Source organism: Schistocerca gregaria, chromosome 4, assembly GCF_023897955.1.
Source record: "Schistocerca gregaria isolate iqSchGreg1 chromosome 4, iqSchGreg1.2, whole genome shotgun sequence".
Classification (NCBI taxonomy): Eukaryota; Metazoa; Arthropoda; class Insecta; order Orthoptera; family Acrididae; genus Schistocerca; species Schistocerca gregaria.
The window spans coordinates 734652315-734940672 of NC_064923.1; the positions used below are offsets into that span (position 1 = coordinate 734652315).

General features: G+C 40.9%; 1 protein-coding gene and 1 non-coding gene across 33 annotated transcripts; one reads left to right on the forward strand and one right to left on the reverse strand.

Moving 5' to 3' along the window:
* Positions 1-38489: 38489 nt before the first annotated feature.
* On the forward strand, positions 38490-186281 carry LOC126266845 (transcriptional repressor CTCF). 32 transcript variants are annotated; one of them, XM_049971420.1, is made up of 17 exons: positions 38490-42454; positions 44812-44855; positions 60965-61111; positions 63450-63566; positions 63698-63795; positions 70769-70978; positions 71059-71171; positions 71263-71432; positions 77117-77253; positions 78381-78531; positions 96351-96505; positions 136833-136973; positions 138441-138692; positions 138855-138992; positions 155834-155972; positions 156072-156199; positions 184507-186281. In XM_049971420.1, exons 2-17 carry the CDS (start codon positions 44831-44833, stop codon positions 184582-184584), a joined length of 2199 nt encoding a protein of 732 aa, XP_049827377.1. In that variant the 5' UTR covers positions 38490-42454; positions 44812-44830; the 3' UTR covers positions 184585-186281. The 32 variants fall into 32 exon arrangements, with proteins under 32 accessions (XP_049827377.1, XP_049827372.1, XP_049827376.1 ...); XM_049971415.1 differs by having other exon boundaries at positions 38492-42454; positions 63686-63795; XM_049971419.1 differs by lacking the exon at positions 77117-77253 and adding an exon at positions 76948-77084 and having other exon boundaries at positions 38493-42454; positions 63695-63795.
* Positions 186282-191411: 5130 nt separating this feature from the next.
* Trnas-cga (transfer RNA serine (anticodon CGA)) lies at positions 191412-191486 on the reverse strand. Its single transcript has one exon. It is a non-coding gene; the product is annotated as a tRNA-Ser (tRNA).
* Between the last annotated feature and the right edge of the window lie 96872 nt (positions 191487-288358).

Consider the following 288358-nt stretch of genomic DNA (forward strand, 5'->3'; position numbering starts at 1 on the left):
TGATGCTTAAGATCTGTAACATGTGACTTCCAGTTCAGGTTCTTATCAACATGACAGTTTATAATAGGATGTTTTATTGATTTACTCTCGTAGATTATTTATAATAGTATGGTCTGCCCTTTGGCAGTACTGAATCGCATGTGTTGTTTTATCGAGTCAGAGACAGGCCATTTGTAGATAACTGGTTATTAGTTTTCAAAACAATATTACAGTTTTTTTTTTCCAGTGTTGAAGTTTGTCCATTAAGATTATCAGAAAACTGTTTCTCTGTCTGGGGCATATGATGTAAGATCATAATATAAAAGAACAAGATTGGACCTAATATTGATCACTGAAGAACTATTGTAGTGAATATTATCCATTCTGAAGATCATTTTTCATTGTGATGAGTCTGTGTGTGTCTAATTACATTAACTGCCATGCGGTCACAGCAGAACCACATGCTTGACAGTGGCCCTGGCCTGGTGGTGCTGCAGTCAATGTATTAATGCAACACTCTGCATCCCTTTAGATAAAAACATACTGTGAAGTACACAATTAAATGCTTCTAAAAGTCACAGAAAATAGTGCTATTTTGTCACTGCTTGAATACTGCTCAGCAGTGTGAGATCCGTACCAGATAGGGTTGATAGAAGAGATATAGAGAAGATCCAACGGAGAGCAGCGCGCTTCATTACAGGATCATTTAGTAATTGCGAAAGCGTTACGGAGATTATAAACAAACTCCAGTGGAAGACTCTGCAGGAGAGACGGTCAGTAGCTCGGTACGGGCTTTTGTTGAAGTTTCGAGAACATACCTTCACCGAAGAGTCGAGCAGTATATTGCTCCCTCCTACGTATATCTCGGGAAGAGACCATGAGGATAAAATCAGAGAGATTAGAGCCCACACAGAAGCATACCGACAATCCTTCTTTCCATGAACAGTAAGAGACTGGAATAGAAGGGAGAACCGATAGAGGTACTCAGGGTACCCTCCGTCACACACCGTCAGGTGGCTTGCGGAGTATGGATGTAGATCTAAATCTTCAGCCCAAAGAAAGAATCTGTAAAATATCTGCTTTGCTGGACAGTAAAGTACACTGTGAGATGTTCAAATCTCTAAATATGACAATATTTACATTCCTGCAACCTGACAACATACTCAAAGCTCTATGAAGCTATTCCAGAAAAGTATCAATTTCCAGAGTTTGATTTACAGGATGTTTGTTTTAACTTGGAACAACTAAATATCTCCCAAATTACTCACTACAAAAAACAAAAAAGATCCAGATGAAAATTTGCATAAGGCATGACAAACTTTTGGATATATGCTAGTTATTCTTTGTTTTTTCCGTTTCTGTTAATGTGCTGTAATCAACAAAGCTCAAATTTTTCTTGTTAAGTGATGCATGAAATTCTGAATTACAAATGTAAGCTTTTTAGCACTAGAGTTGATTTTTTAAAATTTTGTTGTACAATAAAAGTTTTACAATTGACTACTGTTAGCATGATCCAGGAATAACAAATGTGGATGCAGCAGTCTTGTTCTCATCTTGGTGAGCCCCCTTGCATCTCACCATTATTGTAACTCACAGCAAATGCTCAAACTGATCTTCCATTTCTATACATTCATTAATTTGTCCTTTGAATTCATGTACACATCTTAAGAGCATATGTAATTTTTGTCCAAGGATTTCTGATACATTGTGATACGTCTGATGATCATGTTGAAACTAGGGATGGGCTATGATCGCACTCGAGAAACGCGCGACGCAAAGACAATTTCTCGTGTACGCTCGAGAAATTGACAGTGCTGGGCTCTCTGAGAAATTGCGCAAACCTTCAGTACATGAAGCACTGAGCCGCAGCAGTCAGTCGTAATCGTCGTACGTACATGCTCGGAAAACTTTGAAATTCTGTGATTGATATCAACTGTACTATCGTTATTAATGTTTACTGAAGTATTAGTATATGTCTCATAAGACAAAAATCGTAGAATTGTTGTTTAAAACAAAGCACAGAACTCGCATAAAACTGAAGCTTTATTCTTACAAAATAAATTACCTTGTACATTCTGCATGTATGTATGTATGTATGTACGTATGCTTAAACGTAAAAGAGAGGTACTATAGCCTTTTATATACAGAAACTGCGTACATGAGTTTACTTACAGAAGAAACAAAGTAAACAAAAGTTGTTCAGCAGAAGGCATTTTTACATCGCATTGCAACACTGCCGTCGATTTTTGTTTAGAAATATGATTTTATTAAGCAATTGGCCTTTTAGTCTGCTTCTTTGTTTGTCTATAAGTAGTCCTGTTTTCGAAAATACTGGGAACAGAAGTTGCAGGTATTGCAAGTTTGTTTGTTTTTTTTTCTTCCCCCTTCTTCCACGACAGACCTGGGTAACTGTTTTCATTTTTTCTCAGTAGTGTAAAGGATTATCCGTGCGTTGTAGTACGGTTATTCCAAATATCATTGTACCTCCAGGTCTATGCTATCACAACCGCTTATCATTAGATTTTTATTGGAAACCTCTTCATCGAAAGAAGCCCATAAGGAACTACTGGCGTTTTGTACGACATGGTACTCGTGGCTAGTGTCGTTAGCAGTCGAATGAGTAGATCGTACGGTCTCTACCACGTTAGTGCACTCTGTAATTAGGCTTGCAACGGCATGTTTTGAATGAATGGGATTCGTAAATGGTAACGTTTTGAATCTTGGCTCAAGAACTGTGGCAATGGCATGTACTTTGTTTCTATTAAGCCTAGCCGGGCTATTAGTGAGTTTTGCAGACGTTGCTGTAGCTCTTGCGTTGTCGTGATAGCCCACTTCCCATTGCATACGGTTATCATTAGCTGTCTGATTATTGGAATAGCTTTCGAAAGAGAGGTGTAGTCTTCAGTTGAGATTTCACTTGTTACCACTTCAAATGGCTCTAGTACACACAAACATTCGCTTAAAATTCGCCACTCGTCAGCTGTGGCGTTCTCTATACCTGAATACAAAGTTGATAAACAGGCTGCAATGCATTCCTTTTGCTCCACTAGACGTAGCATATAAAACGTACTGTTTCATCGGGTTTCGGTTTCCTGGATCTCATGGAGTTTTCATTTGCATTGCAAAAATGGTTCAAATGGCTCTGAGCATTATGGGACTAGACATCTATGGTCATCAGTCCCCTAGAACTTAGAACTACTTAAACCTAACTAACCTAAGGACATCCATGCCTGAGGCAGGATTCGAACCTGCGACCGTAGCAGTCGCGCAGCTCCGGACTGAGCGCCTAGAATCGCTAGACCACTGTGGCCGGCTATTAGCATTGCAACTTGTTTTTAAAATAGCTAACAATTTTTCTGACCTTTTCCCGCATTATGCAGAGCTCAGTGTTGCTGTTCAAAGAACTTTTCACAACTAAATTGAGTGTGTGCTAAACAAGGCACATGTTGCATATCTGTTGCCTCTGTGAATAAGTTGTACGGCTGCCATCATGTTACTGGCATTGTCAGTTGTGGTGCTTACAACTTTGTTTTCAATGTTCCATTTTGAAATCATGTTATCCAACGCCTCACTAATATTTAGCGCTGTATGCTTTTCCGGGAATTGGAATGTCTCGAGAGCTAAAGCTTTCAGACTCCAATTAGTGTTAATGAAATGACCAGTTACAGCAATATATGCCTCACTATTGAGGTCCAAATATCGGTCGTTAAAGAAACACAAGTAGAGTCTTCCATGGCCAAGTTTACAGCCTCTTTCTGTTTATGGTAATCGTCCTCAATCATGAGGCGCAACTTTTTTCGATTTGGTATCGAGTATAGTGGGTCCAACAGTGAAACAAAACATCGAAAACATGTCCTCGACGATTGGAAGCGGTTAAAAATCGTCTTATCATGGCCACTAGTGCTTCATCTAGCTGTTGTTGTCATTTACTTCCCTCTATGAAGAGAAAAGTAAGATTTAGATTAGTGCCCTGCAAGGGGATACTTTATGCTCGACAACTAATCCAATAAAATTACATATCGTATTGTGCAAAAGCTAGGATAGTATAGGTTTGATTTTGGGGTATGTTGTAGATTATCATTTTATTTTTTTTATGCGTGGCGGACCACTTCTGACCTATCCGAACTTTTGCACGGAATTCATGTTTTGTACCACATGTACCTGGATATTTTGTCTGCCTCACACTATTAGAAGAATGAGCATCTGTATCCACGGACGTCGCTGTTTTATTGCTCGATAAATTGTGCAGTTTAAGATGTCTAATCATGCACATTGTATTTTTTGATAAGTTACGGAGGTTTTTACAACAAATGTTGCAAGTAACGTTATCTCCATCCTCCGTGAAGTATTTCCAGCACCATGATGTTCGTTTTCGAGTGTCCATATTGATTTGAATAATAACTTTAGTCGAATGAAACCTGAGACATACTAGTTACGAGAGCAGCGAGCGTATTTGTCTAGCGGCGGCATTCAATTCATAAAACAACAGCGGCGCGGCATATGTTGTTGCAGCCAACTGGCGCACAGCGGCACACGCCGCCGAGCCATTTCTCGTGAGCTTCTCGAGAAATTCTCTGTGCGCTCGAGTCGCCTCACCCTCCCATCACTGGTTGAAACCACGTATTCTCTCTCACTATGAGGGGTAAATCTTCGTGTGCCTTTCAAAAATAAGTGGTTGATTAATTTGTCACCTAAGATACTGCACCAAATGTTACAACTAACGACACTGATGATCAGCTTCACATATCCAGTGCAGGCTTTCCTCATTCTAGTAATGCACATTAATATGATTAACTGTGCCATGCTGACTCATCGGATGACACTACTCGATAAAAGAATTGTTCTCTCTTTATAATTTCATGGGTGCCTAATTGCAAAACCCCATTCAGCTCTGAAAATCATTCCCTTGAAGTTCTTGGTGCATGGAGATATGGTAACGTTATTTGTGATATTTTGGCGTAACCCAAACACTGTGAGCAGTTCCTGTGGTGAGATATTTATCATGTGCTGCATGTGAGTTAAGAACCACTGAAGCTATCTCGTATCCTCGACATAAGTTAAAATTATTTTGAATTATATCCATTACTTCAAATGTGTCAGAAACAGATCTGGAGAAGAGTTGTGCCGAATTGTTTGGTTTTAATGCCTATGGAGGCTGTAGCACTGCAGTGAGGCATTCTGTGATAGTTCACTCAGTATTTGCTCACCCATGGCAGGTGTGCTTCTCACTGTTTTCCTTAGAATGATTGTGGATTGTATTCTGCTGGTTGCTGCCACATAGTGACCAGTGAGTGTGTTACAGCAGTTGGATGGCAGAACGCACCAAAATCTGTAACCCCGGTGATGTGGGGGTTCCACTGAAATTGAACCTGAATGTAACAGTGGCTGCTGTTTAAATTATAACCTTACAGCACTACATGTGTGATTCTCAAAATATCAGATTTTGACAGGATAGCAAAAAAAAAAGTTTGCTGTACAATAAAATTTGTAAACATCTATCATTAAGAATGAGAAAATTAACATTTCCTTTGCAGATGTAATGTATCACTAAGCAAATTTTTTTTTTTTTTTTTTTTTTTTTCCTGGAATATTGAATACTGATGCCAGTGCCACCTACCATGAATGAAACACAATGTTTCGGGTAAGCCGTTGGTAGCTTTTGGTCTAAAATCCAAATCCAAATCCGCAATAAAAATGGGTGTTCTCATTATGATAAATGAACCCTCTAAGGGAAGGGTCCCCTTTGAAAATAAAAGGTGAGCTCAGTCTTGCCCTGATAACAATTTATTACAGAATGGCCATTTGACATAATTTACATTTGATGCTGTTACATAGGTCAGTGTTACTAGTTTTATTGAGGCCTTTTAAGTTAGTAAACCTCCCTTGGTAGCTCGGAGAATGTCGAGGCGGTATTCCGGTTCCCGCCAGGAGTTTGGTCACATGTGTTCTGTCATAGTACCCACAGCAGCTTGTATCCTAGCCTTCAGTTAGTAGTCAGCAACTGGTGTGACAAAGACTCTGTCCTTGATATAGCCCCAGAAGGAGAAAAAAAGGTCAGGGGGCGTAATGTCTGAAGAGTGGGGTGGCCAGTGTGTTGTACCGTTCCTTCTAATCCAGCGGTCCGGAAATGTCTTATTCAGGGATATCGCACACTATCAAAGCCCAGTGGAGGGGGGGGGGGGGGGGAGAGGGGATGGTAGATATTCTTCTAACTGTGGGGCTTTGATAGTGTGTGTTTTCCTGGATGAAACATTTCCGGATTGGTGGATTGGAAGGAACAGTCCAACAGCCCGGTCGCCCTGCTGTCCAGACATTGCGCCCCTTGACTTTTTTTTCTGGGGTTATATCAGGGACAGTGTTCATCATAGCAGTTGCTGGCTTCATCGAACTGAAGGCTAGGATACAAGCTGCTGTGGGTACTGTGACAGAACACGTTATGAAACACCTAGAGGGAACTAGAATACCGCTTTGACATTCTCCGAGCTACCGAGGGAGCACACGTTGAGGTTTACTAACATAAGTGGTCTTAAAAAAACCTAGCAACATTAACCTATGTAACGGCATCAAATGTAAATTATGTCAAACGGTTATTATCAGGGCAAGACTGTGCTCACCCTGTACAAACATTTTTAGCTGGAGCATTTTTTCATTTGATGTGTATTGTTCTGAGATACTTAGTTCTTCTAAGTTAAAACAAATACCCTGTACATATATAACAACAAAGAACAAAATACAAATTTATATGATACTTATTCACCCACAACAATTTTTTCCTTGGTGGTTGTAACCTTACAATGAAACAAGCTTTGGATCAAAACAAATACCAAAAGCAACAAGAAAAATGCTAAAACCACCACTTTTGTGTTGTGCAGTAAAATTTGTTATAGTCTCGGAATTTGGTCTCTGGTGTTCGGTAACAACTACTGAATGTGGAGCCAATCCTCTAATAAATGGTTCAAAAGTACTTTTCTGTTACCTAAGCTTTCTACATTATAATGCAAAAATTATGTGCCTCAGACATAATCCCTCACAATAATAATAATGATTTCATGAACTGGCATTGTCTTGTGTAAAACTGGTGCTGAGTTTTAATAGCATTTCATGATTAGTCCTGCCAAGAACTAGAAATTTGTCCTTGACAGTACTGACCGATGTTTATGTTACATACATTTCTTTGTGTACAATTTGCATCTCTTTATTCATGCTTCCCATTTTATTTACACATCACTATTCTCTTAAGTTACGAACACAATGACACTGGAGCTTCTTAGCTTGTGTAATCATGTTGGCATCTTTCATTTTCTCAGTGATATATCAAAAGAACCTCTTAATTGGTATAAATTCTTTGCATGCCATGTAGTTCTTTAGTGGTTACAGGAATGAGGGGCAGATGCTGTCCATGAACAGAGAAGTCAGATATTAACTTATTCTGTATCTAATACCAAAGAGTAAATGCAATACATAACTTTGTTGCTGTAGTGGCAGCATCAGAAGCTAACAGTAGATCTTGATGTAGAAATACATATATACTGATACAAAAGATTTCTGAATCTTCCACTCTTCAATACAATTTCTATTCTGATGATGTCGAGCTTTGGCCACTATGAAAATCTATCAATATTACTCACCTGGTAAACGCACATCAGGAATGCTCAAACTGAAGTACACCCACCAATGGAGCTCCAGAGAGGATGCTTGCACGTCTCTGGCAGCAGCATAATCATTCATCGCAGTGCCCTGGTGCCAACTTGGAGAAATGAGACAATGCACATATCAGACAATGTGGCCGACCAGATAGTGGCCATTACTGCATTAAGACCACTTTGTCAGTGACCAAACAAGCAATTACTTGTTTCCCTACGGTACTTTGTTTACACTATCTTTCTTCCCAAGTGATTCTAGGTTCCTCATGCCCTTCCACAGCCCAGACTGAAAGCACCCAAATGATTTTTTTTTTAACACAAAATTTGTTACTTTCGATTTTTACACTGTTAAGCACTTCCTGCATGTTATTTCTGGATGTAACGTATCAACTTCTCAGATCCAGACAAGCTGTTTTGGATCTTTTGGCACATTCAGCTTGTTATTTTCTGACCTGAAGTTTTGGGATACCCATTTTCAGTGCACTTTCTATGAACAGTAAACTCAGTACACATTCATCCAATTCTGCGATTTCAATCTGACAATCTGTGCTGAGAACTGATTATTCATGTAAATATCATTATCATTCCATTTTTATTTTATGACAATTACACTTTCTAATATGTGCATATGTGAAAGTGACTATTTTTTTCTCTAAATTTCCTGCATGATATTCTTTGGTCTACTCCATACATTAACCTATTTCTTCTTTTGCAGATTTTGGACTTATCTTGCAGTTTCCCCAACTAATTATCAGTCAAATAACAGATTTGATGCAGTTCTCTGTTAGTCTATCTCGTGCAAGTCTTTTCATATCAGCACATTGACTGCACTCTAAATCCGTTTAAACCTAATTAGTGTTACAGGTTTGGTCACCCTCTAGAATTTTATCCCTCCACAGCACACTCTTCCCTGCTTTAAACACATTAGCTATTACAACTACACTCTTTTCTCCTCTATCAATTCAATGCCTCTTCATTAACACCACTCTCTACTTTTGTAATCTTAAGTATTACTCTACAGTAACACATTCCAAAAGCTTCTCTTCTCATCTGTTACTTATTGTCCACAATTAACTTCTGTATATTTACATTGAGGAGGGATTTCCAACCTCTTACGGTCTTTTGAAGTGTTAACCTGTTTCTCTTTTCTCACTACTGAGGGTACCTATTTTATATACCCTTATTGCTGCTATAGTCAGTTACTATTCTTCCCAAACATGATTTCGTAAAGAATTTATAACACACGTCACAATTGAAATACACATATTCTGGTGATTAGTGTCAAACAGACTCTCATTCTCAAGCCTGACCTACCAAGGCTGCACTGACAAGTGCCTGATCTTAATGACAACCCTCTACAATTGGCAATAAATGCATCACATAGTGACAGTGGATAAATGTCAGAATACACATCTATCAGTTCATTCTGGCTTGTATAGTGAGCGTAAGTATACTGTGACATTTATGTACTGTCACTGTGTGATGAATGTATTGCCAATTTTGGGTGATTAAGATCAGACACTTTCAGTGCAGTGTGGTAGATCAGAATTGAGAATGAACTGGTTGGTTCAAAACTAGTCACCAAAATATATGTACTGCAACTGTAACAGATCTGTTATAAACTCTTCGTGAAATAAAAGGGTTGCTGATCCTATGTTGCAACTGCATAATTGTCTGTGTGTTCAACTAATCTTTCATGTTCTATGCAATATCTGACAATTACAGTATCATTGGCAGACCTTAGTTTTAATTTCTTTTCACAAAATACACTGTTGGACATTAAAACTGTAACACTAAGGAAGGACAGGAAATATTTTTTTCTTAATGTACATATATAGTATAGAATAATAATACATGATTGAATTTGTGGATAATTTGGAAGTATACAAGGTGTGGAATTTGGTACATGGATCTGCCACTTCTGACAGGAACAGCACCTCTAACTTGCACAGGCTTTTAGTTGAACTGAGTTTGGATGATGTAACAGTATGTCATTTCGTGCTATTTAGGCACTATGCTAGAGTTAAACATTTTTAATGACTGGCGATTAGTGGCAAGCAATCTCTTATCGCAAATGACCAGATGTTTTCAGTTGGTGAAAGCTGGAGACCATACTGTCCAGGACATTAGAAGAATGCCTCCTATGTCAAGGTAGGTCACGACAGCACAGGCAACGTGCACTCTCGCATTATCTTGTTGAAAGGTAACATCATAGAAACCTCATAAGTTAGGAAACAGCCTCTGGCCTTAACATATCAGAAAAATAGTGCCTCCTGTCCAAATGGCTGGCTCTGTGAACCAGAGGCAACAGTGTTGTATACCCAATGATACCACTTACCATCACAGCAGGTGCTCAATCCGTCTGACAGTTGCAAATGCAATATGACAGAATTTGTTCTTCTCGAGCCTCCACAGATGTATAAATCCACCTCGATGCTATAGTCTTCATGCTGGCAGTCCATTGTACTCCAGACATCATTACACAGTCCGTGCAGCCGTTTCCTGAATCTAGATACATAACTTCACTGTACGGTACCATATGGTTGATTGAATAGCCTATCCTCTCAGGTGCTAGTTGCATGAAGTCCATAAGATCCTTCTGGACACTGAATGTGGACACCATGAACCCATCAAATCCATATGTGCGTTGGGGGATCCTGATCAATGCAAGCAGCAATAGCACAGAACAGTAAAATGCAGGCTCGGGAGGCCTTGGGTCTGCCACTGTTGGTTACTGACAAGTGCTGGTAGATGTTTCTCCTTATTATGTGAGGCACACACGATCTTACAAAGAACTAACAATGAAATCCCATTTCTGGTGGAGAAAATCTGCACACAATTTTTCCTTATACGCCCTGAATATAGATGGTGTTACTCATAGTTTGTGTATTTGCTGTAAAATGCTTATAATTTGCAAATGCAAGAGTCTAGTAAAGCCAGTTTGAGGTCATTATGGTGATGCAATTCAAAGGCCAGAAGTGTGATACTCTTTAGTTCAATACCGAGAATATCTTAAAAAAATAATACTAAAAATACTATAAGAAATAAATCTCCTTAGTATTCTTATAACAAACGATTTATTGCTCAAATTTGTATGTCTATCCAAAGTCTTTTCACTTTTGTACCCAAATGCCTCAATTTTTAATTTTTCTAAGTATTGCTGATTATTCTTTTAGTGATTAGTCAGTCTGGTAAATGTGTGTGTTGCAATTGATATTTCTACTTAGTTTTATAAATAAGTTGGTTGTGCCAGAATTATTAGTACTGTCATTATGACAGTGTTATTTTCTTCAAACATTTCTTAAATATATCCTATAATTAATATGGCAGAGTCATATGCAAATTGCCTGTTACTGTTAGTTAAAAGACATTTATAGGCATCAAAACGAGGATTTGTCGAACCTGTGCTTGACTGCTAATAATCTCATTGAGAGGTCCCAGCTGTAACTTTTTCCAAGTATTATGATCCATTTTCTTTCTTGAAAGGAGGACTTATCCAGTTTTTCCTGCCCATGTAGTGGCTGAATTTTCTATCTTTCTGATTAAAGATTGTGTGACTAAACATACCAAATGCCTTTGATAAACCTAAGACCATGCTTTAAATAAATCCTGCATATCTAATACCTGTAGTGCTTCACGTAGAAAAGAAAATATTGTGGTTTCAGTTGGATGATTCCATACATGTAGATGTTATGTTAGTAAGTTGTATTTAAGAAATCAGTCTTTTATTCAGTTTTTTTTAAGTACTGTTGAGAAGAGAGTAGATAAATAGCTCTTCAGTTGGGCACCTGTTTATAGCTTCCTTTCTTTGCATTCTACTTTACCAATTTTAAGTTGTGTGGAAAGATGCCAGTTGAGGAGTATAAGTTTGACACAGAAATACATCTGCAACTGAGGAAAATATTGAGGGAATAAGAAAACCTGCTTCAGTTGCCAGTAATCTCTTATTTACTGCACTGGTTTCAAAGCCTAAACCCCTAAACCTTCATCTTCACGTGCCACTAAACAGTTATGGAATTATAATGTAATTGGATAGATAGGTCTACTCACCAAGCAGTGGCAGGCTCATATAGGTATTCAAATTTTCAAGCTTTTTGAGCACGGTGTTTGCTTTCAGGTGTTTCATGAAGATGGAGTACAAAATGTGCTTCATCTGAAGAGGCCACCTGTCGCCACTCAGTAGGTGTGGAGTTGCAGTAATGACATGCAAATTCCAGCCTTTTGTAAACATCTCCACAGCCATCATTCACCCCTGTCATCTGTGGCCCATTGTGCACCACAGTGGAAAATGAACAGTTTACAAACTCAGCCATTTCCGAAATGCTTCCACCCTTGGTCTGAAAGCCAATGATCACTCCCGTTTGGGCATCAGATAAATCACTCCTATTACAACAAAGACTGCACTCTTTTCCCTGTCCCCCAACATGCTCTATATACCCCTCCTCTGCTAGTGCTGCCAACTGTATTTATTGCATGTCGATATAGAGCATAAGCGATGATCACACTAATGTGACTGAACTGTGTAGAACTTTTTTTGTGTCTTTTCTCAACACACATTAACATAAACTGAAAATTTCATAGAGAAAAGCTCAAATCCAGACTCTGAGAATATTTAGTACCATTCACCAGCAGTAAATGATTAAGATTTCAGAGAGATGAGGAGAAACTTGTTTAGCACTACTGCAGTAATTGCATCTTGGTGGTCTATGCTGCTGAGCAGCACAGTGTATAAGAGCCAAGGATGGTAAATTAAAAAAAAAAAAAAAAATCCACACTTTCAGTCACGTCGGATCGTTAAAACACTCTGGACTTTCAGCTCAGTTCCACTCAGCCATTGTCAAATGATAATTGACTGCTGTATTTTTCGTCATCATCTTGGCTTCTGTATTCCTGTGAAGGTTTAGCTCTCTGGACTGCTGCTTCAACCGTTTACCATATTCCAGCAGCTTTCTTCTGATGGTCTTCTCTGTTGTTGATCTGAAACACATGGACTGGTGCATCCTTATATCGCCGTGGTGCTGGCTTTGAGCTCAGAATTGCTCAGTACATTGCTGAATATTGCATTGTGTTTGAAAGTGTGCTGAAAAGTAATGCCATCAATTTTTTTATGGGAAGCACAGCCTTCTCCGCTACACGAATGAATTGTAGTGTGTACCATGGCAGTGTCTAACACAACTGTCAGTGATGAGAAACAGTGTGTTGTAACCAAGTTTTGAATTCGAAAAGTTCATCCATGTATGTAGCACTGTTTCCTTAAGCATGACAATGTCACACCATGCACAAGCGTGGCATAAAGGTTGTGAAGGGGGAGGAAGAGAGGTGAAGAAATAGGACTGGTGAGATTTTGGACAAGTTGCTCAGAATCTCGGGTCAGGGGAGACTTACCGATGGAATGAGAAGAAAAGTGATTGTTGGTGATTGCACCAGAAAACATGAGTGCTTATAGGTGGGCAGCTGCTGCAGAAAATTACAAAACTGCACAAGCGTGATGGGGGAGGGGGGGGGGGGGGGTGAGTGTGTGGGCATGCACATTGTCCTAATTCTGCCACCTTTATCAGATAAAATGGTAGATAATAAGAACAGCAAAGTACCTAGCATACATCTGTGCCACATAATCTTTCTAAATAGGATGACTGCCACCTATAAAATTAACCCCTCCCCACTCTCTCACAAGTAGCATGTTATTCTTAACCTCATACAACTTACCTGAATATGAGTCAAACCACATGTGTGGTTCACAACCTGTCATGTCGTGGAAGCTGAAATAGATCAAAAATTTAAGCAGTTTTTATTAAAATAAATTTCTAATCAGACTGAATTTAACTTTCATAGCAAATTTGTCTCTTAAGAGTCACAAGGGGAATCTGCTTCAGTTTTCTGTCATAAAACTGCAATTTAATTATTGCACTGAGCAGATGGCATCTGCCCAAACAAAAACTGCTCACGAGTTTCACATGATGCCAAGTGTTAACAGAAAACACTGGTTTGTTTCATGTTACAAACCAAATGTTACTTAAAGTGGATTGTATGCACCTATTCGACAGAGTGGTGCCAGCCTTTACCAAGGCTGTCAGGAGTCTCTAAGAGTACTTTTTCAACTGTTCTCGTTTTAATTAACAATAGTCACTGACACAATAAGCACAGAGCAGCATGTAAACTCCATGGTTCTTCCTTACACACTCACTCACACATCTATGGATTGCCCAACAGGTACTTGTCGGTGCTGTTCAACTGCTGCATCTACTTTCTTCTCGTGACTGATTTTAAACCTGGGTGCATGCACGCACACACACGTGATGCGTAGTAGGTAGGATTTTACCTTCCCACACTCTTATCTAGAATATTGTGTGTTTGAGACAGTAGAAGGCTGAATGGTTCTATAATTTACACAGAAATTCTCGAATCACAACAGGCGATGAGCTGAACATTTATAAGTTTCTTATTTTATAATTTTTTTAATATACAGATGAGAATAATTTCTACCCAACACCTTTTACACATTACAATAATAGAAACTGTTCTATAGAATGGAAGGATTTGTCAAAGAGAAACTTTTCAGTTTGTTTTCAAATTTTACTTTGCTGTCCATCAGACTTTTTATACTGTTGGGTACGGGATCAAAAATTTTTGTTGTAGCATTGTGCATCCTTTTCGTACTAATAACAACTTTAATTTGGAGTAAAGAATGTTATTTTTTCTTCTGGTATTGTCATTATGATCATCATTGTCCCTTTTGAACTGTAGTGGATACTTACAACAAACTTCATGAGAGAATAAGTATGCTGTGAAGAAGTAGTCAGAAAGCTCAAATCCTTAAACACATGTCTACAAGATGATCATGGGTGAGCACCACATAATATTCTTGCAGCAAAGTTTTGAACAATGAAGACCTTCTTTCTTGAAGATAAGTTACACCAGAACATTTCATATTATTGAAAGAAATACGCAAATGTGCCAACTTACTGATTTGCCTCTCCCTAATATTTGCAATGATTCTAAGCGCAAATGGGGATGAACTAAGTTGTTTTAAGAGTTCCAAATAGTGATTTTTCCAATTTAGATGTTCATCAGTGTGTACACCAACAAATTTTGAAGTTTGCATCCTATTTATTATTTCCTCACCATGAGCTACACTTATCACTGATATAGTGCCCTTAGATGTGCAAACTGGATATGTTCTCTTTTTAAAATTGAGGTTGAAATCATTCACAGAAAAGCTGTTGATGACACTTTTAAGAATATTGTTTACCATTTCTTCAGTTTCTGTACTTGGACTGATTAAAATACTCCCGTCATCCGCAAAAGAACTTCTGCTGCTTGTTGTACATTAGATGGTAGCTCATTTACATATATGAGGTACAGACTGAGTCTTGGGGAACCCCATATGTCATTTCTCCCCAGTCAGAATTACATCCCCAGACTATATTCGTCGAATTACTAAGTACAGCTTTCTATTTTTTGGATAGATAAGACATCATCCCTTGGTTGACTCTGCCATCAGTCCCATTAAACTTAAATGTATCTAGGAGATTACTGGGATTTATACAGTCAAATGCATTAGGTATGTCACATACAATACCAACCAGTGCTATTTCATTATTTAATGCTTGTAAAATTTGGTGAATGAACATGTAAATGGCATTCTCAGTAGAGCAGTTCTGATACCCAAACTGCGTTGATATGCTGAGGATATTATTGTTGCTAAGGTCCGACACTTTTCTAGAATACATTACCTTGATTGATAAAGAGTCTACTAAAGGTGGGCGGATCCTGTCAGAGGGGTCAAACTGTAAAGCTAGGAAGCTAAAAACCCACCCAGTAGAAGGTAGAAATGGGTAGGCCAAGTCTAAAACACTGGAAGAAAGAGAGATAAGAGAGCAGTCTTTGCAAGGGGTGTGAGTGGTCATGAGTGCCAGACCCATAAAACAAGGAGAGACCCCAACTACACCCATCCTGCCCCTGCTTCTGCTCCAGGAGTAAAGCTAAACTTTATAACTGAAAATAAAAAGCACTTCCACTTACGAAACTGAGGACCATTTCAATCACCTGTGAATTCTCTGCTAATATTAAAGACAACGAGTCTGGAAGCCTATACTTAGTCTGAAGGACAAAAAGACGGGGACATTTCGCCAATATGTGAGATACTGTCAGTCTGCCTCCACAGCCACATTGTAGGGGTGACTCATTACACAAGAGAAAGCAATGGCTAAGCCTAGTATAACCAATGTGTAGATGGCATAAGACAGTGGACTCCTGAGAGATTTGCAAGGAAAAGTGCAAAACTGCAGCAGTTTATTTGATTGTGCATTGCTGAGACCACTAGCACACCAGATGTCATTCCACTTTTGGGCAAAGAAAGATCTGTTGTGTATCCACATTTGTGCTCTTGTAATCATGAAAGGGAATGGGGTAAGTATCTGCCCCTCTAGCCAAACGATTAGGCAGTTTATTCTGTGGGATGTCCACATGGCTTGGGACCCAAAGGAAGACAATGGAGAAGGGGGCATGGCCAAGGGCAGAGAGAAGATCTTTGATAGCAGAGACCAAAGGGTGACAAGAGTAGCATCAGTCTATAGCCTGCAAGCTGTTCATTGAGTTGCTACATATTAAAACACTAGTGAGAGAGGTCTGAGTAACAAAAGGGAGGGCCCTGTTAATGGCTAGCAGCTCTGTTGTCAACACAGTACATTATCCCAGCAGTAAATGATGTTCCATGCCAGTGGGAGATGTAAAAGCGATCCCGCCATATCTGTATTTTAGAACCATCAGCGTAGAAGATGGTAGCACCCTGGAACTCTTCCAGGATGGAATGTGCAAGACACCCGAATATCATAGTGGCAACAGAGACCTTATGACTCCGGAATAGGTTGGTCCTAATCTGTGGACAAGGCACCATCCGGAGGAGGAGGAGGAGGAGGAGGAGGAGGAGAAAGGAGTGGGGCACTTTCCAGTGAGTGGAGATGGAGATCCCAACAGAGGGAAGTGAGACACACTCCAGACAGCAATCCCACCTGACGGTGGGTATCAGGAGGGAGACATCCCTAGTTTGAAAAGAGCACGGGGCACATGGGACTGTCAAGGAATCATTGAATGGCAATTGCATAAGAAACCAAGAGTTGCCTCTGCTGTATCTATAGAGGGGGAATCCCCACTTTTAGCGAGGAGACTGTTGACCAGACTGGTACAAAAGGCACTGATAGCCAGACGCACCCGATAATGATGAATAGGTTTAAGTAGTTTCAGAGTGGAAGGACCCACTGAGCCATAACCACAGCATGGTAAAGATGGAGAAGAGTAGCATGGACTGCACTCCAAGATGTGTGGGCTACAAGGCAGAGAGCATTAAGACTCCACATGCATGCAGGTAGTCTTCAGGTGGCAAATATGGGGTAGCCATGTCAGTTTTTTTTATTTTTTATCAAAAATAAGACCCAAGAAACAGGTCCATGCTACAACGTATAAGTGCTGGTCATCCAAATAGAGTTCTGGATTGGAGTGTACTGTGCATTGACAGCAAGAATGCATAACCCACATTATGGAGTGAGAAAACTAGAAGCCCGGGGAGAGGGCCCACACAGAGGCCCATTGGATGGCACCTTGGAGGTGGTGTTCAGCAGATGCTACTGGGTGGCTACAGGGAACGACAGAGCCATTGGAAAGTGGACACTGTCACAAAGACCACTGATAGCAGGAAAGGTGTCACGAGCAACACAAAAGCAAGTAATTGAGGAGACACACATCAAAGTCTGTAATAAGTTGATCAATTAGAAGATCCCTACCCATTGAAGTGGCATTCACCTGCAGGGGGTGGTGTGCACTGAAGACCCTGAGGAGATGGTACGGTGGTCGGAGTTGCTGTATTAAGGTAGGTAGGCAGGTCACCATAAGGAAATGGCCTACCTGAAGGGAGGTAGACATTGCAATTGGTGATTGCTGGGGTCATTCGCACTCTTACCACGATTGCTTCCAGGTTGGTACAATGGAGGAACTAGTCACCGACACCATTGGTGTGAACCAAAGTGCAGACCACTCCAGAAGCTATACCGAGGCCAGCATGGTTCCCTCAGAACGCACCCGATAACTACAGAACATTAGAGAAAGGTCATCATGAAAGTGCGTCTCTTGAAGTGCAAGACAAAATGCAGAATAAGAGGAAACAAATTACTGTATATCTGGTAGGTAATATCCATTGCAATTCTACTGGGTTATCATGTGGCGAGAGTCCAGGTAAGACAAAGTAGCTGAGGGGGGGGGGGGGGGGGGGGTCATGTCAATGGTCAGTGGTTGTCACTGACGGGAATGGGGTGACATCCATAAAGAAGACGTCAGACTCAGGTTGCGAAGGGCTGGCACCTCCAGGGACAGCAGAAAGGGGTGGCTTGTCTTGGGACTTATATTTCTTCTTCTCCTTCTATTTCGCAGGTTGGGGAGGACAGGGCACAGAGGGAGAGCAGGCTTCCACAAGATATGAAACCAAAAGAGAGCAGACGATTTGGGACAATTCTTCGGCCAGGGAGGGGGCGGGGCAGTTGGAGGTGTGGGCATGAGAACTGCAGGGGAGGGAGAGATGAGAGGGGAGAGGGAAAGGATGTAACATAGGTGAAAGTAGAAGAAATTGACATTGGGTGGAGTCTGTCATATTTTTGGCACTCCTCAGCATAAGATAGATAGACCAAGGACTTGTACTTTTGGATATTCTTTTCTTTTTGTAAACTGGCAAGCATGGAAAGTGGCGGACACGAAAATTGACAAACAAACACACAGAGGGCAGAACACAGAGGCTCCCTCGTGGAGCGGGTGGCCACAGTCAGCACACATAGGATCAGCTGTACACTGGGAAGACATATGCCCAAAATGCAAGCACTGTAAGCACCTCATGTGTGGCAGGACATATGGCTTCACGTCACATTGGTAACACATGTCCTTGACCTTCTCTGGGAGGGTATCCTCCTCGAAAGCCAGAATAAAGGTGACAGTATCGGTGTGGTTGTCTTTATGACCTTTCTGCACACATTGAACAAAATGAGCTCTGAGTTGCTCCAGATTAGTCCAGAGTTCCTCATCAGTTTGTAGGATGAGGTCCCAAAGAAAAATCACTCCCTGGGCCATATTCAGAGACTGGTGAGGGGTATTAGACACTGGGACATCGATCACAAGCACAAAGGGCTGTAGACTGGGCATCAGAAAAAGCTTTGATCAACAGGGGCCCTGACTGCATCTTACTGAGAGACTCCACTTCGCCAAACTTGTCCTCGATATTCTCCACAAAAACAATGGCCCTGTGGGGGTCGATCCTAGTACAGACCAGGTTGCGGGAAGTGTTTCATTCAAAGTCGGTGAGCCTGGTCCTCCTCCCAGGGTGTAGCCAGGAAAGGGAAGACTGCTGGGTCATACAAAGCAGCAGTCAATGATCCACTACCTCAAAGAGACAGTCCTTTGAGAACGGCCAGATTTTTGCAGCTTGATACGTGTCATGAGCCAAGCATCTGCCCTGATACCACCCACTCCGATCAGTGGCTCTCCCCGTGGCATCTGTCATCAATAGTGTGATCCCAGTGTTGCCAGAGGGCTCAGCCATATGGGTACATAACAGGCCCGAATGGCTACAAGTGCTGGTGACCTAGCAGAGTGGAGGGGGGGCTATGATGGGGAAGGAAGGGGAGCAGAAGAATCCACATTATAGATGCTAGGGAAAGAGTTTTTCCCCAAATGGCTCACGCCAAAGACAGAAAATTTAGAAATGGATGTCAAACACCCGAGGGGGGGGGGGGGGGGGGGGAATGATGAAAGAACAGGCAAGAGGTACAAAATCACAAGGAATACAGGGAACCAGATGGATAGCAGGTCAACATAAATAAAAACACAGAGAGGGGAAGGAGGGGGCAGTGGGGAAGGAGACAGGACGGGGAGGGAGGGACACCACGTAGGAAATCCAGCCCGCAGGGGAAGAATGGGCTGCAAGAGCTTGCGGCCCCATATGTGCCATGCATGAACTCGTGAAAGAACCACAAGTCCCCTGGGGTAATTTCAAGAATTTTGAAAAATGATATCAGCAGTGAAACAGGTCAGTAATTACTGACGGTTTAACAATGGCATACTTCAGTTTCTGGAAAAATGCCTTAGTTAGTTATACATTACATATTTCAGATAAGACTGGGCTATTATATGGGAACAAATCTTAGTACTATATTGGAAACACCATAAAGCTTTTATTTCTGAAAGAAAGTATAACTTTCTTAATTTCAGAAGAAGAATTTTCTGACACATTCATGTGATTGAAATTTATGAGGGTTACTTTTTCCACATAGTACAGTGATTTTTCTGTTGAAGTTTGTCCATATGCATTCTACTGACTCCTCATTTATAGTCCTTCCATTCAGTTCCATAGTGATGTTATACTATTCTATGGCTGGTGTCGTCTCTCGTGTCACTACATTCCTTAGAGCCTGAAGTCTTTTTCAGGATTACTGACTTCTGATATTATGTGCATGTTCCATGCTCGTTAATAACCTTTCCCAGTAACTCTGAGTAGTTTTTGTACTGTGCAACTACTGCAGGATCTATACTTGTTCCTGGCAACATATACATTATTCTTTTTCTTTCACAAGATACTTTGATCCCTCTAGTGATCCATGGTTTTTTACATGGCTGTTTGATGTTTTTCTCTGATTAGATTATGCAGAGAGCTGTTTTCAAATTATGATGTGAATTTACACTCCTGGAAATTGAAATAAGAACACCGTGAATTCATTGTCCCAGGAAGGGGAAACTTTATTGACACATTCCTGGGGTCAGATACATCACATGATCACACTGACAGAACCACAGGCACATAGACACAGGCAACAGAGCATGCACAATGTCGGCACTAGTACAGTGTATATCCACCTTTCGCAGCAATGCAGGCTGCTATTCTCCCATGGAGATGATCGTAGAGATGCTGGATGTAGTCCTGTGGAACGGCTTGCCATGCCATTTCCACCTGGCGCCTCAGTTGGACCAACGTTCGTGCTGGACGTGCAGACCACGTGAGACGACACTTCATCCAGTCCCAAACATGCTCAATGGGGGACAGATCCGGAGATCTTGCTGGCCAGGGTAGTTGACTTACACCTTCTAGAGCACGTTGGGTGGCACGGGATACATGCGGACGTGCATTGTCCTGTTGGAACAGCAAGTTCCCTTGCCAGTCTAGGAATGGTAGAACGATGGGTTCGATGACGGGTTGGATGTACTGTGCACTATTCAGTGTCCCCTCGACGATCACCAGAGGTGTACGGCCAGTGTAGGAGATCGCTCCCCACACCATGATGCCGGGTGTTGGCCCTGTGTGCCTCGGTCGTATGCAGTCCTGATTGTGGCACTCACCTGCATGGCGCCAAACATGCATACAACCATCATTGGCACCAAGGCAGAAGCAACTCTCATCGCTGAAGACGACAAGTCTCCATTCGTCCCTCCATTCACACCTGTCGCGACACCAATGGTGGCGGGCTGCACGATGTTGGGGCGTGAGCGGAAGACGGCCTAACGGTGTGCGGGACCGTAGCCCAGCTTCATGGAGACGGTTGCGAATGGTCCTCGCCGATACCCCAGGAGCAACAGTGTCCCTAATTTGCTGGGAAGTGGTGGTGCGGTCCCCTACGGCACTGCGTAGGATCCTACGGTCTTGGCGTGCATCCGTGCGTTGCTGTGGTCCGGTCCCAGGTCGACAGGCACGTGCACCTTCCGCCGACCACTGGTGACAACATCGACGTACTGTGGAGACCTCACGCCCCACGTGTTGAGCAATTCGGCGGTACGTCCACCCGGCCTCCCGCATGCCCACTATACGCCCTCGCTCAAAGTCCGTCAACTGCACATACAGTTCACGTCCAGGCTGTCGCAGCATGCTACCAGTGTTAAAGACTGCGATGGAGCTCCGTATGCCACGGCAAACTGGCTGACACTGACGGCGGCGGTGCACAAATGCTGCGCAGCTAGCGCCATTCGACGGCCAACACCGCGGTTCCTGGTGTGTCCGCTGTGCCGTGCGTGTGATCATTGCTTGTACAGCCCTCTCGCAGTGTCCGGAGCAATTTTGGTGGGTCTGACACACCGGTGTCAATGTGCTCTTTTTTCCATTTCCAGGAGTGTATCATGAAAATATTAAAATTTATGTTGGTATATGGTTCATTATAAATTTCATTCCAGGTCATCTGTTGTCAGCTATTTTTAAAAACATTTATCATGGAGTTATTAATTATTCTGATTTCCACTGAGGAGTACCCACACTGTAAAGCACTATATTATTTATCCTTTCTAACTGTGCACCATGATCAGAGAGCATTTGCAACTGGGTAAACAGTTATTTTTGTGCTTTGATTTTCACCAGAGAAAACCTTATCAATTAGGATCCTTCTGTCTCTATCCACCCATTTTGGAAACTAACTTACTGACATCAAATTGTAGGATCCAGATAAGGTTTACAGACAATTTTTTCTATCCGAATCCAGTAGAAAACCTACACTGAAGTCACCAAAGACTATTAACTGCTTATTGCTGTCTGACAGATAGCATAATAATGAATCCAGCTTTGTTATGAGCAGTTAAAAATTTTCAAGTGGGGTATCTGTATACAGTTACAATTAAAAATGAACTATTTTTCAGTATTTATTCACAAGTACACACTTCTATGAACTGGTCACTACAAAATCTACTTTTGTCAATGTTTTTGATCTTACGTTCTGTCTTAACATGTGTAACGACTCCTCCGTTTTTCATATTAGTTCTGTGTGAGTAAGCAGCTAGAGTGTAATCTTTTATATATAACTTATCTAAACCTGTGGTTATGTGGTGTTCAGATAGGCACAGAATGTTTGTCTTTCCAGAGTTCTCTAAATTTTCCTAACAGACAAGAAACTCTTGTACCTTATTACTTTTCTAATATTTTGATGAAATAAGCTTATCTTACTTTTCTTTGCATTCTGTCAGGTTCTTCTGTTATTTTGACTTCTTATGAAACCAGGTGGCCGAATCCTCATTCTAACCTAAAAAGGTGCTCGGTGCTCCTCTGATACCAGTAACCATGGGGATCTAGCTTGTGTGATGATGGCTCTCCATATATTATCTGCAGTTAGCTCAGCTAACCTTTCTTTCCCTCTACAGTTCAAGTGTAGGCCATACCTGGTGTATCATCATCTCCCAACTGCAGCAATAGGCACAGCACTCATGGGATTTCATGTTGAGCAGCCTGCTCAACACAGTGTTAACCCTGGGCTGGTCAAAGCACTGCAGGACCTCCATGAAGTTCACATCTGTGCATGTAGTTGTTACTTCAATTTCACCCAGGTCAGCCCTAATGCTGTAATTCCCATCTTTTAGCCAGGCTGTTCCCTGCTCCACCTACTACACTATCCTGGTCCTCTTTGCCAAAACCTTTATACAAATTTCCCATGTGCTCTGTCACTCAACAAAGGCTAGCACTTGACTTCACAATACTTGTGACCTGGTACCCCGTTCCTAATTTGTGCTGTACCGTATGGCCTGCTACTCTCTAGCAACAAGACTCTTCCTTCCTAATCTTTTTTGTTTCTGACCTGCACTGAGTTTCTGTGCTAGAAATCTGCAGCTGAATGAGGCACTTGCTCTCCTATTCAAGGTAAGAAGTCAGACTTATTCGATACTGTAAGGTCAAATGTAAATGAAGCTGAAGAGTTGTTACCTTTTCACAGTTCCCATGGTCTTTTTCCCCATTCCACTTACCTAGCTCAAATTTCATGTGTTACAATTCAGCCTGAAGGGAACAAATCTTTGCCTCCTGCTTAGGGATTCTCTTGTCTTCAATGCAGAACATTATTGAGTTCCCCACCACAGTCATGCCAGTGAAATTCCAACCCACTGTGTAGACATCCCACTCCCTCTTTGACTATATTACAGCAATACCACACTTATTATGCATCACAACACAGATTAAATGCTAAAAATAGAATTAAATCACTTAAACTTTACACTACACGAATTTTCATTATTTACGAGTCGCAAAAATTAGGACTTAACTTTTACAAGTATATGATATAATGTAGAAAGTTAATTGTTTCCACTTACAACAAGAACTCCACACTCAGTCACTTACCTGCAGTATCTGTTAATTAACTTAATCACAATGGAATGTAATTTCTAGCGAACTTAAAACTATACAAACGGTATATGGACAAACTACTTGTGTGAAAGTTTCTAAACCCAAAGACAAAATTTACACTACTTTCCAAAATGGTTCAAATGGCCCTAAGCACTATGGAACTTAACATCTGAGGTCATCCGTCCCCTAGACTTAGAACTAACCAACCTAAGGACATCCACACATCCATGCCCGAGGAAGGATTCGAACCTGCAACTGTAGCAGCAGCGTGGTTCCAGACTGAAGCGCCTAGAACTGCTTGGCCACACCGGCCGGCGCTACTTTCCAGAAATATGAACTTAACAATTAATGGACACATCCTAATTACATTGTTGGAAAGAAAAACAGAACAATGAAATGGGATTCTCTAAGTTACCTGTACCAAATGCAAAACGAACTTACGATCTTTCCGCATTTTCTGGACTAATGCATAAAGACAAGTGATCAATTTAATTTTAAGCTTGAAAAAAAAAATCACAAATGCATGTATTTAATGAGTAATTTGTACTCAAACATTATTACTATCTAAATAACTTATCTTTACAAGGGCGCAAAAACATTGACATCTCGCCTGGTGCAGGGCTGCCAAATATTAATGTAGTCCAATGCAGTGGCACTTTCAATACATTGCCAAATAGCCAGGTGTTTCCACATGCACACATTTTATTCAGTGCCTTGCACGATGATCTGTGCAATAACACCTGTCTTGCATTTATATGCAGGTCATTTACTTTGTCTCTCTTCCCCCACCAATATGTTCTTTATGCTAAATATCATAATTATCGGGGGACTGCTCTACCTAAAGGGCACATAAAATTTCATTTTTAGGGAGGAATAATTAAGTCTACTATCTGGCTTACTGGTATGTTAACTAAATGATTGTTCATAGATTGGGTACGGATTAACGGACTAAACGGCGAGGTCATCAATCATTCGATCGAGAGGTAATTTGTCCAGAATTGATGATGTCTGAAGTAAGTATTCTGCTGATGAAAGTACATAGGAGTGAAAGTATGTAGGAGCACCAAGACCTAGTCATTGAAGGCAATACGGAAGCTAGAGCTGAGAAAGAAGTTACAGAGAAGAGCATGGTTGAGATTGGTATGTAAGTCAGAGCAAATGAGGGGTCCCACAGGGTTGATTCAATGGCAAGAAAAGCCCTACTCTGACTCCCATCAGTCCGTTGAAGGGCAGAGACACTACAGAGCAAAGAATGTTTTCAGGTTGGCAAATTCAGAATAATAAAATTGAGAATGCTAAAAATGCAATGGACGTCAACTGGATTGTCAATACTACAGACAACAGGAGACAAATACGTAAGGCTGCAGGTGGCTGTCCCCGGGGCTCTGCATGCAATGAGAATCAACCCACCCTCAGCCATTCCACCCCTGCTCCAGTGTAGTTGAGGCTTAATGAGCATCAGCTGTTCAACAGCCCTCTAAAATTGCAGCCGGCTGGCTAGCCAGATGACCCTGGACCCAGAGGAGAATAAGCGAGCAGTCAGTGTGATTGTGTGGAGACCAGACAGATGCAAGAGTAACATTGGTAAATGGCCTGAAGACTGCTCATTGAGCCACTACATATTAAAACACGGTCAGGGGAGGCCCATTTAATGAAGTGGAGGGTTTTGTTAATAGCTATCAATTCTGCTATAAAAACAATACATGTGCCCGGCAACAAATGGTGTTACTGACTAGCAGGGAATGTAAATGCATACCCAATCTTACCCAGGGTTTTACAGCCGTCAGTGTAAAAGATGGTAGGACCTTGAAACTCCTGAAGACCTGTATGTAATAGACACTGAAAGATCAAGAATGTGACAGACTTCAGGACCTTGAAATGGATCGGTTTTAATTCATGGCTCGGGTGCCAACAAATGGGAGGCAGGGTGGGGGATGCATGAGCAAACATGGGGAGCACATTCCAGGGAGGAGAGGTGCAGCTCCTAAAAGAGGACTGTGAGGTGCATTCCAACTAGTAATCCGACCTGATGCTAGATATTGGGAGGTTGATATCCCCCATATGCAGAAAGGATGGGACACATTGGATGATCAGGAAATTGTGAAATGGCAATTGCATGGGAGACCAAGAGTTTGTACAGCTGGAACTGAAGAGATAAGATCCCTATTTCAGAAGGGAGATTGTCTATGGGACTTGTCTGGAAGATGCCAGTGGCCAGATGAACTCTACAATGATGGATGGGGTCTAACAATTTCAAAGCTGAAGAAAGAATTGAGCCATAATCTGGCAACCATAGTCCTTGTCGGGATGAGACCAGAACCTCGTAAATACAGAGAAGATCTGCATTCCAAGATGTGTGGGAAAGGAAGCAAAGAACATTAATCTTCACAGTGTAACTAGTCTTTAGTTGACAGGGCAGTCAAATAGAGTTCTCAGTCAGGATGGATCATGGTATAACAGAAATGAATGACCCACATTTTTGCAGGAGAGAACTGGAAACCTTGGGAAAGGGCCCAAACAGGGGCCTGTCAGATGGTAACTTGGAGCAGGTTTTCAGCTGAGGCTACTGACTGAAAGCTGTACCAAATGCAAAAGATGTCAACATCCAGTGCGGGAGTGACCATGGATCTGACAGTTTGCCAGCCCATTGATGGTGATGAGAGGAGTGTGCCACTTAGGACACAGCCCTTTGGGATACTGTTATCCTGGATCCATTGAGAGCTCTGTGAAGCACCCAGAACAATTGATTGGATAAAAACTGATGAATAAAAATCAGTAGGTAGCCTCAAAAATCTCAGCCGTGGAGGACAACTAAAATGTGATGGCACCAAGTGGTGGTGTATGCCTTATGTAGGTCAAAAAAGACTGCAATGAGATGTTGGCATTTAGGAATAGCTTGCTTGGTTGCCGATTCCAACTAGACCAGTGGACAAAAGGCCCCAAGACTTGAGAAATCAGCATAATTTGTGGATAACCATCCTTTCAAGGACTATACAGAAGATGTTGAGATGTTGGTGAAGCTAATCAGCTGGTAGCTGTCGACAGGCATTAGGTTTTTGCCTGGCTTAAGGACTACAATGACAGTACTATCTTGCCATTGTGAAGGAGTGACAACTTTGAGCCAAATATGGTTGAAAACCTAATTCAAATTGTGCGTCTGTGGAATATCACCTCAGTTGTACAAATATAGTCATGATTATCTGTCACATCTGTAGGTAGGGGGGTGGGGGTGGAAGATGTCTTCAATTTGACGTTTCTGCAGTTCTACAGTAGAAAATAGCCAGATTAGAAAGAGGATGCCAATATTGTCACAAAGTGGGTTGCAAGGTATTCAGCAAGAACCAATGCATCATTAAAAGGACCATCTTGAAATACAAGATTGGAACAGCTGTTGACTGTTTGCAGCCCAAAAGACTACAGAGCTTGGCCCAACCCCGGGACGAACAGGCATACTTTCCCAGGGGGTGGTGCACACTGATATCACAAAGTAGGAGAAAAGGGGTGGGGAAAAGTTGTTGGATTAAGGTGGTCAACTCAAGGTTCCTGGTTGGTTGGTTTGTTTGTTTGTTTGTTTAAAAGAGGGGGGGAAGGGACGAAATTGCTACGTCATCGGTCCCTTGTTCTGAACAAAACGGCGCAATACAGCGAGAGACACGATCAAGTAATTTTACAGCATGACACCTCTCGACCGCAGGTTGCAAAAGAGGTCATAACTTACTTGAAATATTAAAATGGGAAGTCCTACCCCACCCACTGTATTCTCCAGACATTGCTCCCACTGACTATCACCTGTTTAGATCAATGGCGTATGGCCTGGCTGACCAACACTTCCGATCTCATGAAGAAGTCACAAATTGAATCGATTCTTGAATTGCTTCAAAAGGTTTGTACACTACCCGAAAGATTGGAGAAAGTAGTGTCCAGCGATGGAAAATACTTTGAATGATATACGTGTAAACCAATTCATTTCATTAAAGCCTCAAATGTTGGGGAAAAAATGTCGGAAACAAAGTTGTACACCTTTCACAGACGTGTAATTATTGCAACCAAATTCTGGTTACATGCACCTACACCTGGTAAATGATTACTCTATGGATATACTACAACCCCCTACATATCGCTCACGTAGAGACCATGAGGATAAGACTAGAATAATTACTGCATGCACAGAGGCATTCAAACATTAATTCTTCCTGCACTCCATATGTGAATGAAACAGGAAGAAACCCTAATAACTGGTACTATGGGACGTACCCTCTGCCATGCATCTCATGGTGGTTTGCAGAGAGTAGATGCAGATTTAACATAGCAATAGCAATGTATCGAATTTCATTTTCTACAGGCAACACCGTATAATGTGTTCTGGGGCCAAAGGTGCACCACCCTGCCCTAGAGATTTTTATATCCTTATAGGCTGTATTTGGACTCTTGCACCTTCACTGACAAACTAGACACAAAACCTACCAGTTCTAAAACAATTTTTTCACCCTTAAATAAGGGAAATGAATTTAAGGTTAGATTTAAAACTTATGTTGCCACATATCAGACATTTTATGTTAAAAATATTCATTGTTGCCTACTGAACTTCTTCCTGAGCCACTGACAACTTTAATAATCTATATTAATATCATAAATGCAAAAGTTCTTTTTTGCAAACAAGAGGATGTGGTGGTTACCCGCCATCAGTGGACAGTCATTTTTAATGCATTGGAATACCGGAATGAAATTAGAAGGCTGGAGGAGCTATTTTCTGGCCTGTGCTGGGGAGCTGAGAGCAGTTGTGTACTCAAGGAAGTTTCTGAGGAATGTGAGAAGTTGCATAAATCTTTCACAACTAAAGTGTTGGACAGATTTTTAAGAAATTTGGTATGGAGGTAGTTTGAATACTGAGGAAGAACATTCGCTACTTTAGAAGGTGTGTAGTATGAGGTGTTTATTGACTTTAATAATAGTACAGGAACATAGAATATCGAAGGTGTCTGACTCATGAAATGTATTCCCACATAGAGAAGATAACCGATACCATCCAGGAAAGAAGGATTATGTTTTATGGACATATGACCTGAATGACCCCTGGAAGACTTACCAACTATATGATCACCTACTTTTAGGAGAAGAAAACAAAATGGGCCTGGGTTCACAGAGGTGGGGATCACCCGTGATGACATCTTGGAGCATATCCCACTCAAGCAGAAACTTATGGCATGACAAATTTCCAAGAAAAGCCAAAACTAAAAACTGGAAAGGCTTGGACCCAGAAGAGAAAGGAACAACACCGAGAACGAATGCCGGAGCACTGGGCAAACATCAGAACAGTTGAAATAACGTGGTCCAAAGATGGTCTATACGAAATGAATGAATGAATTACAGATACATATTTACTATCAGGAAAAGCACTTTTTGATATTGGCTGACTAGCCTTTTCCCATGGCTTCGCCTGCATATGCATCTGACACACATGTAGAACACCCCTCCTTGCACCCTCCCCCCCTCTGAGTCCATTTCATTTCATCATGCCCCTCTACCTGTCAACCCCCCCCCTCCATCCCTCTCTCTGACCATATCCATCCTCCCCCTCCCTCTGACCATCTCCTCCTCCTCCTCATCTCTCTTTCCACCTCCAAATTTTCCTCTTTCTTTTCCACCTTCCACCTGTCTCACACATCTTCCCCTCCTCCTAACTCACTTTCCATTTTGTCCTCCCCTCTATCTGTCTCAACCTGTGCCCAGCTAGGCTCACTGTCACATGTACCCTCTGCAAGAAAATTCAATGAAGTAGGCTGATACCACTCCCACAACACCCCTATCATGCAGGGCAGGCTACAGATCAGGAGCTTGAAAATAATTTATTTGCTCATGCAATAATTTATTTGCTCATGCAAAGCAAGCTGATAATGCTAAAACACAATACATCTGTTATTCAAGGCAGTCTCTCTGCTCCTACTGGGGCTATGAAAGTGCTGTTACTGGTTAGGCCTGCTGTTTATGTGCCAAATTTGGCTGAAATTCATCCAGGGGTTTGGGAGAAAATTCTGACACACACACACTGCTTTACATATATTACATGTGACTCGGCGTAATTAATACAATGCTTGTATAATCCTCAACATGTTTAATCCTTACTAATGTTATTGAATAACAATGTAACACTGTGACATTTTCAACGTTGAACTGATTTCATTGAAATTTGGTATGAAAATATTGTGGATCCTGAGAAAGAACATATGGTGCTTTAGAGAGAGGAAAAAAAAAGAGGAATCAATCCTTAACATAGTGAAGCAGGGAATGAAACATTACGTCACTTAACATAGACTATGTTAAAATATTATTAAATCTGTTGCATAATTTACACATTCTATGATGTATAGCTTCTTTCAATAGCACAAAGCATAGGTGTGCACTCTTGCCCATGCCCCGTACATGTGTCACTTGGTAGTGACACTGCACAGACTGCCGCATTGTGCATTGGGCACTTCCAGAGGGGTGGGGGTTTGTATGTGACAAGCTTTCCTTACCCAAACAGGCAGCTAACATTATTCCATGTGCAACAGCTTACTTACTCGTCAGCACTTGTCTCAATGAAACTACTGATATGTAGATAACAGCTAGTGGGTATTAAATGTCTTCTTTTCTCTTGTGTTGTAGGTATGGACATCAGCATTTTCTCAAAACTGTGATGGACTATTTATGATGAATTTCATTAGATAATATATATATTGTGATGGTGCAGTTAACTCTTTAAAGGGTAGTTTTGGTAGAATATACATAATTTAAGACCACAGGAGACCAGTCACTGAAAAGCAGAAGCTTTATTACATTTCAGCTGGTGGACTGGGGTGTGGTTGTGTCAGACAGGGGGCAAAAACAAACCCAAAGTTAAGCACCATGGCACAACATGCAGCTGTGCACAACATGCTCATTTTCATAACCCGGGCCATATAGACCCTTCTCTCCACCACCAACTACTATGATCTCAGCAGACGGGACTTACCTTTGCAATACATCCTTCAATCACACAGCCCTCCTGGCCTTAATCTCCAGTAGCTCACAATTTCCACACTCTCTACCCAACTGTTTCCATTTCCTTTGTCCGTTATCACCCCATCCCAATCAACATCTCCATATCACCTTCACAGTGTGTCACAACCCACAGGCTACAGTCCGCCATCCCCGCTCCCCCCTCCCACAACATTCCTAGCCAGCTGTATCCCTCCAAGCTGCTAGCTACCAAACCCAAACCTCTCTTCCTGTCACCCCACCTGACATGTCACTCACCCATCCCAGTCCACCTGCTGAAATGCAATGCTGGCATTGTGTGTCCAGCCACCATAATGCAGGGGCACCCCTTCCCCCCAACACACTCTTGTGTGTCACTCTGTTGACGAATCAACATTTCTACTTTTCAGTGTGTGGTCTCCTTTACTCCTAAGTTATTTAACTCCTTGAACAGGTACCTACATGACAACTGTGGGCGAAACCACAAATTACTCTTGCTGCTTGCTTTTGTGTTATCAGTACTTTCTTTATAAGCAGTGAGCTATCTGAGAAAATTATTCCATAATGTACTATTGAATGGATATATCCTAAGTATGTCAGGAGATTGACTTGCTTGTTTCCAAGACTAGCAATTATACAAAGAGCAGAAAGAAGTACCTAAACTTAATAGTTTGTTCATCACAGTAATACATTTCTTCCACTGCAAGTTTTCATCAGTATGTACACCCAAAAATTTGGAGCATTCAACACTGATTACTGACTCCTGCTTGTGTACTACATTATTTGCTGGTAAGACTATTTGTTGCACAGAACTGAATACAGTGTATATTCTTAAAGTTTAAGGAGAGTCCATTTTTGGATAACCACTTAATAATCCTTTGAAAAACATCATTAACAATCTCATCTGCAGCTTTCTCTCTAATGAGATTTATTATAACACTAGTATTATCCACAAAAAGCATGAATTCCTGACTGATGAATGTTAAAGGGAAGGTCATTCACATGCATATACAAGTGGACCCAAAATTTAACACTGAGGGACACCATTCGTGATTTCTCCATAATTAAAATTCTCTCTCCTTGCAACATTATTTGAATTATTCAGCACAACTGTTTGTATTCTGTTAGCCCTCAATTCCATAAAAACTTGTTTTCCCAAGATAGTAACATGATTATGACATCAAATACCTTGAAAAGATCAAAGAAGACACTAACTGGTTTTATTTTATTATTTAAGCCTTGTAATACTTTGTGTGTGAATGTATAAATAGCATTCTTAGTCAAGCAACCCTGCTGGAACCCGTACTGTAATGTGCTAAGTAAATTGTTTTCTACTTAAATATAAGACCGCTCTTTAGAACTTTACTTTTTTCTGTGTTTTGGAAAATACATCAGTAATAAAATTGGATGACAATTATTTTAGCCTTTCTTGTCATCCTTCTTATTAAGATGAAATTCATTGCATATTTTAATCTGCCTGGAAAATTTTCATGTGCCAGTGTTGCATTGCATATATGACTAAGAACATTACTTATTAAGATACAAAAACTTTACAGAATTGCACTTGAAACTCCACCAATACCATATGACTGTGTTAGGTAACATTGATTCATATGTAAATCTTGCAGCAATTCAAAAGTGTAAAGACAATTGCATTATATTGCTCATCATTCCACCACAAACAAGCCATAAACTCCAGCCTCTAGATCATAATGTACTCAGCCTCTAGACATGTTTCTATGAAGCATGTGGCGAGTATGTGCTAAACAATCTGAGCCAACCTGCACATAAAAAAATGATGAAGGGTTTTGAAGATACTCCTTCATAAGTTTTCAGTATTTACTAATTCAGACTTTTTAAGAAGTTAGGTAAGAGGTAGTCTAGTTGCAGCAGAACCTTATGGCAAAGTAAGACCTGTAAACCTACTTCATCTGAACTGATATCCATGCTTTCTGGTGTATATGATCTGTAGCAGAATGTGATCTGCACAAACAGTAGACATGTCTATTTCCAAAAGAATTTCAGGTGTACTACCTCTAAAAACATTATTCTTAGAACTGGCCCATCTTCCTATACGCCTTCAGTCATTAATCCTGAAGTTACGTGATCTCCAAAAGCATAAACTACAAAAAAGTACAAGACGGCAGCAAAGGCTCTATACAGCCCAAATTTTGACAAGTATACTGGGGGGGGGAGATGCAAGCAATGTCAGAGCTATGAAAGATAATAATTATATTGCATTAGGAGGAGCAGTGCAGATGTTAGGACTGGAAATGAATATCGACAAAACAAAGCATATGATGATTGAAGATTGTAGGGGTAAAGAAGATACTCAAATAAAAATAAATGGGAAACAATATCAAAGAGTGAAAATGTTTAAATATGTAGGTTCATTTATAATAACAGAAAATAATATGATGGCATTAGAGATTGAAGAATGGATAGCAAGAGGAAACCGATGTTACTATTCCCTGCAAAATATATTCAAGTCTGGAAATGTTACCAGGAATATAAAAATCAAAATATATTTGACTATCTAAGAGCTAAAGTAATGTATGAATTGGAAGGCTGGGTGATGACTACAAATGAAGAAGTCTTATTATTCAGATAGGACAGAAATATTTTGAGAAAGAAGTTTGAGGAAATGAGAGAGGAAGAAAGCTGGGGATAAGGGCAAATGCAGAACTACACAGACTTATTTGGGCAGGTGAGTACTGTAAGGGTAAATCAAGCATGGGAGAATAAGATGGGCTGGTCATGAACACAGAATGCCAAAAATTCTGAGTTTTAAGAAAGTGGTTATAGGAAAACAATGTACAGGTGAACTGAGACAGGTGGCAAAGGAGGCCAACATTCTACGAGGACTGTAGCACTGACCAGTAAGTACAGTAAGTAATGCAAGAACACCACTTGCCTTGAAAAGTCAAAGAGGAAGAAAATGAACAAACTTTTATGAGAAAGATGAAAGCAGTATGTTACAACCCTGAAAATGAAGATAATATATTTGTCAAAATAGGATATTGTAATTAAAAATGCCCCAAAATCTAGCGGTAACATTAACCTCTATTTCTTGCAATTTGTACATGTCATTTAAAAGTAATAAGTAAATCAAGTTAATGACTTGCAGTAAATCTATGATACTTAAAATTCAGAAAGAAACCCAAAGACTAAAAATTTGGGCCTATATGTAAGTTGTTAATAAAAAATTAATGTTATTTAAATGGGTAGACTTCTATAAACCTTGCATAACAATCTAATAGCCAGCTTTACTGATCAAACCTGTGTCACTACTGTTCACAATTCCCTCTCAATGGGAGGTTACACAATATTTATAACATTTTTAAATTTTGCATTTGTTTTCTACTGCAGTTTTCATAACAAGCCTATTATAAAATCTAAGGAAATTCTAAACATTTTAGTGTACATCTATATATGTGTAAAATGAAACAGTGTACAATCAAAAATGTTGACATATGGTCAAGCATTTCATGTGTACCATTATTGGTCTTTTGTTCCATTTCCAAACAAGGCTCCAATTCACTTTTGTGAATTAAATCCATTCCCCATTCAAGGAGTATTTACAGTTGGTTTTTTGGTTTCAAAATTGAAGATTAAGAAACAATAGTGACATGGGTACTCAAAAACATTTTTAATTAAAAAGTAAAAATTGATATAAAAACAACTGTACATAGTGTAATTTCTAGAGGTTGTGTCTAACATTTATTGCATGACAGTATGTGATAGTCATCCTGATACTAAAATACAATAAGTCATACTGACACAAGAATTAGCTGACATAGTTTTAGTAATCTGTAGTCACTTTTACAACCATATTGGACATGTCTTGGCATTATAATTTAAGAACAACAAATTGACCACTGAGAATGTTATGGCAACTGAACAGTTCCTTGGAATCAGTCATTACATTACTGCTAATGGTAAAATTTTTGTATACAACTATTGTACTTTTGTCTCTGTAGTACAACAAAACATACCACAAATGTCTTGGAGAGACCTTTAATGCTTTTTTTCCCACCGAAACTGCATTTTTGGAACACACAAGTATAAATATAAAAAGGGGCTACTTAATTTGCTGCTGTCTGCCGACCACAGTGAGCACAGGACATGTGATCTATGCTATTCTGTCGAAAACTTAACACGAAATTTTAAACATTTTATTGGCTGTGATCCAACAACCATACGCTATTTAATTACAGAACGTACATACAGCCACTTCGGTTGCACAAAATTTTTGTCACTTGACCACAGTTTTGATTGCACTAGGGCAATTTTCATCATAATAAAAAGTTACATGGAATACATGTAATCACACCACGGTTTAAAATGTCTGAGCAAAAGTGCTCTCGTCAAACAAATGTGATAGGGATAAAAACTAAAATCTGAAAGTGTCAAATAATTGTCAACCAGATAAATTTCTCCATGGAATATTCCTGCTAGATGGCATGAATCTGATTTTGTGTCCACCTTGTGGCGGCCTCGACGAGTTAGCAGTTTAGTCCGACAGTAGTGGCTGTATTATGCTGCTCTTGGACCTAAGTGACCTTGCCATTGTCATTATATTCCACAGATAATTTTATCTGGTTGACAATGCTCTTCATAATGTTAAAACAGCCAATGTCTAAGCCACATAGGATGAGAAATACGGGGGTTTCAAGATGTAAGCCCCAAAGGATTTTATCAAGTTCCCAATCAGCACAAAAGGGCCAATCTTGACACTGGCACTCCCTCTTATTTTACATTTGTTGTAAGAAGGACACTAAGACAGTCTTGGTGGGCACAAACATTGTGTTTCACAGAGGCGATAAGGAAGAATTTGAGGAGCAAACTGCACCTGAAATATCACCACTGAAGTCGTCACTTTACCTTGAAGGTACGTTTACTAAAATTTATTGGTATATCAGGAGCATTTATCTCTAATTTTTCCAACACAAGACCATAAATTGACTGGTATCTCTACTTAATGCCAATCTAAAATATTATCAAGCACATATTAAATTTATTTCATTTTTATTTTCTTTAAGGTCATCTCAGTACCAGTACAGAAGGAAATGCATGTTCGTCATTATTGGCAGACATAATTTCAAGTTCTGCTGAAGATGTATTTGAAGAGTCTGATGAATATGTTCCAAGTGGTGGCGAAAGTAGTGATGAAAGCAGTGACAAGAGGGAGTATAGCTATACGAAAGACAATTAAAAAAAATCTTCAAGGATTGAAGAAATTTATCTAATTCGACTGCAGCCTGGCAATGAAACAATAAAGTTCAGTGGAAGGGAGAGGAAGAAATAAGATCCACAGGATTCATCCAGAAAAAGAATGCGAAATGAAAAACTATGGGAGAAAAATTGGAGAAAAGAATTGAAAACTGCAAAAAAAGTAATATGTGATGTAGAAAGGAAAATGTATACCTGCAAAAGTTCTGAAATTATTGTGCAAGTTTAGGAAAAACTTGTAAAGTAAATGACGGAGAGAGAGAGAGAGAGAGAGAGAGAGAGAGAGAGAGAGAGAGAGAGAGAGAGAGAGAGAGAGAGAGAGAGAGAGGGGGGGGGGGGGGGGGGAATGTTCACAGAATAACAGAATATTACAAATTGTCCCCAGAAGCTCAAAATCAGTTCATAGCTAATCATTTGTCTGAGGAAAAGAAACGTGGAGTGTTTAAGGAACAAACCTGAAAGAACTGCAAGCAGATGAAAATATTCCAGGAAGTACTTTCTTTACAGTCCTCTTTTGCAGACTGAGATAGAAGAATGTCAGAATATGTTCCTTAGTACATTTCCTTTAACACACAAGAAGGTAAGAATAATCATGGAGAAAATACAGGGCTCTGAAGGAGGAGTGTGTTTTGAAGATGGATGCGGTAAACATTCTAATCATCTGAAAGTTCTATCTGATGACATTGATATAATAAAGGAACACATTAACATGTTTCCTTCCTACGAAAGCCATTATTTTCGATCTCATTCTTCTAAAAAATATATATCTCCAGACTTGAGTATTTAAGCAATGTACCGGCTCTATCAAGAATTCTGCCAAACCAAAGGTATGAAGCTAAGAAGTGAAGCGTGTTGTCGAAATGTTTTTGTGACCTGTTTCAATCTTAGCTTCCTAAACCAAAGGCTACACTTGTGCAAAATGTGACACACGTCATGTTACTCAAGAATTGTACTGATGATGCTGAATGTTGCAAGGTGGAAGTGGAATGACAGTAAAATTTGGATTTAGCCCAGGTTGTTTACAATCAGAAAGACAGTGATAAAAAAGCTGAGCAGAATTCCATTGTAGTAACCCTGGCCTCTGATTTGCAGAAATGTCTAACCACTCCTTTTTTAGGCTGTGGTGTGGCATTTTATAAAAGACAACTTTGGACCTTCAACTTGACCATCTATGTAAAGATACAAAGAATATTCTCTAGTATGTTACATTTGGAATGAAACAGTGGCAAGAAGAAGTGGCCAAGAAATAGCTTCTTGTCTATATGATTATTTGATGAAACTGGCCAACAAAATTGTTGTGGTACACCTGTACAGCGATTTGTGTACCGGACAAAAGAGAAATATTTTTATTGCCATTATGTCTCTAAGAATGGTGGAAGAATTCATGATTCAGGGAAGACATTGGAAATCAACCACAAGTTTCTTGAAGTTGGACATACTCACTTGGAAGCTGACTCAGTTCATGCAGCCATTGAGAAGACAAACAAAACAGCAACTTTTGAAGTAGAACTGCCAAGAGACTGGGCCAAATCAATATGGATGGTTCCCCGAAAGCCACCCATAACTGCTATAGAGCTGGAACAAAATGCCAGGAATTCTCTCCTACAAACACAGATACTCCTCAGAAGAACCATTCAAAATGATAGATCTGAACAGACAGAAAACTCGACGCTTGTCTATGCCAAAACTTGAACCTATTTCTGATGCCATCATACCCATTTCAGAAAAGAAATTAAAGGACCTCCTTCCATACATCAGTGTAAACAGTCATCCATTATACATGCAGTTTGTCAATCACGTGAGAGCCAATACACAGTCCGATGAAAGAGAGAAACAGATATCTTATGATGGGGAGGGTGAGGATGGTGGTGGTGGTGGTGGTGGTGATGGAAACGAGTGATATATTTTTTCTCCCCCCTTCTACAGTATCAACCACTGTGTATGCAAATTATTTGTCCAATATTAAAAGTAAATAACGTTTCCCCCATGATTATGAGACCAAACAGTGTTTTCATGATCTATGGTGATAAAATGTGATTTCTGAAACATGTGGCAGTTGCTATCAGTTATTAAATTCTTGGAGAATGAATAAAGTGAGTTAATTAACGAGTACAAGGATATATTTATCTTAAAATTACCTGTTATTCAGTGTACGTGACTCTGATGTCCAAAGGGCCAATGTCAAATAATTTGAGTGAGTTCACAATTTTAAAAAGGGCCAATATCCTCTTAAGTCCTTTAATTTTGAAGTTGAAAATTCTAGATATTTATTATTTAAAAATAAGCTTTAGTTACGTTTATTTACTATAGTGATACTAAAAAACGGCACCAAATATGTTGTTAATAGTTGACAGAAAATATTCAGAAGCTTATAATTTAAAATCAAGATTTTTGACATTGGCCCTTTTAGAACCAAGCCACAGAATTGCTATACTTTTACATTTCTGTTTGATGAGAGCACTTTTGCTCAGACTTTTAAACCATGATGTGATTACATGTAACTTTTTATTTTGATGAAGATTGCCCTAGTGCAATCGAAACCGTGGTCAATTGATAAAATTTTGTGCAACCAAAGTAGCTATATATACATTCTGTAATTAGAAAACTAACATTTTGAGACTGGCTATGTACTATAGGAATGAGCTAAAGTTTTGCTTTGCTTTCGCTTGAAATTTTAGTCATCACGAATATGGCTGTTTATGCCCTCCCATCCTCAGGGATGTGGGTAGTCAGATGTAGGATCACAGTTTAAATTGCTGCGAATAAACATTGTCATTTATATTCTTTGCTGTCACAAATACTTGGCTGTTGTTCTCCCTGCCCTCCCCTCAAATACAGCATGACCTCCGAGGGTGCATTTAGGCGAGAACCTTGGGCACACCTTAAATTGGCGTGTGTGAAATGAGTAGCAAATGGTATTTGTTTTGTTGCTTGTCACAAACATTTAGTTCTTTTTAACCTCTGTTGTTCAGTTGTCCTCAGTTACATGTGATATCAAGTTGATAATTATTACTTTCAATCTATCTAATCACAACTGAATAAAACACTGTTTTGTGCCATATGTGTTATGCCTTAAAGGTGTCAGTCATGAATAATACCCCCTCCCAGTTGTGATTAAGCAGCTTGTTCAACATATATGTTGAAAACATATGCAGGTGATGCCAGGGGGAGGGGGAGGTTAGCAATCCAGTAAAAACCTTGTATTTCCAAATAAGTTACAACTGGCTGGCAAGATTGCAACATGCCCTGCCCTCTGATTGTTGACAGAGAGAAATCTAGCAGCTACATCTTCATTTCAATGCTTTTGAAGCTAACATGCTCTATTTCATGGAAACTTCCTGTAGAAAGTGACAGTTTGTAGTAGCTGACAGTATTTTGTTTGGCGGACAATCAACAAGTTCAGTTTTGTTCCTCCCCTGTTTTTGGCAATTAATAAAATATGAGAGCATGATGAAAGGTAATCATTTGAATTTTGTATGAGAAAACTCAAAGCTTTATAAATAAAACAAACTTTATTAACAGTCTACATTTTTATTCTTCATGTCTACATATTTATTTCTCAACATAATTAGGTGGTGACAGACTGGTTGACTGTTGGCGAAGCCAACCGATGTGTAACAATAAAAGGCTGTTTTCTTTAAATGCAGTTTGTGGTTACAGACTGAACTGTGTTGTAGCCTGAAGCATAAGTCAAGTTGGAGGGTGAGAGCCTAGTTGTGAGTTAGTGAGGCCAACAATGTGTCATAATCTATTCATATACACTGCAATTTCCTTGGTTATATTTGCGTCACTGATGGAAACCCCAATTTTCCCACTGATATTGCCTGTCAGTGTGGTACCACATTGTTAACTAATCCATCTAACTCTGCCATCCCTGTATACTCCCTCCAGGTGAACAAAATGGGTTACTGAAAAGTAACTAAGATTTCCATCCCTGTTCAACAGCAATAGGAATCTGCACACTGATACTTCCTTAATCACTGCACACAAAAGGTGGTCACATTGTTAAGATTTATACCTACAAAACCAATGAAGTGAGTGGCAGGGTGAGTTTCTTCCTATACCATATGCATACGGGACGTACAAAGAATGATTACTTAAATATGTCTGATCACACTGCAATTAGTTTAAACATGTTTTCATAGCTCCTGAGAGAGCAATATGTAGCAATTTGTAAGAACATCCTTCAATTAATACTGGTTCTTGAAAATTTGAAAGTGATCTTTCTCTGACCATTTGTGCTGTGCGTTCGGCTCTCTGGGTGGAGACAACTCGGATGGACATCATTATCAGGAGAAACAAAACTGTTCTACGGATCGGAGCATGGAATGTCAGATTGCTTAATCAGGTAGACAGGTTAGAAAATACAAAAGGGAAATAAATAAGTTAAAATTAGATATAGTGGGAAGTAGTGAAGTTGAGTGGCAGGAGTAACAAGACTTCTGGTCAGGTGAATACAAGGTTATAAATATAAAGTCAAGTAACAGTAATGCAAGAGAAGCTTTAATAATGAATAAAAAATAAGAACACGGATAAGCTACGGACAGCATAGTGAATGCATTATTGTAGCTAAGACAGACACAAAGGAGAGGGGAGGGTATTTGTCGAGTGAGACCAAGAGATGAATATGCTAAGCGGGATCAGAAGGATGTAGGTTGCAGTAGTTATTCAGAGATGATGAGACATGCACTGGGTATAGTATCAGGGAGAACCGCATCAAACCAGTCTGGACTAAAGATCACAACCCCCCCCCCCCTACACACACACACACACACACACACACACACACACACACACACACACACACACACACACACCCTATTAGTTCTATTTGGTATGGATCCTGCACATTTTGGCCATATTCTAGGATGGGTTAGAGCCAGGTTGTGTCTGCATTTCTCTATTCATCATCTGGGATAACATGCAGTGTTTTACCAATAGAGAAATCCCTAATCCAGTTACAAATTTTGTTTGATACCTCATATGATTTGAAATTGTGTCAATAAGCATTGATGAGGTAAGACAATGAGTCTTGGAAGTGAAGAAATGTTGCATCTATCTAACTGCCTCAATTTATGGGATTCAGGTTGTCACGTTAGAAATGTGCAAGCCGGGTCTCACATGACATATTTTGCGGAATGTGGAGGTCATTCTGTTCAAAGTATCTTAATGGATTTGAGCCCAGGGTCTATTCTATCACTCTGCAACCAATAATAGATATTTTTGCAGAGCACTTCTACCGTTCCTGTAGATGGGTGTGATCCAAGATTTCTTCCAAATGACGCAGTAGTTTGTTCAAGAAATCTATGGTATATTATAGTTAAAGGAAGATGCAATTAAACCAGCTTTTCCTACCTAGTATTCTGTGAGCCCCACTGTTTTATACAAGTGCTTCAAACTCTAGCACTTTGTTGTGAATGATTTGACAACTGATTACAGTAATTTAAAGTCTATTATGTGGGAGGGGAGGATGATTTCTTTCGATTCTTCAGTGTCTCTTACAGCTGCCAACTGTCTTGGGTTGAGTGCCACCAAACCTAAAAGCTTTCGTGCACACCACAAACTTAGGTAAGCAGCCTTTGTTGTGTAGTACACACCTGAGGCAATTAGGGGAACCCTACAGTTGTCAACACTCTGGGACGCGTCTATGTAAAGCTGCATACAACAGTCAAAAAACTTCAAAGTTCAGCCTAGACAATAGGGACAATCCCGGTTAGGAAACCCAAAACATAATCATTGCTGATATCACTTCGTAATTCTTGCTTACCCTATCAAAAAATTTCACAACAGTTCGCACTCTTAGTTTGACCGCTAGCATAAAATCCACTTCTACATTTTACCTCAGTTTCCCTCATTAGTTATAAGAGGGGTAGCTGCAGGTGCGAAAAATTCATATGCATCCTAAATTGAACAAATTACGTAGAAACACTGCCATTCAGGAGAATTATGAAGACGATTCCGTGATTTCTCGGAAGGGCATAGGACACACTAAATAATAATAATAAAAAAGATAAGTTATCATTATCACGCCAAGCTCCAATGCCAGAAACAACGTCTCAAAACATATTTCATTCGCCTGTTTGAGCACGCTATCACAATTCAAACTCGTTTCAGTGTGGATCAAAAGATTGCACTGTTTACTTCTAATGCCTTTCGCGTTACTTTATTTACACTTTCGTAATTGGCATCACTGTCTGCGTCTAAAAGCAAGTTGGTATCGTAGATTGTCAAATATGGCGCAGTATTTTCCACTACACATTTCGTTTGCCAATAATCACGTAGTCTGTCCGTCTACGAGGAAACTGTGGAACATAAGTGAACAAATGCGTGAACATAGTATATAACTTACATTACTACAGTTAATATTACGTCTTATCACTCCTGCTTATGACAAAGCTCCATTGCGCAGGCTTGACGTGAACTTCGATCGCCATCTTACAATTCTCGTCAACTACGCCCTCACACGTAAACTTTGGAGTTACAGGTATGTGTCATTAAAGAATATATACACAGTATTCAAATCATACGTCATGTTTGTAGTTTGCGGTAATTACGGGAGATCCGAAATTTTTTGAGAGAACGGCGCACGGTACGCAGATGAAGGTAAATCCACTGGAGAATGAACACGCAGGTATCTGTTGTGTCTCCATGTTGCAAGCAGCGCCAGCAGTGCCAATTTGGAGCAATTTTTGCTGTTAATGCCCCCTGTATCCCAAAATTGTAAGTAGCAAACAGTCTTAGAAATGTCCCGGTAGATTGCGTATAACTGTGTGACTTTGAGATGAAAAGGAGAGTCAGCAACAAACTGAAATTAGTGACCTTTGTGATTCATGTTCGATCCAAATCTTGCATATCAAGTTTATACTACTATTATGGCGATATGCTGTTGGAATAACTTGACATGAGTAGACGATAGATGCCTCTGTGTGTTGTGATTTGAACATGGCTCTGTGGCTCGTAGGCGTGTAAAATTAATGGAGTGAAAACTGTACAGAAATTCTTGGGAAAAGAGTCAAATGCCAATTATAGAACTGTACAAATGAATTTCAAAATGGCTGCCTGTTTATTCATGGTTTTAAGGCGCACCAAACATAAAATAATTGGGTTGATATTCAAAGTAAATCCGTTTGAAGCAACGTTTTGTAAGCAGGGACAGCCAAGAGGCTCCCGTTCGAAGCGGAATAGCCGTACGGAGTATTTTAGAATCACTGCACCAGCATTACTTACGCCAGACTCAGGATGGTGCTTAATCTGAAACTAAATTTGCAGCTTTGTCATGCCGTTTGCTGCCACAGCTGGCTGAATGAGCACTGCATGAAGCTCCTCCAGTTTACTCATTCGTGGTACGCAGACTTGTTTCTTCCTCTAATTTACTGTGAAATCGTGGTTTAAGTGTTCTCTCATCAGTCATGCACAATGAAGTTAATCGAAATTCCCCATGAGACCCCTCTATAAAATAAATAAAATTGACTAAGGAAGCAATATGAAACTGTGCCCACTACCTCAAATAGCAGGCGTCTTACAAACTAAGTGTATTAAGAGAAATGTATATGCAACACCACCTATTTCTCCTCCTTCTTCTCCTTGACACCCTTGCCTCTACCTTCTCTGTCAAAAGTTTGTTGGATAACCCCCCCCCCCCCCTCCCATGATGTATGGATGAAGTAGTGAACCTTCGCGGCGAATGAAGAAAAAAAAGGATGAAGGAACATTCTTTGGTTGCTTTGTTTAGTAACAGCATTAATAAGTATCCTCATTCATTTGAATTTGACTCATGGGCAACTAATTTGTGGAGATCATGCCATACAGCATAAAAAATGTTTAATGCTTTTAGCAAACCATTTTGGAAAAATACAGTTGTGTTGGTTTAAATGTCAAATTTTTAATTATTTAACAGGATGAAGAACTGAAGTATAAATACACTTTGCCATTGTTTAACTCAGGTGACCTTCAATGAAGAGTGCATACAGGGGTGTTTCAAATCAAATAAAAATTTATTTTCATGTGTTGCATAAAATATTAATGGAAAAAATACTATGGAGTTACATCTGATACAGATACATCTGTAACCATTATTGAAATCACTTGCAGAAATTGCATGTGTAACCTTCTGTGACCTATTGTCACTTGTTTTATACAAAACATATTACCCACATGCCACAAAAAATAGGTGATGTGCTAAGAGCACTTTGCAAACTGTACATCTAATTATAGTGATATTTTCTTGCTATACAGTTGAACAGTGCAACTAGGAATTTGTGCTGGTTAAGTAAGAAACACACTAATGAGATTACATGATTCTTCGTCATTGAGGATCTCTTATTTGTGAAGTGGGTTCTTCCGTGCATCATCAAATACATACCTGTAAAAATTTGTATCCCTTTATCAAATCATTTGCAATCTCCCTCTTGGCAAGTGATATATTTTATGAATGGGTTTTCGTCCTTTTTTTTTTTTTTTTTGGCCGTTCATTGATGGCTGTGTTATTACATGGTTACACACATTTAGATTCTGTCTCTCTTGAAGTCTTTTCGTTTTTCTTCTGTTTAAAGAACAAAATTGTGCATATTAACGTCCCGAAGCTTTTGAAACAATATTTCCAAGTAATGAACCCCCCCCCCCCCCCCTCTCTCTCTCTCTCTCTCTCTCTCTCTCTCTCTCTCTCTCTCTCTCTCTCTCTCTCACACACACACACACACACACACACACACACACACACATACACTACAAACATTTAGAACTTTGTTTCCACATTATAGTGTTTTGTTGGGATTAAATTTTAAGGCTTCATCTCAGTTATATTACTGCTTTTGATTCTAATATGTTTATGTTCATTTTCAGGCTAATTGGATGGTGAAACATGAGTGATAAGAGAAAAAAATATGGTAATTGCAATTTTTCGGTTACCTAAGTTACTTCTTGTTATAGTTTCTTCATTAAGTTTTTTTATTTTAGTTCCGTTCTTTACTATTTTTGCAGTCTTTTTTGTTTAAAACTGAGTCCTAATATGAGCTTGTAAAGTGTTAGTAGGTGTAATGTTTTTTTTTGAATTTTTCAAGCACTTATCACAGCTTTCAAACTTACTAACCAGCACTGCTGCAGCTTTGGTTAGCATTATACTTCAGTTTATGCCAACTGGTTATTGTGAGGTTCAGAATTCTGAATAACTTCTAACGGGCTCAGGTTTGGCTATCAAAACTCTGATAAATAGCCTAACCTACAAGATGAAGATTTATCTGGAAACAAAAGCAAATTTACAAGAGAATACAGTGTGCTGCGGTTGTTTACCCAGATTGTGTTATTGATTAATCCATTCAGCATTGTAGTAACTGTTTTTTGCAAAGTTGCTGAGGTGTCAGTAAGAACTGTTGACATGGGAATAGTTTTGCATAACCACCACATTAGGAAAATAATACTCACACCTAAAATATGTTTTAACTCTGTTTTGAAAGGGTATGTAATTTACTAAATGTGATTCACCTTTGACACAAGCTCATCTTCAAGCTTTTTAGCAGCGCATGGGAAAGATTATTATATAGGCAGTGGTATGTATATATATATAAATACCACCTGCAGTTACAAAATAACTGTACTTAAATCATGCATTGTGACACCTCAGAACCTGTGGCTCTGTCTTGAAATGTTTCCTTTCTTACAGTATTTGTCATTTTAAATAATTTCTTGAATCAGTGTGGCAGCATAGCCTAGCTTGAGAAATACAGAACATGGTATAATGTAACACGATATCATCACAGTACTGAACTTGTGAACGATACACAATACCATATATTGAAACTTCATTGATCTGTGGCAGAGGCATGAATCCTGTTTTATATTAATCTGCCAGCCATTTGCAGTACACATTGCCATTAACCTTTTACTTTTTATTTTATTCCAGTCTCTAATCAGAAGTATGGCTGCAATATCTGCTGTCAGTTTCACAAAATGGTATAATATATTCAGCCACTCTAACTTTTCACACAGAAATAGGCTGACCCAACAGTTGTCGCATAAATGTCCTGGTGTCCTAGAAAATAATTCGGGACAGTTGTCCCAGTTTTTAATCGAGAAACAAAATGTGCACTGGGATTTCCTATTTAATTAAGTATTTGTGAAAACAAGTTTCCTAGAAGTAGAATGTTAAAGAAATATATATTTTCACAATATATAGATGTACCACATTTGGTTTAACTACTCTCACACCTAAAGAAAGAGTAAGAGATATGTTGAAAAGAAAAGTAAGTATTAACTACCCCCATCTTTAACTTGCTCACCTTCCATTTTACGGCCTTCAAAGAAAGTAAAACAAAAAACAAATGAGGTTTAAAGAAGCATCACTTAAACCATTACTCCTAACATGACTGCAGCTTTTTGGAAATTGGTTTTGTGAAGAACGCGAGTGATGTGGCGTGTGATAGCATTGTGCATTGAATATTCTTTGGCATGTATGCACACTTGCCGTAACAGCCTGCTGTCAAAAGGAATCTTAAATTTTAATATGAAATGTATAATTTGTATCTGCTTCCTCATTGGTAATATTACATAGTTTTTGGATTAGGCCTAACAAATTGTGCATACATACCTAGTATGTGACTACACAATGCAGAAAATAATCCAAGCTCTTATAATAAAAAAGTGTATATCAGTCTTTTTTATTTCTGAAGAAAATAATTTTATTCATGTGTAATTTAGCTAGATTTTCCTTTCCAATTCACAAAATGAAGATATATTCTTGTTAAGGGTTTTTCTGCTACTGCATCATCCCCATAGGCCTATATCGATTTGGAAACATCATGATAATTCACAAGAAATGTAAGCGTGAGTGTAGTAATGAAGTTGGATATTAACACAAGTGTCCTGGTTTTTACTCGCTGAAATCTGATCAGCTTACAGAGAAACATTCTAATTAAAATTTGGTGATTAGTTAACAGTGCTATACCACATTGCAAGATCAATCACATAATTAACACAGTGAAGATGTGAGTTTTAAGGAATGACCAAAGGTTGACATCATCATCATTATTTAAGACTGATAGACTGATTATGCCTTTCAGCTTTCAGTCTGGAGCATAGCCCCCTTATAAAATTCCTCCATGCTCCCCTATTCAGTGCTAACATTGGTGCCTCTTCTGATGTTAAACTTATTACTTCAAAATCATTCTTAACCGAATCCAGGTACCTTCTCCTCGGTCTGCCCCGAATCCTCCTACCCTCTACTGCTGAACCCATGACATCATGAACATGAAAACATTTGCAGAATAAAATGTGACACACTGTCAGCACCTCTTGGGTAACTTAGGTATTGAGCTACAGATCAGTCTGGTATTGCAAGCTTCATTACTTTCTAACAAAAATAGTTTTTTTGTCATCACAGATTCATTGGCTTCACCAACTCGCAACCACCTTAGTCCTATATTAGTGCAGTCTATCACCACAACCTCTTAATCAAGCATACATAAGTCTAGTACACAACTAATTCAGACCAACATCTGTAACGCTGGCCTGCTGCAGAATTCTTGAACATATTCGAAAATTGACTATAATGAATTTCCATGAGAGAGAGAAGCTTGTGTCCAAAAATCAGTATCGATTTAGGAATCATCGCTTGTGCAAAAAACAGCTTGCCTTTCTTTCACCCATGATATCTGTGAACTGTGGATGGAGGGCAACAAAGATTGTTACCCTCAGTAGACTGCTATTTCCTCCATATCTATACAGATGTAGGAAACAACATGATCTAAGTCATCACATACAAGAAATAAACAACATATTGTAATCAAAACATATGACCAACAGTACAGTTGAAAAACACACTCTCTCTCTCTCTCTCTCTCTCTCTCTCTCTCTCTCTCTCTCTCCCTCTCCCTCTCCCTCTCCCTCTCCCTCTCCCTCCCTCCCTCCCTCCCGCCCCCCCAACTCCACCTCACCCCACCCCTCCTTCTGCGTAATATATATGACACAACACCCCAAAAAATTGTCTTAGCCATTTTAACCACTGTAGACTGTCAGTTTCGTTTATCTAATGGTATATGTGTCCACATTACATTACTTTCCAGTTTCAGCCTTTGGCCATTTTCAAATGTGTGATATTTGTGACATGTGTACGATACACCTGAAAATAAAGTAAGGCCGAAACTGTCCATAATACACTGAAGAGCCAAAGAAAGTGGCACGCCAGCCTAATATTATGTAGGACCCCGGCAAGCCCACAGAAGTACTGGCATGGACTCAACTAATATCTGGAGTAGTGCTGGAGGTAACTGACACCGTGAATCCTGGAGGGCTGGCCATAAATCCATAAGAATATAAGGGGTTGGAGATCTCTTCCCAACAGCATGTTGCAAAGCATCCCAAACATGCTCAATAATGTTTGTTGGGAGAGGTGGGTGGCCAGTGGAAGTTTTTTAACTCTGACGAGTGTTCCTGGAGCCACTCTGTAGCAATTCTGAGCGTGGGGGGTGTCGCATTTTCCTGTTGGAATTGCCCAAGTCCATTGGAAAGCACAATGGACATCAGTGGGTGCAGGTGATCAGGCAAGATGCTTACGTATGTGTCACCTGTGACAGTCATATCTAGAAGTATCTGGGATTCCATATCACTTCAACTACACATACTGACAGCATTACAGAGCCACCACCAGCTTGAACAGCCCCCTGCTGACATGCAGGGTCCCTGGATTCATGATGTTGTCTCCCTACCCTTACTCATCCATCCACTCAATACAATTTGAAATGACGCTAGTCCAACCAGGCAACATGTTTCCAGTCATCAACAATCCAATGTTGTCGTTGACCGGCCCAGGGGAGGCGTAAAGCTTTGTTTCGTGCAGTTATCAAGCGTACATATTGATGATGTTTCATTGAGTGGTTCACATACTGACACTTGTTGATGGCCCAGCATTGAAATCTGCAGCAATGCAGAAGGGTTGCTCTTCTATCACACTGAACGATTTTCTTCAATCTTCGTTGGTCCTATTCTTGTAAGATCTTTTTCCAGCTGCAGCGATGTTGGAGATTTGATGTTTTACCGGATTCCTGATATTCACAGTACACTCGTGAAATGGTCGTATTGGAAAATTCCCACTTCATCGCCACCTTGGGGATGCTGTGTCCCATCGCTCATGTGCTGACTGTAACACCACTTTCAAACTCACTTAAATCTCGATAGCCTGTCATTATAGCAGCAGTAACCGATCTAACTGTGCCAGCCACTTGATAGACATTGCTGACTTCATTGCTGTATTCTGCCTGTTTACATATCTCTGTATTTGAATAAGCATGTCTATACCAGTTTCTTTGGCATTTCATTGTATAATTTATGTGCATGGTGTATTAATGGATTGAAACGGAAAGCCTACAGTGATTAGAATGGTTATATCATTTGGATAGCGCACTGACACTGTGGACCCATATGTGAAGAAATTAACTTTAAAAAAAAATGCCAATGGCACACATTGTTTACAAGTCCAGAAAAGCCGCTTTCTGAGTAAATTTTTTCTTGATTTTTTTTTAAAATGTCTATGTCATCATCTTTAGTTTGACATTTAAGGTTTGTTCAGTTTGGCACATCAGAGTTTACTGTGGGTGGATAAATATGTTCCATGATACATGTAATGATAATTTTTTTCCAGACCTAAATGAAAGTTTTGATTACCAGAGTTCGTAGGCATAGTGTCAGTAGTGGTGCAGACTAAAATAGCATTGTAAAATTACTTGCAGTAATACTAAATGGCCATTAGCTGTTTGCTATATTTCTTCAAGTGATTTAATCTGTAACCATAAGATTCAAACACCATTAGCACGAATAAATTGATGTTAGCCTTGCAATAGTTTTCTTTCATTGTAGTGTTTACAAATGTAAATGTAGACTTTGCCGGCTTATACTTCTGAGAAATCTACTTGGACTTGAGTCTGAGTGGAAGCCCAAGAAGATTTCATCATTGTGGTGTATATATACAGCTCTTAGAACTGCCAAAATGTTGGTTACTTTCATGGATCATTTCCATTCCTGCTTGCCTTCATCACATAAGTTGAACCTGATGTGACTGCAAGGAATGTGACGAAGTTTGTCTAATTTCAGTATTCAGTGATTTCTATAAAATGCTTCAGACAAATGCTTCAGTAAGATCATCACTAATTCCGTCATTTGTCCTTGTCCACTTTTTTCCTTGAGTGCTTATAATGAAGGGTGGGGTTAGAAGGGGAGGGAGAAACCAGCTCTGCCCATAATAATTACAGACTGTCGCAGAGAGAGTTTTTGTGTGAAGAGAGCGGACCAAACTTCCCGTGTGTGCTGTAGTCTCTACACCCATGTTTAGTGCGTCATACTAAACATGTACCACCATTGTGGTAGCAAACTTCAATTCCCAAGGAAGACTTATGTGTAATTTCTATGACTGACCAGGAATTGCTTCTTTATTCATTTTAATCATAAACAACTAAACACAGCAGTATACAATGGATACAACAGTGCTGTTGCACACATTATTGTTTGGTAGTCATTGTTGATAATGACAGGGTATAAAACATTAACATTTGCAGATTTTGAGACTTCTACAATTCAGAGCTAAAGTGTGTGGACTGTCTTAAAGAAAAAGAGGTCAGTCTGTAATGCCTGCTGTTTCTAATCTATGGCCTTTTCAAATGGAGTACTACCCGCCTTCTCACTACATCTCAATGCAACCAGTATTTGTGTATGTAGATTGTCCATTGTTAGTTGAATCTGATCTTAACTTCTTTTAAACATTGTTCCAGAATGAGGTGTGTACGTGTTTTGTGAGACACACAGGTGTTTTGTAAGCAATCTTCTTTATAGACGACAGCATTTTCTCTGTGTTGTATTGATGAACAGAAGTCTGCCAGCTGATTTACCTGTGATTGAGTCTATGCAGGAATTCCATTTCATATTACTGTAATTGTGAGTCATTAATGTTATAGTCATAGGATACAATGTTTTGTGTTTGGTGAACACATTTTAAATTTCTTTACTTTTAGAGCAAGTTGTCAATCTTAGTGCCATTTTAATGTCTTTGCAAGATCTAACTGTATATGTTTGCACCTTTTTTTCAGGTGTAACCATTACATTATAGATAACTACATCAGCAACAAAAACTCATAGGTTACTGTTAATATTGTCCGTCAGATCATTAATTACAGCATGAACAGCAAGCGTGTCAGCACTCGTCTCTGGGGCACAGTTGAAGTACCAATGATTTTCCATCTAAGATAAAATTCCACAGTCTCCCTACTGAGGTATCCCCAACCTACTTTTATTTGATACCCCAATTATTGTACTTTTTTTAATAAGTGATGTTGTGGTGCTGCGTCAAATGCTTTTCAGAAGTCAGAAAATATTGCACCCACCAGATTGTTTTGATTATAGTGTTCAGGATGCCACATAAGGAGGTTCCATGAGGCCTATGTTGCCAGAATCCGTGCTGTTTCTTATTGACGTGATCATGTGGTTCATTATGTTAGGCAGCTGGCAAAGTCTCTTTTTAGTGTCTGCTGAATATCATTTACTGATTTCTTAATGTGTTTTTTGTGTTTATCTGCACTCAGACATTCCCTGTTGTCTTTCCTGGTCTATATTGGTTTTTAAAATACAGACTCATTTATTCATAATTTGTACTGAAAATACTGAAGGGCACTATCCAATATCTCATAAAACTGTGGAAAAGACAAAAATGTGTATAATTCAGCATGTCCATTTTTAAAGATTTTGAAGTTATCCAAGCATGATGGCATGCCATCTATTAAAATTATTGCAAAAAATTTGGGACAGTGTGGAATGGAAACTAGCATGAGAAGACTGTACTTTCAAAGGCAAGGAAATTGCAATTTTTACTTTTGCCGGTAATAATGCAAACATTTTAATGAAGACCTCAAAGTATAGACAAAACCACTTCATGTGTTCTGCAACTTAGTGAGGAGTTTTTGTAATTAACAAGTTTAATTCTGTGGACACAGGTAACATAGACTAGATGTTAATCATAAAAATATGAGCTAGATACTATATAAACTAGTACAGATGCATTAATTTTCTTATTTGCAAATTACATATATCTTTGGAAATTCTTTTTGACATTTTACAACAGATTAAGAATTTCGTGGAAAAGAAAATCTTAAAAAAAAAGAACAGGGGAAACTCAGTGCCTCATGACCAGGTGGTTGATGGGTGGCACATATACACATCAGATAACTCAGAATATTATACATTTGAGTCACTTATTTACTGTCATTAGTTTTATAAGATGATGCGGAAGGAGGAAGAGAAAGTTATATGGTCAACAGGTTGACAAGAAATGCTTCGTAGGAGTGTAAACTATTTGCGAAAAGGAAGCCCAGAATGTAAGAAGAAAATAATGAGAGTGTGGGTGAGGGAAGGTTTGCATGGAGAGAGAATGAGAAAGGTTTTAAATATGTAGTTATAATGTAAATAAATTTCATTCAATGAACACTGGTAGTATGTACAGCAGTAATAAAATGACTGATGTTTTGAATCGCTTCTGTAGTATAATACAGTGTCATAAACATTGATCTCTTTCTTATAAAAGCGGTGTTTTGTACACTTTTCATAAATAGTCTCAAATGTGTCTGCTGATCTGCTCATTGTTGCTAATTCATGTCTTATGTCAAAATCCATTCCTGGAACTCCGTATTTGACAGTCTCATGTGTGAGGACATTATCTTTCTGTACATGCCAGTTGCAGATACAGCTATGTTTATCTCATTTAACTCTGTTGACGAGTGTTGTGGAACAATGCGATTTTCTGGATTACTAACAAATTTCATTGTGGTTGCAGGATTATACAAGTCGGAAATTCTCAACTCAGAGAGCTAAAACCATCATGCTGGAAATAGCAAAACAGCTAATAGTATTGTAAATGCAGGTCACAGACTTATCTTCTTGACATAGACCATATTCTAAACATAATGCCCAAAGAAGTTCATTATTCAGGAAAAAGCAGCTTTAGGAAGAGAGCAAGAGAGTGTATAAGTTCGGTTTTGAACACAGATTCTCATCTTTTGTGGACATTGTATTACCAGTAATGTCATCCTGGCATACAAGAATGACTAAGTGAGAAAGTTATCATCAGAATAAGCAAAGAATACTACTCAAATGAAACATATGTGCAAAAATCATCCAGCCACTGAATGTTATCCTGTGGTTATAAAAGGCAGATGTTTTCATGAAAGCAAGATCTTTGCACGTAGGTCGCTACCATGCATCTTGTTAAACAACATAATGGCCGTGCTAAGATTTTCATGTCCTTGTGTGACAGAGGGGTTTGCATGTAACAAAGCAGGTACATGATACAGTTTGTGGAGAGAGAGAGAGAGAGAGAGAGAGAGAGAGAGAGAGAGAGAGAGAGAGAGGGGGGGGGATATTTTGCAGTAGGACCATTGTGGCAGTGTCTTTGTTTACACTGCACACTCCATCTGGCAACTGACAACTCTGAGGTATTGATGACGTAAAACACACTTGCAGTTGCCAGCACTTCTCTGTAAACACTATATATTGGGATCTCTTGTTTAACACAGTATAGGTTGTTTGCTTTGTACTGTCCATAATGAACATTGGAATTGCAAAATAGCTGATTAGCTGATACTATGTGTGCACTTAAGTGGACATCAATGTTAAATATTCGGTGTGTACCAGGAAGCACTTTTTACAGATAAATGCAGCATAATGATGCTGTTGGTAGGTGTATCCTGATACACTATCTCTTGCTACTGCTCTTTGTCCACAAATTTCCTTGTGATATACACACTACTCTATACCTGAATCGGAATTAAAAACTTACTGACAGCTAGTTGTTTACAGGCCAGTTACCACGGTAACACCCAATCATAGCACGAGTTTGGCCATACCATCCCAGTGCACAGTTGAGCGATCTAGGGAGAGAGGGTGCTGTGCCACAAAACTTTTTAAAAAAATTGAGTTTTTTCCATTTCTTGTATACTCCTGTCATCTATTGTCTGTCATATGAACTAGAATGATATGGCGTAGTTCCCACATTTTGTGCAATAGATATTCTAAGTTTGGGAGTATGTCCTCATCAGTATTGTGAATGAGAGGAGGTACCATCCTGCTTACTGATCTTGTCTGCTATGTCGGTGGCAGAGTCACCAACATAGGGATTTTAAAGATTGTTTCACAATTCTATCATACAAGAAGGCTAATTTGTTATTTAATTTTTGCTTTTACATCTCTCTTCTTTTATGTAAATTAAACCTAAATTGTTATTTTGCCACACTTTGTAATGTATGTGATATATCATTCTTTTGGTAATGGAAGTGATATTTCTGGTGTCCCTGATGTACCGTATTTCAAAGAAACATGGATGCTTGCTTATCATGGGACAGTGAAAGTGGTTGCAATAAACATATTCTTAACCCATATGAATGGAAGAGAGAAAATGTAAAGAAGAAAAATATTGGACATTAATACTTGAATTATAAAATCAGAAAAACAAGTACAGTGAAGCAATAAGGACCTGCATATGACTGCAAAAACAAATCTGACAGTTCTAAATTCAATTGGTGCCCCGCTGTTCGGTGTTAGATGAAGATTCTAAAAACATATTATTTTGTGAGTTTTACAAGCTATAAGAGGACAGCATTTGAAGTACATGCCTGAATGGTATTATTGAGTGTGAGGATTGTAGTCGAGGGTATGCTAAAAACTGTAAAGATGTAGGAGTGAGTAGAAGAAAAAACTCATAAGCTTATCATGTGATAATGGCTACTGGTACAAAGCTTAAAGTATGTTTAAAAGCTTTCTGTGACATATGCAGTTTCGTGGAAAAGAGTGTCAGCAGCTAAAGAGACAAAAAAATGTGTAATATTGGTGAAGATGTAGACATCTAGGCATGCCATATATGAATAGAAGGTAAAGCATGGCAGTGTTATGCATAAAATAAAAACTCGATAGTGTTAGAGATGACATTAAAAAGTTTCAGAAGCAGTGAAGTCGTCATTCACAGAATGAAGTTACAAATAAATTGTACATTATAAGTGTGAAAACTGTGGCTGAAATGCACCATCTGTATGAAAAAGAATGTCAAGATTTAGGAGTTTTCCCCACAAAATAAGAATGTATACTAAAGTTCTCAATGTGAATTTGATGTAAGTTTTAAGTTACCACATACAGACACTTGTAAAACTTGTGAAAAGTGTGCCGCTCTTAAGATGGATAATATTGCCTTGAATGTTAGGCTATACCAGCTGAAAGTTGAAAAAATGTACTTTTATTGAGGGAACATACAAAGGCTTATTCCAGTGATGATGCTGAATACTATATAATCACCTATGATTTACAACAGGCACCGCTAACACCAAAAATTCCAACAGAGACATTGTTCTACCTAAGACTGTTGTGAGTATCCTGCATTTCCCTTGCCCCAGGCTCTTTTACTTTACAAAAGAAAAACAACGCAATGATTAATGTGTTTGATTCTCTCATTGCTAAAGGACTCTGTGATTCCATTTAACATTATTTCCTTGTTTCTGAACATAGCTATTTACCCTGCAATTGAGATTTTGACACAATAGAAAAGATACTTTGAAAGCTAGATCATACTTGTACACCTGACCAGTGGTAGGCCTATAAAATTTTGTAAGATTTCAGAAATTTTCAGCAGTTAAACAATAAAATAGTAACTGTGCTACCTTTAATATTGGTAAAATAACTGTTCTGAAATTTTATAGACAGCCATGCATGCTGTTTTTCAAATAAACCTATTCTGAAATAGAACAGTGGAATGAATTGGAATGCTTCAAGAAGATGCCAGGTTGCCGCTCAAAAACCGGAAGAGAAAATCTGCTTGATGATCCGTATATAACAAAATTTCTTGAGAAATGCCATTATTCTATCCATTTAGATGGCCAATATCACCTGTGGAGTTAAAAGACCTCATGGCAATAGTGTATGATTACATTCCCCAGTTTTTCATGGTGTTTGCCAAAAAATAAAATTCTCAGAAACCTTGGACAGTGGAGATACACCAGAGGAGATATAAATTTGTTTTTTTTTTTTTTTTTTTTTTTTTTTTTTTTTTGTAGTTGATATGTAAGCCTCTTAATATGATTCACATTCAGAAAACAGTATTTAAGTGAGAATAAAACTCTGTGACACACCAGTATAAAACGTTTGGTTTTTGATACAAAAACTATACCATACATAAATATTCATAATGAATGCTTTTTTAAGTTGACATTTATATTTTTATGTATGCGGTGTGTGTTCTTTTGGACACGTTGGAAAGAACTGACATCATTGTGATCCTCCAGCCACTATGAAGAATCAGCATCAGAGGTGGGCATAAAATGGTAACTGGATCCTTCTGTCACCTACTGGACTGATATCCTGATGTAACTGAAAACTTCAGAGAGAACCTCAGTTCGCTTGTACAGAGTTCCTCAATTGTACTGTAATGATTGGTGGAGCTTTTAATCATCGAACTATCAATTGGGAAAATTAGTTTTGTTAGTAGAGGGCATGATAAGGCATCCTGTAAAAAGTATGAAATGCCTTCTATGAAAACTATGTAGAACAGATAGTTCAGAACCCCACTCATTATGGAAGTATATTGGATCGAATGGCTACAAATAGACCTGACCTCTTTGAGAATGTCCACATCGAAACTAGTCTCAGTGACCATGATGCTGTTGTGGCAGGCAATAATGATTAGAAAGTACAAAGGGCAACTAAAACAAGCAAAATGATTATATATATCATGTACCCAGTAGAACAGTTCATAATAGGAGGAATCTCCTTCATGGTAGAGTCACTGCAAAGAAACAGACTACTGCATAATAAGTGTAAAACGAAGCATAGGACTGTAGATAGAGAGATGCTGAATGACACATGTTTAGCTGTCAAGAGAACAATGCATGATCTTTCAGTGACTATCACAGCAGAATATTGTTAAATGATCTTTCACAAAACCAAAGAAACTCTGGTTGCATGTAAAGGCTGTTAGTGGCATCAAAGTTAGTGTCCAGACTCTAGTGAATGAGACACGAACTGAAATGCTTAACTCTTGTTTTCAAATGTTTCTTTACAGAGGAAAACCCGGAAGAATTGCTCCAAATTAGTCCTTGTACCACTGGAGAGATGAGTGAAATCAGTATTAGTGTCAGTGGTGTTGAGAAACAGCTAAAATCATTGAAATTGAACAAAGTTCCATGGCCTGATGGAACCTCTATCAGATTCTTTATTGAACTTGTAGCTGAGTTAGCCTCTCTTGCAACTGTAATCTGTCTTAGATCCCTCGAATAAAAGACCATGCCCAGTTGTTGGAACAAAGCACAGGAGACACCTGTCTACAAGAAGGGTAGTAGAAGTTATCCGCAAAACTACTGTCCAGTATCTTTGACTTGAATTTGTTGTAGAATATTGGAATGTTTTCTGGCCTCAAACATGAGGTATCTTGAACGGAATGATCTCCTTGCCAATCAACATTTATTATGAAAACATTGATCATGTGAAACCCAACTCACTTTTCTTACATGATGTACTGAAAACTTTGGATTGATGTAGTCAGATAGATGCAGTTTTTTTTACTTCTGAAGAGCATTTGAATCAGTATCACAACTATCCTTATTGTGAAAAGTTCGATGATATGGGGTATTAAGTGAAATTTGTGACTGGATTAACTCCATCCCTCAGTAGACACCCAAGTTATCATATCACTCTGCTGCTTCAGCCTCTATGTAGCAGTCAGCTGCGGAATGTAGCAATCAGCTGCAGATGACAGTTGCAGTCTACAGTATAATTATTATGATTTGTTCTTATAAGCTTTGTTTCTCAGTGGTGTATGTTTCTTATACAGAATGTGTGAAACGAATTATGAAATCACGTAGGAAAATTATAAGATTCAGCTGAATTCTATATGTTAAGGAGAATGTAAGAGTGTGGTCGATACAGAACTACACCAGACCCATATTGCACTTACATGTAACTGACAACATCCCTCCCTTTAAAGCTAAATTGACGACCACTTTGTTATTCTGATCCCAAAATAGTGTGTTGCACTTTGGTGAATGTTACATATTCGATCGTAAAATTAATTAGTCGTGACTTAATCTGGATGCATGACTGAAGACGATGTCACAAAAGTTTAGTTATGGATGAGGCAGTTGGCTGGTTGAGATTTTTTGTTTAAATTTTTTTATTTTTATTTTACCGGCGAAGGTAATCAACATGAGGTAAGTTATAATGCCTACAACTTCCGTGGCATTTAGTGAGCTCCACATTTCATCTGCAGTTAACACTAACGGGACCTGTGCTAGCAGTGTATGAATTAAATTGGGCAAACTTGTGGTTCGTATGTTGAGCAGTTATCAGGTGCATGTGCTATTTGCTGCAAGGAATAAATACCTCAACTTTGGCATCTGCACCATGAGGATGGTAGAAACTTTTACACCACCCTGGATATTTATACAATCAAAAGTTCCCTTAATAAGTAAGTCCACCTGGATTTGGTACCTTTACAATTGGAATGGCTGAGGAAACTAACCAACCTAAAGGCTGCTACAAGAAAGAGAACACATCCAATAAGCTCAAGTATTGTCGTAGATTACATAAAGAGAAGAGAGAACATTTTGGAAGATGTCGCTGGGATTATATGTCATTCTGAAAATGATGAATACATGGCTAGTCCCTGCTTACGGCAAAGGAAGAAAACAACAAATACATCATTGGGCTTGAGCTTTACAACACTCTTAACATTTGCACATATTGTTCTCATCTCTAAAGATCAATGAATGCTCAACATAACCAATTACTGGAAGAATGAGAAAAATGTAGGAGTGGCAGAAGTGTTGGATATTAGAAAACTGCTAGGAAAATGCTATCATTTTTACCCTCACTTTCAGTAGGTCAGCGCTTCATGAGTATATTAAAACATGATTAAACCACCTTAAGATTTGACTATGTTCATTCAGTCTTGAACACTGAATGCAGGTAGAACTATACCATCTGTCAACAAAGTTGCTCATGAACATGGAATAACACATTTCCTCCTCATGGGCAAATATAACAAGGAAAATAATCAATTGCTGATAATATAATGTAAATGGACAGATAAAAAATCTACTCACCTAGTGGTGGCAGGGGAACACACCCACAAAAGGGTTTAACATTTACAAGTTTTCAGAGCCATTGGGTCCTTATCCTGGCAGAAGTGTTGAAGTGGAAGGAGGAGGGTGAAGGAAAAGGTGTGTAGAGGTTTAGGGATGGGGGTACTGTTTAGGAAAGTCACCCAGAACCCCAGGTCAGGGGAGACTTACTACATGGGATGAGAAGGAAACACTGATTGATTGTTGGGGGCTGCCTTTTTTTGGTTTGGAGTAATAGAAATTGTGGGAGTGGCAAAAATGAGAGGCAGAGGGTGGAAAAAGATAGAAAAGCAGGGGGAAAATTTGGAAAAATCAGAAAAATTGGTTAACAAGAGGCAATGAGTGGGAGAGAACTTCTCGCCACAAGAGTGGTCTATATGATCCAAAAAAATGATTGGAAAAAAGCCCCCAACAATCAGTCTTTCCTTCTCATCCCATCTGGTAAGTCTCCCCTGACCGGGGGTTCTGGTTGATTTTCTGAACTGTACCCCTTTCCCTAAACATCCCCACTTTTTTCCCCTTCAACCCTTCTGACAGAAGAAGGAACCACTGGCTCTGAAAGCTCATAGAAATTAAATCCTTTTGAGTATGTCCCCCTGCCACTGCTTGGTGAATAGATTTTTTTGTCTGTCCATTTCTGCCTCATATTTATACAAATTACTGAGTGAGGTGTCAAGCTACAAGCAAGGTTGCCCTATGTTTAATAAGGGAGAGCTAACACAAGAATTAAGATTGCCCAAAAAGTGATTGTGTCATGAGATAAAGAAGGTGTACAAGGTACTAAAGCTTCCAGATTTAGTCATTTGAAAAATTTAAAGATGGAAGCTGGGAGAACAAATATTTAGGATAATAAGAGTCATCTTGGAACATGTTTATTATGGCGGAAGAGCTCCTGCAAACAACCTGATCTAGAATCTCTTGTGAGAATGAAGGAGTAACAAGGATCATTGCACCCTGATCTATATGTACATGACTACTCTGCAATTCACACTTAAATTCCTGTCAGATCATTCTCTGAACTACCTTCAGACTGTTTTGCTACTGGTTCCCACTCTTAACAGTGTGTAGGAAAAATGAATACTTAAATCTTTCTGTTTGAGTTCTGGTTTCTGTTATTTTATTATGATGATCATTTCTCCCTATGCACATTGGCGACAATAAAATATTTTCACATTTAAAGGAGGAAGTTGGTGACTGAAATTTCGTGAAAAGATGATGCCACAACAAAATGCTTTTGTTTAAGTGAGTTCCAGCCTAACTCGCTTATCATATCCATGACACTTTCTGTCCTATTTCCTGATGATTCAAAACCCATGCTTGTGAGGGAATGATTGTCTAGACTGCATTTGGGGAGTATCTGTTCAATAGGTGCACACACCCTTCAAAGAGTCTGTGATTTAGATAATTGTTTACTCATTTGTTTGTTGTGTGATAGTAGCTATTGCATATGTGCAGGTCATAATTATATCTTGCTTGTTGACAACTTGAACACTACATTTCCATTTTAACATATATTTGTTTTGTATTAACTGGAATGCTGTAAATTTGATTCCTTTTTTTTTGTTATCTTTTCATTGTAATCATTGAGCTCACCATCCACCCTAGATACTCTTGGGTGTATATTTTCCTACTTCATATTGTTAGGAACATTTGGATTAAAGTGTTTAATGATGAATTTACTGGTATTCAGCATTTTCTGTTTCTTCTTTCAGTTGCCTCAGTTTACCTGTTTGCATTGTGACAGATGACAAGTTCAAGTTGGTATTACTGTACAACTGAGAGAGAGAGAGAGAGAGAGAGAGAGAGAGAGAGAGAGAGAGAGAGAGAGAGAAATTTTTCTGTTTATTAAGATGTTGTGTGTTTTTAAGGACTTGCTTCGGCCTCTGCACTTACCGCTGTGCAGATCAAAATGGAAGGCCAAGAAAATCCTGAAACCATATCGGATATACAGAATTACCTGGAAACATTCAATAAAGAAATCCAAGGAGGAGAACAAACTGTTCAACATGTTACAGGTACCATAAACATAGTATTTTCAGTCTCTGTAGTCAAAAGTGTCCCTAAGGAAGCAGTAGAATTTAGCCGATGAGTTATGAATCGTAACCCCTTAATATTTTGATTTTTATACAAATTATATTCCAAAAAATAATATTTTTTATTAATGAAATATGTTCTGTAATGAATGACATTACATGTAGACCTGTAAAGATAGCTTTCAAAGCTCAAAATAATGAGTTACAAATTTTCAACACTCACCATTAATAGTATCTGGAGTATACTCGCGCACCGATCTATGACTAAAGTATCCTGAAACGTAGTCATTTTTTAGTTTCTGTGTGAAATTAAACCATATGTTCCACTATGGTTTTCTGTGAATTGAATTGAAATCTTGGGGAAGCTGTGTGGAATACAAGATTTCATTCTTTCCTTCCCATCCCATCCTGTAAGTCAAGCCTGACCCAGGGTTCTGGGTGACTTTTCCAAATCCCCCCCATTTCCTAAACTTTACCAGTCCTTTTTCCTTCTCCTGTCTTCTTTCCCCTTCAACCCTTCTGCTGGAAGAAGGAGCCATTGGCTCCGAAAGCTTGCAAATTTCTATACCTATATATGGCGTTCTCGTGCTGCTGCTTGGTGAAAGGATTTTGTATCTGTCACATTACAGAAACATTATTAAGTACTGCAAGCAGCATTTAATATAAAGTAGAGGATATGAACTGCTAGTCTGATGAGAGTGCGGACTTGAAAAATCTTGGATCTCAAAGTAATATATGAAATAAATTGTAGTGTCACCGCCAGACACCACTCTTGTTAGGTCGTAGCCTTTAAATCGGCCGCGGTCCGTTAATATACATCGGACCTGCGTGTCGCCACTATCAATGATTGCAGACCGATCGCCACCACACGGCAGTTCTAGTCTAGAGAGACTCCCTAGCACTCACCCCAGTTGTACAGCTGACTTTGCTAGCGATGGTTCACTGTCTACATACACTCTCATTTGCAGAGACAACAGTTTAGCATAGCCTTCAGCTACGTCATTTGCTATGACCTAGCAAGGCGCCATATTCAGTAATTAGAATGAATTCTGAACAGACAATATTGTGAATCATGTACCGTCAAGAGCGACATTCATCATTAATGGATTAAAGTTAAGTATCAAACTAATTACGCCCACTTCCTGAATTTTAATTCCTTGTCATGTTCCAGACCTCACGTCAGTATAGTTCTTCCCTCCTCACACCAGCCTGCGTGAGCTAAAACGCGTGCCTTTCGGCCTCCACTAGTGACACGGTGTTGGCTCTTCTGCCAACACAACATAATCATGTACAGTATGTTTCTCATTGCACTGCGACATTGCAGTTGTGGTTGCAGAAAGCTAGAAAATGTGAATGTTCTAATGAGTAATTTTAACAATTCTTCCAGTGTAACATGATGTCATGGGCAGACATTTTGCCAAGGTTGTTTTGACTACACTGCAAAAGTTTCACTGGGAAGTCCTTACACATTCTCCATGCAGTTCCTGCCTCTCCCCATGTGATTGCCATATTTTTGGGAGCCCCGAAGAATGACATTCATGGCCATTGGTTTGATTTCGATGAAGAGGTGCTCTCCTGGACACAGTCATGGTTCCATAGGCAACTGTAAACATTTTTCCGCAGTGGGATAAATGTATGAACAGTTATGATGATAGCTTTTGGAATAATAAACAGTCTACTTACTTTTTTCCATCTGTATGATTTTAATTTGACTGCCACTTATAGTTCTTTATTAACTTCTGTAAATTTCTTCAGGAGATATTCATAAGTGGACTGTGTTATATTCTTTTAATATGTTAAATTCCTTTTCCTTTTGTGTTAGAGAAACCTCCAGATTTACTACTGAACACTCAACAGATAATTTTTTCTATCGCTATTTTGTATTTCTTCAAGAACTTTAATTTTCAAGACATATATCTTCTCTTGTACATGAGTGAATCTTTTCAGTTGTTCTCTATTACATGCCGTACACATGTAGAGCATAACTACTAATTGTTATGTAATTAAGATTTATTTTCATTGTCAGATAACACTTGCATTCTGTGCATAAATACCCTCTTAATAATCTTTCTGGAGCACATATTAAGTATGGAGCGATAATATGATAATGACCTATACCACATCAATGTGTGGAGCACAGTCACATGTAACAGAAAACAGCATTCACAATCAAGATACATTCTTTTTCAGTAGCCTTACTCTGTACCCTCTTTCACTGTGATTACAGATTGCAAAAGCAGTATGAAGTCATTGTTGATGTTTGTTTTTTCCATCCTTTATGTTATATTTGGAATAATCTCACCTTATGAACTGTTTTCAGCTGAAGTGGTTACCACTGAAGAAAATCCAGAGGAGGGAACTTATTTTGTGGACCAGTCAGGTCATTACTATTATCAAGCAAATGGTGATCAGCAGCCAGTTATGACAGTTGTATCAGGTCAGCAAGTTCTCATTTTTCTTCTTTGTGTAATAATATTCTTATTTTGATTTGGTTTCACTCAAACATGTATGTAATACATTTATTGTGCCACACATACTGATACTCACTTATTGCAGAGACATCAGCAGAAGTAACAGATGGGGCTTCTGAAGCAACATATGTAACTATGCCTCAGGAGAGTACTCATGTTGAAGAAACCATTACAGGGTTGGACTCATCTCAGGAGGTACAGTTAAATTATACTACTTCTCAGCACTTTTCACCTCACAGAGTATTTCATCTTATTGATAGAGAAACTGTGGTAGATGGTGATGCTAAAGATATGTAAGTCCACACTTAACATGTGTGCAGTTGATGGTGATTGAAAACGGCAGCGAATTGACCTCCCAGTAGCTGCCGAGAGGTCTACATCTACATCTACATTTATACTCCGCAAGCTACCCAACGGTGTGTGGCAGAGGGCACTTTAAGTGCCACTGTCATTACCTCCCTTTCCTGTTGCAGTCGCGTATGGTTTGTGGGAAGAACGACTGCCAGAAAGCCTCCGTGCGCGCTCGAATCTCTCTAATTTTACATTTGTGATCTCCTCGGGAGATATAAGTAGGGGGAAGCAATATATTAGATATCTCATCCAGAAACGCACCTTCTCGAAACCTGGACAGCAAGCTACACCACAATGCAAAGCGCCTCTCTTGCAGAGTCTGCCACTTGAGTTTGCTAAACATCTCCGTAATGCTATCACGCTTACCAAATAACCCTGTGACGAAATGTGCCGCTCTTCTTTGGATCTTCTCTGTCTCCTCAGTCAACCCGACCTGCTACAGATCCCACACTGATGAGCAATACTCAAGTATAGGTCGATCGAGTGTTTTGTAAGCCACCTCCTTTGTTGATGGACTACATTTTCTAAGGACTCTCCCAATGAATATCAACCTGGCACGCGCCTTACCAACAATTAATTTTACATGATCATTCCACTTCAAATAGTTCCGTACGCATACTCCTAGATATTTTATGGAAGTAAATGCTACCAGTGTTTGTTCCACTATCATATAATCATACTTTGAAGGATCCTACTCCTTTCTATGTATTCGTAATACATTACATATGTCTATGTTAAGGGTCAGTTGCCACTCCCTGCTCCAAGTGCCTATCCGCTGCATATCTTCCTGCATTTCGCTGCAATTTTCTAATGCTGCAACTTCTCTGTATACTACAGCATCATCTGCGAAAAGCCGCATGGAACTTTCAACACTATTTACTAGGTATTTATATATATTGTTAAAAGCATCCCCTGTGGCATGCCAGAGGTTACTTTAACGTCTGTAGACGTTTCTCCATCGAGAACAACATGCTGCAACTCTTCAATCCAGCCACACAGCTGGTCTGATATTCTGTAGGTTCTTACTTTGTTTATCAGGTGTCAGTGCGGAACTGTATTGAACACCTTCCGGAAGTCAAGGAAAATGGCATCTACCTGGGAGCCTGTATCTACTATTTTCTGGGTCTCATGAACAAATAAAGCGAGTTGGGTCTCTCACGATTGCTGTTTCCAGAGTCCATGTTGATTCCTACAGAGTAGATTCTGAGTTTCCAGAAATGACGTGATACGTGAGCAAAAGACATGTTCTAAAATTCTACAACAGATCGATGTCAGGGATATAGGCCTATAGTTTTGCACATCTGCTCGACGACCCTTCTTGAAAACTGGAACTACCTGTGATCTTTTTCCAATCATTTGGAACCTTCCATTCCTCTAGAGGCTTGCGGTACACGGCTGTTAGAAGGGTCATTGTGCAAGCACCCATGTGGCGTTCTGTTTTGCAGGGAGAGTATTTTACAGCTTCTCTTCAGTTGTGCGCTGCATACTAAATAACAAAATTGCCATGTTTTCTGTTCTGAATAACAAGTTTTTGTTTTTGATGTTCTAACATCGGAAGCAAATTGTGAGTGTTAAATTAGCATGTAGCACGGGAAAGATCAACCACAATAAACAGAAGAAGATGACAGTATGGCCAGAAATGTCCACCAGCGAGAAATGGGGTGAGGCAGGGCCTCAGAGAAGACGATAACAAAATGAAGAAAGAGTTCCATATTGTGAAAGGCACTACTCGGAGCATATCTGAGGTTCATCCATTATGCTGGAAACATCTGGATAGAGATCTACAATGATTTGATTGGTGAACTTCAATACCAGCCCGAGATGACACCGATGGAGAATGACACCACACTTCGAATGACCAGGACAGTGTGAGAAAGAAGATTAAGGAGTACCCCATTGAAGAACCAATTAGAATAGTTCTTCAGAAGACAATGCCACGAGTTAAGGCCTTGCTATGTGGACTAAAATGGATATTGAATGTGAAAACAGTGCATCAAGCTCTGTTGAACTTCAGATTTAATGCCATGGCAAGACTTCACAGTCAAACAAATAAGGAGAAACCACCACTGCTTATTCTGGCTGTAGATCCATCAGAAGATGTGGCTAGTTTGAAGAAGGTAGAAGAAATCTTAGAGATCAAGTACCTCATGGCTCTTGATGTCAAGACTGAACCCCTCCCAGCAGGATTTGACATTAAACCATTGTGTTTTAAATGTGAAGACTAAGGACATAGTGAAATATTACACATGCTCCCCGGGTAATGCTAAATGAGCTGGAACGAATTAGCAGTCAGATCAGATATTGGATTTCCTGGCTACAAACATGCAGACAAATCAAAATCAAGTTATTGTATTTAGATAAAGATGGAAAAAGTTTTTCCTTCTGGGCATCAGAAAAATTTTGCACATAAACAAACTGTGAAAAAATAATGGTTTCCAGAACAAATGATTACTTCATTTAAGAGAAGGTTACAAAACTGAACACTTAATGGGTTGATGATGCCACCTTCAGACAGTGTAGGTACAACAGAACAGAATTAAAGGCAAATAACAGCCATTCCTTAAGTCGCTGAGGAGAGAGCTGTGACATTAGAAATAGGAAACAGCAGAGCAAATGAATGGTTACTCTGCACTTGATTGGGCCTGTTTGCATTACTGTTTTTGCTGTCTTTCTCACCTACATCATTGTGATCCTCCTCATGTTAGCACTCAGTTTATTCTTTTATAAAAGATACACATCCTGGCATCCAACATCCAATATCTTTAAAGGAAGTTAAATACTTTTAGCTAGCATTAATTTAGCTTCATCTACCTGGTAAGTATTAAGCTACCTACCAGCCAGCCAAGCAGCTTATACAAGCGTTAAGCCCCTATATTGGTAAATGTATGCTCTACAGCTTTTTAATCGGTGCCTTATAGTGGTCTTTGATGTTGTTTCCCTTTTCACCAGAGTGGCGGTTGCCAATTGCCTCAGCAATGACTAACTTCCTCAAATTCACCCTCATTTCTACATTCTTTCTCTTTGGTGTTAACTATTATGAACAAACAGAGGCATCGCCTTGATATGCCCTCTGTGACTGGTTGTGGCAAAGTTATTCATGGAGGATTTTTTTGAAGAGAAAGCTCTGGAAAAAGCTACATTGAAGATTACATCCTTTTTCAGGTATATTGATGACACATTTGTTGTATGGCCACATGAAAGTGAAAGGCTTCCAGGGTTTCTCCAAGATCTGAAGTCTCTGTGGCCTAAGATCAAATTTCCTATGCAGGAGGAATAGAATGACGAACACCCTTTTCTGGATGCCCTAGTCAGGCATAAAGTGCACAATTGTATAGGACACAGTGTGTACTGGAAAGCCACCCACACTGATATATATTTCCATGCCTCCAGCTGCCATCATCTGTCACACTGGTTCACAGAGTACATGCAATGAAGGATAAAGAAAGCCTACCAAGGTTGCACAGCCACCTTAACAACTTATTCAAGAAGATGAGTGTGGGGGAAGACAAATCAGATGTGCTTCCAAACAGAAGACACAGGCCCGGCAAATAGAAAACGACGAGGAGCATGACAGTGGCGTATTTGCCATACACCGATAAAGTATCAAACAATATCACCAGAATCTTGATTCAGTGTAACATCAGATGTTTTTCTGTCTACCCTCAAAATGCGTACTCTGTTAGGGACAGTGAAGGATGACTTCCAGTCCATAAATACAAAGGCAGAAACGTGTACATCAGGTGGACTGTGCATACAGTCAAAGAAAGGTAGAAGGAGCACAGGAGATGCTCTAAACTTGAACAACCAACAAAATCTGCTGTTGCAGTAGTGTTACGGCAGACCTCGTTGTCTTGGGTCTGTATTCTAAGTGTTTAAGTGTGGATGTTGCAATGTGAGTGACCTGATCAGTAGGTACACTCTCAGTAAAGCACGGTATCAGCACTCAGCCGACTGGAGTCACAACATCAGGCAAGAGTAACTTCCGCACCCTGCGGTGGCCTCAGAAGCACTGAGGGGCTGGATCTCATATCCAGTACATGACAATCGCATTCCCCCATCACTCCGCCCGATGCACCATGTGATTGGGTAGTGAGGGAAGGGGTGGGCAGCAATAAGAGCATAAAGAGGGCAAGATGTAGCAAAGACATTCATTCTACAGGTATCACTTGAAGGTGCGGCAAGGTAAGGTGTTGACATATTGTGTGTTACATAAACAGCTGCACCTGTCTGGACATCTGAGATCAATAGAAACTGTTGATTTGCCAGGAAAGCCTGTAATATCATGTCAGCAAGTTATTGACATCTGGTAGTTTGCCCAACCTTTCATGGAACAATCTATACACTGGGAAAGTTTTATATTTCACAAAACCTATTTTATTTTTATTCACCATTTATTGGTTAGCATTCCAAATTCCAATACTGCTTACAGTGAACTTTTATTTTTCCACTGTCTTGTATAGTAAATTTCAGAATTTTATAGCAATGAGTATTTGACTTTCCAGAGGAATGTGATAGCAACTTTTTGTCTCATTTTGTAGTCAGCACGGGTGACAAGTTTACCACATTGTTTCTAATTTGTTGAAAATTAAGGAGTTTGGGATTATTTTCTATTTATTTACTTAGGTTAGTGTTAGTAACCATGAGCCCTTTGTTTTGAAATTCATAGTTTGTATCACACACTGTTCTAACTAAAACAGTGTAATAATAATAATAATAATAATAATAATGATAAGCAGGTAATTTTCAGTCTTTCCTAGGGTTCTTCTAATTTTTTCAATATTTCTTCATTTTCTCCCCGAAAGACTTCTTTTGTTCCTTCGTTGGTCCACTGGTTAGTATGGATTTGGTTCCGTCTCTGGAGTAAACTTCCACTCATCAATTTCACTTCTGAATGTATTCATGTCTGATGAGTTTTTTATGTCAATTTTTGTTTTTGTCAAATCCTTAACTTCAGTTACCCAGGGTATTGATGCTTTAAGTGATGTCACATAGTCCAATTGACGTATTGTTAGTCTGTTTCCAGGTAATCTGTCTAGGTGTCCATAGAACTTTATTCGTCTCTTTCTGATATCAATTTCAACATTTGATACTTTTTGTGTTGTCTTGAAGGTTTGCAGACTGTATCAATCTTGTGTCTATCGTGATCCCAGAATTTTTCTACTATCAAGTCCTGTTGGTTCAATAATTTCATCAAGATACTTAGTGTTTCACTCTGTTGATTTCACTATAGTTTGTTTTAAGTTTCAGGATATCTAATTTTGAACAGATGAATTCAGTCTTCTCAAAAGTGATTTGCAGGCCAGCCTTATCTGCACTTTCTTTGAGGGTCTTGATTTGTTGTGCTGCTGTTCCTTTACTGTCAGTTAGAATCACTAAGTCATCTGAAAACCCTAAATATGGAATGTTCAATTTTCCTTGACCTCTTCCTAGTTTGATTGGCTTCCAAAAATTTTGTTTTCTTAGTTCCATTTCCCATTCTTTCATTCCTTTGTCTAAAACTATGCTGAATTGTAGTGGCGAGATCCCATTTCCCTGTCTTACTCCTGTTCTAAGAATGGTTCTGAAATTTCATCTATGAATTTAATTTTTGATTTGGTTTCTGTCAGTATGTGTTCAATCAGATTTCAAGTTTGGGTGTGTGGTTCTCATTCTTTTAGAATATTGCATAGAGATTGTTTGTTTATAGAATCATATGCTTCTTTTGCAGACTATTGGTTTCGGTGTGATTGGTTTAATTTTTAAAATAGTTTTAAGATTAAAGTTCTGTTCTTGGCATGATCTGTTTGGTCGAAAGCCTGCTTGGTGTTTGAAACTGTATATTCTAGATGTTCTTGTGCCCTCCTTAGGACACAGATGGATAGAATTTTGTAAGTGACCAGCAAAAGTGAAATGCCTCTGTACTTGTTTACATCTGATCTCTCTCCCTTTTTGCAAGTGAACATTTCCAATCGTCTGGAATATTTTCCGGCTGCCAAATTTTTTGGATGATTTGAGTGATTTCTATTAAGGAATTTGGACTAAGTCGAACTTTCATTGGTGTGTTCTGGTTGTAATCATGTAATCTGGGGAATCTCATACTTGGCTGTGAGAACTTTAGAAGTTTTTGGAAATATTTGGCCAAGTCATGACAATTTTTTTTGTTAGTCTCAGTTTTCCGTCTTGTTTCGTGGAACAGAGGTTTCATGGAGTGTGTCCTTTGATGGTGGTTTTGATTTGTCCCAATTGTAGTTTAAGAAGGCTCCTTGTCTCTCTTTTACTGTGTTATCACAATTTGGACTTTTTTCTTTAATGGGATCAGTTCTCTTGCCATCTGTATAATTTTTGTTTGGAAATTTCTCCAGCTGTTTGTAGGTTGTTTTTTCCCATGCTTCTGTAATTTTTGATTCTTGAATTTTTTCATATCAAATTGGGGAATTCATGGTCTTTTCTTTCGACATTTCCCTTTTTGGTGTGAATTAAATTCTGACTCCGGTAAGATAGTGGACAGAATCTACATTTGCCCCTCTGCGGAACTGAATGTCGTTTATTTCCCTTTGGAAATCATAGGAGATTGCAACACGGTCTATTTGAAATTCAGCTACCTGAAGGATTGGGGATTACCACGTTTTTTGTTTCTTAGGGTTTTTTTGATTATATATTTTTCCTCTGTTTTCCAATTTGTGTGTTGAAATCACTGAGAAGAATTTTTACATCCTCCTTTGGAATTTTGGACTTTTGCAAGTTTTGTCCCAAAATTGTGTTGTCTTCTTTATTTTTATTTATTTATTTATTTATTAATTGTGTGATGCATTTGGGTGACAAAATTACATCTTTCTAGGCTGTGACTACCAATGGAGCTGATACTAGTATGATTCTAAACACAACAGATACATATCAGACAGTCACAATAGTACCATCAGATACAAATCCAGGAGAGGTCTCATATGTTCTCATTGTGCAGCAACCTGATGAAAAGGATGACAAAACTGATGACCAAGATCTTACTGTCTATGACTTTGACGAAGGTGAAGAAGGTGGGATTGCAATGGTATGTGCTTTTAAATTAGGTCATTCAGCACTAAAAAATATTTGTGGACCCTTGTTTCACATTAATTTTGTTGATTTCAGGAGTCAGGTGATGAAGATGACAAAACTAAGATTATTAAAATCTTGCCCAAGAAGTCACAGACTGTAACACAAGCTCATATGTGTAATTATTGCAATTACACAAGCCCGAAAAGGTGAGACTTCGTGCTCAGAATGTCATATTCCAACAAGTAACCTGCAGTAGACAAGAGGGATGCAATTTCTGGCAAATTTATACTGTTTCAGATACTTACTTTCCCGCCACATGAAGTCACACTCTGAGGAACGCCCACACAAGTGCAGTGTTTGTGAAAGAGGGTTCAAAACTTTAGCATCTCTTCAGAACCATGTCAATACACACACTGGCACTAAGCCTCACCGTTGTAAATTTTGTGACAGTGCTTTTACAACATCAGGTAAATAATATGTCAGCTTATTTTTTAAATAAACATTACACTTCTCACTCATAAATGCAAGAGTACTATCAGAACAAGGGTTGTACTAAAAGCAATGAAATGAAAACATTAGTTAACCAGAAAAAATGCAGTGTGTCAGATGAACATATAAAAAAATATGGATTAGTATAATTTTATCAACAAGTGATTCTTCAGTTTTTTCAGACATTCTTGCTCTGTTTGATCCTTAGTTGTCCTAACCTTCCATGTGCAAATTTACCTTTATACCCCTTTTTTAAATTAATAAGTCTCCACATAAATATAAAAAAATGAACCAGTGATGAAGTTTCTTTGTCTTATTCTGATGTTGCATTGGAAAGTATTTTCCATATGTTGTCATTTTTAGTGGCATAAACTATTTGTTTGTGGTTCAAAGAGGGTCAGTAGTAGATAACAAACATTTTTCTGTGTATGGTGTTAAATTTGTTAAAATACCCTGTACTTGTTCACCAAAGCTACAGCTTCTTATGCAAGCACCTTGTTGTCAAGAAGATATTAAACTGTATCCTCCTTACATTTTTTCCCTATCAAAATTTTGTTGCAATGCTGTCTGGTGAAAGAAATATCAGTAGGAAACAGTCATGTGTACTATTTCTCTTGCAACATTTTATCTGTGCACATTAGAAACCTTCATACTATGTTATTGACAAAATATACTGTTTAGTTAGAATTAATTTCTCTATCAGTTATCAAGAAAGGCCTCCCCAAAACTTAAAACTACAACATTAAATGCATTCTGTCATTAATTTTGTTGTAAATGTTAAGACAAACTCTCCCTCAAATGTTTGTCAGTGCTGGCAACTTGTATGTTTGACACCTACACTGTTTCTGTAACACTTACTTAGAATTTACTAAGCCAATTCACAGAAAAGATAAAAATGAAGAAGATGAAAGGAACAACTTGTCCATTATTTGTGTCTTACATGAAAGGCAGAGGACAAACATTTAGGTGTCCCAATAGATTGGGAAACTGGAAACTTTAGAGATTACATAATAATTACTCAGTTTGTTCTGGAACATCAAAACTGCTGCAGAATCACATGGTACTGTTGTGTGGAATCTTTGTTGCCACCTAAAATCAGTACATGCCAGTATGCAAGATAGGGTTATACCAGGGTCATAGAGTCTCCTTTTGTCAGCAAAACTGTGCTGTTACTGACCTGGTATTACAATTCTTTTGTGTAGACTAACATGAATCATGTTTTATAGATTAGGAATGTAGTAGGGAAAAAGTGTAATTCTATGTATGAAATGCATCCACTCTTTTTAAAAAGATAAATCAGTGTTTGTAATTATGAAAACCCCGACAGGAAAATCAAATGTCCAGTCATTATCGTAGTTTACAACATGCTGCTGTAAGTACAACTCTTTGAAACAAATCAAACAATGGAAAGTTATGGGCGGAATCTCAACAATGTGTAAAGGATAGATTACTATCCGCCAGATAGTCCCAAACAAAACAATGAAAAAGACTGCTAAAATAATTAAGCTTTTCGACAAAGTCCTTGTTCCAAAATAGAAAACACACACACACCTGCTGTCTTCTGGCACTGGGGCCTACCTGACTGCTAATGCATCTGACGTAATCAGTAATGTGTTGGGCTGTGGGATGTCCCTGCACGCTCCCACAGCTAGCACAGTGTCTTCCCCAAATTGCACCTTGCTCTTCCTGTTCCATGCCTCCTCCTTACCCCTAGCACCCACGCCAGCCAATTGCTGTCCACATCACCTTGCACACAGTCAGACAGGCCTCAGTGCCCAGAGGCAGTGGCCTCTCCCTCTCCACCCAACCCTACCATTGCCTACACTCCCAAAACCCGACTCACACTCAACATACAAAATATACAACCTCCTTCCCAGTCATAATGATCAACTACATCTTCATCCACAATTGCTTCACCTATGCAGGCATCGCTTAAAAACAAATCAATGGTACAGCAATGGGCACCCAGATGACACCGTCCTGTACCAGTGTATTCATGGGTCGTCTAGAGTAATACTACTTAACCACCTAAAATCCCAAACCCCTCACGTTGTGTGGATTAACTGATAACATCTTTGTAACCTGGACTGAGGCTGAGGACACCCTGTTCACCTTCCTCCTGAACCCCAACATCTTCTCCACCATTCGCTTCACTTGGGTCTCCTCAGCCCAGTAAAACAGCTTGCTCGATGTTGACCTCCACCTCAAGAATGGCCACATCAGTCCACCTCCGTCCATATCAAACCTACTAATCACCAGCAGTACCTCTACTACAACAGCTGCCACCCATTCCATACCAAGAAGTTTCTTACATTCAGTCTAACCACCCGTGGCCATCACATCTGTAGTGAAGAGCTGCCCAAATATACCAAGGGTCTCACTGAGACCTCCACAGACTGAAATTACCCTCCCAACTTTGTAGAGAAACATATCTCCTGTGCCTTTTTCCTCCAGTCCCGCAACACCTCCCACATTCCCACTGTTCAGCCAAAAAAGCAGCAGTCCTGCCATGACTCAATAGCACCTAGAACTGGCAGCTGAATCATATTCTTTGCCTGTGGTTTTGACTACACCCTGAAATGAGGAATATCCTACCCACTATTCTTCCCAACCCTCCTACACTGGTATTCCATGACCCAACAAACCTACGCAGTAGCCTTGTTCATCCCTACTCTACCCCTGCTCCCAACCCCATGCCTTATGGCTCATATTCCTGCAATAGACTTAGATGCAAGCCCTGTCCCATACATCTTCCCACCATTTCCTACTCCAGTCCAATCATAGGTATTACCTATCCATTCAAAGGCAGGGCTACCTATGAAAGCAGTCATATGAACTACGAACTAAGCTGCAACCACTGTGCAACTTTCTACATGGGCATGGCATTCAGCAAGTTGTCTGTCTGCATGAGTGGCCATCAACAAACTGGACCACCCAGTTGCTAAATATGTTTCCCAACACAATGTACTTCACTTCAAGGACTGCTTCACAGCCTGCGCCATCTGGATCCTTCCCAACAACACCAGCTTTTCTGAATTGTGCCGGTGGGAAACTCTCCCTGTAATATATCGTACATTCCAGAAACCCTTCTGGCCTTAAACTTTGCTAGCCCTCGCCTTCACCTCCTTATCACCTTTTCTGACCCCATTCCAGCACTGCATAGTCTTCTATTCCAACAAAGCACCACTAGTCTCTTTCCACTCCTCTGCTTCTAGTCTTTTCCACTCCCCTCCCCACTTCATCTCTGCATCCCTCAAACATCCCAACTACACCTAGCAGCCCTATCCCGTCTCCACATCATCTCTGTAAGCTCTCACAAGCAGCACTGCACCATCCCCTGCTGCTACTGTGCTGTCACTCCCTCTCCTGTCCTCAACCTCCTCCATATCTTCACCAGCCATGAGGCACAGTTCGACCTGAGTGGCCAGAGAAAGTGGTCATTCGTGTGTGAGCTATACTTGTGTGAAAGTGTGTGTTTTCTGCTTGAGAAGAAGGCCTTTTGGCTGAAAGTGTAAATTTATAGCAGTCTTTTTAACACATCATATCTTCTGAACTATGCCTTGAACAGGGATGTACCTTTGCAGGTACATCTAGTGGCCTATGGGGATACTACCTGCAAAATGTGTTGTGAAGATGTAATAAATTAAAACAAAATGCATGATGTGACAGTTTTTCACTCAACTCGTTGTTTATGACACCATATCTCACATAATATATATTCTACAATGATGTATTTTTGTAAGTACATTCTGTGGTATATGTGAATGCTGTCTGCAAAATGTGTAGCAAATAGAGTTAGTAGTAAAGAAGTAATAAATTAAAATCTCATGCCTGATGGGGCAGTTTTACTGCATTAAGAGCAATAAACTTTCATCTACATTGTGTTGTGGGGGGGGGGGGGGGGGTGCAAGTGTGAAGAAGTCTTGTAAAAGTTTGAAATTATGCATAAAGTTGGTTGCAAATCACTAAGTGCTCTCATTCTCAATTACTGGATAAATAAAGTGTGGCTATTTGTGCATCATAAGCTGTGCTTCTTTTTCACCCACAACCCTTGGAGAGGTAGGTGGTTCTTTCCAGATAGTAAGTGATATGTGTTCTATTTTTTAAATTGATCCAGTGGTTCAGGAGGGGATGTGGGATGTACATACATACACTTTTATAATATGTATGGATTTTCACAAATGCTATAGGGTGCTAAACAGTACTTGTAAACAAGAGGAAGAATATTCTGGTTTTGCTATGGGGTAGTTTGTGGTGGGGTGTTGCAAAAATTGAAGCATTTATGAAATTCTCTTTTTATTGGAAAGAGAGAAAGAAAGCTCTGAATACTATTTTTCCTGGTCTGATTGTGGATGCAGTCTATAGATAAAATATCTTCATGTGCTGTTATTCCCTTTCATCATTCCTGGAGGGCAATATAATTATTTTAATAAACACTAGAATTGATGTTTTAGTTTTAATAAAGCTGTCACTGTAACATTGGTAATATGATCATTTAAATTAATTTTGCTGTACGTAAAATTCTGTTACTTGCCAGGAATTAAAAATAAAGAAAGATGACAAATTGAATTGAAGCTCCCCCTATTTCACAAAACCTGCATTTTTCCTTTTGTATCCTAGGAGATTAGAAGCAGAGAACAGGAATGTACCCCTAAAACATCTGAATGTCTTGTTTCTTTAAACACCAGTTAACCGTATTTCCCTAAGCTTAGTGTAGAAACAGTAAGAGGGGGAAAGGAACTATAATCCCACTTTAGTTTAGTGAGTGTTAATATGGGTTGCAGAATATACCACATTGAATGTAAAAGCTACATCTATGGACACAGGGCCATTTTATGTGTGCTACAGAAACTTCTGTAAATTGGCCAGCACATTTTTATGTTCTCTGAAGCCATTATATATAACTATTTTTTCATAAGAGAATTTCGTGAAGGGATTTTTGAAACTGATGGTGCAGTGTGCTATACAACCTTGTTAATTACTTATTCATTTTTGTGAGTGTAGAATGAAGCCTATTAACTATAAGTGTTATGTTGTACATAGAATTTTTGCTTTTATCCAGCATCAGGAACATTTTCTGCATGTGCCAAACACTATCTTCGTGAGGTGGACCACTAGTAGCAACACCTGGCTGGAATTGTTTAAATTCATTCATCCATGAATTATTTTGTTATTTATTGCATGTGTGTTGTACCGAATATATCTGTTCTTAAATCAGCATACACACTAATTTAAAGGTAACTCTGAAAGAACTGTGTGGCAGGAGAGTATTGGTGTAGTAGAGTTTCTTCCCATGTGAAAATGAAATAAAATGAAGCAATACAAGGCATGGTATAAAACACCATTTGGGTTGAAGCTTTATGTATGCCGTTCTTTCAGACGTGACAGTTGCATAAAGTAGCAACATGAATTTTTCAATGAAGTGGCAGTATGCTGAATTGGGGGTTGGCTGCATGCCACTTTGTAAAATATTGCCCTTGGTGTCTTCCACAGGTGAGCTCGTAAGACATGTTCGGTACAGACATACACATGAGAAACCACATAAATGTTCAGAGTGTGATTATGCGAGCGTGGAATTGAGTAAATTGAAGCGCCACGTGCGATGCCACACTGGTGAGAGACCCTATCAGGTGAGCCAACACTTTTTGTGTTATTTCCGCAGGTGAACTTGTAAGACACGTTCGGTACAGACACACTCACGAGAAACCCCACAAATGTTCGATTTGTGACTATGCCAGTGTGGAACTCAGCAAAATGAGGAATCACATGAGATGCCATACTGGCGAAAGACCTTATCAGGTGAGCACTTCAGTTTAGTAAAATAAAAACAGCATCAGACCAGTGCTGAAAGCATTTGTATTATTTGATTACAACACATTTGCAACACAAATTTACACAGAACAATTTGGTGTCTTACTATTCACACTCGTTTAGATTAATTTTTAGTATGGGTTATTTCATTGATATTAGTATAGCATTAATAAGGTATTATCATAATTGCTGAAAACTTTAGTGATAAAAATTTTGGTGGTGGTATATAGAGTTGTCTTGAAGTCTTTGGTGGATAATTTAAATGGCCCTTGATAAGGTAGCATTTCTTCATTTTGCTACTTCAGGCTGCCTTTCCAAACTTCACTTTCTAGTTTCTTATGCAGCTCTTTATTCAAAATTTATTTGAACAAATCATATACTTTTTATTCCTGGCATTGTTTATGCTTTGAGAGGATCTGTTGTTATTCTTATCCATTGTTGCCATTGACACATGATTACAACTGTATATATGTTTTTTTGTTTGTTATGCTGTACTGTTAATTTCTTTTATATAAAATGTAAATCTATTATCATAAAATATGTCATGTTAACATCAAACAGTGAAAACTCCCAGTAGGAATATCGACAATGTAGCAAACGACAGATTGCTTCTTCCTTAAAGAAGACACGTCACGTTGCAGACAGTGCCAACTCGTGTCTCCAGGCTGAGATGCTGGAATTGGCGTTCATATGTGTGTAAGGTGTGCATGCTTGTGTGTGTGTGTGTGTGTGTGTGTGTGTGTGTGTGTGTGTGTGTGTGTGTGTGTGCGCGTGTGCATGCGCACACGCGTGTGTGTGCATGCGCCGGCACATGTGCGCACGCGCGCTTTATTTACTGCTGGAGGCTGTGGCCAAAAGCTACATGTGAGTGTCTTTTTAATTGTGCCTGTCTGCAACTTCTGTGTCTTCTTTACACTAAGTAACAATCTGTCTTTTCCTACATTGTTCAAGTTAATATTTCACAGATTTCCATGTCTTTGCAAATAGTTTCTTCTTCTGTCATTTGCATAGTTCATTGCTTTGTTATTCTTAAGTTTTTACTTTAAATACACTAAAAAGCTTTGTAATTCAAGTACAGCACATTCTAATATTGTACCAATCTGTCACTGTTACAGTGCCCACATTGTACATATGCAAGTCCTGACACATTCAAACTAAAGAGGCATCTCAGAATTCACACAGGAGAAAAACCATATGAATGTGATATATGCCATGCGCGATTTACTCAGTCAAATAGCTTAAAAGCCCATAAACTTATTCACAGTGGTGAGTACAAGAAGTACTTATTTTTAATTTTTTTAATGCAATAACTTGCAGTAAAGTTTGAGAGTTGAAATGAGAAACAGGATTATCTGGGGTGGGGATTACCTGTAGTAAAGAAACAGTAGGCAAGAGGATATAATTGGTGTGAACCACTTGTCACCAAGTATATCTTGAGTGAACTGGTGTTGTTATTGGATATTTGTGTTTCCAGAAATTCAAGTCTTCATGGCTATTGTGGTAGGTGTAAATTACTTGTAGCATAGAAACAGTGGCTAAGAGCATGTAATTATTGTGAACCAAATTTATCTTCATTGAACTGGCATTATTATTGGATAATATTTATGTTACAAGAGATTTAATTATTCATGGCTGTTGTGCTAGGACATAATGTGCACTCATACACTTTTGACTATTGCAACATTGTATATTCTACTTCATGATAGATATGGAAGACATATTATGGGAAATGGATGATGTAGAAAAATAATTATTTCTGTAGTAATTTGTTACGAATATATTATTCCAGTAGAAATTTGTTATGAATAATTTCACAGAGTGGTCTGTAAGTATGAATAAAAAATGACTAATTAGATATCAACCTCGTACAAATCAAAATGTAGAGGCAGTTTTGCAACTTTTTGTTTACTCTCTTAAACAGCTCATTTATACAGAATAATAGATTGGAAAAATGTGACCCCAAGTTTCTTAAAACATGCGAGAGCTGACCTAGTCCCACACAGAGAAAAATTATGTTTACAGTCAGGTAGTTAATAACCAGGAAAAGTCCCCAACAGTGAAATCATTTAATCTGGGATCAGCTGTCATTGAATGTCTGGAACTAGTTAATGTGTCTTTATGTTTAATCGTAACAGTATGTTAACTATGCTTTAGTTTGTGTGGCTCTGGAACAATAGTACTGTTCATTATATTGTTGAAACAAACTTAAGTTGCGGTGTTTTCAGTTCACTCAGTAAATGTGAACAATATTAGAAGTCCGGCAAAAACATGCCAGATCTTAAGTTCCAGGCTGTGCAGTATTTGACCGTGTACTTAGTTGGTTTTTGTGGAACCAGTGCAGAAATTCTGTTTGTTATTGTGCAGTGAAGATTGAAATAACCACTTCATCATTCTAATAGATTGTTGTTCATTAATTATGAACAATGTTTTCAATGAGGGACAAACTTTGGTGATTATTCTTTTTCATACAATGTTGTAACGGTCACCAACTATTAAAGTGGAATTCCAGATTGTTTTGTAAGAGTCTTCTTGATACTCTTAGCTGTTAGGAACAGGGGAAAAAAATTATTTTATGGACAATTTCTGTGTTATTTTTAGTCAAATGTGATGTTACGATATTACTTTTGCCAAATTTTATGTTACTTTTGCCAAATTTTACATTACATTTTACCAAACTTCCTAATATTTTTGTCCAGTTTTAATATTTGTCTTTAATAACTTATTTTTGAAATATTATATGAACTTTACTTTTGTCACAATATCATGTTGAAAATGAAAGTATACCTACTTATTACTTAATATCTATTTACTAACAAAGAGATAGAGGGGCTGGCCAGTACTTACCTCAGCTCAGTACAGCCGATAGAGACACAAAAAACAACCGAAAATTTAAGCTCCTAGCTTTCGGAATAAATGTTCCTTCATCAGGGAGGAGAGAGGGGAAAGAAAGGGAAGAAGGGAAAGTGGATTTAGTTACTCACAACCCAGGTTATGAAGCAACAGGGAAAGGAAAACAGGGAAGGTAGCAAGGATGGAGGCATGGTTGTCAGAGGGAAGCCAAAGATATTCTACTGCAGGTACTGTGCCAGCTTCAAGCCAAAGAGGATGCATACAGAAGTAAAGAGGTGTATAGTATAAAGATGTAGGATGGAAAGATGCATGAATGGCTAAAGAGGAAAGGGAAAGAGGAGAAGACTGAAAAGTAAATGGGAGTGAGGTTGTTTAACGTAGGTTTAGTCCAGGGGGATGGCGGGATGAAAGGATGTGCTGGAGTGCAAGTTCCCATCTCCGCAGTTCAGAGGGACTGGTGTTGGGTGGGAGAAGCCAAATGGCACGTACAGTGTAGCAGGTTCCTAGGTCCCTAGAATTATGCTGGAGGGCATGCTCCGCTACTGGGTATTGGACATCTCCTAGGCGGACAGTTCGTCTGTGTCCGTTCATGCGCTCAGCCAGTTTAGTTGTTGTCATACCGATGTAAAAGGCTGTGCAGTGCAGGCATGTCAGCTGATAAATGACATGTGTAGTCTCACACGTGGCCCTTCCTTGAATTGTGTATGTTTTCCTAGTAGCGGGGCTGGAGTAGGTGGTTGTGGGGGGATGCATGGGGCAGGTTTTGCAGCGGGGTCGGTTACAGGGGTAGGAACCGCTGGGTAGAGAAGGTAGTCTGGGAATATTGCAGGGTTTAACAAGGATGTTACGGAGGTTAGGGGGACGACGAAAGGCAACTCTGGGTGGTGTGGGGAGAATTTTGTCAAGGGATGATCTCATTTCAGGGGTTGACTTGAGAAAGTCATATCCCTGGCGGAGTAATTTATTGATGTATTCGAGGCCAGGATAATATTGGGTGACAAGGGGGATGCTTCTGTGTGGTCTGAGGCTAGGAATATTGTTGTTGGACGGGGAGGAATGTATTGCTCGGGAGATCTGTTTGTGGACAAGGTCTGCAGGATAGTTGCGGGAGAGGAAAGCACTGGTCAGGTTATTGGTGTAATTGTTGAGGGATTCGTCACTGGAGCAGATACGTTTGCCACGAATACCTAGGCTGTAGGGAAGGGAGCGTTTGATGTGGAATGGATGGCAGCTATCAAAGTGAAGGTACTGTTGTTTGTTGGTGGGTTTGATATGGACAGAGGTGTGGATGTGAGCTTCAACAAGATGAAGGTCAACATCCAGGAAGGTGGCTTTGGTTTTGGAGAAGGACCAGGTGAAATTCAGATTCGAAAAGGAGTTGAGGTTATGGAGAAAATTAAGGAGTGTTTCTTCACCATGAGTCCAGACCACAAAGATGTCATCTATAAACCTATACCAGGCCAGGGGAAGCAGCTGTTGGGTCTTCAGGAAAGCCTCCTCCATGCGGCCCATGAAGAGGTTGGCATAGGATGGAGCCATCCTGGTTCCCATGGCAGTTCCCCTGATTTGTTTGTAGGTCTGGCCTTCAAAAGTGAAGTAATTATGGGTGAGGATGAAGTTGGTAAGTGTGATAAGGAACGAGGTTTTTGGAAGATCTTCGGGTGGGCGTTGGGAGAGGTAGTGCTCAAGGGCAGAGAGACCATGGGTGTGTGGGATGTTTGTGTAAAGGGATGTAGCATCTATGGTGACAAGAAAGGTTTCAGGTGGGAGAGGAGTGGGAATGGATTTGAGGCGTTCTAGGAAGTGGTTTGTGTCCTTGATGTAGGATGGGAGCCTGCAGGTGATAGGTTGGAGGTGTTGGTCTACCAGAGCTGAGATACGTTCTGTTGGGGCTTTGAAGCCTGCTACAATGGGACGGCCAGGATGGTTCTCTTTGTGGATTTTGGGTAATAGGTAGAAGGTAGGGGTACGTGGCTCAGGTGGAGTGAGTAAGTCTATGGAAGCCATTGTGAGGCCTTGTGAGGGACCTTGGATTTTTAGGATTTTCTGCAGCTCAGTCTGAATGGAGGGAATGGGATCCAGGGTAACAGCTTTGTAGGTTGAGGTGTCGGAGAGTTGACGCAGTCCTTCTGCCACATACTCCACACGGTCAAGTACCACAGTTGTGGAGCCTTTATCCGCCGGAAGGATTACAATAGAGCGGTCTGTTTTCAGCTGTTTAATGGCACGGGATTCAGCTGGGGTGATGTTGGGGGTTGTCGGAATGTTCTTCAAGAAGGACTGGGAGGCAACACTGGATGTGAGGAATTCCTGAAACGTCTGCAAGGGATGGTTTTGGGGGAGGGGAGGAGGATCCCTTTGAGAAGGCGGTCGGAACTGTTCTAAACAAGGTTCAACACTGGGTCTAGTATTTGGGGGCTGTGTTTGGGTGGTGAAGTGATATTTCCAGTTGAGGTTCCGGGTGAAAGAGAGGAGATCTTTAACCAGGGCAGTGTGGTTGAATTTAGGTGTGGGGCTAAAGGTTAAGCCTTTTGATAGAACAGATGTCTCTTGAGGAGAGAGGGATCTGGATGAGAGGTTTAGAACTGAATTGGAGTTGGTGATATGTGGCATTTGACTGTGGTTATAGTTGAGATTTGGTCTGTGTGGGGTATGTGCTGGGATGGGGAGATTGAGTAGGGTGGCTAGGCTAGGTTTGTTGGCTATGAGGGGGGGTTTGTTGACAGTTCTGTTGTGGTTGGTGTTTGTGAGGGATAGGGAGAGGGACCCCACTTCTTAGGTGTTGCACTAGCACTGTGGATAGTTTTTTCAGGTGGTGTGTGGCATGGGACTCAAGTTTGCGGCTGGCTTCTAGGATGATGTTCCTGAGTGTGTTCTCCAAGCAAGGGTTTGAGAGGTGGAGGACTTTGAAGAGAGATAGGAGCTGTTGGGAGTGGTGGTTACATGAAGTAGTGTAGAGGTTCAGGACAAGTTGGGTAAGGGCTAAGGATTGAAGGTTCTGGAAGTCCAGGAGAGATTGGTGGAAGGAGGAATTGCACCCAGAGATGGGAACTTTTAAGGTAAGTCCTTTAGGGGTAATTCCAAAGGTTAAGCAGGAACGGAGGAAAAATATGTGGGATTGCAGTTTGGCTACGGTAAATGCATGTTTCCGGAATGAATGTAAATAATTATTTACATTCATTCCGGAAACATGCATGAATGTAAATAATTATTTACATTCATTCCGGAAACATGCATTTACCGTAGCCAAACTGCAATCCCACATATTTTTCCTCCGTTCCTGCTTAACCTTTGGAATTACCCCTAAAGGACTTACCTTAAAAGTTCCCATCTCTGGGTGCAATTCCTCCTTCCACCAATCTCTCCTGGACTTCCAGAACCTTCAATCCTTAGCCCTTACCCAACTTGTCCTGAACCTCTACACTACTTCATGTAACCACCACTCCCAACAGCTCCTATCTCTCTTCAAAGTCCTCCACCTCTCAAACCCTTGCTTGGAGAACACACTCAGGAACATCATCCTAGAAGCCAGCCGCAAACTTGAGTCCCATGCCACACACCACCTGAAAAAACTATCCACAGTGCTAGTGCAACACCTAAGAAGTGGGGTCCCTCTCCCTATCCCTCACAAACACCAACCACAACAGAACCGTCAACAAACCCCCCTCATAGCCAACAAACCTAGCCTAGCCACCCTACTCAATCTCCCCATCCCAGCACATACCCCACACAGACCAAATCTCAACTATAACCACAGTCAAATGCCACATATCACCAACTCCAATTCAGTTCTAAACCTCTCATCCAGATCCCTCTCTCCTCAAGAGACATCTGTTCTATCAAAAGGCTTAACCTTTAGCCCCACACCTAAATTCAACCACACTGCCCTGGTTAAAGATCTCCTCTCTTTCACCCGGAACCTCAACTGGAAATATCACTTCACCACCCAAACACAGCCCCCAAATACTAGACCCAGTGTTGAACCTTGTTTAGAACAGTTCCGACCGCCTTCTCAAAGGGATCCTCCTCCCCTCCCCCAAAACCATCCCTTGCAGACGTTTCAGGAATTCCTCACATCCAGTGTTGCCTCCCAGTCCTTCTTGAAGAACATTCCGACAACCCCCAACATCACCCCAGCTGAATCCCGTGCCATTAAACAGCTGAAAACAGACCGCTCTATTGTAATCCTTCCGGCGGATAAAGGCTCCACAACTGTGGTACTTGACCGTGTGGAGTATGTGGCAGAAGGACTGTGTCAACTCTCCGACACCTCAACCTACAAAGCTGTTACCCTGGATCCCATTCCCTCCATTCAGACTGAGCTGCAGAAAATCCTAAAAATCCAAGGTCCCTCACAAGGCCTCACAATGGCTTCCATAGACTTACTCACTCCACCTGAGCCACGTACCCCTACCTTCTACCTATTACCCAAAATCCACAAAGAGAACCATCCTGGCCGTCCCATTGTAGCAGGCTTCAAAGCCCCAACAGAACGTATCTCAGCTCTGGTAGACCAACACCTCCAACCTATCACCTGCAGGCTCCCATCCTACATCAAGGACACAAACCACTTCCTAGAACGCCTCAAATCCATTCCCACTCCTCTCCCACCTGAAACCTTTCTTGTCACCATAGATGCTACATCCCTTTACACAAACATCCCACACACCCATGGTCTCTCTGCCCTTGAGCACTACCTCTCCCAACGCCCACCCGAAGATCTTCCAAAAACCTCGTTCCTTATCACACTTACCAACTTCATCCTCACCCATAATTACTTCACTTTTGAAGGCCAGACCTACAAACAAATCAGGGGAACTGCCATGGGAACCAGGATGGCTCCATCCTATGCCAACCTCTTCATGGGCCGCATGGAGGAGGCTTTCCTGAAGACCCAACAGCTGCTTCCCCTGGCCTGGTATAGGTTTATAGATGACATCTTTGTGGTCTGGACTCATGGTGAAGAAACAAACACTCCTTAATTTTCTCCATAACCTCAACTCCTTTTCGAATCTGAATTTCACCTGGTCCTTCTCCAAAACCAAAGCCACCTTCCTGGATGTTGACCTTCATCTTGTTGAAGCTCACATCCACACCTCTGTCCATATCAAACCCACCAACAAACAACAGTACCTTCACTTTGATAGCTGCCATCCATTCCACATCAAACGCTCCCTTCCCTACAGCCTAGGTATTCGTGGCAAACGTATCTGCTCCAGTGACGAATCCCTCAACAATTACACCAATAACCTGACCAGTGCTTTCCTCTCCCGCAACTATCCTGCAGACCTTGTCCACAAACAGATCTCCCGAGCAATACATTCCTCCCCGTCCAACAACAATATTCCTAGCCTCAGACCACACAGAAGCATCCCCCTTGTCACCCAATATTATCCTGGCCTCGAATACATCAATAAATTACTCCGCCAGGGATATGACTTTCTCAAGTCAACCCCTGAAATGAGATCATCCCTTGACAAAATTCTCCCCACACCACCCAGAGTTGCCTTTCGTCGTCCCCCTAACCTCCGTAACATCCTTGTTAAACCCTGCAATATTCCCAGACTACCTTCTCTACCCAGTGGTTCCTACCCCTGTAACCGACCCCGCTGCAAAACCTGCCCCATGCATCCCCCCACAACCACCTACTCCAGCCCCGCTACTAGGAAAACATACACAATTCAAGGAAGGGCCACGTGTGAGACTACACATGTCATTTATCAGCTGACATGCCTGCACTGCACAGCCTTTTACATCGGTATGACAACAACTAAACTGGCTGAGCGCATGAACGGACACAGACGAACTGTCCGCCTAGGAGATGTCCAATACCCAGTAGCGGAGCATGCCCTCCAGCATAATTCTAGGGACCTAGGAACCTGCTACACTGTACGTGCCATTTGGCTTCTCCCACCCAACACCAGTCCCTCTGAACTGCGGAGATGGGAACTTGCACTCCAGCACATCCTTTCATCCCGCCATCCCCCTGGACTAAACCTACGTTAAACAACCTCACTCCCATTTACTTTTCAGTCTTCTCCTCTTTCCCTTTCCTCTTTAGCCATTCATGCATCTTTCCATCCTACATCTTTATACTATACACCTCTTTACTTCTGTATGCATCCTCTTTGGCTTGAAGCTGGCACAGTACCTGCAGTAGAATATCTTTGGCTTCCCTCTGACAACCATGCCTCCATCCTTGCTACCTTCCCTGTTTTCCTTTCCCTGTTGCTTCATAACCTGGGTTGTGAGTAACTAAATCCACTTTCCCTTCTTCCCTTTCTTTCCCCTCTCTCCTCCCTGATGAAGGAACATTTATTCCGAAAGCTAGGAGCTTAAATTTTCGGTTGTTTTTTGTGTCTATCGGCTGTACTGAGCTGAGGTAAGTACTGGCCAGCCCCTCTATCTCTTTGTTAGTAATTGTTTCACATCTTTATATGAGATTTTCCATTAATTATTAATATCTATTTACATCACTATCACATTTGCTACATAAAATTTTGGGCAAGTGCCAGGTCTCAGTAAGGTGCTGCTATGATATTTCCTTTTCAGGAGTATACTGGTGATAGTGCATAGAGCTCCCCTATTTAAAACCCTACCGACACATTCATGGTGACACAGTTGTTGGTGTGTTTAAATTCCTTGAACGCATGCACTATAGCTGCAAGTCTTTGTGCTGATGATTGGGCAGTCCCTGGGGAAAACTCACCTCGACAATTTCATATTGGTTGTCTTCACGTCATAAGACCACAGAATGTTGTTGGCTATGGAGGGCAGGAAGTTTTCACACGACAGGATTCCAAGCAGAATCCAACTGGAATTCTCCATCGTGATTGATAACAGCTCAGGCAGTCATGTTTCTACTGTTGATGTAGATCCAGAAGTTTGAAGAATGGGCCTCAGTTTTTGTTGCAGTGTATTTCATGAAGGGACTAGTTCACCCAAAAATAGTGAACAGTCTCTGGGCCAGGAAACTTTTTATATTTCACAATACCACATTTATTTACCATGTACAAAATAGAGAAATTTATGTTACACCTATTAAATTTAATAAATTAAAGAAAAACTAACTGTGCAGGCACACACTCGGAAGGTTTTCAAAACAGTTGAGTTGATATAACTCGAGAATTATCTTCTGAGACATTATGCCACTGATCTGTCAACTCTTCACTGTGGTGTAAAGAAAGCCATCTGGAGTCTTCTCTTGTCCCATTTATTTTGAGCACCCCAGTAACTTTTTGTCTAGAATGAAAATAAATAATAAAAATATATACCGTGCAAATGGTGATTGTTACAAGGGGTACATATCCAGCACGACTGCAGTTTTTGTAACTTTGTTCGTTACAAAGGTGTGAACAGCAGTTTCTCTTGTTTAAATTGCATTCTATATCTTTTATGTACGCTCCTCAGCTCCTCAAGGCCTGTTCAGAAGGGTATCACAGTGTACTATTCATGTAAGCTTGAAGTTATTAAAAATATAACACAAAATTAACTTTGACTTTCCTATACTAGCATACTGTGCAGACAATGAGGGTAACCAAACTTGTCCAGTTGCTGGAGTTGACAATAAATAAATGGAAACAAATGCACACAGGTCATTCACTCAGTCATTTTCAGTTGAATGTTTGAGATTCAGATTTGGTCATGAGTTGTCAAAACCAATGAACGCAATTCCATAATAAACTATTATACAGCTCATGTAGCATGATTTAAATTCTTTGGAATATCACTATGTGAAGATAGTGATCTCTGAGTACTGTTGCGTATCCTGTACTGTGATTGATTGCTAGAAGCAAACGGGCCAGACACAGTGTTGATTTATGTGTTGGCAAAGCTAATGTGCCATATATGAAATTTTGCAGTTCAGTTAATGCACAATATTGAAGATTTCTCAATAATTGTTGATTTTTGGTACTATCAGTTGTATGAAAGTATCAAGAACTGAACAGTAGTTAATCGTAGACAGTTCTTAGAATGAGACATCAAACACATTCAGTATAGCAGAAGTAAAAAGAAAAATAATAAATGCAGATTACCAAACTGGAATTTGCAGAAATTGGTCCACTCCTCACAATGTATTTGTAATTAGGAAAATAAATGAAAAATTATTGGGCTGTAAACAAAAAATACATTTCGTCAATTTTATGAAAGCTGATGACTCCATTCACAGCCAAACCCTATATAATGTAATGACAGAAGAACATGAGATTTCCAATTAAACTTATAAATATTGTAAAATATGCATGGATGATAACATAAGCAGAGATTTGTTAAATGGAATAAAATCTGACCATTTTAAAATAAAACTGGCCTACTACAGGGAAATGCTCTGTCCCCTCTTCTCTTTAATTTAGTTTTGTAGTGTGTTGCCTGCTGGGATCCTCCAAAGATATAAAGTTAAGGTTTTAGTGTATGTGGATGATATACTGCGGATTGGAAAAAGTTAAATAGAGATTAGATAGTTATTTGTAAATCATGTAGGAGAAGAGTCCAGACTTGGCATAAAAGTAAATGATCAAAAAACAAAATATGTGATAGTTCAAACATATGGAGATGAACAAGGCAACCAATCGTATCTCATAGTCAGCAAACATAAATTCGAACATGTTGAACTGTTAAGATTTCTGGGCACAGTGGTTGACGAACAAGATCAGACAAGTAGAAGTGAAATGAGACAACAAAATTCTAAGAGAGCCTACTACCGCATACAAAAACCTCTAGGATCAAAACTACTGACAAGGAAAACCAAAATGAAGATATATTATGAAAAGGGTAGGGTGCACACCATAAAGATAACACGTTGAGTTACAGACAGGCAAAACAAAAAAAACTGTTATCTATTGTGGTTCCGGCCAAAGCCTTTTTCAGGAAAGGAAAACACACACACACACACACACACACACACACACACACACACACGTTGATAGGAGACAATAAAAAACACACACACACAAATTTCACAGTTGTGGTCTCACTAGAAACAGACAGCGCAGCACGAAGTACACAAGTGGAAGGCGGTCTTCTCTGTAGTTGAGCTGACTTTGAATTTCCCATTTGGCTGTGGTATCACTTCCCTTGCAGCACCTCTGCTGTGACTTCTTGTTGCAGCAATCACTGGGCTATATTCCATTTGTGGAATTGGTAGTCAACATGTCGACACCTGTGGTGTGTTGAGATAGTACTGGCCAACATTATAGAGTTCATCAGAACCACGAAGGGAAAACATCTGAAGGCATCAACTAAAGTAAGTCATCATGTGTTCCAGAAAGGTCCAGCAAAATCAGTGTGGATACAATTCTATGGACTGCTGGGGTGTGGCCAGTCAGAAAAATATGAAGTAGAGCTGTCTGTTGCTCCATGTAAGCTGTGCACCATGACATCATGTCTTCGATCTAGGCATCCATCCCTGGTCAAGAACAATGGCGTTGAGCAAGCTGCTCTGTCCTGACAATACTCCAGAGTCCCTGATGCAACAACCTTAAAACATTCTGGTGAAGGGTATGTGCGTTGTGGCCCAGGCCTGGTCATTCGTAATGTGTAGTGGTGAAACACTACACTGTACTGATAAGGCTTGACAATGAGCGAAGTATCGATGTACTTCTGGCCAAACCATGTCTTTCACTCTCCTTGGTCACTGGTGTGCGTGTATTTCAGCACAGTGCTTAAATCTGCATCCACAGCTGTCTTCTGTGCTATGTGATGGAAGTCAATGGGAAAACAGTGAGCTGCAGAAGTGTCCAGAGGATGTATCTGACAACATGATGCTTTGAAGGAGTCGAACTGATCATCCTTGTCCACTAGTAACTTCAACAGCACGTTGGTGTTGGAATGTTCAGGTGTATAGCAGTACAATATTTCATAGTTGTAGTTTGACAGCAATAAACCCCATCATTGCAATTTCTGCACAATGTGTGATGGAACAGGCTTGGTTGAGTGAAAGAGTGAAGTGAGTGAGTTATGATCCATTAACAATTAGAACTTTCTTCCATAGAACTGATGATGAAACTTGGTTACACCGTAAATTATCACCAACGCTTCTTTTTCAACCTGACTATTACCTCAGTCAGAAGCTTAGAGGCAAGTGTTTTGGAAGATCCTTTGGTCCAACACAGTGTGACAGAACGGCACCTATGCCAATATGACAGAATGGTGCCTTAGTCAGTAGAAGCAGCATCAACCGCTAACACCACTGGTGTAGCAGATCAAAATGCCTGGAGCATGTGTTATAAGTAGTGCCTGTTTTAATTGATCAAAAGCTGAGTGACATTTCTTGGTTCATGCAAACAGAACATCTTACACCATAACTTGTGAAAGGGGGCTGCAATCTGAGAGGCGTGAGAAATGAATTTGAAGTAGTAGTTCAGTTTGTTTAACGTTGTTTGCAGTTCCTTTAGACTTTTGGGAGCTGGCAAATCTTTGATGGCTTGCAAATGAGTCTAGGTGGGGTGAATACCCTGCATATTAATGACATATCCCAGATATTCTATTTCTATCTGGAAAAAAGAACATTTAACTTTGTGAAACTTGAGGCCTGCTTATAACAGTATGTGAAAAGGCAACCAGAATTGGCTAAATGTTGTTCTGCAGGATATCCAGGTAATTTTAGCAAGAAGGCACTTTGGCAGCCACTTATTACAAAAGCGTTGTAAAATCGCCAGTGCTGAGGCCCTACTGAAGGGCAGGTTTTGTAGTTCAAATAACCCAAGATGAATGCTAATAACCAAAAATTTCTTTGAGTAATCTGTCCATCAGTCCCTGTGGGTGGGGCAAAGGGCACATATCTGTTACTGTCTTGGGCATTCACAGTCAACTTAAAACCAACACATAGTTGAAGACATCCGGAAGGTTTGCAAAGGATGACTAATGGGGAAGATTGGTTTGATGATCCTATCAGCTTGCCATTGTCATAACTATTCAGCAGCCTGTCCCCTAATGGCAATGGGCATTTGCTTAGCTTGGCAAAACTTTGGTTGTGCATTGTTTTTGCATGACACATGAGCTAAAAAATTATTTGCACAACCAAGACATTAACTAAAAAGTTCACTAAATTTGTCACACAGAGCGTGAAGGATTTTTGTAGGCACATTTTGAAATTTGCAACACTGACTTACTTGTGGATTAACAGTCTTAAAATGTAAAAAGCATGTAAGCCAACAATATTCTGCAAAAATTTGGCAGAAAGCATGGCGAATACAACTGTCTTTCTTCACTTAAAACTTCTGGGCTGATACGCCATGGTCGATGTATAAAACTCTCCCCTGATGTCTCGTCTCCGACACTTGCCCCATTGCTGAAATCTTATATTGGTAGGACTGACAGTCATATTAAAAATTCAGCTCATCTCATTGATAAGTTAAAGGAAGTGTGTGTGGGCCCGGATGATATCCTCGTCAGTTTTGATATTGTGTCGTTATTTACCATGATTCCAGTAAATGAAGCTATCTCATGCATAGCAGAGATTTTCCTACTGACATTGTGGCATTATCCTGACACTGCCTCACCACAACCTACTTTCAATACAGTAGTGGCTTTTATGAACAGATTGATGGGGTGGTTATGGGCAGTCCTCTTAGTCCTGCTGTGGCTAACTTGTTTATGGAGACTTTTGAACAACGGGCATTGCAGACAGCCAGTAAGAGACCAGCCAGATGGTATCACTATGTTGATGACACTTTCTTGGTATGGACACTGGGAGCAGAGGAGTTGGATGCCTTCCTGATACATCTAAACAGCATTAATCTGAAAATCCAATTTATTATGGAGATGGAGAGTAATATGCAAATGAATTTTCTGGATGTGTCTGAGATTAAACGACTGGGTGAAATGTTGTATAGAAAGGCCACACATACTGATTATTATCTGCATAAAGATTCAAACCACCACCCTAGACAAAAACGAGGTGTAATAAAAACCATGATAGACAGGGCGTACAAAATTTGTGAACCTGTTAATGTAAAAGATGAGACTGAACATCTACAGTTGACTTCCGTGAAGAATGGCTTTTCTAGCAAGGAGATAGATTGAGCACTTTGCTCTAGACAGAGAATCAGGAGCAACGACAAACAACAGCTGTCCAATGGCAAGGTTTTGCTTCTGTCACAGATCACAAGCAAGGATGAAGTGGAAACTATTTTCAGCCCACCAGGAAAATAAAAGAATGTTTAAGATCGGCAAAAGACACACGAGATCCTTTGGCTACACCGGGGGTGTATAAAATTCCTTGTAGTTGTTGACAGGTTTATATCGGTACCACAAAAAGAAGTGTTAACACCCATCTTGTTGAACATAAGAGGAACTGCTACCTGTTTCATAAATCAGCCATAACAGAACATGTTTACCAGGAAGGTAATCATGAAATAAAATTCAGTGAGATGAGTGCCAAATCTAAAACCTTGCATTATTATGTGTGCATGTATAGAGCGGCTATCGAGATTGATAAACGCCATAATAATTTTAACAGGAAAGAAGAAGGTATTAAACTGGGTAAAATTTGGATGTCATCATTCCACCAGAAGCGTGAAAATCAATTACTTTCAATCGAGAATGTTGGCATTACCAGTGACAGTCTCATAGCCGATACCACGTAATGGACAGTGGCGCCCTCTGCATTGGCTATATAATCAACGTTTCCTTGAGTTCTCCTAGCAGTTCACCGCTTTACCTGGGAAGATGTTTCCCGCAGTTGGAGATGAAACTTCAGGGGAGAGTTTTATACATCGACCACTGCCTATCGGCCCGGAAGTTTTAAGTGAAGACAATATCAGTCGTGAAAGCCTACATTGTATGAACAACTGTCTTTGTTACACCTTGAAAAGTAGCTGGTATACTCGAAGTTCCTAAAACTGGTATTTCCTTTCCTTTATAAGCTGATGACTCATGCATCGCTGGACTCAGTATTGGTGAACCTAATTGTTCATAAGAAAGTTTGTTCAGAAGAGTACAATTTGATGTCTATCCTAGCTACTGTCTAAGTAACAAACACCTTGTCCCGACTCCATTCCACACCTAAAAGAGAACAAGCACTTCCTGCCTGTTTCTGTGGGCTCGTACAGTGCGTGACAGGTGAAATGGACAAAGATTAGTGGATGTGTGTTTGCGTCGGCGTGACTTGTTTGGTACATGAAAATGTAAGGTGTGAGGACCAGAAGAGATACTTGTAAGTTTCTACAGAGATTATGCGAAAGAACTTCCATCTCTTCAAGCATCAGTTTATTGTATGTTGCTGGAACAATGGAGAGTACCTAGTGACAGGAAAAAGGCACAGACCATTCCCATTTTCAAAGGGGTGATAGGACAGATGCACATGATTGTAGGCATATATTGTTGTCACTCTATTGCAGAATAATGTGACATGTTTTACACTTATATATTATGACGTTTTTGGAGAATCAAGATATCCGTAACAAAAATTAGCATGGATTCCACAAATAAAGATCTTGAGAAACTTGGCTGACTCTGTTCCTCCATGAGATCCACAGTGCCGTAGACATTGGTGTTCAGATTGATGAACCTCGACTTCAAGAATGCATTCGATACTCTGCTGGACTGCCATTTAGTGCAAACAATATGAGCTTATCGAGTATCAGACCAGATTTGTAACTGGTTGTTAAGTGACATTGAATTTCTTTTTTCCACTGTTATTGCGATTGGCTAAGTATAGTGATCCCCTTTAAGCTTAGAGTGCTCTGAACTGTTACAATGTGTGCTTAAAATACTGTTATGAACTGTTAGTCAGCTATGTCTTCTATATTTGTGTGGCTTCTACAAAAATGAATAAAACATTTACGACCAATTCGGAGTGTATTCATAGTGAACCAAGTCAGGCTACTTAAAATATGTCATCGGTATCAGACTGTTAGTTAGCTGTTTTACAAACTATTCACCACAGTTCTCTCATCAGCAAACATAGTGAAATTAAATGATTCTGATACACAGATGGAGCTCATTAACACATGCTAGAAAACCCAAGTACCAGGACAGCTCACTGGGGAGCTCCATGCTATATTACCATTCACTTTGTGATATCTGTGTATTTGAAATATTCTACTCGAGGCACCTAGGACCTTCTTTTGCTTTCCATCTTTAAAGTGCCATTTTAATCACTTATCTGTAGATCATGTGATTCAATAGCGATAGCTCTTGTTTTAAAAATATACACATTTAATTGCCTTTGAGGGTTCACTGTGGGCAGAAGTTAGGATCACTTTGTGGTAAAGGGATGTGTGGTAGAGGCAGAGTTTAAGTAGCTTATTTGGAAATATTGTGCATTCCAGAAGACATTTTACATTTCAGTGAAGATATGCTTTTTAAAATTTCACTAACCATTATGGATGATACATTTATTTGAGTCATAGGTTCAGGAAGAATGTTTCAGTATATCTGTAGATTTAATCAAGGAAGCACTGTTATTTATGCAGCCTACTACAATCTAGAAGTAGTCTTTATCATTACCTGTTTTCAAATTAGTTTCCACTGCATTGGAAGGCCTGTGTTTCTTTTTATTACATTCCAAATAGTTTCAGTCGTTTGCACTCTGTAATACAGACACTGGACCACAGAGAATTGCACAAGTCTCTCTGTAGAAAGAATGAAGCCACTGATCAACAATTAGGGAATTCATTAAAACATGTAGTGTGCATTCATTCAAATATATTTACATAAGCATTGGAAAATCCAGGATGGAATGTAACAATATTATGAAAAATAAATTTGCTACTCACCATATAGCTGAGATGCTGATTCACAACAGGCACAACAAGACTGTCACAAATAAAGCTTTCAGCCAGTAAGACCTTCGTCAAAAATAGACGACAACTGAAGGTACTGTGGCTAAACGCAACTCACACACACATGACTGCAGTCATATGTTTGAGAGTTGCATTTGTGTGTGTGTGTGTGTGTGTGTGTCTGTTGACTATTTTTGACGAAGGTCTTACTAGCCAGAAGCTTTATTTTCGACAGGTTTTTTTTGTTGTGCCTTTCTGCGACTTTGCATCTCCGCTATATGGTGAGTAGCAACTTTCCTTTTCATAATATTTTTACATAAGCACTGCAGTACAAAACTTTTCGCTGTATGATATTTTGTGAAACTCTTCAGAGTGGATTGTTTCCATTGTCACCTCTCTGATTGTTTACAAATGAATCACTGTTATCATCAAAATCATTGTCACTGTTCTTTTCACTTAGAGAGTCCTCTAAAATGTAAGTGTAGGCTTCCACTGCCATTGTCACAGTCAATACAGTTTTTTTGGGTATGTGACCGCATTGTCAATGTGTAAAAATTCTCCGACGCTCTGGCCACTGTTGCAAATGGCCTTCACAGAGTGTTTCTGCTAGCTACTGAATGAGACAAGTGTTGGTTCTTATATGCTGGCAGAAGAGGCTGCTGTTATAATTCCTACTTCAACCAGTGGCGAGCAATTAAGTAAATGCTAGTCAGGAACGTCTATTTCCACCAATGATAAGAAATGAGGCAAACACCAATAAAGGATGTTTAACATCCTTCCTCCTCATCCCCAGGAACCAATAAGTATTTTCTAGCAGTATATAAGAACCAAAGCATTTCTCATTCAGCTGTTAGCAAAAACAACCAGAGGAAGGCCATTTGCAACATTGGTCAAAACATGGCAGGATTTTACAAATTGACAATTCAGTCACATACCCAGAAGAATTTTATTGACTGATTCTTCTAAAAGCTCTACAACCTCTTCCTCAGAAAGGACTGTGCATGAAGAAATGGCTGTTTCATGGCTTCTAACTTGAACATAATAATTACAGCCTTTCTCTCAACAGTTGCGACAGTTAGATACTGAGTTAACACAGAGTTCCCTAGATAGTGGTACTATGCAGCATTGGTGCCTAGTACGGTCAGATTCAAGAATGGAGCATGTGACAGCTATGAGGAACCATGTCAAAATGGGGCTAAACAGTGTTGTAGTGTTGATCACCACTCGCTGTTGGAATAGAGAGGGTTAATGATGTTATTAGTCATTGATACCAGATGATAAGTAAACTCTCTTAGATTTATCTATTGCTTCAACTGCAATTTTCCCAGAAGTCTTATAATGCAGTAGATTCAGGATTATTCAATTTTTTTCATTCTGTGAACAGTTCTTTCATTCTCTGATAGGGTATTTTTTATTTCCTTAGTCAGTCATTTGCTCACATAGCATATTACTCCAAAAAGAAACAGGTGAATTATTTTGTAAATATTGTATTGTTTTCTTTTTTTATAGCTGGCGATAAACCAGTGTTCCAGTGCGAATTATGCCCTACTACATGTGGACGGAAGACAGACCTACGCATCCATGTACAGAAACTTCACACTTCAGATAAGCCACTCAAATGCAAACGGTGTGGGAAATCGTTTCCAGATAGGTACACGTACAAGGTAGGTAATATCCGTATTAATCTAGGTGTATGATTGCATGTCTCCTTGTGACTTCTACTTGTTGCATTTTCTTATACTGTATTTATTCATCTATTGAATGATAGTACAGAAGATAATCAAGATAATTTTTTGAGGTGGTTACCTCAATACCCAAGATAAATAATAAAAAATGAAGGAAAACAGAATGAATGTAAAAGGTTGGAAATGACAGAGAGTGTAGAAATTTGGAGGGCAGTAGGTATGTTTCACTCAATCCTGATCAAGAAAGATGTGTGGAGATGAAGGACAGCAAAATTAATACAAGAACTTATATTGTATGAGAATGTTTGGTCCTACATTGAAACAAATATTATATACACTTAGATGGCAAGAGAAAACACATATGAAAATTAAGGAAATTTGCAAGCTTTTCGAGCCAGTGGCTCGTTCTCCCACCAGCAGGGGGAAGAAGAGGAATAAAGAAAAAGGACTAGTGAGGTTTAGGAAATGGGGAGAGTTATGGAAAAATTACACAGATTCCCTTGTTAAAGGAGACTTACCAGACGGGATGGGAAGGAAAGGGTGATTGTTGTGGTTTGCACCAGACGAGATTTGAAAACCTGGAAGCAAAAATGTGGAAGATAGTGTGTAACCTCCCCCTCACGTATCGACCTTAATGACAGTAAAAATTAAACCGGTGTACCTAATGGAAATTTGAGAAAAGCAATCGTCACCGAAGTTAATCTGTCGGTAAAGAGGGAGGAAAGGATTACATCTAAATGAAAGGAAAAATGCAAATGAAACTCACGGAAATTAATTTTGAAAAGGGATAAAGTTAATAATGAAAGTAAATGTGCAGTCGTTAGTTAACAATTAACTGGCATTAATTAGATATTTGATATTTAGGGAAAATTATGATCGCCAGTCCTATGGACAACTACTATAATAACTGAAAAAGAAAGGTTATTGCACATATAATTAGCCGTAAAAGTGTGGCAACTGAAGGTTGACACGTGTTGTGTGAAAACTGAATGTTTGTCAGAAGTAATAAATTTCGCTACACTCTGACTTAATTTAGCAAAAGAATTAATAAAACCGGAAAATTGAAAGTTAATTTAGTGACTGAAATTAATAGTGAACTTTGTTTCTGAAACACTACGAAATTCAATAAAGTAAGGTTAGTCTTGGGATACCTCAACAATCATTTCAAAAGCTACTTGAATCTACGCAGTTTATAAATAAGAGATTTAACTTTGAACTTAAATTAAATGATTCTGAACAATTAACAATAGTAAAATTTAGTACGTACTAAGCTGAGCTGCAGTCACAGGTAAGCTAAAATATGGTAACAAAGTTCGCACTCTTAATTTGTGCTTGTGTAATCTAAATATTGTAGCCAACTATGCTATGAATACCTTAACTGAACTTTGAAATTAAAGCAGTGAAATCAAATAATATTACTTTAATGCTAGCGTTTGAATTTCAACGACATTCGAGTTCATTTCAGAAAAGGCAGGGACCCTGCTTGGTTATGTAATTGGGACAATGAGGAACAAAGGTTCACGCTAAGTTGCTGTATTTTAGTGATGCTAATGGAATAGTTTGAAAAGCTGAGGTCAGCCATACAGTTCTAAAACTTTACGTGCTTTTTAGTCTTCCTTGTTGGTTGATTGGAGGTTGGAAGTTGTCGATCGAGGAAGTGGCGACAATCGCTTATGTTGGCCGTAGCTGTTGCAGAAGCTGGATGTTGGCGTGCCTTCTTCTCGACACGGTCGCCAGGCGAAACGGGCTCTTGATGTGTGCCAGCTAATGTTTCCTGTCCGTGACACCGTGCCAGAAACTATCAAAGCAAGTCGAGCGCAATTACATGCTGCCAAACCCCGAAAGCACGGCAACTCGCGGGAGCGTCACACAACACACCTGCTCCACCACCCTACTCCAGCCAGACCCCCCTCTGCCCACGTGGTAGAGTTAACTCTACCAAAGATCCTAAACACTTTGGTTCTCCACACGACCTATCAATGTAATCATTCGATAGCATAGTTTACCCTAGGCAAGACCCAGCGAAAAAATACAAATAATATTTACAAAACCAACCAATTATACATTGACATAGAAATGTCATATCTTCAGGTAACAAAATAAGGAAAAAAAAATAGTACAATAGATGGAAATAGGAGGAAATGCATTTCCGGTGTTACCAGTGTAATAAGCTAAACAAAGATTACTGACCAAGCATCATGTAAGAGTTCATAAAAGGGAGTGAAGAAAGGAATGGTTACTGAAAAGAAATGCTGAGACTGAAGAAATTAATATAAATTAAGGCCATGGGTGTGGTAAGACCTAAGGACGTATTGTAATGCCAGTTCCGAGCTGCAGAGTTCTGAGAATTTGGTGTCAGGGGAGAAACCATATGGTCCGCGTGGTGAAACAGATCCGAGGTCACACCCGCCCCGTGCGAGCTTCTAAATTGTTGCCCCCCCCACCCTCCCCCCGGTGGTGGTCTCTCTCTTTTCTTTTTTTTTTACAAGATGTTTGTGGAATTTTATTTAAACAAATCTGTAGGAAATGTCAGCAATCAATCGCAATTTTTGGTTTTACTTTCAGGTCTACCTAGGCTTCTGCCACTGAGTGGACAGTCTCAAAGCTTTTAGTATGTGCTTACTTCCAAACTGTCATGTTGACAGATATGTTCAGCATGACAGTACAGATGTAAACATAACTCAGAGCATTGAGAATAGCCACACTGTACCTGAAATCTATGTAGATCTGGAAAATAAAAACAAAAATGGAGTCAAACCTGATTGAAGAAATCTAGCTAATTTTAATAAGCCTTGTGAATTTACAAAAATGTTCAAATGTGTGTGAAACCTTATGGGACTTAACTGCTAAGGTCATCAGTCCCTAAGCTTACACACTAGTTAACCTAAATTATCCTAAGGCCAAACACACACACCCATGCCCGAGGGAGGACTTGAACATCCGCCGGGAGCAGCCCCACAGTCCATGACTGCAGTGCCTTAGACTGCTCAGCTAATCCCGTGCGGCATGAACTGACATTTAACGTAAATAAACAATGTATTCAACAGAAAACAAAATATATTTACAATTTAACAATAATTTTGTTTGAACAATAATATTTACAATAACTATTTAATGTTGAACAAAATAAGAAACAACACAGTAAATAACCAAGACAGTGACCATAATATAAAAATTTTAAAAAATACTAGGCAAATCGGACCTTCCTGGATTTTGCTTGTGCAAACTCTTTCACACAATCTGTGTAATTTAAGTCCTCTGCATGCTCGTGTTCAATAGATATTGTTGCAAGATCATTCAAACGAGTTTGGGTCATCGTTGATCAGAGGTATATCTTTATCAATTTTAGTTTTGAGAAACTCCTCTCTCCACTTGCAACTGTCACTAGGAGTGTTAGGTCAAAAATTATGCCTTCCTATAAACTTTAGAGTCTCTTTTGGACCTATTCCACGTTTCAACAATGTTGAAAGCACTTTTATTTCTTCCTTCAACTCCAGTGCATCAATGTCACTTGACTCATGATCTTGCAAAATCACTGCGAGGTTTCTACACTTTGTGTCCAGGCAGTCAGGAGGTACATTCTTCAGCTCGCCGATTTCGTAGAGAAAATCAAAATAATCAGTGAGATTTCAGTTGATTGAACCTCTCATCCAAAGATGTGGTTACTATATCTAAAAGGTAATAGTAGAATTCAATCTTGTAACATTTTGTTGGGTCATCTATGGTCTCAACACTTCCTTCATAGGTAAAGTGTATTGGCTTCTTACTTCGTCGCCGTGAAGCACTTATCCGTGGTAACATTAGATCATCTAGCTCTAATTCTATAGCCAATTCTTTGAAATCCGTCAAGAAAGACACAAACTTGTCTTCTGTTCTGCAGGTCTCAAAATATGCTTTCATTTTTTCAAGCATTTCCACGGCCTCAGAAACATTTATGTCAATGGTTTACTGACTACACTGCTGTGAAGCAGAACGTCATACCAGATTACCAGAGAAGTGAGAAAAGTGTAACTTTTTATTTGATTAGCAAGTGACGTTGCTTCGTGAGTGGTCATGCCATCGAATTCTTCTGATATCTGAACCAGTGCATCATAAACGCCTCCAATTTGAAACCTCGGGAGTAAGTGCATTGATGCAACTTTCCCACCTAGCATCGCTCAGAGGCTTCAGCGACAGGTGTCTTCAAGACATCCCAATGTCGAACGGAGGATGAGAAGAAGTCATACAAGCTTTTCACTGTCGAAAACATGGAAACAGCATATTTAGGAGACATAGCAGCATCGTTTACAACAAGACTCAATGAGTGACTGCTACATGGTACATAAAATGCTCTCTTGTTCATATCTGAAATTCTTTTTTGGAGACCAGACTTCTTTCCTTTCATGTTTGTTCCATTGTTGTATCCTTGCCCTCTCATATTACACAATAGGATTTTTTTATCTTCTAAGAACTTGAGTACGACCTGTGTCAAAGGGGAGCTTGAAGAATCGGGCACTGGAAGAAATCCCAGGAAATGCTCCCAAATTCGGACATCGTATACCCCATCGAGTCTTGTCTCCTAGACAAAACGTACCACAACTGTCATCTGCTCAACTTTAGAAATATCTGGTGTGCAGTCCACAATTATACTGTAATACTTTGCAGAATACTTCATTAATAGAATGTTGTTGGTTATAGATGATCCAGTAAGATGAATTATTTCATTCTGTGTTTCTTTTCCAAGATAATGATGACCCTTGTTCTCACCTTGTTTGTTCTGTGCAGGTGCCCATCATCACAGTGTCGAACTTTCCGAATAATTCAACAAGATTCAAGAATTTTCCGTTGTCAGGCTGAAAGAGTGTATCTGTACTTTCTCTCAAAGGCAGACATTGCTGACCCAGGAAATGAGTTATTGCTATTAAGCGCTCAAGAACATTTTTCCAATGTTCGCTTTCTGTATTCAGAAGCCTTTGATGATGGGCGTTGACAGTTTGTGACTTTTTCAGTCCCTCAGAAAACACGATCCACTTTTTATGTGAATTCAAATGCTTGGTGGACTTCCCATGACTTTCAACATACAAAGCAAGGTGCCACCAGTTGCTTATATCATTCTTTGCAATTTTCACTGTGTTGTTGTTGTCTTCAGTCCTGACACTGGTTTGATGCAGCTCTCCATGCTACTCTATCCTGTGCAAGTTGCTTCATCTCCCAGTACCTACTGCAACCTACATCCTTCTGAATCTGCTTAGTGTACTCATCTCTCGGTCTCCCTCTACGATTTTTACCCTCCACGCTGCCCTCCAATGCTAAATTTGTGATCCCTTGATGCCTCAAAACATGTTCTACCAACCGATCCCTTCTTCTAGTCAAGTTGTGCCACAAACTTCTCTTCTCCCCAATCCTATTCAATACCTCCTCATTAGTTACGTGATCTATCCACCTTATCTTCAGTATTCTTCTGTAGCACCACATTTCGAAAGCTTCTATTCTCTTCTTGTCCAAACTAGTTATCGTCCATGTTTCACTTCCATACATGGCTACACTCCAAACAAATACTTTCAGAAACGACTTCCTGATACATAAATCTATATTCGATGTTAACAAATTTCTCTTCTTCAGAAACGCTTTCCTTGCCATTGCCAGTCTACATTTTATATCCTCTCTACTTCGACCATCATCAGTTATTTTACTTCCTAAGTAGCAAAACTCCTTTACTACTTTAAGTGTCTCATTTCCTAATCTAATTCCCTCAGCATCACCCGATTTAATTTGACTACATTCCATTATCCTCGTTTTGCTTTTGTTAATGTTCATCTTATATTCTCCTTTCAAGACACTGTCCATTCCGTTCAACTGCTCTTCCAAGTCCTTTGCCGTCTCTGACAGAATTACAATGTCATCGGCGAACCTCAAAGTTTTTACTTCGTCTCCATGAATTTTAATACCTACTCCAAATTTTTCTTTTGTTTCCTTTACTGCTTGCTCAATATACAGATTGAATAACATCGGGGAGAGGCTACAACCCTGTCTCACTCCTTTCCCAACCACTGCTTCCCTTTCATGCCCCTCGACTCTTATTACTGCCATCTGGTTTCTGTACAAATTATAAATAGCCTTTAGCTCCCTGTATTTTACCCCTGCCACCTTTAGAATTTGACAAAGAGTATTCCAGTCAACATTGTCAAAAGCTTTCTCTAAGTCTACAAATGCTAGAAACGTAGGTTTGCCTTTTCTTAATCTTTCTTCTAAGATGGGAAGTCGTAAGGTCAGTATTGCCTCACGTGTTCCAACATTTCGACGGAATCCAAACTGATCCTCCCCGAGGTCCGCATCTACCAGTTTTTCCATTCGTCTGTAAAGAATTCGCGTTAGTATTTTGCAGCTGTGGCTTATTAAACTGATAGTTCGGTAATTTTCACATCTGTCAGCACCTGCTTTCTTTGGGATTGGAATTATTATATTCTTCTTGAAGTCTGAGGGTATTTCGCCTGTCTCATACATCTTGCTCACCAGCTGGTAGAGTTTTGTCATGACTGGCTCTCCCAAGGCCGTCAGTAGTTCTAATGGAATGTTGTCTACTCCAGGGGCCTTGTTTCGACTCAGGTCTTTCAGTGCTCTGTCAAACTCTTCACGCAGTATCGTATCTCCCATTTCGTCTTCATCTACATCCTCTTCTATTTCCATAATATTGTCCTCAAGTACATCGCCTTTGTATAAACCTTCTATATACTCCTTCCACCTTTCTGCTTTCCCTTCTTTGCTTAGAACTGGGCTGCCATCTGAGCTCTTGATATTCATACACGTGGTTCTCTTCTCTCCAAAGGTCTCTTTAATTTTCCTGTAGGCAGTATCTATCTTACCCCTAGTGAGATAAGCTTCTACATCCTTACATTTGTCCTCTAGCCATCCCTGCTTAGCCATTTTGCACTTCCTATCGATCTCATTTTTGAGACGTTTGTATTCCTTTTTGCCTGCTTCATTTACTGCATTTTTATATTTTCTCCTTTCATCAATTAAATTCAATATTTCTTCTGTTACCCAAGGATTTCTAGCAGCCCTCGTCTTTGTACCTACTTTATCCTATGCTGCCTTCACTACTACATCCCTCAGAGCTACCCATTCTTCTTCTACTGTATTTCTTTCCCCTATTCCTGTCAATTGTTCCTTTATGCTCTCTCTGAAACTCTGTACAACCTCTGGTTCTTTCAGTTTATCCAGGTCCCATCTCCTTAAATTACCACCTTTTTCCAGTTTCTTCAGTTTTAATCTACAATTCGTAACCAATAGATTGTGGTCAGAGTCCACATCTGCCCCTGGAAATGTCTTACAACTTAAAACCTGATTCCTAAATCTCTGTCTTACCATTATATAATCTATCTGATACCTTTTAGTATCTCCAGGGTTCTTCCACGTATACAACCTTCTTTCATGATTCTTTAACCAAGTGTTAGCTATGATTAAGTTGTGCTCTGTGCAAAATTCTACTAGGCGGCTTCCTCTTTCATTTCTTAGCCCCAATCCATAATCACCTACTATGTTTCCTTCTCTCCCTTTTCCTACACTCGAATTCCAGTCACCCATTACTATTAAATTTTCGTCTCCCTTCACTACCTGAATAATTTCTTTTATTTCATCGTACATTTCTTCAATTTCTTCATCATCTGCAGAGCTAGTTGGCATATAAACTTGTACTACTGTAGTAGGTGTGGGCTTCGTATCTATCTTGGCCACAATAATGCGTTCACTATGCTGTTTGTAGTAGCTTACCCGCATTCCTATTTTCCTATTCATTATTAAACCTACTCCTGCATTACCCCTATTTGATTTTGTGTTTATAACCCTGTAGTCACCTGACCAGAAGTCTTGTTCCTCCTGCCACCGAACTTCACTAATTCCCACTATACCTAACTTTAACCTATCCATTTCCCTTTTTAAATTTTCTAACCTACCTGCCCGATTAAGGGATCTGACATTCCACGCTTTTCACTGTAGATGACGAAAAAGCAGAACACAGCATCCTTGCTCTTTGAGTACACCAGCCAATGTCTTATCAGCTTCTTTTAAATTCTTCAAAGAATAGCTGTAGTGCACAGGGCTGAAACGGCGGTTGCCCGCATTTTTAGGATATCCTTCAGCTTCCTTAATGCGCTCGGGAGGACCTCACATGACCAAAGTCGTTCGAAGGCAGTCGGTAATAATTTCCGGCCATCTTCCAGGATCTGAGTCAACTGTGTCTTCCACTTTAGGCTCGTCTTCAATTCCTTCTCCGGTTGTGAGTACCTCAGCTGATGTTCCTCCGGTATTTTCCAAATTGGGTCACCTAATTTCAGTTCTGCCGGATGTTTCAATCTCAGAGCTTTCATCACAAAGCAGATCTTGAGTCCAGACGAGGTCTGTTGAACATACTGTGGATGGCCTTCCGTCAGCATTGCTACTGTATGCGGTGGTTGCAGTACTGTGTTCGTCAACTTTCTGGTCATGTCCTGAAGATAAAGATGTAGCTGCAGTAGCTCCACTAGTTACTGTACTTTCAGGATTTATTTTCCACCCTGGCCGTTGCTAGGTCGTTCTCTCTTTGGCTTGAAATATCGTTGTAGTGCATCCTTTTGCTTCTTATCGTCATCTTCCTTCAGTGCCCATCTTTTCCTATATTCACTGCCAGACAGTCTGTCTCTACCATCGGACATGTTTCGATCCAGCCTGTATAGAATGATTGCATGAAACTAACTGTTGATGTCAGTGTACTAACGTTATTTGGAACACACTTCACAGACAATTTCCTGATATTCCACTGCACGTAAACGGAAAATTATATTACTGTAGGATACACTGTTCAGGAGATGAAGTTATAAGAATTGAGCCATGTGAAATTGAATTTCAGGCCGAATTTCACTACAGATGCAGATGAAACGGTCAAAGAGTGGACCGGAAGACAATGGAGAGAGAAAGAATAAGGAGATGGAGTAACATAATAATGCAATAAACACACACCCAGGCATCGATGGGTACTATGCTAGTCAAAATATATTAACTCACTACACTGCGATTGTTCAATTCAAAGAACTGACACTCAACATCTGTCGTAATTTCCATGTGTTACTTCTTTCGTGTCTGATTATGGAATAAGGGGTAACAAATTAGTCATCACCATATCACTTCACTTTTCTTCATTTTATTTTCATTCTAGCTATTGGGATGACGCATACTCACTTGCGGACTTGTCAATTTTTGAAGTAACAGATCACAAGAAAAATAAATTTTCCTATTCTGCAATCTTGAAGGAGAAAAATTCTAACTTATGAGTAACATGTTTGTGCAATACTAATTGTAAGTTATATGAGAAGCACTTACCTATTACATCCCAAGTTGCAAGAAATTCGGACACATCAATTGTTCTGTTCTTACCAAACGCAATGAAAGTGCTTCTGACCAATCTTGACTCCCTCAGCCAACTACCAAAACGAATTCTGTAGTTTTCGTTGTAGAGTACGCAATAATACCCATTGCCTGGAAAGGTGAAGTGGTGACGCGGCAGTGCCAGTAACTAGGTCACGTGATGAGGTACAGCGAGGCTACAGTTAAACTAGTGCTCAACAAGCAAGCAAGGAGCTCACAATAAGTATGTGACCAATGATATGGATAAATGTATTATCAGTCAGCGATTTCTATGGTATTACGAACAATAGAAAGAAATACGAACTTCGTGAAAACTGCACAACTTTTGTTAAACAGAAATGAGCTTCAAAGCTAGCAAAGAAACCCTTAGAAGCAATGTTCTGTCTATGGATTTTTGTTTTAGAAGGTGTCAAAATTAACGTTTTGTTTTGTGCTGGTGAGAGGGCATTGTTGCTAAAAGACCATACTTTCTCAGGTTTTCATCAGAATCGAAGCGACCAGTAGTTTACTAAGATGAAACATGGATTCACACACATAATACAGTAAATAAATGTTGGCGAAGTGATAGTGTGCGAGTAGTATTGTCAAACAAAAGTGCCGGTCAGAGTTTAATTGTTGTTCATGCTGGCGGAGACAGGTGTTTCATGGCTCAAAAACCAAAACGTTCCACTATCACTCACAAACGAATAGCAAAAATTTTCAAAAATACATCAAAACCCAACTTATGCCAGGCTTATTAGAAATGTCTTTATCCCTTGTAATTACTCACAGCGTATTTACCCATTCAGAATACTTCTAGCTATTTGTAGGTGTTGGACACATTTGACTGCAGTAATGTTCAACCATTTTTGCCCATAATGCGGGAAGAATAAAACACTCGGAAACTGCCATTGAAGGGCTTTGCAAAATTGCTTAAGGCTTAACATGTAACCGCAGTATCGGAAACTGTATTCCAATTTCCAAATTAGTTTTTGTCTTCTGCAAAATTAGTTGTGAGTAAACGCACGGCGCGTAACAGGCAGGCAGCACTCCACTTATAAGAAATAAGAATACTGGCATGTACGTCAGACTGCTTCCCCCTCTCTGTTCCTCCGGCATAAGCACGACGCTGCTGCCACATTGGCGAGGAAGAAATTAGTCCTCCTCCCTCCACTTGTTCAACAGAGGTGGCCAGCAGGTAGTTGAGGCGCCATGCCACAGTTCCCGAAGCCGCTCCCTCTGAGGTTTGATTTCGAATCCCCTCTTCGGCATGAATGTTGAGAAAAAAAAAGGGGGGGGGGGGCGGTAGATTTGCCGACCCGTGCGGCTGCACGTTTCACATGTGCCTTGCGACGGCCCTGTGGAGCTTGCTTTGCAACAGGATTTTGTGTGTTATCTTTATACACTCTCTGTAAATGCACATTCATCCTAACAGATTACTTGGTGGTTGTCATAACAATGTAGAGGGCTGAACAGTGTTTACATAATAGGTGGTGCGAGATAAGTTGGTTCACTGGTGGATCTCCCTTTGATAGTATATTTGTTTGCCAGTTATGGGGCTGGTAGAATTGATGGTAATAGGTTAGGGCACGTAGGTTACAGGAGTAGGAGCATAGGGTAGAGAAATGAATGCAGAAGGGGCATAGGGTCTGAGCAGGAAATTAGGATACTGTGACAGATGGGGGAAGGGGGGGGGGGGAGGGGGGGAGGTGGCACGAAAAGCTATTCTAGATGTTGCAGAAAACTTTTTAGACAGGGCAACCACAGCTGTGACTAATAATCTTGGGGACTTAGAAGCTGCTTCAGCTATATTTAATATTTTTATTAGCAGATAATAACTGGAAGTACTGAAAATCACATCCACTGGTGACATGTAACTAAGTCGTAAGAGCTAATTATCCCAGAACATGGAACCCAATATTCGTTGTCTGACCCAACTAATAAACTGCTAAACGGTGCTATGTCAGTGAATCAAGATCTGATGGTCATAGGGATCCAACTTCAAAATGGTTAGCAGAATCATAAATCCAGATTATGTGTATTCCCAGAACATGGGACACGATTGCATACTGTGAAATACAAATTTAGTGATGCCACTCGAGTGATGACCAAGTGGCATCACTTTCTTGCATGTGGAAACCCAGCTTTAGATGCAATAACTGCGGTACCTAATTCAGAGACAAGTGCAATTACTGCTTCTCGTTTTGTCTTCTTCTAAATCAATCAGCTGCCTAGTGTATATCACAGAAGACAAGTACTTTGCAACCTACTTGTTCCTTCTAACAATTTAATACTGAACCCTATCTAATTGTGACAGACCAACTGCCATTGTTTAACACTAAACATGAAAGTATATTGAATATTGTAATACATTTGCTACTTACCTATCCGTTTTGTCTCCTTTGCCACTTTATTACTATCTTCTTATGAAGTTCTACTGCTCCATCAGTTGTAGTTAGGGTTGTACCTGCTACCAACTGAGTGTCTCGACTTTTACTGCATGAAGGTGACTGCTTTGCTGATGCTGGTCCTACATTTTTGTATACCTTGATAAGGCCTTTCTCACTTGGGTATCGTATGTTGCTTCCACTTTCCCTACAGTATCAACTTATTTTTCACAGCTTCCAGAGTATTCTGTCTTTGCGTGTCCTTATTGGCTTCTTCCTGATAGACTGACTTCCTGATCAAAATGTTCTAAGATGAATGAGTGAGGTCATATATCTCTGCTTCCCATGGCCTCATAATGTTTATCCCAGTACAGCTGCTATTCTCGGGCATAACACTTTCTCTTTATGTCTGTTTTTCGTAAGTGGAGCACACAGACATTGCTGCTTGCCTAGCTCCTTCTGGAGGTTTTGACTGAATCTTTCACACTTGATTGCATGATTGACAATTAAAATATTCAATGGCCATGACATTGCCCCCACCCCCCAGTAGTATCTTAATGTCCATTACACCAAGTGCCATTAATACATGATAATCTTTCATATCTTGCTTATACTAACCCTGAATGATGCACATGTTGTCTTGTATAATCCGTACAAAAGAAACAATTACATGCTAAATATTGTCAGTTTTCTCTTGTCTTCTGTATCCCTAGGATTTATTTCATGTATCACTACTACCATCTCTCTCTCTCTCCCTCTCTCCCTCTCTCCCTCTCTCCCTCTCTCCCTCTCTCCCTCTCTCCCTCTCTCCCTCTCTCCCTCTCTCCCTCTCTCCCTCTCTCCCTCTCTCCCTCTCTCCCTCTCTCCCTCTCTCCCTCTCTCCCTCTCTCCCTCTCTCCCTCTCTCCCTCTCTCCCCTCTCTCCCTCCCTCTCTCTCTCTCTCTCTCTCTCTCTCTCTCTCTCTCTCTCTCTCTCTCTGCCCCGCCCCCTGGCCCCTCCCCCCCTCCCACCCGCCGCCCCCCCCCCTGACCCCCGTCTGTAAAGGCAACATAGTTGGTTCTGTTTGCTGCAATTATCCTCACACTATTGGAATGACAATAGTTACCTCCTCCAGATTCATCTAACAATTTCTTAAACAAATATTTACAACATTTGGAAAAACACAAAGATGCAATAATTGTTATTAAACTTCCTGGCACATTTATATAAAAGACTTCCTTATGCTTTCAAATCAAAACGGAAGAGTATGCTCATGGGTCACTCCTATTCTGTTGAGTTCCTTGAAAAATGAAGCTGATTCTCTTGTTATGTTGTTGATTGCATTTACTTAAACTCATGGCTTGGCTTTCTTGGGCTCATAAATATTTTATTTTTATCTGTTATTACTTTTATGTTGTAATTTTATGTACTGACATGTTCCATCACCTTGGAGATTTGCTCCTCAGTTTGGTCCTACGGAACTTAATGTGTAAATAAATAAATTAATTAAAACTGTGTGCTGGATTGTGACTCGAACCCAGGACCTTTGCCTTTCGTGGGCAGGTGCTCAATGAACTGAGCTACCCAAGCACGACTAATGACTCATCCTCACAGCTTTATTTCTGTCATTATCTCATATACCACATCCCAGACTTCACTGAAATTCTCCTGTGAAACTTGCAAGACTAGTACTTCTGGAGGAAAGGGTATTGTGGATAATGGCATAGACATAGTGTGGGTTAAGTTTCCAGAATGAACTGCTTTTGATAAATGTTATAATTAGACTTGTTTCCATATATGTGGCAGTGGTACTAGTTTGCACCCTTTTCTCTGATTCTATTTATGTTCATTCTTTATCTGTGAATTTATCAGTTTCCTGGAAATTTTTGCCCACTATTTTAAGTCATCTAGATTTAATGTGTGTGCTTCATGGGTAAATCTTGCTTCAGGGGTAAATCTTACAGCATTGCTGAGACAACATCAATCTTGGATCAATTTCCTCACAACAATCTACGTTCATATCTTCATTTGGCATTACACATCTGCTGGTGTGATTTGTCTGAATCACTTTGGCTGTCTGAAATGTATATGCGTGATCTGTCCCCTTTGCAGTTCTTCCGAATATTAATTATTCCTATTCTGTTTAGTGTAATGCCTTCAGATAGATTTGTATTACACAAGATCAGCATATCTTCTTCCCTAGGAACTACTTATAACCATTTGTTGGCACTTAAATGTTTCAGTTAGGCTCTATCAAATGAAATCATTTTCTTAGTACAGTTGTTGGGTGTGTGCTTATCTTTAATAACATCACTTCACGGTCTTATTTGTTGTACATCGATAAAGAGAGTTTGTTTACACATATTTTCTTCCTTATGTCGCTATACTTACATTCCAATTGGTCAGGCAATAACTTCATATACAGTTTCTTACAAGGGAAACTCCCCATCGTACCACTCTCGTCTTTACTACTAAAGTGGCCTGGTGGATAGCCTGTCAAAACTGAATACAGATCAAGTGTAAAAACAGGAAGAAGGTGTACTGAACTGTGAAAAAGAAGAAAAATAGAAACAGTGAACAGTCTTAGATCAAGATTTGCAACATCGAGTGAATTGCAAGAACTACAGCATCGTGGTTGTGTAGTTATGGTGTTGAACTGTAAGGCAGAAGATTCATGTTCAAATCTCCCTCATGCCCCCCCCCCCTTTTTTTTTATAATTACGAGCTTTCTTTCCCATTGCTGATGTGTCTGTTCTCCTTCTGTAATCTTGAGAATTGTCATACTATACTTGGTTATAGAATATGAGTCATTTGGGAAGAATATATTACCATCACAGGTAAATGTGATGAATAGTGAGAGCAGGCAAGATGCCACATAGACCTCTCACAGAAATGAGAACAACAAATAAATGGGTGTGAACTATTTTACAACAAAGGAATTCAAGACTGAAAACTTCCAAAGCAGATTGCAAGAGCTATAACATGTGGTACTTTTGTAAAAGAAATAGGAGGTACATGCGGTTGGAGGTCATTTACTTGCACCTTGCTGTTGCAAATGGATGTTACACCATAACACAGACACAAATTGGAATACAGCAGACAGACACATCAGTGACCAGATGGACAGTTCATAATTTAATTTGGAGGGGGAGAGAGGGCAGGGTCATGGGAGAGATTTGAACATGCATCTCCCACCTTGCATCCCAACACCTTGACCACGCAGCCATGACCACCTAACTATTCATATTTGCTTGATGTTGCACATTTTGAGCTTGGACTGCTCTCTATTTCTATTTTGCTTCTTTTTACACAGTTCAGTACATCTTGTACCCCATTTTCATTCTTGGTCTGTGTTCTGTTGTTGACGGGCTATCCACTGGGCCATCTTACCTCTAGATGTGAGGGGGATGTGATGGGGTGTTCCCCTTGTTAGAGGTATCTGATAGTAAATAATCTTTCTTTGGTTGTGTGACTAATTGGTAAATGTAACATCTAAATTAAGTTTATTTTTCTCAGTTGCGGGAATGTTAATTACAAAGCTTAACTTTGGTTAAAAATACATCTAGATCCATCACCTTCTGCAGCATACATCCATATTTTTCTGCTAAAGGTGTTGGTAATCTCAAATCCCTTAATTTATCTTGAATTAGCCCTAATTATTAGCCTTCATAATGTGTACTGTATTTATAATATGTGGTATGAGAATGCCTTCCCAAGCACAGACTATTGTGCCACTAATTGTTCATACTCTGTGCTTATTTTACTAAATAGGGTTTTTCATTGTAGGAGTTGTTCATTGATCATTATGAGGGCTGCAATTCTCATTAAACCTGATCCGTAGTCTGCAATGAGTATGTGATGAATTGTTCCAGTTTTGTCATTCCGTTCTCAAGCAATTGCCCATTTGTGGCAATTGTATGCCGTGTCAGTTCAAACCAATGTGTTTGTCCCTGACTACACCACTTCCTATTTATATATCTTGGACAGTTTCTCTGATCTAGACTCCATCATATTAATTTTCATCTTCTAATATGCATCATCTGCAACACCCAAGGTTCCAAACAATATTTTGCAGGCCATTATCAGAAAGACAGGGAAGTTATTAAAGGATTCTGGTTTACCAGATGAAGTAGTGAAGAAATTAATGCCTCGTGCCACCCGGCCTCCGAGGATTTTTTGGATTACCAAAGATACACGAGGAAAGTGTTCCTCTGAGGGCCATTGTTAGTGCAATCAGTTAGCCCACCTACAGACTTGCTAAACATCTGGCAGGATTATTAGCACCAAACTTGAGACATTGTGAACACTATGTTGTCAACTTGCAGAAATTTTTTGAAACACTCAAGAGAATGAAGTTAGGCTTAAACGAACTGATGGTTGGCCTGGACGTTGTGTCATTGTTTACAAGAGTGCCAATACAAGACATGCTGGGTCTTTTGGTCCAACATTTTCCATCTGGAATCATTAAGTTGTTCCATGATGTGCTAACAATAACTTACTTTTTGTACTGCAATGAATATTATGAGATGGTGGACGGCACAGCCATGGGATCACCACTGTCTCCAGCACTTGCAAAATTCTTCATGGAACACTCTGAGGAGCAGGCTCGGCAAACTGCGATGTTACAGCCATCTTGCTTTCTATGATACGTTGATGACACTTTCCTGATATGGTCTCATGGTGAAGATACACTACAGCAGTTCGTCTATCACATGAATGATGTCCATCCCAACATTAAATTTAGTGTCGAGATGGAGAAACACGGCAAGCTACCATTCTTGGATGTTTTGGTTGAGCGGAAGGCAGGAGGCCACCTTGGTCATTCAGTGTACCGGAAACCAACGTGCATTGATTGGTACTTGAACGCCAATAGTTTCCACCACCCTGTACACAAGAAAGCGGTCATGAACACGTTGGTTCATAGAGCCAAGATTATCTCTGACGACGACCACCTACAGTCTGTATTGCAGAACTTAAAACGTGTTTTCAGGGAAAATGGATACTAAAGTTTTCAAGGGCTGCCGACGAAAGACACCTGGTGAATCAGTAGAAGAGGCCAAACGGACTGCATTACTGCCATACTGTGAAGCAACTAGGAGTAAGTTAGAACGTTTACTGCAGTAACATGGGCTAAGACCAGTGTTCTGGCCCGCCCCCAAGATACGAGATATATTGCGCCCTGTTAAAGACGACATTGCTCTTCGAGTGTCCGGCGTGTATTGTGTTCCCTGTGAATGTGGCAGCATGTATATCGGACAAACAATTCGCACGGTTGCGGAGCATTGTACTGAACACAAGTGCTATATAAAACAAAGGGAGCTTGGCAAGTCGGCCATAGTGGAGCATTGCCTAGAAAGTGGACATAAAATACTGTTCGAAAATATAAAAGTTTTGTCTCGTGCATCTACATATTGGGACTTCGTTATAATGGAAGCGGCCGAGATTCGTTTAAACAACAACAGCTTCAACAGAGACCAGGGGTACGCACTCAGCTGGGCATGGGGGCAGGCATTGGACATCAAAAGAAAGCAAAGACAGGTGCGTGATGTGGGAGCGGCAGTTTCAAATGTGGCCCCTGCTCCTGGCGCCACCTTTCGTGGTCGGTGCTGCCACGGGCAATAGCTCTGCTAGCTGCCCGGATCGACTTATGCCCATGCGCCACATTGGGTCTATCTGATTGGCTACTGATGATGTCATCATGCCTATATAAGTGAGAAACTGTAGTAGGCCCTGCAGTCAGTGAACTCCTGACGATGATGGTGGAGATGGTCATCGAAAGCTCGAGGATTTTATTGGAATTGACGCCGTTTGAAAACCAAAAACGTTTCATTCATTTAGGTGTCCTGTTTACAGAGCATCTCGCACCTATGCAAGGCAGTTCATATATTTATGTGCCTGTCCCTTCTTACTGTTGCTGTTTGCATAGTGCCTCATAATTAAATGGACAGAATTTGCATCACACTCTTCGTTGCTTGTGCTCAAGAATTGATAATGCACTATCCTCATATAGTTCGTACTTAAGCTTCTGGAATGTATACCCCCTTTAGTACTTCTTTGCCAATAATCCCATGTTTCTATTTTTGTATCTTCATTAGCTTTTCTTCCTGTGGCCTGATTGTTCCCACCTAACCACGAAGTTCGCTTTCCCTTTGGTGTGTTACCCCAGGTGCTCCTCACTTGACAGCTTCTTCTGTGTGTTACTTTCACTGGTAAAATTCTTTCACTTCAGATTACTTTGACCTGACTTGTTCCATTGCCTCTTCCCCTTGTACGCTTTTGATGTCTCATTAATCACCCCCTTATCTTCCTGATGGCTCTTTCATAAATCCATCCATACAACTGTCTACCAATGTCCTCTCACAGTTCCATTGGTTCTCTCAGTGCCTCGTGTTCGGATACGGTCAACAACAGTTGACCTCTAGCCATTTTGTTGATAGGTAATGAGTGCTCTCTGTCTTTTTAGGAAACCCTTTCCTACCAAACCATTATTAGGGATGCCTGACCCCTTTCTCAAAACATGGAATTTGTACTGTCCTAACACTTTCCCAATTAAAACTAAATGTTGTGTCGCCGTCCCTATGTGCTCATTGTTCCATGTGTGGCATCTTTCAGTCTTTAGACTTCATGGTTATTAAGTGCTCCGTGTACATTTCATAGCTTCTTCGTTAATAAAACTGATATTTGCTTGTGTATCTGTTAGAAAATTTGACTCTTTACCTAATTATTTGGCGTCAGCCCTCATGACCTCATTCTCTGCCTCATAATCTATTTACTGTAACTTTTGACCACTTGACTCTGATGACATGTGACTGCTGTACATACCACCTGTTTAGTTTCCCATATTTTTCCTCAGAGTCTTTCCCAGCTCCTCTTTACCTTGGGACCCCATGTGCCCGTACTTATTACATTTATAACATTTCGGAGTCCAACATCCCTGTGTCTTATGTCCACACCTCTAAAATTTAAGTATCTCGATACATTTTGCATCTGTATGCTCCGGTTCATCACAGTGGTAACAGAAATCCTAAAGTCTCTTAGTTTCTTCCACCCTGGTGGGTGTTTGCATCTGTCTTTCCTTGGTGTTCTTTTCGGAGTTGCCACAATATCTAACTACAGGCTCCAGTTTCCCACAATTGTAACACTTTATAGCCCATGATTGTTTATTGTTAACCTTGCAGCATGTTCCCAAAGAAACTTAATTCTTCTCCTTCGTGGAAATTACCCCGCTTTCTTCAAGCAGTCTCATCTCAACTCATCACTCAAGACTGATACCCTTGAGCATACTGTGCACAGCTGCTAGCCCTTGAATAAGACATGCATGTTCTGTGATATATCAGGTTGCCTTTGCATGATTGATCAATGGCATATTTGCAGGTGTTCTGCTGAGTTGTTGTTTCTGTTTTATGCATGAGACTGTATTCTGACAACCGACCCAGTCGTCTTCTTCAGCCTGACTGACTGGTTGGAGTCCAGGCAGCGACTACACATAACGGCAAAACTCACAGCGCCTGAAGTAGACAGCTGTGTTATCACCTGAAATGTTGTGCATAAAATGCAAAAACAACTCAGCAGAACACCTGGAACTACAACATTAATCATGCATGTCCTAATGTGTAAAAAATTCTACCATGGCTTTAATTTGAGCCTTTCCCACTGACTGAGTTACTGCTTCCTAGAACAATTTGGATAGCTTATCTGTCTCATTTCCTGATGATGCTACACATTTCCCTGGATTTTTTCTGGCTTGAAACACCTGGCATAAGCAAAAATCATTAGTCTGATTATTGGAATAGTTTTCTTCCAATAAATATCATACAAATGTGTAGTTATCTGTATTGTCTCTGTCAGCTTGGTCCTTACATAAACTGTAATTTTCAGCTTCACATATAGTTTGTTATTCTCAGTTTTAACTACATTGAATACTGCATTCACATTCCCAATGAACTACTGTAGTTCTCTTTTGTTACTCTTGAAAGTTTTTGTGATTAATACTAACATGTCCCTTGTACGTAATACCAAGTTGTGCTGTCTTGCCTGTTGTGATGTCTTGGTGTCACCATTTGGCTCATCCAATCTTCTGTGCACTTCTGGTCTTTCTGTGCACTTCTGGTCTTTTGTTTCTTGCTGGTCATGTCTCCCGTGCTTGGGCATTGCTACTTGTATGGGCTTCTTCTTCTTGCAGTAATAATTTTTTTATATTTCTCATAGATCTGCTAGCTTCTCTTATGTTCCCCAACCTTATTTCTACATTTTAGAATGGTAGATTTTTGCTGCACAGCCTCACATCTGACACCAAATTTTTATATTACTTCCTGAGACAGGTTAAATACACCTGTATAACATCTGCATGGTGCAATCAAGATGTTGATGATGGTTTTGTTCTGTGGTGAGGGAGGTTCCCCTAATTAACCTATATAGTGGAGACAAGAGGGAGTGAAGCGTCCTTGGTTGTTTATGGCTTATTATGGGGAACAGAGAAGGGTATTCATTCATTCATTCTTGATTGATCCACTAAATAATTTTGTGTACAGAGAGTACTATGTGATATGGGGCAAGTCATTATAGTAGTTAAACGTTTAAAAAAACATAACACCAAATTAAATACACCTAGACTTACACAATTGTATGATACATTTAAAATCAAATTAAGTACAGATAGGCATTACACAATTTATACAATAGTTAAAAGATTTACTAGATAAATACACTCCTGGAAATGGAAAAAAGAACACATTGACACAGGTGTGTCAGACCCACCATACTTGCTCCGGACACTGCGAGAGGGCTGTACAAGCAATGATCACACGCACGGCACAGCGGACACACCAGGAACCGCGGTGTTGGCCGTCGAATGGCGCTAGCTGCGCAGCATTTGTGCACTGCCGCCGTCAGTGTCAGCCAGTTTGCCGGGGCATACGGAGCTCCATCGCAGTCTTTAACACTGGTAGCATGCCGCGACAGCGTGGACGTGAACCGTATGTGCAGTTGACGGACTTTGAGCGAGGGCGTATAGTGGGCATGCGGGACGCCCGGTGGACGTACCGCCGAATTGCTCAACACGTGGGGCGTGAGGTCTCCACAGTACATCGATGTTGTCGCCAGTGGTCGGCGGAAGGTGCACGTGCCCGTCGACCTGGGACCGGACCGCAGCGAAGCACGGATGCACGCCAAGACCGTAGGATCCTACGCAGTGCCGTAGGGGACCGCACCGCCACTTCCCAGCAAATTAGGGACACTGTTGCTCCTGGGGTATCGGCGAGGACCCTTCGCAACCATCTCCATGAAGCTGGGCTACGGTCCCGCACACCGTTAGGCCGTCTTCCGCTCACGCCCCAACATCGTGCAGCCCGCCTCCAATGGTGTCGCGACAGGCGAGAATGGAGGGACGAATGGAGACGTGTCGTCTTCAGCGATGAGAGTCGCTTCTGCCTTGGTGCCAATGATGGTCGTATGCGTGTTTGGCGCCGTGCAGGTGAACGCCACAATCAGGACTGCATACGACCGAGGCACACAGGGCCAACATCCGGCATCATGGTGTGGGGAGCGATCTCCTACACTGGCCGTACACCTCTGGTGATCGTTGAGGGGACACTGAATAGTGCACGGTACATCCAAACCGTCATCGAACCCATCGTTCTACCATTCCTAGACCGGCAAGGGAACTTGCTGTTCCAACAGGACAATGCACGTCCGCATGTATCCCGTGCCACCCAACGTGCTCTAGAAGGTGTAAGTGAACTACCCTGGCCAGCAAGATCTCCGGATCTGTCCCCCATTGAGCATGTTTGGGACTGGATGAAGCGTCGTCTCACGCGGTCTGCACGTCCAGCACGAACTCTGGTCCAACTGAGGCGCCAGGTGGAAATGGCATGGCAAGCCGTTCCACAGGACTACATCCAGCATCTCTACGATCGTCTCCATGGGAGAATATCAGCCTGCATTGCTGCGAAAGGTGGATATACACTGTACTAGTGCCGACATTGTGCATGCTCTGTTCCCTGTGTCTATGTGCCTGTGGTTCTGTCAGTGTGATCATGTGATGTATCTGACCCCAGGAATGTGTCAATAAAGTTTCCCCTTCCTGGGACAATGAATTCACGGTGTTCTTATTTCAATTTCCAGGAGTGTATAATGAGTACATAGAAGTAAATCAGTTTTTAACAGTCAGCTAGACCTTATTGAAATTTACATTTTGAAGATAAGTGTGCAACTATACTACATAGAAAAATCACATTCAAAGTATTCATGAAAGTTATAAAAACAGTATTTTAATAATGTTGATTCAAGCTTTATTTTAAAAAGTGCTGGATTGTTGATGTTTTTTTTACATTTGGTGGTGGATGATTATGAAGTTTAATCCCCATGCATTTTACACTATTAGCAAATAATTTGGTGGAGTGGGTAAACTGTGTCAGCAAGTATTTCCCTCTAGTGTCATGCTGGTGATAGTCCAGATTCTGCTTCATGCTGCCAATATTTAGCTTGGTAAAACTTAGTATCTCCAATATGTACTGGCATGGAAGTGGAAGAATATTTAGTTTTTGGAATAGTTGTTGACACAAGTCTCTCTGCTTTTTAAATAACATTATCCTGACAGCTTTCTTTTGGAGCTTAAATATTTTATTGGACTCAGAACTGTGACGCCTGAATATGAGGCCATATGTTAGGATTGAGTGAAAAAGAGCATGGTACACTGACATTAGGATTTTTATGCTTGTCACTTCCCTGACTGACAGAAGCATAAAACATACTTAGCTTGGTAGCTAAGCTTTCAGTGTGCATTTTCCACCTTAGAGTGTCAGAGATAGATGTTCCAAGGAATTTAGTTATATTTCCAGTTCAGTACTATTTCCACCTATTTATATAGTTGGGATGGTGCGATTTCTGTTCTGGACTGTATGAAATGTTAACCCTACAGTCTTTTTTGCATTAAGGAGTAGCCAATTAGCTGCAAACCATGAATCCAGTAGAGCTGTACATTGATTGACTGCACCTTCGACACAATCATCTGAGTTAGATATCAGAATACTGGAGTCGTCGGCAAAAAGAAAGGTCTTGCAAGCAGGTAGGTGAAGAGGAAGATCATTAATGAACAGGAGAAATAGGATATGGTGTAAAACTGATCCATGAGGGACACCATGTTTTACAGTTTGCATATCAGAACATGAAACTGTGGATTTTCCTAAAGGGGTGCCCTCATATAACTGCACGTTTTCTGTTTAGTAGGTAGCTTGCAAGCCAATTGTAGGCAGTGTCTTGTATACCATAATTATATAGTTTTTGTAATAGTATTATGTGGTTTACAGTATCGAAGGCCTTCGTAAGATGAAGGAACAACCCCACAGCTGGGTGTTTCTTATCTATGAGAATGTGAGTTGTATCTAGATATTTATAAACAGCATCGACTGTTGTTTTCCTCTCCTGGAATTCCTAATTCCCTAATGAGCTGGAGAAAAGATACTATACTTATCCAGAAATGAATTTAGTCTGTCAGCCACAACATACTCAAATATTTTACTAAACATAGAGAGGACTGTTATTGGTTGATAATTATTGGGATCTTGTTTAGAGTCTTTCTTATGTATCAGTATAATTTTCGCTATGGTAAGTAATTTAGGGAATATGCCTTCCAAAAATGAAGAATTAATGATATGTGATAGAGGCTTACTTATTATACTTGAACGTCTGTGAAAAAGGAAACAAGGAATTTCATCTTGGCCAGCAGAAGGAACCTTTTTTATTTTTTGGCCGATAATATTTTCGATTTATCGATTTATGCTTCTGAGGTTTTTGATGAGAATAGTGAAGCAGTAGGATTGCTCGAAAGAGGGGCTGGCATAGGGTTATTCTTTGAGTGATTAGTAAGGTTTCAACAAACAGAATTTGTGAAGGAGTTAAATCCTCGAGCCATTTCTTTTTTGTTAGTAATCAGTCTTCCATTTATCTCTAGGTTATTGCTATTTGTAATGTTTTTTGTCCTACCTGTATTAGAGTTAAATATCTGCCACATACATTTACTTTTGTTAGTTCAACTTTTAAGAAGTATGTCATAATGAAGCTTTTTGGCTGCCTTGACAACTTTTCTGAAAATGTTTTTATAAGCAGTGAAGTATTTTTTAAACTGAACACTCCTGCCAAAGTTAGTTTTTCTCAGGGAGAAAAGCTATCTCTTTCTTTTGGAGGAAGTTATAATGCCTAAAGTGATCCACTTTCTGGAATAACCAGGCACAACTTTTTATAATTTTAAAGGAAACTGGTAATTGAAGTAATCGGAGAAAATGTTTAGGAAGGGTTCTTACTTACCATCTACTGTTTGGTGATTGGAAGACTTTCAGCCAATTTTCTTTATTCATGAAGGATAGAAAATTTAGAATATTGTTTTCTGAAGAGTTTCTACTTTCTCCTACTACATTTTTGACTAAGGCATTCCCATGTGGTAACCTTGAATATATATAATTATAGCATTGTGCTCTGAGAATCCTAGGCGTAGAGAGTTTGCAACACAGTCTACGTTAGTGGCTACTTGGGATGTAATTCTAGTTGCAGGTTTTACTTTCAAATGAAGATTGAAAGAATTCAACCAATTTATAAAGGCTTTCTGGGTGCTACCATCATTCAAGAAGTCAATATTAAAATTGCCATAGCAATGATGATCTGTCACTATAGCAAAGTGAAATAAATTCTTAATTACCTCGAAACAAGTTTATTTACCGCCAATTGCATTTACATGCAAGTTTTGTGGCTAACACTTTGCATAAACTATGCTCAACCAAAACCTCTTTCGCTACAGTTCCATTGATTAAATGACCCACTACTAGCCTTCTCTGCATGTCCTTTAATTATAGTGCTTCCTCAGTAGATCTATTACACTAGAACATTACCCTTTCATGAGAAAAGAGCTGCCTAATATCTTGTTCTTATCCTGTTAGATGCACTAACTTGAGTGCCTTATTCAGAGACAAGAGCAATTACTGTGACTCAGTCTGTCTTCTGCTAAATCAGTGAATTGACTGGCCTGCTTCACAGAAGACAAGTACTTTGCAGCTACACTCCTGGAAATTGAAATAAGAACACCGTGAATTCATTGTCCCAGGAAGGGGAAACTTTATTGACACATTCCTGGGGTCAGATACATTACATGATCACACTGACAGAACCACAGGCACATAGACACAGGCAACAGAGCATGCACAATGTCGGCACTAGAACAGTGTATATCCACCTTTCGCAGCAATGCAGGCTGCTATTCTCCCATGGAGACGATTGTAGAGATGCTGGATGCAGTCCTGTGGAACGGCTTGCCATGCCATTTCCACCTGGCGCCTCAGTTGGACCAGAGTTCGTGCTGGACGTGCAGACCGCGTGAGACGACACTTCATCCAGTCCCAAACATGCTCAATGGGGGACAGATCCGGAGATCTTGCTGGCCAGGGTAGTTGACTTACACCTTCTAGAGCACGTTGGGTGGCACGGGATACATGCGGACGTGCATTGTCCTGTTGGAACAGCAAGTTCCCTTGCCGGTCTAGCAATGGTAGAACGATGGGTTCGATGACGGTTTGGATGTACCGTGCACTATTCAGTGTCCCCTCGACGATCACCAGAGGTGTACGGCCAGTGTAGGAGATCGCTCCCCACACCATGATGCCGGGTGTTAGCCCTGTGTGCCTCGGTCGTATGCAGTCCTGATTGTGGCGCTCACCTGCACGGTGCCAAACACGCATACGACCATCATTGGCACCAAGACAGAAGCGACTCTCATCGCTGAAGACGACACGTCTCCATTCGTCCCTCCATTCACGCCTGTCGCGACACCACTGGAGGCGGGCTGCACGATGTTGGGGCGTGAGCGGAAGACGGCCTAACGGTGTGCGGGACCATAGCCCAGCTTCATGGAGACGGTTGCGAATGGTCCTCGCCGATACCCCAGGAGCAACAGTGTCCCTAATTTGCTGGGAAGTGACGGTGCGGTCCCCTACGGCACTGCGTAGGATCCTACGGTCTTGGCGTGCATCCGTGCGTTGCTGTGGTCCGGTCCCAGGTCGACGGGCACGTGCACCTTCCGCCGACCACTGGCGACAACATCGATGTACTGTGGAGACCTCACGCCCCACGTGTTGAGCAATTCGGCGGTACGTCCACCCGGCCTCCCGCATGCCCACTATATGCCCTCGCTCAAAGTCCGTCAACTGCACATACGGTTCACGTCCACGCTGTCGCGGCATGCTACCAGTGTTAAAGACTGCGATGGAGCTCCGTATGCCACGGCAAACTGGCTGACACTGACGGCTCCGGTGCACAAATGCTGCGCAGCTAGCGCCATTCGACGGCCAACACCGCGGTTCCTGGTGTGTCCGCTGTGCCGTGCGTGTGATCATTGCTTGTACAGCCCTCTCGCAGTGTCCGGAGCAAGTATTGTGGGTCTGACACACCGGTGTCAATGTGTTCTTTTTTCCATTTCCAGGAGTGTACTTATTCATGCTGACTATTGAATACTTGGCATTGTGTAATTGAGACAAACACCAACTGTCATTGTACAACATTAAACATGAAGGTATGAGGGTGGTTTGAAAAGTTATTGGCATCACCATGATAGGTCAGCACTAGCGCAATGAGTTGTTCACGTGATATTCATTGGACTGTTGCCTGTAAACATGTGCCACATAAGTGCTCTTGGAAGAGAGCTGTGGTGGTGATGTGGCAAGTTGTTGTTCCCGCATAGTGATTTGCGAAGATGGAAAAAATCGGGATTCGAGCAGTGATTAAGTATTTCATAAAGAAATGTATAAAGGCAAAGGACATTCATGCCAATTTCCTGGGGGACTCTGCTTCTTCATATTCAACTGTTGCCAAGTGGGCAAATGAATTTAAATTTGGTCTGGAGAGCTTAGATCATGATCCGCGCAGTGGTCGGCCACGATTTGTAACTACTCCAGAAATCATTGCAAAAGTGCATAAAATTGTCATGGAGGATCGCTGATTGAAAGTGTGTGAAATTGCTCATGCTTGCCAGATGTCATCTGAATTGGTATGTCACATTTTAACTGAAGAATTAGAAATGAAAAAAATTATCTGTAAGATGGGTGCACACACGTGCCATTGCCATCGCAAAATTACATGAATTGTTGCCACACCCACCTTATTCACCTAATATGGCTCTGTCAGACTTCCATCTCTTCTAAAACTGAATTTTTTTCTTGGAGGATGAAGATTGATAGCTAGAGTTGACAACTATTTTGCAGGCATAGAGGAAACTCATTTTCGAAATGGATCAAGTGCATTAATCTACAAGGAGATTACATTGAAAAATTAAAAACGTTTCAGTGATGTAAGTACTTTTTTTCTATTCCACTGCGAGAACTTTTCAAACCACCCTCATCTATTAAATACTCAAACAATGGAAGATTCATGTTGTTGTGATGATGCCAGTTGCCTATACTCCAACATCCCTCATGCTAATGGTCATGCTGCATTTGGACACTACCTTTCCCAATGTTCTTCACACTCCAAACCCACAGCCTTAATTCTCCATGCGTCAAACTAACTTTATATTAACACTAGTTCTACTTCTCCTTTGATGGGAAGGTATACCAACAAATCCATGGCACAGACATGGGCATCCATATGTCACCCTCCTATGCCAACCTGTTTATGTGCCATCTAGAGGAAACCTTCGTAGTCTCCCAAATGCTTGGTCTGGTTCAGGTTCATTGATGATATCCTCTTGGTCTAGACGTAGGGACAAGACACCCTATCCTCCCTCTTTAACAACGTCAACACCTGCTCTCCCATCCATTTCAACTGGTCCTCCTCAACCCAGCACGTCATCTTCCTGGACGTTGACCTCCTCCTCTCTGTTGGCTTCATCCTCACATCTGTCGACATTAAACACACCAACCACCAACAATACCTGCATTTTCACAGCTGCCACCCCTTCCACACCAAAACATCACTCCCTCACATCCTGGACACATGGAGATGGCTTATCTATGATGACAAGAACTCCCTTTCCCAGTATGCTGAAAGTCTCACTAAGGCCTTCACACACAGGCACTATCCCCCGGACCTAGTCCGCAAACAGATTTATCGTGCCGTTTCCCCACACACGCCCAATTACCCCACCACCCCCAAGAGCCAACTACAAAAGAGTGCCCTCTTCCCAACCAATACGGCCCTGGGCTGGAACAACTGAACCACATCCATCATCAGGGCTTTCGTTACCTATCATCTTACCCTGAAATGAGGGACGTCCTACCCAAGAGCATTCCCACCACTCCTAAAATGGTGTTCTTTCTCCCACCTAACCTCCACAACATCCTAGTCCATGGGATCATATCCCTGTGGAAAATCCAGGTACAAGATCTGCCAATCTGCCTACCTTACACTTCCTGTTCTGGTCCTGTTGCAGGCTTACCCTACCCTGTCGAATGCCGGGCCACCTGTGAAAGTAGCCATGTCATACACCAGCTCTGCCTAAACTATTGCACGGCTTTTTATATTTGGATCCTCCCCTTCACCATCAGCATGTCTGAACTGCACTAATGGGAGTTATCCTTACAACACATTCTCTGCTCCCGAAATTATCAATTTCTCAAGCTATCGTAACCTACTGCCCCCACACTGTCCACTTCTTCCTTTTCACATCCCCTCCCACTAATTGTGTGAAGGCCTCTGCCGGTGCACCTGCCCGTCTTTCCTCCTTTCCTTTTCTGTTCCCCATTTTTTCCTCCACACCCCACCTCCCAATGCTGCACCTGGCAGTCTCATCAGGCTGCATCTAGTCCCTGTATGCCCCACCATACAGCACTCTTCCCTCACCCCACCTGTACCCTGCCTCCCTCCCGCTTCCCTGCCCCATTACAGATTGCTGTTGTGACAGTTGCATTCGTTTTGGAGCTGGAGGTAGTAGCAGTCATGTTTGCATGAGGTGTGCGTGCTTGTGTCAATGTGTGTGTGTGTTTTCTTTGGTGAAAAATGCTTTGGCTGAAAGCTGTAATGTGTAACAGTATTTTTGTTGTGTCTGTCTGCAATTCAGTGGGTCATTTTTACAGTGAATGGCAGTACATCAAATACTGTAATACATTTGTTACTTATCTATCAGTTGTGTCTCCTTTGCTAAATTGTTACTGTCTTCTCATGGATTAATTTCTGCTGAGACAAGTAGATTTTTTAGTAATCAGAACGTAGAAGTATGTGCATGTGAATTAATACAGAAAAATAAAATATTTCTCTTTTAATTATAACAGTATGTAGATCCCAACAGGGAAATTTTGGGCAGTTTATAAGGAATCTGGTTTCCATATTGTACTATCAAACAGACAGCAGCAAGCAGTTAATAGTCTATGGTGACTTCAGTGTAAATTTTCTAAAGGATTCTGTTAGGAAAAATTATCCGTAAACCTTATCTGGATCCTACAATTTGATCTCAGTAATTAATTTTCCAAAATTGTTGGATGAAGTCAATAGGACCCTAATTGATAATGTTTTCCTTAGTGAAATTCAGAGCAAGAAAATAATTGTTTATCCAGTAACAGATGCTCTGTCTGATCATGATGCACAGTTAGCTAGGATAACTAACTCACTGGAAATCATTTAGAATAATTAGTGACTCCAGCACTTTATTTTTTGAATAGTTTACAAGAGATGGCCTGGTTGTTGTTGTTGTTGTTGTTGTTGTTGTCTTCAGTCCTGAGACTGGTTTGATGCAGCTCTCCATGCTACTCTATCCTGTGCAAGCTGCTTCATCTCCCAGTACCTACTGCAACCTACATCCTTCTGAATCTGCTTAGTGTATTCATCTCTTGGTCTCCCTCTACGACTTTTACCCTCCACGCTGCCCTCCAATGCTAAATTTGTGATCCCTTGATGCCTCAAAACATGTCCTACCAACCGATCCCTTCTTCTAGTCAAGTTGTGCCACAAACTTCTCTTCTCCCCAATCCTATTCAATACCTCCTCATTAGTTACGTGATCTACCCATCTAATCTTCAGCATTCTTCTGTAGCACCACATTTCGAAAGCTTCTATTCTCTTCTTGTCCAAACTAGTTATCGTCCATGTTTCACTTCCATACATGGCTACACTCCAAACAAATATTTTCAGAAACGACTTCCTGATACATAAATCTATATTCGATGTTAACAAATTTCTCTTCTTCAGAAACGCTTTCCTTGCCATTGCCAGTCTACATTTTATATCCTCTCTACTTCGACCATCATCAGTTATTTTACTTCCTAAATAGCAAAACTCCTTTACTACTTTAAGTGTGTCATTTCCTAATCTAATTCCCTCAGCATCACCCGATTTAATTTGACTACATTCCATTATCCTCGTTTTGCTTTTGTTGATGTTCATCTTATATCCTCTTTTCAAGACACTGTCCATTCCGTTCAACTGCTCTTCCAAGTCCTTTGCCGTCTCTGACAGAATTACAATGTCATCGGCGAACCTCAAAGTTTTTACTTCTTCTCCATGAATTTTAATACCTACTCCAAATTTTTCTTTTGTTTCCTTTACTGCTTGTTCGATATACAGATTGAATAACATTGGGGAGAGGCTACAACCCAGTTTCACTCCTCTCCCAACCACTGCTTCCCTTTCATGCCCCTCGACTCTAATAACTGCCATCTGGTTTCTGTACAAATTGTAAATAGCCTTTCGCTCCCTGTATTTTACCCCTGCCACCTTCAGAATTTGAAAGAGAGTATTCCAGTTGACATTTTCAAAAGCTTTCTCTAAGTCTACAAATGCTAGAAACGTAGGTTTGCCTTTTCTTAATCTTTCTTCTAAGATAAGTCATAAGGTCAGTATTGCCTCACGTGTTCAACATTTCTACGGAATCCAAACTGATCCTCCCCGAGGTCCGCATCTACCAGTTTTTCCATTCGTCTGTAAAGAATTCGCGTTAGTATTTTGCAGCTGTGACTTATTAAACTGATAGTTCGGTAATTTTCACATCTGTCAGCACCTGCTTTCTTTGGGATTGGAATTATTATATTCTTCTTGAAGTCTGAGGGTATTTCACCTGTCTCATACATCTTGCTCACCAGGAGGTAGAGTTTTGTCATGACTGGCTCTCCCAAGGCCGTCAGTAGTTCTAATGGAATGTTGTCTACTCCGGGGGCCTTGTTTCGACTCAGGTCTTTCAGTGCTCTGTCAAACTCTTTACGCAGTATCTTACCTCCCATTTCGTCTTCATCTACATCCTCTTCCATTTCCATAATATTGTCCTCAAGTACATCGCCCTTGTATAAACCTTCTATATACTCCTTCCACCTTTCTGCCTTCCCTTCTTTGCCTAGAACTGGGTTGCCATCTGAGCTCTCGATATTCATACACGTGGTTCTCTTCTCTCCAAAGGTCTCTTTAATTTTCCTGTAGGCAGTATCTATCTTACCCCTAGTGAGATAAGCTTCTACATCCTTACATTTGTCCTCTAGCCATCCCTGCTTAGCCATTTTGCACTTCCTGTCGATCTCATTTTTGAGACGTTTGTACTCCTTTTTGCCTGCTTCATTTACTGCATTTTTATATTTTCTCCTTTCATCAATTAAATTCAATATTTCTTCTGTTACCCAAGGATTTCTAGCAGCCCTCGTCTTTTTACTTACTTTATCCTCTGCTGCCTTCACTACTTCATCCCTCAGAGCTACCCATTTTCTTCTACTGTGTTTCTTTCCCCCATTGCTGTCAATTGTTCCCTTATGCTCTCCTTGAAACTCTGTACAACCTCTGGTTCTTTCAGCTTATCCAGATCCCATGTCCTTAAATTCCCACCTTTTTGCAGTTTCTTCAGTTTTAACCTACAGGTCATAACCAATAGATTGTGCTCAGAGTCCACATCTGCCCCTGGAAATATCTTACAATTTAAAACCTGGTTCCTAAATCTCTGTCTTACCATTATATAATCTATCTGATACCTTTTAGTATCTCCAGGATTGTTCCATGTATACAACCTTCTTTTATGATTCTTGAACCAAGTGTTAGCTATGATTAAGTTATGCTCTGTGCAAAATTCTACCAGACTGCTTCCTCTTTCATTTCTTAGCCCCAATCCATAATCACCTACTATGTTTCCTTCTCTCCCTTTTCCTACTGACGAATTCCAGGCACCCAAGACTATTAAATTTTCGCCTCCCTTCACTACCTGAATAATTTCTTTTATCTCATCATACATTTCATCAATTTATTCATCATCTGCAGAGCTAGTTGGCATATAAACTTGTACTACTGTAGTAGGCATGGGCTTTGTGTCTAACGTGGCCACAATAATGCGTTCATTATGCTGTTTGTAGTAGCTTACCCGCACTCCTATTTTTTTAATTCATTATTAAACCTACTCCTGCATTACCCCTATTTGATTTTGTATTTATAACCCTGTATTCACCTGGCCAAAAGTCTTGTTCCTCCTGCCACCGAACTTCACTAATTCCTACTATATCTAACTTTAACCTATCCATTTCCCATGAAATTTATAATGAACCAAATGCTAACATTAAATTTAATCTGTTTCATGATAAATTAAGACATTATTTGAAAGTAGCTATTCATTTAAACTAATTGGAAAAGACATGAAACAGCCATGTAAAAAACCACGTATCACTAGAGGGATTAAAGTATCTTGTGAAAGGAAAAGGGTAATATGTCTGTTGGCAAGAACAAGTAGAGGTCCTGTAGTAGTTGCATACTACAAAAACAAATCAAAATTACTGAGAAAGGTTGTTAAAAAAATCAAGGAACATGCTCGTAATGTCAGAAATAAGTAATTCCACCAACAAACGTAAATCTATATGGAATGTAGTATAACGAAAGATGTGACAGCCAGTCCCAAACCAGAGTAACACCACTTTTGAACTGAGTGGAGGGGCTGTAAATTGTATGTCACAGGTAGCAAATATATTTAATAATAATTTCTTAAATATAGTAGAAAATGTAGGGACAAATGGTAGAGGAGAAAAATTACAGGAGTATCTTGAAAAAGTAACACTCTTATGAATGTATCACCATTTCTCCTTTTGAAATTAAGAAAGTTACACATTCTCTCAAAAATAAACAAAATAAAAAGTCATCTGGTTTTGATGGCGTTTATTGGAAACACAACTAAGGATTTTTTCCCCATGTAATAAATCTGGTCTTATCTGAAATACGTAATGCATCACTAAATCAAGCCAGTTTTCCAGAGAGATTGAAATGTGCCATTGTTGAACCACTCTTTAAGAAATGTGATAAGAGAGATGGTTAGTAACTACCATACTGTTTCACTGCTGACATCATTTTCCAAAATTCTGGAGAAGGTGGTGTATTCTTTAATAGTATCTCACTAGCAACAGTAATGTCCTCAGCAAATCGCAGTTTGTGTTTCAGAAGGGTTGTTCTACAGAGCATGTCATTTACATGTTCACTCACCAAACTTTACAAGCATTCGAAAATAAAATAGTGCCAGTTGATGTTTTCTGTGACCTGTCGAAACATTTCACTGTATTGTTCTAGTTAAATTGAAGTTTTTTGGGGTTGATGGTATAGTTAGACATTGGATAATGTCATATCTAACCAAAATAATTCAAAGAGTTGTACTTAGTAATTCAACCAATATAGTCTGAGGACATTATTTATTTAGCGTATGGCTTTTAAGTACATTTCAGTATTGGATCACATTATTCTACATTACATGACATTACATATATTCACAAACATCAGCTCCTTGTATATATTCAATGGATTTTTGGGATGCCATGAGGAATTCATCATAGTCCCCACCAAATGCTGTGACATTGCATTCTTCTCTGATGTGTTGGATGGTCTGCTTAGGTGCGCTACAGTCACTTGCTAGTGAAGACATCAGTCCCCATTTGAAGAGTGAGCCAACACATCTTCCATGCCCTGTTCCTAATCATTCAGAGTTGATCAGACCTTGTGGGGCTGATCAAACCCAGGAACTGCCTCAGTAATACAAGGCATTAGGTGGCAAGTTGTTGGGGTATTTTGGAGCCATTCTCATCTCCAAGAGTTGATGTCAGTCCCAGTGAGGCTGTTGAGAGCAAGAGAAGGATGTCTTGAACAAAGCCTCTTGATACTCAGATCAGGTATATCGATGTGTACCAGTAGTTCAGATTTTACTTCGTTCTTGTTGTATTCCCTGACCAAGGCTGCTTCTTGTCACATTTTTGGGGATGGTATATAACTCAGGACAGGTAGCCATATGTTAGGTGTAGACCTAATGGTTCCTGAAATAATGTACATGGTGTTGTTAAGTTCAACATTGATTTTGTTCACATGACTACTGTTTAGCCATACTGGTGCACAGTGCTCCGTCGCAGAGTATACATAATTCGGACTGGGGATAAATGACATAAGGTTCCCCAAGGCTCTGTGTCTACCTCATATATGTAAATGATCTTCCATCTAATGTACAAACAGAATTAGTTCTTTTTGTAGAAGACACTAGTATTGTAATCAGTCCAAGCATACAGACATAAACAGAAGAAATGGTAAACAATGTTCTTAAAAGTATCATCGACAGCTTTTCTACGAAAGGTCTTGACTCAGTTTTGAAAAGGGAACATGTTCAGTTTGCTCATCTAAGGGTATTACATCAATGATAAGTGTAACTCATGGCGAGGAAATAATAAATAGGATGGAGACTTCAAAATTCTTAAGTGTCCATACTGATGAAAATTAAAACTGGAAAAGGCATTATTTGAAACTCCTAAAACAACTTAGTTCAGCCACATTTGCATTTAGAATCATTGCAAATCTTGGGAAGAGACAAATCATTAAGTTGACATATTTTGCATATTTTCATTCAATAATGTCATGTAGAATCATGTTCAGGGATAATTCGCCTTTAAGAAAGAAAGTCTTTGTTGCTCATAAACACACTGTAACGATAATATGTGGTGCTCACTCACAATCATTTTGTAGACATCTGTTAAAGAAGTTGAGCATTATGACTACTGCTTCATGGTATATTCATTCCTTCATGAAGTTTGTAGTAAATAATCCACTACAAATCAAAAGGAGCAATGATGTTCATAATTACAATATCAGAAAGAAAAATTACATTCATTACTCAACATTTAGATTGTCTCCATTACAACAAGGGCTGCACAATGCTACAACAAAATGTTTTGATCACTTACCCAGTGATATAAAATGTCTAACAGGCAGCAAAGTAAAATATGAAAACAAACTGAAAGAGCTTCTCCTTGGAAACTCTTAAAAGCTGATGAGAAGGAATTACTGATTCACATCTGTATTTTTTTTTTAACGAACTTACAAATGCTCAACATTAATTTACAAATTAATTAGTGATTTGAATGTAAAATGCCTTGTTCCACATCTACATACATCTACGTTATTACTCTGCTATTCACAATAAAGTGCCTGGCAGAGGGTTCAATGAACGACCTTCAAGCTGTCTCTCTACCTTTCCACTCTCGAACAGCATGCGAGAAAAACGAGCACTTAAATTTTTCTGTGCGAGCCCTGATTTCTCTTATTTTATCATGATGATCATTTCTCCCTATGTAGGTGGGTGCCAACAGGATGTTTTTGCAGTCAGAGGAGAAAACTGGTGATTGAAATTTCATGAGAAGATCCCGTTGCAACGAAAACGCTGTTGTTTTAATTTTTGCCACTCCAATTCATGTATCATGTCTGTGACACTATCTCCCCTATTTCACGATAGTACAAAATGAGCTACCCTTCTTTGTACTTTTTCAATGTCATCCATCAGTCCCGCCTGATGTGGATCCCACACCGCACGGCAATACTCCAGAATAGGGCAGACAAGCGTGGTGTAAGCAGTCTCTTTAGCAGACCTGTTGCACCTTCTAAGTGTTCTGCCAATGAATCGCAGTCTTTGGTTTGCTCTACCCACAAGCGCACGGGATCCAAAATGCAATTGTGAATGCAGATTCACAATTGGGGAGAAATAGAAAGAAATAAAAAGACGGAGTGGTGGTGAAATGGTGGCTGTGTAGTGCTGGAATGGGAACAAGGAGAGGGCTGTATGGGTGAGGACAGTGACCAACAAAGGTTGAGGCCAGGAGAGTTAGGGGAACATAGGATGTATTGCAGGGAAACTTCCCACCTGTGCAGTTCAGAAAAGCTGGGTTAGTGGGGAGAATTCATATGGCACAGGCTGTGAAGCAGTCACTGAACTGAAGGATATCACATTTGGCAGCGTGTTCAGCAACAATGTAGTCCACTTGTTTCTTGGCCAATGTTTGTCGGTGGCCATTCATGAGGACAGACAGCTTGTTGGTTGTCATGCCTACATAGAATGCAGCACAGTGGTTGCAGCTTAGATTGTAAATCACATGACTGGTTTCACAGGTAGCCCTGCCTTTGATGGGATAGGTGATGTTAGTGAATGGACAGGAGTATGTGGTGATAGGAGGTCTATGAGACAGGTCTTGCATGTAGGTCTGTTACAGGGGTATGAGCCATGAGGTAAGGGATTGGGAGCAGGGCTTGTGTGAGAATGGACGAGTATATCATGTAGGTTTGCTGGACGGCGGAACACCACTGTGTGTAAGAGGGGTGGGAAGACTAGTGGGCAAGACATTTCTTGTTTCAGGGCACGACAAGAGATAATTGAAACCCTGGCAGAGAATGTAATTCAGTTGCTCCAGTCCTGGGTGGTACTGTGTTACAAGGGGAATGCCCCTCTGTGGCTGGACGGTGTGACTTTGGAACGTGGTAGGAGACTGGAAACTTAAGGGATGGGAGATTTGTTTTTGTACAAAGTTAGGAGGGTAATTATGGTCAGTGAAGGCTTCAGTGAGACCCTCGGTATATTCTGAGAGGGACTGCTCCTCACTACAGATGCGACGACCACGGATGGCTAGGCTGAACGGAAGGGACTTCTTGATATGGAATGGGTGGCAGCTGTCGAGGTGGAGATACTGCTGCTGGTTTGTAGGTTTGATATGGACAGAAATACTGATATAGCCATCTTTGAGGTGGAGGTCAACAGCTAGGAAGGTGGCTTGTTGAGTTGAGTAGGACTAGGTGAAGCAAATGGGGGAGAGGTTGTTGAGGTTCTGGAGGAATGTGGATAGGATGTTGTCACCTTCGATCCAGATAACAAAGATGCCATCAATAAATCTGAACCTGGTGAGGGATTTGGGATTCTGGGTTTTTAGGAAGGATTTCTCTAGATGGCCCATAAATAGGTTGGCATAAGATGGTGTCATCTGGTGTTCATAGCCGTACCTTGGATTTGTTTGTAGGTAATACCTTCAAAGGAGGAGTAATTGTGGGTGAGGATATAGTTGTCATGACGACTTGGATGGAGGTTGTGGGTTTGGAATCTGTAGGGCGTTGAGGAAGGTAAGGCCATGAGCAGCAGGAGTGTTAGTGTACAGGGAGGTGGCATCAATAGTGATGAGCAGGGCACTGTGTGGTAAAGGGACAGGAACTGTGGAGAGTCGGTGGAGAAAATGATTGGTATCTTTTATATAGGATGGTGGTTCTGGGTTCTGTATTTATCCTTCCAACCTTGTACAAAAACAAATCTCCCATGCCTTATCTTCCCAGTCTCCCACCACCTCCCAAAGGCCCACCATCCGGCCTCCCATCAATGGAGCAACCGAATTAGGTTTTCCACCAGGGTTTCGATTATCTCTCGTCGTGCCCTGAAATGAGAAATGTCGTGTCCACTAACTTTCCAACCCCTCTTACTGTGGTATTCTGCTGTCCACCGAACTAACGCAATATACTCATCCATCCTTACACAACCCTTTCTCCCAATCCCTAACCTCATGGCTCATACCCCTGTAACAGACCTAAATGCAAGACCTGTCCTATACATCTTCCTACCACCACCTACTCTAGTCCAGTCACTAACATCACCTATCCCATCAAAGGCAGGGCTACCTGTGAAACCAGTCATGTGATTTACAATCTAAGCTGCAACCACTGTGCTGCATTCTATGTAGGCATGACAACCAACAAGCTGTCTGTCCTCATGAATGGCCACCGACAAACATTGGCCAAGAAACAAGTGGACTATACTGTTGCTGAACACGCTGCCAAATGTGATATCCTTCATTTCAGTGATTGCTTCACAGCCTGTGCCATATGAATTCTTCCCACCAACCCAGCTTTTCTGAACTGCACTGGTGGGAACTTTCCCTGCAATACATCCTACGTTCTCATAACTCTCCTGGCCTCAACCTTCGTTAGTCTCTGTCCTCACCCATCCAGCCCTCTCCCTGTTCCCATTCCAGCACTACACAGCCGTCATTTCACCACCACACCCAGTCTTTTTATTTATTTCTATTTCTCTCCTTTTCCACTACTCCCCCCCCCCCCCCTCCCCACCTCTCCCTTGCCCTCCGTTTAAACTGCAGCACTTCACTGTCCAGCACCCCCACCATACATCCTTCTTCTTCCCCATCCCAGCCTCCTCCTTAGTCCCACCCAGTTTCCATTCCCGTCGTGCACTGGTGCTGCTGCTCACATTGTGGTTTCAGTTGCCTGATACTGCAGTCATGTGTATGAGTTGCGTTTGCTTGAATGTGTGTATGTGTGCCTGTTTCGAAAAAGGCCTTAATGGTCGAAATCTATAATTGTAGTATGTCTGCTAGTTATTGTTCAGTGCTGTATTGAGTAGAACATTGTGTCACACAGCTTGTGAATTTCGAGATGGCAGAATTAGAGGAGCAATGCAGCTGCATTAAATTTTGTGTGAACTCAGAAAAACCTTTACAGAGACACACCAAATGACGTAGGTAGCATACAGTGATGAGTACTATTTAAGCTGTACTTGGTGTTAGAGATTGTTCACACAGTTTAAAACTGGTTGGACGGAAGTTAAAGATGATCCTTCAGGATGCCCTTTGATGCCTACTGACACTCATGTCAGAAATGACAACGAAATTGTACATGCCAATCAAAGACTGACTGTTTGACAGATTGCAGAAAAAGGCAAGAACCTTCTCCTCGCTATCTGTGAAGAGCTTTGGATCGCAGAAATGAGAAAGAGATTTTCCTTAAGAGAATCGTAACTGATGATAAGATGTGAGTCTACTGTTATGATGTTGAGACCGAGGTTCAATCTTCACAATGGGTTGGGAAAGGTTCTCAAAGACCAAATAAAGCTTGTCAGGTCAGGCAAATGTCAAAGCAATGCTGATAGTTTTCTGTGACTTTGAAGAATTAGTTCATCATGAATTCATGCCACAGGAACAAACTGTTAATCAGTGGTACTGTCAGGACGTGTTGTGACTCCTGCAACAAAATGTGAGAAGGAAATGGCTTGAAATGTGGTGAGACAATTCATGGCTCTTGCATCACAATAATGCACATTCAAGCCTGCTGGTGTGTGACTATTGTACAAAAAACAAAAAAACTGTGCTGCCTCATTCTCGGTACTCTCTAGACCTGGCCCCTTCAGGCATTTTTGTTTTCCAAAGTTGAAAGCCCCAGTGAAAGGACAAAGATTTTCAATATTAGATGAGATTAAAGAAAATTAGCAGATGGCGGTCCGCACTATACAGCAAGAGGCATACCGAGACTGCTTTTGAAAGTGGAAACAGTGTTGGGAGCAGTGTATCAATTGTGAATAAGAGTATTTCGAAGACCATGCACAATAAGTAAAATATAAGTGTAGAAAAATTTTGTGGAATTTTGAACAGACCTCATGTAACATGGCTGCTTTTTTGTGTGACACAGCCTTGTATTGGGTAGGAAATGCCTGGGATTGGACCGTGGTAGGTGGTGGCGGGTGGATGTATGGGATAGGTCTTTAACCAGGGCCAACCATGAAGGAATGACCCATAAGGTGCAGGATTTGGAGTAGGATTAGACGAGGGATGGACAAGGATGTTTTGTAGCTGGGTGGGCAGAAGAACATTGTTTTGGAGAATGTGGGTTGGATTTTGGGTAAGGTATCCCTCATCTCAGTGCATGACGAAATAGTCACAGCCCTGGTGGATGATGTATTTGTGAATTTCAAGGCCTGGGTGATCAGAGGAGTGCTGGTCGGTGGCTTGTTAGTATGTTTACTTGTGTCAGAGTAGCAGATGGCATTGGAGACTTTTCTTATGAATGAGCTGGCTAGGATATTGTCTGTCGGTAAAGGCTCTGATAAGATTTCTTTTTCTGAAATTGGCAGCTTTTCCAGACAGTCAAAGACCCTTGTTTCACCATGTTCTAATGGAAAAATTAATTTTATGGTTTGGGACACACTTGTATATTTTATATCAGTCTTCTTTCAAATCTGATTTCCTTCTTCCAATTTTTTCTCCTTAAAAAAGTAATGCATCCCTTGTAGAGATGTGCCTAAATTAAAGTGCTTCTTAGAAATATATACAGGTTTAGGTACTGATTAGTCTACCTTGAAGCTTTGAGAAAGTATGTATTTGGAAAATATGAGCTAGATTTGAAAGATAGACTATGAATAGTACTCATTTATAAAATTGGTTTGAAAGTTTGATAAAAATTTGCTTTAGGTTTTGTTTCTTGTGTGGAAGAAGCATCAGATATTTATACATAATTGTAATATCCTCTACCAGTTAAGATTGATATTTTGAATAATTAAGTAACACACAGTATTTTTCTGTATATGTTTATAGATTCATAATAAATCGCATGAGGGAGAGAAGTGCTTCAAATGTGATCTTTGTCCATATGCATCTATCTCTCATCGACATTTGGAGTCCCACATGCTTATACATACAGATCAGAAGCCTTACCAGTGTGATCAGTGTGATCAAGTAAGTACGCAAGAACCTGTTGTAATTTTTAAGCATATTTTGAAACATTTTGTGAGCTTAATTTCAACATGAATTACTATAAGTGATCGTTTGAACAGCTGATCTGCAACAATTGACAGTTTATTGCTGAAATCCTATTCTGTTATGAAAGATGGTTGCTTTTTATTGATCAGATGATAGAGCAAACATTGCTTGCATGCCAGTGCAAACAGAAAAGACGTGACACAACAAAAAAGTCAAAACAATCTTTAGAAAATATTTATATACTTAACACTGCTTGAGTGTATATTGACAAGGAGAAATTATGGACTGGCCCTCTTGTTTTCTTCATACACGTAAGATTTGAAAGTCAGTGCCTGTGCTTCAGTTTCATATAGCATAGCTACATTTCATTTACAAAGCAGGTTTATAATACCCTTCTCTGTTACCAAACCAAGAAGCATGTTCTGCATGCAATAGGAGCAAAAATGGCACTGCCTATAGTTTTCCTAGTGTGATATTCAGTACTCCATAGCTCAACCAACTGTCTGATTAAGAGTTTTCACTGAATAGTCCTATTCAATAACTGAACTCACCTGTACTGATTCTCTTTGTTCTGCCATGCATTGTGCTCACTCAGAGGTCAAGAATGCAACAAACACAACCTTAAAATTACTGCAGAATTTGTGTTCCAGTACTGGCATCAAACATAACAGAGAATCTGCTAGGAAATTGCTGTGAAAGAAAAGCTGTCACTATTTGCATAAAAAGCATCAAAGAGGTTTACCATTTTTATTCATTTGTAGAGATAAAAAATGACATTATTTTGTGAAAACAAAATTGTTCCACATCTTTGTTCAAAAATCTAGAGATGTTTGCGGGTGATCAATTCATTATGGCACTGTACAAGAAAGCTAAACCTGATTAATTTCTGTATTACATTGGGATTAATGTTTTGTGACAGATTAAAATTTGTAAGTTATTTCCATGTTCCACTGATCATTTGCACAATTTTTGTTGAAATGTTGTAGAATGAGTATGAAACTGACATTTTGACCTCAGTTAGTGTTTGAAAGAGATGTTAACAGCCTAAAAAAAATATGAATGCATGCTTAATAGTGTTTTCTATATGGGGCAAGGAGAGGCCATCAGTGGAGATGTCTATTTGTTGTTCACTGAAAGTTCTTAAAAATCATCTTAGCAATTTAAATGCCACACTTGTGTAGCTAATGAGTATGCAAAAAAAATCAAATAGGGATGTAACCATTACTAGACACAAGATCTTTCTATTTGTATGAATATTATATATAGGTGTGTGTAACTTTTGGAAACATAAGTTTTTGTTTTGTACTGACTTTTATTTGAAATCTTGTGTTTCAGCACACATTTTACTGCAGTACAAGGTGGCATTTTTTGAGCTCAGTAGTCATTTGTCTTATTTCATGAAACTGAATTTCAATGGTAATTATGTAGTTCATTATCTTTCAGAATGGGGAAAAAATTAATTTGTGTTTGCAGTCATTTCGACAGAAGCAGCTTCTGAGGCGACATCAGAATCTCTATCACAACCCTAACTATGTTCCTCCACCTCCACGGGAAAAAACGCATGAATGTCCAGAATGTGGCCGACCTTTCAGGCACAAAGGGAATCTCATACGACACATGGCAGTACACGATCCTGAGTCTTCAGCGCAAGAAAAAGCTCTTGCTCTCAAACTCGGACGTCAAAAGAAAATCCAGGTTAGCATTTCTAAAACATTTAATTTTTATTGTGCTCCAGTTTTTTTTATTAAAATCTCATTATATTTTGAGAAACCTGCTTTTAGTAGAATCTTTGTTACTGACTATCAGTACTTCTTTTTTAATAATGTTTTTGAAACATGGACGTTTTCTTCTTTTCAGATCATTGATGGTCAGCAAGTTGAAGTAATGGCTGGTGAGGATGAGGATGAAGATGACGAAGATAGTGAATCAGAAATGATGGCAGTTGAAGGACAAGATGGGCAGCAATATGTTGTTCTCGAAGTAATACAGTTACAGGTATAAAATCTTTTTTTTTTTTAATTTTTCGTCCATTTTTTCATTCATGATACTATATAAATAAGATATTCTTCAGAGCTGTATTTAAGTTAACAAGTCTCTCAGAGTATAGCTAGGAAATTTATTAGGGGCAAACATGTTCAGTGCTGCTCATCATTGTTGTGGCAGTTTTCCATCCAAAGACTTCTTTGACGCAACTTTCCCTGCTGGTCTATCCTGTGCAAGTCTTTTCATCTCAGAATAACTATTAAAATCTCCATTCACTTAAACCTGTTTACTATAATCAAGTCTTGGTTTCCCTCTACAATTTTTGACCCCTGCCCCATCCCCCCCCCCCTTTCCCACTTCCGCCCTGTACCAAATTAACTATTCCTTAATGCATCAGGATGTTCCTGTCAACCAGTCTCATCTTTTACACAAATTGTGCCATACATTTCTTTGCTCCCAATTCGATACAATATACCTATCCTAAGTATCCGATTCACCTCTCTTATTTTCAGATTTCTTCTTCGGCAGCACCACTTTTCAAACTCTTGTGTTGTATTCTTCCCTCTGTTATTTATCACAACACAAATACACTGAGAAAAGACCTCATAATATATGTATTTGTTGTAGGAAAGTTGTTGTTGAAGGTAAATACTTTAGAATTAAGGGGACCACTCACCAAAAAGCAGAAGTGTTGAGTTGTCAATAGGCACATACAAGAGAAGGAAAACTTGCTAGTGGACTTATTCTGTGACAGTTGGGATGGGGACATGATGGAGGAAGGGGAAACTGTTAGGTGAAGGGTGCAGGGACAGTGGATTACCTGAAAGTGGGGCCAGGACAATTACAGGAGTGGAGGATGCGTTGTAAGGACAACTACAACCTGTGCAGCTCAGAGAAGCTGGTGGTGAAGGAAAGGATCTACATGGCTCAGGTTGTGAAGCAGCCATTGAAACTGATCATGTTGTGCTCAGCTTCATGTTGTGCCACTAGTTGGTCAACTTTCTTCTCAGCAGCAGTTTGGTGGTGCCATTCCTCCTGCTTTCACAGGGGGCCTGGAGTCTAATGGGGTAAAATAAGCCTGTGACTGGACTGGAGTAGGAGATGCTGGGTAGATGGATTGGGCAGACAAGGGCCTGGGAGTGAGAGTGGTATAGGGATGGACCAGGATGTTATGTAGGTTGGGCAGGCAACGAACACCACTTTAGGAGGGGTAGGAAATATCTTGGGTAGGATGTCCTTTGTTTGAGTGTAGGTTGAGAGATCCAGTCCAAGGTGTTACTAGGTGATGAGGGGGCACTCATTTGTAGCTGTTTCTTGCCATGTGATAGTAGTGTATGTGTGTGTGTATGTGTGTGTGTGTGTGTGAGAGAGAGAGGGGGGGGGAGGTAGGGAGGGAGAGTATATGGCAAGGAAAATATGTTTGTGGACTGTTGCACATTTGGTATAAGAGGACCAGGTAAAGTGGATGGGAGAAAAGATGTTGAGGTAGTGAAAGAATGTGGATAGGATCTCTTGGCCTTGACTCCAAATCACAAAGATGTACGAACTTGAACCATATTAGGGATCAGGAGTTTGGGCTGCTAGGAAGATTTCCTCTAGGCAGCACATAAACAGGTTGGCATAGGAGATTGCCATGCAGGTGCCAGTGGCCAGGCCGCAGATTTTTTTGTAAACCTTCCCTTTAAAGGAAAAGTAGTTGCGGCTCAGGATATAGTGGGTAAAGTGTATAAGGAAAGAGGTGGTGTATTTGGAGTCTGAAGGATGTTGGGAGATATAGTGTTTGATAGTGGCAAGGCCATGGGCATGAGGATGTTATTGTATAGGGAGGTGAAATCAACAATGGTGAGTATGGATTTAGGAGGTAAAGATGTGGGGATGGCAGACAGTTGGTAAAGGAAATGATTAGTGTCTTTGGTGTGGAGACTAGGTTTTGGGCAATTGATTGTTGGTCAACAAGAGTGGAAATTCTTTATGTGGTAGCCCAATAGCCAGCTACAATGGGGTGTCTAGGATTATTGGGTTTGTAGACTTTGGGGAGCATGCAGAAGGCAGATGTTGGGGAGAGGAGGGAGATGAACTGAGGTGAGAGGTTCTTGGAAGATGCTGTGGGTAGGGATTGGAGGTTACAAATGTTGGACTTCTGGGATAGTATCACTCTGGCAGAGAGACAATTAGTTACCCAGCCACAGATTTAAAAATTAAAGGTTGCAATGTGTTGTGTACTAACAGGATTAGTATGAACATGCATGCTTAATAACTAATATTATTTTAAAGCTGCACTTTTTGTGATCAAGTATCAATGAAAATATTCAATTTTTAAATTATAATTTAATTGGATAGATTAAGAAACATCTACTCACCAAGCGGATTAAAAACAATCCACTTACCAAGCGGTGGCAGGAGAACACATGTATAAAAACATTGAAATTTGCAACCTTTTGGAGCTAGTGGCCTTCTGGCAGAAGGGTTGAAGGGAAAGGAAGAGGGATGAGGGAAAAGAAATGATGGGGTTAGGATATTGGTAGAGTTACTGAAAAGTCACCAAAGCAGGGGAGACTTACTGAATTTGATACAAATGAAAGGCAGGGTGTTGATAACTGTACCAGACGAGATTTGCAACTTTTCCCCAACTCTCCCCAGTTCTTAAACCTCACATGTTCTTCTCCTTCATCCCTCTACTTTCCCTTCAACCGTTCTGCCAGAACAATGAGCCACTGCCTCTGAAAGCTTGCGTATTTCCATATCTCTTATATGTGTCTTCTACTACTCGGTGAGTAGATTTTTTGATCTATCTAATTTTATTATATTTTTAAAAAGTAGTTATTTTTGTTCAAATGTGTTTATAGTAATAAAATTTGAAGGATGGTTGTTTGATAAAGTATCATAGTTCCTTATAACCAAAGGTTCAGAAGCTTTGGGTGGTACACTTAAATCCATAATGTGAATAAGAAATGAGGCACTGCTTGTTGACACAGCATGGCTCAGCAAGTAAGTAAATAGGAAACTTCGACGTATCCAATAAAAATTGAGCTGCACGTGACACTTAATTCAAGTATAGGTATTGTGGCATGCTTAATGTAATGAAAATAGACAAAGCAGAACTGCAGAAAGAATGAGACTAGAAGGCATCATGGAGATATGTAATATAATGAAAATAGTTGATAACATGCCAGAGAAAACTGCTGCCAGTTTGTTTACCTTCAGTACACCCTTGTCATCAGAGTATGTTAAGGTAGGCTTCATTTGAATGAAAGTAAGCACTTTTATCCCAAATCCTCTAAGGTCTTTTTAAATGGCATTGGTTCAACCATATTATTTGAAATATAAATGTGATACAGTATGAAGTAGGCATTGCCAAATTGTCCATGAAACAGAGATGACCTATGTATACTTACTGTTTTGAAGTGATCTGCCACAAATTTCTTTCTTCTGCCAATCTTTCTCCGTGTAGTCAGTGCGTACACAATTTTCCCACTAGAGTGCGCCCCGCTAAGCTCAACAGCGCAGGTGCAGTGTTTGTCCATCTGCGCAATACGAGATGGCGCTGCCTTAGAGACAGACCAAATTCTGCTTCCGCCGATCCGCGTATCAATATGTAACGCAGCCAATGAGATTGCTGCTAATGTAGAACCTTTTCTCCTCGCGGATCACACTCGCGCAGTGATACCTGAACGCGCGAGGTATTATAACAAGTGTACAGACCTCCGATTAGTCAGTCTGCATTTGTCTGCACCAGTCTGCATTAGTCTGTACCAGTCTATAGTAAAGTTTCAGTCTGCACCTAAGAAGATTATCATATTCCTGTACATAGCAATTAAGATAAATGTATAGACACTTTGTCAAGTATCGGAGGTATGTGAGAATAAGATTAACGTACCAAGACCAAAGGACCTTCATATTGTCAATTTTGGTCACCGTCAATCTGCTACTCTAAGCGTGCAAGAGGCATTTTTATCGTCTGACCTAAGAGCAGAAGATAAACATGCCACAATAAGACCACGAGACATATTGCTGACACTGGCCTACTTCATTAGAGCGACAAGTCAAATAATCTAATGGTGTGTGTACCGAAGGTCTTACAGTACGCACACCACACTTTTCATCTCAGAGTAACAATTGCATCCTATGTCCTCAATTATTTGCTGGATGTATTCCAATCTCTGTCTTCCTCTGTGGTTTTTATCCTCTATAGTTCCCTATAGTACCACGGAAGTTATCCTCTGATGGCTTAACAGATGTCTTATCATTCTGTCACTTTTTCTTGTCACTGTTTTCCATATATTCCTGTCCCCACCAATTCTGCGGAGAACCTCCTCATTTCTTACCTTATCAGTCCACCTAATTTTCAACATTCTTTGCAGCATCAAATTGCAAAGGCTTTGATTTTCTTTTGATCTGGTTTTTCCACAGTCCAAATCTCAGTATCATACAATGCTTTGCTCTAAACATACATTCTCAGAAATTTCTTCCTCAAGTTAAGACCTGTGTTTGATACTAGCAGGCTTCTATTGGCCAGAAATGCCTTTTTCACCAGTGCTAGTCCACTTTTTATGTCCTCCTTGCTCCATCCGTTCATAGGTTGTTTTGCTGCCTAAGTAGAGAATTCCTTAACTTTGTCTACTTCATGATCGCCAATTCTGATGTTAAGTTCCTCACTGTTCTCATTTCTGCTACTTCTCATTACTTTTGTCTTTCTGTGATTTACTTTCATTCCATATTCTGTACTTAATAGACTGTTCATTCCATTCAACCCATCCTGCAATCTTTCTTCACTTCCACTGAAGATAGCAATGTCATCAGTGAGTCTTAACATTGATATTCTTTCACCCTGAATTTTAATCCCATTCTTGTATCTTTCTTTTATTTCTCTCATTGCTTCTTCAATGTATAGATTGAACACCAAAAAGCAGAAGTGTTGAGTTGTCAATAGGCACATACATTATGCTGTAGCTTCCTTGCACTTTCTGTTTATTTCATTCCAAAGTGACTTGTATTTCTGTATTCCTGAATTTCTCTGAACATTTTTGTACTTCCTTCTTTCTTTGATCAGCTGAAGTATTTCATCTGCAATGCTCTTTTTTCCCAGTTTTCTTCCTTGTACCTATGTTTTCCTTTCCAACTTCTGTCTTCTTTGATTCCCTCTTCAGAGATGTCCGTTCCTCTTAAACTGTACTGCCTACTGAGCTAATCATTATCAGAGTGTCAGTAGCCTCAGAGAACTTCAAATTTGTCTCTTCATTTCTTAGCGTTTCTGTATAAACAACTTTGTACACTAATTCTTTGTGACTAGTCTCTTAAACTTCACCCTACTCTTCATCATTACTAGGTTGTGATCTGAGTCTATATGTTCTTCTGGGTGTGCATTACAATCCAATATGTGATTCCGGAATCCTTGCCTGACCATGATGTAATGTAACTGAAGTCTTCTCATACCTCATGTTCCCGAGTGTACCATCCCTTCTTGTGATTATTGAACAGAGTATATGCTGTTACTATTTGATATTTATTGCAGAACTTGATTACTCTTTGTCCTCTCTCTTTTCTACTACCAAGCCCATATTCCCCCATAACTCTTTTTCTCTACTCCTTACCTTACAACTGCATTCCAGACCCAATGAGTATTAGATTTTGTCTCCCTTTATGTAATGAATTACTTGTTCAGTATCCTTATATCCTTTCTCTATCTCTTCATCTTTGGCTTGCTACATCGGCATGTACACCAGGACTATCGTTGTTGGTGTTGGTTTGCCTGTCAGTTGTGTTGAGAACAACGTTGTCACTGAACTGTTCACAGTACCTCATTTTCTACTCATCTGACCAGAGATCCTCATCTTCCTTCCATTTCACTTCACTGATCCCCATGATATTTAGATTGAGCCATAGTATTTCCTTTTTCAGATATTCTAGCTTCCTTGCCATGTTCAAACTTCTGACATTCCATGGCCCGACTTGTAGAACATTATCCTTTTGTTGCTTATTCATTCTTTTTCTCATGGTCACCTCCCTCTTGGCAGTCTCCTCCCAGAGATCTGAATGGGGGGACTATTTCAGTATCTTTTGACAATGGAGAGACCATCATGAAATTTTTTCAGTTATTGGCCATGTGTCGTACGCATTTTCTCTTTAATCCAATGGTTTCCTTTGCTGTCTGCATCCTCATGCCATTGATCATTGCTGATTCTTCACCTTTAGGGCAATTTCCCACCTCATGGGCAAGAGAGTGCTCTGAACCTCTATACACCCCTCCGTCCTCTTTGACAAGACCATTGGTGAATGAGGGTGACTTCTTATACCGGAAGTCTTTGGTCATCATAGCTGATGATTTTTATTCAAAATTTAACAGGTAGCAGGGTTCGAACCTGGGACTGAGGATACTTTGATTACTAATCAAAGACGCTACTCCTAGATCACAGGATGTGAGTTCAAGCCCTGTGACTCCAGTTTTTTAAGGGGCTACAAGATTTATATTAAGGATGTAAGTGATGAAGGGAGATGGGCGAAATTCTTGTGTCCATTAGATACTTATCACTCCCCACCCAGCACCCTTAGCATTCAGCTGCAAGTTAGTACTGTATGACAGCGTGTTCCACTTGTAATAACTTCGTGCTTTACCTACTTACCACTTCAAATGCACATTTACTACCAGGTTTTCCCAGACCTCATTCAACAACTTACTGATAATGATTTATCCTAAGAGATTTTAATCTACATAGTATCTTTTGGTGTTCCTTTACACAATGTATTTTTGTGTTCCTTCACCACATGGCTGCAAGATTGAATGTTATAGGATCTGCTTCTAAGGTGTGTGTCTTCTGAATGCAAGTAGGATCACACATTTCAGCATCACATCAAGGTAATTCTCTACTGTAGATCTCATATCATCCTCATTTGATCTAGAAAATAACTTAATTCTTGTAACTTTGCCATATCATCTACTACATGTCTACCACAAAAAGGGATTCTAAATAAAGCTAACTAAGCACTGCAAGCTATTTGGCTGTGATAGAGCACCATGGCAGCATAGAGGTTTCAGTGGATCATGTCATAGGTGTCATTCACAAAGCTACTGGTGCACCCATTTCAGAATTTTGCAGAAGTGATAAAACAAACTATCCAGATTTAAAAGAATGCAAGCCTCCAATATTGTTGATGTTTTACAGAAACTCAAAATTTAGCTCATTTTTCAGTGTGAGTTACTTTTAGTAGTTTGCACAAACAACTCTGCCTTCAAATTAGCAGAAAGTCCAAAGGGATTTTGGTTGTGTGTAAAGTACACTAGTGGCAGTACCCAACTGATATCTTCACTGCATGATAGCAGTGGTAATGTTCCTGATGATAGTGCCACTAAAGTGGAGTTACTAACCAAGGCCTTCCAAAATTCCTTCACCAAAGAAGATGCGGTAAATATTCTCGAATTTGAATCAAGAACTGCCAACATGAGAACTTAGAAGTAGATACCCTTTGCATAGCCAAGCATCTTAAGCCACTTAATAAAGGTAAGTCTCCCAGTCCATATTGCACATCAGTTAGGTCCTTTTTGTTTTGGAGTATGCTGATTTGTAGCTCCACATTTGGCAATCATATATAACTGCTTGGTTGGACTGAAAAGTTGCAGATGTTACACCAGTACACAAGAAATGAACTGACCCACTGAATTATAGACCTGTATCACTGATATTGATTTGGTGTGAAACTTATACAGTATTCGAAAATTATGGATTACCTCAAAGAAAACTGTCTATTGACACATTGCCAGCACAGATCCAGAAAAACTGTTCATTTGAAACATAACTTGCTCTTTATTCGAATGAACTAATGAGTGCTATCAACAGCGGATCTCAAGTTGATTCCATATTTTTAGTTTTCCAGAAGGCTTTTGACACCATTCCTCACAAGTGACTTCTAACCAAATTGCGTGCCTGTGGAGTGTCATATCAGTTGTGTGTCAGATTGTATTGTTTGATGGAGAGTCATTGAGTAAAACAGAAGTAATACAGACCCTCTTGTGTTCCTAACCTGTGCAGACAATTTAGGAGACAAACTGAGCAGCCATCTCACAAGGGAATGACCTAATCAGTCATGTAGAAACCTACTGTGAAACTTATGATCCAGGAAGAATATGCCAAAAAAACTACACTGTCAGAATTTTAGCTACAAAGGCACGCTGCACTTCCTGCGTAGCATGTGAATTGATGAATAAGTAGATACAGCCGTAGCAAGATAATGTAGCAGTGCGTAGCACAGAGTGCAAAGTGCACACACATGAATTTTAAGTGCTTAAATCATACCAGAAATGTCTCAAATTATGATTTTTTGGAATAACTTGCAATTCACATTGTCAGCTAAATTGTTACAGATGTAATTGTTACATAAGTGACTAGCAGAGGAAAGAAAATCCAGGCAGTGTATGATTTTACTACAAACGACTTCTATCAATCGACACTTCAATTTGTTGACATTAAATATATTGTAATAATTCCTGTAGCACAGCTGTTATGATAATTTTTGGATAATGTATATTTTACTAACAATGAAAGAGTTTCTTGTTTATTCCTTTCAGTCATCAAAAAAATGCAGATTATTTAGTGGATGGAAAAAAAAAAAACATTTGCCCTACACCAGGCACACCTGATAAAATAAAAATTAATGCATTTAGGCACTTCATAGTCATTACTAGTTATTTAGATAGAGCTGGAAGGGAATAAGAAATGGTCATGGGCATTGTTGAGCATATTGTGCTGCGTACCAGGCACACGTCAACCAATTCACAAAATGCGGGGATGCACACTGACAATGCATAAATGACATAAGTTCAACAATACTGTTCCACTGATAAACCTGAAATGACAAAGAGCTATTGGAAATTACAATGTCTGACTTTTTTCCGAAAAATGCTTTACACAGCTGAAATTTTCTTCTTCTTCTTCTTCTTCCTTTTTTTCAAGAGGCGTAATCACACTATTAATTTCATGTGGAGCCCAAATTATATTGACAGTCTTTTGTTGTTCTCTGAAGACAAAGGTTTTGTTGTGTCTAAGTCAAGAGTAAAAAACAAGCAATGAATTATTTTCTACAGGTGGTAAGCAGACGCTTCAGACATAACATTGAAAATTTGTTCTCATCCATTTTTCAGATCTTGTTACATTAATTACAAGATTTTTGCAAGTAAATAGCCTTTTTTTTAGTTTTTACCTCTAATATGCCTTGCTCTTCATAAAGACAGATATAATATGGTTACGGAAACAGTAGTCCTCTGATTCTTATCAGTGGCATTGTCGTAAACAAATTTATCATAGCATTCATCGACTGCACAAGTGATTTTTTTGCCCAAAATGATAAAGTGTGGTCTGCACACAGTCTTTGCAATGAACCTGATTGATTGGTTTTATAAACAGTATTTTAGGGAATAACAAGAAGTGTTATCTTCATCTGAGCTACAAATTTCTCTGTAGTATTACCTGTTAATGGTATCTCTAAATGTTTACTTTCATTACACTTCATAATTTTGCCACATCCTTTTCTGTATAATTTCGCTGAATCTGCTTAACCTGGTCGAAGAAGCGTGGAAATCAATAATATTCATCTCACTTGCAAGGCAGAGGCTTTAATCGCATACACCTCCCTTGACTCTCGCAACCAGTTCTAAATCTTTTGAATAGTTTTTCTTTCCACATATTTGTGAGGTTCATATTGGCACATATTTCCTACTTCATGTAAATCTTCCTTCCATTATAGAATTCATCTTTGTACTTTATGAACATAACCAGCTTTCCACACTGCTTAAAGCGTTTTCTTCCTCCTTAATTTAACCAAAAAATATACAGCCTATTTTTTGTCACTGAAAGCTTTTACTGTACATGTTTTCTTACAGCTTGGAAGGTACTTCATTTTAATTAGCACTACAATCATCATTCAAACCACAGTTAATAGAATCACCCTATTTATTTCCTGTTTATTTTAATGTTTCTACAGTTTGTAACAAAATGTCAACATCATTCAAATGAATTTCCAAGAAATTAACTAAGATCTGACACACAAGTAATAGTTCAGGAGAAATAAGTAATTTCAATTCCATACTGCATTCTTCATATTTTATCTTTGGAAGGTTTAAAACATTAATTGGATTCCACACTACTGTGAAACTCTGTTACCTGCTGCCCAAAGACAGAAGCTACCATATTTTATGGGCTGAACTTTCTTCTTCTTCCTCTTCATCATCATCATTGTTGTCATCTTCAGACATAAGATGGTCTTCACTGCCGTTGAGAGCATTACTGAACCCACACGTCCTGAAAGATTTAACAGTAATGTCTTCTCTCAATTTAGACCAGACTGTTTTATCCACAGATACATTTGTTTTACTGTAGGTCGTTGTAAAGCACCCTTTCACCTGAATTCATGTTGGGTTTCATCCAGCATCCATTTGTTCAATTCCTCTCTCATATACACATTAAATGGTTTATTTATCGAGACAGCAAGAGGTTGCAATTGTTAAGTAAGTCATCCTGGAATAACAGCAAGTTCTGTCTTTCTCTACCTCAATTTCTCTTTCCCAGAATTTTTCAGATGATTACCAAACTGATCTAGCATACAAAGTAAAGCACCTTTCTTTCTCTCCCACTCTCTACTAATCCATAATTTCTTACCAACCTCTTCCATCCAACCCCTGTCCAGTATATGAACAACAACACCTGGCAGTATTCCAGAAGGTTTTGGCATTGTTTTGTGCTTGAAAATGGTCATTGGACTAAGTTTAGTACCATCAGCTCAACTTGAAATGACAACAGTATAGTGCATTTTTTCATGTTCATTTGTTTTTATAGTTACAGTTTTAGCACCTTTGTGGCAACAGTTCTGTTATCCGGCACATCAAATGTCAGAGGAATTAAATCCATATTCGCTAGTTGGTTTAGTCCCACACTGGTTTTCTTTCGATTTGAATAATAGAGTGCTGGAAAGATAATATTCTCTTTTCATACTCTTGTGGCATTCTCTGAGGTGTTTTGGTTTTGGTTCGCATGCCAAGTCTGTGGTACTTCATAAAGCTGGAGCGCCAACCAACTCCAACCTTAAAGCCTGTTAAGTTCCACATTAGTGCTAGCTAACAAGCTTATATTTGTTTAATTTTTATATAATTCCAATGCTATTTTCTGTGTCCTTGAATCCATTTCAATACATCATCTTCTAGTTTTGAGCAGTTTGCATTCAGTCCTCTGTTTGCACGTTTAGTCTTCAGTTTTAACAGTTCTTCTGTACTAGCCCGCTAATCGCAAATGGCTTTTTCTCTCAGTGGAGGACCGAAATTCTGCTCAGCTGTTGTTTCCATATTCTTCTGTATATGCAATTACTTTCAGTTCTTTGCCCATGTCGTATGAATACATTTTATTTTCTCCGTTATGAAACCAGCTTGTAACAAAAATATTATACTGTTTCTAATAACACAAATCACTCAAGTTCACTGGTACTGTAAACTGCAATCATGCATCATAAGCTAGACAGTGTTCTGGGTTTGTGATCGTGGTGAGGGAGAGAGAGAGCGTGTTAGCAAGCTTGTGAATCCCCCACAACTGATGTTCGTTGCATTGGTGCACTGCTGCTGCCAGTAGAATCCAATGTTGCCAGATAGAGAGAGGTTCTCGTGGCATCAGATATATGACCATTTTTAAGACTGGCAGGAATTTTAAATCAAACACTGGATATTTCTATATTAACTTCGAGTATAAGATGCACCCGAATTTCGAAGGCAATTTTTCAAAGAAAAAAGTGCATCTTATAGTGCGTAGAATTTGGAATTAGTAAGCATATATGAAAAAATTATGAAGGAAATCAATTCAGTTTTATCTCCATAGTTAATACTTGGTGACTGCTTATTATTATGGATGTTAAATGAGTTGCAAATTCGAGTGAATAGTAACTGGAACAAATGTGTCAGGGAAACTATGAATGGAAATTTAAATTCACTTTACAAATTAAGATTTCATTGTGTTGTTTTATGTGTTAAGTGATGTGCCACCAACTAAGGATATGCGGCCGCCGTTTTGCACATACACTGCCTGATATAGCTACAGCAGGAGAGTACATTTCTCCAGCCTCCTAGTTAACTATGAATTTGGCTATTTGCAACATTTTACAGAAAGTACTTGCAGTGTGTATTAGCAGCCAAAATTTTGACATTGTGGTTCTATCAGTGTACTCTTCCTATATGTAAAGAGTTTCCTTGTTAGATTGTTTGCAGTGACACTGTATTTACTATGTAGTGTAAAGTCATTAGAAGATCAAAGCCAACTTCAAAATGATTTACACAAAATACCTGCATGTTGCAAAAAGTGGCAGTTGCCCCTAAACAATAAAAAATGTGAATTTTTCCATGTGGGTACTAAAAGGAAACCGCTAAATTTTGTTTACATGATAAGTCACAAAAATTTAAAGATTGGTGATTCAGCTAAATGTCTATGGCCTGCAATTACAAACAACTTAAATTGAAATCATCACATAGAATATTTTGAGGGGAAGGCAAACCAAATTATGCATTTTATTGACAGAACACTTAAAAGATGCAACAAATGTACAAAAAAGACTGCATGCACTGTAGTTGTCCATTTTTTCTGTGGTATTGCTGTCCAGCATGGAATCCTTACCCAATTGGATTGGTGAAGGACATTGAAGTAGTTTCACGAAATAGGGGGAGAATGTCATGGGTATGGTATGCAAATTGGGATGGCAATTATGGGAACAAAGGCATTTTTTCATTAATGCAAGAAATCAGAGCTTGCACAGAAAAAATTAGATATTTTTTCCCTCTCTGCTATTTGTGAATGTAATGTTCAAGAAATAGTCAAAAAGTGGTTCAATGAACTCTGATAAACACGTAAATACGAATTGAAGAGTAGCCATATAGTGGTAGGAACTCCCTTTCATTTTAGGAGATGGCCTGTTCCATGGGAAAACAAGGATTGTCATCCTGTGTTGAGAAACATGTGGTGTGTGCTTTGAAGGCTTAGAAGCAGTATATTGGCAGAAGTTCTGTCAGGTTTTAAGATAGCCTAGAATATTTTCAAGGCACTTAGAGCAGAGGTCATGATATAAGTTTATATGTAATTTAAACCCTTCCACTTCATCAAAAACATGTATGAGAATCAGTCAGGAGGATATTTAGGAGAGCACTCAGAGCTGTTTTGAATAACGGCACCCTAACTTCTAACCCAGAAGGTGTAACCCAAGCAGTGACAGAAAACTTCTTCCAAATCACCTACTCAGTGAGCCAAAGTCTCATATTACATCTGCACCTTGAAGCTTTGGAGGGGAGGATGTTGAATTTTATGTCAACAATAAATTGTCACTAATCTGCCCTTTTAACGTCTGTTTAGAAACAGGCAGCCTCCAACAAAGCCATTTAGGATTTGAATACAAGAATACCTTACAGATTTAAGTGCCACGTATTGAGATTATGAATCAGTCTGAGTATATCGCCACCTTTGTTAATTAAAATAAACAGTCCAATTTTAGAAATGAAAAAACACAAGACATGGTCTGTGTCTCATAAAATTAAAATTGAATTTTTAAAAACCATCACACCTTTATTGTTTTATATACCAAACAAAGCAAGAGTCTCACTTGCTGCTCCATTATTCTTCCACACAGTGTCTTGAAGTTCTGCATTCCTGACATGTATAGCATGTGTTATGCGGAACTTTGCATTATCAAAAAGATATTTGACAGGATGAGAGATTATCCTAGCAACTGGTTAGATTCTCTCCATTGCCCTCCAGTCAGCAGTGGAAATGTGGGTGTTTCTGGTGCACCTGTGTGATATGTATCCAACAGAGAAAATTATTTAGAAAATTCTAGACACTTTCCTGAACATTTGGAGTCAAGGAAAGGGAGTGTCTTTCTGTTAGGTATCAAAGCTAGGGATAGCACAGCATAAAATGATCAGACAATCATATCCACATATATGCTCTTATCTTGTGGTTGGAAGAAATATGAGTCAAGAAGGTTGGTTGCAAAAAATTAACAAGCTGTGAACAATAAACCCATAGTCAACCATGGTGCACGTCCTGTCAGCCACAGAAGTATAAAAAGCTGGAGCTTGTCAGACAGAATAAACCTTGTGAGGCTTGCAAAGCAACCTTGCATATTTGTATCAGTTGAATTTTATTTGTGAAAGAAAGGGTAGCCCTGGGGCTCTGTCATTAATATCATCTAATATGGCACAATTTTTACAAATTTTTTAAGTGCTGTGTTGTCCATAATTTTTATGAGTAACAGAATGATTGGCTCATCCATATATTATCAATTAATTGGTCTGTCACATTAATCTATTGCACTTTTTGTCTTGTTATGTAATACCTTTACCCTTTACTGTTGATTTTATTTATTATTGATTTACAAATGTTTGAAGTATGTAACACCAACATTTTAAATAATAATTATTAATCTGATTTTGTCAACAACCATCCTCATATGCCTATTATAATTTTTAACTTTATAACAAAGGGCTTGGTCGTTTGTAAAGGTGCAATGAAGAGGACATATTTATTTGTTATTCTGAGATGCAGATTTCTTATTTTCCCCTTTCGTAATATCATGCTCCAATCAGAACACTCTTCTTCACTGCCGACTGCGGTGGTCTCGCGGTTCTAGTCGCGCAGTCCGGAACTGTGCGATTGCTACGGTTGCAGGTTCGAATCCTGCCTCGGGCATGGATGTGTGTGATGTCCTTAGGTTAGTTAGGTTTAAATAGTTCTAAGTTCTAGGGGACTGATTACCACAGCAGTTGAGTCCCATAGTGCTCAGAGCCATTTGAACCATTTGAACTCTTCTTCACTCAGTGTTAATTTCCCACTGCTGAAAGAGGATGCAATGAAGTGATTCCAGACTCTGACAGCACCTATGACAAGCAGTATTGGTTTTAGTGGGAACTGGAATATTCTCAGTTTGCATGTAATAAATTTTCTTGAGACCGAGAAGAACTTTATTTACAATCAGCACAGTTTTAGAAAGCATCACTTGTATGAACCTCAACTTGCCCATTTCTCACATAATATACTGTGAACTGTGGATGAAAGGCAACAGGCAGATTCTGTATTTTTAGATTTCTGAAAATCATTTGACACGGTGTCCGTTGCTGTCTGTTAACGAAGGTACAGGCATATCGAATAGGTTCCCAGATATGGAGTGGCCCGAAGACTCCTTAAGTAATGGACAGCAAATATTCATCAGAGACAGTGGTCTTACCAGGAGTGTCCCAGGAAAGTGTGATAGGACCGCTATTAATTTCTTTATACATAAAGGGTGAGCAGCAGTTTGCAGTTGTTTGCTGATGATGCCGTGGTGTACGGGAAGATGTTGAAGTTGAGTGACTGTAGGAGAACTTGGACAAATTATCTAATTGGTGTGATGAATGGCACCTAACTCTGAATGTAGAAACATGCAAATGAACGCAGATGAATTTAAAAACATAAATAAAAACTAAAAATAAAGAAAAAAACCCACATGATTCAAATACAGCATTAGTAATGTTGTGTTTGACACAGTCATGTTGTTTAAACATCTGGGTGCAATGTTGCAAAGAAGTGTGAAATGGAACAAGTACGTGAGGATTGTGGAAGGGAAGGTGAATGGTCGCCTTCGATTTATTGGGAGAATTTTAGGAAAGTGGTTCATTTGTAAAGGAGACCAGATATAGGACACTAATGCGACCTATTGTTGAGTATGCTCGAGTGTTTGGGATCTGTACCAGGTCACATTAAAGAAAGACATGGAAGCAGTTCAGAGGTGGGCTACTAGATTTGTTATGGGTTGGTTTGAACATCATGCAAGTGTTACAAAAATGCTTTAGGAACTCGAATGGAAATCCCTGGAGCAAAGGCGACATTTTTTCAAGGAACGCTATTGAGAAAATTGAGAGAACAGGCATTTGAAGCTGTCTGCTGAATGATTCTAATCCTGTAAGCATACTTTCCATGTGAGGACCATGAAGATAAGAAACGAGAAATTAGTGTTCATATGGAGGCATACAGACAGTCATTTTTCCCTTGCTCTATTTGCTAGTTGAACAGAAAAGGAAATTGCTAGTAGTGGTACAGGGTACCCTGCGCCGTGCAGTTTATGGTTGATTGCAGAGTACACATGTAGATGTAGATGTAGACCCAGAGTGGTGGCTTTCCTTGCTCTTCAAATTTTGGGACTATCGGTTGTTCATAATGAACTGCGGATTTGTGGACAACTGTTTTATACTGTAATGATGTAAGTTGATCATCATTTTGAGGGTCACCTGCCCTTCTCTTTTGATTTCACAGTAATCATAAGAATTGTCATGGAATGCCTACAGCCTGAGACAATACTTGGACAAGCAGCATTGGTGTCTTCAAAATTTGGAAATGTCAGTTCTCTCTGCAAGTTTTTCCCAAGAGTCAACTTTCCTCATTTTCCTGAACATTGACAGTGGCAGTCTATAAAAAACTGTTCTTGTGTGTCTGTGGAACATTGTCTCATTAAAACTGCTTGTTCATTCCACTAGGAGCCTACACTCCCCCCTTTGAGTGCCCTAAAATAAAATTCATTATCATCATTATATTAATCATTAAATACGGTTGGTTTTGACCTAGATTATGTGTTAACATGATGTGACAGCAAATCGCATAATAAAAAAGGCTAGTGGAGAGAGATCAGCACTTGTAACGTGAAAATGCTGAAAAATAAAATTTTCACATCTCTTTTTTATACATAATCTGTTAGAATTAATGTGCTATTTTTTTGTTAAATCTTCATGTTTGAAAATAAATAATTTCATTAACTTGAGTATTGATGCAGATATTTTTTAACATTATGATTTTTTTAAATTACTTCAGGATGGTGATGGAGATGACCAAACAGTTGCTGTAGTAACTGGAGATCCCAACCATATTCAGGGCCATAACGTTGGTATCCACGCAGGGGACAGTGATGACGAAGGCATACTGAGTACTCAGCACATAGCAACTGAGTCCAGTGAGTTAATAATTGAATTGCTCATCAGAATCATTAAATACCTTGTGTAATGCCCTACATGTGTGAAGCAGCAAGCAGTAAATTTTCACGTACTTTCAGGTCTGACAGATGATGAAGATGTCATACACACACTCCAGGGAAGCAGAAAATTGTCGAGAAAAGATGCCCTTGCCATTAGGAAAAGAATTGAAAGTGAAAAGGATGTACAAACATGTTTTGGATTTGATGTAAGTATTAAAACTAACTCTCTCTCTCTCTCTCTCTCTCTGTGTGTGTGTGTGTGTGTGTGTGTGTGTGTGTGTTATATACAATCTCCTGGTGTTGTACAGAATCCCATTTTTAGCGTGATGAGATGCTCATTAACTTAAATATCCCAGGATCTGTCTGACATACTTTCAGATTGATTGTGACCTACCTGTACTCTTCATCCTTGTTGAAACTGATAATAAGATAAAAATATTGAATACTAGCTTGCAACACTGAGAACTGAGACACCTGAATCAGCTCTGTGTGGCAATTTAATTACGTATGACATATGGTATGTTACACTGCTAAACTGGGCCTATCAGTTATCCACACCCACTTAGCCAAATATTGCACTGCTTCTCATCTATCATCTTTGACACAAAATGCACAAATAAGTAACACATGGATCCGCAAAGAACAGACTTGATCTAGTTACAGAAATATATGCCATATATTGCTCACCTCGAATTAAGCTGATACATTGTCAAGAGTGGCACGTGACCAGAGAAACAAGTGGCAAAACCCTTTCTGAAAAAGATTTTAGTCGGATGAGATCCTTTAATGAAAGTGATATAGTGCCCAGAAGAATAAAATTGAAAATCATTCTAACTGTTGAGTTTCGTGCATTGTGGAGCTGCCGCCATTCTTTCTGTCTTACTACTGTTTTGGTTATGTACATTTTTTGTCTAATCCAGCCTGCAGCATGCGTGCAGAAAACACAATCCTTACCTGTGTCATTTACTCTTTACTGTTCAAGTATGCAATGAATGGCTACCCAATACTGAATAGTGCCACATTCGTTTGTATACTCACTGATTCTTCTATCATGTGACAGTGCTGTAGTGCCCAATCAGAATTATTTCTTCCTCAAAGTATGTTTTCTAAATAGTGTAATTACTTTTGTTACTACTTAATCAAAAACTGAAGCTGTATTCAAACTGAACTGAAGATGTGCTCCTAAGTAATATTGAAAATGTATTTACCATTGCTGATGAGGAAAGATGCACACATTCCGTTTTGCAGTCTCTTGTTTCGTATGCTGTATGTGCTTACTCTTAAACAGATTTTCTATGCAGTTTACAAGCCAGTTTAGATGATTACCGGAATAGTTCTTTAATTTTGTTTGTAAAATTCTCAGCAGTCAACATAAAACATACAGACTGTTGTAACTGAATCTTGATTGAGCTAACACAGCTCCAGTCATTGAGTTAAATTGTTTGTGTTTATATATAAATTCACTATGGGTTTCAAAGTGTCTGAGACACTTATTGCACCTGTGCCATATGTAGTTGGAGGATGGTTATTGCTATAAAAGGAATGGTATCAAACTACAATACAGTTTTGACACTTCACAGATGTCAGTAATGAAATCAACTAGTATGTCATAATAACCACTTGGTTTACACTGAACATAGGCTGTGCAATTCTAAGACAGGATAATGGCAGAAAAGAGAGAGACAGGCCATCTGTCTCAGCTGTAAAATTGCCTGTCCATGGACATTTCCATTAGTATTCAGAAATATTGCTACATCTATCACAGTTACCAAAATAAAGACATGGGCCAAGTTTTGACTGTCATTTATCATGCATATTTACTCAATTAAACTTCATCTCTTTCCAAGTTCTACCATATACAATCCACTGTGGTTCAACATTTTATCAGATCCGTGCAACATTTTATCATTACTGAATCAGTATTTTACATCTTTAGTGCCCATCTTAGTGCAGTAACTCTTCTGAATAACGGAAATCTTCGGGGAAAATAAAATTGTCCGCTTCTAAGAAGTGTCCGCTATTCAGAAAAGGATAAGAGTACAGTATACAATACACTAAATTCAATGTACTGTAGACAGGAAAGTGCCGTACTACTGTGTAAGTCAAGTAGTGAAAATTTGTCTGTGTTTAAGTACAGTACAAGAGTAACAAATCTCCATATGCTAGCATAATACAATATTAAAATTTCTTTGATGCATTCTGTATGGTTGATTTGAAATAATAATGTATTTTTTTCTCAACTAGAGTGTCATTGGTAATTGTATTCTCAGTATGTGTTTCAGCAGCTAACATCAAACTTAGTCCCTCTTCATTATTTCCCACTAAAAAGTAGTGTTTCAATGTTCTTACCTCTTCCACTGCGTGCAACTTGAAAGTGAGGTAAAGTCTAGTTCAGTGACGTTATCATCTTCATCATTTTGTTATCCATTCTTGCCACACAATTCTTGATGAAGCTTTTATATTAGTTCAGTTACATTAGCTGATGTACTGTCTGTCAATAGTGTGAGGTTATTATCTGCAATAGCTATAAAATTTCATTGTAACCAAATAGTAAACTTACAAGTACATCATTTTTTGACATAGTCTTCGTGCGTTTCAACGCACTTGGTCCATCATTGTACAAGCTTCCTGTTGCTCTGGTAAAAGAAGGTTCTCGGTTGAGCTGCGAGCCACGAATGCATCACTTCTTTCAGTGCTTTGTCTGAGGCAAATCAATGGCCCCTTAATGCCTGTTTGAGTGGACCAAACAAGCGATAGTCGGAAGGGGCAAGATCGGGACTATTTGGGGGAGGGGGAGGGGGGGTGATCCGGTACTTCAAATTTGAGTTTCTGGAGCGTTTTAGCAGTGTGGACAGCAGTATGTGGACGAGCATTGTCGTGCAACAACACAACGCCTTTTGACACCAATCCTGAGCATCTGCTTCAAATTGCAGGCTTTGGCCTGGCAGTAAGCATCTCACTGTAACATCCACTGTTTATTGTTATGCCCCTTTTCCCCTAATGTTCCAGTACTGGACGTTGTGCGTCCCAAAAAACCGTAAGCATCATAAGTTTTCCTGCGGGCTGTTGGGTCTTTAACTTTTTCTTCCATGATGAATTCGGATGTGTCCATTCCATACTCTGCCGTTTGCTCTCCGGCTCGTAATGATGGATCCATGTTTCATCTCCAGCAATGATCCTGTCTAAGAAGTTGTCCCCTTCATTACCATAGCAATCCAAATGTTTTTTTTTCCCAGATGTCCATGCATGTTTCTATATGCAACTGTGGAACTTGTTTTGGGACCCGTCTTGCACAAACTTAATGAAACCCAAGTCTGTTGTGGATGATTTCGTAGGCAGAACCATGACTAATTTTCAGACGATGCACCACTTCATCAGTAGTTAATTATTTAATTATCTGTGTAAGAGAATCATTTCACGTGAACGCTGAATGGTTTCTTCGTTTGTGGCGGTAAATGGTCGCCTGGCTCCTTCATCGTGCATAACACTTGTGCGACCATTTCAGAATTTTTCAATCCATTCATAGACACTCTGTTGTGACAAAACATTGTTCCTGTACTGTACCGAAAGTCTTTGATGAATTTCGGTTCCTGATACACCTTCCAACCACAAAAAATGGATCATTGAATGTTGCTCTTCTTTGGTGCAAATAGACAGCAATGATCAACAGCATGGCAGGAATAACGAAGCTAACCTAGCAGCTTGAAAATTGCAGAGATAAAACAACAAATAAATAAAGCGTGCGCCATCAACATAAAATGACAGTACTACCAAAAAAACATAAATATACCTAAATTTGCAGATAATAATTGACTTACCCTCGTACATAATTGAGATTGGCTTATCCCTCAGATCTACCAAATTCCTCTATTCAAGTGTGAAGTTCACACTCGTGTTTTAGTTGAAGTTGTTTCTTCAACATCATTGTAAGATACTAACGCACAGTCATTAAAAATGGACCCTGCCTTCTTGAAACATTTGCTGGTTATAGTGGATGTTACTTGCTTTAAGGCTGTATAAATCCACAGAATTGCATCCGATACACTAATAGGTTTTGCAAGTTCATGTCCAGATTGAACATTGTCCATTTGAGACTAAATACATCTCAACACTTTTTAACCTGTAAATACTTAGAAATTTCGAATGAAATTTTGAATAATCCCCAGGTCCAGCGGTTGGCAACATGAAGTTGAATTTCACATTTTTTAGTGCAGCATCACAATGGGAAGTGGCATTATCCATAAACAAAATCACTTCCCTCCTTTGTCTTTCCATTCTTCTATTAATTGTCAGCAATCATTCATTTGTTATTACTCTCTTTATCCAAGATCGTTTATTAGCATACCACTCCACGTTAAATTTACTCAAACCAATATCCATAAAACATGTAGGCAGTGCAGCGTTACCAATTATTAAAGGCTTTTCAAATTCACCTATCCTATTAACACAGTAGAACAGTGAGTCAATCTTGTGAAATTTTGCATCCTGAACAATTTTCAGCTTTCAGGGCCATTGTTTTACCAGGAAGAGTTCTTAAGAGAAGACCAGTCTCGTCACAGTTAAAAATGTTTCTTTTTTCATAACCCTAACTAATTCCTGTTACCCTTTTTTGCCAGTCTGACACAATATTTTCGTCCACTGGACTGGATTCATCACACACAATTAGAAAAGAGATGTTGTGTCCACTCCTCTAAATTTGTCAAGCCAACCTACAGATACTTTAAAATTGTTAAGCCCTAACTCCTTGGTGATTGTGAGGGCTGTCTCATGGATCAGAGGTATACTAATTGGCAAGTTATTGCTTTGAGCACAGCAGTACCATTCAGAAGTCATATTGTCAACTTTAAGCCTGGTGTGTTGGGAAAAGCACATTCAGTGGTAAGGGTGTCATTTCCAGTCCATGCTTTCAGAAGACCATTTTTGTTTCTTAAAATGTCATGGATCTGTGTTTTTCCAACAGCAAAACTCATGGCTATATCTCTTAACACTAAGTTTTTCTTTTTGGTAGACATTGATTGTATAACACTTTTCATTCAACATTAACCATTTCCCTTTTTGTGACATCTTAGACCTCTTTCGCTTGAAGTCAGTTGCAGTGTGCACTTCATGCTCCCTTTACATGGAACCACTGAGAAGCGCTTCTTGGTGGCACTTCTGCTGGCAAAACACTGGTTTAAATGGGCACCTCCACCCATGCCTTCTGCGGTGCTTGGTGGCAGACTCTCCACCAGTGGCACGGATTGACCAGCCAAGCAGTGTGTTGGCACATATGAAATGTCAGCACGTGAAGTCAGCATAGCAGTAGCAGTGTCATTAAAGCCGTTCATGACAATATCAAAGCTGTTAACTGTTCTCAGTGGCGGCTTGCCACGCCACGCCGTGCCATGTGAAGGCATACATGATTATGATTGTTGCCAGTTAACTTACAACTGTCACTTTCATATTGTCCATTATTTGGAAGTTTTAATTGTTGTTGGACGATGCATTTCAGTGTCCATATCTGTTATTGAGAATGAGAATGTCCACTGTCCGGAAGTGTTTTACCGTAAGGGCTAATGTTGTTTGGTAAGAGGATTTTAAAATGTCTGCTAATGAGAGGAGTCTGCTCTTGGGAAGTACCCGTTAAAGGAAGTTTTACCACACATTAATCATAATGTCCCTGGAAATGCTTTTTTAATTGTATTGCCAATATTGCTGTTGTGCATTAGTTTCACATTCTATCATGAACATGACAAAAGTCATTGGCCCATTGGTTAATGGCTTCCATCTGATATCAGCTGAGTACACTGAATCTTAAAAGACTTTAGAAAGTTGAGAGCATATCATACTTTTTTCACATATAAAGGTGCATTAAATATAAATGTACTGTGCCTCTGCAAGATGGTGTGTGCTCTGCCACAGACTAGCAATTTTGCATTCCATATTTCTATATCTGTTGTAAATCCCAAATTACATACAATTCATATCTGTAATTTGATGACTTTTATCTGTTATAAAAAAACATCACTGTTAAAGACAAGATCAGTTTGCTCATATGTCTGCTATGACTCTCCAATATTTTATTGTTCATTCCATCTTCTCCTGCATTAATGTATTGTGTAAATGTAACCAATCACTAAGATAGGTGGTGCTGCTGTGACCAGCTAAATTTATTGAATCAGATTCATACATAACCTGCCATAATATATTTTCTGATTGCTTACACTACTTTAAAATAGAAATTATTCATAAACTTCATTTATGGCTTATTTTTTCTATGTCCTTATCTACATTTGAATGAGATGAACCTGCACTGTCCACAAGGCCCATGAAAAGACTAGCCAAAACATTTTTTTTTAAACCACACTCTTGAAACTCCTAGTATGTGTAGTACTGTAACAGACTCAATCACCTCCTCCTCCTCCTCCTCCTCCTCCTCCCCCCCCCCCCCCCCCCCCTCCTCCTGCCAACCCAAGGTACAATTTACATGATCCTGTTTAGAATCTGTTGCCAGATTTTCTGATTATGGCCCATAGTAGGTAGGAAAGCTGGAGTTCCTCATTCTTGTCCTGATGGGTCAATCAGGCCAAACTGATTGGCATGTCATCCTCTGCCATTGGCATCATCGGACGCAGTATGGAAGCACTTGTGGTCAGCACACTGCTCTCCTGGTTGTTGTCAGGTTTCTTGACCTTAGAACAGATACTAATTGGTCGAGTAGCTCATCAGTTGGCCTCTCTAGGCAGTACCACTCCTTCCAATCAAGTAACAATCCCTGGCAGTGCTGGTAATTGAACATGAGTCCCCCACATGACCATCAGCTCAGTGGCCCACACTGCAGTTTAATGCACATTATTAAACAACAGACCATACATTTCATTATATGCTATTTCGTATTGACAGATATTGAAGTCCCTTAAGGATGACTGCCAGACACAAACTTGTTTTGAGAAGAAATTTGTTTTAAATAAACTGCAAGCATATTCCACTGAATTGGCTATGAAGGAACATTTATGGTAAAAATGTTTAGCCCCTCTTCTGACTATAATCTATCATAAATCCCTTGAACAAAAAACCATGCCCAATTCTCAGAAAAAAAGTACAGGTTACACCCATCTGCATGAAGGCTAAAAGTAGTGATCCACAAAACTTCTGTCCAGTATCCTTGAAATCAGTTTGTTGTAGCACCTTAGAAATATTCTAAGCTCAAATGTAATGAGGTATCTCAAATAGAATTACCTCCTCAATGTCAACTGGAATGGGTTCCGAAAACATTGACCATGTGAGGCCCAACTTGCATTATTCTCACATGATATACTGGAAGCTTTGGATCAATGCAGTCAGGTAGGTGCTTTGACTCTTTACTACACCTATGCTTATTGTCAAAAGTAAGATCATATGCGATATCAAGTGATATTTGTGACTGAATTGAGGAGTTCTTGGTAGGGAGGACGAAGCATATTATCTTGGATGGAGAGTCATCATCAGGTGCAGAGAGGTGTGCCCCAGGGAAGTGTGTTAGTACCCTTGATGTTTATTTTATGTGTTACTGACCTCCAGACAGTATTAACATTAAAATTAGGTGTTTTGCTTATGATGCAGTTAATCAATAATGAAATAGTATCTGAAAGAAGCTGCATAAGTATCCAGTCAGGTCTTGATAAGATTTTATTGTGGTGCAAAAAAGTAAAATTGTGCACTCCACAAAACAAAGAAACATAGTATCCTAAGACTACCAGTGACTCACAGTTGGAATCAGCCAACTCATACATATACCTGGATGTAACACTTTGTAAGGATATGGAATGGAATGATCATTTAGGTTCAGTCATGGACGAAGCAGGTGGTATTGACAGAACACTGGGGATGTGGAATCAGTCTACAAAGGAGGCTGCTTATAAATCACCCAGTTCTAGAATACTGCTCAAGTGTGTGGGACCCATACCAAATAGGACTAAAAAGGCATATTTAGCTTGTAAAGAGAAGGGCAGTACAAATGGTGACAGTTTTGCTTGATTCATGGGAGAGTGTCACAGAGATACAAAAAAAATTGACTTGAAGTCTCTTGAAGGTAGACGTAAACTATTCCGAGAAAGTCAGTTAAAAAAGTTTCAAAAACCGGCTTTAAACAATGACTCTAGGAATATACTACAATCCCTTATGTATCACTCATATAGGCATCTGAAGATAATATCAGAATAATTACTGCACACACGGAGGTATTCAGACCACCATTCTCCATGCGCTCCGTACGTGAATCGAATGGGAGGACACACTAATAAATGGTGCAGTTGGATGTACCCTCTGCCATGCACCGCACAGTGGTTTACAGAGTGTAAATGTAGATGTTGATGTTAAAACTGTGCTGGATTTAATATTGAACTCAGCTACAAGCAGTGTGCTACCTATTAGTCTACCCAAACATCCCTCACAGGTTGAATGAAAGCTTAAATCTGCAAATCCATTATACCTTTTCCTTTCTAGTAACACAGAGACTCCCTCCCCCTCTCCTCCTCCCTCCCTCCCCCTCCCCCCCTCCCCTCCCCTCCCCACCCCTCCCACTCCCCACCCACTCCCCACCCCTCCTCACTCTCCTGTTCCCCTTCCCATCAAGGAGAATTTACTTCATGCATACATACTACTCAAATGAAATTTTAGTTAGTTACACATCATCAAGGGAAGAGCCACTGCATAAATATAGTAAATGCCAGTGAATAACTTCTTGCTCTAGCATTGTTCCTATGTGCTTGATTTTTGGAAATTAGATGGATACTTTCAATTGGCAACAAAAATATCTTGCTCTTGAATGTACTGCTGTACAGTTGGAATGCGCATATGTTTGTTCCACCATTTGAACTAGAAGGATATCTCTGGAGGTTTCAGGTATGATGATAACTTGTTCTGCAATACATTCATTTATATCGATTCCCCCTAGACTGAACAGTTTTTGTGTCAGTCTGATGGCTCTACTTTCTTTCTATTTGCTTCTTTTCCCTTTTCTCCTTGATTTCAAGTCTTCTGAAATCTGTAATAATTTCCAGTCTTCTGAAATCTGTAGTTTCCTTTTATTACCTCTTCCCCTTTGCCCTCGTCTAACTTGCTGACTGCATCTAGCTGTGCACCTTCTCTCGACTTTTTCCCTGTATGCTCCCACAAGCAGCAGTTTACTGTCCCCTCACCCCTACCCTGCTATGCCTCCTCCTTACCCCCACCATCTGGTTTCTTCTCCCATCATGCACTGCTGCTCTCAGTGTAGTTTCAGCAGCCAGATAATGCAGTTTTGTGTGTGTGTGTGTGTGTGTGTGTGTGTGTGTGTGTGTGTGTGTGTGTGTGTGTGTCTAATGATGGCCTTGTTGGCCAAGAGCTATCCATCTGACAGTTTTTTTGTTGTGCCTATCTGGAGTCGGCATCTCCGCTATAAGGCAAGTAGCCACTATCCTTTTCATAATATTGTTACATTCCATCCTGGTTTTCCATTGTTGTATTTCTGTTATTACTTTTATACATTATTTTTACATCACCATCACTCAAGGAATAGAGTTGTCAGGCTGTTCAGGTGACCATTATTTCATCGATCTTCCAAGGTCTCACATATTGGTAGGTTGTTATCGTCTGATACACATTCATATCACAGTGTGTCTTATGTTTTTCTTTATTAACTCAACAGTGAGCACCCTTGAAGGCAGGCTGTTCCATCTGGAGTACATCTCCGCATGCACATGTGGACTGGGGGCTGTGATGGACAAAAACTGAGGCATGGCAGTCAGGTGGAGGGGCCACAGTGTACATGATTTCACTGCTCTGGTCAAGGACAGGGGGTGGAAGTTACCAAGTAGCTCCCACATGCACAGAACACATGTGATAGGGCTACCTGTGGCTGACAGGTTTCCTGTCTAGTAACTGTAATGAAATCAGTCCTGAAAAAATTTAAGTGTTGAATTGAGTGTGACTCAGCTGGGGAATGTCTGAAGTAAAATTTAATGATTTTAAACTCAAAGGAATGTGTTTTTACTACCAAAGTTACAGTAAAGATTATGTTCAAGTTTAGTAAACAAAACCCTAAAATCGTATATATTACAAAAATCTCATGAATATCTTTTAAAATGATCGACATCTAAATGACTTCTCCACAGTTCACATTTAAATGTTGGGCTCAGGGTTCCTCCAACCACCTTCACACTATTTCTCTACTGTTCCCCTATGTGGGAAAAATGAATACTTAATTCTTTCTGTACGAGCTCTGCCTTCTCTTATTTTATAGCATTGATCATTTGTTTCCTATGTAGGTCAACAACAGTAAAATATTTTTACTGTTGCCAACCTACAAAACATTTTTGCATTCAGAGGAAAAAGCTAGTGATTGAAATTTCTTGAAAAGATCTTGTCACAATAAAAAATTCATCTGTTTCAAAGATTACCACCGCAACTTACTTATCACATCCATTACCCAAACACGATGGTCAAACAAATTGTACTATCACTCAGTAGAATCCACAAAAGCAAGTAAGATCACTCATTGTTTTGAAAATGCTGCAGCATGACAAGTTCCAGAGCATAAACATAAGTTCCTGTAGTCGTACAGTTGTCAAATTTAAAGTTCCCGCTGTGTTTAGAACTTACACCAGTGGGAACTAACCTGCTTTATGCCAATTGGTCAGAGCCCAGAAACTAAAGACAGATGTCACAGATTGCACACATCGCAAAATACAACATTTAAATACATAGAATTGTTCTCCGGGAGATATTTAAAGTTACATACAATAGCTACCAAAATAGAGGAGGAGAGTGACGGAGCTAGCAGACAGTAATAATAGACAAATGGTAATATGTCAAAAAAAATGACAGTGTGAAACTTTGAGTCCACTTGCTGTAAAACTAAGTTTATTCAAAGAAACGTCCATGCGATAAGTGAAATTATATTTAAAATGATCGAAACTGCTTTTCGAGTCTTTTTGAAAAGAGAGAGAGCTTATCTGTGCATAGCAGGTGATGTACAATGTCGTCAGCAGCTAGCCAGTGGTTTTTTGCAAAATTGTAGAAGATCTGTTAGTTGCTTTTCTGCTGTGTGATCCACTTTGTAGTAATATTATTCCTCTGTCATCTTTGCTTGGAAGCAATTGATACTAAATAGATTGAAGTCTGTGTAAAATTTCAATTCAACTTGTAGATTGTGAAGTTACAGTTAGTCTGTTTTACCACATGTGTAATATTTGCGAATTCAGTCTGGCAATTAACTTTTAGATATGGCAAACTGCTTAGGTGTTTTTTTATAGTGGCTGTTTATATTTTTCACTCACATGAAAAAAGGGTAATTAAGTTGCAAAAGAAAGATCCTAGAACATATTAGTTTTTGCAGCTTGCAATTTAGTGTAGCAGACAACAATCACTGCTCACTCAAAGTTTAATTCTTCTTCCTGCCGACCACCCCAACATCAGTATTAAGTCCATGCCGTGTTCGGCTTAGTTTTTATTCCAGTGCAACACCAGCCCACTATTCACAGCATAAACAAAAACTTACAGATGCACCCCTTTGCCCTCCCTCACCCCATTATTGGTATGGCTCCTGTTCACATAGCAATTCACTTCTGCACATTGCATTTATCAGCGTTATTACAAAGAATTATCATAAAATTAAAATTATTGCATGCTCAAGAAAATAAACATGTTAACTGGAAATTCATGTTATAATAAAAGTTAAGCATAGTGCACATTAAACTATAGGATAAGATATCTGAACCAGAAAAGATACATACAAAGTGAGAAAAAGAGAAAAAATAACACTAAAAATTTTCTGTGTCTTCATATCGTGCCTGTCTGTGGGTGGGCTAACAGAGTACCTGGGGTTGCCTTTGTCCTTGTGGCAGTGTAGGAACAGCCTGTTGTAAGGGACGATTGCCTTCTCGTTTTTGGCTGTAATTACATTGTTGGACACTTGATTGTCTTCCTGTTTTGCTAGTGTCCATATACCCATATATTTCCTATACAGTTTCTCTGGAGTAATCCTGATTGCTGGGTCTTAAATAATGTATTTGATATTCCTCCTGCTAAGCACTCCATAGGCTCAGTGGCTCGATGTTAAACTGCCAGATTTGCAAATCCAAAGGTCTCCGGTTTGATTCCTGGTCAATCCTAGGATTTTCATATTGAATTTATCACTTTTTTCATGATTGACAATGTTTGTTAAAGTGAAAAATGCTGAGTTGTGTCATGATTCAGAATCCATGATAACCAGGTTCCGCTATAACTGGCTGCGTAAGTCAGTTCAAAGTTCAGAGGAAGGCAACTGCATACCTCCTCCAAGAGGACTGTGCCTAGCAAAGCACTGTGGTGTTCAGAACATTCTTTGTATTGATGACTGCTGTAATTAAGCATTTTTAACATATTTAAATTTGGTGTTTTACCTGTTACCTTACATCAGTATTCAAAATTTCAAAGTTTTTGTTTGTGATACATACCTGCTCTTTCTCCTTCCCTGTATCACTCCCTTTCATTTCCTACCCAAAACGTTGATCAGGGATTTCTTTTACCACTATTTCCATTGTTTGTATCTAAATTCCACATTGGAAAATATAGATTTGGCTCTTATAAATTTGGATGCTGTATTTCCTTTTGCTGCTGCAGTTGTTATAAACACATTAATCTGTGTGAATAACTGATGATGGAGATATCAGCAAATTCCTTAATGCTCTTCACTACATCTACATGCATACTCCACAAGCCACCGTATGGTGCATGACGGAGGGTACACTTTACCACAGCTAGTCCCTTCCTTTCCTGTTCCACTCACAGATAGAATGAGGGAAAAATGACTGTCTATATGCCTTCGTATGAGCCCCAATTTCTCGTATCTTATCTTAGTGGTCCCTACGAAAATGTATGTTCGTGGCATTAGGATCATTCTGCTGTCAGCTTCAAATTCCGATTCTTTAAACTTTCTCAGCAGTGTTCTTTGAAAAAGAAAGTCTTCTTCCTTCCAGGAACTCTCACTTGAGCTCCTGAAGCATATCCGTAACTCTTGCATGCTGGTCAAACCTATTGGTAACAAATGTGACAGGTTGACTTTGAATTGCTTCGATGTCTTCTTTCAGTCTCACCTGGTGCGGATCCTGAAAGCTCAAGCAGCACTCAAGAATAGCATTCAATTTGCGGTCTCCTTTATAGGTGAACCACATTTTCCTAAAAGTCTCCCAATAAACCAAAGTCAACCATTCGCCAGTCCCACAACGATATACATCTACATCTACATCCATACTCCGCAAGCCACCTGACGGTGTGTGGCGGAGGGTACGCTGAGTACCTCTATCGGTTCTCCCTTCTATTTCAGTCTCGCATTGTTCGTGGAAAGAAGGATTGTCGGTATGCTTCTGTGTGGGCTCTAATCTCTCTGATTTTATCCTCATGGTCTCTTCGCAAGATATACTTAAGAGGGAGCAATATACTGCTTGACTCTTTGGTGAAGGTATGTTCTCGAAACTTTAACAAAAGCCCGTACCGAGCTACTGAGCGTCTCTCCTGCAGAGTCTTCCACTGGAGTTTATCTATCATCTCTGTAACGCTTTCGCGATTACTAAATGATCCTGTAATGAAGCACATTGCTCTCCATTGGATCTTCTCTATCTCTTCTATCAACCCTATCTGGTACAGATCCCACACTGCTGAGCAGTATTCAAGCAGTGGGTGAACAAGCATACTGTAACCTACTTTCTTTGTTTTCGGATTGCATTTCCTTAGGATTCTTCCAATGAATCTCAGTCTGGCATCTGCTTTACCGACAATCAACTTTATACGATCATTCCATTTTAAATCACTCCTAACGCGTACTCTCAGATAGTTTATGGAATTAACTGCTTCCAGTTGCTGACCTGCTATTTTGTAGCTAAATGATAAGACATCTATCTTTCTATGTATTCGCAGCATGATCCTCAAATTCTTGTTCCATTTCATATTGCTTCACAACATGAGACCCAGATATTTAAACAACATGTCTGTGTCAAATGGGACACTACTAACGCTGTATCCAAATATAATGGGTTTGTTTTTCCTACTCGTCCACATTAACTTAAGTTTTTCTACATCAAGAGCTAGCTGTCGTTCATCACACCAACTAGAAATTTTGTGTAGATCATTGTGTAGCAACATATAGTCACTTATCTTTGACACATTCCTGTACACCACAGCATCTTCAGTGAACAATCACAGATTGCTGTCCATCCTGTCTGCCTGATCACTTATGTATATAGAATACAGCAATGGTCCTATCACACTTCTGTCGGGCACTCCTGATGTTATCTCTGTCTCTGTTGGTCACTTGCCGTTAAGGACAACATACTGGGTTCTATTACTTAAAACGTCTTCAAACCAGTTGCATATCTGGGAGCCTATTCCATATGCGCATACCTTCATCAACAGCCTGCAGTGGGGTAATGTGTCAAATGGTTATCAGAAATCTAGAAATAGGCAGTCTGCCTGGTGCTGTTCATTCATAGTTTGCAGTGTATCATGTGAGAAAAGAGCAAGCTGGGTTTCTCACAAACAATGCTTTTTAAAGCCATGCTGATTAGTACTGATCTCAGAAAATGTTCTAAAATTCTGCAACAAACAGATTTTTAGGCTATTGGTCTGTAATTTTGCGGGTCCATTCTTTTACCCTTCATATACAGGATAAATCAAAATTCGTGCACTCAGGCTTCGCGGCGTGACTCCTCACATACCAGCGATAAAAAATGTCTATCACAAAATCTCGTCCAGCAAATACATCCGGCAGAAAAAGGATGTTAAAGAGTGGCAATCTGGCAATGCTGTAACCACATGTATGGTAACTACCTCTGTCAGCACATATTAGTCAGGCTGTACAGTTGGTGCAGTGGATAGAGTTTTAGGTTTGCATTCAGGTCTATGGTTTGATCCTGGGTTGAGGCATATGTTTTTTATTTGGTAAATGTAGCCCAGGTGGTATGGTATCTGGCATCTTAATCATCAACAGTGATTGCAGCGGGTCCTCTAGAAGACTTACATACTGCAGTTGTAGAAATGGAAGATTGGTCATCTTTGAAAGAAGCCCTTTCCACGTTGTGGGCGTGAATTTATTCGCTCCAATTCATCTACTAGATGCGAAACCTGTTTTCCTTGTACCCTCCTCCAACGGTCCTGTAGATTAGTACCAACTATTATTCTTGCCTTGTTCATGTCCATTACATTTCGTTAGGGCCTTATGTTATCAGTAGAACTAACAATGTGCTTTGCCAATAATGTCCAAATTTGATTACTATTTGTATGTGTTATCACCATGATATTAATGATGCCTTTCAACATTGAGTATGATAACAGCATGCTGTTTATTACGTGTCTCAATGCATTATTATTATTATTATTATTATTATTAACTGTCGATGGGATTGTGGAAACATGACGTTTATTACCATTAGGGAAACAGTGTGATTCGAAACTGAACATTTCACAATTGGGGGTGTTGGGATGAATCATGCAGAACAATATCTGCCAGAGGGGTAATACGCATTCAGTGGAACAGAACACAGGACTGACAGCGTGTTTAAACTGTATGTGCTGTCCACCAGACAGGGACTAGTCACGAGCGGAGTAATGCACCTGTGAGAGACTCCAGTGTACATGCATAAACACATCGAATTTTCTCATTGTAAACCTCTAAACCAGTGTGGCAGATGTATGGCATACACAAGTGATGAATATGTTGATATGCTTCTGGTTCTTGGTGCATCTGATAACCGGACTGGTGTTGCCACTCATGAATATGCTGCTAGATATCCTTGGCGATGCCATCCAGATAAAAAATGTGTATTGTCATCTGGAGCTGCGCCTTTGGGAGTCAGGTTCTCTCCTTTCACCATTGCGTGACAATGCTCGTCCACAGACTTGCCGTACTCCAGCTATTGAGGAAGCTATTCTGGGGGTCATACACAAAGAACCTCAGCGAAGTACATGTAGTGCAGAAAGGCAGCTGCGTGTCTCACAGCGCACAGTCCTTAACGTGCTGCACGAGCACAGGCTGCACCCCTATCATTATGCTTTCACGCAACACCTGCATCCTACAAATCGCCACCAGCGAATGCAATTCTGGGAATGGTTCCAACAACAACAGGATGGCAATGATGACTTCTTGAACACCGTTATATGGTCAGATGAAGCAGCAATCACCCGGGGGGGGGGGGGGGGGGGGCTTCAATATGCACTGTGGGTATCAAGTTCGCATTGGTATCAACATCTGGGCCGGAATATTGGGTGACAGGTGTTTGGGCCCCTACACATTGCCTGGTTGGATGACTGCATGAAGGTATCATGCATTCCTCTTTAAACTATCTGCCTGATCCGCTGGAAGATGTTCCACTACATGTTCGGCAGAAGATATGGTTCCAACATGATGATCCACCTCCACACTCTGGAATTAATGTCCGACAGTATCTGGGCAGAACATTTCCAGGGAAATGGCTTGGACATGATGTCCAGTTGTATGGCCACTATGTTCATCTGATTTAAATCCCCTGGATTTCTTCATGTGGAGACACCTGAAGGAGCATGTGTACTCTTCTCCACCGACGAATGTGAAAGAATTGGTGGCACGTATTCATGCTGTTCTTGTTACTGTTGACACAGTTTTACTGCGAAGGGTCCAGAGCTGTATGATCTGGCAGGTAGTGCAATGTTCAGACATGCAGGGAGGCTGCTTTGAGCATCTGTTCTGAGGACAATGTATTCTGTTGTAAAGGCCATGAGGTCATTAATATGGACATTATTATTGTCACTGGTTGCAAATGTGCGACATCCGAGCACCCATATTACATGTAGTATAAATGCCAAGTAGATGTTGTGTTATTGTACTGTGCTACCATCTTTAGCATCTTGAAATTGATATTATTTTTGTAGTAATTCTGCCCTATGACAGGTCATTTGTTTCAACTGTGTATTTCTTATTTGTCTAACCATATATTTATTATGTTCAATGTTATAAAATGTTGTAAATTTAGGAGACATGTGAGCTAAGAAACGGTGTATATTACAGTATGAAATGTCAGAATGAAATTAGCAAATAAAAAAAAATGCATCCCCACCCAGGATTGAACCGTTGGTCTCCTTCATGCTAAACTATATCCACTGTACCAATTGTACAGCACGACTAATATATACTGACAGAGGTAGTTGTCATACATGTGGTTACAGTGTTGCCATATTGCCACTCTTTAATATTCTTTTTCTGCTAGATGTATTTGCCAGACGAAATTTTGGAGAGACATTTTTTTTATCGCTGCCATGTGAGGAGTCACGCTACGAAACCCGAATGCACGAATTTCGCTTCACCCTGTATACAGAAGTCACCTGTGCTTTAAAGTCACTTGTCGCTTCATGCTGGTTGAAAGATTCGTGATAAATGCGAACTAAGTAAGTGGCCAATGTCGTAGAGTACTCTTTGTAAAACCAAATTGGGATTCCATTGCAGTTGTATCTCTGTGCCAGGGATACTTATTACTGTCATCCATTCGGGACATGTTGCATTGGTCAAACAAAACTATTTTAAAAATGAAGCCTGATACAATTTAAACTGAATCTATTGTTGTAAAGTGTGAAAAGGTGATTCGTATAGTCAGTTTTTTTTCAAAGAGAAGCAAGGAGTCAATAACATTGTTGAGATGTAGACTTGACTCACAGCTGCTTTATGTTTGAGGACATAAATACTTTTGAGGTGTATGTTTGAAACCTTGAAAAGTGTAAAACATTCAGTCCTTAATATTCACAAATGTTCCAATGACAAATATGTGCTACAGATGAACACAAGATGCTTGAAATTTCATCTGGAATTGCTGCTGTTTTGAAAGCAGAGGGTAATAATGGAAGAAGCATAGCAAAAGATATTGATGTGGAAGAAGACAAACTAAACAAGATACAAAGATTAATGAAATTCCAGCACCTACCTAATATCCTGCATCCTTTTCCTGCTACAGTGTACATTGCCTGGTAATAATTGAGGTAATTTTTGTTAATGTTGTAATGTGTCAGTATATATTAGATATCATTCATATTCTGCAGTGGAGGCAATGATTTTTCTCTTCTTGAGTGAATAAGAACAGTGCAAATACTAAAACTGCCATTTCATTAGTTGAACAATGTGAATCAAATATATCATTTTTTGTTGTAGATAGTGCAAGACAAATTATATATACATCATTTGTAATTCTAGTATTCTGAAATTACCTTAAAATAATTGGATACATTGCACCGTTCAATCCTAAGTAATGTCCAATTGTGTATTCTACCACCCTGTCTGTGGAAGCAGTAAATTGCACACCAGTCACTTTTGTCATGAATTTTTTCCTTCCTTCACAGTATTGGTAATTATCAAACATGTATGATACGTAGAGTGATATTTACTTCAGCATGCCCAATTGAAGGTATTGCATTTAAATGTTTTGTCACTGGTCATGCTTCCTCTTCAGTTTTGCACTTTGTGCTTACAACCCTCAGGGATTCAGCCTTCGTTTGCTGGGTGTGGGCTCGGCGACCCATGGGTTCCTGAGCTTGGGGATTGGTAAGCACTGCCAATCCTCTGTCACCGTAAGCTCTGGGCATGCTGAGCATTGTGTTTCTCAAGGAATGGCGATATCTTGGCTTGACCGCCCAGATCACGAGGATGGATTAAACTTCTGGGGGGGGGGGACCTCAATCCTCAATCTCAAAGTGTGCTGCATGCTGAGGACATGCATGGCTGTTGTGTTGGAACAGTCACTAATGGGGAACCAGCTACAACTCAATTTTATAAAGCTTACCAGGTGTGTGGGGCTCATTCTGGGTGGACTTTTGTTCCCTAGCTGATCTTGGGACCAAACTGGATCCTGTGACTTTTAATTTTACACCTCCCAGTGGGATGCGGTGGCCGCTGGTAGGCACCAGCACACAACGTAAAAGAGGGCTCGGGTAGCCAGCCCTCCAGATATGGGAGTAAATAAGAACGAAGCAGTAAAGAGTAACAGAACACAGGCTGGTAATCAGATTGTGTTTTAGTAATAAAAGGGAAAGAATGAAGTTTCAAGAAAGTCTCACCTTTCTACATTCAAAAGAGCTTAGGAGGAATTTCCTGGATACTAAAATCTGTGCAGCAGTTGCTGAATGGGATGCTGTTTGATGAAATAGCCAGTTCCCAACAAGCTGTTAACCTACAGAGAGCTAAGTGCATGGGGAGTATGTCATCAACACAGAACTCCACAGCACCTTGAACTTGTGTCATGTAGGGACCTTGTTGATATTCCTATAGAAGAATTTAGGTGAGTAGGCTCAGGAGGAAATGTTGGTATTCAGAACATTATGTAAAGGGTGGATGGAGACCTGGTGAAATCTGACTCTTCGTTTTTACCTTCAGTACCAGTAAACTCCCAGGGTATGTCAAGGCAGGCATTCTTTGCCTAAACGAATGACCATATGTCCCAAACCCAGTGACCTGTTCCAAATGCCAGCATTTTGGACATACAACCCTAGGGTGTAAGGGAGAAGTGACTTGGGGCAACTGTGGTAAGGCCGCTCATGAAGAACTTGGTTGTTCGTCTCCTGTCAAGTGTATAAACTGCTCTGCAGATCACTCTATTTGGAGTGGGGACTGGCAAATCTTTCTAGAGGAATGCAAAGTACAGGAAATAAAAACAACAAAGTATATCCCTTGTGATGATACCTAAAAGATCTTCGAGTCCATGCAGCCCCTCACATTTGTTACATCTTTTGCATCAGTCCTTCAGAAGCATGCTCCAAAAGCTGATGCATCTGCACAAACGGAGGTTGCGAGCATCAACACTAACAACTAATAAGTCAGTGCACTTGCAAGGCAGCAAGTGTTTCAGAGCCTATTGCCTCCCCCACCCCCTCCCCCCTAGACTAACATGGAAGAGCCCCAGGCACCTCCAACAGCTGAGGCTGTTTAGATGCCCAGTACAGTGATTACCACTGCTACTCCAGCTCCAACAAAGCCCTCAAAACAGAGAAAAGCAGCATTAACATGTAAAATCAAACAGTAAGCCATCGGACCATATTGATGTGATTCTACCTGATGTTACATATGACTCTTACCTTGAGCTTATGGAGTATGAGGTATGTGTCGGGCAGTCATCTTGCCCCAAGGCTGAACCTTTACCTGCTGCAGTCGCCCCACCCCTGTGCTACCCCCCATGATAGATGGCTCCCATATTACAGTGGAAATTGCAGGATTTTGGGGGACATCTGTAGGAACTTTGTCTACTGTATCAGGGTGGATCTCTGTGTCTGTGCCTCCAGGACACTAATTTCAGTCAGACACCCCTGAGCTACGAGGCTATGTACTCCACAAAAAGGATGACAAGAGTGGAGAGAGTGCTCAAGGAGGAGTAGGTATTTTCATCAGTAACGACTAAACTCCTCCCTTCTCTCCCTTACAAGCAATTTACAAGCAGTTGCAATATCAGTGCACGTCCATCATCCATTGACAATATGTTCCTGCCCCAGTATGATGTGCTTGTCAGCATGCGCATATTTGCTAAATACAGGACCGAACACGCACTTGTGTGCTGAAGCTGGGTTGTTCTGTCATCAACCTCTTGCTTTACCGTCCAGCCCTTGCTCACACTGTTCACTGGAAAGTACTTGATGACTTGCACAGAGATCACTTCCCGTTCTTGATTCATGGTCCACATGAAGTGGAAACCCAAAGGAAGCCACTGCAATGGGTGCTCAATTGAGCAGACTGGACACTTTGTAGTGAGCTACCCCAGTTTGAACATTGTGTCAGTGTCGAGGAATGGGAGGATCATATCATCAAAATGATCCATTGCGCCGCTGAAGCACCCATTCCACAGCCCACAGGGCAACTGAAGAGGCAGCCTGTTCCCTGGTGGAGCAATGACTGCCACTCTGCAATCAGGATTGGGAATGTGGCTGTGCAAAGGTGGGTCAACTGCAGAGAATCTTGCAGCCTTTGGGTGGCAAGGGCAAAATGTCGCCACATTATTTGAGAGAGCAAGAAGAGACCATGCCAACAGTTCCTGAACAGCATTAATTGTTTCATGAAGTGTTCTGTTGTATGGGATACCATCAGCAGATCTTCTGGCAGAGGAGGGAGGTGCCCCATGGCTGCTATAATGGGCAACAGCAGTCTCCAAACCAGACTGTGAGACATTGCCCAGCCTATGGCGGCCTGTTTTGCCATAGTTACTGCAACCACCTGTGTGGATTGAGGTTTCCAGCACCACAAAGCGGTTAATGAGAGGAGTGGTCTGGACTTCTGGTCCACCACTGATGAGGATTACAACTGCCCATTTTCCTTATGGGAACTGGATTCTACATTGTCTGTGGCTCATGACACATCCCCCGGTCACGGCAGAATCCATTACAGTATGCTATGGCATCTCACAAGGTAAAAGAAAGATATCTTCCTCGCACTTTTTAGTGCCATTTGGACATCATATCACTTTCCTGACTCGTAGCATGAGACACTTTTAATTCCTCTTTTAAAACCTGGGAAAGACTGTACATGCCTGAGTAGTTACTGTAGTGTTGCCCTTACTAGTTGTGTGGGGCAGACCTTGGAGCAAATGGTCAACTGCCAACTTATGTGGCTCTTAGCATCCAGGCAACTCCATAGTTGATTGCGTGGTGGCTTCAGGAGGTATCGCTTCACCTTCGATAACTTGGCCCTCATGGAGGCTATACAACAGGCTTTCCTGCATTCTGCACCAGCATCACCTTCTAAGTATGTTTCTTGACCTCGAGAAGGCCTGCAATACTACTTGGAGGCATCTTATCTTCGAGCGACTTCACAAATGGGATTTTCGTGGATGTCTTCCCATTTTTATTCGGTCCTTTTCTCTCGCAATGGTTTTTTCGATACTGAACCAAAGACATTCTGTCTGCTGCTTTCTTTGAGCTGCAGAACAGCGTCCATCAATATAGTGTTTTAAGTGCGACTGTCTTTGCCATAGCTAATAATAGCATTATGTCAGACGTGAAAAGTCCTGTACAGTGTTCTTTGTTTGTCGGCCGGCGTGGCAGTGCGGTTCTAGGTGCTTCAGTCTGGAACCGCGCAACCGCTACTGATGCAGGTTCGAATCCTGCCTCGGGCATGGATGTGTGTGATGTCCTTAGGTTAGGTAGCTTTAAGTAGTTCTAAGTTCTAGGGGACTGATGACCTCAGATGTTAAGTCCCATAGTGCTCAGAGCCATTTTTAGATGGTCTTTGTTTGGGGATGACTTCTCTGTGTTTTGCTCTTCTTCAAGCCGTGCAACAACAACATGTCACTTGCAGCTAATCGATCAACATGTAGATGAATGGATGTGGAAGAGTGGTTTTAAGTTTTCAACCGAGAAGTCTGTTATTGTTCTTTTACACAGTTCTCATTCTGTTTTAAACTTTTATTAACTGAGAATGAGGGACACTGTTCTTAATCTCAAAGACCTGATGAGGTTTCTGGGTCTCATATTTGACTGTAAACTTACATGGTTGCTACATATTAAGGATCTGAAAAAATGGTCCCTTAAGGCTTTAAGTATTTTGAAATGTTTTTCCCCCAGTACATAGGGAACCGACAGGACTTGTCTGCTCTGGTTTTGCAGAGCTTTTGTGTGAACTCAGATAGATTATGAGTGCACAGTTTGTGGGCTATGAAACCCTCTATTTAAAGATGTTGGATGTCGTTTACCATAAAGGGATTCAGTTGGCCACTGGGGCATTCAGAACAAGGCCATACCAAGCTTCTGTGCAGAGGCTGATGAACTGCCAATTCACATTAGATGACTGCCAGGCATATAAAACATGTCCACACCATGCGCAATTGCATACCATATTACTGCTCAGCCTCTCCACTGGAAAGGCTTTTTCGTAACCAGCAACAAGCAATGAGGCCCTATGGGATTTGTGCAAGGGATTACCTTTTAAAGATGGGTGTGGCTGGTCTTTATGTTTTACATTTAGGTTATAGCAGATTTCCACCTTGCCTCTTCCAGAGGCCCAGACTTATTTTAAACTTGACCAATTTTAAGAAAGACTGTACACCAGATTTTACATTTCAAACTCTGTTTTTTAACATTTTAGATATGCATCACAGTTTCACATTAGTGTACACTGATGGCTCCAAACAATGGAATTCCCTTGGCTGCTCTGTAATGTTCCCCGACCATGTCACCAGGATTCGCCTTCATGATGAGTATACTGTTTTCTCGGCGGAGCTCCATGAGGTACTCAAGGCACTGGAGCAGATGCGGCGTATTCAAGGCAAATGGTTTCTCATCTGCTCTGATTTCCTTAGTGCCTTACAATCATTACAGAACACGTATCCAGCTGAGAAGTTGGCCCAACTGATGTGTGACCAATTATACTTGCTCCAGTGGCAGCGAAAGCCAGTGTCATTCTGCTGGGTACCAAGGCCTGCGGGGACACAGGGAAATGAACAGGCTGATCGGGCTGCCAAGGAGGCCTTTAGAAGACAGGATGTGGAACAGTGTTCTATTCCCCTGCAGGCTGTCATTTTTGCACTACATTGGAAGTTCATGCAGTTGTGGGATAAGGAATGGCAGGCAGTAGTGGACAACAAACTGCAGTTGGTGACGTCAACTATCTGGCCATGCCATTCTTCCTGCCTGTTGCTCAGGCGGGATGAAGTGAGCCTCACACGTCTTCAAATTGGGCACTGCCCTCTTCCTCACGGCCTTTTACTACAGCGAGATGATCCCGCATTTTGTGATGTTCGTTGTGTGCAACCATCTGTACACTGTATTTTAACAGAGTGCATTTTATACTGTGCTGCAAAGGCAGAAGCAAATATCGGAGGGGATATGCCCTCTATTTTAGCTGATGGTGAGGCGAGTATGAGAAGTTTTAAAGTTTTGTGATGTGTCTAAACTTTCAGGCTAGAGGTTTTAGTGTGCTGCAGAGTAGCTACTTCATTCTTTTTTAGTCTTGTGGTCAGCCAGACACATCTATCTGCTATATTGTTTTAACTCCTTCTACAACTTTCTACCTGTTTAGTTAATATTTTACTGTTGTGCTTCCGTGTGAGTGCACATAGTTTCCCACATTTTGTTACTCTTAGTTTCCATGCTTTTTTTATATTTTTGTGTCGATACAAAGTGAAAAGTTTTGCAAGTCTTATGACTCTTAATATCATTTACCTACTGTGGCATCCTGATAGAAAATCTTCAGTAGCAGTAGCAATATTATGAAAAAGAAAGATGCTACTCACCATATAGCAGAGATGCAGATAGGCACAACAAAAAGACTTTCACAGTTAAAGCTTTTGGCCGTTAAGGCTTTCGTCAACAATAGTACACACACACACACACACACACACACACACACACACACACACACACACACACCAGCTTTTCCCTGCAATACATCCTACGTTCCCGTAACCCTCCTGGTCTCAACCTTTGTTAGTCACTGTCCTCACCCATCCAGCCCCTTTCCCTCTTCCCATTCCAACACTACACAGCCTTCATTCCACCACCAAACCCCTTATTTTTATTTCTCTCCTTTTCCACTACTTCCCCCGCCCTCTTCCCTCACCTCCGTCTAATCTGGAGCACTTCACTGTGTGCCACTCCCACCATACTATCCCTCCACCCCCCCCACCCCCCCCCCAGCTTCCTCCTTACCCCCACCCAGTTGCCATTCCCATCATGTACTGATGCTGCTGAGACTGCAGTTGTCGTCTATTGTTGACGAAGGCCTTAATGGCTGAAAGCTTTAATTGTGAGAGTCTTTTTGTTGTGCCTATCTGCAACTCAGCATCTCCACTATATGGTGAGTAGGAGCTTTCCTTTTCATAATATTTTTCCATTCCACCCTGGATTTTTCAGTAGCAGTAGTTCAGTTATGTGCAATAATATTAATTGAAGTGGAGCACTTGGGTTGGGAGTGGGAGAGGGGGACTCTCAGTTCAGGCTTGATTTTCATTAGCACCAAATGAATGCACATCTGTCAGTTTGATGATACAGGATGGAGTCTCCCTTTTTGCAACAGTCTGCAAATATTGTTGATGTCATCACAAACTTCCATTTGTAGCCGTAATAAGTAATTGAAGTGTATACAAAAGTGACTGTTTAAATGTTAAGACAGATTTTAACTGCTTGTCTGCATTTTTTTAAAAAACAAAGTTGATGATAGAGACTGATTTTAATGTGGGAACAACCATTTTACCCAAGGATTTCATGAAGTATATCACATTACTCTGGTATACAAAGTGGGATGAGTTGGAATAATGTTGGAAATTGTTTTATAAATTTACTTAGAAAAATACCATGGTGGGACACTTGCAAATGACTTGAAAATGTGTTATTAGTTCCAATGTTTTCATAAAAATGACTTACTTATTTCATTTTTCTTCTTTTTGCCACAGACGCCCTGATCCCAAAGCTACACATTATATTTATATACAAAAAGCGCATGTGTTGTGTTTCATTCCACTGATATTTATTGGAACCAATGTTTGGCTTATTAGGTCATCGTCACGTAACAGTTATTATTATCCAAAACTATTGTCAGTATTATAAGTCACAAGCCAGTTTATAATAACTAACAAAACTACACGTTTTTCACCCTTAAATGTGAAATTGTCATACCAAGAAGTGTTAGAAGAACCAACAGACAAACTATATTCATTTATTATTACTACTCAAAGAGAAAGGATTCATTTGTTATCGCTAGTTCTTACAAAACTGGCTATGAAAACATAAACCTCACTCTGTTTCTCTAAAATGTACCTCGAATTGCTTTATATATACAATTTTGTGACTGAAGGTTATTGCTTCTGTAGAAAATGCATCATTTACTTTACCCTAAATTGGAATCAGTAGGACAAACCAGCCTTGGAGAATGTTAATTTTCACCATATTTGAGTCCCACCAATTATAAAGACACTGTTATTTGGTGAAAGAGAGGGGAAGGAGAGGGTGGAGGAAGAAACAAATCATAAATAGATGTAGGATTAATGGAAAAGTAGTCACAAAGAGTGGAAGGGAAAAGTGTGTGTGTGTGTGTGTGTGTGTGTGTGTGTGTGTGTGTGTGTGTGTGTGTGTGTGTGTGTGTGAGTGAGAGAGAGAGAGAGAGAGAGAGAGAGAGAGAGAGAGAGAGAGAGGGGGGAGGGGGGGGGGAATAGATGTTAGAAAAGATATAGCATTAACAGCAGCTACATCTAGGTTCCATCAAACTGCTCAGCTTATTAATAACTGTGTTAATGTATAAGATACTTTCCCTTTAATATTGTTTGTATATTCTTTTAACATTCCATGTAGTGAGGGTTGGCTGTAGCATATTCGGGACCAAATTTGAGCACCAGTTGCCCTTTTATTTTCATTTATGATTACCATGACCAGTTTCGGCAACCGAGGCCATTTTTCAGGAGTTATATGAGAACTCTCATGTCAGTTGTCCTGTAACCACTGAAAAATTGCCTTGTTGGATGAATCCAGTTTTGATGATCACAAATTTTAAAAAAAAGTGCAACTGGTGCTGTGATTTGATCTCAGTTTATACCATCACTTGCCCCTTGGTCGAGGCTCAGACAGCAGGAAGTTGGATGCAGACATGGGCAGGAAGTGTTATTGCCAGTGACAGTTAAATAGGATACCAGCAGTGCCCAGCACATCTGGATCTTAACTCCGCAAGCCACCATATTGTGTGTGATGAAGAGTTCAAAGTGTACCAGTTTCTGGGTGGTACACCTTCAGACTTGCAGTTACCATATGAAATTAGAATTATTCATAGTTTTCCTGCTTCTGTGTATACATCTGAAGGTGGATAGATATTAGACGTTCTTTCGAAAGCAAATTACATAATACTAAATAATTACTCTCCTTACAAACTCAAACATGGTCCCTCAGTTGGTTATATGGGAGGGTTGAATAATATAACTTAATCTTTACAGTCATTCTACATCATTGGTTTCAAAGGATCTAAAATAAGTAAAAAACACATGTCGTATCATAAATTGTCCTTATTCGGTTTGACACAGGCATACCTTCAAATTGGTATTGCTAGTAACTGAGGATTAACAGGTCACCTTATTTTTAATGGCTTCATGCAATGCCCCATAAAACCAAATACAAAACAAAACAAAGGTTGAAGATACTTTGTATGTAGGACTTCAAGATACTGGGTATCTTTGAACTTCACGATCATGAATATAAAGGAGGACATAAAGCATTGTTCCATTCGGACTTAAGCTTTGGCCATAAGCTAATCGAATCAAAGATATTAAAAACTGTAACACACAGGAACCTGCTACAACATACCTGCCATTTGGCTTCTCCCACCCACCACCAGTCCCTCGGAACTGTGGAGATGGGAAATTGCACTCCAGGTTCCCTAGGAACCTGCTACAACGTACGTGCCATTTGGCTTCTCCCACCCAACACCACTCCCTCGGAACTGCGGAGATGGGTACTTGCACTCCAACACATCCTTTCATCCCGCCATCCCCCTAGATTGAACCTACATTGAACCTCACTCCCATTTGCACTTCAGTCTTCTCCTTTTTCCCTCTCCTCTTTAGCCATTCACGCATCTTTTCATCCTACATAATTGTGTTTATCTTTATACTATATACCTCTTTACTTCAGGCAGAAGGTTTGATGTGGAAGAAAGAGGGGTAAAGGAAAAGGACTGGAGAAGTCTAGGAAAAGGTGTAGGTTTTGAAAAATCTGCCAGAACCACGGGTCAAGGGAGACTTACCGGATGGGATGAGAAGGAAAGACAGACTGTTGGGGACTGCACCAAATGAGATTTCAATTCTCTCACAAATCTCATCCAGTGCAGTCCCTAACACTCAGTATTTCCTCCTGATCCCGTCCGGTAAATCTTCCCTGACAAGTGGTTCTGGGTGACTTCCCCAAAATCTACACCTTTTCCTAGACCTCTCCAATCCTTTTTCTTCAGCCATTTTGCTTCCCCTTCAACTCTCCTGCCTGAAGAGGTAGCCACTGGCTCCAAAACCTTGCCTAATTATAACCTTTTATGTATGTGTTCTGCTGCCACTTGCTGAGTAGATTTTTTGTCTATCCAATTACATTATTTTGTCAAAAATTGATTGTTTTCATTGTCATAATTTATAAATCCCGTGACATGTACAGTTTTTGTGTCTCCCAGTAGAAACTTGCAGTTGTATTTTCCAAGTCACTCAGACTCTACCTGTTGCTTTTCCCTTTTCTTGATCCCAGTTTTATTATTATTATTATTATTATTATTATTATTATTATTATTATTATTATTTTCTTCACATCAGTACCATGTTGTAAGATAATTATAGTATTGGTTGATGCAGCAGTTTTCATGTATGTTTTAGAACATTCCTTTCAACAATTGTTTATTATATGAGTTGCTTAGATTGATTTGATATAGAGAAGAGAAACTCTAAAACAGTTCAGCAATATAGGAATTAACTAATTTCTGCCAGATTTCACTTTTTAAAGTTTTATTGCTTCAGAATCTTATTAAATGTGCCATTGCATCCATAAACTTTGCTTAATATTCTTTTTTATTTCATATTTTTCCTAGGACGAGCCAGACGGTGAGGATGATGACGATGATAATACCAAGACAACGATTCAGCTTCTGGAAGCAATACGTCAGTAAATTGTGATACGTTATTTATATACATATATATGACTGTGCATTATGATCAGTACAATCTGACACTTTACTGTGCAGAAGGTGGCTGTTTGATGAAACACATTCCCAAAGAATGTCAGAACAATAAGCAGCAGAAGCTGCTGTTTGACTTCTGTGGTTAATTGGACATTTCTGAACAGTGGATCCGCCCTTTAATGTAAATAGTGTAGTTGCCATGTACATATTAATGTTCAGAGTGTCAATTCTAGCATTCTATTGTGACTATAGCTTTTTTTAAATATTCGAATGGATATAATGTACAAATATCAAATGTTTAAAACATTTGTAAATCGGACAGAATTTTCTACAGCATGTTCTGGTTTATCCAGACTGTGCAATAGCAGTTCTCTATGAGAAATACTACTAATGTTATAACAGCATACTTGCAGAAGTACTTGTTATGTGTATAGTCTTAGTGAGTTATCAGCTGCATGAATTGTGAATGTCATAGTTTTCTTTATTTATACATTTTTGTCACAGACAATGACATATTTAAAATCTGCCAGTGCTTGTTTTGCTCTTTTCACATCCAGAAGTAATATGTTCTGTACTGAGAAAGAAAGAATGGGCTGTGAGTCACTTTCATCAAGAAACTGGAAATAATTTTATTTCCTAAAACTGCATAAACATATTAATTGCTTCAATTTTTAAGTGCAGAGATGTTTGTTTGTTTGTTCAGTTAATGGTAATTTTTACCGTGTAAAAAGTTACTCTTTTTTCAGTGATTATTTCACTTTATTTTGTATAACTGCAACAACTCTTGTGCATATTCTCATCATTGTGGTACGTAAATGTTATGCATAAGTTTGTCAAAGAAAGACCATCAGATGTAATTTTTTTTTTAAGATAAATCAATCTTTTGACTGCCATCAGTACCAAAGCTCTGTAGTTTGCAGTATGAAAGGTGTAAAATATTTTCATGTCATAAATATGTTCCAAGTAAGATAGGGACTACCTCCCAGGCACCATTGGACACACTATGAAAAAGCTGTTCAAAGTTTGAACAGAAACACTACTTAACATATAAGAGGTGTGTGTCTGTGTGTGTGTGTGTGTGTGTGTGTGTGTGTGTGTGTGTGTGAGGGGGGAAGAGGTACAGAAGAAATTATTCTAAAAGGAGTATGGAAATGTTTGTGATCCTATATTCAAATAAAAAGCATGAAAATGGCTGAAGATTCTGTAATACGTAATGCAAAATGTGAAGATTTTGTCATGATGTTTCTACTCTAAATGGAAGTAAATTAGCTATGTTTGAAGGAACATGTATGTAAATTATTGTGAAATTAAGAGTCAAAAGATAAATATTGATCTGTTTTGTGAAGACACTGTGATAAATTAATTACACTCTTACCATATCATGATATTGTACACTTTCAGATATTTTCTTTCATTAATCTTGATGGCTGCCAAAATATTGACCAGTTTTAACTTGTCATTTAACCTTACACCTTTCATATGTATTGTAATGCGTCTTTTGTTTCTGACAGATCACACGATTTCTGTAAATGTACCTGTTTCGTCTTTGTGAAGATATTTGTTATGATGATCACATCTGTTGCAGCGATGAGAGAAATATGCAGTATTTTGGGGAAAAATACAAAATATAATAAGAAAAATGCTCATTCTCTGATTCCGAATAAATTGTTTCATTGTTTTAAGAATATTCATTTTTTAATCTATTAAATTGGTACACTAGCTGATAAAAAGTATCCGGATATCCCTATATAATGCAGAATCAATCACTAGATGTCAGGCACTAGGCAAGTAGCATTGCTTTGTCAATAGAGAAGTAGGAACAGCAGAATGAATCAGTCAGAAGAACTCAGTGACTTTGAATGTAGACTAGTTATTGAATGCCAACCATCAGAGACATTTCAGCCCTTCTAAAGCTGCTGAAGTTGACTGTTATTGATATTACTATGAAGTAGAAACATCAAGGGGCAACCACTGTTAAACCAAGAGTAGGCGGACCTCGTGTACTGACAAACAGGGACCATAGAGCATTGTGGAAGTTGGTTGTAAAAAATCACATGAAATCAGTGGAAGGAATTCCCTGAGAGTTCTTAAGTGATACCAGCAGTCTAACTAGCACAATGACTATGTATAAGAAGATAAAAAGAATGGGGTACAGTGGTCAAACAGCTCCTCACGACTACACATTTCTGCAGGCAGTACAAGCAATACTTGAGGTGGTGTCAAGAGCGATACCACAACACAGTGAGTGACTGGAAATGAGTGATTTGGATTGAGTAGTTACGCCATATGCTGTGCCAAGCCAGTCAAAATGTTTGGATTTGCTGAATGCCTAGAGAATGTTACCTGCCATCTGATGTAGTGCCAACGGTCAAGTATGGAGGAGACTGATGTTAAGGTATGGGGGTTGTTTCCCACAGTTAGAATGTAGTCCCATTATTTAACTTAAGGCAAGACTAAATGCAGAAGGATATACTGAACACATTTTATTGTGTTGTGTACTGTGCACAGTAGAGTAACAGTTTGGCAACAATGATTGATTGTATCAGCACAACAGTGAACCCTGTCATAAAATAGCATGTGTGAGTCAGTGATTTGTGGACAATTAACATTCCTGAAATAGACTGGCCTGTCCTAAGTCCCAATCTGAACCCAATGGAACACCTAGGTAATGGGTTAGACATGGATGTACTCCAAATTATGTCCACTAATAAGTGTTCGGGTGCTTTTCATCAGGGAGTGTATGTGAACCGTCTGTTTTACTAAATTACAGAGCAGATTCTGTCTTTTGGTCCATTTTCTTGTAATGAGATTTCTGTGATCCCTCAGCCCTTTTCCTTCTTTACTTCCCAATGAATAAAATGATGGAAGAAGATTGGAGTTTAGTGTCCCATCAACAAGAGTTCATTAGAGATGGAGCATAAGCTCAGGTTAAGGAAGGACAGGGAAGGAAATTGTTCATGCTCTTTCAGTGGAATCATCCCACCATTTGCCTTTAGCAATTTAGGGAAATCATGGAAAACGTAAATTGGGATGGTGAGTTGGTCATTTGAATGATTGTTCTCTCAAATGCAATCCTAGTGTGATAACCACTCCACCACCTTGCCCCATCCCAATGAGCAGTTGGATTTCTTGGCACAGTTGTCTTTAATAGACATGGCATACTAAGTCACTGTTTTCAAAATATTATAGATCAGTTTGAGAATACTGGAGAACATACTTGTTGTAATCTCTCTTAAATGGAACTATTACATGACTTGAATGATCGATTGGATATAATTTTCTTCTTAGGATGTATCAATTGCATTATTTGAGATGCATAAAAGTACTGAACTCTTACTGAATACCATCGTGCAGTGTTCTTGTCAGTAACAAATTTATGAGTATGGTGGATTCTGTGCATTTTTTTTAATTGGAAATATTATTGGATCATGTTGTGGACTAAAATAAACAAATATTGTAAATATAGTACATGAAAATTCGCAGGGGTGTCATGAGAACCGTATGCAACTGGTAATGTTTTGTTATAAAGCCGTATACAAATAGATGGTATCTCCTCTTACAGTTCATAATGTGATTAAGAAAATGTTCAAGGGTAAAAAGATTAAGGTAGACAGTAGTGCCGTGTTGTCAGTCAGCAGAACAAATATACAAAGAAGTATAACTGTTTTGAAAGATATTGGCTGCTTATAAATAATGTGATGTAAGTAAGCTATGTGGTTACAGAACACACCTGAAGTGTGGTATTTTGTCAGTACAAAAGCTGAATGAGCTCTGTTGTTTCAAAGTTAGCCCACTGGCACAAAACTAGTTAATAACATACACAAAACATTACTGTTTTCTCAGTTGCAGCTTTTTTCAAAGTTTTGCAATATCATCTGCAAAAAGGACTAATTCTGCCTGATGGAAAAAAAGGGTAGATCATAGGAAGAATAATTTGATCAAACACTGCATAAGGTTCTTGTAATTTATGTGGTGCCTCTCGTGAATTATTGCAACAGCTTAATGCACCTTTCTGCCATGTGTTACTTAAATAGGAAGTAAACCAAACTTTTACTGAATCAGATGTTCCATAAAAATGTAACTTCTCCAATCAAATGTTATGGCTGACAAAATTAAAAACTTATAGTGTTAGAGAAGATTCCTAACGGTGATACTATATCATTTAAAAATATTATTCTGTGTTCAGTCAATGTACAAACTGAGATGTTATGCATACCATTACTGCATAGCTGAGTGACAGCTTGAGTATTTCGCTTCCTTAAAAAGTTTGGAAAATGATGTGAGGAGAGATTCGCAGCTGGCTACTGATATCATAGAGCCATCCTTCAGAGACACCTAACAATGACATATTTCACACTTTCCAGAGTAAATATTAAATCATGAAGTGGCACATGTCAGACTAAGAACATATGTAATGTAGGGCTGCAATTTTTTATTGTATTACTGGCAGTCATTATTTTTGCTTAGGCAGTGAGAGAGATTCTAATTTCATTAAATTTTCTCTATATTGTTCGTTTGTTAGTGCTCTTCTGAACTACTTCCACCAGTTGTTTCAGCTACTCGTTAAAAGTGATTATTAAAACAATTGCGATCGGTGAACTGTATCTACATTCCTCCTTTCTTTCATAAAAAATTCTGTGGCTGCTTCCCCTCATTATGTTTAGAAATTTTTTGACTCATTCCACATCTTTGACGATCATTTCACTTGGGATGTACGGAAGGTACATTAGCATATTTGTTTTTCATTGAATATATTTGTCATGTATTTTTGTTCTTCTGACATGTTCTTCATCCTGGAGAATCTCCTCATGATGGATCAGTTGGAACAAAAAGTACATTTAACTAATCTCTCTTCTAGGAATAGTCTATACTGATTTGATTTTATTTCTTGAGCTTCCAGTTTCATTAAATTGTGTCTTCATCTGTCCTTTTATATTTTATAAAACATTGCAATACTCATATATTAACAAAAAATCAGTTTCTAAAAATGTAATGTTAAATATAATGTTACTGGATACACAACAAATCTCATCAAGTAGCACCAGGAGAAAAACCACATAAAAGTCACCTACAACCCTGGGTCAGGGGAGACTGAACCGGACAGGATGAGAAATTGAGACTGATTGTTGGATACTGCACTGGTGACTTTTCCAAACTGCCCCTTTTCTTAAATCTCACCTGTCCTTTTCCTTTGCCCCTCTTACATCTCTTTGGACCCTTCTGCCTTTTAAGAAATGAAAAGAAACTCACAAAAAATATGTTTAAATTTAGTACTGATGTCAAGCTTATTTAATCTTCGCAGAGGTAAGCTTATCTTCTGAAACTTTCATAGTTTTGCTATTAATATGGCACACTGTTTACTTTTCAGCATTTCTGAACTGTGCATCATTATCTTTCAATCCACTTACCTCAGGATAGGCATATGTTGGTTTAACTACTACTGTAATTTCAATCTGTTTACATATGAAACTAAAAAGGAAGTGAGGCAAAGGTGCCGCTGAACTCAAATTTATCATTTTTTTTTTTTTTTTTTTAATGTCTGACAGGCAGCACTATAATGCATAGAATTTGTTACGAAAATTGATGCTGGGGATCTGTGTACTGTAATAATTATGCGTATTCCCTCTTCCTGTGTCGGCTCAAGCAAGTGTGCTTATCTTTCTTAATCCATTTATAAGTTAGTAATTTATGTATATTTTATAAATTCATTATCTCTTTATTGTGAATGTGACAGTTCTTTTGTCTGTATGGATGTGCATAAATAAGCATTTAACTTATAATTATCTACATTTCAAATTTAAATCCCTGTGAGTGTGTCATTCTAAGTCAGATATAGTGCATTTTAAAAATCTCACCTAACCTCAATAATCTGTGGCTGTGCATTTGTGTAATGGCCCACCTTATGTTTTCTGCTACTATGTCTTTAACCCTACTGTGAATTATTCACATGTTGTTACTGAATCCTATGCATCTTCCAGCATTCCTAAAGAGCTCGCTTACCCTATGGTATACTGATGTTATACTCAAATTAATGCAGGGCTGGTCATGGAACCTCACAAATCTCACATCTGTATGTTCAGCATTTGCTTTATTTTGTCCCTCTCAACCCAATACTTTATTTTATATTTTTAGCCACATTCTTTCCAACTCCTGCAGGCTACCATCAGATTTATAGAGAATAATGAAAAAAATACTTTTAGTGTTTGATAGTAATGCCCTTTCCTTTGATTTAAATGTATGTTTTTACTGCCTTTCTTCCCATATAGAGAATAGTTACCTGGTGCCAATTTTAAGCTACTTCAATGTTTGTCACGTACTCCAAATGCACACTAGCTTAATTTACTGCTTTTGAAATATGCAAGTATCCAATTGAATTTTCTTTAAGCACATGCACAGCTTTTTATGTTTACATATCTTCACTATATTATAACAATTTAGGACTCCCACTCATTTCAACATATGACAGTAATTTTTGTACATTGTTTTTTGGCCTTCATGATACAGATCACAGTAGCATGATGGGTGATAATGAACTCGTGTCCTGATGTGTCAAGTTCATTGCATGGATTCTGAGAAGCTGATTACAGCATTGCTAGTGATGTTCATTTGTTTGCTTCATTCCCATAACCCACCAGAACCTCATACATCATACAGGTTTTTTTCAGACAGAAAAAAACTGGATGTTCTACACATTAAACACAATGTGAATTTGCTTTTAAAAAAACTGTAAAATAACAAAGAGAGATCCAAAATGAGATTTTCACTCTGCAGCGGAGTGTCCGCTGATATGAAACTTCCTGGCAGATTAAAACTGTGTGCCCGACCGAGACTCGAACTCGGGACCTTTGCCTTTCGCGGGCAAGTGCTCTACCAACTGAGCTACCGAAGCACGACTCACGCCTGGTACTCACAGCTTTACTTCTGCCAGTACCTCGTCTCCTACCTTCCAAACTTTACAGAAGCTCTCTTGCGAACCTTGCAGAACTAGCACTCTTGAAAGAAAGGATATTGTGGAGACATGGCTAAGCCACAGCCTGGGAGATGTTTCCAGAATGAGATTTTCACTCTGCAGTGGAGTGTGCGCTGATATGAAACTTCCTGGCAGATTAAAACTGTGTGCCCGACCCGGACTCGAACTCGGGACCTTTGCCTTTCGCGGATAATTGCCAGGAAGTTTCATATCAGCGCACACTCCGCTGCAGAGTGAAAATCTCATTCTGGAAACATCCTCCAGGCTGTGGCTAAGCCATGTCTCCGCAATATCCTTTCTTTCAGGAGTGCTAGTTCTGCAAGGTTCGCAGGAGAGCTTCTGTAAAGTTTGGAAGGTAGGAGACGAGGTATTGGCAGAAGTAAAGCTGTGAGTACCGGGCGTGAGTCGTGCTTCGGTAGCTCAGTTGGTAGAGCACTTGCCCGCAAAAGGCAAAGGTCCCGAGTTCGAGTCTCGGTCAGGCACACAGTTTTAATCTGCCAGGAAGTTTCATACCAGTGCACACTCCGCTGCAGAGTGAAAATCTCATTCTGGAAACATCCCCCAGGCTGTGGCTAAGCTATGTCTCCTCAATATCCTTTCTTTCAGGAGTGCTAGTTCTGCAAGGTTGGCAGGAGAGCTTCTGTAAAGTTTGGAAGGTAGGAGACGAGATACTCGCAGAAGTAAAGCTGTGAGTCCCGGGCGTGAGTCGTGCTTCGGCAGCTCAGTTGGTAGAGCACTTGCCCGCGAAAGGCAAAGGTCCCGAGTTCGAATCTCGGGTGGGCACACAGTTTTAATCTGCCAGGAAGTTTCAACAAAGAGATATAAGGCTGATCAGGATTTACCTTCAGAAGGTGTGATTCCTGAATTGCCATTACAAACATTTAAAACTGAGAAAACTACTCCTAGCTTTGTGAACTGTTAGTTTGTTCTTCACGAAGGAAAGCATGATATTCCTGGGAAGGAAAGCAGGTCATTCACATCCCAGGTTGAGAGTAAACTTTTGTGAGGTAGAGGGAACATAAGATGAAGGGGGAGGTATCAGAGAGAATAGGTTCACATTGTGCCATCTTCATTCCAGGGATGATAAGACAGACTCAAAAGTAAAAATGGAATGAGAGAAGTAGAATGACAGGTGCAGTTGCGAACAAACAGAAAAGGAGAAAATATATAAAAAAGGGAGATAAAAAATGATGAAAAATCGGGAAAGGAAAAAAAGAACTAGAGTAAAAAGTTTTTTTTATTTTTTGTCTTAAGCTCTCTTTTTTTTCAGATCTCTCTTTTCTGCCTTCCTCTTGCTTCTTAATTGCACTATACATTCCACTTTTCATTCCTTTTCCTCTCAGTCTATCTTTAGTTTTCAGTCTCTCATATCTGCTTTGGACTGAAACTGGCACAGTGCTTACCATTGTACTATCTTTGCCTGTGTAATTCTTCTGTCACCTCAACCTTCATACTGGCCTCCATCCTAACAGTAGGATCTCTCTTGAGATGGAGTCTGTGTCACCTCTGCTCCTTCCCAAATACACCCCCTTTCATCCCTGAGGAAGGAACTAACATTTCTGAAAGTCAGTAATGGTTTTTTTAATGAACGGCGTGTGTTTCTCTTTCTTTTTCTGATGAAGGCTGTGGCTGAAATATAATATGTAGGTGTCCTTTCATTGTGCCTGTCTGCAACTTAACACGACATATTTACTGTAAGTAGCAATCTATCTTTTCCATACATTGTTGATATTTCAGCCTGGAGTTGCCATTAAAAAAAAAATGTATCTGCAATCAGTACTAGAATTTCACCTACTGAAGGTAAACAGAGGTCAGCTGAACATTCTCCTGGCTAACAGAACATTTTTTCTGGCTAACAGCGTATGCTGTTAAGCTCTCTTAACTGACACAATGTCATACACATCTTTCTTCATTGTAGAGTGTGCTAGCTGTGACATTTTCGGATCTTAACACCCCCCTCACAATGAGTACCTGATCTTCAGTGTTAAAATCCTTACACCTTTGTCTTAAACTATGTTTCACCTGCCTAGGATGATTACTTGTTTTTGCAAAACTTGTGACCTTGTACCTTAACACATTCACTGTCATATGCATTATGTATGATGGACATTGGTTTTTCTGTTCATGAGTACATGCATGTGGTGCATATGCGATCACAGCTGCATTGAAAACAAATGGATGCCACATTCTACTGGCCAATGGCAAAAGCTCTGTGACGTTGGTTTTGTAGTGGCAGCACTGCATGAGAGGCAGTTGTTACGTGATTACGATTTAGTGTTGGTACGTGTTCCTTGCTGGTACTGGCATTTTGTTTACATATGTGGCATTGTGTAGTCCTTGTTTTCAATAAGATTTTGTTGTTGTTTGATGAAAAATGGATTCACAAGAGGAGAGAATCCGAAAATGGTTGAAGGAGTTGAGTGTATCTGATGAATCACTTTTTGGAAGTGGCAGTAATTCTGACCCAGATTATTGTGCTCCTTCCTCGAGTGAGAGTAGTAGTGAAGATGAAGTAATTCCACTGATGAAACAAGAGAGGTAACATGTAAGTTACTAATGATACATCCACAAATGGGGCAAATGAAGTATAATCTCCAATTGATGAAGACAGTGAAAGTAAGCTGTCGCCTGATGAGATATCTTGTTCTGATGGGCTCTCTACTTCATGAATAGAGTGATCTGATGTGCAGGGAAATGTGAACAAATGAGTTTCTCTGGTAACTGTGGAGTAGGCAGTGCACAGTCTACCTGCAAATAATTGTCCCATTGGCATTTACAGTTCTTTCTCTTGGTGAAGCAATGTGCAATTTCATTATGAAGGAAATAAACTTATGCTGAACAAAAAATTGTGAGTGGAATGACTGCAGACACATTTTTTCTGTCATCAGGGCAGACTTTATGGAGTGATATCACTGTTGATGATTTGAGGAAATTTATGGGACTTATGTTGTGACTAGGGCTTGATCATAAGCCGAGAATGGAGAACTAGTGGAGCAGGAATCTGCTTTAGAAAAACCTGGTGACTTTGCAGTGGTTCTACTTGCTTTATTTCTTTCCTTGTTGTCCTCGGTGTCAACATACTGCATTGCTACATGGCTGAAAAATGGGGTTTGTAATTTGGACACTGACTACGGTAAATAATGTTGCCGGCAAATGCACAGTTACGTTTCACAGTCTTTTACTTTCGCTGTTCACAACCCCCCCATAATGCGCAGTGATATGGCCAGTGGACTATTGTTTAACCTTCGATAAGCCTCACTAATAGGTTGCAGGCGAACATCCACATACTCCTACAATAGTTTCCTGTTGAACATCTATAAGCAGTAAAATCTAGCCACAAAGATCACAGTTCGTGAAGAATAATCAGGTACATATGAAGCAGACACTGTCGTTGGTTTAACAGATGACCAATTGGTGTAACACTTATTTCACTGTTAAGTTGAAGCATTGTTTTTGTTCTAACCAACACAGGTTTCTTGTCTGAAACTCAGCCATGGACTGACTCTCTCTTGACCAAAAATTGGACCCTTATATATCCTCACAATAATATGGGCCAAAACTACACATTGTTCAAATTTAAATTTACAGAAATTACGATTAAAACAATTCTGTCTTTTTAAGTTTCTTCTACTACAAGGGTTAAATCGAATTATTTGTTTAAGTGATGAAATTAACAAATATAGTTATGCAAACAAAACTGTTAATTACATTGGTATTAATTAAGAGATGGCATTACTAACAAGTTTCTGAATAGATTACTTGTATTTTGTCTTCCAAATGTTTATAATTAGTATAGAATTTATATTTGTTTATATGTCAACAATAGAATTTAAGTTATGGAACAATTACTGACTTCAGCCTGTAACAGTCAGAATAAATTAGAAAATCAATTACATCAAAAAACTAAGCACAAAATTAGATCTGGTGTTATATTCTTTAACATTGAGGGCCAACGTTTCTCTTTTATGGTATGGAAATGCAGATTATACTCATGTAAATTAATAGTAATTAAAAGTGAAGGAAAAAAAACAATTTAAGGAGGCAGATGGCAAAACAAGAGGGGAATTAAAAATATGCCAGCTTGCTTCCTCACATCACCTCCTCATTGGATTGACCAGGTAGATGCTGCAAATGGCTAACTGGGCAATTCAGTGACCACAAGTGACTCCAGAAATTGGGTTTAAAATCTACACACAAAACATTAATACACAAGAAATCCAATCAAAAACTACAGTACATATATTTTTCAAATTTCTATTTATACTAACTGGCCATATGAAAATCCCCATCTAAAGTTTTTACATAGAGTGTATTTTACTTTTGCTCAAAGTATCGAAAAGTTCTATACTTTTAACAAAAACATTTAGGCATCTTCATCATAAATGATGTCCTTTTTGGGTAAGCGAAGATTACATTTAAAGATACATATCATTTGATACAAGTCCTTTCTTGCTTAACAAAAAATTAATCCTCATGGGTAGCAAAGAAGTTAAATTGCACTGCACTTTGCAGTTCATGTTTAGACAAAAAAAAAATTTACTTGCTTAATGTTTAGTAATTTTTGACAAGCACTTTTGCTTGTTCAATGAGCTATAACACATTTTCTCACCAAGATGTCCATGCCTTCAACAGGTTCAAGTGGCAGTTAGTAAGGAAATGCACTGCTATCAGTTTCCTTGCAGGTGGTTCTCTTCCACCACAGAACATGATAGAATGAGACAAAATACCCTATTTTAGTACACTTACTTTTACTTTTAACTTAAGTCTAAGAAAAAGTGTTTAATGCTAATGGCAAATGATAGTCATTACTTCATATATAAATACATTACAATAATTAGCACTATAATTGACTATAGTTTGGAAGGTAATGACTGTAAAAAATTTTAAGTCAAGTGCACATAACATTACAAAACATTGCTCTAAGTCATAACTGTCTGAAACTGGTTAAACTTGAAAGATTTGGGTTTCTTTCCCATTTTCAAAATAACACGTTAGTGTCTAAAATATGTACATTACCTCTAGTAAAAACTCAAGAGGAGCAGTTGCATAGATTTACTAATCATTACATTATGAAAAAGGAATACAGTCACCAAGTAATTCAACTCAAAATTAAGGGGATGGAAGTTGTACCAAATCATAGCCTCTCTTGTCTATCAACTCTATTATTCTAAAAAACAAAGATTCTGTGACTTACCAAACAAGAAAGCACTGGTAGATAGACACAATAAAAAACATACAAACACACACACAAATTTCAAGCTTTCGCAACCCACAGTTGCTTCATCAGGTAAGAGGGAAGGATAGGGAAAGACGAAAGGATGTGAGTTTTAAGGGAGAGGGTAAGGAGTCATTCCAATCCTGGGAGAGGAAAGACTTACACACACACACACACACACACACACACACACACACACACACACACACACACACACACACACACACATATCCATCCGCACATCAACCAGAAAATTAAATCCTCACAAAATGTTACCAAATAGTTGACCTGTTAAAATATTCACATCAGTTTAGCACCACAGTTATCAGTTAATCAACAAACTTATTGTTCTTCAATTCAGATGTTGCTGTTTCTGTTAAACTCTCATTCCCAGCTGTAGTGTCATGAATTGCACAATGTAAACAGTAATTAATGGAAAATCTCATATAAAGATGTGAAACAAATACTAACAAAGAGATAGAGGGGCTGGCCAGTACTTAGCTCAGTACAGCCGATAGAAACACAAAAAACAACCGAAAATTTAAGTTCCTAGCTTTCGGAATAAATGTTCCTTCATCAGGGAGGAGAGAGGGGAAAGAAAGGGAAGAAGGGAAAGTGGATTTAGTTACTCACAATCCAGGTTATGAAGCAACAGGGAAAGGAAAACAGGGAGGGTAGCAAGGATGGAGGAATGGTTGTCAGAGGGAAGCCAAAGATATTCTACTATAGGTACTGTGCCAGCTTCAAACCAAATAGGATGCATACAGAAGTAAAGAGGTATATAGTATAAATATGTAGGATGAAACCATACAATATTTCCAGACTACCTTTTCTACCCAGTGGTTCCTACCTCTGTAACCGACCCCGCTGCAAAACCTGCCCCACGTATCCCCCCACAACCACCTACTCCAGCCCCACTACTGGTAAAACATACACAATTCAAGGCAGGGCCATGTGTGCATCTACACATGTCATTTATCAGCTGACCTGCCTGCACTGCACAGCCTTTTACATCGGTATGACAACAACTAAACTGCCTGAGCGCATGAACAGACACAGACGAACTGTCCGCCTAGGAGATGTCCAATACCCAGTAGAGGAGCATGCCCTCCAGCATAATTCTAGGGACCTAGGAACCTGCTACACCGTATGTGCCATTTGGCTTCTCCCACCCAACACCAGTCCCTCTGAACTGCGGAGATGGGAACTTGCGCTCCAGCACATCCTTTCATCCTGCCATCCCCCTGGACTGAACCTATGTTAAACAACTTCACTCCCATTTACTCTCCAGTCTTCTCCTCTTCCCTTTCCTCTTTAGCCATTATGCATCTTTTCATCCTACATATTTATACTATATATTTCTTTACTTCTGTATGCATCCTATTTGGTTTGAAGGTGGCACAGTACCTATCGTAGAATATCTTTGGCTTCCCTCTGACAACCATTCCTCCATCCTTGCTACCCTCCTTGTTTTCCTTTCCCTGTTGCTTCATAACCTGGGTTGTGAGTAACTAAATCCACTTTCCCTTCTTCCCTTTCTTTCCCCTCTCTCCTCCCTGATGAAGGAACATTTATTCCGAAAGCTAGGAACTTAAATTTTCGGTTGTTTTTTGTGTTTCTATCGGCTGTACTGAGCTAAGTACTGGCCAGCCCCTCTATCTCTTTGTTAGTATTTGTTTCTCATCTTTATATGAGATTTTCCATTAATTATTTAGATCACCTGTATGGTCCACATTCTTCATTGTTTTGTCCCTTTTGTTAGCTATCACTTACATCTGTCATCTAAACACTTTCTCTTCTTTTGCCTTCTATTGTCTTGTTCCGTTTATAGTCCACTTCTCTTTTTCGATTTATTGATTTAAGATTCCATAGTTTTAACGTTCGTTATTCGCTGTTTTCCAGCCAACAATCACTGCCAACAATATCTTCCACACCTACCAGTATCATCCATTTCCGTCGATTTCGTGTTGCTGGTGATATTTTTGTGCCATTGGCTATCTTCCTTTGCGACAGGAAACATTTTTTGCGACATTTCTGCGCCACCCGCGATCTTTTTTGCGGCACCTGCGAACTTTTTTGCGGCACGCCGCGCGATCTTTTTTGCGGCACGCGCGAACTTTTTTGCGCACGCGCGATCTTTTTTGCGGCACGCGCGATCTCTTTTTCGCTACTCGCTATCTTTGTTTTTGAGCAGCGTGTGTTCTTTTCCCCTGATCTGGTCATACTTGCTTGGCCTGGTCAACTTTTTCCGTATTTTTCTTATTTGGTGGTCTTTCTTTGGTATTTAACATTACCAACACAGTTTCTTTCTTTCTCGTCCTTTCTTCCGTGTTTTATTCCTTCTTATGATTACTATTTTAACTTTAGTTATTTAATTTCCCTACCCACCAGTTACCCACTATGTACCCTAATCCTATACCACATTATTTACATTCATTCCGGAAACATGCATTTACCGTAGCCAAACTGCTATCCCACATACTTTTCCTCCATTCCTGCTTAACCTTTGGAATTACCCCTAAAGGACTTATCTAAAAAGTTCCCATCTCTGGGTGCAATTCCTCCTTCCACCAATGTCTCCTGGACTTCCAGAACCTTCAATCCTTAGCCCTTACCCAACTTGTCCTGAATCCCTACACTACGTCATGTAACCGCCACTCCCAACAGCTCCTATCTCTCTTCAAAGTCCTCCACCTCTCAAACCCTTGCTTGGAGAACACACTCAGGAACATCATCCTAGAAGCCAGCTGCAAACTTGAGTCCCATACCACACACCACCTGAAAAAACTATCCACAGTGCTAGTGCAACACCTAAGAAGTGGGGTCCCTCTCCCTATCCCTCACAAACACCAACCACAACAGAACCGTCAACAAACCCCCCTCATAGCCAACAAACCTAGCCTAGCCACCCTACTCAATCTCCCCATCCCAGCACATACCCCACACAGAGCATATCTCAACTATAACCACAGTCAAATGACACATATCACCAACCCCAATTCAGTTCTAAACCTCTCATCCAGATCCCTCTCTCCTCCAGAGACATCTGTTTTATCAAAAGGCTTAACCTTTAGCCCCACACCTAAATTCAACCACACTGCCCTGGTTAAAGATCTCCTCTCATTCACCCGGAACCTCAACTGGAAATATCACTTCACTACTCAAACACAGCCCCCAAATACTAGACCCAATGTTGAACCTTGTCTAGAACAGTTCCGACCGCCTTCTCAAAGGGATCCTCCTCCCCTCCCCCAAAACCATTCCTTGCAGACATTTCAGGAATTATTCACATCCAGTGTTGCCTCCCAGTCCTTCTTGAAGAACATCCCGACAACCCCCAACATCACCCCAGCTGAATCCCGTGCCATTAAGGAGCTGAAAACAGACCACTCTATTGTAATCCTCCCGGCAGATAAAGGGTCCACAACTGTGGTACTTGACCGTGTGGAGTATGTGGCAGAAGGACGGCGTCAACTCTCCGACACCTCAACCTACAAAGCTGTTACCCAGGACCCATTCCCTCCATCCAGACTGAGCTGCATAAAATCCTAAAAATCCAAGGTCCCTCACAAGATTAGATTAGATTAGATTAATACTTGTTCCATAGATCATGAATACGACACTTCGTAATGATGTGGAACGTGTCAGGTTAATAAAATATGTCTGTACAAGAAATTACATTACACAAAATATTGCATGACACAAATGATTAAGGTTTTTTTTTTTTTTTTTTTTTTTTTTTTACTTACTTTATATCTAAAAATTCAGCCAATGAGTAGAAGGAGTTGTCATCTAGAAATTCTTTTAATTTATTTTTAAATGTTAGTTGGCTATCTGTCAGGCTTTTGATGCTGTTTGGTAGGTGCCCAAAGACTTTTGTGGCAGCATAATTTACCCCTTTCTGTGCCAAAGTCAGATTTAACCCAGCATAGTGAAGATCATCCTTTCTCCTGGTGTTATAGGTATGCACACTGCTATTACTTTTGAATTGGGTTGGATTATTATCAACAAATTTCATAAGGGAATATATATACTGTGAGGTTACTGTGAGGATCCCTAGATCCTTAAATAGATGTCTGCAGGATGACCGTGGGTGGGCTCCAGCAATTATTCTGATTACACGTTTTTGTGCAATGAATACTTTTCTACTCAACGATGAACTACCCCAGAATATGATGCCATACGAAAGCAGTGAATGAAAGTAGGCATAGTAAGCTAATTTACTGAGATTCTTATCACCAAAATTTGCAATAACCCTAATAGCATACGTAGCTGAACTCAGACGTTTCAGCAGACCATCAATGTGTTGCTTCCAGTTTAACCTCTCATCAATGGACACACCTTAAAGTTTTGAAAATTCTGCCTTAGCTACAGACTTCTGTTCAAATTCTATATTTAATACTGGAGTTTTGCCATTTACTGTACGGAACTGTATATACTGTGTTTTATCAAAATTTAAAGAGAGTCCGTTTGCTGAGAACCACTTAATAATTTTGTGAAAAACATCATTTACAATTACATCACTTAGTTCTTGGTTTTTGGATGTTATTACTATACTTGTATCATCAGCAAAAAGAACTAACTTTGCATCTTCATCAATGTGGAATGGTAAGTCATTAATGTATATCAAGAACAGTAAAAGTCCTCACAATGGCTTCCATAGACTTACTCACTCCACCTGAGCCACGTACCCCTATTTTCTACCTATTACCCAAAATCCACAAAGAGAACCATCCTGGCTGTCCCATTGTAGCAGGCTTCAAAGCCCCAACAGAACGTATTGCAGCTCTGGTAGACCAACACCTCCAACCTATCACCCACAGACTCCCATCCTACATCAAGGACACAAACCACTTCCTAGAACGCCTCAAATCCATTCCCACTCCTCTCCCCCCTGAAACCTTTCTTGTCACCATAGATGCTACATCCCTTTGCACAAACATCCCACACACCCATGGTCTCTCTGCCCTTGAGCACTACCTCTCCCAAGCCCACCCGAAGATCTTCCAAAAACCTCGTTCCTTATCACACTTACCAACTTCATCCTCACCCATAATTACTTCACTTTTGAAGGCCAGACCTACAAACAAATCAGGGGAACTGCCATGGGAACCAGGATGGCTCCATCCTATACCAACTTCTTCACAGGCCGCATGGAGGAGGCTTTCCTGAAGACCCAACAGATGCTTCCTCTGGCCTGGTATAGGTTTATAGATGACATTTTTGTGGTCTGGACTCATGGTGAAGAAACACTCCTCAATTTCCTCCATAACCTCAACCAGTATTAGAATCAGAATTTAAAAGAGCTTTGGAGGACTTACGGTCAAATAAGGCAGAAGGGATACATAACATTCCATCAGAATTTCTAAAATCATTAGGGGAAGTGGCAACAAAACGACTATTCACATTGGTGTGTAGAATATATGAGTCTGGCGACATACCATCTGACTTTTGGAAAAGCATCATCCACACAATTCCGAAGACGGCCAGAGCTGACAAGTGCGAGAATTATCGCACAATCAGCTTATCAGCTCATGCATCGAAGCTGCTTACAAGAATAATATGCAGAAGAATGAAAAAGAAAATTGAGAATGCACTAGGTGACGATCAGTTTGGCTTTAGGAAAAGTAAAGGCACGAGAGAGGCAATTCTGACATTACGGCTGATAATGGAAGCAAGGCTAAAGAAAAATCAAGACACGTTCATAGGATTTGTCGACCTGGAAAGAGCGTTTGACAATATAAAATTGAGCAAACTGTTCAAGATTCTGAAAAAAGTAGGGGTAAGCTATAGGGAGAGACGGGTCATATACAATATGTACAACAACCAAGAGGGAATAATAAGAGTGGACCATCAAGAACGAAGTGCTCGTATTAAGAAGGGAGTAAGACAAGGCTGTAGCCTTTCGCCCCTACTCTTCAATCTGTACATCGAGGAAGCAATGATGGAAATAAAAGAAAGGTTCAGGAGTGGAATTAAAATACAAGGTGAAAGGATATCAATGATACGATTCGCTGATGACATTGCTATCCTGAGTGAAAGTGAAGAAGAATTAAATGATCTGCTGAACGGAATAACCAGTCTAATGAGTACACAGTATGGTTTGAGAGTAAATCGGAGAAAGACGAAGGTAATGAGAAGTAGTAGAAATGAGAACAGCGAGAAACTTAACATCAGGATTGATGGTCACGAAGTCAATGAAGTTAAGGAATTCTGCTACCTAGGCAGTAAAATAACCAATGACGGACGTAGCAAGGAGGACATCAAAAGCAGACTCGCTATGGCAAAAAAAACACTTCTGGCCAAGAGAAGTCTACTAATATCAAATACCGGCCTTAATTTGAGGAAGAAATTACTGAGGATGTACGTCTGGAGTACAGCATTGTATGGTAGTGAAACATGGACTGTGGGAAAACCGGAACAGAAGAGAATCGAAGAATTTGAGATGTGGTGCTATAGACGAATGTTGAAAATTAGGTGGACTGATAAGGTAAGGAATGAGGAGGTTCTATGCAGAATCGGAGAGGAAAGGAATATGTGGAAAACACTGATAAGGAAAAGGGACAGGATGATAGGACATCTGCTAAGACATGAGGGAATGACTTCCATGGTACTAGAGGGAGCTGTAGAGGGCAAAAACTGTAGAGGAAGACAGAGATTGGAATACGTCAAGGAAATAATTGAGGATGTAGGGTGCAAGTGCTAATCTGAGATGAAGAGGTTAGCACAGGAAAGGAATTCGGGGCGGGCCGCATCAAACCAGTCAGTAGACTGACGACCAAAAAAAAAAAACCTCAACTCCTTTTTGAATCTGAATTTCACCTGGTCCTTCTCCAAAACCCAAGCCACCTTCCTGGATGTTGACCTTCATCTTGTTGAAGCTCACATCCACACCTCTGTCCATATCAAACCCACAAACAAACAACAGTACCTTCAGTTTGATAGCTGCCATCCATTCCACATCAAACGCTCCCTTCCCTACAGCCTAGGTATTGGTGGCAAACGTATCTGCTCCAGTGACGAATCCATCAACAATTACACCCGCAACTATCCTGCAGACCTTGTCCACAAACAGATCTCCTGAGCAATACATTCCTCCCCGTCCAACAACAATGGTCCTACCCTCAGACCACACAGAAGCATCCCCCTTGTCACCCAATATTATCCTGGCCTCGAATACATCAATAAATTACTCCGCCAGGGATATGACTTTCTCAAGTCAACCCCTGAAATGAGATCATCCCTTGACAAAATTCTCCCCACACCACCCAGAGTTGCCGTTCGTCACCCTCCTAACCTCCGTAACATCCTTGTTAAACCCTACAATATTCCCAGACTACCTTCTCTACCCAGCGGTTCCTACCCCTGTAACCGACTCCGCTGCAAAACCTACCCCATGCATCCCCCACAACCACCTACTCCAGCCCCACTACTGGTAAAACATACACAATTCAAAGCAGGGCCACATGTGAAACTACACATCTCATTTATCAGCTGACATGCCTGCACTGCACAGCCTTTTACTTTGGTATGACAACAACTAAACTGGCTGAGCGCACGGACAGACACAGACGAACTGTCCGCCTAGGAGATGTCCAATACCCAGTAGCGGAGCATGCCCTCCAGGATAATTCTAGGGACCTAGGAACCTGCTACACCGTATGTGCCATTTGGCTTCTCCCACCCAACACCAGTCCCTCTGAACTGCGGAGATGGGAACTTGCACTCCAGCACATCCTTTCATCCTGCCATCCCCCTGGACTGAACCTACGTTAAACAATCTCACTCCCATTTACTCTTCAGTCTTCTCCTCTTTCCCTTTCCTCTTTAGCCATTCATGCATCTTTTCATCCTACATATTTATACTATATACCTCTTTACTTCTGTATGCATCCTCTTTGGTTTGAAGGTGACACAGTACCTATCGTAGAATATCTTTGGCTTCCCTCTGACAACCATTCCTCCATCCTTGCTACCCTCCCTGTTTTCCTTTCCCTGTTGCTTCATAACCTGGGTTGTGAGTAACTAAATCCACTTTCCCTTCTTCCCTTTCTTTCCCCTCTCTCCTCCCTGATGAAGGAACATTTATTCCGAAAGCTAGGAACTTAAATTTTCGGTTGTTTTTTGTGTTTCTATCGGCTGTACTGAGCTAAGTACTGGCCAGCCCATCTATCTCTTTGTTAGTATTTGTTTCACAATATAAACAATATCTATTGTAGCCTAGTTCACGATTAGATCATCAGTGTAGTTACACCACATTTGTTTGTATACAGTCATCTTTTGCATTACTCAGTCTTGTCTCTCAGCTCCATTATTATGCTTACATTTCTTACCTCAACTAGTCGAGTGCGTTCTCACAAAATATCTCTTCTGCAGAGACAGGCTCCCTAGCCATTAAGACCCTAACATTATTCTTTATTTTATTATTTCCTTATTGCTTCATTAACTAATAAATAAACACCTGCTCTGCTTATCTAATCAAAAATTGATTGTACTGAAAAACGCTCCACAGTAACAGATCCTTATGCTAAGGCAAACTTAACTCCCAGTACCAATCAGACAAAATTATCACTTTGCAAAACTATTATTTCACTGCATTATGTCAAATTACTTAAGATTCTAGCCTGACGGGAAATATACATACAAACCCCATTCTTTCCAAACACATGACTCCAGGTAACTATGTTTAAAGTTAGAATTCCTTAATGTTAGGAAAGGCTGTACCATGACACACTTCCTTTTTTTTTACCATGTGATCTTGTCCGTACAGCAAATCCACATTAATCTTTTCCCTGGAAGAACTATCATCCTGCTTACCAAAATGATTATCAGACACAGTCAAATAACAGACAGCATCGTCCTCCTCTTCATTACCACTCTCTAAGTCTTTATTAGGCATAACATTATCCTCCTTTACTCTTTCTTTACTTCACACATTGCCATCGTTGTTGTTGTTATGGTCTTCAGTCCTGAGACTGGTTTGATGCAGCTCTCCATGCTCCTCTATCCTCTGCAAAATTCTTCATCTCCCAGTACCTACTGCAACCTACGTCCTTCTGAATCTGCTTAGTGTATTCATCTCTTGGTCTCCCTCTATCATTTTTACCCTCCACGCTGCCCTCCAATACTAAATTGGTGATCCCTTGATGCCTCAGAACATGTCCTACCAACCGATCCCTTCTTCTAGTCAAGTTGTGTCACAAACTTCTCTTCTCCCCAATCTTATTCAATACCTCCTCGTTAGTTATGTGATCTACCCATCAAATCTTCAGCGTTCTTCTGTAGCACCACATTTTGAAAGCTTCTATTCTCTTCTTGTCCAAACTATTTATCGTCCATGTTTCACTTCCAGACATGGCTACACTCCATACAAATACTTTCAGAAACGACTTCCTGACACTTAAATCTATACTTGATGTTAACAAATTTCTCTTCTTCAGAAACGCTTTCCTTGCCATTACCAGTCTACATTTTATATCCTCTCTACTTCGAGCATCATCAGTTATTTTGCTCCCCAAATAACAAAACTCCTTTATTACATTAAGTGTCTCATTTTTTAATCTAATTCCCTCAGCATCACCCGACTTAATTTGACTGCATTCCATTATCCTTGTTTTGCTTTTGTTGATGTTCATCTTATATCCTCCCTTCAAGACACTATCCATTCTGTTCAACTGCTCTTCCAAGTCCTTTGCTGTCTCTGACAGAATTACAATGTCATCGGTGAACCTCAAAGTTTTTATTTTTTCTCCATGTATTTTAATTCCTACTCCAAATTTTTCTTTTGTTTCCTTCACTGCTTGCTCAATATACAGATTGAATAACATCGGGGAGAGACTACAACCCTGTCTCACTCCCTTCCCAACCACTGCTTCCCTTTCATGTCCCTCGACTCTTATAACTGACATCTGGTTTCTGTACAAATTAAAAATAGCCTTTCACTCCTCGTATTTTACCCCTGCCACCTTCACAATTTGAGAGAGAGTATTCCAGTCAACATTGTCAAAAGCTTTCTCTAATTATACAAATGATAGAAATGTAGGTTTGCCTTTCCTTAATCTAACTTCTAAGATAAGTCGTAGGGTCAGTATTGCCTCATGTGTTCCAAAATTTTAGCGGAATCCAAACTGATCTTCCCTGAGGTCAGCTTCTACTACTTTGTCCATTTGTCTGTAAAGAAATCACGTTAGTATTTTGCAGCTGTGGCTTATTAAACTGATAGTTCGGTAATTTTCACATCTGTCAGCACCTGCTTTCTTTGGGATTGGAATTATTACATTCTTCTTGAAGTCTGAGGGTATTTCACCTGTCTCATACATCTTGCTCACCAGATGGTAGAGTTTTGTCAGGACTGGCTCTCCCAAGGCTGTCAGTAGTTCTAAGGGAATGTTGTCTACTCTCGGGGCCTTGTTTCGACTCAGGTCTTTCAGTGCTCTGTCAAACTCTTCACGCAGAATCATATCTCCCATTTCATCTTCATCTACATCCTCTTTCATTTCCATAACATTGTCCTCAAGTGCATCACCCTTGTATAGACTCTCCATATACTCCTTCCACCTTTCTGCTTTCCCTTCTTTGCTTAGAACTGGGTTTCCATCTGAGCACTTGATATTCATACAAGTGGCTCTCTTTTCTCCAAAGGTCTCTTTTAATTTTCCTGCAGGCAGTACGTATGTTTCCCCCAGTGAGATCAGCCTCTATGTCCTTACATTTGTCCTCTAGCCATCCCTGCTTAGCTATTTCGCACTTCCTATTGATATCATTTTTGAGATGTTTGTATTCCTTTTTGCCTGCTTCATTAACTGCATTTTTATATTTTCTCCTTTCATCAATTAAATTCAATATTTCTTCTGTTACCCAAGGATTCCTACTAGCCCTCGTCTTTTTACCTACTTGATCCTCTGCTGCTTCCACTACTTCATCTCTCAGAGCTACCCATTCTTCTTCTACTGTGCTTCTTTCCCCCATTGCTGTCAATTGCTCCCTTATGCTCTCCCTGAAACTTTGTACAACCTCTGGTTTAGTCAGTTTATCCAGGTCCCATCTCCATAATTCAGAATTAAAGAGACCTTTGGAGAAAAGAGAGCCACTTGTATGAATATCAAGAGCTCAGATGGAAACCCAGTTCTAAGCAAAGAAGGGAAAGCAGAAAGGTGGAAGGAGTATATAGAGGGTCTATACAAAGGCGATGTACTTGAGGACAATATTATGGAAATGGAAGAGAATGTAGATGAAGATGAAGTGGGAGATATGATTCTGCGTGAAGAGTTTGACAGAGCACTGAAAGACCTGAGTCGAAACAAGGCCCCGGGAGTAGACAACATTCCATTAGAACTACTGATGGCCTTGGGAGAGCCAGTCCTGACAAAACTCTACCACCTGGTGAGCAAGATGTATGAGACAGGCGAAATACCCTCAGACTTCAAGAAGAATATAATAATTCAAATCCCAAAGAAAGCAGGTGTTGACAGATGTGAAAACTAACGAACTATCATTTTAATAAGTCACAGCTGCAGAATACTAACACGAATTCTTTACAGACGAATGGAATAACTGGTAGAAGCTGACCTCGTGGAAGATCAGTTTGGATTCCGTAGAAATGTCGGAACACATGAGGCAAGACTGACCTTACGACTTATCTTAGAAGAAAGATTAAGGAAAAGCAAACCTACATTTCTATCATTTGTAGACTTAGAGAAAGCTTTTGACAATGTTGACTGGAATACTCTCTTTCAAATTCTAAAGATGGCAAGGGTAAAATACAGGGAGCGAAAGGCTATTTACAATTTGTACAGAAACCAGATGTCAGTTATAAGAGTCGAGGGACATGAAAGGGAATAGGGTTGTAGCCTCTCCCTAATGTTATTCAATCTGTATATTGAGCAAGCAGTGAAGGACACAAAAGAAAAATTTGGAGTAGGTATTAAAATCCATGGAGAAGAAATAAAAACTTTGAGGTTCGTCGACGACATTGTAATTCTGTCAGAAACAGCAAAGGACTTGGAAGAGCAGTTGAATGGAATGGACAGTGTTTTGAAAGGAGGATATAAGATGAACATCAACAAAAGCAAAACGAGAATAATGGAATGTAGTCGAATTAAGTTCATGTGATGCTGAGGGAATTAGATTAGGAAATGAGACACTTAAAGTAGTAAAGGAGTTTTGCTATTTAGGGAGCAAAATAACTGATGATGGTCGAAGTAGATAAGATATAAAATGTAGACTGGCAATGACGAGGAAAGCGTTTCTGAAGAAGAGAAATTTGTTAACATCGAGTATAGTTTTAAGTGTTAGGAAGTCGTTTCTGAAAGTATTTGTATGGAGTGTAGCCATGTATGGAAGTGAAACATGGACGATAAATAGTTTGGACAAGAAGAGAATAGAAGCTTTCAAAATGTGGTGCTACAGAAGAATGCTGAAGATTAGATGGGTAGATCACTTAACTAATGAGGAGATATTGAATAGCATTGGGGAGAAAAGGCGTTTGTGGCACAACTTGACTAGAAGAAGGGACCGGTTGGTAGGTCATGTTCTGTGGCATCAAGGGATCAAAAATTTAGTATTGGAGGGCAGCATGGAGGCTAAAAATCGTAGAGGGTGACCAAGAGATGAATACACTAAGCAGATTCAGAAGGATGTAGATTGCAGTAGGTACTGGGAGATGAATAAACGTGCACAGGATAGGGTAGCATGGAGAGCTGTATCAAACCAGTCTCAGGACTGAAGACCACAATAACAACAACATGACTATTAAATTTTCATCTCCCATCACTATCTGAATAATTTCCTTTATTTCGTCATACATTTCTTCAATTTCCATCGTTATCAATTAAAAATTCAAATACCTCATCCTCACCAATACTGGATTCATCATTGCTATCATCTTTACAACTGCTGTCAGAATCAGACCCACTTTCACTTTCTCTATGCTTTAGATTTTGTATCTCTTCCACCTTTCTCTCCATTTCAGTCAATTCTGAATCTAGATTTTCATTTACTTTCACCAGTTTTTCCTCTACCACCACTGCACACTTGGTTTCTTCATTCATTTAACCATCATTTTTAATATGGTCAAATTGGTTCTCAAGTTTAACCCTGGTTTTCGAACACCTCCACCTTCCAAGTATTGTCATCACAATGTTTATCTCGCTCTTCTATTCATTTACTACTCAATGTTAATTTCTCAATAGTATTATGGGATAATGGAATGTAGTCGAATTAAATCAGGTGATCAAGGGATCACCAATTTAGTATTAGAGAGCAGCATGGAGGGTAAAAATCGTAGAGGGAGACCAAGAGATGACTACACTAAGCAGATTCAGAAGTATGTAGGTTGCAGTAGGTACTGGGAGATGAAGAAGCTTGCACAAGATAGAGTAGCATGGAGAGCTGCATCAAACCAGTCTTAGGACTGAAGACCACAACAACAACAACATTATGTACTACTGTCTTTATCTTTTCTTCACACCTCCTAATGCCTTCTCTCAAACTATTAATGTCTTCTTTCATACTTATATTACTCAAAGTACTCATAATTTGCCTTAGCATTGCTCCCAAATTTTTGTCTGTCATAAACTTTTAACCTTGCTGACTTTCGCTACTAGATTCCTCTTTAACAGTCTTAGCCACTTCAGTACTGTTTTTGTCCATTTGCTCTTTACAATAGGACTTTTGTCCCCATTCTTCAAGGTTACATTCATGTTTGGTTTATAATGGACTACAGAACTAGTCTCACTTAGTTATTTCTGTTCGTTTAACGATTTAACCTCTACAACTTTGCTCTCAGTCACACTGTCTTGTTCGTTAAGGTCATTCATTATGTATCACTTAATACAAGACAGCTTTTGCTATGAAATTATTTTATTCTCATTCACTCTTCTTCTGCTGTTGTGGTTGTCCTCTTGGCCCATCGTCTGCACGGCTGCAGCAAGTTGTAATTGTCTCGCCGAGACGTCATTTTTGCCTCCAGTCAGCTGTGTCCATCTGCGTGCTGATTGGCTGCTCCTGTGCTTAATGGCTGCTTCCATAGAACCCGCTCGCTGATTGGTTGCTGTCCTACTGTCGCCATGAAACCCAGCACTGATTGGCTGTATCATCTCTTCCATTCAAAACCACTCGAGTTCACACTTCACTGTCAATGTTCGTGAATTCTAGTTTATTGTGCCCACATACAATAATCCTCACCCAGGGCACCATATGTAGTGGTTCTATGTGCTTTATTTCTTTGTTTGTTGTCCTCGGTGTCAACATGCTGCATTGCTACAAGGCTGAAAAATGGGGTTTGTAATTTGGACACTGACTACGGTAAATAATGTTGCCGACAAATGCACAGTTACGTTTCACAGTCTTTTACTTTCACTGTTCACAACCCCCCAATAATGTGCAGTGATATGGCCAGTGGACTATTGTTTAATCTTTGATAAGCCTCATCAATAGGTTGCAGGTGAACATCCACATACTCCTACAATAGTTTCCTGTTGAACATCTATGAGCAGTAAAACCTAACCACAAAGATCACAGTCCTTGAAGAATAATCAGGTACATATGGAGCAGACACTGTCATTGGTTTAACACACGGCCTATTGGTGTAACACTTATTTCACTGTTAAGTTGAAGCATTGTTGTTGTTCTAACCAACACTGGTTTCTCATCTGAAACTCGGCCATAGACTGACTCCCTCATGACCAAAAATTGGGCCTTTACATATCCTCACAATAATAGGGGCTGAAACTACACGTTGTTCAAAGTTGAATTTACAAAAATTACAATTAAAACTTAACTCATTAAGTTAACTGAATACATCAAACAATTCCATCTTTTTAAGTTTCTTCTAAAGAGTATCTCCAGCACTTTAAAAAATACTGAAACAATCACTCATAAGACAGATTTTAACACCTCAAACATCACATATACCAGATGTCACAGAGAAAAACAAACCAATGGAAAGAGTAACATGGGGCATGTGTGGATGGATATGTGTGTGTGTGTGTGCGAGTGTACACCTGTCCTTTTTTTCCCCTAAGGGAAGTCTTTCCGCTCCCGGGATTGGAATGACTCCTTACCCTCTCCCTTAAAACCCACATCCTTTCTTTTTTCCCTCTCCTTCCCTCTTTCCTGACGAAGCAACTGCCAGTTGCGAAAGCTCGTAATTCTGTGTGTGTGTGTGTTTGTGTGTTTTGTTCATGTGTCTGTCTGCCGGCGCTTTCCCGCTTGGTAAGTCTTGGAATCTTTGTTTTTAATATATGATTTCTACTTTATTTTGACTATTCCTAGTTAATACTTTCATTATAGGGTGAAATCAGTGATTATTTTGTGATTTAAATTCTATTGTTGGTGTGTAAACAAATATAAATTCTGTACTAACTATAAACATTTGGTGGAACAACTAATAGTATTCTTAAAGGATCTATTTGGCTCTATTTGAAAACATATTAGCAAAGCCAGCCCTTAATTAATTCCAAAGTAATTACCAGTTTTGTCCAAAGTATTGTTTTGATAACTATATCTGTTAATTTCATCATTTAAACAAATAATTAGAAGTAACTGTTAAAAGACGGAATTTTTCTATGTATTGAGTTAATTGAATGAAATATGTTTAAAATGTGATTTCTGTAAGTTAAATACCAACCAATGGGTGCTTTCAGTGCCTATTATTGTGATGATACATAAGGGCCTGATTTTTGGGCTCTAGACTGTCAGTCCACAGCCAAGTTTCAGTCAAGAAATATGTGTTGGTTAGAACAACAGCAATGCATCAACTTAACAGCGAAACAAGTGTTACACCAATAGGATGTGTGTTAATGCAATGGCAGTGTCTGTTCAATTTATTCGAAAGACTGTGAAATGTGTGGTTAGGTTTTTACTGCTCATAGATGTTCAACACTAAACTATTGTAGCAGTATGTTGATGTTTGCCTGCAAACTATTAATGAGGCTTATTGAAAGTTAAACAATAGTGCACTGGCCATATAACTGTGGGGTTGAGAACAGTGAAAGTAAAAACTTGTGAAACTCAACTGTGCGCCTGTTGGCTACATCATTTAAAGTAGTCAAAGTTGAACTTCCACTCCCCATTTTTCAGCCAGTATAGCAACGCAGTACATCGACACCGAGAACCACCAACAAAGAAATAAAGCAGGCGAACGTCACAAGGCATTGCAAGCACTGGGCAAAAATTAATTTTTGTTGAATCAGAAGCCCCTCAGAACAATGATAAGACTTCATTGAAAGAACATAGATATTATTTCTGCACTTTTGTCTTCTTGATGCAGGAGCATTACCTTTACTTTGTAGGTAACATCTGAAAAGTGACCTATGATTTGGTTTGGATCAAAGAAGCGGTTTAATAATTTTTGTGATAGCTGAACCTTCTGCACAGGTGTAAAAATCTATAATAGGCTACCTGAGTTGAAGCTTACAAAAAGGTATGTGATGTTATAATGTCTATGATCCTTATTCTGGATGTCAAAGTTCCATATGCTTGCTTCTTCAGATTGGCTAATGATCCTTTCAATGTAATCATGCTCAGTATAACCAAGTTGAAATGAAAAAAAAGTATTAAGGTGTTTCAGCCTTTCAGCTGTGGACCTGAAGAAACAGCATGAAATCTGCAACGTCTTGTTTCACTGTACTGTATGAAAATGTCATGACAGGCAATATCATATCCCAGTCTCTCCATTCAACACTGACATTGATCAAAAGCATATTGGCCAGTATTGTGTTTAAGACACTCAGTGAGGTCATTCTTCTATGGGTGGAAAGTTGATGCTATCTTTTGTATGGTGTTGCGTTATGAAATTCTGACAGCAGTCTTCACTGAAACACTGCTCCATTCTTCCAAATTATTTCATATGCAAGTAACTTTGTGATTTCTGCAACTTTAGTAGTTCCTACAGCCGTAGTAACAGTGTAGTAGGTGATGTAGTTGGTGCATAGTATTATTCATTTATTCTCATATATCCGAAAGGAAAAAAAAGATTATTGTATGGAATTACTTAATTACTTAGTTCTTGACTTTGAGGTACTAATGGTTTCTCTATTGACGAGTTTGGTTATTAGAAGATTAAATGTTGGTATTTGAAAAGTGTTATGGGGACTGTTAAATAATGAAGGATTTTGAAAAGAAGTAGTTACGTGATTTCGTAGCCAGTGGATAGCAGGGATAAAGAGAAGTACCTGAAACGTGTTATCGCTATAACCTCCTCAGTCCTGAGAAAATTTTTATTTAAATTTTTTATATTTTCTTCCATAATTTGCTTATTAGCAATACTAGAAACAAAAGAAAAAATGTTTAAAAAATCATGCTTACAATTGCGGGATGGTTCACATGAATGCACTTTTTTTTGTTTCCTGCACCAGCAGCGACATTTATCAACTGGATTTACTCATCATTCTGGTGATACAAAGGGATGTTCCCCACAGGGGATGTTAGGTCTCAGGGTGTAATGAAGTTCCACAAATCATATTTCATTAAGAACATTATTTTTAGTTTTATTGGTGCATTATTTATTTAAATTACTACATAAATACATTTTATTGTTACAAAATTGTAGCTAGGTATATCTACTGAATAAAAGAAAAGTAGATTAGAAAATAATTCGGAATACAGTAGGTCTATCATAATCATTTATTTTTGATGACAAAGTTAACTCATTTAGTCTTCAGAACTCATTATAAATCTTGATGCAGTTACATGTATCTTGCAGGCAGAGGAAAACTTTGCAGGTGGAACATGGAACATCTTACGCGTGCCTTTTTAGCTGAACACCCTGGAAATCGACAGCGCTTTTTGGTACCCGCTTGAGGAAATTCTGGTAGGTGTAGAACATTTTTGGTTCGAAGGGCATCAGGAGGGTGATCAACTCTAGACTTTGAATGCTTTGGTGCTGTACTTTCAAAGTCAGGATCACCATCAGATATCACTTCAGGTTTACGTGTATGCTATAGATATTCCTCACACTTTTCTCTGAACTGTAGGCAGTCTAGAACGTCATTCTTCAATGTACCCGAGACAGCTTGATCACATCTGTATTCTAGCCATGAAACACAGATACCGAAATCAATGATGTGCATAATCATTCTTACAGTCCACTTCTTAGTTCTGGCACTTGTTCTATAATAGCTGATCAACCTATTGAGAAAGTCAACACCTCCCACATTCGAATTGTAGGTGCTTACAGGACAGTCCACTTGAATGCACTTTATTCTTTCCCGCACCAGCAGCGACATTTATCAACTGTATTTACTCATTCTCTACTGCATATGAAGATAACCGGGAGATTATCGAACCATTTCACTATACAAACTTGGCCATCACTTCTTACTGACTGATCAATGGATCCCCTACCAATATCCTTGTCCAATGATAGTTTGGAAGCTTTTGGAATTCTGGGCTCCTGTAATGTTCCAGTAGCTTGACACTCAGCTTCAGTGAGCAATTTGTCTAAAAGCAACTCCAATGTAAAATAACGCTCCATGTATATGGTTACTCCAGGAGGAAGAGTGGTTGTCAGTTGTATAACAGCTTTTTCACCTGCATCCAAATATTCATACTGTCACTCGCTAATGGATCACCAGTAATGCAACTAGTACAAAATTCTTTAGTCTACAAGGGCTATGTTTAAATTTTATGACTTATCTTGCCAGTCTGTGATCCCAAAATGGAATCATCTGTTCATCCACAGAAATGTTAGTGGGCCTTGGGTTCAATCCGCAATCCTTCTGTACACTTTTAAGAGTAGGTAGTATTTTCCAAAATTTATTATTTTGTTTTACTTTGAGGGACACTTCATCATCATCAACAAGTTTCAGATGTTTTCCAATTGTAAAATATCTGTCACGCCAAATTTCTTTAGCAATATCTTAGAGCATAGTCTTTTTGGCCCAATACATCGTAATCCTAGGATAGCACAAGTATGACATCATAACGATTGCAGAGATAAACCTTTTCATTTCGTCTACAGTGCATTTCGTCTCTCTCCCAGTATTTTTAAGGTACCTTCTGTTTGTATATTCGGTAAGGGTGTTAAAAAAATTTCTGGCGGATATTTACTCACATAGTCATGAGGTGGTAAGTTCACGCTTACTGCCACTTGTTCCTCATGTTCAGGTGGAGGTGGTAAGAGGGAAAAATCCAAAGTCTTCTTCCAGAATGCCCTGTCAGTGGTAACCTGACTAGAGTAGATTCTTTCGGATCTGATATTGTTCCCGTCTTCAGCTTCGTCTTCATCTTAATTAGCTATATCTAACTCCTCTTCATTACTAACATGGTAATCTGGATCTGTAGAGATATTGTCGTCATCATCATCATCATCACCATCACCATCATCAGAGAGCTCCAGTGCACTAACATCTCCATCAAATAATTCATTTACAAAATCTTCAAATGCCTTTGAATCTAAAAAAAGGCAAATTGGAAATTATGCCTAAAAATTGTAAAATTGTTCATCTGTAGATTACACTTTCCTGAAACATAATAAATATTAATCTAATATTCACCACAGAATCTAAAATGAACAGCTAAAATGTTATTTTTGTGAAAGAAATCAAACATATTTTGTTGACAAATCACATTATCTACATCTACATGACTACTCTGCAATTCACATTTAAGTGCTTGGCAGAGGGTTCATCGAACCACAATCATACTATCTCTCTACCATTCCACTCCCTAACAGCGCGGGGGAAAAACGAACACCTAAACCTTTCTGTTCGAGCTCTGATTTCTCGTATTTTATTTTGATGATCATTCCTACCTATGTAGGTTGGGCTCAACAAAATATTTTCGCATTCGGAAGAGAAAGTAGGTGACTGAAATTTCGTAAAAAGATCTCGTCGCGACGAGAAACGTCTTTGCTGTAATGACTTCCATCCCAATTTGCGTATCATATCTGCCACTCTCTCTCCCCTATTACGTGATAATACAAAACGAGCTGCCATTGTTTGCACCCTTTCGATGTCCTCCGTCAATCCCACCTGGTAAAGATCCCACACCGCGGAGCAATATTCTAACAGAGGACGAACGAGTGTAGTGTAAGCTGTCTCTTTAGCGGACTTGTTGCATCTTCTAAGTGCCCTGCCAATGAAACGCAACCTTTGGCTCGCCTTCCCCACAATATTATCTATGTGGTCTTTCCAACTGAAGTTGTTCGTAATTGTAACACCCAGGTACTTAGTTGAATTGACAGCCTTGAGAATTGTACTATTTATCGAGTAATCGAATTCCAACGGATTTCTTTTGGAACTCATGTGGATCATCCCACACTTTTCGTTATTTAGCGTCAACTGCCACCTGCCACACCATACAGCAATCTTTTCTAAATCGCTTTGCAACTGATACTGGTCTTCGGATGACCTTACTAGACGGTAAATTACAGCATCATCTGCGAACAGTCTAAGAGAACTCCTCAGATTGTCACCCAGGTCATTTATATAGATCAGGAACAGTAGAGGTCCCAGGACGCTTCCCTGGGGAACACCTGATATCACTTCAGTTTTACTCGATGATTTGCCATCTATTACTACGAACTGCGACCTTTCCGACAGGAAATCACGAATCCAGTCGCACAACTGAGACGATACCCCATAGCTCCACAGCTTGATTAGAAGTCGCTAGTGAGGAACGGTGTCAAAAGCTTTCTAGAAATAGGGAATCAACTTGAGATCCCCTGTCGATAGCAGCCATTACTTCATGCGAATAAAGAGCTAGCTGCGTTGCACAAGAGTGATGTTTTCTGAAACCATGCTGATTACGCATCAATAGATCGTTTTCTTCGAGGTGATTCATAATGTTTGAATACAGTATATGCTCCAAAACCCTACTGCAAACCGACGTCAATGATATAGGTCTGTAGTTAGATGGATTACTCCTACTACCCTTCTTAAACACTGGTGCGACCTGCGCAATTTTCCAATCTGTAGGTACAGATCTATCGGTGAGCGAGCGGTTGTATATGAGTGCTAAGTAGGCAGCTATTGAATCAGCGTAATCTGAAAGGAACCTAATCGGTATACAATCTGGACCTGAAGACTTGCCCGTATCAAGCGATTTGAGTTGCTTCGCAACCCCTAAGGTATCTACTTCTAAGAAACTCATGCTAGCAGCTGTTGGTGTTTCAAATTCTGGAATATTCCATTTGTCTTCCTTGGTGAAGGAATTTCGGAAAACTGCGTTAAATAGCTCCGCTTTAGCGGCACAGTCGTCGGTAACAGTACCATCGGCACTGCGCAGCGAAGGTATTGACTGCGTCTTGCCACTTGTGTACTTTACATACGACCAGAATTTCTTCGGATTTTCTACCAAATTTAGAGACAAATACGTTACAATGAGTCCTGATGTCCCCTACAAGGTACACTCGAATTTCAATACATTGTACAAAGACAGTTGTAAAATTATTAAAATTATAATTTTAAATAATTATTCTCTGGCTATTCATTTACATTATCCCATAAAATTATATTGATTAACATAGAATAAAGTAGTAATGAAATACTTATGAAGAGCTTCTCCTCTAAAAACACGCTTTCTTCTGTCAGCCATTTTCTATTCTGCCTGGCAATAATGTGATTCAACAAAACGATGATGAACTGCTGTTGCATGAAGTGCTGTTGTCTGTGAGCTTCCTTCAAAAACACTTTTCAGTATTACCAACATGATACGAGCTCGGGGAAAAGATTTCAAATAATGCTATGTGTCATGTCCCCCATAGGGGACACCAGGACTGAGGAGGATGAGTGAGGAAGGTATTATGTTGTGATACCAACAAAATAAACAGACAACAGCGAAATAAGGGCAGGAAAGAAGATTTGTTGAAGAGAGTAACCTTTCAACATTAAAAATGGTTATCGTATGTGAGTACTGGCTTTGCATGTAATACAATATTTGTGAAATCGTCTAAACGGAAGAGTCTACGAACTGTTTCAACACCTGATTGAGGTGTCGCGTCGCATCACACTTCGCATCACACTTCGCGCTGCAGCACAATATACAACAAAGTAGACTTGGCCACTGTTTCTACGTTTCGATACAGTGTATCGATACGTGGAACTGTTTCAGTGTTTCTAAACGTCTGTGGTTCATTGTTTCGAAACAGTGGTGTTTAATTCCGTCCCTGTCTCGGATAACCAGACTAGATTCGATCTCGAGCCAGACACAGAAACTGTCGTTGTTTCAAAATAAGGCTGTTTCAGTCCACCTGTGCTTGGAACGGACTAATTGTATCGAAACAGTGATGTTTCATTCCGCTCTGTGTCTGACGAGACTCGAGCTCGGCACAGGTACTGAAACACAACATATCACTTCGTGAAACACTTTCAAGAGTGTCGAAATCTTTTTGACAAGCAATAGAATGAAGCTTCGGATATCCGAAAATAAAGCTTCATTTCTAGCTGACTGTCCTATTCCGAAATGGCGTAATATCTGCTTTATAAACACTAACCAAACAATAAAACAACGCATACTGTTCACATTCAAAATAATAAATATGTGAAAATCATTCAGTTAAATTACATTTTTTTAAATAAAATACGCTTCCCTGTTCATGTACAGTAATCATATTAAGAAACGCAAGTAAGCCTACAACATTTTGAATATAAAAAAGGCGTAGAATGACAGTTATTAGACATATACATAAATTTGATGTAGGTATAATTGCAAGCACTCTGTTTGACATATCACTGATAGTGTAATGGTGAACGGGAAGGGCTGGGAAGCATGGTGAATTTATAGTAACGGTTCGAAACACCTTGAAAGACAAATTTTTTTCGAATTATTTGGCATTATTTGTGAGTCTATAGTCACTGTGCCTATTATCCACAATGATTCCCTTCTGTGCATGGAAATTAGCCGGATGGGTATATTACCCCTACTAACGAAATGTGGGAATCCCAGTAGCATATCCGTTGTTTCTGCAGTTTGCTCCCACCTCCAGTTCCGTTCGTGGTGGTTCTTCTGTCTTCAGCTATGGCTGTCCTCAGCTAATGGAAAAGTATGAAAGTCACACGACACGAAAGCAGCGCATTTGCTGCAGGAAATACGAAACTGTGAAGACGCCTAAGTGATAGTTTCATACTTCCTGCTATATGATTAGCACTCTCGCACCTCATTTGTGTTTATATGGACATACTTATACAGTAGACATTCAAGATAATAAAATGTGTAGGTTTATTAGATTACAAAACACAAATTGTTTCACTGTTTCGAAACAGCGTATCGAAACATTAAATTTTACTGTTTCATTTGTTTCGAAGCAGTTCCGTGTTTCAGTTTGCCCATCTCTACAACAAAGTGAGCCGTAACGTGGACTGTCTACAGTTGTGTGTCGTGTTTTACATTGTGACTAATGTTAGCAGCAGTACTACGTCCCGGTTTCACGGGGATAAACATTTAATCAAAATAATTAGCGAGTGCGTAATGTCACTTTTTAATATAAACCTGTCATTAGCAGTATTGATACAAAAATGTTAACTGAGATTTTAGATAAGCCGAAACGATTCGTTCAAGTATATAAACTAATCACATTATAACAACAATGTCCTGAGATGTGACAACACTCAAAATGGGCAATAGCAGATAATTTGAAGCTGGTGGACAAGCTTGGAAACATATCTAATGATATAACAATACTTAAAACGACAATGGTTGAATTTGTCACATTGAGACGACCTTAGCAAAATTATCCAATGAGTTTGAAGCGGAAATGAGGAATCACTGTTATTCGTTTAAGGAGGAGGTAGACGAAAATTTTAATAACATTAAAGAAAAGAACAAACACTTAGAAGATACACCTGTGAATGATTTCGAAACTGTAGCAACCAAAATGTCAGACACGCAAAATACGGTCGAAGTGTTGGAATTAGTAGAAAGCTTATTGAAATAGCTAGAGTTGCAAATACTTTAACTAGTTTGGAGAAGCGTATCCAGGTATTAGCAGAACAAAAAATGCAAGAAAAAGTAGACACTACTAGCAGTAATGCTAATTCTATGGACGACTCTGTTGATCATCGGCACCTACATACAAATACTATGCAAAACAAAAGTAAGTGCTGGCAGAAGGTTCGTCGAACCACCTTCAAGCTATTTCTCTACCGTTCCACAAGCGAACAGCGCACGGAAAAACAACCACTTAAATTTTTGTGTGCGAGCCCTGATCTCTCTCATTTTATTACGATGGTCATTCCTCCCTATGGAGGTGAACAAAAACAAAATATTTTCACGCTCTGAGGAGAAAGCTGGTGATTGAAATTTCACGAGAATATCCCGCCGCAATGACAAATACCTTTGTTTTAATGATTATCACGCCTATTCGCGTATCATATCCGTAGCGCTCTCTCCTCTATTTTGTGATAGTACAAAACGAATTGCCCTACTTTGAACTTTTTTTATGTCCTTCAGTTTCACCTGATGCGGATCCCACAACGCACAGTAATACCCTAGAAGAGGGCAGACAAGCGTAGAATAGGCACTCTCTTTAGTAGTCCTGTTGTATTTTTTAAGTGTTGTGCCAGTAAAACATAGTCTTCAGTTTGCTTTATCCACAATGTTATCTATGTAATCGTTAAAGCTTAAGTTATTCGTAACTGCAATCCATAAGTATTTAGTTGAATTTGTCAGAATGAACTTCAAAAAATGTGCCAAGAGTTAAATAACACTAAACAGGAACTCAAGAGCAAAACATTTGCAGCCAGCACAGGGATATTAGAGGAATTACAGTTAGGAAATGGGTTAAACTGGTGAAAAAATCCCCCAAATTTAAATCCAAAGGTGATGTACATTCAATATATATCTAAGAGTATTTTCCAGATCTACGCTCAACAAATGGGATGACACTAAGAGAATAGATTTTGCACTGGGACACTTACCAGTTGATGCTGCAGATCGGGGAACAGCCCATTCTAAGGAATTTAAATCACGGGAGGGCTTCCAGTAGAAATTTAAGAGAAAATATAGGCCAACAAGTACGCAACAGAAACTAACCTTAGAATTATTAGACCCAAAGTGCTATAATAGATCATGGGGTACATATAAGAAGTAATTTGGATGCCATTTAACCAGATCGAAATATTTAAACACTAGATGAAAAACATTTGTTACAGTTTCTTGTGAGGCGATTACTTTACTGTGTCCGAAATGAGATATTGTATAGTGGATGTACTAACGTGCATAATTTATTAACGTTTATTGGTGGGTTAGATACATTAAATAAAGAAAGAAGAGATAATAATTAGGAAGAAAATTGGAACTCTGGAGTTCAATATCCAGAGAACAACGAGGGCGATCGCTGTACATCGAAATGTCAAAGACGAAAAGGAAATAATTTTTGTTATGTAGGTAGGAGGCCCAGTGTTAGGAAAAATGGAAAAATAAATACTAGAGGAAGTAATAATTCACTGGTATCTATAGTGAGCAGTGCAAAAACCAGTGATAATGGGGTAAGAAACATTCCATCTTATTCTAAACATAACACACAAACAGATAGTTATCCTATGGTAGTGACAGAAAACACCCAACATCTTGGAACGTGGGCCATAATCTAGGATGTAACAAACCAATAACAGGCCCATAAACTAAACGATAAATAGCATTTACATAAAAAATACCGACAAGAGTGTGGCTATTACAAGAGGATAAAACAAGGAGGAACAAGTGAAAACATTAATAAGAGGAAACGTGCAGACTTTCGAAGCGAAATTTCATTAGAATCACAGGAATATCTCGAAACGATTAGAAATAGAAATACGTGTCCTATTCTACCGGTGACAGGAGTGTACATTATATTAATCACTGGCAGGAAAGGAAAACAAATTCGACAAGAGACACAAGTACCCACAGAAATAAATCATTTTACGTATATGCAACCTTTGTTAGTGGTACCTAATGTTACCTTATGGTTGTTATTATGCATCGAGCGTTTAGTAAAGTAAAGTAAAAAGGATTTCCACAAGAAATTATTATACAGGAATCACGATTGTCGGAATTATGTTGCAGCGTTTAAGATGAATCTCGCTGGAAATATTATCGACTTATCGTTAAATACTACGCAGTTAATTGCTACAGCTCAAATAGCAAGTAACGAAGAATCGACAGAAGATATTGATGTGTCCGTCGAAAAAATAAGGTTTAAAGCTCACGAATCATATATGTTCACGAAGAAGCAACAGACTGATTTTTACGATGTTTTATTTAAGTACAGGAGCGTGTTTTCTGGTAAACCAGGAGTGATCTGAGACTATATTTGTAGCTTTAAGATAAAAGATCATGAACCATTCTTCTGTAAGCCATACCCAGTTCCACTAAGTTTAATGCTATGTTTGAAAGGAGAAATAAAAAAGACAGCAGGAAATAAGGTTAGAGGAAGGACTATCTCGAAACGATTAGAAATAGAAATATGTAACGATGATTTGTTAGCTAAGTTTTGGCAAGGAATGTACTTCTGCTCGACGGGTCTGACGGACACGGAATATATTGTGTAAGCACGTGAATACAAACGTATGCTTCACTTGATAGTATGGGACTGACAGAGTAAGTAAAACCCCCGATTACAGATGACTGACGAATGATGTGTGACTACCACATCTCCACAGACTCTCAACACGGGTGTGTTAAGATCAGTTTCCGAGGTTGTTCGCGTGAAACCGCGACAAGTCTGTTCCATAGGGCATGCCGAACAATCTTCGTCCTCCGGCGTCACGGTGGAGCCCTAATCAGGTAGAGGACCTTCCTCTTACTTTCTTCTCTGATAGAAATACCAACACTATCTTCCTCCTTTTCATATGCATGCTACTATAGCTTCCTTTATCCGTACCACATAGAGGTGATGATAAACTGTATTCACAGGAGAAACTCAGAGACATATGGTATCACACACATAACGCACGGACATGGACGGAAGACACGGACAGTTAACATGATTTCGATCTTACTTAAAGGCACATGTTAGGAACATCAGATTATCAGGAGAAAGAGGAAGAGTAACATACACGACTCCGGCAAGGATATTATGACGTTCTAATATGTAAATGCAGGAGTTAAGGTACATAGGACAGACGGCAACTCTTACTGCTTGGCTAATAAGAAAAATGTGCCACTATTATGTGCGAAGTAGCAATATTGCAGTGATCATGTGTTAGTGTAAAAAAAGAGAAAAAACAGGTGTGTTTTATTCCTTGGTAAGCTCGCTGCGCTTAGGAGAAACTTTACCATAATGAAAAGAAATGGTCGTAAACTGCAAATATTATTACACATTTTTAGATGAAATGAACCCGGGTCTATAGGGAGTTCGGAAGTAAAGGATAGGCAGATGCGACATAAGGAGATTGTCTGCTCCGTGGTCAGGTGGATCCAGAGGAGTAACCTGAACCAGTTTTACAGGGGCTAAGTACGGAAGGGACACTTCCATTGGAGATATAATGAAGTACGTTACCAGTATCTGTCCAGAGGATTGTGTGAGAGTACCTGGTAAATCTATTATGAAAGTACAAAACTGTAAGGCAAGAGCAAGGAAATTTAAAGAAATGTTCTCCAAAATAGTTAAAGCATATGGATTTACCTGGTCAATGTTGGTTCTATTGTGCCTTCAGTTTTACAGACACCTTGTATGAAGGCAAACCTGAGATTTGAAGACGGGAGAAGAAGAGTGAATGGTAATGCAGACATGTAACTAGTTATGTAAGATTCGGAATTACGCTTTATCTTAAGAGGCTCATGATGAGGAACTAACAGTAATTTACCGAAAGTCAAAGCTATACAACATTCTAATTAGTTATTTAAATTATTGTACATGAAATCTTTCATTTTAGTTAGGGAATCTACAGTGGTACATGTAGCAACACGTCCTTCTCTCTTCCTTTCTACTGTGCCGGTGAAAGATGGTCGAGTAGAAACCGTACTTTATAGCAGTAGTGGTAGAGAAAATACTGCATAACGTTCGCGCATATTTTTATTTATGGGCAGATACGTAACGCAAATGTAAGCACAAAGCCGCGAGGGGGGGGGGGGGGCGTGTGTTTTACCGGTGGATAATGAGCCGTTTACGCTTTGTAGCGACTTGGGGGTGCCATAGACGCCAAAAAAGAAGAGGTCGACACGACAATGTCTGTTGTTCCGGAAGGGAAAAACAAAATAACAAAAGTTTAAGATTGTAGGGAATTACTTAATTAATTAGTTACTTACTTCTTGACCTTGAAATACTGGCTATGTGTCTGTGGACGAGTTAGGGTATTAATAGCTTAAATGTGAATGTTTAAGCGATGTGTTGAATGTGTTATGGGGACTGTTAAATACAGAAGGATTGTGAAAAGAATTGGTTACAAGTTGTCGTAGCTAGTGGGTAGCAAACATAATCATCCGCTATCACAGCACTTTCCTATAGATAGTGAAGAAGTTCGATATAGCTACGAGTGGCACAGCATAGCAGGAGCACATCTTCAAGAAGCGACGCGAGAGCAGAAAGAGAAGATTTACGTGTAATGGTAATTACGAACATAAGCCTGACAGATCGTCTTCACGAAATTGGTACCCTGGTTAAGTAAGTGTTCCCGAGCAGCGAATACTACCAATAACATTCCAGTGTGTGTGTGTGTGTGTGTGTGTGTGTAAGCGAGCAGCAAAAGATTGTTGTTGCTGCGGTCTTCACTTTGAAGACTGGTTTGATTCATCTATCCGTGCTACTTTATTCTGTGCGAGCGTTTTCATCTCCAGCAACCTACATCCTTCTGAATCTACTTACTGAATTCACCTCTTGGTCTCCCTTTATGATTCTTGCTCGCCCCCCCCCCCTCCCCCAATTCTCTCCAATACTAAATTGGTGATTCCTTGTTGTTTCAGAATGTGTCCTTCCAATCGATTCCTTCTTTTGGTCAAGTGGTGCCACAAATTTCTTGTCTCGCCAATTCTATTCACTACCTCCTCATCAGTTACCCCATCTAATCATCAACGTTCTTCTGTAGCACCACATTTCGGAAGCTTCTATTCTCATTTTGTCTAAACTGTTTGTCGTCCACGTTTCACTTCCATACATGACTACACTCCACACAAATACGTACATAAAAGACTTCCTAACACATAAATCTATATTCGATGTTTACAAATTTCTCTTCTTCAGAAAGGCTGTTCTTGCCATTTCTAGTCTACATTTTATATCCTCCTTACTTCGGCCATCATCAGTTGTTTTGCCGCCCCAAAAGCAAACCACATCTACTACTTTAAGTGCCTCGTTTCCTAATGTAACTTCCTCAGCATCATCTGATTTAATTAGACTACATTCCATTATCCTTGTCCTGCTTTTGTTGGTGTTCATCTTACGATGCGGTCACAGTGGCACCGATATCGGTGGATTCCGCCGACGGCACACATCAGCCGTAGAAATGGCTCTGAGCACTATGGGACTTAACATCTTAGGTCATCAGTCCCCTAGAACTTAGACCTACTTAAAGCTAATTAACCTAAGGACATCACACACATCCGTGCCCGAGGCAGGATTCGAACCTGCGACCGTAGCGGTCACTCGGTTCCAGACTGAAGCGCCTAGAACCGCTCGGCCACTGCGGCCGGCTCAGCCGAAGTCGACCCATTATTTAAAATCAGTACTCCACAACGAGCGCGGTCACAATGTAGCCGACCTCATCGTCCGAAAGTACGTATTTCAGACGTCAACCGGTGAAATTCAAATCTGTTTATTTTTTTGGTCATAATGGTCGACACGAGGCGAAATATGTACAGTGAGAAACTGATAAGTTTAGTCAAAGGCGGAGTGTGTGGTATCCTGAGCATAAAAAAAAATCTATAAATACATACATCAATTAACCCTTGTTCTATAGATCATGAATAAGACATTGATGTGGAACATGTCACTTTAACATAAGCTTTCTTTACACAAAATAATTAATTAATTCTTTTTACAGTTACTACTTTATACTTAGGAATTCATCTGTTGAGTAGAAGGAGTTGTCACTCAGAAATTCTTTTAGTTTGCTTTTAAATGTTGGTTGACTATCTGTCAGACTTGTAATACTATCTGGCAAATGACCAAAGATTTTTGTGGCAGCATAATTCACCCCTTTCTGTGCCAAAGTGAGATTTAATCCAGAATAGTTCCTATGGACTGAAATTGCAGGTTTATTGGAAACCACAAGTGAGCAAAATCTTTGTCAGAAGTTTTATGTGTCGATTATAACCTGGAAAAATAATTTTTTCGAGTGACAAGGATGGCTTATTTTTTTGCTTAAAGTTAATGTAGTGAATCTTTTTGGGTTGTGTTAGGTGGACATCATCTGTCCACAAATTATTGTTACTGCTTAGTGGCGTTGTTTTTATGGCAATATTGTGGTGATTTTGTTACATGAAGTGGTTTCCAAATGTGGTGTACGTATGTGTTTCCACATTTCAGTGTTTCAGATGTTCAGAGTATCTTACCATAAACTTTATATTTACTTTTCACACGTGTACTGAATGACAGCCATTGAAGTTAATTGACGTGCGCCTGCACAACGTTAAATAAATTTAGCAAAATAGATTTCGAATAGGCATCGTACATATAGAAGTGTGATTCGAGGTCTATTAAAAAATCCGATTCTCACATTAAAAGTGACACTTTGATAATTGACATCCGTCGATGACATCTTTCTAATTATTGAGCCTATACCATGTTCTGAAATGTACTAAGGTTTTGTGTGATATATTGGATGTTATTTAAGATGCTCTAAATTCTAATTTAAAATCTAATATTTTCACTCTTGCATCTCAAATACTTGTAGCACAAAGTTTTTTATTTATTCTATACCGAATTTTGGAGCTGTGCAAGTGAACTAAAACACATTTTATATTGCTGATTTTCTTTATTAAAAGCAACACTCGATCTGAAATAATACTGCCCCCAGGAATATTGTTACTTCCTTTCTCAAATCCATTGGGTAAGTCTTTAGAGAGCAGTGAAGTGTACTAGAATCTGAATGTCCTGCCAGTATTGCATTAATTTTCACCATTTTTAAAATAAAGTGAGCTGCTGTGAAGCCAAAAATCTACCTTTCATTAATTAGGTAGTATTTGCTTACTTACACACATTATTTATCCATGCATTATATAACAGAAACACGTACTTTCACCATTATGTGCTCATAACCTCATTGGCAAAAACTTTGCACACCGAAGTCGCACATCCTGCCATAGTAACATAATAAACCACACTCGAAACAACGTGTTTTGGAGAGAGATCATTAGTGCAGTGAATCACTGAAACTACATATTTTCGTAATACACGCGTATAAATACGAGAAACATTAATTTCGGCCTGTTAGTTTCTAAGATGGTGATCCCTTCTGACGCTAATCGCTGGCGAGAGAAAGAAAGTGACGTCACGAAGTTGAAGCGTTTTTAACTTTGCGGCACTGTGTTCTTCCCTTCATCTCGTATGTTTGTGAAACATGTCTAGTAATTCCAGTAACTGAGAACAGAGTGTACAGTATTCGCCACGTTCTTTTCGAGACAGATATAGCTTGCTGACTCGTTTTCGTCGTCTTTTTAATAGCAAACGTTGCACTGCGGCACTCATCTCCAAGCATAGAGGCATTGTGGTATGCATCCCGTCCTTGGAGGTTGAAATGTAACCTACTTCATACGTAGAACAGGTTCTAACGTAACCTAATCTCGCTATCCCGTTAACATGTGACGAATGAGATCGGACGCGCAGTGACCAGGCCGTCGGCCGATGTTATCGGGCGACCTTTGGCGACGGCGTCCGACGACCGTCGTGAGTCCCGCTGTTAACGCAGCCTTATACCCTCATTCCAAGACACTGTCCATTCCATTCAACTGCTCTTCCAAGTCCTTCTTTGGTTTCCTTTACTGTTTCTTCAATGTACAGAATGGATAACATCGAGGATGCGCTACAACCTTGTCTAATCCCCTTCTCAACCATTGCTTCCCTTTTGTGCCCCTCGACTCTTGTTACTGCGCTCTGGTTTCTGTACAAGTTGTTGCAAATAGCCTTTCGTTCCCTGTATTGAAGGGAAAATTAAAGGAACGGTAGGACGAGGAAGAAGAAGATTTCAACTTTTGGATAACATGAAAGATGGAAAGAGATACAGCAGACTGAAGGAAGAAGCTGAAGACAGGGAACATCGGTATCAGAAATTCTCCGTACGATGGCACAGACCTGCCACTAGGCAGAATACTACATAGTAATAGTAATTTTCCTCCGCTACCTTCAGAATTTCCGAGAGAATATTCCAGACAACATTGTCAAAAGCTTTCTCTAAGTCTACAAATACTATAAACGTAGGTCTGTCTTTCCTTGACCTATCTTCTAAGATAAGCCGGAGGTTCAGTGCTGTCTCGCGTGTTCCTACATTTCTCCGGAATCCCAACCAATCTTTGCCGAGTTCTGCTTCTACCAGTTTTTCTATTCTTCTATAAGTTCGGTAATTTTCACACCTGCCAGCAGCTGATTTCTGTGGAATTGGATTTACCACATTCTTCTTGAAGTCTGAGGGTATTTCGCCTGTCTCATACATCTTGCTCACCAAGGCTATCATCAGTTCCGACGGAATATCATCTACTCCAAGGGCCTTGTTTCGACTTGCGTTTTTCAGTACTCTGTCAAAATCTTCTCGTAGTACCATACCTCCAGTCTCATTTTCATCTACCTCTACTTCCCCTTCTATAATATTGCCTTCAAGTTTATCTTCCTTGTATGGTCCCTCTACGTACTCATTCCACCTTTCAGCTTTTCCTTCTTTGCTTAGAACTGGTTTACCATCTGAGCTCTTGATATACATACAACTGCTTCTCTTTTATCAAAAGGCCTCTTTAATTTTCCTGTAGGCGATATTTGTCTTTTCCGTAATGAAATATGCTTCTGAATCCTTACATTTATCCTATAGCCATTCCTGCTTAGCGATTTTGCACTCCCTGTCAGTCTCATTTTTTAAAAGTTTGTATTCCCTTTCGCTTGCTTCATTTGCTGCATTTTTATATTTTCTCCTTTCATCAATTAAATTCAATATATCTTGTGTTACCCAAGAACTCATACTGGGCGTTGTCTTGTTGCCTATTTGATCCTCTGCTGCCTTCACTATTTCATCTCTTAAAGCTACCCATTCTTCTTCTACTGCATTTCTTTTCCCTGTTCTAGTCAACTGTTGCCTAATGCTCCCTCTGAAGCTCTCAACAACGTCTGGTTCTTTCAATTTATCCAGGTCTCATATCCTTAAGTTGCTACTTTTTCAATTTCTTCACTTTTAATTTACAGTTCGTAATTAATAAATTGTGGTCAGAGTCCACGTCTGCTCCTGGGAATGTTTTACAATTTAAAATTTGGTGCCTAAATCTCTGTCTTACCGTTCGATAATCAATGTGAAACCTTCAGGTGTCTCCAGATCTCTTCCATGTATACGACCTTCTTTTATGATTCTTAAACCAAGTGTTAGCGATGATTACATTATGCTCTGTACAGAATCTCCACCAGACGGCTTTTTCTTTCATTCCTTTGCCCTAGTCCATACTGACTTAGTATTTTTCCTTTTCGTACTGTCGAATTCCTGTCCCTCACCATTATTAAATTTTCGTCTCCTTCAACTATCTTTCTTTTACCTCGTCATACACTTCTTCACTCTCTTCATCATCTGCGGTGCTAGTTAGCATGTAAGCTTGTAGTACTTGGTAGACGTGGGCTTCGTGTCTGTCTGTTTTACTTATTTTCCATAATTTTCCCATTTTATAATTGGATGTACTTTGGTTCATAGGGATAGGATACGTCTATTTGTTTTTAACAAATTACGTCACTCTAGGCTTATATATTAATAGCGGACAGATTTGTAAGTAATCTTATATTTATGTTTTTTTTCCTTATTTTACAGTTTCCCCCAATTTTACTATCAATATGCATACATCCAGATAAAAATATAAAATGTATTCGAATTTTAGGGTCCATAACCAGAAAAGTGGTCATGATGAATTCCATCTGCGCTAGTGTTCGTCACCCCTAGCAGACAAATTGCGCAACGATCTCGGTAATTTTATAAGGTATGCTCGACAAACAATGTCTCCTATACAGATCAGGAAGGCATAATGTATCCTATGTCATAACTATCCCGACCCTCTATAGCAGATATGTAGTGATCCTTGCGTTCTCAGACTTTCTCTCCTATTTTCCCACTGATTTGCTTATGACGAATTGACAAATGATCTGAATGTGCAACATAGAATACCAGTAAGATATAGACCATAATACTACTACCAGAGTAGCCCATTTGATATTTTGTGCAACCCTTTATCAGTGCAGTTTGGTTTATGTGTGTACTTTCTTGTACCCAGTCATATCCACATTAATTCTCCGTATGGAGGTGCGTTAATCGCACGTCAGTCTATCTATCTTAGCAATTTTGTACATCTGACACTTCGCTATTATTGTATTGGTCAACCCCTGGAATGCATATTTACACTTCAAATAACTGCAACTATAGCGATACAGTTATGCAACCGATTATTTGACCTGACTGTCAAGAATACGTGTCGCTCTTTATACATCACCCATAACTACCTAAGCGCCCATGAATGCTGTGTTTTAGATCTCACATCAACGTGTCGTAATGTTTGCCACCTCTCTGTTTCACGTGTACCGGTAAACACAGGATATCGATTATTTGTACCAATGACAGAGAGCAACATCTGTGTAAAAATAGAAGCACCTTTGTTCATATGGGGTTTCTACCTGTTAACTACCTAATATACACATGCTCGACACATTACATACTTTAGACACCTACACAACTACCAATTAGGCCTCTCCTTTGCATTATCAGATACACTCTTGCTAGATTTTTTCCCCAATGTTCTTAACACACTAGTAAAAGCCGGGAAAGGTGGCGCTTTCGACGGTTTTAGAAACCATAAATAACAGCCTTGCCCCACAGTGTCGATCCAGTAGCGTGTACCAGACCGCCATCTGTGACAAGTCTGACGAACAGAGGGTCATACCATCCCTTCCGCAATGAGAGGAGGGGGAAGTAATACGTTTCTACAGGTTACTAATTTACTTACGATGAATAGCCGTCAGTGCTTGGAAAAAATAAATCTGGTTTATGAGCAATAATGCCTCAAATATTCTTACAGCCAGTGAACTATGAAGGGAGGAGCTTGCAGAATGGCAGATAGAGCCGTCGTCAGCCCTGGATCGACATGAGCTGCCGTACCCGGTAGCAGTGGGAGATGGACTGGCTGGTAGTGCAGGATGACAGCGACGTTGGTGATTCGATTCCCACAGCAGCCGTGATACGCCATACACATCTGCTGTTGTCAGTATTGTTTATGGGTACCATTTATAATTTGGTGATATCCTTATCTGACAGTTTTGTGAAGAACAATTTCCTGGTTTGAGAGGAATATGTTTCTCATGTTTTAATACAGCACTTCTGATTAATATTTATGTCGTCTACGTTGGAGTCAGTGTTAAGAATCTCTATGTAGTAGATAATTAAAACTGTATACACACAGAACACAATTAATAATCTTTATTTGGTCTTGAGTCTGAAGACGGTTTAAAGCTATTTCCGACTGTTCTTACTATCTCCAGTAGACAAACTGCTGCTGTTCTGCAAGTTACCTGTTAGCTAACACCATACGGATGTAACTGACACAGAGTACATTGTAAGTGCTTTTTGTTACAGTTAAAAAACAGTGTCGATTGCATCTGTGTAAACGGCTGAGATAACGTTTGGGTGAATTCATCTACACAAAAACAAAAATCTACATCTACAATCATACTCCGCAAGCCACCCGACGGTGTGTGGCGGAGGGTACTTTGAGTACCTTTATCAGCTCTCCCTTCTATTCCAGTCTCGTATTGTTCGTGGAAAGAAAGATTGTCGGTATGCCTCTGTGTGGGCTCTAATCTCTCTGATTTTATCCTCATGGTCTCTTCGCGAGATATACGTAGGAGGGAGTAATATACTGCTTAACTCCTCGGTGAAGGTATATTCTCGAAACTTCAACAAAAGCCCGTACCGAGCTACTGAGCGTCTCTCCTGTGAAGTCTTCCACTGGAGTTTATCTGTCATCTCCGTAATGCTTTCGCGATTACTAAATGATCCTGTAACGAAGCGCGTTGCTCTCCGTTGGATCTTCTCTATCTCTTCTATCAACACTATCTGGTACGGATCCCACACTGGTGAACAATAGTCAAGCAGTGGGCGAACAAGTGTACTGTAACCTACTTTCTTTGTTTTCAGATTGCATTTCCTCAGGATTCTTCCAATGAATCTCGGTCTGGCATCTGCTTTACCGACGATCAACTTTATATGATCATTCCATTTTAAATCACTCCTAATGCCTACCCCCAGATAATTTATGGAATTAACTGCTTCCAGTTGCTGATCTGCTATATTGTAGCGTTCTTTCTTTCTATGTATTCGCAGCACATTACACTTGTCTACATTGAGATTCAATTGCCATTCCAAGCCCCACGCGTCAATTCTTTGCAATGTAAGTACATTGCTAATGATCTGTATGGATCCACCCAAACATTATCCCAGATGTTTGCACAGATGGATTCGACACGGACGTTGCCCATGCTGGGTCCTCACCTAATAATGATATTCCCATACGTGATATGCTGTGCACCCAGCATTAGCGGTATTCCACACCTAACGCAGGGAGAGCCATCAATCGAATACATCTTCGAATCAATCCCTAACACTGCCACGCCGCCACCGCTGCCGCCGTCGCCGCCACCTCCGCTGGCACGAAAGACGCCTCCGGTGTCGGTGGAAGGAGGGAGTGGGTGTCCCTGCTGGAAATCCACACCCGAAATCGGGGCATTGTGTGTTTACAGCAGAAAAAAGCCAACACGCACCTCCAACAGCAATCCATGTAGTGTGTGTGCGTTTTAGCGTAGGATTTGACACTTATTGTTGCCAAGGGAGGAATACGTATATACCCTGGCTGGGTTGGGGTTTTGTATCTAAGTTCGACGGCATAAAAAAGAACAGCAAGTCACTACTGTCGTGTAAGCAATATGAGCACATTTATACATGTGTACTTATATGGAAGAAATGGATAAAAATCGCATAATGTTGGGAATGTAAAAACAATCGGTTAAAGGGTACGATACGATCACGCAGGATATCTGCATTTATCTTAAAGTGTGGTTGGAATGCGACATAAACTATAGGTCAAAGTGTCTGGGGATATCTCTTGATAGCTTTCCTAGAAAGTTATGAGAATGGGTGATGTACACTCCTGGAAATTGAAATAAGAAAACCGTGAATTCATTGTCCCAGGAAGGGGAAACTTTATTGACACATTCCTGGGGTCAGATACATCCCATGATCACACTGACAGAACCACAGGCACATAGACACAGGCAACAGAGCATGCACAATGTCGGCACTAGTACAGTGTATATACACCTTTCGCTGCAATGCAGGCTGCTATTCTCCCATGGAGACGATCGTGGAGATGCTGGATGTAGTCCTGTGGAACGGCTTGCCATGCCATTTCCACCTGGCGCCTCAGTTGGACCAGCGTTCGTGCTGGACGTGCAGACCGCGTGAGACGACGCTTCATCCAGTCCCGAACATGCTCAATGGGAGACAGATCCGGAGATCTTGCTGGCCAGGGTAGTTGACTTAAACCTTCTAGAGCACGTTGGGTGGCACGGGATACATGCGGACGTGCATTGTCCTGTTGGAACAGCAAGTTCCCTTGCCGGTCTAGGAATGGTAGAACGATGGGTTCGATGACGGTTTGGACGTACCGTGCACTATTCAGTGTCCCCTCGACGATCACCAGAGGTGTACGGCCAGTGTAGGAGATCGCTCCCCACACCATGATGCCGGGTGTTGGCCCTGTGTGCCTCGGTCGTATGTAGTCCTGATTGTGGCGCTCACCTGCACGGCGCCAAACACGCATACGACCATCATTGGCACCAAGGCAGAAGCGACTCACATTGCTGAAGACGACACGTCTCCATCCGTCCCTCCCTTCACGGCTGTCGCGACACCACTGGAGGCGGTCTGCACGATGTTGGGGCGTGAGTGGAAAACGGCCTAACGGTGTGCGGGACCGTAGCCCAGCTTCATGGAGACGGTTGCGAATGGTCCTTTGCCGATTCCCCAGGAGCAACAGTGTCCCTAATTTGCTGGGAAGTGGTGGTGCGGTCCCCTACGGCACTGCGTAGGATCCTACGGTCTTGGCGTGCATCCGTGCGTCGCTGCGGTCCGGTCCCAGATCGACGGGCACGTGCACCTTCCGCCGACCACTGGCGACAACATCGATGTACTGTGGAGACCTCACGCCCCACGTGTTGAGCAATTCAGCGTTACGTCCACCCGGCCTCCCGCATGCCCACTATACGCCCTCGCTCAAAGTCCGTCAACTGCACATACGGTTCACGTCCACGCTGTCGCGGCATGCTGCCAGTGTTAAAGACTGCGATGGAGCTCCGTATGCCACGGCAAACTGGCTGACACTGACGGCGGCGGTGCACAAATGCTGCGCAGCTAGCGCCATTCGACGGCCAACACCGCGGTTCCTGGTGTGTCCGCTGTGCCGTGCATGTGATCATTGCTTGCACAGCCCTCTCGCAGTGTCCGGAGCAAGTATGGTGGGTCTGACACACCGGTGTCAATGTGTTCTTTTTTCCATTTCCAGGAGTGTATTAGAGTTGCTGCCAGGTCTGCTGACTGACTGACCAGGGGAGGTAATGACATTGGGATCACAGTTTACCTCAAATTTTGTACACCTTCAGTACGCCATTAAAACAAAATAGTGTGCAAGTACACTACCAGTCATTAAAACTGCTACACCACGAAGATGACGTGCTACAGACGCGAAATTTAACTGACAGGAAGAAGGTGCTGTGATATGCAAATGATTAGCTTTTCAGAGCATTCACACAAGGTTGGCGCCGGTGGCGACACCTACAACGTCCTGACATGAGGAAAGTTTCCAACCGATTTCTCATACACAAACAGCAGTTGACAGGAGTTGCCTGGTGAAACGTTGTTGTGATGCCTCGTGTAAAGAGGAGAAATGCGTTCCATCACGTTTCCGACTTTGATAAACGTCGGATTGTAACCTATCGCGATTGCGGTTTATCGTATCGCGAAATTGCTGCTCGCGTTGGTCGAGATCCAATGACTGTTAGCAGAATATGGAATCAGTGGGTTCAGGAAGGTGATACGGAACGCCGTGCTGGATCCCAACGGCCTCGTATCACTAACAGTAGAGATGACAGGCATCTTATTCGCATGGCTGTGACGGATCGTGCAGCCGCGTCTCGATCCCTGAGCCAACAGATGGGGACGTTTGCAAGACAACAATCATCTGCACGAACAGTTCGACGACGTTGGCAGCAGCGTGGTCTATCAGCTCGGAGACCATGGCAGCTGTTACCCTTGACGGGTGCAATGGTGTACTCAACGACGAATTTGGGTGCACTAATGGCAAACGTCATTTTTTCGGATGAATCCAGGTTCTGTTTACAGCATCATGATGGTCGCATCCGTTGTTGGCGACAACGCGGTGAACGCACATTGGAAGCGTGTATTTGTCATCGCCATACTGGCGTATCACCCGGCTTGATGGTATGGGGTGCCATTGGTTACACGTCTCGGTCACCTCTTGTTCGCATTGACGACACTTTGAACAGTGGACGTTACATTTCAGATGTGTTACGACCTGTGGCTCTACCCTTCATTTGATCCCTGCGAAACCACACATTTCAGCAGGATAATGCACGACCGCATGTTGCAGGTCCTGTACGGGCCTTTCTGGATACAGATAATGTTCTACTGCTGCCCTGGCCAGCACATTGTCCAGATCTCTCACCAATGGAAAACGTCTGGTCAACGGTGGCCGAGCAACTGACCAGTTACCACTCTTGATGAACTGTGGTATCGTGTTGAAGCTGAAAGAGCAGCTGTACCTGTACACGCCATCCAAGCTCTGTTTAACTCATTGCCCAGGCGTATCAAGACCATTATTACGGTCTAAGGTGGTTGTTCTGGTTACTGATTTCTCAGGATTTATGTACCCAAATCGCGTGAAAATGCAATCACATGTCAGTTCTAGTACAATATATTTGTCCAATGAATATTCGTTTATCATCTGCATTTCTTCTTGGTGTAGCAATTTTAATGGCCAGTAGTGTAGCAAGATGCGCTACTCTGGCAATTTCGAGAAAAAAGCAAGAGAAGTTTTAGCCGTCTATAATGTAACTGATGTATCTGTGTGTAGAAACTGGAAGTTAAAAGTTGAGGGGGGTGCAGTGGACAGCTTTCGAGCTTCGAAAACAACCTAATTTTTAATTCAATTTTTTTCATCACTGGTCGTATTATTTAATTTACATGAGATTTGAGAGGTAATTTAATTAAAAAACCATGTGTCATGAAGTTTTAATGAATTTCACGTTGTTGAAACACTTACTATTTTTAATTAAAGTTAATTATTAGAACATACATATTAATTAAATTTAATTATTAGAACAAATATATTTATAACTACCGGTAAGTAAATAAAGAAATGCATAGTGCTTTCCTGAACATGTATGCATGTCGTGATCTGCAAAATCCCCTACTGACGCAGACTGGTAAGGTACCCGGAACTACTTTGCACACCGATACTTCGAGCTGCAGATACAGAGATAGGCATTTAACCTGCGTAGCGGTGGGACGTTGCGAATAGTGTAGGGGCAAATTTTTTGAATACCACAGAATTTACACGCTTACTACAAAAATAAAGGTTTTGAGCGGAAGCCGGACCTTCGCGTCATACACATTCGTCCCACGAAAGTGGAACGTTAAACACTTTTTTTTTTAATCTCATTTTGTTCGCTACTATTCGTTACATTTGTTGTACATGTCCCATGACATCTGTTCGAGTTCCTGGTTTGTCCACTCACACAGTTACTTTTATTATTAACTTGACCACCAGGAGCTCTACCGTCCGACACCTACGCACAGATATACACTCCTGGAAATGGAAAAAAGAACACACCGGTGTGTCAGACCCACCATACTTGCTCCGGACACTGAGAGAGGGCTGTACAAGCAATGATCACACGCACGGCACAGCGGACACACCAGGAACCGCGGTGTTGGCCGTCGAATGGCGCCAGCTGCGCAGTATTTGTGCACCGCCGCCGTCAGTGTCAGCCAGTTTGCCGTGGCATACGGAGCTCCATCGCAGTCTTTAACACTGGTAGCAAGCCGCGACAGCGTGGACGTGAACCGTATGTGCAGTTGACGGACTTTGAGCGAGGGCGTATAGTGGGCATGCGGGAGGCCAGGTGGACGTACCGCCGAATTGCTCAACACGTGGGGCGTGAGATCTCCACAGTACATCGATGTTGTCGCCAGTGGTCGGCGGAAGGTGCACGTGCCCGTCGACCTGCGACCGGACCGCAGCGACACACGGATGCACGCCAAGACCGTAGGATCCTACGCAGTGCCGTAGGGGACCACACAGCCACTTCCCAGCAAATTAGGGACACTGTTGCTCCTGGGGTATCGGCGAGGACCATTCGCAACCGTCTCCATGAAGCTGGGCTACGGTCCCGCACACCGTTAGGCCGTCTTCCGCTCACGCCCCAACATCGTGCAGACCGCCTCCAGTGTAGTGTCGCGACAGGCGTGAATGGAGGGACGAATGGAGACGTGTCGTCTTCAGCGATGAGAGTCGCTTCTGCCTTGGTGCCAATGATGGTCGTATGCGTGTTTGGCGCCGTGCAGGTGAGCGCCACAATCAGGACTGCATACGACCGAGGCACACAGGGCCAACACCCGGCGTCATGGTGTGGGGAGCGATCTCCTACACTGGCCGTACACCTCTGGTGATCGTCGAGGGGACACTGAATAGTGCACGGTACATCCAAACCGTCATCGAACCCATCGTTCTACCATTCCTAGACCGGAAAGGGAACTTGCAGTTCCAACAGGACAATGCACGTCCGCATGTATCCCGTGCCACCCAACGTGCTCTTGAAGGTGTAAGTCAACTACCCTGGCCAGCAAGATCTCCGGATCTGTCCCCCATTGAGCATGTTCGGGACTGTATGAAGCGTCGTCTCACGCGGTGTGCACGTCCAGCACGAACGCTGGTCCAACTGAGGCGCCAGGTGGAAATGGCATGGCAAGCCGTTCCACAGGACTACATCCAGCATCTCTACGATCGTCTCCATGGGAGAATAGCAGCCTGCATTGCTGCGAAAGGTGGATATACACTGTACTAGTGCCGACATTGTGCATGCTCTGTTCCCTGTGTCTATGTGCCTGTGGTTCTGTCAGTGTGATCATGTGTATCTGACCCCAGGATTGTGTCAATAAAGTTTCCCCTTCCTGGGACAATGAATTCACGGTGTTCTTATTTCAATTTCCAGGAATGTATCACAGACGTGTAAAACTTTTCTTGCGATTTTCTTGGTGGTGGTGGTGGTGGTGGTGGTGGTTAGTGTTTAACGTCCCGTCGACAACGAGGTCTTTAGAGACGGAGCGCAAGCTCGGGTTAGGGAAGGAAATCGGCCGTGCCCTTTCAAAGGAACCATCCCGGCATTTGCCTGAAGCGATTTAGGGAAATCACGGAAAACCTAAATCAGGATGGCCGGAGACGGGATTGAACCGTCCTCCTCCCGAATGCGAGTCCAGTGTGCTAACCACTGCGCCACCTCGCTCGGTGATTTTCTTGGAATTGCCTTAGTAGTGCACGTTACTACTTGCACATTATGTTGTTTTAATGGGCTACTAAAGGTGTATACCGTTTGAAGTAAATCCGTGATCCCAACGTCATGGCCTTCCCTTTTGAGATCTGTGCTAAAGGTTGAGAGAGAGAGAGAGACAGAGAGAGAGAGAGAGAGAGAGAGAGAGAGAGAGAGAGAGAGAGAGAGAGCTCCTCATAAACTCCTAGGTAAAACAAAATATGTGGACTGTCTTGTTACTTATACGGAATAAGTGATAGACATGACGTTCCAGATGTACTTAGAAAAAAAAAAAATGCATACGTGGCAATTTGTAGAGTCACGCCACGTGTACCGATTACGTAACGTCAGACCAGTACTTCTGCATGGAAGGAATCTGCCAGGGAAACAGCAGTCTGATTGTGGACAACGGTAGGGTAGCTGGAATATCCCGTCTGAAGTAGATGGCCTCCTACTGTAGAGCAGGCATGCGTAATAAGGTAAATCCGGTACAGATGTCGTTCAGGTAGAGACGCTACGCACGCTGTAAATAGAGGTTCCTACCGTGATCACTAGATGGCAGTGTGCATGCTTTACAAGTTTCTTTGTAATAACAATGTATACGGATGTAGTGCAAGTTGCTCGGATATATCACAATTTGTGGTCGGTATACGGAAGTGGGCGCATGTTTCCTTCTGAAAAAGTTTTTCCTTGTGTTCACATATTGTATACTAAGTTGGTTTCAAATGTTTAAATCAGCTGTTCTTAGTACAGAAGACGTCATAAGCGTGACCGTAGTAGAGAGTAAACCTGTTTTCGGCCATAGTAGCCTTGAGGTAAGAGAACAGGAGGGTACGGCGTCCCTACCTGACACTTTTAAGCACAGCAATCCTCATTGCTATCAGATTTGATATGTGGTCTGAAATCATTCCACACTTTTCAGAGGATAACGATGTTACCTCATGATTTGTGTGTACATAAGTTATTTTATTTCTTACATTGTTAACGTCATTGTGACTATATACAATACTATTATTTACAGAAATACATGCCTCCTTAAAACAAAAGGAAGGGCACTGCCAAGTGAACTCAGTGGACAGAGGAAAATTTAAGAGAAGTTGTAAGAAGACTGCAAGTAAAGGAAATACTATTGAGGGAAACAGAAAGGCACTGTGGTATTCCGGCACCAACCTTAAAACGAAGAATGGAGTTCGACAAACTGGAAAAAGGCAATAACTGTTCGAATAATCACCCAATAAGAACTGTTCAAATACGGCAGTATAATCTAGGACGGAATAAATAGCAATTTCTTCTGAAGCTTATTTCGGGGCAATGACATTAGTTAGACATTTGTATCTGAGTGATCTAATAGGAAGTAAAACACTGCCAATTAATTATGTATGTTGTACTGAAATTATGTTTTGCCTAATATGTTTCACATTAATACTTAATTAGAGATAAGAATGAAATAGGGATTAATTTGAGGTTTTTCTCTCTACCTTTCATGTGTGGTGCAACAGCTGAGATGAAATAGTGATGGTAGTATAGACGGGAAAAGCCCTTCTGAATAGACGGCACACCAAGGGGTAGCTGAAATAGGTTAAATAAGAGTTTTTTTGTGCTGTGCTACCAAAAATGGTAACCTGCGGCCATTATGTATTTGATGGCCAGTAAAACAAACCTGGATTAAAATATTTACACTATTTTACAATATTTCTCACTAAGATACGTTAAATTTTTGCATCAAATTTTTTGTAGAGGCAGTTCACAACCAGACTCAAAGGAACTTCAGCACTAAACGTAGTAATGACATTATTTGTTCTTAAGTTTAGCGTTCTTTATTCTCTTTTGTGTCCTGTAACAACTTTGTCTACTTCATTTTTCGACTGTGGCTACAAAGAAGTCCCTTAGTTGGGGATGTAAGGGGCCCACGATCCCTTATACATTTTTCCTCTCACATTTCGACTGTAGGCAGGTAGGCACTTTGCAAAGCGCTGCGATGCTAAGTGAGTGAATGTAACAATAGTCTGGGCGGAGCCCTCAGCCAGGGATCAACTCGTGTCGTGATGCAGTACCGGTGGGAATGTCGCAGCCGCTGCCGCGGGTAGACCCGCGTTGGCATTACATAAACCGCACCTGCCACTGATTGTATTCCAATGAGGATCGTACTTGTTAACCATTGTTACAGCGTGTGTCGAAAGACCAAAGTGTTGACTTGTGTTGAGAGTAACCATAATTAGAAAAGTAAAACGAAAGAAGTGTCTCCCTCAAACTGTGTCTAAACAGAATATATCGATCAAATAGTGCAAAATATTTCGACATTGATTATTGGAAAAAATCCCCCTTCATTATTTTTAATATTGTTGAATAGACGCATCCTGATTAGGCTCTATTCCTGTAGCAAATAGACCCGATTAGTACTTATCTGTTAGGTCACGGTCGCATCAAAATTAAAGTTTGCCTGCTATTTGGTTACTAACAAACGACGAAATTTAACGGGAGTAGTTCAAGCTGCTCCAAGGTTATTGCATTGTCGGATAACTTCTTGCAACTCTTCTTCTGTACATTCGCTAGAAAGTTCATCAGTTTCCAGCTCTGCTTGTCTCTACCGTTTTTCCATGTAGCAGAAGTCGATGTGCAATCTAATGTGTAGATACGTTTGCATATCATCTGATTAGGATCGTTAGGCAGTTGACCCAGTAGATCTTATGCCTGTTACTGCCTTTTATTGTGTCCAGATTTTTTCACATTTTTATACAGTCTGTTTGCTTAGTTTCTGCCAGAGAGTTGGTGAATTTCAAGCCAGCATCCTGTATCGACTGCCTCTCAATATTAAATCACAAGAATGAATAATAGAAATTCCCCTCTGCCTTATATATACATCAATTAAAACACTCTCCTCTCAATCACTTCCACCTTGCCTCTTCACAATCGCTCGCGGCACCCACCGTATCACACCACAACCTATCCTACAGCCATGTAAGTATGTACAGTACAGTTCAGTATTGTGTTTTCTGCTTTTAATCATTAACCGGAAAACTCAGCTAAGTCTGACAACAAGCCTCATAATGGCTTATTTCCACAGCTACGTCATTCGAACATTCAACCGTCATCATCTGACACAAAGTATTGAAGATTGCCTATAAGGAGACGTTCGCAACTCGTGGTCTCGCGGTCGCGTTCTCGCTTCCCGAGCACGGGGTCCCGGGTTCGATTCCCGACGGGGTTAGGGATTTTCACCTGCCTCGAGATAACTGTGTGTTTGTGCTGTCATCACTTCATCATCATTAATGAAAGTGGCGAGATTGGACAGAAGAAAGGTTGGGAATTTCTATGGGCACTAATTCGAGCGCCCCACAAACCAGACATCATCATCATCATCATCTAAGGAGAACTCGAACTGATGACGACTACCCACAAATCATGGCTTGTACACTCGAGAAGAATGGAAGAGCTGCACACACTGACTGCTGTGTAGCAAGCGGGATTTCGTCGTGTCCACCTAAACAGTACACGGTCGAGCTGGTCACCAGGTGTCAGGTTCTCTATACGGACGAATATGGATTTTGGCTGACGCTTTATGATCGCCATAGAGGAGTTTGGTTGTGGCCTTGTATGTCTCAGGAATAGTGCTATATAGCTTCATCAGGGTGATACGTCTGTCGTGTTTTGGGTTGGTATCATGTTCAGATGTGGAACGCTTCTCATCGCTGTCGAGGATGATTGAGCAGTATCAAGACAGGATTCTCCAGCCTACTATCCAGAACTACAGTCAACGTTTAGACGACACGTTCGCCTTTCAAGTTGGAAAAGCGCAAGTGCAATAGGCCCGCCTCGTATACAACACCCTCCCGGAGTTGGTGTCAGCCAAATGGGATGGCCTGCAGTATCTTCTGACAGGGACGAGATTAAGTGTGCTTGGGACCAGCTAAAAACTTGCAAAGCATTGTCTAAGGAACCGTCTTCATACATTGGATGACCTCAGAGGCCCCCTGCAGAAGAGTGAGCAGTGACATATCCACCACCTTGTGGACAGTGTCTGAAGAAAGATATAAAAGTGGTAAAATGTGTGAGTTGTAGCTACGCTGTCTCCAGTGTTACCCACCAGCAGATTCTGGCTTCATGCATGTGCCCTTTCGAACAGACAGCCTTTATTTTTCATACTGCTTTGCTTTTGTCTCCACCTCCCATCCTATTCTCAACAAAACAAAACATCGTTTTTCAGTCACTCACCCTCCACTTCTCCCAAATACACATGTTATTACACCATTAACCTAACACTTTTACGCACTTCAGAAAAATAAATACGTAAGACACAGTTTTAAAGTCTTTTTGGGTTTAAATATTTAGATAACATGAAGTATAATCTTATCAATTTTTTCTTAATGTGTCCGTACATATCACTACTATTTGCTCCAACATTATTGCATATAACAGGTACTGTGCACTGTCCAGGATACACTTTAATTAAATGAAAACCAAATTGTTTCTTATAAGAATCTATGTATACCTCGTAAGACAGTCTTATTAACTTCAAAATAAAAAAAATTAAACATGAATTAATTACAACTCTGAATAGCAACAGAAACAATGAAATGATACCTAATAACAATACAGGACTGAATATCAGTAGTAGGGCGAAGTTGGTACAAGCTTATTTTGCTAGTGCAGGTTGCCTACATCATGGGCAGGTATCAACTCAGGGGCAAACCTATTGTTCTCCTTAGATTGGCATGTCATTAACCCATTGTTCTCCTTGGATTGACAGGTCCTTAACCTATTGTTCTGCTAAAAGGATCCTTCCTTTTGATTGACATGTACTTAACCTATTGTACCTCCACTGCCTCCCAATGCACTAGCCCCCAAAGGAACACCCCCCCCCCCCCACCCCTGACAGCCGGTGTGGCCGAGCGGTTCTAGGCGCTTCAGTCTGGAACTGCATGACTGCTACATTCGAAACCTGTCTCGGCCATGGATGTGTGTCATATCCTTAGGTTAGTTAGGTTCAAGTAGTTCTAATTTCTAGGGCAGTGATGACCTTCTCAGAGCCACACATCACACGTAATTACACAGTTAAAAATCTTTCGATCATGAAGAACGCACCCCCCACCATCCCCTGCCCCTTGGAACACACAGGATGCTACCGCACATGCACCCAGGAGTCAGGATGCAACGGCGGCCACCATGAAGTGATGACATGGCTGTCAGCTGCCAACTCACGCACAAGTGTCAGTTCGGGTCCCACAAAGATGAGGCGGTGGCATCCCTTTCATACATGACACCTGAGAAATACCTGCCGAAATACGTGTTCACCTAGGCACTATTGCTGACGCTATGATGCAGAGCTGAGGGTCTGGTGCTGTGAGAGATGTTTGCACAGCAGATCACCCTCGCAAGCGCAGCTGAAAGATTCTCAGTGTTATACTGACATCACATGTCTATGTAAATAAGAGCCAAGTCTACCTCTCCGCTGCAGAAGAAGTTAACTGTCGATTTTGTAGGAGCTCTCATGACGTCTCAGCTTGCCTGCGTGGAAATTCTGACCCTAACAGTACCTGTTCACGAAAATAGCCCAGAATAACACCGATTGAATTCTTCCTTGCGATTCTAATGGGACAGTCCGTCCATTACTTATCTGTTCCTCTCCAAGATTCGTAAAGTGCTGCATACATAGTTAATCGTCACTTTTGCATAATCTTTAATGATATCTCAGCTTGCCTGCATGGAAATTCTTGTCCTGACAGGGCCTGTTTAGGAAAATAGCCTGAATTCCTGCATTCTTCTTGATGATCCTAATGGGACAGCCCGTCTCTTACTCAATTTACCCGTCAAACTGCTACTGCTGCCAGTGTGGGAGCACTGTCGGCCTTTTTTTTCTGTAGACGAGACTTTCAGCGGCATAAAAACTATTTTGTACAGATCGCAATATTGCACTGACAATTAAACCTTACAAAAGCGGTCTACACATCGTCAAATACATCCCATGTACTCACCGTGCCGCAGTGCAGTACCAATGGTGGAAACTGCCCATGACCACAGCCACAGAGAGAGGCCAGCCGGCCGTGAACGAAAGCCCACCCCAGGAGGACCTGAGTGGTAGGAGCTTGAATGTACTCCCAGTGCAAACACTCGTCGTATTGAATCTTCTCAAATTTTCTATGTCTGTGTATGTGTATATGTCACGGATGGCTCCCAGGACCCGCAGTTGGGTATAAAATCGAGACTTCAGTTCCATTACTAAGATGATTTTAAGTTAGCGATAGTTGTTTGTGAAGCACTGCAATCCCCGTGTAGACGTTTGCTTGACAGATGTCCTTTTTTATAGAGTTAGTGGCGGATGACGTATAATTTCACAAGCCAAACGCCGCTGCTATGCGCTTATCTGCTTCCTTCTAAGTGGTTTTCTCCATTACTAACGATCATCTTATACAGGACTGAAGCGGGCATAGTATAATTTCTGAACCGTGTTCGGATGTGAGCAGTGGACGCTGTCTATACATCTCCGGTAAGCTTATGTTTTAAGGAACTAGTTTCTTCATTTTACAGTTTGTTACTATAGTTTATCGTAGAGAAACCAGCAAGAAGGATGTATGTCAAGCAATGGAAATATATTCCTTACACTGGAATGTTAACAGCGTTACATTCCATACAATTAATAGGTCGGAAACTGAAGCGATCTAACATTATAGCCTCTTTTAAGTACGAAACCTTCTAGCCTTAGGTGTGCGTGTGTGTGTGTTTATGTTCTCTCTTACCAATACCTTCCCGATACTGACCCCAGACTCTAGAACTATACTTTAGAGTTGGCAGCGTGGTTGAGTTACATAAAAATGCTTCGAACTCCATCCATCTGGAGCTCGAATATGCACAAAAACCAGCCGTTTCTTGTTCTTCTTAACTGTCTGCTGTTACATCACAACACTTTCAAATCTACTACTAAACACCGATAACTGCTACTACTCTCCTCGACATGCACGCATCTGTAGAAATCTTGCCGGCCGGGATGGCCGAGCTGTTCTAGTCGCTACAGTCTGGAACCGCGCGACCGCTACGTTCGCGGGTTCGAATCCAGCCTCGGGCATGGATATGTGTGGTGTCCTTAGGTTAGTTAGGTTTAAGTAGTTCTAAGTTCTAGGGGACTGATGACCTCAGAAGTTAAGTCCCATAGTGCTCGGAGCCATTTGAACCATTTTTTTTTGTAGAAATCTTGTGCACTTGGGAGAGTGTCAATGCTCCATTCAATCACGAGATGCGGAATGTAGCGATTTACGTCTGGTCAGTTGCAGATTAAATAGGTAACGGTGCTGCAGGACGGGTTGGTCAAAGACAATGCGAGGGGGTGTTTCAGTCCCTATCTTTATTCTAAGAATGCGAGAATGTCCTGTGACTCCCATCCACATAGAGTAAGATAAGTAAATTATGCACTATGCTCGAGGTGTTAGAAACATGTAGGTAGATGTTTGGTATACTTCGATGATGCATATGTTTGAGAACTAACAATGAATGAACGTACTGCACAGTCATCTATCTACATTCGCAATGAAACAAAGTAGAGAAGGAAGGGTTTAGAAATGATACTGAAATTGGGAAACATGCTGTTGCATCATTGGTCGATGTTGCATTACTGTAAAATTGCTAAAATTATTCGCATTATCAGCTGTGATGCTTATTATTACACTACATCAACGGTGTCTTTTCCATCCCATCCGTCCACTGGTACGCTGTTGGCTACCACATGATGACTGACTGACATCGCTTGTTTGAGATGGAGAAAGAGTTTTTTTGGAGGGGCAACACCTTCTGGGGATGGCTAACACCAAAACAGTGATCGTGTACGTGACTGCAATATGAGGAACCAGGTGAAATGGAATGCAGAGCCATCAGTTATTCCGTCACTGTGACAGATGAATTTAAATGTGGAGGTTATCAATCACCTTCGGACTGCAGTTTGGAAACGCTCCACAACATTGCCAAATTCTTCCAGTTTCCTTGTGTTGTAACTGGCTTTAATTTAAAATCATGCAATGTGTGTGGTGTGTTATGATAGCAGCAGTAACAACATGATTTACACCATGCGACATCCAGTTTACTGCGAGACGCAATGGATCAGAATATGTTAATGTCAGTTTAGAATCTGACACAGACCTCGAAGTCATGGTAGAAAAGCAAAATGTATGGCAGTGTACAAAGCATGTTACAGTAGAAAAAAGCAATGTTTCAAACATCTACACAGGGTCACAGGGCGCATCTCTTGCAACTTATAGTATGTCTGTGGGATATGGTCATCCTCCTACAGTACAGGCGATGAAACTTTGAACTGGTCTATGCTGTGGATCAATACCTGTATATTTAATAGGATCACCACATGTGCCCAGTGCCGCCACATATACCGTATTTGTTTTAGATATATTAGCAGGAGAGAGATGTGGGAAAAATCTTATCCAGTTCTCTATCAGATGAAGTTAGTGGAGCTTTCGTAGTTCTTAATTTTTCTCTGTTGGATAGTACAATATACCGAAGGTAGCGTGTTGGAGTGATAGAGGTGAATGGGCCCTGAGGGATGTGAACCTTTTTTCGGACTGCAGTACCTGTATGTAATTTGGAGAAGCACCACGATGCACTAGGAAAATCGTCGTCCTTTTTCCAGTTCTCTTACTGTCTTTTATACTACCTCCTGCTGCAGGAGTGGGCTTCGATTGGCGCTGACCTTACACACTGTGCACAGTTGGCAGAGATATGACATGTTCCCATTTGTATTGAATTATCAAAGCACAGTCCTGTCGCACTAACTCAGCTTAGCCTGTTTATCCACGGGTTGCAGAAGGTGGTAGATATAGCTTTCTCCAACTACTACTCAGTTCCGACTTAATTTGGAATTATCACATGCGCAAAGCTGCAGGGATGGTAGCACAGAGTCTGAGGGCAGTTGCGAGATGCATAGGGACTACCTAAAACCACGTTGGAATTTTACTGTGGTAGATAGGTTAGGGAAAGGTGACTCATTTCGTGACTCATGATTCACTAGTGGCTGTAATCATTAAAGGACTTCTCCATAGGATCCAATGCAGGTATGTGGTTGAATGGAAAGACTTGATTCCAAATACCAGACAGTATTTCTACCGGACAGCGTAACACTAGAGATCTGAAAAGCCTGTGTACATTTCTTACGACCTCAATCAGCACATCATCTACTGTTTGTGATCCTTCTCAATGAACCTTCGCCTATAACCCAGTGGATATATCGCAGAACCTCTGACATGGCATCGAGACAGAATGCGTTGCAAATACTGGAGAAATATCTAGCTGTGGCATGAGGGAGTTGCAAGGGATGCCGCCGTCTCATCCTAACGGGACCGAAACTGACACCTGCGCGTGGTTCGGCAGCTGACGGCTGCGTTGTCAGTTCATAGTTGCCGCTGGTGCATCCTGACTCTTGGGAGCCTGTGCAGTAGCGTCCTGTGTGGTCCAGTGCACAGGGGACGTTGGGCGGTGCGTACTTCGTGATTGAAAGATTTTTAACTGTTTGACTACATGTGTTGTGTGTTTCAGGACGGTATTCCTAGGACAATCGGAATAAAAAATAAATGCGATCGATGTAATTACTTCTCAAGAGACCTGCATCATTCCAAACAGCATAGAATGATGAGCAAGAGAAATCCAGCCCCACAAACTGCTTTTTTTTTTATAAAAAAATTATTACCCTGAATTTTCCTTCGTGAGATCCTTCTTCTCCACTGCAGAGCTACCAATTTCCAGGTAGAGGAGGGGAGGGAGAGAGGGGAGGGGGCGAGGGGGCAGGGATGGGGTGGCGGGGGTGATGATCGATTGGTTGAAAAATTCTTTATATAAATAAATAAACGATATTCCATACACTACCTTGAATCTCCTAAACTGTTTAAATAAACAATTCCACACATTGTCTAAATATTCTATACTCAGCAATTGATTCCCAAACAAGGTATTTAACTAAATAAATAAACTATATTCCATACATTGGCGTAAAACACTAAACAATGTTCTGTACATTGTCTAAATTATTTCAACAGTATTCCATACACTGCAATCGAATTACCTCCAAATGACTGATCAACTGTCTTTTTCACAGCAATTTGTGGGATGGAGGATGGGATGGGAGGGGGTTTACCAGGAAGGGATAGGTTAATTAATTGATCAATTTAATTAAATAATAAATCAAATTGATAACAGTGAGAGAGACTATCCAATAACTCAGACCTGAAAGTGTACCTGTAGCAGCGAGGGGGAAGGGGTTGGGGGGTTGGGGGGGGGAGTGTGGGGGTACAATAGGTTAAGTACCTGTCAATCAGAAGGAAGCATCCTTTTAGCAGAGCAATGGGTTAAGGTGCTGTCAATCAAAGGAGAACAATAGGTTAATGACATGCCAATCAAAGGAGAACAATAGGTTTGCCCCTGAGTGGATACCTGCCTCTGATTTAGGCAACCTGCAGTAACAAAATGTGCTGGTACAAACTTTGCTTTACTGCTAATGTCACCCAGTAGCACCTTTTGATATAATGTGTGTGTGCGTTTCTGGAATAGCTTCCTTTATTTTGGTAATTGTTCTGTGTTTCAACTCACAGTGAACTTATTTTCAGGGTTGGTAACATCCTTATAGGATCACTTGGTTGTCCATCTGTCTGTCTGCCTGACTGTGAGGACTTAAATTAAAAACTATAGAGTATTCTAACAGACCATAAAATTAGATAAGATGTTAGGTTTCTGAGTGCAAGTAAAGAAAGAATTGCGAAAACCGGTAATTTGTATTTTATATCGCATAAAAAAATTGTATGCAATTATAATCTTACAGTGCATTCGTAATCTGCCAAACACTCAGGAAGTGATGTATGAATTTTGGTTAGGTTTCCAGTAATAGATACAGTGATTCTCGAGGATTCAAACGTTCACAAATATGCAGATAGTGAAAAACGTTTTTGAATAGCTTGTATTGATTGTTCCACAGTGTCACTACATTCATGTGCGGTATGAAAAAATATCCACGAAACTTGTGTCGGAAGATAAGGACCGATGCTCGCTGTGTTGACATAGGAAACAACCAAGAAGCCTGAAACTTGATCTTTACCCGGCTGAATGTTAAATTAACTTACTGGAATGCGGCAGGTAGCCTCCTAGACAGCCGCCGATATTTCAGCAGGTGAACACTCCGTCATTTTCAAGGCAGAGATAAAATGAGATTAGGTGTCCAACTACAAATATATAGTGCTGAATTTCCGAAAGTTACTGGAACATTCAAAATTCTGGAAGAAGTTCAGGTTTCATGTTGTCTACCCTTAAGGGGATGAAACCATTTTTGCGGCGAGAATCTGCTCTCAAGAATTTACAAAAATAGTTGGTACTCGCAATCTCCATGTACATAAGGACGTTTCTGCACTGAATAAAATTAGACATAGTTCCCGCCATTCACCTCTACGAGGTGCAAAATCTTTGTTGGATGACGGAGTAACAATAACAGGTCGATAGGAAGAAGTATGACCGAACAATGCAGCCCCGGGACACGTTAAGATAACTTGCATATATTCCAGGGCCTCAGGTTTAGAAGAGAACCAAAAGATTTGGTACGTGCTGAATGGAATAAGGATAACACCGCGTGGAGTGGCCGTACGGTTTGAGATGCCATGTCACGTACTGCACGGCCCCTCCCGCCGGAGGTTCGAGTCCTCCCTCGGACATGGGCGTGTGTGTTGTTCATAGAATAAGTTAGTTTAAGTAGAGTGTAAGTCTAGCGACCGACGATCTCAGCAGCTTGGTCCCCTAGGAATTCACACACGTTTGAATAAGGACAAATGGCGTAAGACATGCTGACTTAATGCAGAAATAGGATCAACTACATCGTCCAACTGCGACTGTGCTGCAGAACGAAAACTGTTCGGCGTATCATACATACGTGCTCACAAACATCGTTTGCCGGCGATACAAAGGAGTGTGTGATTGTAGCAACGACGTCAAATGAATATGTACAGCATCTGGATGTACCTATCTGAAATATTCTGTGCTTTGCAAATACTATTAATTTAATTTGCCTATAATAACAAATTTATGTCTGTTGACTATGCTTATATATATTGCCAAAGAAAAAACGCGAGACTACCAATACACTAAATAAATAACTAAATAAATAGGAAGAGGAGAAAGTATCGTGGCTTGCGGAAATCACAAAAATTTCACAGTAGAGGAGTAAGACTGCATTGTGTACACAGCAAGCTGTCCTCCCATCATCACGGAATATCAGACGTTTTTGAGGAGCTAAACCGGCTCTATTCTCGTAAGTTGATTGAACACCTACAAGCGTTTTCCGTCATCCAGGTTTCGCCCTCGTCACAAATTTAGCTAGTTAATAAATCTGTGGAAGCAGTAGGGTTTATCTTTAAAATGTCAGCATTCCTTTTAAATTTAACTTGAATAAATGCAAACAGTTTACGGCCGTTTAAAGATAGTTTTAATACAACTTCTAAGAGTTCCTTCACTTCGTAAATGTAGGGTGGTCATTATTAAATTTTGCTACTTGAAAGGGCTCCATAAAAAAAACGAGTGGTGTTAGGACAGTGAAACTTCGTCGAAACATTCGTAAGGACATGATGAAGAGAAATAACGAATAAATTATTGGAAGAAACACATTTTAATTTCCACGTGAGGGGTTAACTTTTATTAGCTGTGCACTATGTTTCCCTTTCCAGGTTACAAATGTCGCTCAGTGCGACACCGGCTGCGTCAACGACAGCCTGAACCCACGTTATAAATACCATTTCACAATTGTCTGCAGCACTTTTCGAAAGAACGGTGCAATTTTCATTAGTCGTGGCACAGCTCGTGCAGCGTTTGAAGATCGAACAATGCGTACAGCATTTTCAGCCATGGCAGCAGTAAGTAACCTCTTCATCAATTGCTGGCGCAGTTGGCTTCTCACAGAAGCAATTTCCAAATAGCCAGTTAATTCGAACTACCGAATCGTGTTCTTCGAACCCGGTGCGGAAAAAGGATCTCTTCATATTCCCTTAAGGCGTCGATACTCGCTCGGAACAGCACAACTACTGCTGTTGCTTTGGCAAAACAGCTTCACGGGTAAGGCCCTGCTCACACTGTCCAGAGCCGTGTTGACTGTCTGCAACTGTATTGCACACTGATGCTTGTGTTTCAGCCCTACGTCGCTGTACTAATAACGGCACCTAGCAGCAGGTCATTACACTAAACTACACCCATGCTCTTAAATTAATCATAATTGCAGAATGTGGTGCCACACAACGTGGCACTACACAAAAATGGCGCTAATACCGTAGGCACATAGGGAATACACACGAAACAGACCTGTAAGTCCACGGCATTGGTGATAAGTTGAGAAAACCGTCCCAAAACACATGTGCTACAAAACGCCACCGTTTCCTGCGCATGTATCCCGACATTAGTGTGGGATATGATCATCATACACACGTCGCACAATGGGTTAGCAAACTCTGGATCAGGTGGTCGAACAGCTGCTGGGGTGTAGCCTCCATTCTTGCACCAGTGCCTGTCGGAGCTCCTGAAGTGTCCTAGGGGTTTGAAGACGTGCAACGATACGTCGACCAAGAGAACATCAGACGTGCTCGATGGGGTTTAGGTCTGGAGAACAGGCAGGCCACTCCATTCGCCTGATATCTTCTGTTTCAATGTACTCCTTCACGATGTCACCTCGGTGGGGCCGTGCGTTATCATCCATCAAGAGGAAGGTGGGACCTACTGCACCCCTGAAAATGCGGACATACTGGTGCAAAATGACGTCTCGATACACCTGACCTGTTACAGTTCCTCTGACAAAGACATGCAGGGGTGTACGTGCACCAATCATAATCACAGCCCACACCACCAAACCACGACCTCCATACAGGTCCCTGTCAAGGACGTTAAGGGGTTGGGATCTGGTTCCTGGTTCACGTCAGATGAAAACCCAGCGAGAATTACTGTTCAGACTATACCTGGACTCGTCCGTGAACATAACATGGGACCACTGTTCCAATGACCGTGTACCTCGTTATTGACACCAGGCTTTACGGGATGTCCTTTGAATAGGGATCAGTGGAGTGCACCTTGCGCATCTCCGGGCGAATAAACCATGTCTGTTCAGTCACTGCTCCAGTGGCTCCAGTAAGGTCCCAAGCAAGGCCACCTGCAGTACTCCGTGGTCGTCTGCAGGCACTGATGGTGAGATATCGGTCTTCTTGTGGTGTTGTACCTGGGGACGTCTCGTACTGTAGCACCTGGACACGTTTCCTGTCTGCTAGAATCGTTGCCATAATCTTGAGATCACACTTTGGGGCACACAGAGGGCCCGTGCTACGACCTACTGTGTTGACCAGCCTCCAGTCGCCCTAGAATTCTACCGACATAACGTCATCAATATATGTTCTTTGAGCCATTTCCAACGCACAGTCACCATTAGCACGTCTGAAAAGGTCTGCAACCTTACTCCCTGCACCGTACTCTGACATGCACCAACACACCTTTGCCTATGTGGACTTCTGCCAGCGCCACCGTGCGGCGACAGCAGGTCAAAAGCATTGCACGGTCATACCCTGATGTAATTTAAACCCATAAAATCGCCCACCAGAGCGTTGTTTCACCATGTATCAGCAGTATCCGTAACTTATGAGCGTGAGTGTATTAACAACCCAAATATTGCAGTACACAGTCTTAACATCATTCCTACATAGTTGAGGAGTCATACGGTAAATACTTCTCCGTCACGACTGGTGAAATAGAAAAAAAATTTGTTATAACCACCTTGTATAGCCCCCATTCGCTCAATACTCCTGAAAGTTATGCTTCATGATGTAAACTACGCCTCACGATAAATGAAAAGTGTAGCCGGGATCTCATTGATTGGAGCGGACTTGTCTTCATTGATGAGTCCCGCTTCCAAGTCAGCTCGCGACGACCAACGAGGACGGGTCAGGAGACGACCCACCCAGCAACCTGACTGTCGCCCGCCATTCTGTCCGACAGGCGGCAGTGATAGTCCGAGGTGCCATTTCATTTCATAGTAGGACTCTTTGGTTGTCATCTGCGGTACCCTTACAACACAGCAGTACGTCGACGACATTCTACGAGGGGCGTTTGAAAAGTCCGCGCAAAGTCCTAGAGATGGCACCACCGGCGCGAACCGAGGTGGTGTTCAGTTAGTAGCATCTTTGGAAAGAACGTACACAAAGTTTCAGCCATATTGGTCTATTTCTTTGTGTTTGGCATTCGTGTGAAACAAGGAAGTCGAGTGATTGTCAAAAAATGGACATAAAAGAATTTCGTGTGATGATTAAACATTACTTTATGAAAAGCAAAACGCCTCAGGAGACTAAAGAGAAGCTTGATAAACATTACGGTGACTCTGCACTTTCGATTAGAACAGTTTATAAGTGGTTTCAAAATTTTCGGAGTGACCATATGGGCACAAGTGGTGCTGAACGTTCTGGACGCCCTGTGGACATTACGACTCCAGAAATCATTGATAAAATCCATGATATGGTGATGGATGACAGAAGAGTTAAGATGCGAGAGACTGCTAGTGCTGTGGGCATCTCGAATCAACGGGTACATAATATTTTGCATAAACATTTCGACATGAGAAAGCTATCCACAAGATGGGTTCCGCAATTGCTCACGCTTGACCAAAAACGGAATCGTGTGAAGTGTTGCAAGAATGGTTTTCAGCTGTTCAGGAAGAATCCGCACGACTTTCGTCACTGTGCATGAAACATGGATACATTACTACACTCCTGAGACCACACAACAACCTAAACAATGGGTTACCAAGGGAGAATCTGCACCAAAAATGGCGAAGTCCATTCAGCCGGAAAGGTTATGGCGACCGTCTTTTGGGATTCGCAAGGGATAAGCCTCATCGACTGTCTGGAAAAAGGTAAAACTTTTACAGGTGCATATTATTCATCGTTATTGGACCATTTGAAAACCGAACTGCAGCAAAAGCGCCGGCGATTCGACCGCAAAAAAGTCCTTTTCCATCACGACAATGCCCCAGCACACCTCAGCAGTTTTGGTCGCAGAATTATTGGAAATAAGATACCAACTCGTTTCACATCCCCCCTGTTCTCCAGACTTGGCTTCCTCGGACTACTATTTGTTCCCCAATTTGAAGAAATGACTGACGGGACAAAGATTTTATTCAACGAGGAGGTGATTGCAGCAACTAATAGCTATTTTGCAGACTTGGACAATTCCTATTATTCGCAAGAGATCAACAAACTAGAACAGCGTTGGACGAAGTGTATAAGTCTAAAAGGGACTACGTCAAAAATAAGAAAGGTTTACCCCAAACATGTAAGTAGTTTTTATTTTTGGACGCCCCTGTACACCCTGTTTTGTTGCCCTTCATAGCAAGCGGTCCCGAGCTTACAGACAAGTTAAGATAACTCCCACCTGCACACGGCGAGAGTTTCTACTGCCTGTCTCTGTGCTTGCTAAACGCTGCCTTGGCCAGTAAGTTCGCCGGGTCTCTCCCCAACAGAGCAAGTCTGGAGCATTATGGGCAGAACCCTCCAAACAGCTCAGAATTTTGACGATCTCACCCGCGAATTGGGTAGAATTTGGTACGATGTCACTCAAAAGGACATCCAACAACTCTATCCAGCGTTGCCACAAGTTTCCCCAAGTGAAATATCCTGATTTCCAGACAAATTTTGAGACCTCAAAGGTTAGCAAAAACACGAATAGACAACGTGTCTTTGCAGCTACGGTACAAAAACGACAGTGTAAATGAGAAAATATCTGAAAAAGACTGGCAAGTAGATGGCTTTTCCTGAAGCGAGCAAAAATGCTTCATTAAGACCATTGATGTTATTTTATTTCAATAAAACGAAACACATTTGATGACAAAAATACGCATTTCCTTAGAGTCGCAAGACAGATTCAAAATACCTTCACTGATTTCAGAAATAACGTCAGAGAAAAGCAGGCTTCTTGAAAGAAGTGTATAAGGCGGAGAAGAATTGTGTAAACCAACACTGTAGGTGTTCTACTATGTTCGTTATTGTCAAATATTATCCACTGTGTTATGTCAATTATTTTACAGGTAAAGTGTGATTTTTCTTTCGAGAAATACATGAGTAAATAGCATACAAACCCCCAGCGACTGACAAAATGTTCTTCTTCTTATCGTCCATACTTTCAAACATATAAACTAATTTTGAAGTGCCAAAATGTACTACATTACTGGCCATTAAAATTGCTACACCAAGACGAAATACAGGTGATAAACGGGTATTCATTGGACAAATATATTATACTAGAACTGACATGTGATTACATTTTCACGCAATTTGGGTTCGTAGATCATGAGAAATCAGTACCCAGGACAACCACCTCTGGCCGTAATAACGGCCTTGATACGCCTGGGCATTCAGTCAAACAGAGCTTGGATGGCGTGTACAGGTACAGCTGCCCATGCAGCTTCAACACGATACCACAGTTCATCAAGAGTAGTAATTGGCGTATTTTAACGACCCAGTTGCTCGGCCACCATTGACCAGACGTTTTCAATTGGCGAGAGATCTGGAGAATGTGCTGGCCAGGGCAGCAGTCTAACATTTTCTGTATCCAGAAAAGCCTGTACGGGACCTGCAACATGCGGTCGTGCATTATCCTGCTGAAATGTAGGGTTTCGCAGGGATCGAATGAAGGGTAGAGTCACGGGTCGTAACACATTTGAAATGTAACGTCCACTGTTTAAAATGCCGTCAATGCGAACAAGAGGTGACCGAGACGTGTAACCAAAGGCACCCCATACCATCACGCCGAGTGAACGCCAGTATGGCGATGACGAATACACGCTTCCAATTTGCGTTCACCGCGATGTCGCCAAACACGGATGTGACCGTCATGATACTGTAAACAGAACCTGGATTCATCCGAAAAAATGACGTTTTGCTATTCGTGCACCCAGGTTCGTCGTTGAGTACGCCATCGCAGGCACTCCTGTCTGTGATGGAGCGTCAGGGGTAACCGCAGCCATGGTCTCCGAGCTGATAGTCCATGCTGCTGCAAGCGTTGTCGAATTGTTGGTGCAGATGGTTGTCTTGCAAACGTCCCCATCTGTTGACTCAGGGATCGAGACGTGGCTGCACGATCCGTTACAGCCATGCGGATAAGATGCCTGTCATCTCGACTGCTTGTCATACGAAGCCATTGGGATCCAGCACGGCGTTCCGTCTTACCCTCCTGAACCCACCGATTCCATATTCTACTAACCGTCATTGGATCTCGGCCAACGCGAGTAGCAATGTCGCGGTACGATAAACCTCAATCGCGATAGGCTACAATCCGACGCTTATCAAAGTCGGAAACGTGATGGTACGCATTTCTCCTCCTTACACGAGGCATCACAATAACGTTTCACCAGGCAAGCCGGTCAATTACTGCTTGTGTATGAGAAATCGGTTGGAAACTTTCCTCATGTCAGCACGTTGTATGTGTCGCCACCGGCGGCAACTCTTGTGTGAATGCTCTGAAAAGCTAATCATTTGCATATCACAGCATGTTCTTCCTGTCGGTTAAATTTCGCATCTGTAGCACGTCATATTCGTGGTGTAGCAATTTTCAAATGGTTCATATGGCTCTGAGCACTATGGGACTTAACATCTGAGGTCATCAGTCCCTTGAACTTAGAACTAATCTAAGGACATCACACACATCCCTGCCCGAGGCAGGATTCGAACCTGCGACCGTAGCGGTCGCTCGGTTCCAGACTGAAGCGCCTAGAACCGCTTGGCCACACCGGCCGGCGTAGAAATTTTAGTGGCCAGTAGTGTACAAAACGCCAAACGTATTTGCGGTGGAACAGTGGCAATTCCCGGAATCCGTCGCTCATGGCGACTGACCTGGTGAAGAGCACCATAGTCCTGAAAATCCGCTGCATTACTCCACAAACAAACATACCCGTCCTGCGGTCAGGTCGGTGAGACTAGATTCGATGGGCAGGGCCTGCACGTTAGCGGGAATTGAATGGCTTCAGATTGGCAGGCCCTGTCCATTGCAGATAGCGACAGAACCGGCCTCCGGTCTTAGCCCGTGTGGCCAGCTATTCACGACCCACAGAGAGCATGTTGATGAAATGAGACCGCGGTGATCAATCCATACAACAGATAACTTGTTCAAATACTCTGAGAATCAATAATAATGCGGATAGGTAGGAACTCATCATGAAGATGATTGCTGAGCCGTAGAGAGGCACGCAGAAAAGACACACTCCCACAACTAAATTTTCAGCCATAGCCTTTGTCAGAGAACGAGAGCACACACACATTCACACAATCACTCAGACACAACTCGTGCACACATGGCCGCCATCTCCGGCCGCTGTGTCTACAGTCTCTGCGAATCAGATCCAAACGAACTACTCCATGAGCCTCCCTGCCTCTCGTCGGCAGCTGCTACGCTAGCGGCAATTACTGGTGGCAACACTGGCTGCAAGTTGTAGGGAGGGGAGAAGCAGTAGGAATGAGGGAGTAGGGAGATGGTGCACTTACTCACAAGGGAACCTCCCCATCGCACCCCCCTCAGATTTAGCTATAAGTTGGCACAGTGGATAGGCCTGGAAAAACTGAACACAGATCAATCGAGAAAACTGGAAGAAGTTGTGTGGAACTATGAAAAAAATAAGCAAAATATACAAACTGAGTAGTACATGCGCAAGATAGGCAACATATAAGGAAATGAGAGCACAGGAGCGCCGTGGTCCCGTGGTTAGCATGAGCAGGTGCGGACTCAAATGAGGTCGTTGGTTCAAGTCTTCCTTCGAGTACCGGCACGGTAGCTCAGCGTGTTCGGTCAGAGGATTACGTACGCTCTGTAATAAAAACCTGAGTTAGTCGATCGTCAACAAGCTTCATAGGATGTCGTCAGTCTGCCTTCGGCAGTGACACAGTGCGGACCGTGTCGCCTGTCGGCCCTCTCCAGGTGGTAGCGTAAGCGTTGTGTATTGGATCTTAAACAGGTGTCCCACACTCACGTAGGTTCCGAAAGTTGCTTGTATCCGTGATGCCATTGTGCGCGTTAAAGGCAGGACATGCGCTACGTGAGTGAGTCTCGGTGCAACGTATACGTTAACACAGGTCACCCTCTGAATCACATCCAACGCTCTCAATTTCTGTAACAGCACCATTGTCCACATCAGATTCAATATGCGTCGGCAGTTATCCGCTGCTGTCCGCTGCACATCCGTGTGGAACGTAATACCTAGACATTTTATGGTCTTAACTAACATGAGCGGACCTTCCTCCCCCGGTTGTAATACTCGACCGACGTTCATGCAGGGTGATTTCTGTAGATTAAGCACGCTTCCTGCCGCCATCCCGTATCGCTGTATCCATGCCAACGCCGTACGCACTTCGTCGCCTGTTCTTGCCACCATCATCACATCGGCAGCATAAGCGCGGCAATGAAAGGTCAGTTGTGGCAACGGCACTCCCTCCAGCCGTCTTCGGAGACCATATAGACAGGGTTCCAAAGCCATTGCCTACAAAAATATCGAAAGGGGGCAACCTTGATGAACTGACCTTGAAATAACAATGTAGTCGGTGCCCCGCCCATTCACCGAGACCTTTGATCGCACGCCGTGTAACAGCCGCATGATCACTAGAATGAAGGCCTGTGGGATTCCCAATCCGCCCATCACCGCATGCAAAAAGGTATGATCCACTCAGTCGAACGCATGATCGAAGTCAATAGCGACGAGTGCCCCATTCACCCGGCATGCCGCTGCTAATGCGATGATATCTCGGTAGTCACCGAGCGCCGTATCTACGATACTCTTACCGCCGAGGCAAGTTTGTTCTATGAGGAGTCTATCAGAAATTGAAGACCACAGGCGAGCCCCAAGGATGCGCGCGAAAATCTTATAGTCGCAGATCAAGAGAGTGAGTGGTCTATAATCTCCTGGCCTTCTGCCACCGCGTGGTTTGGGTATTGGGATGATGATACCTTCCGTGAATTCGGCAGGTATCTCAGTCTGCGGTAACAGGAGTTCGTTGTACATCTGAATCCAGGTCTGTCCCATGAGGTACGCAAATGCGCGGTAAAATTCAATTGGGAAGCCGTCCTGCCCTTGGGACTTGTTCGGAGCCCCTCTGGCAATTGCATCTGTCAGCTCGTCCTCTGTTATCGCTGTGATGAAAGTCTCTGCATCCAATGGTGGTCCTCTATCTGGCATTTCCGAGATGACATCATGTAGTGTCTCGTGGTTCACTGGTACAGGTCCATATAACTGGCGGAAATAGTCAGTAAACACGTGCGCAATATCACGCTGGTGCACAACTTGCTGGCCAGTTGCAGAGATTAGTTCCCTGATCAACGTCCTGCGTCGTCGTTGGCGTTCACGTACTACGAGGTGCATGGAGGGGGTTTCGGCAGCAACTGTGTCCGCCAATCTCGCCCGGACCATTATACCTTCCATTCTTAGTCGCGTCAGCTGTAATAACTTGGCTTTTGTCCTGCGCATGGCCGTGTGCATTTCCGGCGATGGTTGTTGGGTCATCAGCTTCCTCAGGGCTGTAAAATAAAAATCAGCCGTCGTGCGGTTCCACTGCGATTTGTCCTGCCCGTATCGTATCAACGTTCCCGTAACGTTGGTTTTGCGCATTTGATCCACCACTGGAGAACCGAGGTGTATGCTCGTTGGCGTCGAACGCAGGTCTCCCAGAGCGCCTCTATCGACCGGCGACACGCAATGTCACGTAAAAGTGCACAATTCATTTTCCAGTGACCCTTACGCCGCCATACCTTCTGACGCGTTAGTGAAATCGTAAAGACGTATGCCATATGACCCGTAAAAGCCGCTGGCCAGATTTCGGCATCCAGTGTCGCCGTCTGTAGAGCTCGTGTCACATACACTCTATCAAGTCTACTCGCCATTTCGGTAATCAACGCACGCAGTTCCATGCATGGCACATAATGAGGTACTTGGTCCTTTTTGTCGACGACGCAATTAAAGTCGCCGCCCACTATATAGATGTCATAGCGTCCAGCGAACAATGGTGCTATCTCTTCGGTGTAAAAGGTCGCCCTTTCTCTTCGTTTTGTGGAGCCAGAAGGCGCGTATAAATTGATGAAACGAACGCCGTCGACAGTGATCGGTACGCCACGTCCTCCAGTCCTATTCCTTCCCTGGTGAGAATCGCCACACCGCATCCACTTTCATCGTGCACTGATTAATGTGTCTCGTAGACGTAGAACTCTGGCGGCGATATGAAACGCACTTCTTGTAGGAGTACAACATCCACGTCTGCAGCGCGTAACATACACTACTGGAAATGGAGAAAAGAACACATTGACACCGGTGTGTCAGACCCACCATACTTGCTCCAGACACTGCGAGAGGGCTGTACAAGCAATGATCACACGCACGGCACAGCGGACACACGAGGAACCGCGGTGTTGGCCGTCGAATGGCGCTAGCTGCGCAGCATTTGTGCACCGCCGCCGTCAGTGTCAGCCAGTTTGCCGTGCCATACGGAGCTCCATCGCAGTCTTTAACACTGGTAGCATGCCGCGACAGCGTGGACGTGAACCGTATGTGCAGTTGACGGACTTTGAGCGAGGGCGTATAGTGGGCATGCGGGAGGCCGGGTGGACGTACCGCCGAATTGCTCAACACGTGGGGCGTGAGGTCTCCACAGTACATCGATGTTGCCGCCAGTAGTCGGCGGAAGGTGCACGTGCCCGTCGACCTGGGACCGGACCGCAGCGACGCACGGATGCACGCCAAGACCGTAGGATCCTACGCAGTGCCGTAGGGGACCGCACCGCCACTTCCCAGCAAATTAGAGACACTGTTGCTCCTGGGGTATCGGCGAGGACCATTCGCAACCGTCTCCATGAAGCTGGGCTACGGTACCGCACACCGTTAGGCCGTCTTCCGCTCACGCCCCAACATCGTGCAGCCCGCCTCCAGTGGTGTCGCGACAGGCGTGAATGGAGGGACGAATGGAGACGTGTCGTCTTCAGCGATGAGAGTCGCTTCTGCCTTGGTGCCAATGATGGTCGTATGCGTGTTTGGCGCCGTGCGGGTGAGCGCCACAATCAGGACTGCATACGACCGAGGCACACAGGGCCAACACCCGGCATCATGGTGTGGGGAGCGATCTCCTACACTGGCCGTACACCTCTGGTGATCGTCGAGGGGACACTGAATAGTGCACAGTACATCCAAACCGTCATCGAACCCATCGTTCTACCATTCCTAGACCGGCAATGGAACTTGCTGTTCCAACAGGACAATGCACGTCCGCATGTATCCCGTGCCACCCAACGTGCTCTAGAAGGTCAACTACCCTGGCCAGCAAGATCTCCGGATCTGTCCCCCATTGAGCATGTTTGGGACTGGATGAAGCATCGTCTCACGCGGTCTGCACGTCCAGCACGAACGCTGGTCCAACTGAGGCGCCAGGTGGAAATGGCATGGCAAGCCATTCCATAGGACTACATCCAGCATCTCTACGATCGTCTCCATGGGAGAATAGCAGCCTGCATTGCTGCGAAAGGTGGATATACACTGTACTAGTGCCGACATTGTGCATGCTCTGTTGCCTGTGTCTATCTGTCTGTGGTTCTGTCAGTGTGATCATGTGATGTATCTGACCCCAGGAGTGTGTCAATAAAGTTTCCCCTTCCTGGGACAATGAATTCACGCTGTTCTTATTTCAATTTCCAGGAGTGTATCTTTCAGGATTTGAATTTTAAGCGGTGTCCGAATGCCATTAATGTTTATCGTTGCATTGCGGTACGCCTGGCGCGTGTTCATCAGTTGTAGGGCGGTGTCATTGAGCGTCTATCTGCACCCCCGGTGCTCCTCACCACACTAAGATGTTCAAAATTTCCCGACCCCTCCCAGCCTCTGGCCAGGACTATCCTCAATCGTCGCGTTCGTATTTTCATTGTTCCTGTTGGTCCATTTCTTGTGCCAAGTCCCCCAGCATATTTCCGGAACTGCTCGAAGGATGGGAGGCAACTTCGTCACCGCTCTGATGTTGGACAATTGTCATCTCCACTTCTGCCTTCCGGTCACTAGAAGGAGAGTTCAAATTATCGCCGCTGTGCAATTCCTGCATCGTCATCTCGGTATCTGTTGAATACTCTGGTCTCAGGTCGATACTGTCGTTGTCGTCCACTGTCCCCTCGGGAGTATGGCTATCGTCAGCAGAAGTCAGTCGACGCTTCTTTCTTCACTTCGGCGAACACTGTTTCCGTTGCCTTGCTTCCGCATCTGCTGTTTGGGTTGCGTATCCTCCGTCTTGGTCCTGGCCTATCGCGCTCTCGGTGGAAGCACTGGCAGCCACCACAGATGAGCCTGGAGCGGCCGTCAGCTGCACCTCTTGTGTGGTGTCCTGTGTCTGCTGTGGCGGGACCGGTGGTCGGAGTTCCAGTCCGGTGGTGTCCATGGTCTCTATAGGGGGCAGCTGCTGGTGCCCATTGGAAATCTCCATCACTGTGCTCAATATGTGACGTTCTTTCTCTGGGATAAATCATCCAGTTTTTCTGAAATATTAGTAATTTGTTTGTCTCTACATGTACATCACATCTACCGATTTCCGTCCTATTCGGATAATTTCCTCGCGGTGCGCTTTTTTTCTTTGTCTTAGGGTGGTAGGGGTAAAATACAGGGAGCGAAAAGCTATTTACAATTTGTACAGAAACCAGATGGCAAATATAAGAGTTGACGGACATCAAATGGAAGCAGTGGTTGGGAAAGGAGTGAGAAAGGATTATAGCCTCTCCCCGATGTTATTCAATCTCTATATTGAGCAAGCAGTGAAGGAAACAAAAGAAAAATTCGGAGTAGGTATTAAAATCCATGAGAAGAAATAAAAACTTTGAGGTTTGCCGATGACATTGTAATTCTGTCAGAGACAGCAAAGGACTTGGAAGAGCAGTTGAACGGAATGGACAGTGTCTTGAAGGGAGGATATAAGATGAACATCAACAAAAGCAAAACGAGGATAATGGAATGTAGTGGAATTAAGTTGGGTGATGCTGAGGCAGTTACCTTAGGAAATGAGACACTTAAAGTGGTAAAGGAGTTCTGCTATTTGGGGAGCAAAACAACTGATGATGGTCGAAGTAGAGAGGATATAAAATGTAGACTGGCAATGGCAAGGAAAGTGTTTCTGAAGAAGAGAAATTTGTTAACATCGAGTATTGATTTAAGTGTCAGGAAGTCATTCCTGAAAGTATTTGTAAAGTATTTTGTATGGAAGAGAAACATGGACGATAAATAGTTTAGACAAGAAGAGAATAGAAGCTTTCGAAATGTGATGCTACAGAAGAATGCTGAAGATTAGATGGGTAGATCACGTAACTAATGAGGAGGTATTGAATAGAATTGGGGAGAAGAGGAGTTTGTGGCACAACTTGACAAGAAGAAGGGACCGGTTGGTAGGTCATGTTCTGCGGCATCAAGGGATCACAAATTTAGTATTAGAGGGCAGCGTGGAGAGTAAAAATCGTAGAGGATGACCAAGGGATGACTACACCAAGCAGATTCAGAAGGATGTAGGTTGCAGTAGGTACTGGGAGGTGAAGAAGCTTGCACAGGATAGCGTAGCATGGAGAGCTGCATCAAACCAGTCTCAGGACTGAAGACCACAACACAACAACAGGGTGTACTTCCTGTTTTCTGTGACTTTCGGTGCATTCCTTCTGCCCTCGCGAAAGTTGTAGAATCAACGTCTATGAGACTACCAACAAGTTGGTTGTAAACTAAGCTCTGAAATCGCGAATTTAAATTGCTCAAGGCTCGTCGGATAGAGTTCGAAAATCCTGACACAAAGAACACAAGTCTCGATGCACCAGCAGGCTGCTAGCTGGTAGCTCCTGTCCGCGGCTGGTGAACCTACGGCCGCCCAGCCCGGGCGCCGTGGAAGGACATTACCGCCGCAGTAACGGTGCGTAGCGTTTGTTGTCCACTCGCGATTCCAGAGGCGTCGGCGCCAACAATGTGGGCGCCTTGCCAAGGCGAGCGGCTCGGCTTACTGTTAGACGCATCACCTGTGCGGCTGGGCCCCGCCTGCCGCCGGTGCACGCGCGACCATTCGGCGGTCGGCGTCTGTAGTCGCTGCGCGCCTCTAATGACACTCAGTTCAGACCGTCACCGCGGGAAGCCTAGGGCTACGCGCTAAAAATATACCGGCCGATTTCGCCGTTTACACAGCCCTCGTAAGGTGTTAAGAGTCCAGTGAGGGAAAGGTGTGTACGAAGTGTCTTAGTGCGCCGCTAACGAAATAATTGCGCTGGACCGTACGGTATCTCTCGCTATGTTCTGTGCTCAGTGTATGAAGAACCTGTCGCAGGGGATAAGGACGGTGTTGGCGTTTCAAGGATTTTTCAGCAGCAGTTACGAGGTAAGTACCCGGGGCACTCCCATATTTTGTTAACATAATCCTCTCAGCTGCAGTGCACTAATCTCCCGCGTTTTTGGAGGTTGGCCAGCGATAGTGGATACGACTCATTCACGATCTGCTGTCTCATTTGTGAGTACGTTCACTTCTTTCTGTACGCACAACTACCTATTCTGTTTACTATAATTCTCATTTATTCTTCGGTTTCACTTGAACATTTATAAATAACGTGACATATTTCGATCATTCTGGATCATCTTCAGATCCAAGTACCTGTGTCAGCAACCCGTTTTGTCGGTTCAGAACCTCATATCAGAGTACTTAGATCTGAAGATCATCCAGAGTGATCGAAACATGCTGTGCAATTAAAATGTGCAACTGAGTCTGAATAATAAATGACAATTATTTTAAGTGTCAGTACAGTTGCTGATTCTGTAGAGAAGAATATTTCGGCTATAGTGATTTATGTTTATCCGGAGTTTGGGCTGCTTTCAAGCTACCGATATTGCATGTAGGGTTGACCAGTGACGTAACGATGTGGAGTGCGACGTCATAAATGTTCAAACAAAGAGGAACAAAACATTGACAGTGCTGACCAGTAACATAACCCGGAGCAATAAGTAAGATATGGTCGGTGACAACTTGCTGATGACTATTCTACTCCTATTCGGTTCCGGTTCCGATGAAAGGTGTATCTCTACCATTTTAATGATCTCATGGGTCAAAGCGAAGAAGTAGCACTGGTAGGTTTAATTTTTCCAGAATTTGTTTCGTTTCTCGAAACGAACGACCTTCATATGTGTGTGTGTGCAATAATAGTTTACGTAAAATTAAATTGTTGGTAGGGGACATCTACGTTTGCTACTTGGACTTATATACGAGGACTGTTCGGAAATTAAGGAAAAATAATGGCTCTGAGCACTATGGGACTTAACTTCTGAGGTCATCAGTCCCTTAGAACTTAAAACTACTTACACCTAACTAACCTAAGGACATCACACACATCCATGCCCGAGGCAGGATTCGAACGTGCGACCGTAGCGATCGCGCGGTTCCAGACTGAAGCGCCTAGAGCCGCTCGGCCACACTGGCCTGCCGGAAATGAAGGTCCGATCGGTCGCGAAATGGAAACCATTATGAAAGTCAAAAAAGTTTTATGTGCAACAGTTAGCCTTTCAGCTTCTTCTATATATAGTCACAGCTCCGATAATATTTGTCGTTGTACCAACTATCCAGCACACACGTTATAAATGGCAGGCACCTGTTCTTTCCACCTGTTCTCTGCACTAGTGTCAAAATGTTGTCTCCACAGCCGGTGGTTCAAGACAGCAGAAAAGAATCTCAGCCAAGAAGGGGCTGTATGATGGGTTATCAAACACTTCCCATCGAAAGCGCCACACAAGCATCTTCGTTGCCCCTGTGGAGAGCGGCCGACAATTGTCACGAAAGAAGGTAGTGCATGATAGTTATGTTATGTGGATCGCATGACATCAGGAGAAATCTCTCACCACGCCCTCATGTTTGGCGGGAGACACTATTTTCTAATCATCTTTACGTGCGCACTGTGCATTCAGAGCTCAAACGAGCGACGCGGCACGATCTACGGGGATACTAGAGACACTGCCCAGCACGTCTGCGCAGTGCTTCATCGGATTTTCATTGTAATTTCCATTTCTCGCCCGATCCGAACGTACTTTTCAAATGACCCTCCTTGTAATAATTGATTCCCTGCCACTCTGATTGAAAGCTGGTCCGCTATGTTGTTTACATTATGTGATCTGTGTGGTGTCACAGCCAGACTTACAATATTTTCCTTCTTTTTTCATAAAAAAATGTTGTTATATAATAAAATTTATTAAGTATAAGAGTGAAACAACATTCGATTTCATTTTTCGTTACTATCTGTGTAATTCTGCGATGCATGTTACCTAAAGTATGTAACAACATAAAACTCTGCACAAAGATCTTATTATCATTAGGTAGTAAACGCGTGTACTGATATGAAAAATGAATACTGCTGTTATGATGTGTGGTCGGGTGATTTCTCTTCCTGTATCGAATGTAACTGCAATGTGAGTTAATGTCTTAACCATTTCTCACTAAAAAATCTCAAACATTTTCATGAGTATAGACTGCATCATTGTGCAATCCATTTCATTTAGAACAATAATGAAAGTGTTTATTTCTGGTCAAAGAGAATTATTTAAATACGAAGGCTTTTGATTGGTTAGCGACCATTTTAAGTACCATTGCAATATTCACTTACCTTATCCGATAGAACCTGCCTTCATTTTAATTTAGCGAAATCAGATATTATTTCTAAATAATGTTACCTCAAAGGAAAACATTATTTCTTTTCGCAGTCGATTAAAAATTACCAAACGAATCGTCTGTCAAGCTAACTGTGGGCCGTACCTACTCTAAGAAGTGCAATAAAAGAAAATCATTGCATTATTAATATAATTTACTGAAAAGATCAAAAAGAAATACACTCCTGGAAATTGAAATAAGAACACCGTGAATTCATTGTCCCAGGAAGGGGAAACTTTATTGACACATTCCTGGGGTCAGATACATCACATGATCACACTGACAGAACCACAGGCACATAGACACAGGCAACAGAGCATGCACAATGTCGGCACTAGTACAGTGTATATCCACCTTTCGAAGCAATGCAGGCTGCTGTTCTCCCTTGGAGACGATCGTAGAGATGCTGGATGTAGTCCTGTGGAACGGCTTGCCATGCCATTTCCACCTGGCGCCTCAGTTGGACCAGCGTTCGTGCTGGACGTGCAGACCGCGTGAGACGACGCTTCATCCAGTCCCAAACATGCTCAATGGGGGACAGATCCGGAGATCTTGCTGGCCAGGGTAGTTGACCTTCTAGAGCACGTTGGGTGGCACGGGATACATGTGGACGTGCATTGTCCTGTTGGAACAGCAAGTTCCCTTGCCGGTCTAGGAATGGTAGAACGATGGGTTCGATGACGGTTTGGATGTACCGTGCACTATTCAGTGTCCCCTCGACTATCACCAGAGGTGTACGGCCAGTGTAGGAGATCGCTCCCCACACTATGATGCCGGGTGTTGGCCCTGTGTGCCTCGATCGTATGCAGTCCTGATTGTGACGCTCACCTGCACGGCGCCAAACACGCATACGACCATCATTGGCACCAAGGCAGAAGCGACTCTCATCGCAGAAGACGACACGTCTCCATTCGTCCCTCCATTCACGCCTATCGCGACACCACTGGAGGCGGGCTGCACGATGTTGGGGCGTGAGCGGAAGACGGCCTAACGGAGTATGGGACCGTAGCCCAGCTTCATGGAGACGGTTGCGAATGGTCCTCGCCGATACCCCAGGAGCAACAGTGTCCCTAATTTGCTGGGAAGTGGCGGTGCGGTCCCCTACGGCACTGCGTAGGATCCTACGGTCTTGGCGTGCATCCGTGCGTCGCTGCGGTCCGGTCCCAGGTCGACGGGCACGTGCACCTTCCGCCGACCACTGGCGACAACATCGATGTACTGTGGAGACCTCACGCCCCACGTGTTGAGCAATTCGGCGGTACGTCCACCCGGCCTCCCGCATGCCCACTATACGCCCTCGCTCAAAGTCCGTCAACTGCACATACGGTTCACGTCCACGCTGTCGTGGCTTGCTACCAGTGTTAAAGACTGCGATGGAGCTCCGTATCCCACGGCAAACTGGCTGACACTGACGGCGGCGGTGCACAAATGCTGCGCAGCTAGTGCCATTCGACGGCCAACACGGCGGTTCCTGGTGTGTCCGCTGTGCCGTGCGTGTGATCATTGCTTGTACAGCCCTCTCGCAGTGTCCGGAGTAAGTATGGTGGGTCTGACACACCGGTGTCAATGTGTTCTTTTTTCTATTTCCAGGAGTGTATTTTCACTCCCGGTTCCTGTTTTTCTTACAAAGTTTCCGCCAAAGCTAAAATTTTCGATGGTTGATTTACGTAAGTTAAAGCTTGACGACTGCAAGAGTCAAAAAACTAAGTACAATATTCCAAATTACATGGACGGTAATGTTATAGTACGCTTGTAGGAGGCAGTAATACAGTATGTCCCAAGTACTGTGTATACCACCATTACATCATAAACGATTCAAGCTGTCGAAACAAGTATTCCGGCAAATTATAATAGTATGCAAAACATGGCGAATATTCGTCTGTATGGGTAACAATAATAACTAATCATTTATATCGAGAGGCGGAGACAACTATTATGTTTCAAATGGAACAACGTGCGGCATTCAATAGCGTGTGTGAAGACGAGTGCAGGCGTGTGTTGCATGCGAGGGGTAGCAATGGAATTCTCCGCAAATCAGCGAGGGAGTGCCTGCCGGCAGCGAGCAGATCTTTCCATCATTCTCACACAAACATTGCAATCCGAGTCTAAACAAGGACGGAAACGCTAAACGTCGCCGTCACATTTAATGCATTTGCTAGTAATTTTTCGGTTAAATTTTACTGTTAACATTGATGTATGTTACTTTCTTTTTATGAGTTTTCGAAAACACTTAAAGTTCTTTTGCTCTTCTAACTTCAGTGTCGCTTTTTAAGTAACAATTAAGAGTAGATCCATACAGCGAAATACGCTCTCCTATGCTTTGTGCTAGAAGCCAAACACCTTGTTCTGATAATGTGAACACAACAGGAACTACCATATTTGTTCTAGTAAGGTTGGTTCTTGTAACTTCATTCGTAACAGTAAACGTTCCCGTAATGTAGGACCTATTACCTCAGCGTCTTTCTTGAGTGAAACTGCGACTGTTAGTCTACCTACGCAAACACATGACGATGTACGTCGATCTTTTCTGAAACACTTCTATTTCTTCTATTAAATCTCTTTCGTGAGTGCCCCTGGCAGGAAAGTCATGCTTCATACACAGTTTTGTTCAACATTCCTTCGTTGGTAACCTACTGCTAAAAGTGATTCCGATATCAGAGCTTAATTAGGAACCAACCAGTTGGTGGTTTCATAGGCACTGTTGCTATGTCTGTCGCGAGGGCAGAAGATTTGCACCAACCTCTTAGCACGAAAATGTGTCGCCCACGACTGGACAGAAAATTACAATTATAGAAAACACACATACTTCTTTAGTTACATGAGTGCTACGTCAGGATTTAAGGCAAGTTTCTGTGGATTCCCTCAAGAAGCATTACGTTCTTGGGTATGGAACGAGTGAGGAATGTATTAACAAAGCGAAGCAACTGTTAGAAGCTGCATTAAAACTATAGTTAAACGGCTGTAAACAAGCTGCTGTTCCCATAGACTTGTTTGCCAGGTACGCAAACCAACGACGAGTCGCTTTTCTCTTCCTTGAATATCATCTATTTACATACTTCGCTCAGGCTATTGCTAATTTAATATCTATATGGCCACATTATCTACCAGTATAACCTATGTTTACATTAGACATTGCTATTGTCGCGCAGCCAACGGAAATGGTCAATCCTTTAATCTAAGCGCATAATTCCGGGTGAAGGTGCATAATAAGGTATGTTTTTTCACTTTCTTTTGAGTTTATAGGCTTATTAGCTGGGAGCTTACAAGAGACCTTCACGCCATAATTCAGAACGCCATTCTGAAAATACCGATCTATCCTCTGACGCCTAGGCAAGGACACAGTGTATACTATGCTGTTTCTCTGTTACTGTGGCTGGGTAAGCTGGCGTAGACATGAAAGTGGGGAAAGTCTAATTACGGCAAATCGAAAAAGATAGATTGAGAGGTGATATGTAAGTGCGTGGGATAAACGCCTTCCCTCAAAAAATTTTCTCTTCTTCATACCTCCTCTGTGTTACAACAGACGACGGGTCACTGATCTCAATTGTACTAAGACTGCAGTAAACACGAGGTGCCTATTTGCGTCCACCATCTTGAGTGCAATGCATAAGTTCTAATAAATGTTCACTAACCTGCAGGCGTCTATACTTCTTGTCTCCTGTGCAGGAACAGCACGTAGGTCGCGAATCCGTAATCTTGAGACTGTAAGAAACTCTTAGCGAAAAAGTGTTATTTTTTAGAAATAATTGAATTTCCAATCAGTTTGTTTATCGGGATGCCACTCGCTTTTCATTAGCAGAACACGAGAAACTGCACAATTACATTCCACTTTAGAGTCTTCAACAAATATGAACTGCGTATTTCCGTAATTAGTGTTACACTGATGTCAACTATATGTTCCAAATAACCAAACATTGCTAATAAAGTCTTAACTAACACCGATCGCGACAGACAACATGTCTGCCCTCCGAGGCTTCCCAACCGTCTCTGACCTTACAGCCCAATCACTTTTCCCGCCATCCAATTAAGGCGCGATCCGAAGATCTTTGAAGTAGTTCGTCTGCATTGTTTATTATTCTGCTGGTTATTAATACTTGTTAAAAATAGAATGATAGCACGCTTTTGAGAGATTCTTTAATTCAAATGCAAGCAAATACGCTGTTTAGTTTGCCTAATATAGATAACAGAAGATTGTCATTTTCGCGCGCAACTACCGAATGCAGCAGCCAATCGTGGAGAAGGACCACTATTTAGGTTTTCTTTTTCACGATACCCGTACCTAACAAACCATCTGTACCTCACACCACATTACGTCATCTTGCCACTGCTGCCTTCTCAAATGCTCTAAGAAGAGTTTCTTTACCTGAAAATGATGGCTGTAAAGCCAGAAATATTGAACGACGACGTTAAGAATCAGAGAATAACTGTATGCGCAAAGAAAAAAATGTAAAGTTAAAATGCTCTGTTGCTGATCAATAATTAAAAGTCCTTTTATTTCGAAACGTATGGTGCAATATTTTAATGTACTCAAAAGCGATAAGGAATTTTGAAAACCTGTTGTTCAGTTGCTCTATTTTGTATATGATACACTGGAGCGATATGACAAAAATGAAACCCTGTACGATGTCACCAGGGGTGACTGTCATATACACTACTTGATCAAAGTATCCGGACACTTATTAGAGGACACCAACATGCTGTTCGTCCATGCTTCTCTTTTACACTGAAGAGCCAAAGATACTGGTAAACCTGCCTAATATCGTGGCCGGCCCCCTGAAGCAGGCAGAAGTGCTGCAACACGACGTGGCAAGGACTCTACTGATATCTGAAGTAGTGCTGGAGGGAGCTGATACCATGAATCCTGCAGGGCTGTCCATAAATCCGTAAGAGTACGAGGCATTGGAGGTCTCCCCGAACAGCATGTTGCAAGGTGTCGCAGATATGCTCAATAATGTTCATGTCTGGGGAGTTTGATGGCCAGAGGAAGTGTTTAAGCTCAGAAGAGTGTTCGTGGAGCCACTCTGTAACAGTTCTGGACGTGTGGGGTGTCGCTTTGTCCTCCTAGAATTGCGCAAGTCCGTCGGAATGCACGATGCACATGAATAGATGCAGGTGGTCAAACAGGATGCTTACGTATGTGTCACCTGTCAGAATCGTATCTAGGCGAATCAGGGGTTCCATATCACTCCGACTGCACACGCCTCACACCATTACAGAGCCTCCACCAGCTTGAACAGTCCCCTGTCGACGTGCAGGGTGCTTGGATTCATGTGGTTGTCTCGATACCGGTACGCGCGTATCCTCTCGATACAGTTTGAAACGAGACTCGTCCGAGCAGGCAACATGTTTCCGGTCACCAACAGTTCAATGTCGGTGCTTACTGGCCCAGGCGAGGCGTAAAGCTTTGTGTCGTGCAGCCCATATCGATGATATTTCATTGAATGATTCGCACACTGACACTTGCTGATGGCCCAGCATTGAAATCTCGAGCAATTCGCGTCGTTGGTCCCTTTCTTGCAGGATCTTCTTCCGGTCGCGGTGATGTCGGACATTTGATGTTTTACAGGATTCCTGATATTCACGCCACACTCGGGAAGTGGTCTTACGGGAAAATCCCCGCTTCATCGCTACCTCGGAGATGTTGTGTCCCATCGCTCGTGCGCCGACTATAACACCATGTTCAAACTGACTTAAATCTTGATGACCTGCCATTGTAGCAGCAGTAACCGATCTTACAACTGCGACAGACACTTCTTGTCTTAGGTAGGCGTTGCCGACCGTAGCGCCGTATTCTGCCTGGTTACATATCTCTGTATTTGAATGCGGATGCCTATATCAGTTTCTTTGTCGCTTCAGTGTATAACGGCTTAAACTTCGCTGGTTCACTTTCAGTAAGGTAACTGAGTGTCTGTGGAGGAACGGCAGCCCATTCTTCCTCAACAGCCGAAACCACCGGAGGTAGGGGTGTCGGACTTTGGGATCGACGTTCTAGTTCACCCCAAAGTGTTGCGTTGAGTTCATGTCGGGAGTACGGGCAGATCGACCCATTTCAGCAATGTTCTTATTCGTAAAACCATTATCTCACAGATACTGCTTTATAATAGGGTGCAATGTCATCCTGACGCACTCATAGCCCCCGAACTGTTTCTCTACTGTACTGTACACAACAGTGTAAATGTGTTCATATCGTTGTGAATGTGGCGTTTCACTAGCACAACAAAGGACTACACACTGGCCACGATACAGGCTCCCATAGCGTAACACTTCGTGCTCCGTATTTCACTGTTTCCAGTGGCACACGACGGCAGGTAAATTTCCCCAGGCATTCGTCAAACCCAAAGCCTTACATGGAATGGCCACAACTACAGCTTGGTTCATCCCTCCAAATCACTCGCTTGCAGCCATCCACTGTCCAGTGGCGTCTCTCTGTAGATCAAATGGTTCAAATGGCTCTGAACACTATGGGACTCAAGTTCTGAGGTCATTAGTCCCCTAGAACTTAGAACTACTTAAACCTAACTAACCTAAGGACATCACACATATCCATGCCCGAGGAAGGATTCGAACCTACGACCGTAGCAGTGGCGCGGTTCCGGACTGAAGCGCCTAGAACAGCTCGGCCACAGGGACCGGCTTCTGTAGACCATCTCAAGCGTAGCTCAGCACTGACTTCATAAGTAAGTGGCTTATGCTGAGCTGCTCGACCACTGTACCCCCATCCCTTTTAGGCTTCCACACACAGTCATTGTGCAAGCTGCACTGCTGGTAACGCTCACTAGTGATTTCTTCCGCTCATTTCGCGCGATGTTTTCAACCGCCCTTCAATGTCGACGAGGGTCCTTGTCTGTCAACGGATGAGGTCTGCCTGGTCTCGGTTTAGCTACTGTTGTTCCTTCCCGTTTCCACCTCACAATCACGCCAGCAACAACAGTCGACTGGGCAGCATCGGAAGGGTTCAAATGTCGCTGTTGGAGCCGGCCTTTGTAGCCGAGCAAGTTCTAGACGCTTCGGTCTGGAACCGCGCGACCGCTACGGTCGCACGTTCGTATCCTGCCTCGGGCATGGATGTGTGTGATGTCTTTAGGTTAGTTAGGTTTAAGCAGTTCTAAGTTCCAGGGGACGGATGACCTCAGATGTTAAGTCCCATTTGATTTTGTCGCTGTTGGATTTGTTACTGAGGTGACACCCAGTGGCTACTCCACGCCCGATGTCACTGATCTCTCGTGACCGACCGAGTCTGCTGTCACTGTTTCTCTGTTGGCGAGACAACATTCCTTAGCCCCTTTCTATACTGTCGAGTCTGCATGTCGCGACATCTAGTGTACAATTCAACCTTACATAGGAGTAACCGTATATCTTTGGTTGGATAGTGTATTGTTGCAAGTCAGTAGGTACACGTAACTATGCGAAATAACACTGATGAAGGATGGAGTGAGTCTATTTAGACATTTAGCAAAAATCATTGTTATTGCTGTTAGGCATATTTTGTATATTTGTTGTTATTTAATTTGCAAACAACCTAAGTTATTTGCTGTATACACTGGAATCTCTGTCTTCTCCCAGAGCCTTTTGCCTCCACAGCTCCCTCTAGTATGACGGGAATTCTTCTCTGATGCCTCAACACAGTCCTGTCACGCTTCTTCTGGTCTGTAATTTCCAAATAGTCTTTTCTCCGCGGAGTAACTCCTCGAGGTCCAAGACGTCTCAAGCGCTTCGATTCTCTCCTCTTCGGGTCTCCCTTGTTAAGGTCTTTAGTCCAGTGTCTGGTTTGAGGTAGCTCTCCGTGCTAAGAGTAGCTTCTTCATCTCCGAGTAATTACAGCAACCTACATCCTTCTGAATCTGCTTAGTGTATTCATCTCTTGGTCTCCCTCTATGATTTTTACCCTCCACGCTTCCCTCCAATACCAAATTGGTGGTCCCTTGATGCCTCAGAACGTGTCCTACCAACCGATCCCTTCTTCTAGTCAAGTTCTGCCACAAATTCCTTTTTTCCCCAGTTCTGTTCAGTACCTCCTCATTAGTTATGTGATCTACCCATCTAATCTTCAGCATTCTTCTGTAGCACCAATTTCGAAAGCTTGTATTATCTTCTTGTCTAAACTATTTATCGTCCATGTTTCACTTCCATTCATGGATACACTCCATACAAATACTTTCATAAAAGCCTACCTGACACTTAAATTTACAATCTATGTTAACAGATTTCTCAGAAACGCTTTCCTTGCCATTGCCAGTCTACATTTTATATCCTCTCTACTTCGACCATCATCAGTTATTTTGCTCCGCAAATAGCGAAACCCATCTACTACTTTATGTGTCTCATTTTCTAGTCTAATTCCCTCATCATCAGCAGTCTCCTTACAGTACATAATTCAGTTCCATGGAGTTCTGTACTCGATAAACATGTTGTCAGAAGTTGCTCCCTCAAATTAAGGTATATCTTTATTAGTCTTCTAAATAAGCTTCTTTTAGTGAGTTATGGATTGAGAAAACACGGAGATTCTGGCAGGAACATCCGGCGGTTGGGATGGTGTTAAGGAAGCAGTTGAGATTAAATTACCAGGTAACTTTATATTCAGAGATTGAGGTGTTTTCTTAAATTCTGCTCTGTCCCTCTTTAAACAAGACAGGGGCCGAGTTAATGTTATCTTACCTGTTGGTTTCTAATATTCGTTATCGATAACTTCTGACGTTGATGAACTTCGTGTGGTGGCGCTAGTGTCTACTGTGTGTATGTGTTATCCTTCTACGTCTACATCACACTCCGCAAGCTACCTTTGTTGTGTGACGGAGGGTACTTCTCCTACCACTTCTGATGCCCTCTACCCAGTTCCATCAGCGGAATGACGCGTGGGAAGAATGATAAGCCTCTGTATTAGCTCTAATTTTGCAAAGTTTCTCGTTGTCGTCATTACGCGAGATGTATGTGGGAGGCAGTAGTAGATTGTGCGACTCTTCCCGGAAAGTTCTCTCTCGAAATTTGGATAGTAACTCTCTCCGTGATGCACAACGTCTGTCTTTAACGTCTGCCAAAGGAGTAACGCTTTTGCACCGACTAATCCATCCCGTGACGAAATGCGCCGCTCGCTCGCATCTCGTGGTCGTGCGGTAGCGTTCTCGCTTCCCACGCCTGGGTTCCCGGGTTCGATTACCGGCGGGGTCACAGATTTTCTCTGCCTCGTGATGGCTGGGTGTTGTGTGATGTCCTTAGGTTAGTTAGGTTTAAGTAGTTCTAAGTTCTAGGTTCAAATGGCTCTGAGCACTATGGGACTCAACTGCTGTGGTCATTAGTACCCTAGAACTTAGAACTACTTAAACCTAACTAACCTAAGGACATCACACACATCCATGCCCGAGGCAGGATTCGAACCTGCGACAGTAGCAGTCGCACGGTTCCGGACTGCGCGCCTAGAACCGCGAGACCACCGCGGCCGGCTAAGTTCTAGGGGACTGATGACCATAGATGTTCAGTCCCATAGTGCTCAGAGCCATTTGAACCATTTTGAAATGCGTCGCTCTTTGCTGGATCATCCCTGTCTCCTCTATCAGTCCTGCCTGGTAAGGATCCCATATTGATGACCAGTGGTCAAGAATCGGCCGAACAAGTCCCTTGCAAGCCACTTCTTTCGTGGACGAGTTACAATTCCTGAAGACTCATCCAGTCAACTTCAGTGAGGTATCTGTTATCTTCCTGCATATGCTCGACATATCGAGGGTTTTAGACATCGCGGCACAGCACTCTCTCCTTGCAACCTTTGAAATATCGGCGGTTGTAGAACACAACATCCGGCTGCGTTCCCGTAAGTTGTCTGAACACTTTGTACTCCGGAAACAAGTCAAGTTTCATGACTCTCTCCTTGTCTTTACGGGGCTGTTGGACATTGTTGTGGCACGACTGTTAATATCTCAGCAACACGATTCCGTTCAGTGCACAGTCAACTGTGGAATGCGGTTCAGTGGCGAATAAGAATAAAAAGAAAGCCTTACTTGGCTGTTGTGTCCATCGCGGAGAATGTGTTCTGACTTTCACGAACAACGCTCGAGGAAAGGAGGGTGGCGTCTGTGCGTAGGGAAGGGCGCGTCCCGACACGTGCCAGGTGCGAGCACCAGCAGGGCGTGGCCCATCCGCTGATGGCCCGGGGAGTCGGCCGTCCGCCCGCCACCACGTGGCGCACCTAAAAGCCCTCGCCCCCCCCCCCCCCCCCACCTCCCGTGGGCTCGTACCATGCCGCCCAGGCCACAGAGCCTTTAAGCTGCTGCTTTATGCCACACGTCCGGTAGCATTACTCTCAGGTTTATAGCAAAATCGAAGCTGGAAGGCGACAAGGCAGAAGTGACTGTAATTATTTGTTCATATAACGCTGGTTATCCTGGTCGGTAATCACATCTCTCGTGATTTCTATTCTACGGGTATTTGGGCGTGTCTAAGGTGCGTTTCAGATCATGTTGCTGGAGACATCCACAGAGGCTACAAAGACATAGTGATTTCATCTCCAAACATAAGTTGAGCAATCCTAATTGTTTATACACTACCGCCCATTAAAACTGCTACACCAAGAAGAAATGCAGATGATAAACGGGTATTCATTGGAGAAATATATTATACTTGAACTGACATGTGATTACATTTTCACACAATTTGGATGCATACATCCTTGATACGCCTGGGCATTGAGTCAAACAGAGCTTGGATGGCGTGCACAACTGCCCATGCAGCTTCAACAAGATACCACAATTCATCGAGAGTAGTGACTGGCGTATTGTGACGAACCAGTTGCTCGGCCACCATTGACCAGACCTTTTCAATTGGTGAGAGATCTGGAGAATGTGCTGGCCAGGGCAGCAGTCGAACATCTTCTGTATCCAGAAAGGCCCGTTCAGGACCTGCAACATGCGCTCGTGCATTGTCCAGCTGAAATGCAGGGTTTCGCAGCGATCGAATGAAGGGTAGAGCCACGTGTCGTAAAATATCTGAAATGTAACGTCCACTGTTTAAAGTGCTGTCAATGCGAACAAGAGGTGACCGAGACGTGTAACCAATGGCACCCCTACCATCACGCCGGGTGATACGAAAGTATGGCGATGACGAATACATGCTTCCAATGTGCGTTCACCGCGATGTCGTCAAACACGGATGCGTCCATCACGATGCTGTAAACAGAACCTGGATTCGTCCGATAAAATGACGTTTTGCCATTCGTAAACCCAGGTCCGTCGTTGAGTACACCATCGCAGGCGCTCCTGCCTGTGATGCAGCGTCAAGGGTAACCACAGCCATGGTCTCAGAGCTGATAGTCCATGCTGCTGCAAACGATGTCGAACTGTTCGTGCAGATGGTTGTTATCTTGCAAACGTCCCCATCTGTTGACTCAGGGATCGAGACGTGGCTGCACAATCCATTACAGCCATGCGGATAAGATGCCTGTCACCTCGATTGCAAGTGATACGAGGCCGTCGGGATCCAGCTCGGCGTTCCGTATTAGCCTCCTCAACCCACCTATTACATATTCTGCTAACAGTCATTGGATCTCGACGAACGCGAGCAGCAATATCGCGATACGATAAACCGCAATTGCGATAGGCTACAATCCGACCTTTATCAAAGTCGGAAACGTGATGATAGGCTCTTCTCCTCCTTACACGAGGCATCACAACAACGTTTCACCAGGCAACACCGGTCAACTGCTGTTTGTGTATAAGAAATCGGTTGGAAACTTTCCTCATGTCAGCACGTTGTAGTCGCCACCGGCGGCAACCTTGTGTGAATGCTCCGAAAAGCTAATCATTTGCATATCACAGTATGTTCCCTGTCGGTTAAATTTCGCGTCTTTAGTACATCATCTTCGTGGTGTAGCAATTTTAATGGCCAGTAGTGTAGGTAACCCCGCAACGCACTGCCAAAGATGGCGGTGTTACGCCGGCGTGTGTTATGTAGCTGTACTGGTATTTAGTACTAAGGCCAACTAATGCCTAATATCAGTCCTTCTTCTTTCCCATTAAAACTGTTTTGTGTGTTTTTCCTCAATTTCCATGGCTACTCTGTATATCCTAGGACAGTAATGATTGCACGATGATTAAACTGTATTATCGGAGAGTCTAATTAGCTAATTCGCTGATCCTAGAGTCTGATCAGCAATTGCCAATTCATCCGTCTTATCCAGACGGCAATTTGTCTGGCATTAATTAAACCAGGTAGTCACGCTTCTTTTAGCAGTTACAAATGACAAAATGCCGGGGTGGTTCTTTGAAAAGCACTTTTCGCAATCCTTCTCCAATCCGACCTATTGCCCCTTCACTAATTACCGCGTCGTCTATGTGACATTAAACGCTAATCATCTTTCCAGAGCGTGTCGTACCACAAGAACTAAATTTGACACGAAGCGCACAGAAGTAACTTTATCTCAAACGTTTCGGAGTTATCCACACAATATTTTTCAAGGTACTTTATTTTTGTACCTGAAATTTAAGCACATATCATTCGTTGAGGACTATGCAAAGTATGTCTTTTTATATTGTGTTATTAATACCAGTACGGTATGCCACCTTCTTGATTTAACGATCTACAGTTACGACCTCGTATTTAAGTCCAGCAGCTTTCACTCAGTTAATACTCGGTAGAAATCCAACCTGCATTTGGATCTGATTTCTTTAATTCTTGTATAGAAAGGTCTGCAGTATATAGCTGCATCCATTTTCAAAAACCTATCACAAGAATTCAAAAATCTTAGCCGTAATCCACGAGCTATCAAATCAAAACTGAAGAGTTTCCTCATGGGTCATTCCTTCTATTCTGTTGAGGAGTTCCTTGAAAAATTAAGTTGATTCTTATGTTATATTGTTGATTGCGCTTACTTAAATTTATGGCCTGACATTTTTCGGATTCATAAACATTTTATTTTTATCTGTTATTTCTTTTATGTCGTAATTTCATGTACTGACTTGTTCCATGACCTCGGAACTTGACGTGAAAAAAAAGGGTAAGCCATTAATGCTTATTTTTCTCTGAGCAGCAGTTCAGATGTGGACGTGTAGACACAAAACAGTTAGTCTACACTGACACGTGTCTTTCACTTAGTGATACAGTTACGACCATGCGGAAACCTTCGTGATAGAAATCTGCCAAGGACAGTATTTATGGCATGTATCGGTTAGAAAAATGCACCGATGATGACTGATATCAGTCGAAATCGATCTGCAACAAGATAAATAAATTGTTTCCGCGACTGGTTGCTACATTGTTTATAACTTTATAATCAGGTAATAAATTATGTGGCGTGTTTGCGGGAAGACTGTTATATGCAGAGACAAAACTACTACCTATGTATGAAGGGAACCAATGACCGCAATATCTTCACTTATACCCCTAAAACCGTGTACATTTTTCATACCATGTCACGTGACAGCAATGCCACCAGGTGGCGTTCAGCATCGTCGTGGGTAGCGCTCAAATTGATTTAATTCATCAGTGTGCGTTCTCGTGATGATATACATTTTCAGCACTATGGACGAATGAATAAGAGGATCTGTCGCCGTCTAGACATAGCATGCGGATTTCCAAACACTTTTTGTGCAAAAGAAGTCAGAAGAATGGTCGGCCAAAGAGGTATGTCACCACAAGAGACTAAGACAATTTTTTTTTTCAGAAATGACAGGTAGAGATTTAGAAGTCGTCTAATAGTAACAGGAGGCTATAAATTTTAAACACTTGGTGTAATGGTTATCAGCTGCTGTGTAACCCTTATGCTGGTCTCGTTTCTCTCAACGGTGACCGACGTGCTGCTGGTGGCACCGTGAGAGCATTCAGCTCGGCGTTACGCCAAACCTAGAGTCTACGCCAACAATCGGTAAAACGTTGACGAAGAAAAGTGCTTAGCAGATTGCTGAATTCATCAACCAGCTAGTATGACAAACAAAACACGCTACTGATAGTTTCACTAGAAACTTTAGTATTTTTCAGAAAGATTGTGGAGAGCATTTTGCCGAACTTTGACCTTTTCATTAATCATTACATCTGCATTGGTATTTTATACCGAAATGGAAAAGCATGCAGTACAATGTTCTGTGATTCCCGAATACTTCAAATGGGTTAAATGCCACGAATTCTCGTCCTAATTCTCTTTGGTCGTTGTCTATGGAACGATGGGATGCTAGTCCGCCCTTACATACCCTAGCAGCCGACCATGACCTCACGGGCGTTCACTGTATTGCCATATACAGGGTGACTCACTAACTATTGCCACCTAGAATAACTCCGAAAGTATGATAGTACCTGAAAAATTTGTGGGACAGATGTTCCATGTGACAAGGGGAGCCATAATATGACGTTGGTTTTTTGTTGCTAGGTTGGGTTGCGTCAGAGATATGAAGGTCCACTTTGTTTTTTAATTGGATGCTATAGTTTGGTACTTATTTTCTGATAGAGACGGATCCAATGATGAGTAACGTTAAAGGTCTTCGAAGGTAATGGAAGGTGCAAAAGGTGGCATGAACGTCTATTTACGGAAGGTGTTCGAAGTGATAACCATTGGTATTAATGCAGTACTGCAATCTTCTTATCATGGATTGAGTGCTATTCCTTATCACTTCGGCACAGGGCGGCCGCTGTGGTCGATTGGTTCTAGGCGCTACAGTCTGGAACCGCGCTGTTGAACGGTCGCAGGTTCGAATCCTGCCTCGGGCATGGATGTGTGTGATGTCCTTAGGTTAGTTAGGTTTAAGTAGTTCTAAGTTCTAGGGGACTGATGACCTCAGAAGTTAAGTACCATAGTGCTCAGAACCATTTTTGGACTTCGCCACTTATCGAAGCACATGCTCTGACAATTATCTCTCGTATCTCGAGCAAATAGTAAATATTCGCCGAATACGGCGTATCCATCTAACGTGCCATTGACATGTAAACACCATTCGACGCTTTCGCAATACAACACTAATAGGAACGGTAAGACTACTATCGTCAAATCAAGCGAATGTGAATGATGTATTCCTTCGAAGAACAAGTCGATATGCTTGTCATTTACGGAGAATGCCAACGAAATTCATTGAGAGCTAGAGACATTTACGCTCAAAGATATCCTCAACGTACTCATCCGACACGTCGTACATTGAAATATGTGCATCATAAATTGAGAACAACTGGATCTTTAACGCATCGAAAACATATCCGGTAATGGAAAGTTACTAACGAGGAAACGGAAACTGGTACTCTTGCCACTGTGGTTTGAGATCATTGTGTTAGTTCGCGTCAAATCGCAAGGGAATCTGGCATGAGCCAGAGTAGAGCTGTTTGTGTTCTGCATCGCCATAGATATCATCCTTACCATATCAGTCTCCACCAAGAATTAACTGGTACGCATTGAATGCGTCGCATTGAATTTGTCGCACTGAATTCTGCTAATGGGCTCAATTTCAGATTCATAGGGATGTCACATTTATTAATTTCATTTACTGACGAGGCTACATTCACAAACCACGGAAATGGTAATTTGCATAACATGCATTATTGGGTGAACTGAAAATCTATGCTGGCTGCGGTAAGTTGCACACTAAAAAGCGTGGTCGGTGAGTATATGGTGTGGGATTCTGGAGGACAGAATTAAAGGCCCCTTTTCATTGAAGGGAATCTTAATGGTAGGAAGTACACCACATTCCTGCAAGAAACAATAGTTCTGTTATTGGAGGAAGGAACAAGGAACAGAATGTGGCATGAAGACGATGGGTGTTTGGCACATTTTTCGCTGATGACTAGAACTGAATTGTAGAGACAATTCTAAAATCATTGGATTAGACGCGGAGGAGATGTGTCTTGGCCGGATCGTTCGCCAGATTTGACGCCTCTGAATTTTTTCTTGTGGGCATTCGTAAAAATTGTTTATAATGACGTTCCAACTACACTTGAAGTTATGCAAGAGAGAATTGTCAGAACATGTGCTTTGATAAGTGCCGATGTGATTAGGAGTACCACTCAATCCGTGATTGCAGTACTGCACTGATACCAATGGTAATCACTTCGAACACCTTCTGTAAATGGACGTTCACGTCGCCTTTATGACCTTCGTTGACCTTTAAAGACCTTAATGTTACACATTGGATTCGTCTCAATAGCTGCTATCAGAAAATAAGTACCAAAGCGTAACATCCCATTAAGAAAAAAAAAAGCGTTGACCTTCATATCTCTGAAGTGATTCCACCTAGCATAGCAACATAAAAATGAACTACATATTATGCCCCCCCCCCCCCTTGCCCCATGCAACTTTTGTCCCAGCTCCTATCAAACTCTCGGAGGTATTCTTGGTGACAATAGTTAGTGACTCACCTGTGTAGGCATACAATGTCTATGCGTTCGATGCGCCACTTCAGTCTAGCGATCACTGGACGCCATGCCGCCCTATGGCGGTGGTTGTAGTCTCTAGTAAGGGTGCTGACAGTGATTTTCGTTACACTGTCCCTAAAAAACGTTAGTGGTGCCATGAAAGAGACGTTGCGAACTTAATTTACTGGCCGTTTTCCAGAAAATGCTCTGCTGTAGCGTATTTATCTCGGTACCTTAGGCGATACTGCTGCTCCTTTCTGCCTTGTCCCGACACACAGCGACCTACAACTCAGTGACGTGTAGGATCCAGCGATAGTGAGGTTTGCGTGTGCACGCCGAATAGGAAGGAAAGGACTCATATAGGGTGATAATTATTCACTTTTAAAACCATTTGAAGCGACTTATATGACGCTGAGACAAATAATATAATAGGACACATGGGACAGCAAACGTTGCAAAATATCCCAAAACTGAATTACAAATATTGAACATGTGACGTCACCAGATGACGATGCGGAGCGATGTGTAGCACTTCCCTTTTCCAGCGAGCGTAGGATTGACAAGCCCAACCGTTGCAAGCGCGGTGACTTGCGTCATCTGGTGACGTCACATGTTCAATATTTTGGGGTACTGACTGACATTTGCGGCCCCATGTGTCTTATATCAAATTATTTGTCTCGGCGTCATCTACGTCGCTTCGGGGGTTAAAAGTTAATAAGAGTCACCCTGTATATGACGATAATGTGGAGCTAGACCATCTAAGGCTAATCCAACAATACATTACCAGTCGTTACACTTAATGATGACCAAGGAGAACTCCTCTCTAGCCGAGCATGCCCTGGAAGTTTGGCGACACCTCTGTTGTGACTCGCAGTAACTCCTTTTTGAGATAGTGTAATTAAAAAAGCTGTTCAAATAAAAATCACGGAATTTTAATCGCTTGACGTGGCTGGAAGCCCCAGAACGTTTTAGTGAATGTTACCACTGCGAGGTTCTGCACTCTGGAAATGTACACTGTGCTTCGCCATAACTTGGATCCGTATCAGAGAGAGACAGTTGCGTGTCTGCAGACAGACCTCGTGTTTAGTGGCAGCGGAGCGTGCCGGCCGTCGCAGCGTATGCGAAGCCTCACCGGAGGGGCGGCAGTGAGAGGTAAATGTGTAGCGGGTAGCGTGCCTGCCGCCGCGCCAGGGGCACCGCCCAGTGGCCACGCAATTCGCTGATGGCTCCTCCGCACTGCCGCTCACCCATCCTCTACCTCCGAGGGCAGCTTTCCAGTCAGTTCATGCTCTTCCATCCCTTCTACATAAACGAAAAGAAGAAAACAAGAAATACAAGTAATCGCCGTGTTATATTACGGGGAAACAGATGTCTCATATGCGAGGGCGCGTTGAAAGATTTATTACCTTTTTTTATGTAAATAATGTTAAAGCTTTTTAAATAAAACGAACTTTATTAACATTTGATATCTTTATTTTTCATGTCTACACATTTATTTCTCAACATAGTCACTCTGGTGAGCAACTCCTTCCTCCCAGCGAGAGACCAGTTTGTTCATACCGTTGGCTTTGTTGACGGAGCCACAACCTCACCTCTACTTGCACCGCTTCGTGACTATCAAAATGAAGTTCTGGGAACTGTTCCTTAACTTTTGGAAACATGCAAATCCGAAGAGGATGGCAGAGAACCCGACGTGTCGGACTGTTGCAGATGTCGCGACGCTCGTGTGTGGTCAGGCATTGTCGTGCTGAAAGAGAGGCTGCTGCACGTGTGGAAGAACTCTTCGAATTCGCTCTTTCAGTTTTCTGATGGTCTTGCATTATGTTGCAGAGTTTGTGGTGGTGCCTTTAGTCATGAATTCCAAATGCACCACATCTTGAACATCCCAGAACCCTATGAGCATGACTTTGTCTGCTGATGGCACGGTCTTCAGTTTTTTTGGTGTTGGTTATCCTTTGTGTCTGATGCTCTCTCGTTTTCTGGATCAAAATGGCAAATTCAGCTTTCATCACCTGTCACAATGTTGTTAAGGAACTCATCAAACTCATGCTCAAAACGCAAAAGAATTTGTTGGCAGATGTCCAATTGTAAGGTGGCAGAATAAATGAAGGTCAGGTTCGCACCTTACATGAGAGCTTTATACATTGCAACGGGAAGGCGAATATGGCACTTAACTTAATTTGGCAGTAATGAGCAAATATGCCTAGCAGTATGTAATGCAAAAAGGGATGACACTCAATCGACAGTAATTAACACACTGCTCCTATAATGCATGTTTGAGCAGAACGTGAAACAAGCTGCGAGAGGCGGTTTAGTTTGGAATTCAGATGCAGGGGCAAGGCCGCACTGCAGGGGGTACCACGGAAACCACTTAAAGGGGTGTCCCAGGTGGCAAGTCAACGACCGACCAGGTGACTTAGATGGGGAGGGAGAGTATAATGGCCCATCTGAGGGAGGACAGGAAAGAAAGCTTTTAAAAAAACTGCATTTCAGAATTCCAAATGGATACTAACAAGACTAGTGATGCATTTTGTATCACATGTCCAGCGAGTGGTACACATGTGAGAGTCAATGTACGTATTTAAGGCGTCTGGAAAGAGCACAAAACGTCTGACTGGCGCAAATGCGCAAGAAGGAGAAAATAGCCAATGTTTCGACGCATTTTAATGGTAGGGACCTTGTGATTGGTAGAGAGAGTTTCCACAAAATAAGAGGAACGCTCCTACTGGTCGAAAAAAGCCATGACTTGAAGAACGAAAGAACCCAGGTGCAGAGACAGTTCGGCTATGAGTAAGACAGAACGGAAATTTTCGAGGACTCTTCTCTGAACTGGCGTCAAGTTCAGAATGGAGCGCATAACGCCCTGTACGATGCAGAGGAGCAGTTTGTGTGAACACTGCGTTCACAGCGGCTGATATCCAGCTATCAATTAGCTGTACCATCGTGGAGAAACGAACCAGCCAATTAGTTAATTGTTCTTGCAAGAACTGAGAGGGCATTATAATATGCACGCTGCTCCAACCATGTGCGTCTGTATCACCATATTCTAAGTCTAGGGATGAGTACATGTTCTCTTGCATAACGAGAAACATAGGGAAAGTTTCTGCTGGAAAATTCAGCAAAGGTGTAATTAGTTTTATAGGAATATCAGCAGAAGAGAGCGGCCTAGCAGACGACAGCTACTTGCAGCTTAAGGTAAATGCCACGTGCAGCGGCGTAAACTTGTTGTTTTACCTGCTTGCGTCCTCTGTAAGCTCGAGAGACCTTGGGTAATCTTTTCCTCAATTTGTCACACAATAAACTATCCACCGTAGGCTTGATTGTCATCCTAAAAATAGTATCGAACTTTGAATCGGAATAGGACAATTTTTGTAGTAATGACCAACATCGTAACGTAAGTGTAGGAACAATTTTGTAAAGAAACTTCTAGTTCAACTTTAATATTGTCGTGCCTAGGAAAATTTAACCTTCTGAGAGTTAATATCTAATACTGTGTTTAGGATTTTTTCACTTTTTTATGTTGACGAGATGCGTTATCCTGACAACTGTTTCTTGTTTTCACATTGAAAACTGTGTAAAAGCGTATGTTTTTGTGCTGATATTGCGACATTAAACATATCATTTCAACTTACACAGTTGTCTTCAATCCTAGAACAAGTAAACCACAAAATATGGCTCCTTACACAATTTCCCCTGATTCGTGTAAGCAGTGAGCATTTGAGGCACCCACCGTGTACACAATTTTCAGTACGGCAGTTCTGCAGTGCTGATCCATACATGCTCTTACCTGAGAGCTGTGTCTGCGATATCATGCGATTTTCACCGATGAGTTCATCAACTCGATTCAGGTGAGTCCTGTCAGTCGCTTTAAGCGTTCGTCTCCACCG

Bases quoted from the DNA above. Each gene is read 5' to 3' on its own strand.
- LOC126266845 (XM_049971415.1), top strand. From the start codon at position 44,831: ATGAGTGATAAGAGAAAAAAATATG. The intron at 70,979-71,058 runs GTATGTGCTTTT...TGTTGATTTCAG, and splicing joins AAGAAGGTGGGATTGCAATG to GAGTCAGGTGATGAAGATGA. The intron at 136,974-138,440 runs GTAAGTACGCAA...ATTATCTTTCAG, and splicing joins AGTGTGATCAGTGTGATCAA to AATGGGGAAAAAATTAATTT.